The sequence below is a fragment of the Vicugna pacos genome, chromosome 17 (assembly GCF_048564905.1).
Source record: "Vicugna pacos chromosome 17, VicPac4, whole genome shotgun sequence".
NCBI classification, from domain to species: Eukaryota; Metazoa; Chordata; class Mammalia; order Artiodactyla; family Camelidae; genus Vicugna; species Vicugna pacos.
In genome coordinates this window covers 51,222,248-51,510,605 of record NC_133003.1, presented here as the reverse complement: position 1 = coordinate 51,510,605, position 288,358 = coordinate 51,222,248, and the positions used below count along the sequence as shown (strand labels likewise).

General features: G+C 44.9%; 5 protein-coding genes and 1 long non-coding RNA gene across 21 annotated transcripts in view; 3 read left to right on the top strand and 3 right to left on the bottom strand.

Annotated features, from left to right (window-relative positions):
- RAF1 (Raf-1 proto-oncogene, serine/threonine kinase) overlaps positions 1-43,742 on the top strand; it is a 59,408-nt gene extending 15,666 nt beyond the window's left edge. The window contains exons 2-17 of the mRNA XM_072941881.1: positions 18,307-18,539; positions 23,175-23,287; positions 25,141-25,243; positions 25,560-25,717; positions 27,086-27,184; positions 28,802-28,955; positions 32,031-32,058; positions 32,165-32,292; positions 32,643-32,760; positions 38,719-38,803; positions 39,647-39,823; positions 40,559-40,605; positions 41,636-41,754; positions 42,131-42,262; positions 42,349-42,483; positions 42,714-43,742. Coding sequence (XP_072797982.1) covers positions 18,333-18,539; positions 23,175-23,287; positions 25,141-25,243; positions 25,560-25,717; positions 27,086-27,184; positions 28,802-28,955; positions 32,031-32,058; positions 32,165-32,292; positions 32,643-32,760; positions 38,719-38,803; positions 39,647-39,823; positions 40,559-40,605; positions 41,636-41,754; positions 42,131-42,262; positions 42,349-42,483; positions 42,714-42,857 — 1,947 coding nt within the window. The 5' untranslated portion in view covers positions 18,307-18,332 and the 3' untranslated portion in view covers positions 42,858-43,742. The remainder of the gene's footprint in view (positions 1-18,306; positions 18,540-23,174; positions 23,288-25,140; positions 25,244-25,559; positions 25,718-27,085; positions 27,185-28,801; positions 28,956-32,030; positions 32,059-32,164; positions 32,293-32,642; positions 32,761-38,718; positions 38,804-39,646; positions 39,824-40,558; positions 40,606-41,635; positions 41,755-42,130; positions 42,263-42,348; positions 42,484-42,713) is intronic.
- Positions 43,743-43,842: 100 nt separating this feature from the next.
- MKRN2 (makorin ring finger protein 2) lies at positions 43,843-74,953 on the bottom strand. 2 transcript variants are annotated; one of them, XM_072941882.1, is made up of 9 exons: positions 74,924-74,953; positions 72,007-72,173; positions 56,698-56,826; positions 55,594-55,775; positions 54,161-54,465; positions 53,107-53,321; positions 51,497-51,607; positions 45,195-45,339; positions 43,843-45,093 (listed from the first exon to the last, which is right to left on the bottom strand). In XM_072941882.1, the coding sequence occupies exons 1-9, from the start codon at positions 74,945-74,947 to the stop codon at positions 44,956-44,958; spliced, it is 1,416 nt and encodes a 471-aa protein (XP_072797983.1). In that variant the 5' UTR covers positions 74,948-74,953; the 3' UTR covers positions 43,843-44,955. The 2 variants fall into 2 exon arrangements, with proteins under 2 accessions (XP_072797983.1, XP_006206859.1); XM_006206797.4 differs by lacking the exons at positions 72,007-72,173; positions 74,924-74,953 and adding an exon at positions 68,860-69,009.
- TSEN2 (tRNA splicing endonuclease subunit 2) lies at positions 72,625-115,177 on the bottom strand. 9 transcript variants are annotated; one of them, XR_012060802.1, is made up of 16 exons: positions 115,071-115,177; positions 109,538-109,753; positions 108,069-108,150; positions 105,122-105,158; positions 100,397-100,913; positions 99,092-99,169; positions 93,671-93,721; positions 91,102-91,240; positions 85,501-85,537; positions 84,841-84,952; positions 84,018-84,107; positions 83,095-83,168; positions 80,282-80,434; positions 78,148-78,258; positions 77,755-77,913; positions 72,625-75,126 (listed from the first exon to the last, which is right to left on the bottom strand). XR_012060802.1 is itself a non-coding variant. In XM_072941886.1 (15 exons), the coding sequence occupies exons 5-15, from the start codon at positions 109,724-109,726 to the stop codon at positions 83,109-83,111; spliced, it is 1,392 nt and encodes a 463-aa protein (XP_072797987.1). In that variant the 5' UTR covers positions 109,727-109,753; positions 111,443-111,651; positions 113,950-114,063; positions 114,427-114,515; positions 115,071-115,108; the 3' UTR covers positions 82,475-83,108. The 9 variants fall into 9 exon arrangements, 7 of the variants coding, with proteins under 7 accessions (XP_072797987.1, XP_072797985.1, XP_072797986.1 ...); XM_072941886.1 differs by lacking the exons at positions 72,625-75,126; positions 77,755-77,913; positions 78,148-78,258; positions 80,282-80,434 and adding exons at positions 111,443-111,651; positions 113,950-114,063; positions 114,427-114,515 and having other exon boundaries at positions 82,475-83,168; positions 115,071-115,108; XM_072941884.1 differs by lacking the exons at positions 72,625-75,126; positions 77,755-77,913; positions 78,148-78,258; positions 80,282-80,434 and adding exons at positions 113,950-114,063; positions 114,427-114,515 and having other exon boundaries at positions 82,475-83,168; positions 115,071-115,108.
- Positions 73,101-79,040, top strand: MKRN2OS (MKRN2 opposite strand). The gene is made up of 4 exons (XM_006206875.4): positions 73,101-73,327; positions 76,459-76,508; positions 77,633-77,795; positions 78,603-79,040. The coding sequence occupies exons 1-4, from the start codon at positions 73,110-73,112 to the stop codon at positions 78,892-78,894; spliced, it is 723 nt and encodes a 240-aa protein (XP_006206937.2). The 5' UTR covers positions 73,101-73,109; the 3' UTR covers positions 78,895-79,040.
- LOC140686825 (uncharacterized) lies at positions 114,738-121,282 on the top strand. The gene is made up of 3 exons (XR_012060804.1): positions 114,738-114,846; positions 120,104-120,207; positions 121,195-121,282. It is a non-coding gene; the product is annotated as an uncharacterized lncRNA (long non-coding RNA).
- A 32,555-nt stretch (positions 121,283-153,837) lies between these two features.
- PPARG (peroxisome proliferator activated receptor gamma) lies at positions 153,838-270,700 on the bottom strand. 7 transcript variants are annotated; one of them, XM_072941879.1, is made up of 9 exons: positions 270,594-270,700; positions 247,583-247,655; positions 199,091-199,154; positions 197,211-197,438; positions 195,648-195,817; positions 187,065-187,203; positions 177,535-177,734; positions 168,048-168,498; positions 153,838-154,288 (listed from the first exon to the last, which is right to left on the bottom strand). In XM_072941879.1, exons 4-9 carry the CDS (start codon positions 197,428-197,430, stop codon positions 154,041-154,043), a joined length of 1,428 nt encoding a protein of 475 aa, XP_072797980.1. In that variant the 5' UTR covers positions 197,431-197,438; positions 199,091-199,154; positions 247,583-247,655; positions 270,594-270,700; the 3' UTR covers positions 153,838-154,040. The 7 variants fall into 7 exon arrangements, with proteins under 7 accessions (XP_072797980.1, XP_072797981.1, XP_072797977.1 ...); XM_072941880.1 differs by lacking the exon at positions 270,594-270,700 and adding an exon at positions 269,606-269,689; XM_072941876.1 differs by lacking the exon at positions 199,091-199,154 and having other exon boundaries at positions 270,594-270,662.
- Between the last annotated feature and the right edge of the window lie 17,658 nt (positions 270,701-288,358).

The window sequence follows — 288,358 nt, the reverse complement described above, 5'->3', positions numbered from 1 at the left end:
GAGTTTTCTTAACGTTCCTGTATTTGAATTCTTCAAAAAAGAGTTTGAGAAATTTATCATTTAAATTATCTAATTAGCTGTGCCCTTTAAAACTTGTTGACATTCAGCAGTCCCTTGTTTTTATTAATTGAGAAATGGACTTCATCCATTTACTAAATGAAGACTTATTCTTAGGACTACAGCATGTTGGCTTATTGTATTTGACCTGTAGCACATACAGAGAAATTAGTGACTACTATCTAATTCTAGAGTCATTTGCAAACCTGATGTGAAAATGTAGCAGTTTCTCACATTTTATCATTTGCATGTTCTGAAATTGCTGGAAACAGTAACAAAATTTTGTTTTTCTCTTTAACTTTGCTGACTGGTTTCATAGCTGACAATTTATGTATATGAAGAATATTTTAGATAAACATCAAAGAATCTCAACTACAACTAGCACTACTTGGTTAGGGTTAAGAAAGCATTCTTGTTTTGGGACAGTTACCCCAGGTATTTGTTAATTATTGTATTTCCTTTAAAGTGAACAGTCCCCTCCACTCCATCTGAGATCCTTCTCTTTAGAGTGACACATTCCCTTGCATACTTAAAACCACATTTGTTCATTTCTTTAGTAGGGGCCCTGTGGTTTAAAACCACTTTTTATTTTCAGCAGTGTGTATTTAGCACAAATTGGACGTGCGTGTAGGTGGAAAATGTTTACAGTTTAGTGTGACAGAGCAGGTGAACAAGAATGGCACTTGGTTTTATTTTTAAAATAAAACAACTATGAAGGGAAATGCCAAACAGTACTAGTAAATCAAATTTTGGAAATAGCTCCAGCATAGTAGAATTTCATAATGGCTTCAACTAGGTATGATCGTCTGGTTTTTGTCTGTTTGGCATCAGTCTGATGGAACTGTTAGGGGTAACTTTAGCCAACAGGCAGTCCGTAGTTGTACTGTGCTGATTCTGCAGTTGCAGAATTCCAGTTGTCAGTGTTCTAGACGTAGCCCCACAGTGTAGTGTGGTTCATAAATGACTGCACTGATGATTTCTGTTAGAACTCCACACTCATTGGACCCAGATGCCAGCATTTGTTATTCATTCAGGAACTGTTTTAAGGGCCTGCTGTGTACTAGGCACTGTTAAAGGTGTTGGGATTGTGAGGGTGAACTGAAGTTAGCCTCTTGGAGCATGCTGTCTAGTAGGGTGGGCAGACAGTAGTCGTTGGGGAGGCAGATACCTAATATAATTTTAAAGTGTTATTCTGGATGATGTAAAGTATTATGAAAAGAATAAAGCTGAGTAAAGAGAAGAATGTTGGAGACAGGCAGGATACACTTAGCATGGTCAAGGAGGTCCCCTTTGAGGAGTGACATTTGAGTGGAAACATGATTGACAAGAAGTGAGCTAGCAGCAAGAAGGTCAGTATAACAGAAGTAAAGTGAACAAGAGAGAGAAGGGCGGGAGAAGGGAGACAGAGACCAGGTCATCATGTAAGGCCCTGTGGGTCGTAGTTAAAGAATTTGAGTTTTGCTTTGGGTATGATAAGGAACCAATGGAGGACTAGGGTTAATCTGACCACACTTGTGTTTTAAGGTCACTTGGTAGAGAATAGGTTTAGTGGGATTGGGAGTAGACATAGTGACACCTGGAGTAACCCAGGTATGAGATGATGGTGCTTTAGGTTAGACTGGTCAGGTTATGTTAAAATGGTTGGATTTTGGAAGATCTGACAGGACACGATGGATGATGAAATGTGGGTGAGGAAAGTAAAGTAAAGGCATCAAGGATAAGATCAAGGTTCCTTTGTTCTGCAGGTAAGCACTGTTATATTATTGCCAGTAACAGTAATATAGCTATCATGTAGTAATAGCTGTCATGGATTAAGTGCCCACAATGTACCAGGCATTGAGTTTTGCATCCTTTGTAGTTTACTTATCACAGGCACCTCTTAAAATACAGTTGTGCTTATTTTACAGATACAGAAATTTAGGTTTAGGTGTGTTTTGCCCAGGTCCACAGAGCCAGGGTTATTCATCAACAGGTCTCTTTGACTTCAAAGCGCATGCTCAGTTTCTTTAGTCGTTCAACAACTCCTTGCCAAGTGTTCTTCTGGGAGTTAAGAGTATAGAGGTTAACAAAGCTGAGTCACTGCTGTTACGGAGTTTTAAGAATTTATAATTTGGGTGTTAAAAAAACATTTTACTGTAACAGTCTGTACAGTTTTGTCGTCCAGGTGTGTAGGAGGATGGACCTTGCTCACCTGAATGTTGGATTTTTGGTAGCCTCATCTTCTGGAATGTAGCTTTGACCTTGCAAATAAGCCTATGCTAAAGCTTTTTCATTACACAGTGAGCTAGGCCCTATGGGTCTTTCTCTTCCTGTTGTGCTCCTTAATACACAGGCTTGATTGTCTCTTTTTCTCAAGTCAGGTTGTCAACAGCAAATGCTGAGGAGTAGGGGAGTTAATAGAAGTAAATATGGTGATAGGCAACCAGAGTGCAAGAAGTGTCTGAAGAATACTAAGAAGACACAGAACTCTGTTGTCTGTTACATTCATTATTGTTTTTGAAACTTTCCATCAAACTACCACCAATATTTGATTAAATTCCTACTCTTTAAACTTGAAAATTCTTTGAGGTCATGTTTCATCTTAAATGTTTTTAATTTTACTTCATTATAGGTATGTTATAGAAATATTTAAAAATATTAGTTACCTTATTAACCTCCCTCACTCAAGTCTGAGCAAAATTGTTGTTTTAGGAAAATCTACAGTATTTATATTCTGTCAATAACCAGAGGTTACTAATCATAGTAATTTATAAATCATTAAAAGAAGGTTGTGATATAGTCTATTTGGAAAGCTAGGGAAGGGTATTCTGCACCAGAAAATTTTAATGTATGTTAGATTTTCATGACGTTAGAATTATAATAAGGTGTTAGAGCAAGAAGGATCATTGTAGGTCATCTCTTTCAACTCCAGGTTTTGCAGAGGAGGTAGATCCCAAAAAGTAGTGCCTTACTTATGGTCACATTTGTAGTTGGTTGCAGAGCCTAGATTTAAACTCAGATAAGCAAATTATGTAACTTTTTTGAGCCTTATCCTTAAATGAGATTAAGAATCTCTGCCTTGGAGTGAGTTATGTGAATTAAATGAAATAGCACATAAACTCCTATATGCTCAGCGCCCAGCTCATCATGGATACCTGAAATACGCTAGTTTTTGTTTTTCTTTATGTATGTCAGGTCTGTTCCTTTTGTATTATTTTCTTGTATTTCACTTTCTGGAAATTTTATTGTCCTGGTCCTAGTGATAGATGTGTTCCAGAAAAGCAACTAAACAAGAAGACTTCTGGTATCATGCCCCTTGCCTGCTCCCTGCTCAAGGATCTTTCCCTGAGATTTGCTGAGGAACATAGCTTATGAGGGCTTAATAAGACCTATGTTGCTTGCTTGATTTGTCGTGTGTGTGTTTTATAAACAGTGGCAATGTCTGAGAAGCTTGAAATTAAATGTGTCACCTGAGTTTTGATCGTACCTGTAAGAGTATGCACAGTAGGTCAATTTAAGGATATTTCTCTGTACTGTCTCCTTTAATCCCTTGATCTTGGTGATCGTCACCTGTAAACCAGTCAGGTGGACACCTGTTTGTTTCTGTTCTCTCTTTCATTGTAACTGTAGCCCCTGTTTTCCTCTGAGGCACTGTCAGCCCTTATTCCCTATCACATAGCCGTTCAGTTTTAATGAGCTCGACCCCATCTTCAGCTCTAGTGCAGAGCCTCATTAGCCTAAATCAATCAGCAGAGTCCAGCCATTTGGACAATGATTTGTTTAGTGACTCACTGGAGGCCAGTGAGATACGAAGTCATGTTTGGGGTGCCTTACTCTGAAGAGCTTCCCTGAGAAATGCTGCTTACCTGAAAGCATCACCACAAAGTTCCAAGAAACTTGTATTCGCCACACTCTTTACACTATTTACATAGCATTTACATTGTATTAAGTATTATAAGTAATCTAGAGATAATTTAAAGTATATGGAAGGATGTAGGTTATATTCAAATTCTGTGCCATTTTATAAAAGAAATTTGACATCCTTGGACTTTGTCATCTGCAGCGGGTCTTGGAACCAATCTCTCAGGACAGCTGTACTACATTTTATTTATCCATTCATCAGTTGATGAGCATTTGGGCTGTTTCTACGTTTTGACTGTTAGGAGTAATGCTGCTATGACCATTCTGATGCTCTAAGATTCTAATAACTTCAGGTCTACCCTGTGGTCCTGTAGTTCCACCCTGCGGGAAAGAGAAGCCTGATGATTTTTATTGCTCTGGGCAGGTTTTTGGAAGGTACAAGAATGATTTATTAGGTTTTATTTGGAGATATTGGAAGTAACCAGAGATGATGATGATGATGATGATGATGATGACGACGACGACGACGACATAACATTTGGAGTTCACATTTGAGACTCCAAGTTAGGAGTAGGTCTGATTTAGTTCTTTGCACCTCATTTTTGAGATGAAGCCACAAAGTCCAGCCAGGGATGTACATGGGCCTCCCCATTGCCTCTAAATTTTGTATCAATTACTTTAATATTGTTTTGACCTGTAATGATCAACATGCTTTCTTTTCTTTTAATGACATGGTAGGTTTAGGCAATTACAAATATTGTTTTTAAAAAATTTATTGTGGTAAAATAGACATAATATAAATTTACCACCATATATCAGATACATAAGTTACCACACAGTTCAGTGGTGTTAAGTACATTCACATTGTTGGAACCATCACCATCATCCGTTTCCAGAAATTTTTCAGCATCCCAGACTGAAACCCTGTACTCTTAAATTCCTCACCCTACTCCCCCTTCCAGCCCCTGCCAACTACCGTTCTACTTTATTTCTCTATGATTTGGACTACTCTAGGGACATCATGTAAGTGGAATCATACAATATGTGCCTTTATGACCGGCTTAGTTCACTTAGCATAATGCCCTCAAGGTTCATCCATGTTGTAGCATGTATCAGAATCTCCTTGCTTTTTAAGGCTGAATGTTATTTCCTTGTATATGTATACAGCACGTTTTGTTACCAGTTCATTGGTCAGTGGACACTTGGGTTGCTTCTACCTTTTGGCTATTGTGAATAATGCTATGAACATGATTGTGAAAATATTTTGAGTTCCTGCTTTCAGTTCTTTGGGGTCTATATCCAATGTGGACTTGCTGGATCATATAGTAATTCCAATTTTAATTTTTTTTAGGAACTGGCATATTGTTTTCTGTAGCAGCTACATCATTTTACATTCCCACCAGAAATGCACAAGAATTGTAGTTTCTTCACATCCTTGCCAACACTTATTTCCTCTCTCCCTCCCTCCCTCTCTCTCTCTTTTGGATAATAGCCACGTGAAGTGCTATCCTGTTGTGGTTTTGACTTTCATTTTCCTAATGATTAGTAAGGTTGAACACCTTTTCATATTCTTTTCATATTCTGCTGTTTCTGTATCTTTTTTGGAAAAACGTCTATTCAGATCCTTTGCCTATTTTTAAGTTCAGTTGTCTTTTTTAGACAAGATCGGGCGTGTTCAGGGTGGTATGGCCATAGACTTGTGTTGTCTTTTTTATTATTGAGTTGTAAGAATTACTTATTCTGTAGAATATATTCTAGATGCAGGTCTCTTATCAGGTATATGATTTGCAGATATTTTCTCCCATTCTTTGGGTTGTCTTTTTACTTTCTTGATAGTGTCCTTTGAAGCACAAAAGGTTTTAATTTTGATGAAGCCCAATTTACCTGTTTTTTGTTTTGTTGTTGTTGCTTGTGCTTTTAGTGTCATGTCTTGAGATGCCACTGCCAAATCCAAGGTCATCAAGATTTTTGTTTTCTTTTAAGTGGCTTATAGTTTTATAGTTTTAGCTCTTAACATTATTTAGGTCTTCATCCATTGGGTCAGTTTTTGTATATGCTCTGAAGTAGGGGTCCAACTTCATTCTTTTGCATATGGATATCCAGTTGTCCCAGCATCGTTTGTGCTGGGACTGTTGAGTTGTTTGGCACCATTCTCAGTTCTGTCCGTTGATCTATACATCATTCTTTATGCCAGTACCACACCATCTTGTTACTGTAGCTTTGTGTAAGAAGTTTTGAAATTGGGAAGTGTGACTCCTACAACTTTGTTCTTTTTCAAGATTATTTTGTCTATTCTAGGTTCCTTGAATTTTCATATGAATTTTAGGGTCAGCATGTCAGTTTCTACAAAGAAGCCAGCAAAGACGCCTGTTCTGATAGGGATTGTGTTGAATTTGTAGGTCAGTTTGGAGAATATTGCCAGTCTTAACAGCAAACTTGCTTTTACTGCTTTGGACATACTTGGACCAATATTCTCATCTTACAGCTCCTGAGTTTCCTTGTTACCAGTTCAAAGGACTATTCTGTCTAGTCTCTCAATTTCAAATCAAGTTCCCAGCTTGGATCCTTGCTCCATTCAGCTGTAGTGGGGCCTAGAGGGACAGGATTGTGTATATAAAAAAACATGTAAACATTGCTTCTCAGGGCTTATTCCTATGGGTGAAAGAAGGAAGTTCTCAGAAGAGGGGTGTGAGTTAGAGAGACAAAATAGAGTTGTCAATCACATTTTTCATTGATGGAGGCAATGTATATAGTCCAGGATAGAAAGGCTCTGGAACACTTGCAAAGTATAGTGACATAGAAACCTTGAGGAACATCCATGGTTGGAGCAGGAGGAAGAATAGACGCCAGCAAGCAGGTAGAGGAGATATAGTTGGAGACAGAAGAAACCCCTGGAAGTGCAGAATAATGAAAGTCTCTTTATGAGGGAGAGAGAAGAAGCATTAGGCTGAGAAACTCTACATTTGATTACTAGGATTTTATTGATTAGACTTGCTTAAAAGCCTGGCAGATAAGTAATGGCAAAGTACTAAGTCATTTATTCAAAGACTGGATTGCCCCTGCTAGACTAGTGTTTCACCAGTTTGATTCATTCAGGTACTACCTCCCTGACATTTACTAGAACAGAGAACTACGTATAGTTTTATTTACTTAATATTTTCTCTTAAGTAGTTCACCTTTAAAAATTAAATACATTTATTTTTAAAAGGACGCTTTAAAATACCGCCATACATAGAAAACCAATATAGGCATTTCTGCCATAATGTGATAAATGCTTCTGAAAATCCATGTATATTTTGCCAAGTCACACACCAAAAATAACAGTGCTCACGGGCAAAATGAGGACAGATCACTTAGCACCTACAGAACTTAAGACTCCTAATATAAATATAAGTATTAGCATAGTTTAAAAGACACTTCAAATTCTTAACAAAAATATACTTAGTAAGTATGGAACTTTAAAAAATGAAGTAGTTTGAGGCTGTTGAGTTACAGAGATGAGAGCTGAGTGGTAGCATCACCCTAAATTGCAGGAGCAAAGCAGGTGCGAGCATCTTTGCTAGAAACAGTGCTGTAGCGAGGGTGGCAGTGACTCACTGTCTTGTGTTGATTTCTTTTGCACAGAAAGGGAGGGAACGTTGTTGTAAGCACTTTGAAAATAGAGTCAAAATGAACCCAGGAGAAGCTGCCAGGGGAAGAGGATCATGTATATTACTAGTTTCCTTTGCTGCTATTTTAATAAAAACAACAATATTGATTTTTACTTACATATTATGGTCGGTCAGTGATTCTGAGTTTAAAACTTTTTTTTAATTAAAAAAGGAGATTAATAAGTGTTAATGAGGTACACTGATACTTGTTCCTTATCTTAATCTTCGTCTGATTGATTCAGCATTATTTTATGTCATGTCCACAAATTCCCTAAAATCATTTTGTAAACCGTGAATAATATATGGTGCATGCTTTGGGAAACCCTGGGTTACTAGACTGTTTTATTCATATTGATCAACCACCTGGAATATCTCAAGACCCAGTACAGGTCTCATTGACTCCTCTACAAGGAAAAGTGTACTTAAAGGGGTATAGGGTCATGTAAAACCTAAAAAAGTGTGAGCTGTTTCCTTCCACCCTTTCCCTCTTTCCCTCTCCATCTCTCCCTGTCTGAAGAAAAGAAAAAGCCATCATATAGGTGAGTGTTGTTGGTGGTAGTTTGAGGTTTCTAGAAAGGGTCCCAGAGTTACGGATTCTAGTCCCTGATGCACAGTTGTTATCTGGCGACTTCCCCCACTGGACTCCTGGGGATTTTGTTTTCTTTCCCATGTTGCATGCCCGTTTCCCCTATATCCCATCACTCTTGATTTACTCCTATTCATGTAACAGACCCCTTGAGAAAGGGATCATATAGGGTACAGTATTTTTGATAATAAATGTCAGAAAATATCTTTTATAGTAGCTTTGCTGATTATTCTAAGTTGGAAATAATTTTCCTTCAGAATTTAGAAGACTTTGCTCCATTATGTCTTCTAGCTTCCAGTGTTGAGAAATTTGAAGCCATTCTGATTCCTGATCCCTTATATTTTTTTCTCTAGAAGTTTATAGAATCTTTTGTTACCCTGTTACTTTAAAATTTAATTTGATAGGCATTTGATGGACTCTGTTCTGATAAATCCAGTTAATCTGATAGCTCAAGTCATTCAGTTATGTGTTTTTTTTCCTATGTGTTTTGGTCTTTATCATCCATGTCAGAGGCTTTCCTCAACTGTCTGGTAATCCTTGGCAGTCTGTTCTTTTTTATTTTTGTTTTTTTTTTAACATTTTTTATTGATTTATAGTAGTCTGTTCATTTTTAAAAGGATAGAGTCAAACGTGACTGGAATCTCTGAATGCTTAGGTTAGGCTTGTTGTCTTTGAGCTTCATGAGAAGGTAGGGGGAATTCATGTCAGTTTCTTGGAGCCTGGTTGCCCAGCTATGGAGAGCTGGTCTCTGCCTTCAGGCATACAGTTAGCGTATTTTCAGAATAGTATCCATGTTCTCAGCTACACCTGAAATCCTGCTGTCTAGATGTCCTCCATTTTACCTTTTGTAGGAATAAAGACCTGTGCCTTCTTACTAGAAGGGTTTCAGGGAACTCTTTGGGAACTCTTGAGTTCTACTTTTCTTCGAAGGAGTGTAAAAAACACAAAATAGTCTCACTTTTCACTTAATTTACTGATAGAAAGCTGACCTAATGTGAAATTCTTATGAAAGTTACACCCACTGGTGTTGCCTTTATCAGTCTGTATCTTTACCCTTTCTAAACTTGTAGAAGCCTTTGTCACTTCTAAGAAAATGAAATAGCACAACCCTCCTTTTCCGGGTTAAGCCTACCCTCCTCTCCCCCAACCAAAAAAAAAAAAAGATCAGAAAAAATTGATAGCAACCAATTGCTTCAGAAAATAAGCTTATCTTAAAAACAAAAATTCACCCAAGACTAGTTTTAAAATATTAAAAACATGAAGTAGCAGCACTTACACATAATCCTTAACCTTTTGACTCAGTAATCTCACACCTCGGGTGTTAAGCGAAATACCGATATACCTGATGATGTTCATTTCAGGTTCTCTGTTAGGGCAACTAAGGCACACCTTTGTTTTTAAGATGTGTTCTGATTTCAGAGATTTACAATCTGAAAAACTTTGCAACTTAAAAATAGGTTAAGGATGAATTAGAAATTGGTGTGGGGGAAGTTAAGCAATTTGGCAGAAGGCCACACACAGCTGATAAAAGGTGAAGGTAGATTTTGAACGGATATCCATGTATTGTGCTTCTAATGTTAGAAGGTGATACCCAAAAAATGTTTTGTTAGGATGGATAAGATTATGGGTAACTTTTCCCCTTTATCCCCCTCCCCAAATTTAACTATATCATATTTTAAATAGAAGTGTAATAAAAACAAGTTACCAGAGTGGAAGGAAAGAGCCAATATCAGGAAGCTAGTCCCGGCAGCCACAAGGTTAAAATCTGGCACTTCATCTGAGCAACTGCCTGCCCTACAAAGCACTGATCTTATCTGCCGTACGAATAAAGAATGATGATGTGATAAAGCCCTGGTAAAACTTGTGAGTGCTTGTGGCGTTAAATATTCTGTCGATAATCTTGGCTCTCTATCTTACTGTGTAATCTTGGACAGTTTTATTTAACTTTGAGCCTCAGTTTCCTCATCTTCAAAATCAAGATAATAGTATCTCTCATAGAGTTCTTGGGAGGATTAAATGGCATAATTTTTATAAGAAACTGATACTTACTACATATAATGAAATGTGACAGTCTCTATTATTATGCATACTGTAGTATGTGCTCAAAAGTATTACAGATACTGAAATATAAAGAACTCAGCTGTTAGCTGATATGATCATTTTTGCTGTTTACTTGGAACAGAATTTTAAGGAATTCATTTTTTGGTGACTATATCTTGTGGCCTAGTGTGTTTTAGCAGGTGTCAAAATAGAGAAACTAATATTGCTATTGTTCAGATAGCCAGTCTGTCAGATATTTGTATTTTTTATGACACTTATGGTTATAATTTTATGTTACATATTAAAGTAGCCATTTCCCTGAATAATTGACATCAATTTTAATATTTAATGTGTTGTGGATTCTACAACTACCGTCACATTGGTTTTGAAGTCTAGAATTGAGTAACTCTTGTGAGTCAGGTGTCATGCTAAGTTCTGGGAGAACAAAGAGGCATGTATTTATTCTGTCCTCAAGGAACTTACAGTCAGGCCGGGAGGCAGACATGTAAATAAATTATTACAGTACAGGGCAGGAAGTGCAGTTAATAACATATATGTGGATAATATAAATATGAGAAACAGGAGGGAGCAATTTTTATGAATTTTTATATTTTTTATGAATAGGGAGCAAAGAAGGGAGGCTTTATGAGGAAGAATTTTAAGTGTGTTGCCTGAAGAACATCATAGAGGACCCGAAGCCTCAGTAGGGGCATATAGAATTCTACTGAGGGGCTGCCTCAGAGAAAGACTTGCAGAGACCTACTTCATACGTTTTAAGGTTCTCATACTATATAGAGATTGAATCTCTGAAGCCATCCAGAGAGATGGTTAAAAAAGCAAGTTAAATACTGTGAATGAGTATAATCTTTGATGTGTACACTTTGGAGAAGGATTTAAATTGAGGGTGGAATCTACATTTTAAGTTTAGTGACATAGAGTTAACACCACACTCTTATATGATATTTTCTTTAAAAGCAGAAAAAACAGGAACACAGAAGACCTCACAGCAACAGAGATCATTGTAAGAAGTGATAAATGAGAAGATAAAGAGAAGGGACTATTTTGAGAGAGAAAGAAATAATAGAACTTCAACATAGGGTAAAATAATTTAGTAAAAAAGACTTCATAGTGTAAGAACCATAAGTCTATAAGTTCTGTGCCTTAAAAATGTCATATTATTTAAAAGTTAGTGAACCATGTAACCAAATCTGTGTTGGAGAATTGTCTTGGGTTGTTGCCAGTGAATCCATTAAAGTAGATCTCTTCACGATAAATTTGAATAAGGTCTCAAAATAACTAATGTTGCCTGAGAAAAGAATGAAAACTTAGTGTACTGAGTTTTTTGATTCTACATAGTAATGAAATACATGAAAATGAGAAGAATCACGTGAAGTAGGAGAAATGTAACATAAGGTGGAATTGGCACACACATGGAGAGAGTTCACTGGTGGAACTAAGGATGACACTTTGACTAGATGGATCCTGAAAATAGATCATTCAAGTGCAAGAATACGTATTTCGTGTGGATAAATGCATTTGGGAAATCAGTGAAGCTCCCATAGGGATTCTGGGCTTTAAAATTAAACCAGTAGCTTTCAGACTTAGTAGTGATCCATACTAAATTTCTCATTTTATAAGGTGTGTGTACCCGAATCAGAGATTTCTCAAGATAATACTTACCTGTACTATGTGTGATACATTCTGCTCTGCATTACTTTTTAAGAAAGCTGGTCATGACTCACCGAAATGATTTTCTAAACACTAATGGGTCATACCTCACAGTTTGAAAAGGTGCTGAGTTAGTCTAGGAAAGAAAGAGACTTACATTTTTGAAGTCTTCCCTGAAAAAGCTGGCAGTTAATTAGAAAGGTACCTATTCTGTCCTTGTTTGGAACCCTATTGGGTGCTATTTTAGTTACACTGTAGTCCCCCTTTATCCTTGGGGGATCCTCCAGGTCCCCCAGTGGATGTCGGAAACTGCAGATAGTACTGAACCCTATACTGTTTTTTTCGTATTCATATGTACCTATGATAAAGTTTAATTTATAAATTAGGCACAGTAAGAGAATAGCCAAGTTGCTAACATCACTGGGCCTTCTGTTAAGTAAAATAAGGGTTACTTAAACACATGTACTGCCATACTGAGACAGCCGATCTGATAACCCAGAAGGCTGCCAAGTGACTAAGGCGCAGGTAGAGTAAGTGTACAGTGTGGATGTGCTGGACAAGGGGATGATTCACATCCCAGGCAGCAGGAGGGAGCCGGGTCAGTGTGAGATTTCATCACAATACTCAGAAATCATAAAGCGTACAAGGCATGAAGTTTAAAACTTAGGAATTGTTAATTCTAGAATTTTTCCAATTAATATTTTTGGACCGTGGTTGATCTCAGGTAACTGAAACTGCAGAAAGTAGAACTTTCTAGGTAGCAGGACTACTGTACCAACCAAAAGGGCCCTAAGAAGGCAGCTGAAGTGGATCTTAAGATAGAGCGTATCAGATTGTTCAGAGGTTTGGCCTTTGACTCTTCCTTGCTGCATAGTTCAGAGCTTTGGGTCTTTCTGCTGTGGTTATTGGTTTACTCCTAAACTCTGTACTATTTAGATTTTATAAATCATCTTTTAACTTGGATATAGGAAAGGTATCTTTGTCTAACTTTCTGAAAAGGAATATTCATGTAGAGAATAAGTGAGTTTGAGTGATAATGACAAGTGAACCATGATAATGAAAATGGACATTTTGGTATACAGAGATACCTTCAAACTCCAGTATGACAGAATGAAGCATGAAGTCAATAAAAGGCAAACTTCTTGGTGAGCCTCTGGAACCTGCCACCCTCAGATATTAGGCTAGAAATAGTAGATTCAGAGAAATTTTGATAAACTCATGATTGATGGATAGAGTAGGCAACTACAGAAAGCTAAGATGTCTAGCACTTAATGAGCTGTTCCTTTTTCTGTCATAAAATACCCACCCCTGGTGTCTTTCAGAGACTGACTTTGGGGTTAGGCCCGTTCCGGCACATTTTTAATGGAAGAGTAGTCAAAGTGGAGGAAGCAGAGGAGGGTAGGTCTAGGCCTTTTGGTTTCTGAGGTGCTCTGTAATGGGGGTGGGTGGAGGAGAGGGGGTCTGGAATGCAGAAGGAAACGTATTAAGTTAATTGTACAATTCCTAAATTTATAGAATTTAGCTATCATAATAAATGAAATGATGAATATGTTGCATCCTTTCTGGTAAATGTTAAGTCTTTGTAGATTACAAATTCTCAGGCTGTCTCATCATATAGATGTTTAAGGTCAGGAAACTTTTGTGATAATAAAGCTGCTGTTTTGTATATGTGAAGAGAGTTATCTAAAAAAAGATTTTTAATCATTGGACAGAAATGAGCTTTTAAAAATAGATTCCATATAAACTTTTTGTTACCAAAGTTATCTTCAAATGGCATACTGAACAATCCTGTTTCAAACAAAACACTTTCATTAAGAGTTGAAAAGTTTGGATAAATACCAAGTAATACTTTATGAACATTTTAAATTTCTTTTTTTATGTTTGGTTTGCTTTTGATAAAATACATATAGTACTTAAGTGTAATTTTAAAATGTGTTGGTGACACATGGTGGCATTGGCCCCATCTTACATTATGGAGAATAACGTACAGTTTTAGCATTGAAGTCTAAAAGTTTTTCTCCTCAAATATGTAAGTATGAAATACTTATTTAAAGCTTAAACGTTTTCTTATTAATTTTCATGAGTTCTTTGTATGTTAGGAATAGTAATCCTATTATTATTATATCCTGTCCTATTATAGGGAGATATTTAAATGATTGATTTCTCCCAACATAGTGAATTTCTCCACTCATAAGAGAATGCATTTGTTCTGAAACCATTCTTGGGCACTGTGAAAGACCTTTCTCTACCAGAAGCAAAGTTCTATTTTGGACTGTCTAGTGTCATTATGTCTTTAGGTGTGTGTGTGTGGGTGTGTGTATGTTATGTCTGTGTTTCATTCGAGAGTAGTATCCATGGGATTTCTGAATGTCTCCATTTAAGATTGAAGTGTATTGCTGCTGTATGGTTTTTAGAAAATGCTTTTTTTGGGGGGGAGTAGAAAAACTGGGTTTATTTATTCATTTTAATGGAGGTACTGGGGATTGAACCCAGGACCTCGTGCATGCAAAACATGTGCACTACCACTGAGCCATATACCCTTCTCCCCCAGAAGATGCTTCTTGTTTTCAGATGTGTACCGTTTTTTGTAAATTGATTAAGGAATACCTTGGCATAGAGCTTCCTATGATGAACAGGTTAAAAGTGTACCCATTAGCCCTGCGGCAGCTTGTAGGACCATTGGCCTTCCTGGGCTTGTCTGCTTATCTAGGCGTACCTTACAAATATGCTCCATCATTTTCTATGAGTGACATGCTAAGACACTGTCTTAGCATGCTTCTCAGCCTGTAAGTAGTCTTGATATGGACATGGAAAAATAAAAATTATGAATGATAATTTAAAACTTGAGAATTAAAGTGGATTTACTTTTATTTTGTCAGTTTTTATTAAACTGACAGTTATTGTAGTATGCTTTCTACTAAGCACCAGCACTGTTATTTTCTAAGTGCCTATAAGACTTAGAATTCATCTTAAAATAACTATGTTCTTGGACTTAGGCTACAGTTAAGCCTTGTACGTAGGTTCTTTAGCCAATAGATTATAACACAGTCTTCCCCCACAATTAAATATAGAATGCAATTTATTGCAGTTTATCTTTTGCTGAGTAGTAGATATCTTTTTAAAGGTTCACTACCAAATGCAGATTTCATTCACAGTTACTAGTTCTTGACAGGTCTTTTCTATTAAAAAAAATATTTTTTTGCAGCATTATTCTGGTTCCTAACAATTCATTTAACAAATATTTGAGTGCATTTATGTTCCAGGTACTTAGTCCTGAATTAAGGACTAAGAATACAGCAATGAACAAGATAGGCAGGGTCTGGCCCTCATGGAGCAGAAAGAGGGTGGGAGGTACTGACCGAAACCTGTAAACAGTTAACATAGTGGTAAGTGGCATGAGGAAAATAAGACAGAGTCATTTTTTGTTTTGTTTTTTTGAGGGGGGAGGGGAAGGGGAGGTAACTAGGTAGGTTTGTTTATTTGTTTGTTTATAAATGGAGGTACTGGGGATTGAACCCAGGACCTTGTGCATGCTGAGCACGCACTCCACCACTGAGCTGTACTTTCCCCACCTAAGCAGGGTCATTTGATGGGAGTAGGGAAGTGAGGTCTTCTGACTAGAGTGGAGAGAGAAAGTTTCTCCAAAGAGATCTTTTATGTGAAGACCTTAATGATGTGAAAATGCCAGCTTGCTTGTCTCTGTAGGTTTCGGCCTTCCAGGGGAAGGGAACAAGAAGTGCTGAGGTGTGAAGCTTGGCATGTTCAGAAAGAAGGAGTTTAGCTTTTTTTTATTCTGAGTCTTAAATGGGAGAGAAAGATGAGTTGTATTTTTAAGGTTGCTCTGGCTGCTCTATATCTGTAGACCATGGGAGCCACATCATTTCAGGCTAGTGAGATGCTCAGATGAGTCTTCCTCTTTAGTTGGGAAAAAAGATCTAGGGAAAAGAGAAGCTGTAGATGCCCCTAAAAAGTGACCTCTATCAAAGGATAGAGTTAGGAGTTTGTTGGGGCTCCGGTATCTGTGCTAAAAGTGGGAGGCAGTGTGTCGTGGCCCTGCCACTTGTGAAGAAGGCTGTGGGATCTTGTCCTGACCCTCCCCTTACAGAAATAAAATAGGCTTATAGAAGTTTATAGTGTAACAGTAAAATGTAAAACACAAAAAGTAAGTAGATGATATATAAAAAGTAAAAATTCCTCACAACCCTGCTGAAATAATCACTATTATACTTGGTTTATTATTCCAGATTTTCTTCTTTATAATTCTAGGTTTTCCTCATTTTAGATTAGTATAGAAGAGGTTCAAGCTGTATTTTTCATTTTTTTGTTTTGTCTCAGGTAGCTTTTCCCATCTTTGCACATACAGGTCTACTTCATTTATCACATGAGTATTAACATGATTTAATTCTCTTGTTAAGTATTTGGTCTGATCCCCAGTTTTGTTAAGGTATGAATAAGGCTGTAATGAAGATGCTTGTATGTGTATCTTTATACACTTGTCTTATTCATCTGTAGGATAAATTCCTAGAGTGATACTGAATTCCTAGATCAGTCTTACATTTCAAATTTTTAATAGTTTTTTTTACCATATTCTCCAAAAATGTTGTGCCAAGGCTATGTGAAAGTAATGCCACATAGTGATCTTAAGTCTCTAAACTTCTCTAGTTTCCTCAGCCGTCAGCTAAGAGTAGTTACTATCTGTCATCCCCTCTTCATTCAGGTGTGCGATGTGAGAAAGAGCTTAAGCACATTGCAAATGTTCAGGCAGAAACTTCTGGTTAAGAACAAGACATTTGGATTAAATGATCTTTAACTCTAGGCCATTTTAGCTTGACTGAATGATTTCAAATGTCAGTGTTCTGTTTGGGAACCTAAGGGCTGTGGAGTCAGAGCTGCCCAGTTCTGAATCCCACCTCTGCCAGCGAAAGGTCAGCTGTAAAATGGGGGTGTAATTCCTACGGAGAGTATCCTCTCAGGGTCAGGTTGGATACTGTGAGAGGGACGTATGCAGTGTATGCTGCCTCATAATAGCAGGCACCTAGTGAATGGTAACTACTGCTAGTAATAAAAAAGTTTCTGAAGGAGGAGAGCTTGAGGACGATGGGACTCCCTGTCAACCTCGCTGTTTTCTAAAGGAGGAAGTGCCTCTCGCTTCTGCGTGGCTGCTGACTTCCAGTCACTGCAGGGCTTTGCACGTCCTCACCGCAGGACTCCTAGCTTGCTGCTGTTGTGTGACTGTCTGTGGACTTGTTGCCCAATTAAAACATTTGGTTATTTTTGATTAGGTAACTGTTTCTGCTTGCTTCTGTTCATGAGCTTTGTTTCTGCACCAAAACCAAACTCTGAATGTTATGGTGGAAAAGTTCATGTACTTTAAATGTAAACAGATACAGAGTCTGCTTATTTTACCTATCACCTGGGTGTTCTTGGGCAAGTAGCATGGTTTTTCTGTGCTTTATTTGTTTAAAAAATAGAAGGTGGATGGAGGAAGGGATTTAAAATCATTTGGGATCCTTAACACAAATTAAATGAGATCATTGATAGGTAAAGTATCTAACACACATCCTAGAAATACTAATTTCTTTTCTTTTCTCAAAGGCAGAAAATTATGGCTTACACTTTTTTTCTCATACTACTAACTTGTAACTCATACTCAAAGGTGGTTGCTCTTGCTTAATATACAATAACCAAAGAGGAAGACAAATTAAAAAAGGAATTGAAAAAGGACTAAACTAGAAGTCAGAAGTCTTGGGCTCATGTTCCAGGTTGGCTTTTAACTGGAGGTATAACTTCTGATGAATTTTTTTCCTGGATATATATATATTTTTTATTGAAGTATAGTCAGTTTACAGTGTTATGTCAGTTTCTGGTGTACAGCACAACGCTCCAGTCATACATGAACATGCATATATTTGTTTTCAGATTCTTTTTCACCACAAGTTACTACAAGATACTGAATATAGTTTCCTGTGCTACAGTGTGAACTTGTTTGTGTTTTATATATAGTAGTTAGTGTCTGCAAATCTCGAACACTCAATTTATCCCTACCCCCCACCCTGTAACCATAAATTTGTTTTCTATGTCTGTGAGTCTGTTTCTTTTTTGTAAATAAGTTTGTTTCTTTTTTTTTTAGATTCCACATATAAGTCATATCGTATGGTTTTTTTTTTTTCCTCTTTCTGGCTGGCTTCACTTAGAATGATGATCTCCAGGTCCATCCATGTTGCTGCAACCTTTGATGAATTTTTTGATCTCTAGTCCTCATTTTGCTCATTTTCGAGTTGTCTATGAAGTATTTTATGGAAATATACTAAAATCAAAGTTTTCTGAATAATTAAGCAGAAGATTTCACCTACGAGGAAGTCCACATGCTGCTGTTTGCACAGTTACTCTATATAATATGTTGTTGTTCAGTTAATTACTTTTGTTTAAGAATTATAATTCTTTTCTTTTTTTTTTTTAAACCAGGTTGAAGTATTTTGTAAGCTGCATCAATGGAGCACATACAGGGGGCCTGGAAGACGATCAGCAATGGTTTTGGATTCAAAGATGCTGTGTTTGATGGCTCCAGCTGCATCTCCCCTACAATAGTTCAGCAGTTTGGCTATCAGCGTCGGGCATCAGATGATGGCAAACTCACGGATTCTTCTAAGACGAGCAACACTATCCGTGTTTTTTTGCCAAACAAGCAGAGAACAGTGGTACGTGAACATTCCTCTCAAAAAATTTAGCTGTTCGAGGCCTGTAGAAAACAGTATGGATCATGTTGCCTGTCTTACAGACAGGCAGAATCTTCACTGTCACTTAGGACCTTTATTGATTAATTTTTAAACATTATTTTATTTTTTATAGTTTTTTTTAATTGATATAGTTGGTTTTTTTAATTGGTATAGTTGATTCACAATATTGTGTTTCTGGTTTATATGTAATGGAATCGCTTCAGCAAAGTGATTCAGTCATATGTATATTTTCAGATTATTTTCCATTATAGGTTATTGTAAGATATTGAGTCTGTTATACAGTAAGTGTTTGTTGCTTATCTATTTTATGTGTAGTAGTTTATGTCTGTTAATCCCTGGTTTGTCCCCCACCCCCTTCCCCTTTGGTAACCATAAGTTTGTTTTGCATGTCTGTGATTCTCTTTTTGTTTTGTATATAGATTCATTTGTTTTCATTTGTATTACTTTTCAGATTCTACATGTAAGTGATATATAATACTTGTTTTTCTGTCTGATATACTTAGTATGATATTCTCTAGGTCAATCTATGCTGCTGCAAATGGCAGTATTTCATTATTTTTGTGGCTGATTGTACATAGGCACATAGAGACCCCATATAGGTACCCCCTCTTCTTGTACATTGTAGGTAGGTATGTATATGTACCCCATCTTCTTAAACCAGTCATTTGTTGATGAGCACTTGGGTTGCTTCCATGTCTTGGCTGTTGTAAATAGTGCTGCTATGAACGCTGGGTTGCATGTATCTTTTTGAATTAGGATTTTCGTCTTTTCTGGATATAGGCCCAGGCGTGGGATTGCTGGATCGTATGGTAGCTCTGTTTTTAGTTTTTTAAGGAACCTCCATACTGTTCTCCATAGTGGCTGCACCACTTCACTTTCCCACTAACAGTGTAAGAGGTTTCCATGTAGGGTCTTTGTTAATTGGCTTTCCGCTTACAGACTTGATTGCTTTGTATTGCTGTGTTCCTTCTACACGCCCCGCTTTTTCCCACCCCTTGGCCTGCCTTCTCTTGTTAGTCTTGCCTGGAATGTCTTCTTTTCTGCCACTTTTCTGCCACAGTGCATTTTTTTTTCGTAGTACATTCTTATGGGGATATATTTCAGAGTTCTTCGAAAAGCTCCTTTAGACATTTCCAGTTAATTAGAAGAAATATTTTGTGCTGATATTAAAGCAAAATGTTCACTTAATTATTTTCAATATCACAATCAAGTATATAGAAGAAAGTAAAATTACCTAGAAAAAGTTATTTTGGTAAATTTCATAGGCCCTGGGGCAAAGCTAGAGGTAGCTTAGAAATCTCAGTGTTTTTTTCTTTTCCAGGGCAGTGGTCTAGCCAGTTATTTGTGCATCGTTTGTGACACAGAATCCCAACTTTTTCCAAGAAATTACTGGTCAGAAAGTTTCCTACTATCCTGGGGGCGCGAGGAAAAACCAACTTGTTGAAAAAGAAAAGTGAAGTTGTACTTATTTTGCTTGGTGGGACATATGAGAAAACTTTAGTTCAGAATGTCCACATCTTCTCCTTTCCCACCCTCTATTCTTTGTGTAAGATCAGTGCATTGTGTTTATTCTGTGCACCTAGGCAAGGCAGGGTTCCAGAGTTGGGAAGTACAGCCCAGAGTTTTGTCAGTTTGTTACTAATAGTTCCACTCTCCCCAGTTTACTAAATTCCTTTATACTTCTTCTGTGAACCTAAAGAGCACCCCCCCCCCCCCCAGTTACAGTGTTGTACATTTAGGGACTTTTTGAACTGAAGACAAAACTCAAAGGCATTTAAAGTTTGAGTAAATTTAGTTTTGTTCCCCTTCTTAAAAGTGAAAGTTTAATGGCTGGCAAAATAAATAATAATCCTCTTATATTTCAACAGTACTCTTTCACTTGCAAGTGATTTTAACCACACTATTTTCTCATTAATTTTGTTTGTGACCCTAAGTGGAGAGGTCAGTTGGAAAGTGTGACTGTGATGGGACACTGAAAACCATCTGCTTCTGCGCCTGTCTTCTCCACCTCCAAATCCCAGTTTGCCAGGAAGACCAGCAGATTTAGTTTGGCATAATAATGAAGTGTATGGGCCTGTAAGCCATCCAGGCCCAAATTTAAATCCCTGTATTGTCTTTTATAAGCTGTATCATCTAAATAAGTTGCATAATATTTTGAGTCTGTTCCTGACATTTATGAAACGAGGCTCATGCTGAATACAGTGGCTAGTTCAGGAGTAAAAAGGTAGCTGTTACTATTTCTTAGTTTTTTCTACATTGGTGTATCCTTGACAGCCTTCAGTTGAGCACAACTGGTGGTCAGGGACCAGTGATTTGGAAGCTTGAGTTCTGTTTTTGAGACGGTTCTAGCAGAGAAAGTTAGTTTCTCCTATTTTTTTGACCAGAGATGAACTGTGTGTCTCTGGAAGAACCACCTTCTTTCACCAGGCACCCAGCTTCAGGCGAGCAGGGAAGGGGAGGGGCTCACTTGCTGGCCAGACCAGCAGTCAGCTGTTTCTCATCATCCCCAGGTTGCTTCACTGCTGGAACCCAGAATGACTGTCATAATCACTTAGTGGAAATTAGTCAGATTTAACTAATTACACCATGTATCCGTGGGGAGTTGTAGAGAGGAGAGTGAGAGAGAGTATGTATGTCTGATATAAATAATTTTAGAAGTAGTAATTAGAATTGCTTGTTTTTTGAATTTTTCTTGCAGTTGTTTTGTAAACATGTGTCTCTGACTGACTGCTACTGCTTATAATTACTGGATGAGTATATGGATCATGGTTGAGGACCATTAATTACTACTGGGATTACTTGAGAAGAATTTAAAATATGGGTTCCTGAGCTTTATTTAAGATGAACTGAATCAGAATCCTTGGATGTATTAGACGGAGCAGGCTGGGAAAATGTATTTTCACAAGCTTCTTGGATGATTCTAATACCAGACACATTTGGGAACTCTGCTGGGTTGGAGGATATTTAAAGAACTGTCTAGCTCTTGGGGCTTTGACTTTTAATGAAGATTAATGATATAACACATATCACTTTACAGTTTTCCAAGTACTACTGCGCAGTATTTGATGCAGGTCATGACTGTTAGTGTGTGAGTGTCTGTTAGTCTTCACTGTCCTCATTCTTGGTGTCTTCTAGTTCAGATCAGTCTCTCTCCCTTTACTTGTTTTATTTCTGAAAAGCTGGAAGTTAGTGAGATCTTTCTAAGGGTATCACTGCTTCAAGACACCTTTAAGATAAACTTGTTGTGGAACATTTAAAATATTAATTTAAATATTAATTCAATATTAAATATAAATGTGGAAAATTTAAAAATATTTTAAACCTTTAAATTAAATAAAAAACACCACTCACCTCCCTCTGGGAAGAGGCTGGGCTGGCCAGTGTGGGCTCATGCACGTTCCCCCGGCAGGAGGCCTTCAGTTTGCAGGCCCTGCTGAGAGCTGCATTCTGCCCTCTCTGCTGGCCGTACTGAGTCTAGCTGCCTTACTTTCAATTAACTTTATTGGCTTTAAAAACAAAATGTAGAAGGCTTTTATCAAAATGCTTCAAGATCTTAGTTGAAATTTTTATCTAGCTGCCATTATCAGCACCCTGGACACTCAGACACTTCCCACTAGGCGTCTGAGTGCCTGCCCAGCTTTTGACGACTGGGTGCGAGGGGTGTGGAGGAGGGCGTCCTGCTGAGCTGCCTGGAATGGGTGTGTGCGTTCATTAAAGCCCGTGGTCATGTCTGTCCTTACAGTGGGGCAGAGCCTCCACTGCCTGCTTGTCCTCACGAGTATGAAGTGCACGCGAGATGGAATGTTTGTTAGGAAGATCAAATATTTTGTTAAAAATAGGTTGAAATACACATTTTTGATCAGAAAAACTCATGTTTATTTGTACATTGGACTGGCTTATTTTCCTTTCTGGTGGATGTTTATGCTTGGGGGAACATTTCATTGAGTCAAACTAGAGCTGTAGAAAGGGGTAGTTGATCTTTTCTCTCTCCTAACTGCTTTCTTCTGATGCCGACAGCTGAGTCTATCTTTTCACCCTCATGCAACATATATAAGCAAATGTAAGCTTCCCGCCCTTTAAATAATATTACTCTTGGTATTATTCTGAAAACTATTTTCCTCTTAATTAACATACCATACTTGTGCCAGGTCATTGTAAGTAATGTAGTAGCGGCACCGTGTGACACATGCGGGTGTTCTGTACTGGATTCAGGCTCTCACCTATTGCTGGACATTCGGGTTGTTCACTCTGTTACCGTTACAGCTGGCCGTTGAACAACGCAGGGGTTAGGGGTGCCAACCCTCTGCTCAGCTGAAAACCCAAGTATACCTTACAGTCAGCCTTGCTGTATGTGGTTCCCCCGCATCTGCTGTTCCGTGTCCCGGATTGCACCAACCACGGAGGGTATATTGCTGTAGTATCTGCTTTTGAAAAAAATATGGGTATGAGTGGATCCATGCTGTTCAAACCTCTGTTGTTGGAGGGTCGCAAGCAACGCTGTCTTCAGTCTTCCCCATACCCCCTTACAGACTGGTGCATTTACTTGCAAGGGATGTGTGGCCTGTGCTGGTTCTAAAGGTGGTTCTTTGTTTGTAGGTCAATGTGCGGAATGGAATGAGCCTGCACGATTGCCTTATGAAAGCTCTCAAGGTGCGGGGCCTGCAACCAGAGTGCTGTGCAGTGTTCAGACTTCTCCACGAACATAAGGGGTAAGAACTCAAAAGTCAGCCAGGTCTTCCTTCAAACTAGTAAGGGTTGCCTAGCTTCAAATAATAACTGTGTCCATATTTTAAAAATTGCACTAGCTTCCTATGGAATAGTGAGTATTTGAATACTCTCGTTTGTAAAGAGATAATTCAGAAAAATTAAATACTAAGAACTTGAAATTTTTGCTTGAACATTGTATTGAAAAATAAAGTACATGTTAGGAGTTGGATAGTGTTTCCTTCTGGAAACGGGAACATCAGATGATATGTTTCTTGAGATCAGTGATTTTTGTGTTTGCTCTAATGCATTGTACAGAGTGCATACTCTGAAAGTGTTTGCATTATTATTTACAGTTAAAGAATGCTGTCTTTAAGAGATTGACTTTTGAAATTCATGCATTCATTTTTATTCAGTTAATGTTAACTGAATCCTAGCAGTTTGAGAGACACCGGGCTAAGAAGAGAATTTCTGCTTCAAGGAAGATCCATAGTTCATCCTGTCACTGATGGTGGTGGCAAGATAGAGGCGCCCCCACCCGGTCCTGGAGTCATATCCCAGAGCATCAGAGCCATCTGTGACTCGCTGCTATCTGTTACTGTCCCCCACGATCTGGGGTGGTAACCTTAACTCTGCCTTCTCCTTGGGAAGTGCTGGTTCTGTTACTGATCGTTAGCTACATCTTCTGTATCTCAGGGGCTCCCCAGTTGTGAGGTGTTACCCTAGGGCATGAGTCCACTCAAAAGGGCGAGTGTGAATTCATCTGCTTGTCAGTCCTCTCAGCTCCGGAGGCGTTTTGCTGAAGTGCGACTCTGCAGCGGTTGCCAGCTTTATCTGGGAATAGTCCCCAGGCACTGGCTTGGGGACCAACCTTACAGACTAGAGAGACTCTGAGACAGTGAGGGGCTTGATCAGCTTTTGTCCAAGGCTGCACTGTTTGGAGCTACCCTGGGTTCTTTCCTGGATGGACAGCACCTGAAGACTGATCAGAACACAGGACTGCCCCCTCCGTCTGCATTAGGTCAAAGCGGGACTTGGGAGTAGTGTGGGGTTTCCCAGACCTTGTGTAAGGAATTGTATCCAGGGATGGATTATTCACTGTTAGATAATCAGCAGGATGGCTGTAATAGGCTTCTGGGAGGTGCAGGGAGAGGTTTGAACCTTGTCCAAGAATGTGCTTCCTTTAGGAGATGGGCCAGATACACTAGACAAAACATGAGAAAGGAACTGGGCATTGATTTTTACTTAAATGTATCCATTTTTCTGTCTTGTTTACTCTAGGCAGAGGAAGAGTGGTCTCAGTAAATTTTAAGATGGTTAAGTCTTTCATCGATTTATGTTTATAGACCTTGCAAACAATTCTACAGATTGAGCCTATCATTAATAGAAAAGTGAATTTTGTTTATGATTCTTTTGTTTGTATATCTTCTAGATTGAAGTGAGCTAGTGAAGACTTAATTTTGCGACTGTAGCAATATTTATAACCTATTTTAGAGGGTTTTACAGGATTTTGATGTTCTAGAGTCCAGTTTATCGCACATTTCCTTTATCGTGAGATTGTTTTATTTCATAGTTTAAAGAAAACTTTATTCTAAGAGCGTAAGCTTTGGAGTCTGACCTACCTGGATCCAAACAGGCCCTTACACTCACTGTGTGCCCTTGAGCAGGTTACCCTCTTAGAGCCCCCAGTTCTTTCATTTTTAAGATGGGGGATAAGAATGCCCACTTCATAGGTTTGTTGTATGAGTTGAGTTAGTGTTGTGTGGGATTAAGTTTTATGTTTGTGGAGCATTATTGGTATTGAACTCTCACCTAAATCGTTCCCTGTTGTATCATGTTTTTTTAAAATCCTCTTTAGTAAAAAAGCACGTTTAGATTGGAATACTGATGCTGCCTCGCTGATTGGAGAGGAACTTCAAGTAGATTTCCTGGATCATGTTCCCCTCACAACACACAACTTTGTAAGTTGGTGATCTCTTCTCTCTTTGTGGTCTGTTGAGTACGTTGGCTGACATAATAGGAATTTCTCAGAGATAATAACCTTAGATGTTGTTGGATTGTTTAAAGCTCTAGTTATGCCATTGTTTTCAGTTTTCAGTAAGGCAATTTAGGTTATGAGATCACAGACGTATCTTAGTTTCTATGTATGAATTTTAAAATGATTGGAAGTATGATTCTTCATTCTGATAAACCTCTTTGGGGTCAAGAAGGAAATTATTTTGTCTTCTATCGTCTTTCATTTATTCAGTGTAATTTACACCTGTGTTCTTGTTCAAGGCTCGGAAGACCTTCCTGAAGCTTGCCTTCTGTGATATCTGTCAGAAGTTCCTGCTTAATGGATTTCGATGTCAGACTTGTGGCTACAAATTTCATGAGCACTGTAGCACCAAAGTACCTACTATGTGTGTGGACTGGAGTAACATCAGACAACTCTTGTAAGGCGTCATTCTTTTTTCAAAGAATATAAGGGGGCAGGGAGGTATAAACTCTTATTGAGGGTGTTTGTTGTATATTTCACTGACAGGTCTGGGTTTTAGACTTATTAAGTGAATTATAATGATCCAGAAACGGTTTGCTTTAGAAACATGACAATTCTTAAACTAGCAAGTTTAGTGTGGCATATAATTCTCTAAAATGAGCTGGTGGGACTGTTACTTGTCAGATGGAGATTGATATACTGTGATTCATTAAGGCAAAGAGCAAAGTGATATGAAAACCCAGAAGATTTTTTCCCCCAGTTGCTGGTAGACAGTACCCTGTATTTTCATAAATACAATGAACAGACCTTTGACACTGAGAAGGAGCAGAAAGTGTGGTCGGTGCTGTTTTCTTCAGACGAGGGAAAATATTAGTCTTAAAATGATTTTACAGTAAAACTTAAAAACACATGTATCCCTCTGGAGACAAACTGGCTACTAAATTATATTCTATATAGGTGAACTTTTTAAAGTAAGATTTATTAAAAGTACATATTCCAAAGTGCCTTTTAAAAACTGTTAACAGGGATATGAAAAGTCAAAGCTGAACTTTTATCCCTTTTTGCGGGTACTAGAAAAACTAAGGGAGCGTTATCATTAAACCACGACAGAAACTTCTTTGCTTTCATAGTAGTAACACGTTGCTTTTGCAAAGAGAGCTCGGGTAGCATAAATAGCACAGACTGTGGAGTCCAGCAGATGCTGGTCAACATCTAAATTCTGTCACTAACTCACCGTAGTCACCTCTGAGCCTCAGTTCACTCAGCTGAGAAAAGGGGGCCTTGCCATCATTTCAGTGCTCTTAGCAGGGTTAACTGAGCTGGCACGTGAACTCGCTGAGCGCCAGGTGCTCATCTCGTGGAGGGAAGATGCCAGATTAATGTTAATGTCATTTTCCCTCTTGTCTGTCACTTTTGGTGCTGAAGGTGATTTATTCTTCATACTTCCATCTTTCCATCTCTGCGTTTCCAAGACAGAATGTTTCCAGAAAAGCCTTATGTGATGTAGGTTATAAAGCGCTCTACTTTAAAAAGGCTTTAAAGAACCCCATTATTTTGACACAGCTGGACACTGGACCAGTGTTTCCTAGAAGCACACACTGGAGCCTCCGTGTTCATTGGCAGGCCAGGACTGGCCACGTTCTGTAGTCATTCAGACCCAGTCACCTGAGTTGGTGGTCCATTTACCCTGGGTAGCCTGAGTATTCTCGGACATAAGAGTAGGAAAAATTCAGTTTGAGCAGCTGTGAGTTTGCAGGGTCAGGCAGGCTGGCTGTAAAATTACTACCACGTGTCTAAAAACCAGGCTTTCTCTGCGTTCATTTAGATTGTTTCCAAATTCTACTCTCGGTGACAGTGGGGTCCCAGCACTGCCCTCCTTGACGATGCGTCGGATGCGAGAGTCTGTTTCCCGGATGCCTGTTAGGTATTTTTTACCTGTTGCTGTTCTTTTGGAAAGCTGCATTGGGGCGGGTGGGACTGAAAGCATAAATACAGAAGGTGTGTTCCCTTGCCTTCCCTCTTCTCTCTCTCTAAACCCTTTGCTGCTTCTGTGGAACTCGCTGTTGCTGTTAGAGCAAAATGTAGAACTTCTCTTTGTGGTCCTGTGTCTTGTTCTTACATTCTGGACCCTTACTGCAGTTTATTCTGTTCTCCTGGCATGTCCCTTATATCTCACTGCATTTTAAAGAGCTTGAGATTTTGCCTTCCTCAGTATGCAGTGAGTGGAGCCTCAGGGAGGGGGTCCCAAAACGATACACAGTGATTTAATAAAAATAAAACCCTCAACTTTGAAATGCTTATTATGGCCTTGCATATGCTAAAACTGTGGTATTTAATAAACTGCTATTTTGAAAAGAAGCGAATTAGATTTTAAATACAAATATCCTTTTTAATGTGCCTGTGAGTTCGCACATAACTTGTCTGTACTGTTTTCCAGCTTTTGAGTTCAGATGTCTCACTCACTGTGACACATGAATTTGGAACCTAAAATAAAATCTACATTTTTGTTCAAAATCTCTGACTTTATATTATATGATCATATAATACTTAATGGCCTTTATAAAACTACCATGGAAATTGTTGAAGGAAGTGGTATCTGGATAAATACTTGTGTATAACTTTCATTTTTCTTGATAATTTGAAAAGCAACTCTGACCAAAAAATTGTACTTGCTTCTGCAGATTTAGGTAGGTTTGGATAGAAGAAACCAGGGCTCTGAAGGCATTAATGTTGAACTGCCAGGAAAGGCAGTTTTTCAAGGCAGTAGAGCAATTTCTCTTAGAAAAACCAGCCTTTTGTCCCTTGAATTCATGCATGGTGCTATTTGAGTCTGAACAAAACTCAAAGTAATTTTCAGAGCAAGTAATGAAAACGTTAATGCGTGCTCCCAGTCTGACTGGCTGGGGAGCGGCGCTGGGTAAAAGGGGCTGCTGGTGAGTTTCACAGTCAGATACAGAACCCTGAAAACTGAATGCACATCAATTGGCTTTGTGAGCTTTTTGTTGGGGAGAGGATGCACGGAGGATAAAACACTGGTGTGTCTGCACACGTGTCCACCAGATCTAACCATCTGTTGAAAAATTTTCCCTAAAGTTTTCTGATTTATTCTCTAAATTAACCTGCGCATGTTTAGCAGATGCTAGTTTGTTCTTTCCCAGAGATGGTCTAAAAATCTGGAGTATTCTGTAGAGGTGATTTATTAAATAGAAGAAAACTTGTATTATTCTTTCCACATGAATTCCAAGTACATCTATTATTTCCTTTTTAAAAAATCTGCATGCTGAGGCTGGGGGTATAGCTCAGAGCATGTGCTTAGCGTGCCTGAGGTCCTGGGCTCAATTCCGTAGGACCGCTATTCATAAAAAATGCATGCAAAAGCAAGTAGACAGAAGAAAAATTTTAAATGGTGCATATTAAAAGAAAGGAACATTTTTGTCAAAGGTTGTAGTAAAGTTGGGTTTGCCCCTGAGTATCTTAATGAAGTAGGCAGTGCGGAGGCCTGAGTGTCAGTCATGCAATTTTCTTTCTCCTCCTCACCTAGTTCCCAGCACAGATACTCCACACCCCACGCTTTCACATTCACCACCTCCAGCCCCTCTTCTGAAGGTTCCCTCTCCCAGAGGCAGAGGTCGACGTCTACGCCTAACGTCCACATGGTCAGCACCGCCCTGCCTGTGGACAGCAGGGCGATCGAGGTAGGTGGGCTGCGCGGGCAGTGCAGGGTCCCAGCTATTTGGGTGGGGGCGACTGTTGTGTTAGAGGTTTGGGTTTCAAGCGGGATAAGGAGTGTTGCAGCATTTTCTTGGGTCCCTGGGCTTTTTGAATTTCTTTCTTATTCACTGCATCTTGAGACTGGCTTAGTAATCTGGTTGGTATACCTACCACTCAAGGGGAAAAGTAATATCTCCTGAAGAAATGTTAACATTGGAACTCACTCTTCCCATGTCGGATTTGAATAAGGCCTCAGTGAGCTCGTGAGTGAGAGACAGAGTGGTTTCATTTTGGTGTGGGAGAGAATAACAGTGGTGGAGGACTGCAGACTCTCCCGGAGTCCTGAAGGGATTTTATTTAGAAATAAAAGGGTGGAGTCATAGGATTTTAATAAGCAGATATTTAGGGAGATGTAAAAGCGCCTAAAACTAGTATTTTCAAACTGCTTTTTCTTTTCTTGGTGTTTTGGTATGTTCTGTTTGTTTGGTTTGCTTTCTAGTTCATCTTTATAACAACTGAATACACTTAAAATACTTCCTTTGTTCTTTATTCTTCTTTATTTCTCGTTGCTTTGGACCAGAGCAACAGCCTGAGCGCTTCTCCCAGGGCGTGGTCCAGACGGTTTTGTTTGAGGGGAAGAGTAGGTATTCTTCTTCATGCCTTTGCTTTCTTGTAAATTAACAGGTTTGCTAAGACTGTCAGACAGTAAGACTGTCAAAAATGAAACAATCACTAAATTTTATAGTTCTTGTCAGACTTGTTTTCATGTTTTCGGTTTTGGCAATAGCATAGAAAGGAGTGAAAAAAAAATAATCTGTGGTGAGATTTTGAGGCCAAGAATATTAAAAAAAATTTTTTTTCAATTCCTACCAAAGACTAATGCTGGATTTATTTAGTTGGTGCTGAAACAGCATCACTGTTCTGTTTACATTTCCTTTAGAAACCAGTTGTATCAGTTTGGTTGCTCTGCCCTGAAAATCCTTTGATAAGCTTTTATCAGAGACAGCTGTGCTCTGTCTGCATCATGAATTGTTCCTTGAAAAGCCTCAGGGCCACCTGCCACCTCAGGCACAGCTTACCTCACTCAGACCTCAAGTCCCTTCAGCATACTTGTCCTGCCAAGCAGGAGCAGGGACTCAACCAACGAGTTGGCTTCTGAATGTGGGGCCTAAACTGGTCATTTGGGGCACTTTGAATATCACAAGATTATTTTGAGGAGGTCATGTGTATGCAAGCTATGAATTTTATTTGTTCTGTTGTGATTAGCCCTGATTATGATACAGTAATATACCAGTTACTTTTCTTTTAATATATGATCCATTCCTCTAAACATTCCAGTGTTCTAGAGGGAGCATTGAAAGTGAAATTGAATTTTTTGAAATTGAATTTTTCTTGAATTTTTATTATGAAAGCACCTCTGTGTGCTTAATCCTCTTTACTTTAGAAGCAGAGCGTATTTTGATTCCTCTTTTTTTTTTTAAATCATGATTTAGCATTTTAAAATTACACATTCTTGCTTTGTTTAAGCCATTTTTAGTTCTCTTTAACTAATATTTAGATTTCAAGATGATGAAAAGTTCCTTCTAGGATAAACCAATCCAACTGTAGAAATGAGCACAGAATAAAACATGAGGTATATAGTGGATACAGGGAAGAAAATTACTGTGGCATTAAGAAAAAAATCCCAGTGCATGGAAATATAATTCTGGTCATTAAAAATACATTGTGCCATGCTTTGACTGAAAACAAAGAAGAGATTAGTTGGATAATAAAGCTATAGCTGCTGAAAATTCTACTGAAATTCAAATTATTTTTGGACAAAGTTTTGTCCACCTGGCTGCCATCCTGTTGTAATTAAAAACGGAGATTCCTGGGCTTCCCACCTTCCCTCCCAGACGTATCAGCCCTCGTTGGGTGGGGGGGCTTGGGGATCTGTATTCGTAAACGCCTCTCCGGGTGATTCTGAAGACCGGCCAGGTGTGGGAACCCCAGAGCTAGGCTTCACTGGTGAACGCTGAAGGCGCTCAGGTGGGGCTGCCGCGGGGTTGCGGGGCAGCGTGGTCTGTGACTCTTCCCATCTTGTAACCATGGCGTGGAGTGGGAGCATTCTGGTAACAGTTGTGTGAAAAAAAGTATCTCGTCTTCACTGTGGTTGCAGAAAGAAAACAAAGAGGGTAGAACTGAGAAAAAATACCCTTTTTGAGGATATGGGGACCAAATGGTTTTATATTGCTGTTATTCATGTCCTTCAAGTGAGGTTTTATAAAATGAAGATTTAGGTTACATGGAGGGACCTGTGTCTTAAACTGTTCGACCCAAACAGTTTCTAATAAATTCTAAAAGTAGCCTTTGACCTCTCACCTCAGTAGAATGTAACTAATTTCAGAGCTTACCCATAAGGTCTGAAGAGCAGGTCTGAGATCCGTGAGTGGTGGTTTCTGGCTCTGTTTCTGCCACCAGCTGGTTGTGTGACCCTGGCCATGTCTCTACCTGTTCAGATGTTTTCTTACATGTAAGTTGCAGGTCTGGGACTGGGGGATTTATGGTCCTTCCAGCTTCCCATGATTTTAGGCTCACATAAAGTATATAGTCTTGGTGCTTGCCCTTATCACATCCAACTCCTAGAGGAATAAGAGTGAACTTGCCACCGAATCCCTCATTAAAAATAGTTCAAATTTTTAGTTACCATTTTTTGAGCTTCAGTGGAGCAAGATCCCCAACCACTGAAAAGATCTCAGCTGATAGTAACTTTGCTAGCCTTCCTTAAAGATGATCGGTTTGCTGTGTGCATTGCCGCCTTCTGAGAGAAAGGATGATGTTCCCGTTGTATGTGAGGGATTCACATAAGTCCTCCTAATGCTGGACGACGGCAGCTCTGGAGGTAGTGGCCACAGATACTGATGAATTTAATCAAAGAAAAGTTAGGGTATGTAATTAGACCTTCTGTGTTTTGGAGGTTTTATAATCTACGTTGCTCCTGCAAATCCTCCTCCCCTTGCCCTCCCCGGCGAACACCTTTTCTGGTGCAGACACTGACCGGCTTTCCTTTTCTGTTTCAGGATGCAATTCGAAGCCACAGTGAATCAGGTACTTGTCCAGGTCATTCAGCAGTAGTGGTGGGCTTTTTGTCTTTATGCCGTGTATCTTCTTTTGGCTTATCCACGTGTGGATTCTGTTTGTCTTGTCTGTTAAGCCTCACCTTCAGCCTTGTCCAGCAGCCCCAACAATCTGAGCCCAACAGGCTGGTCACAGCCCAAAACCCCTGTGCCGGCGCAGAGAGAGCGGGCACCAGGATCCGGGACCCAGGAGAAAAACAAAATTGTGAGTATTGCCAACAGTACCTCCTGCAGGTTAGGGGTCGGTAAGAAATGAATGCCGTCAGAAATGAGAATGTTTTTAACTGTAGGGGTGGAGGAACTCTAATTAAGTGAATATATTATAAATATCAGTCCTATTTTTGGCATGCTTGTATTGGAAAACTGGTTTATTGCAAGACAGGGCACAACTAAAACGGTATTTTCTCAAAAGAGAAGAACTGGAATTACAGTTAATATGTCTGTCTGTAAAACATACAGGGATGGATGGAGTTGGGTTGAGGTTTTCTTTGACAGGGTTGCTAAACAGACCTGTGCCCTTCCGTGGAGTATACTGATGTTCTCTGCTTGCTTCAGAGGCCTCGTGGACAGAGAGATTCAAGCTATTACTGGGAAATAGAAGCCAGTGAAGTGATGCTCTCCACTCGGATTGGGTCAGGCTCATTTGGAACTGTTTATAAGGGCAAGTGGCATGGTAAGTTTGGGGCCTTCGTTACTCCCGGGTGAAGTCAGGGGTTAGTCCAGAGAGGGCCGGGCAGGGGCCAGGACTCACTGTGCCCCCGGGTCACAGCAGCTCTTTCCCGGGGTGCTTGGTTGCATCTGAAGATTGAACTTAACAGTATCTGGATGAAGTTTCGTACTGTTCTTTTTTAAGACTCAACAATGCTATAACTGGTAGGAAAGTTTTCAGGATAATTAGAATTTGGTGAACAGGAGTTGAGCAGTAGAGTCAAGTGTCAGAGTCTCTTCTTATAAATGGATTAAATACACTGTGCACGTGGGAGGGACATGCTTGGACGCTCCTAAATGAGTAAGAGTCTGCTGCTGTTAGGGGAGCATGGGTTCTGGAAACTTAAAGCTGGAAAGCACCTTGGAGACTTTACTTGCAAGAAAACGAAGGTCCCAAGAGGGGGAACTGCCATGCCCGCGGTCAGACAGCTGGGCATGGGAAAGCCAGGAGCCTCCTGAAACAGGGTCTCTTTGCTCTGCCCTGGGACTTGTCGTGGGAATTCCTGTCAGGGGATGCACAGACTTAATTCTTGAATCCCTGTAGAGCATTAATGTTTATTTTAATGTAAACACTTTGTCACTTGGAAGAAACTTATTATTTTAATGTATGTAGCCACAGTTTTTGTGTATTTTGACAACATACTTAACATATCTGTCAGGTTTTTAATGCCTCTGGCTTTAGGATGTCAGGAAATATAGAGTATTTTTTTTTTGAGAATGCTACATGTTTCCCGAAAGACAGGTCTTCTAAATTCAGATTTTAATACCACCCCCCGAATCCTAATGAGCCTTGGTGCCTGTATGTCTATTTTGGATGCCACCATGTATATCTTTATACATAACTGGGCACAAAGATTGAGAGAAGATAAGAGCATAAAATAAATGGAATATTAAAATTCAGGGTGTTGAAAGCTGAGAAGCACCTCCTTTATTCTGTGTAGCTTATGCTCATTAATATATGGGTTTTCCACTTGTAACTAATCATCTGACAAATTTCTAGTTCTTTGAGGGGACTGGCAAAGGACTGAACATTGATAAATGACATGTAGGATCACTCCTTTTCCTTTGGAAAATTGCGTCTAATATACTACTGGCCTGCCTCCTAGGTCACTGAGAAATTACACTGTTGAAAATATGTTGCAAATATATATCATAAATGTCTCAGTGATCCCTTAGAAAAGAAAAACACAGTTTGTGAGCTAGAGTGCCTGTGCCTGAGAATGCGGGGCTGCAAGTAGTACAGGCGGTGGAGCAGTCAGAACTGCTTTTAATGCTTCCATTAGGAGCAGTTTACCATTTGCATGCATTTTAGCCTCAGCTAAAAGCCAACAGATGCAGTTGAAGTTGTGCCCAAATTGAAGCTTCCTTTCGCTGAGCACCTTTATGGCCAGGGGGAGGGGTTCATAATTTTTCAAAGCACTGGTTACATTTGCCACAGTCCTGCTTATGAGCTGTGTTCTCTCTGTCATGAGTTTTCAGACTGTGCTGAGGAGATGTGTTTGCTACAGTCTGCTTGGAATGCAGACAGCATCTAATGCTTCTAAGATTCTAGTTTTTCTAAGTCTCAAATCAGAGGAGCGAGGAGCAGTGGGCTTTTATGTCCGCCTCTCCGAAAGCAAGCTACGCTCTGTGAATGAAGAAGAAAGAGAGTTGTGGAAACCATGATTTCTAGATTGCTTCATGCTATACTTTCTTCCCCCTTTTCCCCATTGCTTTTCTGATTCTTGTATACAATATTTTATTCCATTTCTTAAAAATTACAGCTGTTACGGTGATTTTTTTTCCCTCAGACATGTATGTGGCCATTAATAGGTGGGCTGCTGCTGTTTGTGTAGATGAGGATCTGTTAACATATTGCAGAACAGACCAGGAAAGAGGTACTGCAGGCTGCTGGGCACACGGCCTCACTGCACGCCTGTCGCTCAGTGCGGGCTCGGCGGGAAGCCCCCTTCAGGGTGGCTCCAGTGAGGGCGTGGTGGGCACAGGTTTTGGTGATTTTTTAAATGTTTGATTCTGCCTAGTAGCTGTGAAAGTAAATAGAAAAGTTCTCAAAGCAGCCAAGATGGACAGCTCAGATCCATGAACTAAGCTTATGTTATGTACAGAAGAGACCCATGGTCCCACCTGCAGACTTCCTTTTGGGCATGAATTTGGGGGGTCTTACTTACCAGCCTCTGCTAATTGTAAGCCACACTCAGGGAAGCAGACAGCATTCGAGGCTGTCAGGCGGAGAGCAGCAGGCAGAGGCGGCAGCAGACCCCTCAGGAGCAGGGCCCCCACTGGACAGCACGCTCGGGCCGCAGCGAGGCCAGAAGCCTGACGCATGCTGGCCAGGGTCCCCGTCGCGGCCTCAGGCTGAGCTGTGTCGTTTTGACTGAGTCAGTAAGAAGAGGACTGGTGGCCATTCTCTTTTGGTCTAAAAAGCAGTGGCTTGTGTGGTAGGTTTTGGACTAACCCAAATGGTTGAAACAGGGAAGTGAATTCGTATTTAAAAAGGTAAAAACGTTCCAAATTCACCAAGTGATGATAGCTCTTTCTTCAGTGGTTGATGAGTATTATCAGCCTGTCTTACTGAAAATATGATAACCAACAGGAATGTGTCTTGTTTGTGCTGCATTTGCCTCTGACAGTACTGTTACGGGACAGTAAGACATTCTGGTTTTATGGATAATAACTACTTCATGTAGTTGTTAAGCAGCGTTACTGAATGCCTGTTGCACCGGAGAGGTGGACTTGGCCATGACGCACTTGGTCCCAAGGTTGGACGAGGGAAGGCTGGAGAGCAGCCTTTGTATTAGGCCCAGACCTAACTCTGCAGACCTAGGGGCAAGGTCTGGGGGCCTCAGGCTGGCACTTAAGTCTTGGCTTTCCTGCCAGAAGCTGATTGTTGGCCTGTGCTGCAGGCAGCCAAGCCCCCGGTATTCCCTGCCAGGCGCTGTGCCTCACACAGGCGGCTTTTTAGCCTTGCTGACACTGTTGCATCTTAGAATTCATTTCTTCAGCCAGTGTTCCCTGAGCATTCTTCTAATACCAAGCATTCTAGGGGCTAGGGATGAAACCATGAACAAAACAGATAAAAATTCTTTCTCTTAATGGAGTTGATATTCTGGTTGGGATAATAACCAAGAAAAGCACAGTGTTTGGTGTGTTGTAAGCACTAAGGGGAAAAATGGAGGAAAGCAGGTACAGAGCGGCAGGCCTGGTTCGCAGGTTTTTTTAGTGGGTTTGGGGAGGAGTCTGCTGAGGAAGTGGCATTTGGGAAGGAGCGGGAGCAGAGCAGGCCACTCACCTGGCCTCTCTGAGGAACTCGGGAGGTCTGAGTGGCTTCAGTAGGGTGAGCAAGGGAGAGGCTGACAGGAGTGAGGTCCGGGGGTGGGGGTCATTGGGTCCCATAAGGACTTTGGATGTCACTAGGGTGAAATGGGGTCTCAGATTTTGCAAGGCCGTCATGAGATTTGGCCTGAAAACCAGAGTGATGGGGAGCTTGTTACCTGAAAACTCTAGCGCTGGGCATTAGGAAAGTGTTCTCTGTGTGAGTTGAAACCAGGTTTTCCTATAATGTTGCCCAGTGTTCTTAGCAGACTGAATCCCGATCATGGCAGTCCTGGAGGGCGTACATACAAATGAGGGAATGCTGTCGTGCAGAGTCCAGTCTCTGGGGTTCGGTAAGAAAGTGCGTATCATGTTACCGTCTGTTAGTCGTGAGCTGAATGGCATGTGGGTCCCTGTGGCCCACAGGGCTCTGTTTCGCTTTGCCCCTGCTCCGTCTTCCCATCAGTGACGTGCATGACTCATGGCCTACACAGCGGTGCAGTGCAGACTGGGTACTGGATTTAGAAAGGCGAGAGGATTTGAAGTGGCTCTGAGGATGGAACAAAGATGAACTTTTAACAGGGATAAGTCTTGTTCACTGTTCCAAAAAGTAGAGGCTAGAGGTGCAGGATGTTTGACTGACTACAGGTCAGAGCTGTGAACAGGCTTTGGCAGCTCTGAGGCTGCATTACTGATCAGGTTCAGAATGGGTGGCACTGAGGGTGAGTTCGGTGGTGACTGGCGCAAGCCCAGAGAAGAGCTGTGGGAAAGGGAAGGGACTGCAAAGCAGGCTCATGAACTCGGAAGGAGCCCCTCTGGAGGGCCCACCTAGCATCTCCCCAGGCCTTCCTCCTGCATCCCTTTAAAGCCCCACACACTGCCTGGCCACCCCCTGGTCCCATCTCTCAGTTGACTGCCACATTGTGTCAGTTCACCTTCATAGGGTTCCTTGCCTCCATCCCCCCCTTTCTGTCACCACTGTGCCTGCACTGCACCTGGGCTCTTGCAGCAGACTCCTCCCTGGCCTCCCTCCTGTCCTACGGATGTCAGATCACATGCTGCATTTTCCCCAGCACACCTCGCATTTTACTCATCCCCCTTACCTCACCTTTGTTCCTGGTGGATCTAGTCTGGAACAGCCTCTTCCCTTGCCTTATGTCCCATTTCCTTCAGGAAACTTTCCTTCAGGAAACTTTTCTACATCCCCTGTGCAGATATCCTTGCTCCCCTCCTCTTTCACCCCCTGCTCCTCGCCATCTTGGCTCACACTGCAAGACTTCTCCTGTCCCTCTGCTCAGTCATAAGGGACTTGAGGTTGGGGTGTGGCTTATCAGCTCCCTCTTCCTGGGCAGAAGGCAGCTCTGCCATCCAGAGTCAGCAGCACCTTCACAGGCAGCCCTGGGTCCTGAGTAAATTTATGTGCCAGTGAACTGGAGAACCAGTTTGGAAGTTGCTGTTAAGTGGAGATTTTAGCTTTAGATGATAAAAACAGATCACAGGGCAAGAATTTGGGACCTCTCATAAGAACCATCTCTACCGGTTGGTGCTCCCCAAAAGTGAAACGAACGCTCCAACAGAGGCTGTGAGGGTGAGCTGCCAAGGGGGTGTGCTTGGTTTAGGGAGGAACCAAGTCACCTCCAAGGTGCCACTGAACTTAACTCCTACTTTGTTTGATCTTTAGAAGGCTGTGTTTTAATAAATTCATTTGTCATGAAAATCTGACGTCCTAATAGGACTTGAAGTAATTTATTGTAATTACCATTATAATAAGTATGACACAGTGCTTCTGAAAGTGGCTTCTCAGTCAGTAGCCCCTATAAAGTAGAACTGATCTCTGGATGTTCCTAAAGTTATGTGAAAAGGCTGGCTTTCTCCTCAGTGATCAGCAGTTATTTGAGTTAGAAGTACGGCTACTAGAGTCAGACCGGAGTTCTCATTCTGGCTCCAGCACCTTGGTTTTTTTTGACAGGTGATGCTAGGCAAGGACTGAACTTCCGTGTGCTGCCTGTGAAACGAGGGTAACAGCGCTGCCGTCCTAGGGCAGCTCTGAGGGTTAAAGGAGGTGATGCCCGGGAAAGCATATTCAGCGCAGGGTGTAGTAGGCAGTCAGCATCAATCATCAGGGTTACTTCTACTGGTACTGAAGGCAGAGCAGCTTAATTTCAGTCCGTATCTTTGAGTCTGTACAAGGGAGCGTCTCAGGTCCATTGAAATGTAGCTGCTGTGTTTAGCATCAACTGCTCACTTACTGGCCTGCTCTGGGCACCCAGCCTTCTGGCCCTGAAGATTCAGTGTCTGCCGGGCCATTCTAATGTGCTAGCTGACGTCATCCCCACTGGCCCAGGTCGTGACCCATCACCCACAACCTCACCACTGGGGATTCTAGGCTTGATAAAGCAAGCCTTTTCAAGGCCCATGGGCAGTATTTTAAGGATAGTAGCATAACCTATTTAACTTTTCCAGCCACCTGAATAATTTAGAAATTTTCAGTGTTTGTTCCATCTGTATAGGTATATGATTTTTGAGTGGTTCACCATATATTCCTAAAAACTAGTGTATATGAAAAATGACAGAGATCATTCAGCTGTGCTGACTATAAACTAACTTGCAGGAGATGTTGCAGTAAAGATCCTCAAGGTTGTGGACCCCACCCCAGAGCAGTTCCAGGCCTTCAGGAATGAGGTGGCTGTCCTTCGGTGAGTAGACAGTGTGGCGTGGGAGGGTGGGCACGGGTGGTGGCATAAGAACCACAGAGGGAGCAGGCTGCGTGGCCTGACCTGTGTCTGAGGGCCTGTGGCAGGGCTGGCGGTGAGTGTGCGTTCACTGTGTAGTCCTGTGGCGGAAACAACTCCCTTAAAAATGAAGGAAGTCGATTTCTTTCCAGCTTAAGTGGCGCCATGTGTTTAGAAGAGCCCCCGTTGTGGGGGAGGCTGTAGCTCAAGTGGAAGAGCGCCTGCTCAGCACGCACCAGGTCCTGGGTTCCATGCCCAGTACCCCCTCTAAAAATCAGTCAAATTACCCACCTCTCTCCAAAAAAATAGATGAGCCCCCACTGATGAGCACACTGTCTCAGGTCTCTGGACGCACTCCCCTCAGGTAGCCCAGGTTCTTTCTCTGGGTTTTGGTTTGTCACAGGGAGAAATAGGTTCTGTTTTCACATGTATTTCCAAGAACTCTTTATAGCCAAGTTGCCTTATTTTGGACTTCAAAACTAAGTCACCATTTAAATGTGTAGGAGTAAATTGAATAATGATGGATTCCACAGACGAGGGATCCTCGTGACCCCTGTGGGGAGACGGGTGAGTGTACACAGATGAAAGAGAACGTCCTCTCTGCGACCAGGGCCGGCACTGGGGGAGTAACAGTGGGCCCTTTGCCCGCTCGGAACATCAGCTGGGTCGTCAGCAGTCCCCTGGGCCTGGGTCGGCGGCACGCGAGGTGTCCGCACACGGAGGACCTGGGTGCCGGGCTGAGAGCGGAGTAGATCTCCCCATTCTGCAGCAGCAGGTTCAGAGCCTTTTCTCGTGTCCTCTCTCCAGCAAAACGCGGCATGTGAACATCCTGCTCTTCATGGGCTACATGACGAAGGACAACCTGGCCATTGTGACCCAGTGGTGCGAGGGCAGCAGCCTCTACAAACACCTGCATGTGCAGGAGACCAAGTTCCAGATGTTCCAGTTGATTGACATCGCCCGGCAGACGGCTCAGGGAATGGAGTGAGTGGACGGCCTGACAAATAGAAAGTCTGGGGTCCAAGCATCAACCTGTCCCTAAGTTCGAACTAAGATTAGGAAAAGCCAATTCTCTCAAGCGGTTTCTGTGCTGTTTTTGCACACTGGATATGAGCCTGGGGGTGGGCTGAAGGAGTGAGAAATGTGAGTTTGTTCCCAAGCTGAGGCACCTCCCTGGGGGCTCAGATTCAGGTCCCAGCTGCCGTCCTCCAAGTTCAGCTGGACACCCAAGAACATGGTGGAGGCCATCGGGTGTGCTTGCTCCACGTGAGAGTTAACAGCCACCGCCACGGTCTAATTTTAGGACATCTTCAAGGTACTAGATGAAGTCTTCTGAGTCTAGCAGCTTATTTCACCTGGCATGTTTTTGAGAGGTTTATCCACGTTGTAGCGTGAATCAGGACTCCCTTTCTGTGGCTGAATAATATTCCACTGTGTAGATATACTGCGTTTTATTTGTTCATCAGTTGATGAACATTTGGGTTGTCGGAATTACTTTTGGAGTAAAATCAATGCTTAAGAAGACTTGCCCTGTTTGTGCTGTAGCTTCATCTTCAGGTGAGGCATGTGTGGACCACGCGAACCAGTACAGGGCCCGTATCCAAAGTAACCCTCCCTGGGAGTCAGGCCTTCAGGTGGTTTTCTTCTTAGATGTGTTTTGAAGCTGCTTTATACCAGTGTCCCTCAAACTGGTTTTAATAGATTTATTTCCCTTCACAGCTATTTGCATGCAAAGAACATCATCCACAGAGACATGAAATCCAACAGTATCCTTTGCTGGTGGTTTTACCTGACTGCTCAGTGCTAAACTTAGGAGACTTTTTAGCAAAAGTGACTTTGGAAAGAGCTCCACAAAGGCTGCGCTGTGTGTTCGGGTGATGCTTGAAACAGGCCTAGTTTTTCTTCCGATGGTTTTTATTACTAAATATAACTTGAGGGAGTGGGGCTTTTACCTTTTATGTCTGTGTCTAGTTTGTGGATTGTATATCTGGTCAGAAAGTAGCTGAAAGCCAGTGTTGCAAGATATTTCAAAATATTACTACTTAAAATTGTCTTTCTTGAATGTACAGAAATGGTTTCCTAACAGTTTCACACCCGCCAGCCTTTCTGAAAGGAGAGTGGCGCACAGCAGGCTGCTGCTTGGCCACGAGAGGCACGGCAGCTGTGCCGAGCTGTGTGAAGGGACGTGGCCTAGTTTGGGCACGTGTCTAAGATGTGCACTAGGTGGGTGGGGCTTTGGGGACCAATACTGGCGCCATGAAAGCAGATTTTAAGGAGGCAGGAATTACACACAAGTTTGCCTTGAAGTGCCTGACTTTGTTTGGTTCTGATTTCGAAGTCACCAGGTGGTACCCATTCCTGTGAGAAATGTCTTAGGACAGACAACATTCAGGATTCAGGGTGATTCTGTTAGTCGTCTGAGGGCAGGATGCAGGCAGGCATGAATGTGAGCTGTCAGCAGACTGCTCAGTCTTGGGGTTTAACGCACCTACATTATGCAGGAAGGTCGCAAGGCCAGAGAACCCGTCTCTGGGTGTGTAAACGGATGAAGCAGCAGCAGGCAGAAAACTGGCTTGTTTGTGGCTGCAGCCAAATCATCTGGTGCCCCGAGCACGCCTCCTGGCAGAAGGAGCAACTTAAAAACACATTTTAAAACTTCAGAAACTTTAGCAAATCCAGTGCCGAGAAGGCTGGGCAGGTGGGAGGCAGAGATGCAGTACAAATGAGAACTTTGGGAAGGTTTTCAAAAGTGACTTGACCATTCTTTTAAAACTAGAGTTCTTAACAAGCATTGAGATATATTTCTCCATGAAGGCTTGACGGTGAAAATTGGAGATTTCGGTTTGGCAACAGTCAAGTCGCGCTGGAGTGGTTCTCAGCAGGTTGAACAACCCACCGGCTCCATCCTGTGGATGGTGAGGCGGCCAGGCCCCCACTAGCAGGGTACAGGGCAGAAGGGGTTCCTGGAGGTCTGTCTGCAACTTTCAATTATTTCTCTACATTTCCCCAAAGTCCAGACCACCTCAGTGACACCTTCAGTGTCGTCAGCCTGGGGCAGAGTTGGGTTTCCCGGAGGAAGCTGGCGGTGAGGACCACCCTGAGGCGTAGCTGGGAGGACTTACCTGATAGGAAGTGCTGGATCCCAGAGGCTAGAATTCCTGAGCTCATTTGAGCCTGAGCCTGAGCGTGGGGCCCTCTGGGGAAGAGTGGCAGCGGGACTCAGGAAGGGCCAGCCTGGCTCCCGCATGTCAGTGGGGCCCAGAGGGTGACAGTTGCACTCTGTCCCCGTAGGCCCCAGAGGTGATCCGAATGCAGGATAATAACCCGTTCAGCTTCCAGTCCGACGTCTACTCCTACGGCATCGTGCTGTATGAGCTCATGACCGGCGAGCTCCCTTACTCCCACATCAACAACCGCGACCAGGTGCGTGCGCTGCGCGGGCCAGCTCACCGTAGGAGCCCGCGCCTCTGCCCGCCCACCCCTCCCCTCACTGCTCTCCTTCCCCGCAGATCATCTTCATGGTGGGCCGAGGGTACGCCTCCCCCGACCTCAGCAAGCTGTACAAGAACTGCCCCAAAGCGATGAAGAGGCTGGTGGCCGACTGTGTGAAGAAAGTCAAGGAGGAGAGGCCTCTGTTTCCCCAGGTGAGACCTAGCGCAGGGTGCCGGCGCTGGCGAAGGCAGGAGTGCTTCGTGGCAGAAATGGGAGGAAAGCTGCTTTTCCTTTTCTCGGGGGGCGGGGGGGGGGGAACGTGTGTTCTGCACAAGATGCTGGAGCTCGGGCGGGCAGCAGAGCCCGTGTCTCTGGGCCCCCCTGGAAGCTGCTGCGGTGGAGACTCGCAGCCCCGAGACCACCACCTTGTGGCCTGTTGCAGATCCTGTCTTCCATCGAGCTGCTCCAGCACTCTCTGCCGAAAATCAACCGGAGTGCTTCTGAGCCATCCCTGCACCGGGCGGCCCACACCGAGGACATCAACGCCTGCACGCTGACCACGTCCCCTAGGCTGCCCGTCTTCTAGCCGCGTCCGCACCCGTGCTCGGGCGCCAGGCGGGAGGGAGGCCTGCAGGCCCCACCTCTCTGCTCCTCCCTTTCCGTGGGATAGAGCTTGTCTTCCGAGAAGCTGCTGCTAAGGACCATCTGACCACTCACAGGGCCTTAACTTCACGTTGCCTTTTCTACCCCTCCCGGCCCTGGGAGAAGCCATTCGCAATGCTGGTTTGTCCTGCTCCCACCCCGCCCCCGCTCCGTGTCCCCCGTGCTCACGAGCTGAGCCCGCCCAGATGCACCAGTGGCGGCTGATGGCAGTACAGGACCTGGGGCCCCAGCTGTCGGCTAAATGAGTTCTTTTAGGGCAAGAAGCAGCACTCAGAGGGGAGATGAAGGCAGCAGGCAGACCAGCCCTGACGTGAGGACACGTGGACTTTGGAACTCGGCTCCTAGGAGGAATGCTTATCACAGAAGGACTTCTCTTCAGAGACACGTGGTGTGGCGCCAGACAGGTAGTTTTGCACATAATGCACCAAACAGCCCAGGACTGTCGGGAGCGCGGCCGCCTGACCAGCCTGCTTTGGTACTACGGACTTGACTGTGGGGACACGTCCCTTGAAGGTCTCCGGTGCTCTGGGGTGGTTTCCACAAGAGGCGCTCGGCCTGCCCCCCTCCCCCCCGCCCTCTCAGGGAGCAGTCGTCCATCTTGCTGAGTTAGTCTTCCAGGAGCTGCCCCTATGGGGCGGGGCCGCCGGGCCAGCCTTGCCTCCACATCACATCATGTGTATGCAAGGAAGCCAGGGACACAGGTTTTCTTCATGATTTGGGTTTTAATTTTGTTTTTATTGCGCCTGACAAAATACAGTTATCCAATGGTTCCTCAATTATGTTATTTTAATAAAATAAATTAAATGTAGGTTTAATGGCTGTTTCCTCCTTTTAAAGTTAACCCTGAGCTCACAGGTTGAACTCCAATTGTTCATCCCATCTGGAGCAGAACTCAAGAGCCCAGGATCTCTGCTTGGAATGATTTTATTTCTGCCTTTGTCACCGTTCACTAAAGAGTTAACTATGAAAATTAATTATGCAAAAAGCACTTGAAACTCAGGTAAGAGTAGACCTTTCTAACCACACTTTACAGTAATGCATTTTATAAAATATTTGGTATCTGCAGCCGTTTATAAAAACAGGTAATTCAGGCTTGGAGTGAGTTCTGATTGACAAGGTGATGCTCCTTCAATTAAAACCACAACTGATGACAGAGTTCTCTGCAGGACCATCGTTGGGGCAGAATCAGAAACTTTTCTTGGGTGCTGTTAAATTTTTATAAAATTCCGAATCAAAGCCCGGTTTTACGGATGAGAATACGTGTCACTTGTGTGCAGTGAGCCCTCAATATGATGACCCCTGGGCACAAGCCAGCAGGTGAGGGCCAGGGACACATTTCCCTGAAGGCACATGTGCAAGGTTCCTCCGGTCAGGACCCCAACACCAACCACAGACAAGGGACTGGACCTCTGCCCTGGCCCCCTTACGAAGAAGAGGGTCTGTGCTTCAGCTTGTTTACTGGGTGTCCAGCAACGTGACTGCTGCTCTGACTGGGGACACTGAAGGCAACAAGTGCCCTAAATAAAGTTGTTTAGTGCTAAGGTGTGCAGCGCCCACTTTGTTTTTTGAAAAGCAATGTACAGGTCACGTTTTTTGACCACACTATCAGTACACTAGGGAATCCTTACACCATACAGAATCCTTTCAAGGGCTGAAGAATCCTTTGGTAAGAAAAATGAGCCTGCTGCCGTAGGGCCAGCTGCACGCTGGCTGTTACAGGAGCGAGAGCTCACGGAGGGCAGAAGCCCAGTTAGTTTCAAGCAATCAACTCTGGCCGGTTAGCAGGGCCCCTGAGGAGCTCGAGGTGCAACTAAGACAGCAACTATGAAAGTAGCGATTCCACATACTTGTTAGGTTACTTTATATCCTTCACGCTTCCCGTGGATGAGACCAAGGTGAAGTACAACCTCACTCAAATCCAAGTGACACACACCTCGGGCTGCCGTGAAGGAGGTGCTGCACACCCTGGCCCGGAGAAGGCTCAGCCGGCAGAGCCAAGATGCAAGGCGACTGTCCGGTCTTCAGGATTCTGACGACTCCACCCCGGACAGGTGCATGAAGAGGTCCCCCAGCTCCGTCACGTCGACGTCTTCAGTGCTGGGGGCGTGCCGGCTCTCTCGGCTCTCGATGAAGTCCCAGAGTCGCACTGAGTTGAAGAACTGCAAGAAGAGCCAGCAGACACATCTGGTTACCGCTGCAGGAGGGGTCCAGAGCGGCCCCACAGGGAGCTGTTCCCGACCAGTCACAGCAGAGCCCTCACCCTCACGGTGCCTTCAGAGCTGAGCTGTTTCCGAGGTTTCTCCGGCTCTGCTAGCCGCCCGTCAGGATACGCGTGGCGGTAGAGGCATTTGCTTCCAAAAGGGCAGGTCCCTTTGCCTTGCTCAAAGTATTTACAAGCTTTTTTTCTGAAAAGCAGAAAGAAAAAAAAGAGGATGGCAGAAAAATCAGCCTCACGTTACAGGTGGGGAAACGGGCTGAGAGGTCGGGGTGCTGATTTCCAGGCTGGATAAAAACCACACGACTTTCACGTGCATGGGGACCCCACTGCGTTGGAGCCTGTGTGCTCTCCAAAGGCCTTCAGGGGAAGGTAGGTCTGACCGACCCTCTGGGCCAGCTGTCTGGGCTCCAAGGTTCTGAAGCTGGGCTACTTGCTTCAGCTCAGTCCATAAAGGAGCTCCACCCAGGAAAAGTTTTCCCTTCCTCCTGGCCAGCAATGATGTCAAGGCGACCACAGGAAGCCCTGACAGGGAGTCACAGGGAAAGCTGCGCATCTTAGCAGCTGCCTAAAGTTACAAGTCTCAGTCTAATTTTCCTTGGTCCCCACCCTCCAAAGCAGAGCTTCCTAACTGTGCTACAGATCCTCTGTCTGAATAGTGTTTTTAAATGCATAAAATAAGACACACAGGTCTACAAAATAGTTACTAAGAAGTTAAAAAAAAAAACTTTCCCTCTTACCTTGAAACTCCAGCTCCAGAGCCCTGTGCTAAGAACCCCTGCCCCTGAGGAAACTCGGAGCCAGAGACTTCCCCTTCCTTCTTGCCGGAAGGAAACCTGGGCGATGCAGTTAAAAAGGGTCCCAAGCCGAAGACGGGGAGATGCCCACGCAGCAGCCCTTCCTCTGTCGGAGGCGGGAAGGGGCAGAAAGGGCCACTGCGGCTGGAGCTGCTGGGGTCCTGATGGCGGCAGACAAGGAAGCAGCCTCCTTGATAACGTTTTTTTCCCAGACAAGGGAACGGCAAAGACGGGGATGGAAGTGTGAGGCAGGCCTCGGGGCAGCACCGAGGGCTCCCTAACAGCTGTCGGTGGTGGGAAGGAGCCGCCCCGCTGGGCGGGGGGTCCGCTCTCCCAGCTCGGCTGGGAGGTCTAAGGACCCGACACCTGCCACGGCCGCTGCCCCCGATGTTCGGGCAGAGCTTCACTGACCGCTTGAACGGTGAGTTCTTACCAGAGTCTGCGGGACACCAGCTGTGACAAACTCATCTGGTTCAAAAATTATTCTCTAGTGCCCACTCCCCAAGTAATTCTCCTCTCAGCCTTACCTGGTCACAAAGGACAAAAGCCTCCGTTCACTCTGACTCCCTCTTTGCTCTCAGCTCTCACATCCGGTGGTGACTTCTGCTTACAGAGCACCTCCCTGTCCCTTCAGTTCCTACCTGGCTGAAGCCCTGGGGCACCGTTCTCCGTTCCTGCCTCCCTCCCACCGGGCTGGACCCTCTTCACATCATCACAGTGTCCCCAAACGGCCTGTCCTTGTCATCCTGTTCTTAAAGACACAGTCAGGCTGAGACTCGAAGCCCCTTCAGACTTGACTCCCTGCAGGAGCCCCCACACCCTTCTGCACACCTCTTTCAACCCAGGGCCCCCTCCCACTGCCCCCCAAACCATTCTGCACCCGTGTCATTCCACCCGTCCCCCACTGGTGCTTCAAGGCTCGAGGTCCCGTCCTGCTTCCCTGACACTCCCAGGTGGGTCCCAGGGCCTTCTCTGTTGTGACATCTGGCTCAGGCCTCTCATGATGAATTTGTCACCAGAAAACCTGGGTCATAATTGCCCTTTTGCAATTTCCCATGAAATTTCTTACTAATTTTTTACTTTATATTCTCTTACTAGTGCTTAGCTTGAAGGAGTCTGGCCTGTAGCTCAGTAAATGTCTGTGGAATATAAAAAAAAAAAGGAAAAAACACCCTCATCAACAGAAAACAAACAAAAGCCAACCCAAAACAGAAACCAAGGCCAAGAAGACCCGAATAACAACAACATGAGACTTTCTGGACAACTCCAACAGCGCACCTTTCTACAGGCTGGACCCCTCTGCCTTGCCACTCCTGCCCTCTGGTGGACACACAGTAGCACCACATGAGGGAAAAATGGTAAAAAAAAAAAAAATCAAGCCTTTATAATCAATATGCAACTTAAAGGAAACATTTAAAAAGGTAACAGAGTTCTGATTTTAGCACCCTTCCTGCAGATTAACTGGAAACACAGGTATTATTTAAAAACCTAAAGGCACTGGAGGATGAACAAAAACAGGATTCCTCAAGCGATTAGACACCCTGGAAGGATGGAATGGCAAGTACCTTTTCCAGAAAAAATAGTTTTTAGCCTAGTGCAGGCCCAAGTCAAGTATCCATGCAGGGCAGCTAAAACTCCAGTGGAAAATCCAGCCTGAAGAACAAAAAGAGAGTTGGAAGAAACGAGCCACTGAGAAGTGAGGAAGCAGCCCTACAGTGAAAAGGGCCCGAGACGGACCCATCCAAACACTGTTACTAACTCCGCCCAAATCCTGGACGAGCCTCCGACCCACATCCCCGCGCAGCAGGCTCCAGGTGCCTTAGCTAAGGATGACGCCTGAACAGAGATCTCAACTGCTGCCCAGGGTCCGAGTTCAAACAAAACCGTCGACACGTTACAGACGAACCTAACAGAATCCAAGGTCCCCACAGGGTAACACTGACTGTCCAGGCTACAATCCAGAATACTCAACACGATGAAGAATCAGCAAAATGTGGCCCACTTGTAAGAGAAAAGACAATCATCAACAGAGACCAACTTCAAGATGACAAGGATGCCAAAGCAGCTACTATAAACGTGTTCCAGAAGACAGAGGGGAGAAACAAAAACCAGAACACCGGAGCCGGAAACCTGTGGGACAACATACAGAAGTCTATCACCTGTAATTCAAGTCCTAGAAGAGAAAAGGTAGAAAAAATACGTGATGAAACAAGGGCCAGAACTGCCCTGGATCTGGTGACCAATGTAAACTTACAAATTCAGAGAGAACCAAGCAGTAAAATATGAAGCAAGCCCCTCCTGGGCAAAATACCAAACTGCTGAAAACCACGCAGAGCAGAGGCCCAGAGGAGTGACGCACTACAGTCTGAATGAGGAGTGACTGCTTAGACACTGCCGAGGCCAGGTTACAGAGGAACAGCATCTGCAAAGTGCTGAAAGAAAACAGGGGTGACCCCAAACTGTTATCTCAGAATTCTAGTCAGTGAAAGAGGAGGCAAAAATGGAAATAAGATCAAGCAGACCAATACAGTCAATGAAAAATCCTTCAAGTATGAGGGGGAAAGTTATTTCTAATAAAAAGAAAACTAAGAACTCATCAACAGATCAACAAAATGTGAAAGGCAGTTCTTGACGCCGAAAGGAAATTGTATCAATTGGAAGGAATTACATATCAAATGAAAGAGCAATGGAAATATTAAGTATCTAAGTAAGTATTTCTTCCTCTTAAAACTATACAAGTTTTTTAAGGCAAAAATTACATTATCTTGTGGGGTTCTAATGAATGTAAACATTACATCCATACGTTAAAGTTGCAGGATACAAAGTCAATACACAAAAATCCATTGTTTTCCATATACTGACAATGAGCTATTGTCAGAAACAGAAATTAAGAGAACAGTCCCATTTACAATTGCATCAAAAAGAATAAAATACCTAGAAATACCAAGGAGGTGAAAGATCTGCACACTTAAAATTATGTAAGACATTGAGGGAAGGAATCAAAGGCAACGGGGAGAAATCCTGTGCTCATGGGCAGGAAGAATTAATACTGTTAAAATGTCCGTGCCACCAAAGCAATCTACAGATCGATGCAATCTCTATCAAAATTCCAGTGGAATTTTTCACAGAAATAGAAAAAGCAATCCTAAAATTTGCAGGGACCCACAAAAACCTTGACTAGCTAAAGCAATCCTAAGAAAGAAGAACAAAGCTGGAGGCACCACACTCCCTGATGTCAAATTACAGCATAAAGCTATAATGATCAGAACAGTACTGACAGAAACAGACACACAGATCAGTGGAGCACAACAGAAAGCCCCAGAACAAACCATACACAGATGGTCGATTACCTCACAACAAAGGAGCCAAGAACATACCACGGGGAAAGGACAGCCTCTTCAAAAAATGGTGTTGGGAAAACTGGACAGCCAGAGAATGAAACTGGACCACTATCTTGCACCACACAAGAAGTAACTCAAGATGGATTAGACTTGAGTGTAGGACAGGAAACCATAAAACTCCCAGAAGAAAACACAGATGACAACAGCAAAAATAAGAGGGAACACATCAAACTAAGAAGCTTCTGCAGAGCAAAGGAAACCATCATAAAACAAAAAACAACCTACTGAGCAGAAGAAAACATTTGCAATCACATACCTGATAAGGGGTCAATACCCAAAATACATAAAGAACTCATACAATTCAATAGCAAAACAAACAAACAAAACCAATCAGATTTTTTTTAACTTGGGCAGAGGAACCGAAGAGACAAAAAGATGTAAATTGCCATCAGGTACATGAAAACATGCTCAACATCACTACTCATTGGGGAACTGCAGATCAACACCACAGTGAGGTGTCTGTCCCCTCATACGAGTCAGACAGATCTCTGCACCCCATGTTCCCTGCAGCATTATTCACAACAGCCAAGATATGGACACAAGCTGAGCTGTTTGACAGATGAACAGATGAAGATGTTACACAAGTCAGAAGGGAGAGAGAGACAACGGCAGAGACTGGAGTTACACTGCCACCAGCCACTAGAAGCCAGGAGAGGGGCCTGGAACAGTTCTCCCTCAGAGGCTCCAGGAGGAAGCCCTGCCCACATTTTGGATTTTGCACTTCCCGCCTCCAGACCTGCGAGGAAATACATTTCTGTTGTTTTAAGCCACCCAGTTTGTGGTGCTCTGTTACAGCAGCCTTAAGAACTGAATCCACCACGGTCTAGTTAAGTAACACTTGTCCCCCAACAACATGGCTCAGGTTCCCATTACCACCACACTCAGCTATGAGTGAAGCAGCCACTGTCAGCGCTTCAGTCCCAACCCTGCACGAGTGACGTGTGTGCCACAGTGGGCGGCCCATCGTGTCCCACTGTCTTCTGAGGCCTGGCGGTGACTAGTCCCGGCGCACCTGCCGCTCTGTGTGCTGTGCCGCCTCCCTGCTCCCCAGTGAGAAACCTAAATGGCACTTTATAAAATTGATCACTGAAAGAGGAAATTGGCCAGAAAAAAGAGAAGTGAAATGAAAAGTGGATTCACTAGAAGAGAAGTCTGAATCCTCAACCCTTCCACCAAGTCACCGCATCAGCAAGTCCATCCCTGCTCTGAACAGATCCAGAATCTGACCACTTCCCACCACCTCCGCCTCCTACCCTGGTCCAAGCCACTACCACCTCTCCCCTGGGCTGTTTAACACCTGAAGTGGCCTCCCCGTTTCCACTTCTGCCTCCTCTTTCTATATATTCTCCATAGTTCAGCCAGTGACCTTCCAAAATATCCATCAGATCACGTCACTCTGCAGGTCAAAATCCTACGACGGCTATCCCTCTCGTCCAGACTAAAAGCCCAGTCTGTCGGATGGCCTACAGAGCCCTACGCAAGTCACCCCGCTCCCCTGCCCTGGTCTCCAGCAGTCCCCCCTCCAACCCCACTCCTGCCTCACCAAGGCAGACACCCTCCAGCCTGAATTCTGCAGTGGCCACTCCCTGCACCTTGAGTGTTCTTGTCAACCACGCAGACAGGGCTTACTGCCTCACCTCCTCGTGTTCACCTCACCGAGGCATCTCCAGTCCCCGCACTGACACTGCACCCCCTCGCTTCCTCTCCCCACTCTCAGGATTATTTTGCACTTTTAGCTCCATCTAATATATATTTTCCTATTTATTTTGTTTATGCTTCTTCATTCTCCTTCAGTAGAATGTCTACTGTGTGGCAGCTGGGATTCGACTGACTGTTTACTGCTGTGTTCCCAGCAACAGGAAAAGGCCTGATTCATCTAGATCTTTCACCATGATCTGTTGACTGATCAGAGATGGCAAGAGCCTCAGAACTAGGGGCAGGACTTCTAGGGGACACGGCTTGGCTGAAGAGCCGGTAAGCAAGTGCACTTCACCACGGCCTTGCTCCCCTCTGCGTCCCGACCCCCACTTGATGCCAAGAAAAAGAAGATGCCGAGGGCCTCAGGCCCTCCCAGGGAGGCCCTGCACGACGCAGAGGCTGGACCGAGCCAGGCCGGCACCGGGATCACACCTGAGTGCAGAGCACTTACCCCATTCCCTGTTTGAAAGCTTCAATCAACTCGTTCTTTTTATTCTGATCTTCTACCCAATACACACTTGGAATTACGAACTCTGATATCACACGGCATTCTGGACAAGACCTGAAATGAGAATCGGGTTAGTAAGGGAGAGATCCAGTTGCAAGTCCCTTGCTCAAATGCACGACCACTTCAGAGGTTTCCTACCCCCAAACTACAAAAAGCGACAATCGCGATCCTCTGAACCTAATTTACCACTAAAATATGTTCTTCTCAACAAAAGACAACCCAATTTTAAAATGGGGAAAGGATATGAGTAGGCATTTCTTCAAAACACAAAAAGATGTTCAGTTCCATTAGTTATCATGGAAATACAAATCAAAACCAACAGTAAGATATCACTTCACACCTACTAGGATGGCTAACATCAGAAATGAAAGTATTGGCAAGGATAGGGAGAAGCTGGAATCCTCACGTTGCTGAGGGGAATGGAAAATGGTTCGGCCACTTTGGTTGAAAATGTTTCCATTTGCCTAGTAACTCCACTCCTGGGTGTACACTCGAAAGTACTGAAGAAGGTATTCAAACAAACACACAGATGTGTCCAGGAGCTAGCCACAAGAGCCAAAAGACAGAGACAACCCAAATGTCCATCAACTGATGAGTCTAGAAACAGAATGTGGTCCAGCCACACAAGGGATTATCATTCAGTCGTAAGGAGGAACCAAGGGAGCTCTTAACACACGATGCTCCGTGAAAGAAGCCTGACACCTTGTATGGCTCCACTGATAGGAAATATCCAGAACAGGCAGATCCACAGAGAGAGATCAGTGGTGGCCAGGGGCTGGAAGGAGGGATGAACAGGCAGGGACTGCAAGTAGAGATTTCTTTTTAAGATGTTGAAAACATTCTAAAGTTAGATTGCAGTAACGGTTGCACAACCCTATGAATATATTAAAAAATACTAAATTGTACATTTTTATCTCAATAAAGCTATTATTTTACCACACAAATGTGGGACTCCAGGCAAGTTACCTGACCTCGCTAGACCTGACCTGTAACATGAGGATGGTGAGCACAGGGTCTCTGAGAGAACTAGGGCTGAATGTGCAAGCACACTTCCCGAGAGCACACTGATGTGCCAGCTTCCCCAGTGAGGTGGCTCCTCTCCTATCCCACTGCAGACCTAAGACTCCTGTGTTGTTCTGTGTCAATTATATCTCGGTAAAGCTAGGGAAAAAAGAACCCTGTGTCAGCTCACTGAGCACATCCCAGTATCAGACATTCTGTGAAATGTGTTGTGTGCACCATTCCATTTAATCCTCAACCCCTTTTTAATAGATGGAAAAAAGAAATGAAGCTAAAAAGGTCAACAGCCAATCGGCCTAAGGGCAGACCACCAGTCACTAAGCACCAGAGCCAAGGGGGCCATCTCACAGACGCTCCCTGCCCCGTGTCCCCAAGACCCTAAATGCCTGGCAGGCACCGTCGCCCACATTCTGAAGGAAAAGGTGCTCAGGCTCAGGGAGGGGCTGGGACTTGCTCAACTGCCTGCAGCCGGTGGCCAGGAGCGCGAATCGAACTCTCCCCCTGGTTCCCCAGCTGCGCCCTGCCGCACTTACTTGATGATGGGGTTCTCAAACTGCTTGGCACACCTCCACTGCCGGATGCAGGGCAGGCAGTACGTGTGGTTGCAGTTGGAGAGGATCCCGAACCTGCGCTCGGAGGCCGACGCCTTCTCCAGGATCACCTCCATGCAGATGCTGCACACTTTGTCCTGACTGGCCTGGAAGGCAAAGGCCTTCTCCATCTCGTGTTCGAATGTCGCCATGCAGAGCTGAAGCACAGAGGGGAGGAGGGAAACCTCAGGTTCTGGGCTGGGAGCTGCCAGAGCACAACCAGGTCAGGCAGCCCCCCGGGCCCCGCCCTTGGGACAAAGCGCCCTCGGGCCATCACCGGCTCAGCCCCAAGCTTTCCAGCACTGATAGAGTCACCTCCAATTTAAAGCCAAGACCAGAGGCCCACAGAGGTTAGAGGACTACGGTGGGGTTGTGGAGGTCACAAGGACTGGGACCCTGGTCTCCCGGGCCCCGCCTTCCCTCACCACATCAGAACTGCTCAGTAACCCACAATCTGAAACGGCAGGCTGGCGGTCCAGTCAGAGGTGAGGAGCATCACTCCTTCCCAGGAGAACAAGTTATTTAGTAAGTCCCCTCATTCCGGAAGCAGGTAGTGAACGCCTCCCAAGTGCAGCACTGAGTATCAGGTGCCAGAGTCAACACAAAAGATACGCAGGCTGAGGCACAGGGGACAGACACGAGTCAAGCCCGCACGCATGGCACCAGGACAACATCGCACCCGGGGAGGAGGGGAGCTCCAATCTCTGCTCACCCCAACACGCCCTGGGAGACAGCGGAGGGTGCAGAAAACCTCCACACGCCGCACTCCTCCCTGCCTCCCGCCCGTCTGCACAGCCTCCCCCACACTGCAGCCTAATGACCTGAAAGGTCCCTTCTGACACCAGGCTCCTCCAGCTCCTCCGGACTCGGCCTGGCTGGCCGGGTCCAGGATGTAGGCATTATCAGCGGAAAGGTGCTAACACAAATACCAACGACTCTGCCCCTTGGTGAACCTCTTATTTCTTGAAACGAGTTCACATGAAGGCTTGCGCAGTACCTTCTCATGAGCTTTCCTTTGCTCTGGGTCGAAGGGGTGCAGGACTCGTAACCTGCAGATCTCACACACTTCCCCGTGCAGGTAGACGCAAGCGTCCCCAAATCGGCACTCCCCGGCCGCCGCGTAGGGGCACAGCTGCTGCTCGCTGCCATAGGAGCTGCTGGCTTCCAGGTCGTCCAGCCCGCTCCTGATGGCATCCAGGTAGGAATGCGGCTTCATCTCCAGGCTGCTGTGTGGGTCGCTGCAGCCCCCTGGACTGCTCACCGCACTTGGGCAAGTCTTTTCTTCAGCCAGGCCGGAGAGATCTTAGGACAAAGCACACAGCACACACACAGGTGAAAACTGGCCCAAACTTTCTGGTAAGCAATCAGTCAAAAGCTGACAAAGTACTCTGACATTGGGAACTTTACTCTTGGGAATGTACAGAAAAACAGGCCAAGAGGAGAAAGTGAAAAAGTGTTCACAGTCACACTACTTAAAATCGTAATAAAAACACCCATAACTGGCAACACAGGGAAAGCCAAAGTGGCCGTGATAAATAATTTAAAAAGCAACTTCAGTGTTCTTTTGTATAAAAGTGGCAAGTACATTAAGTGTCAATACATGGATCAGCTATATTTAATACAAAAATTAGAAAGAAAACAAAATATAAGTCAAAGGGAATGCAGAATGAGGTCAAAAGAACACAGCCTTTTGGTTTCCTTTCTACCAGTGAAGCTACTGACCATTTGAAAGATAACGAGAATGAAAATCTGGAGCAAGTCCTGGGGCCTGAGGCCAGTGTCGAATTGCCCTTCAGCCACACGCCTCTCACAGCAGAAGCCCCTGTCTTCCCACCACACACCGCTCACCTTTAGAGGGACATGGTGATGGGCTGGGTTACTTGTTTGTTAAGGACAGAAGCTGCCTATCCTACGCTGCACAATTCCCAGAACTAGAAACCCCTTTCCCTAGTGAGGACGAGTCAGTGAAAACGGCTGCTACAATGTGCAGCCTTCTACCCACGCAAACCCAGTTCCGGGCACAGACCACTCCCCAGACCCCGACATGCTATTCTATTTCCAAAGGTACAACTGGTCAGTACAAGAACTAAGACTATGAACTGACCAAAAGGTCAAACAGGGAAACATGCCCTTTATTAAAATACGGAGCTTTGAAATGAACAGTGTGGTACTTCCTGGAAATGGGCAACCACCCCATGCAGATGGCTGTTCCACAGTGACAAAAAGGTCACCTTTCTGTTTTCCCAGGCCAACTTGGGGCTCTGCCCCCACTGTGGGCACAAGGTCAAATGCATCATCTGAACGCTCCGCAGCCAGGACAGGTCTGGGGAGGAGGTGAGAAGCCCTCTTGACAAGAGAGTCCACCCAGGAGCCTCAGGAAAAGCGAGAACTGCTCTCCAAAAAGGCAACAGAAGGACTCTGCCCACTCACTTCGGTCTCGAAGCACCAATGTTCGCTTTTCACGTTTCCCAGGCTCGTGTAAGTTAGTTTTCACGATTGATGCAGTGATGTCGGAGGGAGGGTGAGAACTGTGGAACCCCGGGGAGGGCACACCGTGGGGCACGGTGCCCACAGCACCACCAGCTGCAGTAGAGGGCCTCGTGTGGTCGTACCTAAACAGGACACACAGCAGATGTGTTATGGGCACACCATACACACGCGTCCCTCGCTCCCCAGACCTGGAACGTCCCTCCTCCTGCTCCACTGGTAGACGTGGAGAATGAGATGACCTTTTCCCATATTTTAATGGATAAAAGGCTTACCAATTAGTAAGAACTGCCTGGCAATTCAGAGTGAGTGGCACATTGCTGTCTATCTCCTACACTTAAGTGTCCTTGTGGGACTGGAGTGGGACAGACCTATTGCCCCAGACCACACAAAGAGCGCCTGGCAGCTCCCGGGATGTTGACTGAGCAGCCTCCCCTGGACTGTGTCTCTGGGGCCCCCAGGGGCAGAGCGGGTGGGGCAGAGAGGGCCAACTTCCAGCATCCCAGGAAAGCAGATCAGCTTTTCTCTACAAAAGCACAGGAGGTTTTGAATGTTTTCCCGTCTAGAAGTTATAAAACTTGCCTACAGATGTCAGGGGAAAAAAAGAAGATTCTATACGCACATACGTGTTCCCTGCAGGGGTACTCACAGCAAAAAACTGGAAGCCACTCAAGCATCTAATACAGGAACAGTTAATAAATGATGGCATGTTAACATCATGAAATACTGTAAGGTTACAGGTAGGAGATAAAGGAGCAGCACTGGAAGGAGCTTATGACATGTTAAATGGGGGAAGCAAGACATACACTCTTACGCATGCTGTGAGTGCAATTTTAAACTGCAGATTCATAACAACAGGCCTGAGAAGTGACTGAAAAAAATAAAATTATTTTTAGGGTACTGAAATTGGGGTTGCAAACGATTTCTGTAACGTCACATTACTCTTAAATGAAAGTTCTCCCCTCATCAAGACCCATGCTCCAAATGACGGATTTCAATCCCCGACAGTCCCTCAGCGTGACGCCGCGGATGCAGCGGGGCTCTTGCCTGCAGCGAGTTCCGTAGGCGCAGCAGCCCTTCTGGTAGTATTTGCAGATGGTGGATGGCTTGCTGTTGGCCAAGTCATGAGAGAACAGGCACTGGTTTCCTTCCCGACACACACCATGCATAAAATACCTGAAGAGACAAGCAGAGGCATAAAACTTTCACAGACACGCTTTGCTTTATAGCATCACCACATTCTAGCTTGCACACAAACGTACATCGTGTGTGTAATATGTCTCAAGACCCTGCTGGGCACTGGAGATACACGTGTGTCCCTGACTCCAAGACAGAGTGATTTCAGATGCACCTTAACTACTTCAATGACAGCTCTTCTGGAAGAAAAACGATCCTCCAAATTTCTGTCTTAAGATATATCCTCTTAAAACAGTATGGAGATTCCTCAAAAGGCTAAAAATAGACTTAACACACGATCCAGCAGCAGTCCCACCCCTGGGCACACACCCAGAGGGAACCTTAATTCAAAAAGACACCTGCACCCCAGTGTTCACAGCAGCACCATTTACAACAGCCAAGACGTGGAAACAGCCTAAATGTCCACTGACCCATGACTGGACAAAGAGGTTGTAGTATATTTATACAATAGACTACTACTCAGCCGTAAAAAATAATAAAATAATGTCATTTGCAGCAACATGGATGGACCTAGAGATCGTCATTCTAAGTGAAATAAGCCAGAAAAAGAAAGGTACCATATGACTTCAATAAAAAATACATATATACCAAAAAAAGATATATCCTCTTGAGATATGTCACATATAGGGGTAAAGTGTGAGCCTTGTAGTTGAGAACATACACTGCAAAACTGCTCTGCTCTCATGGCTGCAGTGGAGTTAGAAAGACAAGGGCTCAAGGTCCAGTCCTGCCACCTATAAGCAGGTCACAAAACTAACTTCCCTGGGCTTTGCTACCTTTACCTATAAAATGAAAATTACACTTCCTACTTCACTGAGCTGTGAGGATCAAGTTAAGATAGTGTAGCACCAAAAGATTTCTCCACAGGAATGTGGCACTGAGACGTCCAACTGTGGCCCCGAAGGAGTAACTGGGAGCCATTCTGGTTCTGTCCAGCCAGCACAGACAGACCCGCCTGAATCCTCAGACGAGAGCTCAGAGACACCCCAGAGGAACACGCCTTGGCATTAAGGGTACACAAGCCCTACAGGAAAGAGATTTCAGACCTGCTCTAATAGTTTAGAACACAAAACAGAACAAGCTTCAAAAGGATGTAGCTGATAGCAAATAATTTACTGTCAGCTGAAACAAACTTTAATACTCTTTGAAGGAAGACAAATCCAAATACTCAAAATCAGTCACAATGTTTGGCATCCAATCAAAAATTCTCAGGTACACCAAAAAGCAGGGAAACGTGGCCCACAGCCAGGAGAAAACTTGGTCAAAACAGGAATGACAGATGATGGACTCAGCAGACAAGGACTTTAAAAACAGCTATTTCATCAATATGTTCAATATACTTAAGAATTTAAAGGAAAACCTAAAAATAATACAGGGAGAAATGGAAGATATAAAAAAAGAACCGAATGAACTTCTGGAAATTAGAACTACAATATATGAAGTGAAAATTACACTGTAATGGTAAGCACACTAGAGAAGAAAATCTCAGAACACTTGAAGACACAGCAACAGAAACTATCCAAACTGAAGCACAGAGAGGAAGAAAGAGAAAGGACAGATTTTGGCTTCTAGCTACGAAGGAGTATGGAACTTGCCCTCCCACTGTGAAACTAGAAAACAGAACAAAATATATGAGACAACTGCTTTCAGACTGGGACAAAAGGTGACACAAGACTGGCCCCAGAGAGAAGGGAAACAAGGGCCCAGCGCATGCATTTCTGGCTGGAGGCATATCTTGGACCTTGGTGCAGGGAGGGGAACCCCAAGCAGAGCACTGCTGTCGTGCAGAGCTGAAGGGACAGAGACTGGAGTTCAAGGAGGCTCTTTACAGAGCCTGCACAATCAACTGACTTGATAAAGGTGTCAAGGAGATTCAACAAATGACGCTGGACCCAGTACCTGTATGGAAAAACCAGGACTCAAACATTACGTGTCTGTTGCTGTTACCTGATAGGAGTGACGTACACAGCACACCCTGCGATGCATCCCAGCCAAAAAGTTTAATGTGAACCCAGCAAAACTGCAGCTCTAACGCCTAGTTTACAGGAGACACAGGGGACTAGGACAAGATAAAAGGCCCCATGAGGAAGCAGCCAATGAAACAGAGAAGAGAGGCGATGTGTGGGCCAGCTCTCTCCAAAGAGGGGCCATGGGAAAAAGAGAAGGAGGGGCTGGGTTTGGAAAACAGTTTGGTGGTTTCTTAAAACCTTAATCATAAACTTACATGACTCAAGAATTCCACTCCTAGGTGTTTACCCAAGAGAAACGAACACACGTGTTCACACAGGTACTTGGACACAAATGTTCACAGCTGCAGTATTCATTACAGTCAGAAAGTGGAAACTTTTACAATCCCACTCACAGGTGAATGGATAAACAAAATAAAATACATCCATGCAGTGGGCTATTATTTGGCAATGAATAATGACACACACCACAACAGGGGTGAACTGCAGACACATTACGTGTGGGGCTCAACAGACCGCATGCTGCGGGAGTCCATTCACCCGGGGGACAGAGCAGTCCCTGCACAGACCACTGTACGGCCCGACAGTCCACATCTACAATGGGCCCTACACACGGTATGTAAGTTCCATTTCAATAAAGCTTTTAAAAAAGAAAATTTAAAAAGAAGGGAACTGCACCAGGTTAGTAGGCAAAATACAAGGTACACAATAACCAGATACAGCATTTAGTCCTGGACTGTATTTGGTTTGGATAAACCAGTTGTAAAAAACATTTCTGGGACAAATGGGGAAATCTGAGTACAGACTACGTATCAGATCACTTACTGACATGGCAAGTTGAAGATTAACTGAAAAAAAAGCAGGTTATAAAACAGAACATACAGTAAAATGGTGTAGGCGCTATGTAAAATAGTACAGTGAGCCTCAAAACATTAAAAATAGAATACCACGACTCAGCAGATCCACTGCTGGGTACACAGACAAAAGACCTGAAAGCAAGAATTCCAGTATCTGCACACCCCCGTTCACAGCAGCATTATTCAGTAGCCAAAAGGTGGAAACCATCCAACTGTCCATCAGCAGATGGTGGGTAAACAAAATGTGGTCTATACACACAATGGCATATTGCTCAGCCTTAAAAAGGAAGGAAGCGCGGACCCATGCTACATTGATGAACCTCGAGGGAACTGTGCCAAGTGAAATAAGCCAGACACAAAGACAAGCACTGTATGACTCCACTCACACGGGTACTTAGATTCTGAGTCAAGTTCACAGAGCGAGGATGCAGTGTGGTTGTTGCCAGGGGCTGGGAGAGGCAGAATGAGGAATTAGTGTTTAGAGGGGACAGAGTTTCAGTCTGGGAAGATGAAAACAGTTCTGGAGACGGTGGTGGTGACCGCCCCACGTAAGTGTGAATGTACTTGATACTACTGACCTGTACACTTCACAAGGGTTAAGATCGGGGTTGGGGGTAGAGCTCAGTGGTAGAGTACATGCTTGGCGTGAGGTCCTGGGTTCAATCCCCAGCACCTCCGTTAAAAAAATGGTTAAGATGGTAAATTTCCATTTTGCCACATTAAAAAATTTTGAAACAGCACATACAGTATGCTCTTATTTTGGTAGATTTTATATATATATATGTATACACACAAACATACATACACAAACATCCCTACATTTAAAAAATCTAGAAAGACACACAATAGTGTGTTAAGAGTGGCAGTCCTTGAAGGTAAGGCATATGATATTTTTATTTTCTTATTTTTGCCAATCTGTACTTTCTAACATTTCTACCATGAACATAACTGCTCTTGTAATAGCGAATGGTTGTTTTAGTTTTAAAAAATAATAAACTATTGAATTATAAACTGGCGAAGGTATGGTTAAAAAAAAACATAAAATGCTCAGTACAGTGCCTGTCTCATAGTAGGAACCCCCTAAGTTCAGCTCTTACTAGAGTCTAGTGGAAAACACTGGCAATTATGCTGACAGTTACAAGAGTGATGTATGCCCGTGACAACGTCTGCACAGTGCTGTGCTGAGGACCGAGGGACGGGGACCAGGGCGGCGTCAAGAGAATGCCAGGCCAAGGGACTGCAGAGTGGACGGGTGCCAGTAGGTGGGGAAATATGTGCCAGAAAGAGGCAGAAAGGCAGGAAGGGAGGCCCCAGAGGGTGAGGCAGGCCTGCCGAGAGACAGACAGATGGGAGGATCACGACCCCAACTTCCCAACAAGGGACGAGGGGCCCACGGGCAAGTCTGCTCCCTCAGTCTCACAGCAGACGGCGGCAGAGGAAAGGCCACTGGGGCTGCAGAGCGGAGACAGGCTAGAGAGGCTGGAAGTGGGGGAGAGGAGCCCACCAGGAGGCTGCTGAGTAAAGCGGCTTTATCAGTGAACTCCTGTTCTAACTTACTTAAAAATCATGCTCTGGCAACTCTCAAGCACATACACAAGAAGACAGGAGGACGAACTCCCAAGAGGCCCCAGCACCAACCTTCACCCCATCCGCTCCCGAGCAGTCTGGTTGTACCATTTATCCCCTCTCCTACAAGGTTTCAACAGTTTATCTTTTTTAAAGAGGGATAACACATACCTCTTGAATGAAGACTTCTGGGCAAGGAGGGCCCTCGCTCCCTCTGAACAAGTACATTATGAGAAATATATGAAATGAGAGAAGGCACAAAAGCTCCGATGAGCAGCACTCCCGACTCTTTCCAGCACATTCACTTCTTACCTCACTGACCCCTGGCCCTGCTCTGAGGAGGGCCAGCATACACTCATGATGCAGACAGGAAAGCTGAGGCTCAGAGAGGGGCGATGACTTGGAGATCTAACTGCTGGGCAGGAGACCCCAAGTCTGGCCCTTCCTAGAGAGACCTGATCTTCTCCCACCAAAACTGACTTCCTGTCACTCTGCCTTCGTCCACACCATAGCCCCCGTCTAAACGCTGTACCATCTTTCACTGCACTAAACTGTGATAACCCACCTTCCTTCCTGGACCTTCCTGAGTCCTGGCTGGACCAAGAACCTTCTTGCCCCTCCAGCCCAGTGTGCTTTCTCTCCTCCAGCCCTGCAGACTCACCAGTGGCAGTTACATAGCACGGTGCTTCCTAATCTGGGACCCCGACCCAAGGGAGCTGGTGCTCTTGAACAGTTGGGGAACACCTGGTTAACACCATTTATAAAAACAAACTCAAAATGGATTGAACACCTAAATTAAGACTGGAAACCATGATACTCATAGAGGAAACCATAGGCAGAACACTCTTTGATGTAAGTTGTAGCAATATATTTTTTTGGCTCTGTCTCCTAAAGCAAAGGAAATTTAAGCAAAAATAAACAAATAGGACCTAATTAAACTTAAAAGCTTTTGCACAATAAAGGAAACCATCAAAAAAATTGAAAAGACAACCTGCTGAATGTGAAAAAAATTTGCGAATGGTATGACCAATAAGGGGTTAATATCTAAATACGTAAACAGCTCATACAACTCAACATCAAAAAACAACCTGCTTAAAAAAAAAAGGCAGAAGACCTGAAGACACATTTTTTCAAAGAGGACATGCAGATGGCCAAAGGCACATGAAAAGATGCTCAACATCACTAATCATCAAGGAAATGCAAATCAAAATCACAATGAGAGACCAGCTCACATCAGTCAGAACAGCTACCATCAAAAAGAACACAAATAACAAATGTTGGTGAGGATGTGGAAAAAAGGGGACCCTTGTACACTGTTGATAGCAGTTTAAGTTGGTGCAGCCACTGTGGAAAACAGCATGGAGGTTTCTCAAAAAACTAAAAACAGGACTGCCATATGATCTAGCAATCCCACCCCTGGGTATCTATCAAAAAATCCCTAAGAACATTAATTTGAAAAGATACATGCACCTTAGTATGTTCATAGAAGCATTATTTATAATTGCTAAGATACAGAAACAATCTTAAGTGTCCACTGATGGATGAATAAATAAAGAAAATGTGATATACTTACACATAATGGAATACTATTCAGCCATAAAAAAGAATGAAACATTGCCATTTGCAGCAACATGGATGACTTGGAGAATATTATGCTAAGTGAAATAAGTCAGTGAAAAACAAATGCTGTATGTTATCACTTATATGCAGAATCTAAAAAAATACAACAAACTAGTGAATATAACAAAAAAGAAGCACATACAGAGAACAAAACAGTGGTTACCAGTAGGGGGGAAGGGCAATGTAGGGGTAGGGGATTAAGACATACAAACTATTATGTGTGAACTAAGCTGCAAGGACACACTACTGTACAACACAGGGCATATAGCTAATACTTTGTAAGTGGAGTATACACCTTTACAACTGTGAATCACTGTATTGTGTATCTGTAACTAATATAATATTGTACCTCAACTATACTTCACTAAAAAATAAAAATGCCTGGGGACTCCAGGAAGATACAAGCTGCGACCGAACACAGAAAGCCGAAACCTAAGCAAGTATGTGGTTCAGCCCGGAACTGGACAAAAGCTGACAACAGGGGGAAGGGGGCAGTCTCTAAGGAAGGTCTCCCCAGACAGAGCAAGGGTACCAGAGAACAGTGGTGCCCACCACGCTGCACCTGGGTCCCACAAGGGGCCTGGGAGGCTGCCTCAGCTGGAGGCCACAAGATCTGAAGACCTCCCCCACCCCTTGCTCCCCAAGCATACTTCTGTCTCCACTTGTCCGTCTCCCCAAAAGCAGAAGTGTTGACCAGCCCACCCGACAGTTTCTCTTCTCCCAGGAAAATGACCAGAGGGTATTCTAGTTTATATGTCAGTGTCTATTAAGTTTGGCTAGCAAGAGCCACCTCTAAGCGCACCAAAAGAATCAAATTTCTGAGCCTGCAAAGATGACTGGACCCTGTGACATAAGGGACTATACTGAGGTGCCATCCTATCAGGTCCTTCCTGATGGTCAGCTAGGCTCTTCCCAGGCAACACCCCCAGGGGGCCTTCACTAGATCAGAGACTGTACAGTAACTTGCTGTAAGGCTGCTGTAGGTTTACTTAAAAAGAAAAAAAAAAAAGACTCAGAGCCTAACAAACTAAGGGTATTCTTGTTAGAAACTTGAAAGGAACTTAAAAAAAAAAAAAGGGCCTCTATGAAAGGGATCTCGTTATTCACAATACTGACTTTAAAAGTGTGCAAAAGAGTAAACAGAGCAGGTCTGAGCCTGCTCTCCTTAGAAACGTCTGCTTACAAGGCAGGCCCCTGCCTATGGTACCTGGGACTTGGCTGGTAAACAGTCCCCTACGCTGATGTAAAATGTCCCTAAGTGATGAGAGTGGCTCACCCTGCCTACACTGTCTGTACAAACAACACGGTTTACACTGAACATCTGCTCTCCTCCTGGGCAGAGGGTGACCAGCCTGGGAACTGAATCTCTAATGGGCTTCCTGGGCACATGTTGCTACATGTCTGCTGCTGGAGGAAGAGTGTGCTGTGACCCTTTATGGGAGGGAATGAAGATAGGAAGCCTGCACCTGGGTTCCTCAGATGCCGCTTGAGCCTTTTCCCTTATGATCCAGCTGTGACTCCTCACTACATCACTGTGATCGATCTTAGCCTTGAGAACCACTGTATGCCGAGTCCCGTGGGTCCCTCTAGCCAATCACTGGTGGCAGCGGTGGTCTTGGGATCCCAGACCCAAAGGTATATCACACTTCTATACAATCTGATAATTCTTCTTGAAAAACGATACTCAAGACTGGGACATTATTCCAAATGTCCTCAAAAATGGTAATTTCCAGTCTGAAGGTATAGAAATGAAAAAAAAAATTCAGTGCCAAGAGCCAAGTCCGATTATCAGGATTAGCAAACCCACAGAGTGGAAGAGAACAGGTTCAAACTGGCCATATAAACAGTTCACAAAAGTGAGATCTAACAAACACCTCATTAATAGTTCTTCTGGAGAGACTAGACAAGATTTTCCGAAAGAACCAGGGGAGGAGCCTACCAGATGCCCTCTACCAGGCACCACCTGTTACTGGGCACACAGAGGAAAGATGTTCAGCACTGGCCCTGCACGATGCCTTTTATAATTCTACCAACAACTCCCATAAGTCCTATTCAGAAAATCTGCCTTCCAAACTGCACTCACTTTCCCATCAAAAAACCAAAATACTTAACCACCACCCCAAATCATCTATTTTGTCACTTATAAGCTGGTGGCTTCATGCAACCCATTTCACTTCTGTAAGTGACTGAGCTAAAATTTAAACAGGTTCAAAAATAACTCCTAGACCACCATCACTGCCTTCAGGAAAGGCAACTGTGAAACAAATGTTATATAAGAAGTGAAGCAAGCCCAGTCCTATTTCTGTAGCGTATGTCACCATTTCCACTCCCCCGAGACAAACATAAAACTACCCTGGGCGCACCCTGCTGTCCTCTGGGGCATCTCTGCTGTCAGCTTACAGCGATTCTTCACCAGCTGTATTATACTAAGCTTAACCCAGGGCTCTTCCATATTACACCTTATAATCAACTTCCAAATGTTCGGCCTTCCTGATGGCCAAACCATCCCTCATGCCCTCCTAGAGTGAGGACCGTGACGTGAACTGCGGAGAGGTGTGGGGTGTTGGTAGTATGAGAGGGGAGGTGCATAGCTGGAGACTCAGAGTAGGGAGACTCTTTCTGGGGGACACTCCAAGGGGGTCTGTTATCTTGGGTGACCTCCAAGTATGGTGTGGCTCTTGCATGTTGCAAAGGATATCAGGTTCACTACCAGCCACTGAACGGCCAGCAGCTCTAGCTGTGGCTGAGGGCCGAGTCAGATTCAATCTGGTTTCTTGCAGGTCTTTCAATGGTGCCTGCCTCTAGCAAAACACTTCTGCAAATCATTTCCAAGTGTGCAGGTAATTTGTGTTCTCAGTGTCACCCTACTTCACATTTTCCCACATATTTTCACAGACTTAAATTTTGACTGTACTGCTTGTGACAGCAGACCCATCAAGGGGGAATGCAGCTAACGCCAGGCACAGTGGTAGGCTTGAAATAACTGATCGGCGGTGGGGAGGAAATAAACTACAGTGCAGTGGTTAAAGGAAGACTGAAGTCAGACAGGGTCCTATGTGACCGCGAGCAAGTTATTTAAATCTCAAGCCTGTTTCCCCATCTGTAAGAGGATTACAAGTGTACTTCACATGGACTGCTGTGGTATACTTCTGTGAGGTTTAACTGAGACTGCATGTTAATGCTTAGCTTAATAGATCATGAATGCTCTTAGGATGGTTTGTTATTATCTAACCTCTTAACCAACCCTGCTGGTTAGGCATTACCATCCCCACTTTACAGATAAGGAGATTGTAGCACAGGTGATACCACAATCAGAATCCAGAACTGCTCAAGCTCTTCCTACTCCTCACTGGCCACAAGAGCCCCTGTATTTTGTGATTTTCAATGAATCAAAGCTCTAGGCCTGGCTCTCAGCAATTCTGGGTCTTCTACTAGAGATTATACAACAAAGGGACCTCTATCACATGAGGAGGACAAAGAAACTGGTTACCAAGCTATAATAAAGGCTTGCACCAGGGCTCTGAAAACAGATATGGGAGACATAGGGAGATGATCTGGAAAAAGAATCAGCAAAAAAATGAACCCCAGATTGAGATTCTGGATAGAGTGGCATATCAAGGAATCAGGGGAGCAGCCATTCTTGCATTCCAGGCAATAAACATATGGAAATGTCTCAGTCATTAACTCTGAAAATCCTAGCGTTTCACATCTATCTTTTTGAGAGAAATAACTCGTATTAGACTAACACTGTCCTGTGGCTATTCAGACTAAGCACATATATCACATACCACAGTCAGGAAAACAAACCAAAAAAGTTTGTACCTTGACATAAACCAAAAATAGCCGACCACCCTGTTCAGGTCTGGTGCTCCAAATGAATCACACCTTGAACATTTCCTGTAAGCTACCAATGTCTAGGGATAAGACTCCAGTGAATAAGATAATTAAGTGAGGAAAGCTTTTCCATCACGAGCACACTTGGTTCTTGGTAAGAACAGTGGGTTTTTTTCACTTAAACATGTGTTCTGTTTTCTCGTTTTCCTTGTGAGGCCCAACTCCCTGACATCCCTTTGCAAGTAACCTCTTTTGCTTTCTATATGTTTTTGGAAGAGTTTTTCTTTCATATGAGCATATTAAAAGCTTTGAAAACTCCTGTAGTAAAGAAGCTTTAATTTAGCATTTCCCAAACTTGGGGCCATACAGTCTCCAAGAGCACAAATTCAGATGCCACACCTCTGTCAACCTGGATGCTGAATAACCTTGGGCAAGGCACTTCAACACTGAGGCCTAGTTTCAAGATCTGCGGAAGGGTGCATGCTGCTGGATTACCCGACACACGGCAGGTGAAGAACCTCAAAGAGCACCCAGCACACTGTAAGCTCCCCGAAGAACATCAGTTAATACTCAAACAGAACCAATCCCCTCTCATAATTCCAACCCACTCTAGTTACTGTGCACCAACTCCGTTCCTGCAGGACACAGCTGTATGAGAAACACAGAATTAAAGCTTTCAGGTCAGGCCACCTCCCAGCGTAGAAGGAAAAAAACCAAGATGATCCTGATTTAAGTTTTTGTTCCTGCACTTAGGTATGACTTACAAGCAAGTTTCAAGTCTGAGCATAAGATTTTCTTATCTGAAAAATTAGATACCACACAGAGTTTAGATTCAATTACAAAGCATTATATAAATGTGCACTGTTCTGGGGACACATCTTAGAAGCAGCAGCCAGAATGTGCTATACAGTCCACAATGACTAAGAATATTGCTCCAAAAAAAAAAAAAAAGAAAAGAATATTGCTCCAACAGGAAGACCTTCATGCAAATAAAAATAAACACACACACGGTCTTTAAGAAAGACCTTCTAGTACAAATATCCTAGTAAACAAACTCTTCTATACAGACACTAAGTGCAAATTTCTGCTAACTGCTTAATATAAGCCACCTGGGCCTTAGATAAACTAGTTTAACAGTTAACATAGACTAATACTAACAGGAACTTTATACATAGTCCTTTCTCAATTATTCATACTAATGAGAAGTAACAACAGAGATAATACTTAAACTGTTCATTACATAATCAAATCATACAACTGTGGGCTTTTCCTCCCCCTAACCAATGAGTCCCGCACAGATTTAACTGAAACCAATTATTAAAATAAAAATTGTACTTTTTACAAGTTCAATAAGCCTAGGATTCCAAAATTGTCAGGCCACGCGCTACCAAGGAATTAGAATACACAACCAAGCTATTTCTATTTCACAGGAGCAGTATAACCACCCGGTTTTGAATTTTCTACAACCACCCAACCATTATTGTATTTCTCCTCGGAAATGGGTCTCTTAGAAAGGTGAGAGTATCACTTAACCTCATTCCGTCTGAGTTTCCTGCACCATAAAACAGGAATGTCTGCTCGGGAGTGTTACCGTGAAGGCTAGTGACAATGCATATAAAGGACTTGGAAATAAGCCGAACAATGAACAAACTTCCAGTAAATGCGACCTACCGTTAGTATTTTCCACACCAGTCTTACTTGCTGACTATCTGCAAGTTTAGGTTGCATCGGAGTTCTCCAAACTCTCAGGAAAAGAAGGCCGCTTTGGGGACCCCGCCTCTTTGTTACCACTCTTGCGTGGCAGCTCCATTTATACACTACCTCTTGGTGCCCCTTTACCCAACCCCAAGTCACCTTTCCCTGCTAAACCCTAAGTCCCAGGGCCCCCGCCCCGCCGCCCCGCCCGGGCCCAGCACCCTGCACGGCCCCGGCCGGCACAACCCTCCTTCCAGCCACAGACGCCACTCTTCAAACGCGCGGCACGGCCCCCCGCGCCGGCCTCGGCCACGCAGCGCCGGCTCCGCCTGAAGAAGCCGGACCCCGACCGCTGAGCCACTTTCCACGAACACGCTCCAACCTCCGTGTCCCTGGCGCGGTAACGGGGCGCACCCGCGGAGGGGCCCGAAGTGGCCAGGTGCCCTAGGACCCCCGCGCCGCCGCACACTAACCTGCAAGTGACCTGCTTGGTGCTCATGGCGGTCGGGTTGGAGCGCCGTCGTCGCGCCACCGCCTCTCACTCTCGCCGCCGCCGCCGCTGCCTCGGCCTCAGCCTAGGCCCCGCCCATCCCGCGCAGCCGCGTCACGCCGGCGCACTCCGCCACGCAGGTGCGGCGCCTTTGCAGCGCCGGCGGGAAACCTCGCCACCGTCACAATTAGTTCCGCCCCGGGGGTGAGGGCGGGAGGCCCCTCAACCTCCGCACTCCTGGTCCCGCGTTTCCAAGCCCCCTGGGCGGGGCCTGGAGTGGCGCCCTAGTCCTGCCGCTTCCATCCCAGGAGCCAACTGTTAGTTCCTACGGGTCTGCTCCCATCTCCGACAGCATTCCTTAGCGACTTCCGGCGTCCCTAGAATCTTCACCCCTCCGAGGCCAAGCTCTCGCCTCTCCTCCCCGCCCACGTTCGCACGCCCGAGGGCCTTTTCTCAGACCCTGCCTCCGCTGTTCCCGCCAGACCTCGGCTCCTACAGGACTGCCTTGGCCTCTCCCAGTGCTGTTTTTCAAAATCTGTACTCCCACCCCAAGTTTTAGACCTCATTTTCTCTCCTGGCTATCTTTCTCTCCTCGGCTATCTTCCCTTTCCTGTGGTGAAAACCCAAGATTATTCGTGACACTTTGCTCTAGTTCTCAGTATCCTGCAGACCCTGCTTACACACCTCTCTTCGTCTCCACCGTCATGGTTCCTTTCTATGCAACCGTCACTCCTTGCCTGAGCCACGAAGTGGCCCCTTAACTGGTCTTCTGGCTTCTGCTCCTGCCCTGTTCTACCCTGGTCACACAAAACCTATTTTTAATACATAAGTCGGATCATGTCATTCGCCTCCTTTAACCCTTTCAATGATTTTCCATTGCTTTTTCAAACATTTTTTTTAAATTGTAAAAAACAGACATAAACTACAGTGAAGTGTACAAATACACATATGCCTCTGAGTCTCTCTGAATATATACGCTCATAAAACCACCACCCAAGATCAAAATAGCTTAACACCCCAGAAGGGCTCAATATTGCTAATTATTAGAGAAATATACAAGTCAAAACTATAATGAGGTATCACCTCACACCAATCAGAATGGCCATCATTAAAAAGTCCACAAATGATAAGTGCTGGAGAGGGTGTGGAGAAAAGGGAACCCTCCTATATTGTTGGTGGCAATGTAGTTTGGTGCAGCCATTATGTGAAACAGTATGGAGATTCCTCAAAAGACTAAAAGTGGACTTACCATATGATCCAGCAATCCCACTCTTGGGCATACATCTGGAGGGAACTCTAATTTGAAAAGATACATGCACCCCAATGTTCATAACAGTACTGTTTACAATAGCCAAGACACGGAAACAACCTAAATGTCCAAAAGACAATGAGATAAAGAAGCTGTAGTATATTTATACAGTGGAATACTACTCAGCCATAAAAAGGAATAATGCCATTTGCAGCAACACAGATGAACCCAGAGATTATCATACTGAGAGAAGTCAGATAGCAAAAGACAAATATATGATATCACTTATATGTGGAATCTAAAAAATAGTATAAATGACCTTATTTACAAAACAGAAATAGTCTCACAGACATAGAAAACAAACTTATGGTTACCAGAGGGAAGGAGGGGCATAAATTAAAAAGTTTGGGATTTGCAGATACTAACTACTATATATAAAACAGATAAACAGTAAGGCTTTACTGTATAGCACAGGGAACTATATTCAAAATCTTGTAATAACCTATGGTGGAAAAGAATTTGAAAAAGAATACACACACACACACACATATATATCTGAATCATTTTGCTGTACACCTGAAACTAACACAAATTGTAAATCAACTATAGTTTAAAAAAATCAAGCAAAAAGAAAAGCCCTTTGGGTATACTGGCAAAAAAGAATACATGACTTACAGGAGAAAGAAAATCAGTCTGTCTTCAGACATCTAACAGCAGTGCTTTATACCAGAAGAAAATGGAATAATATATTAGAGAAAATGTGAGCCAAGGATTTTACATCCAGCAAAAATCGACCTTCATGTATGAAGAACAGAGATAAAGTATCAACATACAAGAGCTCAGGGAGTAGTCTTCCTATGTGCCCTTCCTAAGGAATCTTCTAGAGGATGAACTTCAGACAATCATGATTAGTTGGGAGTGATGAAAGGACTAACAGCATTAAAACACACTTGGAGGGGGAGGGAGGCTATAGCTCAAGTGGTAGGGCACATGCTTAGCATGCACAAGGTCCTAGGTTCAATCCCCAGTACCTCCTCCAAAAATAAAGAAACCTAATTACCCCCCCAAACCTCCAAGAAACAAACAAAAAAACACATTTGTGGGTAAAAACTTAGTGAGGGTAAAAGGGGAGACTGTTGTTTGTAATGGCAGATGCTCTGAAATGAAGATCTAGGACAAACATTTAAATAAATGAGAGGAAGATGGAGAGCCTATGTGCAAAATTTAAAAAGAAACTAATTGTAATTGGAGATGATGGTATTACTGTTGTCACTCTGAGATTGTGTTAAGTGGGGTACAGCATCCCCTGTTACCTTGAGAACCAAGATTTTCAGTGTGGAAGAAAAGAGATACAAATGTAACACAGAGGAAATTAAATAAAAACATGATAGTCCTAAAACTGAAGTGGAAATAGCATTTTATCTTTATGTGTGTGCATGTTGAGTGTGTACTTTTTTTTTATCCTGCTTTGTTCACTGAAAAGGTCAAGAAATGATTTTTTTAAAAGAATGCCAGTGTATTGAAAGTGTTTACTAACGCATGGTTCCTTCCATCCTTTTCATAGGATTAAAAATACCTCTTGGTATCTGTGTCACGCTGATGTATATTCTCAGTTGAAAGCAACTTGGGTCAAACAATAGTGCTGCTTTATATTAATAATGAACAATCTCAGATCCTTGTCACCTGAGCTGGTGTCTAGCAATAACCCCTCTGCCTTCCCTGTAACAAGAGAAGGTTAGCTGAAATGATTTCTAAGGTCTTCTTCAGTCCTGTGAGTCTGATGATCATTTTCACATTGTAACACCGAGTATGCGCTTTTCTACTTCTCGGCATACTGTAATTTAAATCACATCACGAAACACTTTTTTGAAGCACTTTTACCTGCCACGACACCTTCTCCATGGGTCTTCCCTCTCCAGTTGCTCTTCTCTGGAACGACAGGCATCAACAGAGGGTTGGCTAAATAAAGTGATGCAGCCAAACTCTGGATTCCTCTGCGGGCATCTGAAAAGCTGAGCTTGACCTATAGTACTGATACTGCGGGAAAGCTTCCGAGATGAGAGAGAAAAACAAGAACTTGAAAACAGTATAACAACACTGGGGTTTGAGAAAAATATGTGGAAATACTCAGTTACTTTATCCTTTTCTCCTGGGAATGTAATACAGTGGGTGAAAAAATGTTATGGAGAAACAGGGGGCATTACCTTTTCTTCCCATGTATTTTTGTGCAGCTGCTTAAAATTATTTTAAAATTGAAGAATAATAAAGTGCATGTAGTAAAATGGACAGCTTGATGAATTTTCACAAACTGATTATACTCTCGTATAATCAACACCTAGATCATGAATCAGCACAGACTCAGGCCCCAGTGCCCACTTACGCCCTCTCTCAGTCAGTACCCGCCACCTAGGGTAACCACTACCCCTATTTCTCACGGTCCTGTTAATTTTTTATGAGCGAGATTACTTCTACAATATAAAATATCAAAAGAAAAATAGCTTCAAAGTGAAGATTCCATTTATTTATTCAAAACCCAGACGATATAACCTATTCTAGAAATCCAATAGTAAATGTTGGTCCCGAACTCCAAGAAGCTCACAGACAAATCAATGACTCATTAATTAGTAACAGCTCTGGTAGAAACGAATTCAGCACTGCCAGTGCAAAGGAAGGCTGGGGGAAGCTGAGGAATGTTTCACAGAAAAGTAGGGCTTTAGAGGATGAGTAGAAGCTGGCTACTGACCGTTGCAAAATATATGAAGGCTGGAAAGAAACGTTGGCAGCACAAATGGAACTAGCTCTTTAAGACACCAGTTTGTGGGGAGGCCTGGTTACAGGTTAACCCTAGCCGGCTTGGCTTGTGGAGCCGCCAGGCGGGATGACATCACTGTTGATCGGGTTCCCCAGGGGGAGGGCACTTGCTAGCTGTGTGATGAGGAAAAGGAAGTCCCAGGAAACATTCCTGGGTGCCGAGAGGGGAAGCCATGCAGTGCACAGAGGCCGGACAGCCCATCATCAAGTTCAACCACTGTCAGAAGTCCATCTACAGCTTCAGCGTGCCGCGATGCTGCCCTCTCTGCCAGCGGGACGTGGGGGCCAGGAAGCTGGAGGAAGCACCTGTGAGCATCGCTAATCCATTCACCAACGGGCATCGAGAAAAGTGCTCATTCCTCCTCAGGCCAACCCAAGGGACGTTTCTCAGGTGCAGTGTTTTGAGTGTTGCGTTGGATAATGCAAACTATTCCCTCTGGGGTTTAGTCACTCAAATGTTCTTTTTCTAGTATGTGCCATGCAGTGTGAGATTTGCTGGATGACTGTTTCAGTGTCTGGGTATTAAATCCTAAAATGTAGGCCTGCTGGTTTCAGAAGCAGAGATGAGGTGCATAATCTGGAGTGAATCTGCTTACACGATTTTAAGAGAGAGAAATTGACAAGCTGGGTATTTTTTTATCCATAGATTCTGTGCTAAAAGGCTAACTGGGAAAATGACCCAGCAGCTCATCTTATCAAAATAATACCTTTACTTTGAGTTAGTCTGTAACTTCTGTGACAAACAGATACCATGCCCAGAGCCTGAGGAATGACCACTAAGATGACTTTGCATGGAGGTGCATTAATTGAAGGAGGTGCTGGCCTGTTTCAATTGTAGGTGCCACCTGACTTTAAGAAACAATTGAGAAATCAGAAGAAAGGATTGTGTCTTCCTAAGAGTCCTGAGTTTACAAATGGAATTGGAACTAGCCCTGCACAAGCCAGGGTTTAAGAAACACGGATGCTACTGAGTGAGGGCGTGTGCTTTAGGAAGTGTGTCGAGCACATGGCATGATCTAGTGCCCAGACCTCCTTGCCTCCTTCAAACACACCCTCCTAACTCTCATGCCCTTAAGTGCTGGTTTGGGGTAAGAAAATTGGAGTTGACTGTTCACTTCCCTGCCCGCTAACTTCCTTAATCGATCTCCCTCCCATTCCTATGAGGGTGAAATGAACCAACGTGCGTAAGAGGCACTGGTCAAAGCTTTAGGGGCACAACAGACTGCACCCCAGACCCTTTCCCGGGGAGGCCACAGATGCAAAGGGGACAGTGCAGGCTTTGACACCAAGAACCCCCCATTTCTACCCTGGTTCAGACCAGCTCCAGAACCCTCTCTTAGTCTCTGGTTCCTCATCTGTCAAATGAGGACCCACTGACCTTGCAGAATTGTGAGGGTCAGCGATAAGGCATATAAAACCGGCCCAGGCGCCAGTCACGACGCTGAGCCAGCACGTTCCCTCTCATCCCATTGTTTTCACACTCAGCTCAGAATTTAACTGGCCGAACCTTCGGTTCCACCTTAATCAGAATCACGAAGCCTAAATGGTTTTGTAAGAGCCCCTCATTCATGCTAACTACGACAGTAACTGGTTGGATTTCAAAAACTTTCTAATAGTGGTTAAAATTCAGGATACATTTGCCCAAGCATCAGTTCATTCAACAGGTCCTCACTGAGCAGCTCTGAGTGGGAAACGCCAGGGATGTCACAGTGAACAAGCCTCAGCCTGGGTCTCCAGAAACGACACAGGACAGGTGTTCAGAGTGGCCCCCAAGCAGCATTCATTTATTCTATGACGTGGTGGTGACAGTGGCAGGCCTGGCCTTCCCTGGCATCAGCAGGAAGGAGGTGGTGGTGTTGAAACAGGTCAGGGTCTGTAGAACCCCAAGGAGCCTCCTGCCCACCAAACCCTCTAAGGCCAAGCTCCAAACTATTTCCTTCCCTCTCATCCAACTTCTTCACCCTCAGGACTGACTCCCAAAGCTCACCTGAGACAGCTGCATCCACTTCATAAAAGAGAACCAGCAGTGACTCAAAGGAATCACCACGGCTCTGGTCTAACTAGATTAGGATCCCTCAGGGCTGCCATATATGGTTGTGCAGGATGTGGACTGCACAGAGGCACCTGGCCAAGGCAGCGGTGGGCACTGAAACTTGGCCTGCACTCCACTCACCCTGGGCAGAGCTGCATCTGCAGGAAGAAGGGGCACCTTTTAAAAATTTGTACAGAAATGTCACACGAGATGGGGTGACACTGGCCCTGCCCCATCATATGCTTCTGCAACACTCTATTTTTTTTCCCCTTCATAGCACATTATCAATCTGTTAAAAACTTGTTAGACTAAAACTAAAACAGTCTTCTCTGGAAGCAAGCAAATCTCACCTCATTTCTGGTTGTGTCACTAGCCCTTCAATTCCAATGACAGGACTATCACTGACAGTATCTGTCACACAACTGAGAAGTAACTGGGGGGAAGGAGGGAGTGAATATGCAGGATTTAGGCAGCAAAGAGTGAGGCTGTGCATGCAGGGAGGGACCTGGGGACAGTACACACAAAGGCCCTGCGCTGTGATCAGCCACCGAAAACACATTTTCCCAGTTTCATTCTCACCTCTGAACCCACAGGGTCTCAAAAAACTCATGGTGGCTGCAACAAGCTAAACTGGGGGTTGCGCTGAAGAAGGTGGTGTCCTTGGCCATCTTAAAGCGTGGGACTGCTTGCTTTAATGAGTAATCCGACACCCAGACCTGTGGTCTAACAAAGGAGCTTCGTCATCTAAATCCCTCTGATCCACTTGACCCCCCTGCGGCAGCTCTCAGCGGGCACTTAATATTCTTCCAGCCAGTTTGCCAGGAGGCCATGGCGTTCCCATTTTACCAGTGAGGAAACAGATCAGAGAGGGTCTCAGGGCGAGGAAGTGATGGTCTGGGGTCACACATGGAGGTTAAATTACGTGGAATTACACATCTATCGCGCAGCCTCGGGTAGAGAATAATTTCAGGAAATAAGGGCTGTCCAGGAAAAGCAGGTGCAAGTCACAAGACCAAAGGCTGCAAGACCAAACCGGGCGGTGTCGATTTCAGGTAGAAATCCACGGAGATGCGCCCAGGACCCTCTCACCCCCGTCTGAGGAGTCTGAGGAGCAGGCTGTCACCTCCTCTGGAAGGAGGGGAGAACGAGGAGCTTCTCTGACAGCTGACTGCCTTTGCCGGCTGGGCCCCTCGGCCATGGAGCCAGGTGTTAGGCAGACTCCACGCTCCAGCAGGGCTGGCCTTCCAGCACACCCACCTTTAGAACTGGGGGGCCAAGAAAACCCCGAGGGGTCGCAGGGCAGTGTTTTCTACCTCAGATGGACTCCTGGCTCAACCAGCTTGGAGACAGGGCTGCCACGAGCCTGCCCCTGGTGCCGAGCTCCGGCACCAGCCAAGAGGGGAGGCCCATTGCTCTCCTCCTTTAAATGCCAACGCTTCATGCCAAATACATGCAAATGAGAGGGGAAAACCCCCACTTGTTTCTTCCAGGGAATATGACGGAAGGTCTGATCTCCACGTTGGAATAACCAACATGAACGGTAAGTGCAGTTTCACTAAAAAGGCCTCACAGCACCCGCTCAGAGGAGGGCGGTGTTTCTAGAGAAGCGATCGCGGCGACACCCAGTGGTGCCTTGGTGCCCAGGGTTCTGCTGCGCCAGGAGGCGGGCCGGCCGTGCTGCCCTCCCAGAGGGAAACGCCTGGCTCTGCAGCAAGGCCCCGTGCCAACGCGCAACACGTGGAAGCGCCTTCATTCTCCTCAGTCAAGAGCACGCACGCCTGTGTTTAAAAAAGTTTTTTTTTTTTAGTTTTTAACATGTTGATCGCCACGTCACCCAAATCTGGGTGACAGTAGTTTCCTCAGGGGCACCTGATCCGCGGTGGGCGATCAACGTGTTAAGAGAGGAAGAAGCAGATGCCCAGAGAGGCTGAGTTGTCCGAGACCTCACCTTGTGTTAGACCCAGAACCTCAACTCCCTGATCCTTCGCAGCCCACCGCACAGGTCCCGGGTCTCCGGGGCCCGGCAGGGAGCCCAGGGATAGACGGGGAGGGACACAGTCCCGAGCACGTGGTGGGGCCTGCAGTGGTTTGCTTTAAAAAGTAAGAAAAGCAGGACTTTAAACAAAACGGTTCCTTTGGCTGGATATCGCGTGGAGGGGACAGCCTGCAGGGAAAGACCCGGGCAACGCACCCGCAGGAGGTGCAGCGGCTGTGACCAGGCCCCGCAGGTAAAGTCTGATGAGCGCCCTTCCTACTCCCTTGAGGCAGGAGAAACTGACACTGTGAACAGAAACCTGGGGCTGGTTTTGAACTCGGGGAACAAACGGTCGGATCTGTGCCCATCTCTGTCAGCAGAAATCTGTTGCTGACTTAAGGACACAAGACAGACCCCTCTGTGAACAGAGAAGTTCAGCAAGCACACGTGGCGATGATTGTCCCAGTGCCTGCTGTGACCTCTGTCCCCTGGGGCGACCTTGACCTAGTGGTGCAGAGAGCAGGGGGCAGCAGCCCCCTGGCGGAGGGAGGTCCGAACAGGGAGGTCCTAGGGCCTCCCCCGGTGGGTGCTATCTGGCCATCAGGAAGTGCGACCTGGGTTTCTGTTGTGTGAAGTTACCGGGGTGCGTGTCCCCTTACGCTTCTGCGTGATTCTGGCTTTGGCGGCAGGAGCTGTGTATAACTACACGGTGCACGGGGTCCAGCGAGATGAAGCGGGCTGGGAGCAGAGTGTAAGCATCCCACTCCTGCAGCCCGGCATGTTTGGACTGATGGACCAGTGGGACAAGTACCTGGAAGACTTCTCCTGCGCAGGGGCCTGGCTGCCTCACAGGTAGGACGGGGTCGCAAAGACCATCTGCTCCCTGGCCCTCATTAGCCGGGATCCCGGCTCACTGAGGACTCTAAGCTGCATTTAGCTTCATGCTGAGCCTGTACCAAGATAGCAGCGTCTGTAACAGGATTTAAGCAGGGGTTGAATGACTTGGGGTTTTCCGCAGAGGTGAGCCAGCTCACATTTACACAACAGAATCATAGCATTCTAAAAGCTGGAAGGACCAGAACGCACCTCTCTTACTTATTTTACTTATATAATTACCATTTAATAATAATGTACAGCAGGACACATAGTATTCCATTTTCATAAAACAAAAAAATTTTAAGTGATGTTCAAAATGTCAACCTACCTATAGCTTCCCTTTTAAGTTTTAGAAATTCTGAAATCAGTCTCTCAATTCCTTGCTCGCTCATCGCTGTAGATGATGAAGAGCGTACCTGCAGACCTGTTTTGATGCTTCCTTTGAAATAAATATAGACACCGTGGGATATCATGAAACTCAGACATGGAATTCCACTTTTAGAATCTAGAATTTCAGTGAAATAAAGCTCCCCCTGCCCAAATGGGGACTTACGTAGCCTAGGTCACCACTGTGAAGGTCTGGGTGAGGCCCATCTGTACTTAAGTTGCAAGTAGCAACAGCCCAAGATGCCAGGTGTCCCTCAGAGCTGCACTGCGGACACTCTGCCATCAAAGGTGCCAGTACGTGCAGGGCCCTGCTGGTGGAGTGCGCCCGACTCCAACCACAGAAGGCCATGGGCAGCTCTGGGGCTGAGCCTGTCCTCCCCCGCCCTGTCCTGCAAGGTACGAAGAGGACCAGCACAACTGCTACAGCTACGCCCTCACGTTCATCAACTGTGTGCTGGCCGCAGAAGGCCAGGAGCCGCTGGACAAGGACCAGTTCACGGAGATGTTTGTGGTCCCCAGGACAAGGAAGGCTTCCAAGTACATCATGCTGCACCGGGTGATCGAAGAGCGGGGCTTCTACGTGACCGACCACCCCGATCCCGAGACAAGCCCGCCCCCAGGGAGTGGCTCTGCTGAGCACCGAGCACCACAGCACACCGGGCAGGACATCAGGGGTGACCTCCTGTAACAGCTACTGGGTGCGTCAAGCTGTGGTTAATTTAAAAAGTGTTTTGGATTTCCTTTAAGCATATTTCAGCTCACTGCAGTTTAAGAATTAGTGAGATTAATAAAAATTGCCCTGGGTTTTCAAAATTGTATGCATGACAACTAAATTCTTTCCCTTGTGGTTTGGGGTCCATGTTACAGTGTAAAGTGGTAGCACTTTTTATTCACAGAGCAGTGAAAATTCTTCCTACAAATTAATCAGTGCTGAACAAATTCAGTGTGGGTCCAGGACATGGGCATCGGTAGGAAGGTGAGCGAGACCCTTACAATCTATGAAGTAATGAGTGCCTTCACTGCACTGTTTTTCTGTAAAAAGCACATGGAAACCTTCTGACAATCAGTAACAGTGAAAATAAAAGGAAAAAAGGTCTTAGAATCTGAGTTGGGAGCCGGGCTCCCCTCCTGAATCAGCCTTTCCGGGGTGACGCGCATAAACAGGACAGCAGCTCCTCTGTCGCAGGAGGACAGTCCCTCCTTCCATCTGACCTGGCGTGAGCAGCTGCAGCGTCTGGGCCACCACAGCAAAGCACCTGCTCTGCTCACGGTCAGTGCAGAATTCAGGAAGGACACCATGAAAGGCTGCCTTCTTTATCCAATGCCTTTGGGGGAGGAAGGGGACGACTGGGATGAGGAACCATGAGGCACATTAGAACTTTTACACCCAAATCATCACCAGACTCCACACAGCCAATGGGCAAAACGGTTCAGAACTCCTCTTTGGGAACTGCTTCCAGAACTCTTTATTTTTGACCAAATGTCAAAACTTTCCACCGAATCTTATTCCCCAGGGTGGGAACTGAATGATGTCTAATTCCCCAAAACCAAACCCACTTTCAAGGAGCCGACAATCAGTCAGCAATAAAGATATTCAGAGAACTTGCTACAGACCCTTAAAGCTTGTTTTCAGAGAGACATCAGGTCAGTTCCTCTGCACTGGCCACCTCAGTGGGAAAAAATGCACGCAGACCGACACGTGCATTTGTAAGTTTCAGGGCTGCTCTGAGAAACACCAACTTGCCACCTAGAAAGTGATACCACTTTAAACAGAGCCCTGACTGCTATTCCGTGGAGTACAGGGAATCATAAAGACCTCAGCGGGTAAAGGTGAAAGAGCGCTGAGTTTGGGGAACACTCCCGTGTGCCCCATTCTCTTCACGCTCCATCTGAGGACTCTGCTGCTCTGGTCCAGTTCTTTACCCGACGACTAGTCATTACAGCTGCATTTAATGAGTATCACGAAGACTCCACCCAAGGTAAACACTTCTCACTCCTCCCTTTTTGTCCCCAAGCCACCCTGTGGGGTGGGTACCGACATTATGCCCATTTTACAGATGAGAAGGGAAACTCACCTGCCCAAAGTCACACAGTGGCAAAGTCAGGGTTCAGACCAGGGCTGAGTGCCAAGCCTGTGCACGTAACCTCAGCACTCTGAAAGCGACCAGGGGTACGCAGGACGCACGGCACGGGGGTCAGCAATTTGCCAGAGAAGATCCAGGAGAAGGCTGCTTTCATCAACATCCAAATATCAACAGAAGGTAAGCGACGTGTCACAAAACAATTAAAATGAGAACTGTTAGTATCAAAAATGCCACTTTTATGCTACTTTCTTAGTGCCACACGACCTGGTTTTCAAACAAAGCTTTAAAGGCCCCCACTCCCTACTGTCAGGGCTGCTCTGCACCCTGGAGGTGACACTGGCCGCATATTTCCCTTTGTGTAGTGTTATCACCTCATTTCCCCACTTTACTAGATGAAAATGTCCCCTAAGTAAGTGGAGAAGTCCCTGGAGAAAGTAGGCGAGTTTCAAATGGCAAAGAAGTTCCCTGTCAGGGGAAAAAACGGTGGGAATGACAGTGAGAAAGGTGATCAAACAGATGACACCACCCTGGCCGAGCCTGCGCTCCCCCTCTCCCCACGTATTGCTTTTTGCACAACGGGTGACAGAATAAAACTAGTGAAAAGTGTTGCTTCCACAAAGCTTCTCGGCCTTCTTGAGCAGGGCGAGCCATTGTCTTCAAGCTCGCGAGACTCCTGTAAGGAGGATGCGCAGCCCATCAGCGAGATGCCACCGAGCACATGCTGCTACAGAGGGAGAGGAGGAGAGAGGATGTGGAGGTGGGTTTCAGTTTTAAAGCAAGCCTGGAAGGTTCTCTAGGTCTAAGAACCACGTGGGCCTGGTGCTTTGAAGGGCATGGGCGAGGTGGCAGCAGCTCCCCAACCGAACCACAGAAACTCCTGAAGGGGATTCTGTCGCAGAGCAGATTTCCCATCTTGGTGAACTGAGCTTTTTTCCTTTTTTGAAAACAAATGCCAACTTATACATTTATTTCAAAAGGTATGAAAGAAGTGTTAGGTCATAGAGCTTCCAAGATAAGCTAATGCTGCTTTTAGCTGGAAACCAAGGTGACGGAAACCAAGACCTCAGCTGGTGTATCACCCCTGCGCCCAGCCTTGTGTGGTGCTCAGACTGCACACATGACGGAGGAGGACCCTTCACACGGGCCTCTCTGACCCAACATGATGCTTCCAGGCAACCTTCTAGAGCTTTCGGTTACCAGTAATCACCAGGGTCTTTCCACTTTTCTACATCTTCAGTGTAGCCTTTATTCCAAGGAGTCACCATAACCTTCAAGGCATGCTGGCTGACAATTAGGTAACTGGAGAGCTGGCGCGGTGACAGCACTTCGGGGAAGCATCCATAGAGGAGCTTTCCTCATAAAGGCACTTGGTGCATGGATGAGGCTTGGGAAGAAGTGTCATCACAAATGATGACCAAAATAGGGAAGAAACGGCTCTTGAGATTTCTGGCTGACATTCAAGGTTCTGGACAGTGGTGATTCAAAGCCGTGTCCTTTACTTTGTCTAAGGAGCCCGGAGGAAGCAAGACAGACGGTAACAATGCTGACCAACCACTCCCATCACTGATGAAGAGCAAAGAGCTCACCACCAAGAAGCTCTTTCAAACTGATGGTCACCTCTGGTCACAAGTAGGGGAGGGGGAGGAGCCCCGTCAAACGGCCGCCACATCTTTAAGATGCAGGTTGCACAAGCCTGATGATTTGACAGCAAGGATCACGGCGAGAACAGCAGCAGTGAGTTAAACTCACGACCAAAGGCAGCATCTCAGGTTGTCAGGAGCGCTAAGCCCAGGGTCAAGGAAATGCAAACAGAGGTCCATTTTGGTCTTTTTCATCTCACAGCTTCCACAGATGGTTTTCAGCCATCCGCTTCTGGAGTACCTGTGCCGAGGAAAAGCCTGCCTGCCAGTGACCTGAATCTGGACGCTGGATGGATCTCAGACCCTGTCTCCTTCCCCGGCTCCCTCCCCTCGCCCCCCAGACAACTCTGATTTAAGAAGGGCTGTTTATTGTGCTTTACCAAGTGCTAACTGCATTCACAACGCATCTTCATACATCATTTCACCACATGGTTTGTAACAAGTTCAGTGAAGCGAGATACAATTCTTATCTAATACTGAACAATAAATACTGTGTGCTCTCCACACAACGTGCCCACCAATGAGTTCACTGAGAATTAAATAATTAGGTAATTGTGGTTTTTATATGTTTTCTGTGATACAGAAATCCTTGGTAGACAGTAAACGGATTTTTCCGTGTCTGAGTAGCTGGTTGAAGTCCCTGGACAATCTGAGACACATTATCACTTCTTCTGTTGAAAATAATGGAACACAGGGCCCTGCAATGTCCAGACCTGGCTGGCCCTCTTCCAGGACAGGCTGGACGTGGGGAACAGGAGAGACCTGTGCACAGAGGCGCGCTGGAAACTGCAGAGGGCGGAGTAAAGGTGAACGACGATCACGCTCAGGTCAAGTCAGAGAGGAACAGGAGCTCCCTGGTGCTGGGAGAGCCCTCCTGGGACGCACCTGGTCCAGCACCCCCACGGAGGGGACGAGGCCCAGCGGCGAGAAGCTCAGGGCCAGCGCGTCAGGGACCGATGCGAGGGCAGGACCAGGAGTCCCGGCACAGGGCTCCTCCCCCGACTCCCGTGTAATTTTACCTTTTAAAGCACGAACATTTTCCAGTGCTGGGAGCGCCAGGCCCTTTAAAACTTCTAAATCAACGGCGATTACAAAGGACGCTTTACCTCGCCCTGCACTGGGCCTATCGGAGGAGACTAAGCATTTGGTGGGGAAATCGGACACCTGAGGTGCAGCTGTCAGAGTTCGTCTTGGTCGCTCCTCTCCCGTGAAGAAACCCAGCGGCTTAGAATCACCTCCTGTGATCAATTAGAACACAAAGGTGGCCGAGTTTCAAAACCAGAAATGAACAGACATGCTGAGCGTGTGTTCGCAGGGGCGGGCTGTCTGTACACGCGCGATGCCTGCTCCCTTCCTAGTAAATAACCACCCGGAGAGCGCGGGAACGGCACCCACTGTCCTCTCCTGAGGGTTCCGGGCCACCCGTGCCCCAACTGTGGTTTCCTCCTGCAAGTTTCAGGAGCGGGGCGCCAGTGCGAACCCCAGTGTTTAACACAGGGCCAGGTCCATGACGGCGCGGGTGTGTCTGGGTCAGCCTGGGGAGGGAGATGCGGACCTGAACTGGCAGTTTACGAAAAGCTAACCCAGTGGCCACGAGCAGGACAAACGGGGGAATGGGTCTGGAGACTGACCGGCAGCTCTGCAGTGGGGAGGGGGTGCAAATAAGGAGGAAGGACAGAAACAGGAACAAACACTGGGGGACTGGACCATGGACTCGGCAGCCCCGCAGGAAAACCCCACCAGGAGGACAGGGTGGGGGCCTCATCTCAACAGAGAACCCCAGAAACCAGACGAGGAGTTCAAGGAGGCAGCAAGCCCAGAGACCCAGGAGAGGCCTGGGGCTGGCCCCAGGCTACGAGCACTTGCAGCTGAGTGGTGGGGACAGAAAGCAGGTGACATCACAGGACAAAGGGCAGCAGGGGTTCGGGGGAGCGAGGCTGGGCTGACCGGGGAAAGGGCCTGAGCGGCTCTCTGTGGCCAAGGCGAGGCGGTCCTCCTACCCTGCCCAGGGACTGCACGTCCCAGAGGGCGCAGCACGATGGACAGCACCTTTGAGAGGACATGGGTTTGTCTCTGAGTTCACCTACCTGCACTTTAATTTGTTTCATACATTCTGGTGACTCCATTTCTTTCTCAGTCATGGTGGAGGGTTTAATCAAATAGCACAGCATGAGCTCCTACGGAGACATGAAAAACCACCTCTGTATCCCACAGAAGAGAAACACAAATCCGGCTGTGACTGCGGGAAACACGGGGCATCTCCACTCCCCCTGGCTGTGTGCTCCCCAAACTCACAAAGGTTCCTCCTGGGAACACACCTGGGCCCCGGATCTAGACTAAAGACCTGCCGTTTAGTCTTCGTTGACGTGGCAAGAGGATGCAAACAGAGCAAAAAGCTGATGATAAACCCGCACCTAGGACAGTAAACATGCTAACGACACGGCACGCACTGGGGCCAGTGCAGACCCCACTTCTCCAGGACAGAGCTCCTTTTACGGGGGAGGCCTCCGCGACTTCGCCCGTTCCCAGGCAGGTGTCACCTGGGCCTGCTGGCCCTTCTGCTTCCCTGCCCACCAGGCCTCCGGCAGCAGCGGGGCAGAGAACCCAGAGACTCCTGGCGTAACAGGGAAACGCGTCAAGGTTCTGACTCCTCCGTGAGTATGTGATTCTGAGCATGTGCTGGCTGGGCTGCCCGCGGGAGGAGGCAGTGCCCACCTACACCCGTCACCACGGGAGACCGTGAAGCTCAGGCCCCTGCTGGCGGTGGCAGGGGACGTGGCAGGGGACCATCCTCCAGAGCCTCCTTGGCAGGAACGCTCTGAGGTTCCTACAGACGACTTTCATGCTTCTATCATATTTAAGACGAAAACCCAAACATTTAAGCGAATGGCTAAGCTGATGCTGTGTTACCTTGGAGACGTTAACGGAAACTCTGCTCAAGGCGGCCAGTGACTTCCAACTGAAAGGCCTGCGAGGACAGCCCTCAAAACGGTGGTCGACTAGCTCGACGATGACGGAGTAACTGGAAAACACGCCAAGAGCATTTTAAAAACAAAAGGCACCAAGTCGACCTGTTTAAAAAGAACACTGTTTGCCCTACTAAGAACGAAAGTACAGGAAATAAAACTTACGTGGCTGGATCCTAAATACCCCTGGGCTACTACTGAGAAAGATATTCACGAAAAACTCAAGTCAACAAACTTTCAGTCTGATTTCAACACTGACAGAAAAGGAACAAAAATATTTCTCCCAACATGAAAGCTGCGAATTCACTCAGCTGTTTAGACGCTAATCCTCACTGATATTAAGGTGAACAATTAGTGTATAGTAATAACTGCATAGATTAACTCGATGTTTAATACTAAAACGTACATTACCTTAGCCTACCTCTCATTGTGTAGCCAGTGCAGTGATACTACCGCGTAAGGCACAGACACACAGCATCTACTCCTGTCAGGCCAGGAGGAACTTGACTCTACTTGTTTGTGTGCCACTGAAAATTAAACTGAAGCGCAGAAATTTCCTCCTGTCCCTTTAAGTCATTAATTTATTTAAAAAATCACTCCAAACCTGGCATGGTAAAACGGAGGGCCTTTTCGATACAACACTGCAAAGAAAAAGAAAGAAAATGTGTAACCACTCAAAATCAAATTCTTAGGGACATAGCCCCCAGAGCTCTGTATGCAGGTAATGTGCAATACGCCCTGTGGTCTATTTTTAAAACCCAAATTGTTTTTGCCCCTGGAACAAAAAGCAGTTAGCATAACAAATATTTTGTCAGGACCCTAACACCCTTGTCCCACCCTCCACCAGACAGATGAACTCCAAATTCAAGTACAGGCGGCTTCTGCCTCACTCTCTGGAGAGGGTGACATCGTGTCAGGCTCGGGAAGTTGGTATAACGTGGACCAACATCTAGTTACTCGTTTCAAATCTTTCCAGTCGATGGAATTCAGTGTCTGAACTCCTCTGGCCGGTGCTGAGCAGGGTGCTGGTGCTAGAGATGAATGAGCCACGTGAAGACCGTGGGGTCACGAGGAAGCAGCCAGGCTCCCGCAGCACCTCTGGGATGGGAGCTGGTCCGCCCGTCACGCACAGACCGGCTTTGGATTTCACATGAACAGAAATTAACTTCGAGGGTGAAGTCCCTGAAATCTGGGGTTTATGTGTAACTGCAGTTACAGGAATTACCTTAACTAACACACACTTACATCCGTAAGCTCTTGGCTGTCCCCTGTGCAAAAATCAAGGCAGAAAAGCTTTGTTTCCTTTGAGGAACTGATAGAATTCTCCTTCTGGGCACGTCAGTTGGTAGTTAATCCGGTTTCCCTCTGGCTCAGGCACCACGAGGTCAGTAAGAGTGTCGGATCCCATGGACCATACAATAACCTTTCACCTCTATTTTCCACAGTCACGTTTCCTTTTTGTTAATCTATTTCCTACTTAAATTGCATTTAAAGTATTAGGCAAGTCAGCTCAAACTCACTGTGTAAAGGCACAAATTTAAGTAAACAAAGACACAATTCTCAACTCTGGGGCTGTGGTGCAGCAGAGGGAAACCAGGCACTGGAATGAGACTGTGCTCAGAGGTGCTGCTTCAGCCCGATCTCTGCCACTCTCAGCTGTGTGACTTCACCCAAGTGACTAACTTCTCTGAGCCTCAGTGTCCAAGATTATCAAATGAAGACATGAGGGGAAGTGAAGATCTTTTCCAGCCCTCACGTCATCTGTGATCAGTTACACTTAAGGTGCATCTGGAACAAGACAGCTGGAAAGCAGCTCCGCCCCCCATTCGGGCCATCAGAGGACCAACCGCGATGCTGGTGGCTCAGGCGCTGAAAGCATGAACGCAGGCATCAGAGAGACCCCCGTTCCGGGCTCGGCAGTGCCAAGACCACACGATGACATCTGTGCTGCACTCTCTTTATGGAAAATGGGGTAATCACGCAGGTGAAGGTGCTCAGTTACCTACAGTAATAGTGACTATGAGGATGGCAGTGTATCCAGAGGGAAAAACAAAACAATTTTACAAAAATGCCTCACCGGGAGAAAGATGAAAGCTTCAGAAGTCAAGAAACAGTGGGCATTGAAAAATAAAGCCTGCAAGAACACGGAGGAGAGGAAAAGCGCTTTCTTACATGAAAGGCGGACGTGGCGTGTGGAAGCAACGACGGAGAATGGTGACCAGTGCAGCAATCAGTTTGGGGAACCACTGTAATTACTGGGGAACCCAGTATTCAGTCTCACCCTGTAAACTACCTGTGAGCTACGAAAGGGAAGATGCAGTTTTACAACAGACACTCAACAATGGCCGCCCGAGCCAAAGGGTCCAACGGCATCACCAGCACCTGGACCGCCTGGCGCCATGTGTCTCCAGGTGTGGCCCTGGAGGTACGCACATCACCTCTGTGCAACGAAACACGCTGAGCCCGAGCCTAGCCACGAAGCAGCAGCCAGACGTTCCTAGACTGCAGGGCATCCTACAGGGCTCTTCAAAAAAGGTCCATGTCACAGAAAAGGAGGGAATCTTAGATTAAAAGAGGCCAAACAGACTGCAGTGGTTGAATGGAGGCCCTCCAGACACACGTCCGCGTCCTAGTCCCTGGAACCTGTGAACGTGACCTTCTTTGGAAAAAAGATCTGCACAGGAACTGGAGCAACGCAGCCACAGCCGGGAGGGCCCGGCACCGCGAGAAGCTGGGGGAGGTGAGGAACTGGGGGCAGAGGGGCCGCCTTGCTGGCACCTTGCTCCCAGACTTCTGGCCTCTGACCTGTGACAGAAGCAGCTTCTTCCGCTTTATGTCCCCTAGTGTGTGCTCTTCCTCCTGGCAGCCCAGGGAAGCTGCAAGTGATACATGCGCTAAATGAACCTTGACTGGGGCAACTTCCCTGACCCTTTAAACCTCTATCTCCTCAGCTGTAGGAGGTGAGTCCTGCACGCCTCACGGGAGCACGAAGGTTACATCAGACGGGAGGGGAAAAGCACCGAGGCAAGGTGCCCGTCATCCTAGGAGCCAGCGTCATTGGGAGCTTTGGGGGGTGAGGAGGAAAGGCTCCCACGTGGTCTCTGGCCTGGGTTTCACCAGTGGGCAGTCAAGGTCCTCTGGCCCTGACGGTGCCCCTGATTCGAGATCCTTATCACCTGTTTCAAGTACTGCTCTGGAATGAAACCTGACTTCCAAGACTTAGTCAGGGGAAGACGCTCCTGGTAAGATGTGAGTTTCCTAACGGCCCTTCGTCGTGAGCCATTACTTCTCGGGGCAGGGACCCCTGTTAAGGGAGAATAACCTGTGGTGGCAGTGCGAGGGTGTGTGTGATTACGTCACCGGCCTTCATAGCTAAAACGACGCTGTTAGAAACCAGCAGGCACCACTCCCTGTGCCTGGAGACGAGGTCAAGTTCAGGAAGCCGCTCCCCTCACCCCAGGCAAGCACGGCTCCTGAACTCCTGCCAAAGCCGGAAACGCGAGGGCAGCCTCACGCTGCTGCTGGGCGGGAGACCTGGTCTCACACCAGACGTGCGTGCGAGAGGCTGGAAGTGCCTGACCTGCCCCTCCTGGGGCAGAGGGTCTGGGCAGGTGGGAAGCAGCAGCTGACAGATTTCTTTCTTTTTAAAGAGTCTGTCCATCTGTCCATCCTTTCATCCACCCTTATAAGGCAGTTTATTTTTAAATTAGGGAAGTTCTCGCTACTCACCATCCACAAATATGGCGTGAGAACTGAAAACACGTGAGGTCAGGTACGCTCAAGGCACCCGACAACAGTCCCTTCCCTGCAACTTCTTATTTTTTATAAAGAAGATGTTTTTATTAAGATGCTGTTATCCAAGTTACACGATGAGTGAATGGATGCTCAGAGATGAGGTGACCTCCCTGAGGCCACACAGCCTTCATGAGAGAGAGAGCCGGCAGTGACCCTCAGGAGCTCCGTTACCCCATTACCTCTCAGTGCGTCACTGCAGCCGTGTCGACTGGAAAATTCCGCTCAAGTTTCACCCACATAAGGCGCACACTGGCGAAGGCCTGCCGGGCGTCGCACCGAGCCGCTCTTCTTACAAGAGCACGAGGAGGAGAACGGGGCGGGGAGCCAGCGAAGGAAATGAAGCAGGCACATCACTTATCTCAGCGTGACCCGCGGCCAACGCAGCGACCTGGAAACCTGGCAAACCAGCCTCCAGCTGATTCTGATCGTTCGTGGGATGACCCTGTGTTAGGGTACTGTACCTGAAATCCAGGCATGGAAGGAACAAAAGGAATCCCTACCTTAGAGGGATGGGCACATCTTAATCTTCATGACTGCTGACCTCATTAAGAATTTAATGAAATCTACCAACTCCTGACCCAGAAAAACGCACCAATCTACAAACACAATGTTCTGAACAAAATTTCAGGGAGTCCTGGGGGCTCCGGAAGACCATCCTATGATTCTAGGTTAAGCACACTCAATTTTACAGCATTTACAGATTTAAAAGACAGAACTGGCTTTCTCTGGAAATCAAAAACATATGGGACCAGGGGTGACTTCAAGACCTCGAGGGCTGTAACTTCTCAGAAGGCCTCTCAAGTGCTTTGAAACTTTTGTTTGAACCTCACAAACAATTCTGAAGAGCACCCAGGGAGCACTGTTGCTGGGAGGATGTGGAAAGAGTGTCAGGGACTTAGCGGAGGAGCGGCCCTGGTGCTGAAAGGTGCCAAGGACCGAGGCTCACTCACCCAGGCCGGCGGCCTAAGGCGCCCCGCACACAACGACCCCTCCAGGCTCTCCTGTGCTCCAAAGTCATGCCATCACAGTATCTCCATTGAACTTACCTGCATCCCAAATACCTAGGCGTTATCCTGAACTCCTCTCTTCCCCGCCAATCTCGCATGCACTCTGTCTGCAGGGCTCAGCTTCCCTAGCTCATCTCTCTGATTCCATCTTTGCCCCCCACTGTCTATTAGTAAGAAAGCAGACAAAGGTCCTACTAATGTAAGTCATTAAATCTAAATCACTGCTTTCCAATAACCAGTATAACGTCCCAAGTCTTCGCCAGGTGGACGAGATCTTCCCCAGCCTGACTCTCAGACATCACCTCACGCCACTCTCCCCAGGGATCTCTTAAGTTCCGGAGGCACTGGCTTCGTGCTACTCCTGACATCGCAGGGCTTGTTCCTGCCTCAGGGCCTTTGCACTGGCTATTCCTTTGTACCTCCCGTGTTCTTCCCCAGATTGTCAAGTGATCTGTTCCCTCACAGTAACCACATTTCTGTTGTTGTTTGGGGCACAGGTGTCCTTTCCTAGCCACCCTAACTTCCTTTTCTGTCTCTGCCCCTTCACTCCGCCCTATTTTTCTCAGACCCCAAACCTGCAGAACGTATTTGTGTTTGCTTGTTGCCTCCTGCTCCAGCATGGGAGCAGCTCCGTCAGGGCAGCCTGTTTGTCTTGTTCACTTTTGCGTCTTTGGCAGCTGAGAAGACCTGGATCCCACGAGACCCTCACAATTGTCTGTTGAACGAAGTGCTCGCCAGGTCCAGACTCCTTGCTTTAAGTAAAGATCCCAGAGGCAGGACTGTGTAGACACTTCTAAGAGCCTGGGCTCCAGGACTCAAAGCCCAGCTCTAAGAGTTACTGGCCCTGGAAACTATTAGGGGCAAATGACCCTTTCTCTCAAAACAAGTCTATCAGAAACATGAGGATCAAAGAGCACCGATCTCACAGAAGTGCCGTAGGACTAAGTGAGATGACGAACGCCGGACATTTAGCACGACGCCTGGCAGAGTTAGGGCTCAGCAAACGACGGCTGTGACCATTACCACAGTTACACGGGGTAACTGCACACAATTAGCCAGATGAGATTACCCCAGAGGACAAGGGACTGCCCTACATCACATGATCACACACTAACGAGGGGCGGGGCAGGGGCGCCAGGCTCTTCCTAAGATCACAGAGCGGAAGAGAAGACCAGCCTGCCTGGGGGCCTCGGGCCCTCCTCCCAGGCTTTATCCTCAGACTGCCTTCTCCCTGGCTCACTCCAGACACACCCTCCATCCCAATCCAAACCTCATCTAAGCCAGAAGGAGGACCTCACCTTAGTGGAAAAAAACAGCAACAGCACGTGCACCGGATCAGACTTTCACCCCAGGATCCCACACAAACCCTGGCTCTCACGCCTGCCGAGCCGAGAATGACTTACGTAAATCTGTTCCGTACTTAAGTCCCACTTTGGGCACCCAGCCCTTGCTTCGGAAGTAATGGTAGGCCATGTACGTAGTCCTGAACGTGGGCTGAATTGCGGTGAAGGCTTTCCAGAGTTTCACAATCGTTAAAGGCTCCTACAGTTGTTGGGGGGAAAACAGGCATCATCATGTCTGTATCCATCCATCACCCAGCCACTGAATCAAGCCCTGTACCAAGTGTGAGCTGAAGTACAACAAACACGGCGGCCACGACAAAGGGTTTAACCGTGAGACCCAGACCCGCACTGCCCAGGGTGGCAGCTGCCAGCCACGCACCTAAACTGAGATGTGCTGTCAGCATAAACCACACTGAATTTCAAAGACTTGGTATGAAAAAAGGAACGTAAGCTATCTCAGTGATGTTGAGTATGTTGGGTTAAATAAACTATGTAAATAATATAAATCAATTTCAGCTGATTTTTTTAAACGTTTTTAATGTGGCTACCAGAAAATTAAAAAATATGCAGCTGGCTCCCGTCTGAGACTCCTGTCACATTTCTGCTGCACAGCACCACCTGAGAGGACTCGGGAAAGGACCCCCTGGAGATGGGAAGCAGCCAAATGATGGTGGGTGCACAGGAGTGGTGGCTGGAAGGACAATCTGGGCAGAGGAACGGGGGTGGGGGGCTGGAGTCCACATGTCCCTACATGCACAGACGCCAGTGGGTAGCTGTGGTTCGTCCGGCCACATTCAGAAAAGCCAAGAATAGTTCTGTAAAAGCTTTGGGAAAAAAAAGAAAAGATGCTCCACTGAGTCTTTGAAGCCAGAGAATTTATATCATGGCACAAATTAATAATCCAATTGCATAGAAGCCAATGTTGTTTATAAGGTTGGACCTGAAGAGACTGAGAACAGTTCAGGTCAAAGGACGTTCTGATGTGTGAACACAAAAACACAACAGGAGAACCAGGTCAGTCTGGGAGGTTTTCCGCTTCATTTCGGTGCTGACTAAAATGATCATTTCTTCAGCTGGTTTACGGTTCAGTCACTCAGTGAGATTTGCTCTGCTTGCCTCAGCCTGAGATTTTAATACCATAAATGTGAGCTAGAGTTGGGTTTCTTTCTGTTTTGTTTTTCCTTCTCTTTTCATTTTTCTGCAGCCGTTTTTTGCAGGTGGAAACCCCTTATGTGTATGGTCTTCAAGTCCGTACCCTCCAACACAAGCAGCAGTCTTGGAGAGAAGGCTGAGCCTCCAGTCTGGACAAGCCCCCGGTTTCAGGGGCTGAGGGGTTCTATGCAGCAGCTGGAATGTTCTGACAAATGTCAGCTGAGGCCCGGGGAGGAGGCAGGGTGGGTGGAGAATGAACGCCGCCCGGAAAAAGGAGTCACCCATCAGCCAGACATCCGTTTCCATGCCGCTGGAATACTCGTGGAAAAGACTCATATAGTCAGAATTTGGTGAATGACAAAATTTATGTGCTCCCGAGAACAGGATAAAATACACTTGCTCTGTTCTGATGCCCTGCTTACCTTTCTCTTCCTAATCTTAACTTCATTAGAGTAATTTTGAATAGGCCTTACATTTACATGCTCCAAAACTTACAACATCCACAAGTGTACGGTGACGTCTCTCCTTCCGCCTCCCAATTCCTCTATCAGAAGTCAAGCAATGGTATTAACTCCTCGTGGCACTAACATTCTTTTTTTTTCTTTGTGTGTGTGTGTGTGTGTGTGTGTGTGTGTGTGTGTGTGTATTTTTTTAATTGAAGTATAGTCAGTTTACAATGTTGTGTCAATTTCTGGTGTATAGCATAACATTTCAGTCATAGACGAATGTTTTCATATTCTTTTTCACCATAGGTTACTACAAGATGTTGAACACAGTTCCCTGTGCTATACAGTATGAACTTGTTGTTTGTCTATTTTATATATATTAGTTAGTATCTGCAAATCTCAAACTCCCAATTTACCCCTCCCCACCCCCTGCCCTCCTGGTAGCCATAAGTTTGTTTTCTACGTCTGTGAGTCTGTTTCTGTTTTGTGAGGCAATAACGTTCTTCTACGAGCAGCAGACTACAGCACAGGCTCCTGGGCTTCGGAGCTGCCCTGACATGCGTTCACATACTAATTACAACCAGACCAGCTGGGTGGCCGTGGGTGAGTTACTCGTTTCTGAGCCGTGACTACCTCATCTACAAAAGCCTCTCCACGCAGAGGAAAGGATCAGCATGTTGCGAGTCGAGCACCCGACTCACAGCCTTAACTGAAGGAGGCGCTGAACATCGCTGGGCTCATTTCTGCTAGTTCTTAGTACTGTTCTGACGCAGATTTCCTGATCATTCTAGAAGATATTGCTCTCCTCCCAGTCTCTGGGAATGAAATTCACTCTAAAACAGTCAAAGCTGGTTTTTGCCTACACAGTCCCAGCTGAGGGCTCAAGGCCTAAAATTAGAGAAAAAAATTCAATTCCAATTCTACTCAGTGAAAACAGACACATTTGTATTAAAGGAATATGGAAATGACGACAACCCGCTTTTAGTATCAGGAAAATGTTACGTGGATTGTGTCTGAATCAAACCTCTTACCTTCTCATAGTAAACACTCAGACACCCCAGAGCGTAGACCAGGAAGAAAGCCTGAGAACGGAGCAAGCAGAAAATGCTCATTAGAAGCCGTTCCACGTTCTTGAGAAATTATTTTACACATTGATTTCTCTTCGCCATAAACACAAATTAACATCCTTATCACCATCAAATTGGTCACTTATTTTTAAACGTAAATGGTTCATTCAAATTTCAAGGATTAAAATATAAACGCCACAAAATGGTTTAAAATCAGTAAAAACACATTTATATGAACTTTTCCAAGTATTTTTTCTTACAAAAAAAAAAACCACACAGCTAAACTGAAAAGTGATATAAATAGGTATAAGAGCAGTAGGAATCGTTGCTCATTGGATTTTCCTCTGTAAAATAACCACACTAAACTGGGGGAAAAAATGTACAGAAAGAAACATGGAGAAATCTGTGGAAACAGGGCAAAGCTAGTGTAACCAGATGAGTCTCTTGCTCACGCTCGCTGCACAGTGATTTCCCATCAAGTAAATCCCATCTTTCCATGAACTTCATGATAAAGCACCACGTTTTACTCATCTGGGGAGGCGGGAGGAACCACAAAGAAAGTTTGCCGTAACTGAGTAAAATTACACTTACGTGGAAATAAAAGCAACTTTCTGATAAAAACAAGATGATGCCAAGCACTGACACCAGCCAATAGGCCCTGCTGTCGGCTCTGCTGGCAGAAGGGGACTAGGATCCATGTTTACACCTGAACAGGCTCAGGTGAGACTGGTCCGCAGTGGTGACCAAATGATGGGTCTCCATAAGACTGGGTTGCTTTCCTTTTAAACATGAGGATGGAAGAAGAGACTCATCACCAGATTTCCTGGCGGGCCCTGTGGCAGAAGGAAGGCGGTCCCTGCCCTGAGCCCCCAGGCCTCTGGTCCACTCACTCCATGTTTCCTCCCCACCTGGTGCTCAGGGCAGGGGACCACAGACTGTGAAGGGGTGGGGGGCTTCAAGCAGCAACAGGTCCTGCTAAGGAAACACCTTCCTGATCCTCGGGAATTGCCCGCACCCAACCCCTGGTCATCTTCTGGCCACCTGACATCTCTCTTTACCGCAGTGGTTCTTGAAGCCTAGACTGGGGGTCCCAGGGTCCCCAAGACCCTTGAAGGAGGTCTCAAGGTCCAAATCATTTCATGACCTTAAGGCGTTACTGGATGCCTTGCTCATAGTCATTCTCCCCAGAGGCTCCAAGACATGTGATATCACAACAGACTGAAGGCAGCATCGGATGTGAGAATTCAGCAGACTTCTATAAAACTGGACCTTTGAGTCTTTGCAAAATGAAAAACAATGACATTCTTCTCACTGGATTTGTTTTGCTTTAAAAGAATATAGATACTTTTCGTAAGATTATTTTTGTTAATGTACAGTGGGTATATTATCATTATTTTAAAATGAGTTAATAAACATTTAAATTTTGGTTTTAATTTACAATTTGGTAAGCATTGACAGATACAATCCATATAAAAGTGTTCTCTGGGGTCCCTCAATAATTTTTAAGAAAATAAAGTGGTTTGAGAACCACTACCTGAGTTTTACCCAGATCCCAACCTAGAGCTCCCCTGAAGATGCAGGCGTCACCTGCCGGCCGCTTCTCGGGGTCCCGGCTGCTCCCTCCTGCCTGGGCTTCTGCAGAGGCCCCTGAGCTCTGGCCTGGGCAGCCTGCTCTGCAGGACAGCCAGAGTCACCTCACCCTGTGGCGACACTGTGGCTCCCAGGGCCCCCAGGGCCCCAGCCCCTGCATGTCTACCCACCCCTCTTCCTGGCCGGCCAGCCTCACCTGTGTCCCCAGACACACAAAGCTCACTCCTGCCTTCGCCTCTGTCACTGCTATTCCCACACCTGACGTGCTCTGCCCCAGAGTCAAAGGTCACTTCTCAGGGAGGTCTTCCCTGACCACCGGGTTTAACCCCCATCCCGATCAACTTCTTCGGAGCATTTATTTTTGTCTGAAAGTATCTTTCTTCTGTGTGTCTCTCCAACTAGAATGTAAGCTCTGTGAGAGCAGAAACCCTGCGTGGTTCCCTTGGCCTAGAAGGGGCTCAAGGCTTGTGCTGACAGAACAAAGAAATAGGTCTGGATCCCGCCCAGGGCGGGGGGTGGGGGGTAGTCACACTGCCAGGCCACCCAGGCGGGTCTCTGCAGGCCCGGCTCTCAGCTCCGTCCTCCTCAGGGTGGACACCGTGTCCTGCTTCTGCAGCTATGGTGACAGCCTTCCCAGCTTATTCTGACTTCTGCTCTCCACAGTCCACTACTTATTAATACATAACACTGCAGTTTTTCAGAGGGACGCAGATGGTGGCCAAAAGGCACAATGGAAAAGACAAGTTGGTTCTTCAAAAAGCCAAGTCCTTCTTTCTCTTTCCTTTTCCCTCAATTTTCCCTTCTTGGTCCACAGGGTGTAACAGGAAGAATGACAAAGTTGAGATACGCAGCCCTGGGCTGAGATCGTCATTAATCCCCAGGCCCTGGAGGCATCACATAGACTCGTCACCTGCTCATCTCTCAGACTGGCAGGATGAAGCCTCCTTAAAGATTTAGTGAGATTAACTCCTGCTGAGGTTTAAAAAGCAACTGCCAAGCACCGAACTGCTCAGTTCACTCGAGCTTCCCTCCCTTTCTAGAACCTTTCAACACTGCAGCTGGGGAAGGTTCAGCCCAGTCCTTGCCTAGCAAGAGGTGACTTCTGGGTCTGTCAGAACCTAAGTTCTTCAGAAACTTTCTGTTATCAGCAAACAAACGTTTCCCTAAGAATTGATGAAATCAATGGCTTGTTCTTATTGGCCTAAATGGCTTTTATGAACCTATGCAAACTGCTTTTAGGCACTGATTACAGGTGGGGAGGGTCTTAATCCAAATGAGTTGGTTTTTTTTAGACTTAAATCATCAGTACACTAGAGGTTTGTGGAGGCTGAAATCCTCGAATTTCATGTCCCTTGAAACCTCCTCAGTAAGTTTCTCCTTTGATAGTACTAATAAGATGAGTTTAATGATGGCTTTAATGTCTCATGACTAAGTCTGGTTAGGGGCCAAAGCATCATAACAACAAACAGCTCCCAGTGACAGATCTCCAAGTGAGCGTGGCGTGACCACTCTCACAACCTGCAAACTGCTTTGAGTCATCACAGCAGGGCAGCCCGTGTTTCTGACGGACGTTTATGGGAACACAGTACACTGTACAGGTGGTGCGCCAAACGTGGGCAATGCATCCAAGGACATCCGCCAAGGCAGAGCTGGGAAGCAGAGCTGGGTTTAACTGCGTGCTCCTTGGAAACGCCTGCAGCACAGCTCTGCAATGATCTCAGAAACCAAGCAGCTTCCAAGAATGAGAGCACCCTCACCTCCGACCTCCCAATACACCAGCACTTCTTCGGGGGGTGTTTGGGAAGAGGCAGCGAGACAGCAAAGCTTTTTCACTTGTCAGTAAAAACCATCAACTGGTCTCCCATCTGGAGGGGTGAGGCGAACCCCCAGCTCGTGACACTGGCACTCTCTCGGCCTACTGCTGCCGCCCCCTGGAGCCGAGAGACTGCAGGCTCCCAACGGCCTCAGCTCGCCAGCCCGGCCTCGTACTGGCGCCAGCTCTGGTCCCTGCCACTTCCCGACGTGGCTGCCTGTGGTGCCCCGGTGCCACCAGGACCAGGTCAGACCCCTACTCGCAGACACGCCTGCCACTTCCAGGACCAAGCCACACGAAAGGGCCTGCCCCGTCCACTGTGACCATCTGGCAACCCCCCAGCTATCCTGTATCCTGCAGGCATCACAAACTCTGTGAAGTCTCTCCGGACAGCTCATGCCCCTCCAGACCCCACTGTTTCTGTGCAAATTTGTCACCTCATACACATCCACCTAACAAGTAATTATTAAGCACCTGTCAGGCGTTGGGTCCAAGGAGAGAGGAGGAAGCCTGGCACAACCCGCACGCCACGCTGTGCGAATCACACTAAACTAACACCGGGCAGCTTCGGGCCCAGAACCATGTTCTATTTATTTCTGTACACTCAGTACTCAGCCTGGTGCCAGGCAAGTAGTAAGTACCTGGAGAGTATTTCTACTGAATACTGATTGCATGTTAGTAGTACTGAGCTCCAACCAGCCACTAAATAGCTTTTACAGGTAGCACAAATGACGGTGACAGGAGAGCAGGCAGCGACACTCACTGGGCACCTACCAGACACCAGGCGTTGTGCTGAACCATCAGTGCATCATTTAATCCCAGAACATCCTACGAACAAGGTGTCATGCACACCCCCTTCAGGGGAGAAACCTGAGGCTCAGAGAGGTCAAGGACTGGAGAGTGGGCGCCCCGGTGCTGTCCCCCAGAGCAGACACTGGCCACACCTACCTGCTGAGCATCTGAAATGTAGCTGGCACAGCTGAGAGGAGAATTTCACATTTTTGTTCCATGTCAATTAGTTTAAATAGTCACAGGCGGCGAGTGGCGACTGTATTTGAGAGTAAACTAAGCTGTTCCGTTTGGAAAATGAGTGGATGAAGTAGTAATCCCACATACCCATCCCTGCTCTGAAAGCCTGCTCTTTTCATCGCTGGCCTCACTGTAAGGAAGAAAGCACAGACCCGAAGATCGGGAGACTAGGAGACACAGCGACCTGCCTGTGGACGCGGTCAACACGCTCTTCCTGAGACCCGCAGGTACGCCGAGCTGTGTTAGCCGCTGCAAACAGGCAGGCGCACCGCTGGGGAAGAGGCGCAGCCTCGGACAGAGGGGCGCTGTCTTCACATCTGTCCCGTGTAAACATCAGCAAGAAGGGAGGAGCCGAGCCCCGGTGAACACAGCACAGAGGAACCCCAAATCAGAGGGAAAATACGACGCAGGTTTAGAAAGCCAGTTTCAGCCAGGCTGTGAGAATGCAGGTATGGCGTTAAGTAAAGCAAACACTTGGCAGTAGCCCTGCAGAGGGAAGCACTCAGGATCCATAATTAGCATCATCGTTACCCGACTGCAGGCACGCATCTCGGCTTATGAAAAGCTGGTCAAACTCTACGAACACAGCACTATTTTATAGGAACAAAAACCACTGAAATGCACAGCTTTAATGAGTGAACGGTACGTGCACCGTACCTCCGTAAGCCTGTATTTCTTTTTAAGAAGCTGGTACATTTGGACAATATGAAACCTTGATGTGAAAAGAGTGCTCAAATCTCTTGAAGCCTCTGTGGAATGAATATGGGGAAAACTCCCAAGTGGAAACCTTGGAACTGATGAAACGTGGGAGCTGCTGGTGGTGACGACACTGAATCGTGATCTTCACTTACTAAACTGTGCTCAGAACTGCACTTTGAGGTGGACTCATCTGTGTGGCGGCGGCCTGGGCTGGGGGAGCCAACAGCTGAGAAGATAACATGCTGGCAACATACCTCTTCCAGGCTGAGCTGCAAGTACTCAGAGATCCTATACGGATTTCTTCTGCATATCAGCCTCCTTTTTTGCGACAACTGGAGAGAAAAAGAAAATACATGCACAACAGCTGCGAACAGCACAGGGGACACAGAGGCTGCGTTTTAAAAGGGACATTCTCCTTCTAAATTTCCCAGATTCACATCTGCTACATTATTTCTTTAAAAAAAAAACTTTTCTATTACTTATGTGGAAAAAAATTACTTATTTATTTTTAAACTACAGTTGACCCTTGAACAACGTGGGGCTTGGGGCGCCGACACTCCGGGCAGTGGAAAATCTGCGCATGACTCGCAGCCGGCCCTCTGCACCCACGGATCCAGCCACCGCGGATCCTGCAGAGCTGGCGTGTTCACTGCTGGAAAAAACCCTCCGATAGGTGGACCCGCACAGTTCAATCCCACATGTTCAAGGGTCAGCCACACTAACACTGCGTTAACCCTGTGAACCCCTCAGCAGCTGTGAACATCTCGCCGGTCAGTTCTATGTGCTTTTTCTCACCCAACTGCGCCTCACGAGCATAAGCCTAGGTTATCCTGTTCTTCTTTTTTAAATGGAGGCCCTGGGGATTGAACCCAGGACCCCGTGCTTGCTAAGCATGAACTCTACCACTGAGCTATACCCTCTGTCCTGTAAGCCTAGGTTTTTTTTTTCTTTTTTACTTTTTTTTTATTGCATTATAGTTATTTTACAAAAGCCTAGGTTCTTAATGAGACTTCACAAACTTCATTCTGAAGGTCAGCTAACATTCCTTCAAATGGGTGCTTCACACAGTAACTGTCAGACTGCTTCTCGTTTTGAGCTCCGACAGGTGATTCTGGGGCAACTGCCCGGCACGCCCCTCAATGAAGTGGCTCCCATTCTGCTCCCCTGCTTCTCCCATGAAGGCTGACCGCCCATCCAACCCTGCAGGGCCACTCAACGCAGGGGGATCACCACTGCGCTGCTTCTCCACCAGCAAGGGAGAATATTACTGACCTGCTTTACTTTATATATATATGTACAATTTAAAGTTAAGTCATTCACAGACTTCAAGGTTTCAGTTGAAACAGGCCTCATAACTCCTGAGCCACCAGGGCTGGGACCCAGGGCTGGCTGGTTTCCTCGGGGGTCTGCAGGTGGTTGTCCTGCATCCCACCTCCGACGCCCGGTGCTTAACATGTGCCCACTACCGGCTCCGAGTAAGGGATCCCTGGGCTGGCCAGCATCTCCTCTGGGCCAGAACCAGACAGCGCTGGAGGAATTCATCTATTTCCTCTACTTACATCCCCATCCGGGGCGTCTTCCCCATCACTCACGACTTCCTCCACCAGCACGTACTCGTGGTCAGGCCCTCCCTCTTGGGCACAGATGAGACCCGATCCTCGGCTGCTGTCCTCAGGCTGAGTGTCACACCACGGGAGGGGAGCATCCTGTCTGCCGCGGTGGACGGGGGGCAGAGGGGCAGCGACCTCCACGGCGGGTTCAGCCGGGCCACCTGCGGTCAGCAGGTTGTGCCTGGAAGCCCTCAGCGGGTGGTCAGGTGGCACGCTGGGATCCTCTAGGTCCTCTGAATCTCCCACGACCCCATTCATCTCAGAAAGTCTCTCTCTATCGGCTGTGCCTTGCATGTTGGAAACCATTTCAGAGTTCAGCTCATTATACAACTGGACTTCTTCGCTTTGTTTTGTACAAGGATGTTCCAGGGGCTTCGTGGAATCCTCAAGGATTCCACGCACTGTGCTCTGATCCCGACCTTGTTTCTGCAGGAGCTTTGTGGCCCATTCTACTCTACGCTGGTACCTGCGAAATAGAAATGTCAGCGGAACATGTGAAAAAGATGGGCGGGCAGCACGTTCACAGCATCTTTCCTCAATGATGGCTGGGCTAGGGTAAATGTTTTCTTTATACTTTTCTGCATTTTATAACTGCTCTGCAATAATTATGTTACTTTTTGGTTGCTTTTATTATAGAGCTTCATTTAATTTGCTTGCTTTGAAAACAAAAACCCAGTTTAACCAAGGGTGAAAATTTATGTAATTTAAAACCAGTGGACTAATTGATTTAAGTAAATATAAAGGGAAAACAGGCATCTTTTGTCAGGGTTTGGTATTATTTTCAATTCTGGATATCACGACATTTCCAGACCTGTATCCCACTCACAACAAAAAGAGTCTTTGTTCAGTACTGGAAAGCCAGTGAGAATTTCAGTAGCCTTGTTCAGTGTTCACTCATGTCTCCACTACACATGGAAAGAAATAGTTACAGTTATATACACTCAAACATCCTAATAGAAATGGCCCTTTTTCCCATAAATTTCAAAGTATGTCTTAATAAGAAAATACATGCTTATTAGCTCATTAAACTTGAAGGCAACCCCTGGACACTTCCCACGTTACAGGTAAGACGACAGGGTTCTGTCCAGTGAAGCAGGTCAGCACCTGACAATGCCGCTGGGGGTGTTAAGGGACCTGGGACGCCACATGGGTGAGGAATCTGATCAGCGAAGGCCAAAGACATGGCGAAACTCAGGCACTTTCTGCCTCTACCGACAGCAGTCGGTCTGAAGAGCATCTGGGAAGACACATGGCTTGCGGGAAGACAGATGTCTTTTTCCTTTTCACCCTAAATTCTCTGCCTGCATGTGGATGATGGAATATGTCACAGTTGGTAAACTGCTACTCACATACGATGAAGCAAGGACGCTGGCTTCTGCTGAGTTTAAGGAAGACATTTGTGGCTGCTTAACCTTGATTCCTCGAAGAATCTCCAGGCTGACCACACCCTGCTTATGGTACACGGGGAAGAGCACACATCCCTGTATGTTGGGAACTGTGTCGCAGATTTCAAGGGGAAGACCTGGAAGGGCTACTCCACACCCACAAGGCAGGAGGATGCGGTGATTACATGCGTGGACCCTGGGGTGCATGTTTCATGTCCAGCCCTGACTCTGTCCCTCATAACTGGGTGACAAAGCCAATTACTTAACTGCTCTGTCCCTCAGTTTCCCCACCATAGGATGTGCCATGTGCTCTTTTTCATAATCAGGGTAAAATGTGTTTCCTCCTGTCCAACCACTCTCGAGTGCCGTCAGAACAGCATTCACGTGGGAGACCTAAGATCCATGCCTGCCACGTCACCTGTAATGCTGGCTAAAGGCTTCACGGGTCTGTGAGCCTCCTTCGAGCACAAATTTTTGTGTCATGTGTATTTTTCTGGGGAAGGGATCCACAACTTTTATCAAATTCCTTGATTTAAAATATGTAAAAGAACCACTGAATTCAAGGTTCAATGGTTCCCCCTTTGAGTAAAAGATCTGGAACAGAGACAGACAGACAGACAGACAGAGACAAAGGGGCCCTGCTCTGCCCTCTGCAGCAGGCGGGTGAGGGCAGGAAAGCTCCAATCCTCACTCCACGAGGTTCTTGTACGAGCTACGTGCCCTCCCCTGAGGCTCGGGGACACCTGTGCCCACCTCAGGGGCTGTGCAGGATTAAAGCAGACAAGACATGTGAAGCCTCAGCACATAGTAAGTGCTCTTTAAATACTTGTTACTTTATGATTGTGAGATTTTTAGGGGAGCCTTGAAAAATAGAACCATTTTGACTCAATACGCTTTACATTAAAAAAATCAAACGACATTTTAATGGATGGAAGCCCCTTAATGAAGTGCTCTTCGGGAGCAAGGCTGCCGTGCGGGGCCGAGCGCCGCCCCAGATCTGGTTCTGAAGCTGTACAACCATGTTACTGATTTCGCTACGTGTCAGCTCCTCCCAGGCTCGAGCTGGGCTGCTGGCTTCGAGCACACGCACTCCAGGTCAACTGTTGGTTCCCTACGTGTGAGACGGAAACAACTATCCCGACCTCCGAGCTTTCTTGAGAAGATGAACTGAGAGGACCTGGGTAAAGCACGTGGACTGGTAACCGGCACGGCTGGAGCAGTGAGCGCTGGGCAGTCGTGACGATCAAGGCAGGATGAAGACACGCCGTCGGGATATTCATCACAGGAGAGTGCGGCCCCCCTCCCCCACCGCACTGGACCATCGTCCCTGAGAACAGGACTGAGGTCTTCCCTCCTCTTGTTTCTCCGGCACCCACTCAGTGCCTGACGCTGACACACAGGCGCCTGCCACAGGTGCTGGCTGGGGAAGGACCACGAGTGAAGAGGGGGCCGGCACCACCCAGGGCTGGTCCTTCCAGGACACACCCCACATACGTCAGCCCCCGAGGGCATCACCTGAGGGCCTGGATTCACGCCTCCAGGAAGGGTCACACGGAAGGTTCTCCTCACCCAAGGACAACTAATGTTGGAAAAGGGCCAATTAGGGTGAATCTACTTGAAAGATCCGAATTTCAGAGGAAACAGTAAAGAAACAATTACAAGTACTTAAGTTGGAAAATTAGCCTAAAGATACAAAAAGGAGTCCTTTTTTCTAACATTTAACACAATTTTGACTGTGATGGCAAGCATATGAACAGATGATGAACCGCGTATGACGGGTGGGGGGCGGGGAGGGCGTGACTTCCTGACAGACCTGTCGGGTGTGTTGGAGCCCTAACTCTCGGCACCTGCGAATGTGACCGTGTCTGGAAACAGGGTCTTTGCAGATATGACCCAGTTAAGATGACGTCACACTGACTGGTGTCCTTTGAGAAGAGGGAGATCTGGAGACACACAAAGGAGATGATGATGTGATGACGGAGGAACAGACAGGAGTGATGCGTCTACAAGCCCAGGAAGGCCCAGGCCGGCCACACCAGAGCTAAGACAGGGCAGGCAGGGCCCTCCCCGGAGCCTTCGGAGGGAGCACAGCCCCGCCAGCACCTGGATTCTGCGCTTCTGGCCTCCAGAACTGTGACGTCTGCTCAGTCTGTACTGTCACGGCACCCGTGGGAACACTCAAGGACTGATGGAGCCCTCGCTGTGGTGCTGGCCGAGGGACAGCCCGTGGGTGGAAGGCAGCCTCCCCGACGCAGAGCCTCACACTCAGCCAGCCTGGCCTCACGCCGCCCCTCCGGCTGGCCGTCAGGGTGCGGCTCTGCGGGGAGCCTTCTGCTCTCTGCTGCAGCCTGGCCTGGGGCAGGGGTTGGCCAGGGCCTTTCAGGCCCCCACCTCCGACCAGAGCCCTGCCCACCCCCAGTCGGTGGCTACACAGCCTCTGAGATCTCCCAGGTTCCCCTGGCCATGGGCTAACCGCCCACGAAACCAAAGGGAGCTGTTAGATTCGGCCAGTGGTGCCAGGAGCAAGATGCAGAATGACCGTGGCCTGAGCGGTTCTGAAGGCTTCCTGGAAGAAATGCAGCTCCAGCTGTGCCTCAGGGGTGATGAGGATTTAGATGGAGGAATGGGTCCTACCAAGGGACCATGGGGTGTGGGGCTGCAAAGAGGAACCGGGCGTGGTCCACGACCCCCATCAGCCCACAGTCTGATCCCGGTGTAGGTGCCAGGGAAGGCTCCGTGGATCCGGAGGGACAGTCCCAGCGCTGAGGGTGGGCAGAGAGGAGAGAGACACGCATGCTGGGCCATGGGCCGTGCAGCCACAGCCAGGCAGGGAGATGAGCTCCGGGAAATGGGAACAGCATAAACAAAAGCCCAGAGGAAGGAGTCTCCGCTGTGTGAGTTGTGGGGGAGCCTGTGGGAAAGCCTCTTTCCCTAACCTCACACGTGTAGAGCAAGGAAGGAGCACGGGGCCACTTATGCCCGCACAGGGCAGGAGGCCAGTTCTACATCTGAGGATCTCAGCACTTATAGACAACGTACATTACAGGAGAAGGTTCATATTCTGGAAGGGATTTAACTGGCAAATGATTCAGCTTAGGATTATTTTTTAAAATAAACTTAGTGCATTTCAAATACGATTTGATCTACATTAAATTCAGACATAAGTTTCAAGGACATACATACTACCAAAAAAAAAAAGGTGAGGACAACCACATCACAAGAGTCTACCTAACAACAGATCTGACTTAAACCATAATTCTGACCAAGGCCGAAGTCCACCGAGACTCACCTCTGTGATGTGATTATAGGCATGTCTGTCTTCACACCTGTAACAACAAAGTTTTATTAGTTCAGACACATTTTCCTTAAGGAGAAAAACACACTGACAACCTGGAAAAGACAACGAGTACTTCAAGATTCACAAAATCTCACACCGACTGATCCTGTCTGCGCAGCTGTGGTAAACATATGCCTCCCATGCCATCAGGCCCCACGCCCACGGCCGGGCCAGTGCTCCTGACCTGTCGGCATGCTTGCTGGACTCAGTGTGACCTCGGAATTCTTGTCAATGTGCTGGCTAAGCAGCAGCGGCAATGTGGGAGGGGAAAACCTGCCACCCCCAAATGCCTGTGCCCTCAACTTCCAGATGAGGGCACTGAGGCCCTGAAGTTCCACATGTTACCCTGCTCTCCATGTTCCACAAAGCATCTTCAGCGACAGCTCCTCACAGGCGCCCGAGGAAAGGGGTGGTGTTAGGTCTGGGTGTGGGTGTGGGAGTCCTGGGCTCCAGCTCTAGCTCTGGGCCTCTGGCCAGAAGTCTTTCTGCCTCAAATGTTTCTCACGTCACCTGGTGTGTTTTAGTCCTGGGCCTCCTAGACTCTGCCTTTGGGCAAGTCCTCTCTCCTCTTCCAAACTCAGCCCCCCTCCAGGGCTCTAAATGATGTTCAACTTGAAAATCCTACAGAAGTGAGTTCTCAGACTCCTAACTCCTTAGGAACTTGACAGTTTTCTTGATGTCATGATCTCCCTCCTCTGGTAGCTCAATAGCAAACAACAATTTAGCAAGTTTTACTGATAGCCTTCCATATGGCAAGCACAAGAAATACAGAAGTAATGAATTCCCTCTCCTTGAGACACTCACAATCTAGTTGGGGAGATAGACCAGCAATGACTGTAACCCAAGCTGATATGTGGGCAAGTAACGTACTAACTTTACTTGGAAGGGTTAAGAAAAGCACAGAGGAGGAGTAACTGAGTGGGGCTCTGAAGAATGAGTAGGAGTTCGCCAGGTGGACCGGGTAAAAGGCAGAGGAAACCATGCACAGGGGCTGGGAAACTGCAAGGCACGGCAGGGTCACAGAATGACAAGCAGCCCAGGATGGCCTGGTGCCAAAAGTAGAAGAGGGTGGAGAGAGAGGAGGGTGGAAGGTGAGGGTGAAGCCTGATTTTGAAGAACCCCCTGAAACGGACATCTGAGATCTACTTCCTCAGGGCAGCCCACAGCCTTAATCTCTGTTTCCGTGGCATAAATTCAATTCCTTCAAACTTCTCACTGTTTAAAACTTAGTACCACACAGATCAGGACAAGATTCTCAACTCTTAAGATCATTACATGATATGAAAACTTTTTTTTTTTTTGGCCAAATAGTAACTGCCAGAGCTGGGGGAGGGGGAAGGCAGGGTTATTATCCTATTTGCTCTACTTTTTCTCTCCCTTTTTAAAACTCTATGAAGATATTTAAAACACACTCCTGCTTCCTAGTGTTAAGATGTTTCACGTTAAAAAATCCTGGCTTTCAACCACGCCGACATAATTACTCATTTGCTTTATCACACAATATCCACGAAACCGTCTCAGGATAACAGAACCAACACCACCATCTATGAGATGACTGCTGAGAACAATGTCAAGATCACTCTGCAGCTCTTTCTTTCCTTAGAGTACACGGCAGGCTGACTGCACTGGTGGCCCCAGTTCCTCAGGTCTTCCATTGGCCAAACCTCTCGACTCTGGACCAGTGGAATATTGAAAACATGTGCAAGCAGAGGCCTGAGGAGCACTGGCCCGCTGAGGACCGCTACTGACTCTCCACCATAACCGTGAGAAAATGCCGGGGCTGGCCTGAGGAGGATGACACGCACAGGGCCCTCCACCCCTCATCCTAGCTGAGGCCAGGCTAGATCAGCAGGCAGTCAACCAATAGACAACCAGACATTGGTGAGTCCAGCTGGAACCATTACTGGACTGGTCCACGAGTGCAGCCAGCACGTAACTAACCAGATGCATGTGCACACGCAGCCATGAGCAGTGGACCTCCCCAGCAAACCTGTAGACTCAAACTGAGCAATCTGGCTGCTGTTGAAAACCACTGAGTTTTGGGATGGTCTGTTAAACAACATTGTGGCAGGAGATACAGAGTCTCTCCCATTAGGACTGAACAGTCAAATGACCATGTTTTAAAGTTGCACATAATAGCTTCCCCTGTGGCTACACCACCAACTTGATATACAGATTCCTTGTTTTTTTTTTTTCTTCAGAGGAATTACTTTTTAAAATTTAGCTTTGTTTTGTAATCATGTAATAACACATTTACAAGGTTCCAAGTTCAAATCTACAAAGTCTCACCTCTCTCTCCATCTTGTTCCATCCTTCCCCTGACAGGTATTAAAAAAATTACGGTTTATCCCTCCATATATTTCAAAGATGTCTTTATATTCCCTTCCCCCCAAATAAGCCGCAGCACACATGCAGACTTTCCATTCCTTTGCTTTCTTCACTTAGAAAAGTACACCAAGATAAAAGATTTATAAACAAAATAGGAACAGCAAATGAGAACCACACACATTGGTATGCTTTAACAAATGCATCAGTGTCACGGTTATTGTTATAAATTCTAATTCTATAAACAAAACATAAAACTCTTTTTGCATCCAGGTGAGCAGGCACTTAATTACCAGCACTTTCCATACGCACAGTACTCTGCTAGGAAATGCTTCACAACAGAAAAGCCCACGTAACACTTCTGATAATGCCAGAACTCAGATGAGATACATTTTCTCCAGTCACAGGAGCCCTTTCACCTTGATTAGAACTATTCTAGTTGCTATTGTTAGCAATAAAATTGCCAGTGGCTTGTTACGTCTCCCCTAGAATTTTACCATATAACCTGCTGTAAGACCGAAAAATGAAAGGAAAAGATAATTTGCCAAAAGAACTGAACATTGCACAGGCTTACCTTTCCACTTAGCAACCAGCTTAGGATCTGAAATTGTGAAGTTTGGACGGCTTCTAGACAGGATACCTTTTCCGAAATAGCCCTTCCGGGAAGAGAAAAGACTGAGTTAGTGCTTTCCGAGTTACCAGCTTTTTGGCTAAGGGAGACTATTTGAGTTAACGAGAGATTCCTTCAATTTCAGCTTCAGTTCTTCCCTCTGAGTGTCCCAGGACTACAAGTGAAGATCCTGGCGCCTTCCCTCTCTGATCCTCAGGAGGGAGCTAGTCAGTCTCTGACGCACCCCGGCCGTCCCATCGGTAGTGGTCTGGGGCCAGGCCCGTGGGCTGGGGCAGGGCTTCCTCACACGTGGTGGTGGTGGGGGGAGCTGGAGCCTGAGCGCAGGGGCCGAGCCTCCCGGGCCCAGAGGCTCCTGGGATTCTCCTGTACCCGGGACTGAAGTACTTGGCTCTTCCTCCCTGCCGAGTCCAAAAACATTGATCCCCCCTATTTCTTAAAGTTTGAAAAATTTAAACCGGTAGAAAATTGAAAGAATAAGAGGAACACCCTCTACTCTCCATCGGGTGTTAACGATCAGAATGAGCCACGTGGACAGTGCCTCACAAAGCCTCTTGCTTAATGTCTCGTATCGCAAGTGTGGAGGGGGCTGCCCTCAGCCTAGACCCCGCCCCCTGGGGTCAGTGCCACCCACTGTATCCTACTCGGGGAAGGTGGCCACAACATGTATTTTGTATAAAATGTCTAGAGAAGGCACATTTATAGACAGGAAATGGGTTAGGAGCATCAGGCCGGGGGTAGGGGCAGGGTCAGAGCACAGCGGGCCCAGGGCAACTTTCTGTGGCGATGGGGATGTCTGGAACTCGGCTGCACTGGTGGCTGCACTACTGAGTTTATTACAGTCACTGAACTCAGCACTTAGAATGGGCGAATTATATGGCTCCATATTATACCTCAATAAAGCTGTTTTAAAAATGCCCCCAGTGTTGAATCGGCTATGGGGGCAAAATAAGCAAGCTTCCAGTCTCAACCCAAACCTATCACTGATGGAAAAAAAGCAAAAACTGGAACTTGTCCTTATCTAAGCAGAGGTCCTGCTCCCCAACCAGGAGGGAGAGCAGGTAAGGAGCCAGAGGACACGCTGGATCTGTCCCAGGGCCAGAGCGACTCCCCGTGACCTCTGCGGGTGGAACAGGGGTTAGCAGGGAATTTCTACTTTTCACCCATTACACTTCCGTAGGTTGCGTGGATAACAATGAAGATGCATTGCTTTTATAATCAAAAGACAAGAGAGGCCAATGCATTGACCTGACGTCATTGCTGAAATGTGGGTTTGTGGATGGTGGTTATCCTCAGAACAAATGGCTTTGGGGCATTGCTGCCCCACTGGACCCCACTGCAGGGAAAGCACCTGAGCCGTTCTGTTTACGGGCGGTTTCTGGGGGCACGGGGAGAGAGCGGCCGGAAGCACGTACTCTCCCGTACAGCTGCTCCGCGTCTTCCGCACTCCTCACAATCACACTGCTGTTCCTCATCTCGGCCCGGAACATCCTGCAGTCCTTCCCAGGCCCGCGGTCCTGGCCGAAGGGGATGGGCAACGGGGAGTCATAGCTCTCGTACACCCTCCTCTTCCTCTTTGGGGGGCGGAAAATGGCCTCCGCCATCGTCCAAGGGTGACTGTCCTTTAGGGACTGTAATAGGGAGGAAGAAACAGAGAGTCAAAAGCTACGCTGGTCAAAAATGCGAGTGCATTTACACCCAGGCTCAGAAAACTGTGGGAAAAATACATTTATAAAGAAGCAAACTAAATGACAGAGTAACATTTTGTACGAGCAGTACAAATCCCACCTGCCTAGAGATCTCAATTAATTCCCACAACAATGTCCAAGTCCACAGTATTATTATTTTTTCAAATTTAATTTTTAAAGAATTGAATGTAGTTGATTTACAATGTTAGTTTTAGGTGTACAGCAAAGCAATTCAGTTATTCATATACACACAGATATATCTTTTTCAAATTCTTTTCCATTATGGTTCATTACAAGGTATTGAATATAGTTCCCTGTGCTGTACAGCAGGTCCTTGTTTATCTACTTTATATATAAGCAGTGTGTATCTGTTAATCCCAGACTCCTAATCTATCCTTCCCTGCCTTTCCCCTTTGGTAACCATAGTTTGTTTTCTATGTCTGTGAGTCTATTTCTGGTTAGTACATAAAATCTGTATCTCTTTTTTAGATTCTACATGTAAGTGTTATATGATTTTTGTATTTCTCTGTCTGACTTACTTCACTTAGTAGGATAATCTCTGGGTCCACCCATGTTGCTGCAAATGGCACTATTTCATTCTTTTTTATGGCCAAGTAATATTCCCTTGCAGTGGCATTATTTCTGATTACAGGTGATGAGACAGGCCTAGTGACCCACCCACGGTCACAATGCTTCGGGAAGGTCTCCTGACAGCAGGCACAAGAGCATTTCTGTCTGAGAATTTCTCCCACTGTCTCACTTGGCCAACAGACATTTACCGAGTCCCTACCAGGGGCGCCTAATCAGATGTGCTGGGGATTTAAAGAGAAAACCAAAAGAGACCCTGCCTTCAAGGAAGTAAATCTAGCAAACACTTCATTTTCAAAAAAAGATCTTAAAATACACTCCAAACATGAGGTCAACCAGCTCCCAATTTTTAAGGCACATTAACAACAACACCGACAGCAGCAGCCCTCTCTCTGGGGTCTCTCCCTGACCACCCAGTGCCAGCGGCCAAGAGCAGGGACTGGAAAGCCAGGAAGTCGTGTGATCCGGGGCAAAAGTTACTGGACCCCTCCATGCTCTGGCTCCCTCAGCTGCAAGAGGAGGATAAAAACAGACTACCTGACAGTTATGACATACGAAGTGCTTAGAACAGCGCCCGCACGCACTTAGCACACCACTGAGCCTCACTATGACCATTGTGAGCAGCACCAACACCGTTTTACAGACGCAGAGACAGTCGGGTCAGAGAGATGTTGTCAGAGGCTCTGGACAGTGGTGCCCCTGGGTGGCCCCAGGCCTTCTCTCTGGGTCCTGCTGGGGGCAGAGGAAGCACCTGCCTCTGCTGTGTGAAGGCTCCCTGTTTCTCATGGTTAGGAGCTGAAGGGCTCCGGGGAATAAAGGAATTAGTGTGCCCAGCACAACGAGGGAGGAGAGGAGGGCGAAGGCAGTACCTCTCCCTTCCAGGCCTTACACTCCCCCTGAGGAGACAAAATGAGGACAAAACACACAGAAAGCCAAGTCGGAGGTAACACAACAGGCCACCATTCAATAATGGCTAAAGGAAGGAAGTCTGGTGCAGCGTGCGGTAAAGACTGGGGCAGATGCATGTGACTTAGGAAAACTCACCCCTGTGCAAGAGGGAGAAACGTAGGCAGTGCACAGGGCTGATCAGCCCCTCCACTCACTGAGCAGGAGCCTGGGAATGAGACGGGGACCTGAATCTGCTGCTTCCTCAGTTCCACGTCTGGGTTGGATTTAAGCTGACCGCGCATCTGCTGCTTGAACACACAGTGGAGCTGGATCACACGTGTGTTTAACCTCCACGGCTCCAAACCCTCACGGGGGAAAAATAAGACTGATTACTTGGGTGTCCCTGCACTCAACACCAGCATCCCACTGGGCAAAGGATGCCATCCAGCCTCAAACAGCCAAGGAAGGTGGCCAAAGATGAGGCAGAAAGGTGAGTGGCTTTAAGGGTTTATGACCATTAAAAAGCAACGAAAAGCCTTGCCCAGTATGTAATGGTACTTCCATCCACCCTCCCAAAGACGCTGAGGAATTAAAGACAAAGAAAATCACAGACCAAGCAAGTTAGAGAAATTGATAAATTACAACAGTGAGTATAAAAAATAAGAATCAGCAAGTTGGAACCTACATAGAACTGCCAAAGTACTCCAAGCAGCAAAATGCTAAAATAATTTCTAAATGAAATTAAATATTGAGCGTAACTGTATATGTTTTATATATATATATATATATATATGTATATATATAGACACACCTTGCTGTATAGCGTTCATAACAAAATTATGTATACCACATGTTAATGGGCAATTAAGAGATTTTCTGGGGAGGGTGTAGCTCAGTGGTAGAGTGTGTGATTAGCATGCACAAGGTCCTGGGTTCAACCCCCAGTGTCTCCATGGAAAAATAACAAATACATTTAAAAACATTTTTTTAAAAAAGAGATTTTCTTCCAAGGTCATTTTAACTAGATTTCAGTTGCCAATTCATCACTCAGCCCAAGCAACTGCAGCTGACCCTTGAACAACAAGGGACTGAACTGCAAAGGTCCACTTACACCCAGATGCATTTCAATAGTAAACACTACAGTACACCATCCACGGTTAATTGGATATGCAGATGCGGAACCTCAGATATGAAAACACCAGGGATACAGAAGGCCAATTATAAATTATACTCAGATTTTCGCCTGCACAGAAGATCAGCATCCATGACCCCCTGCGTTAAGGGTCATCTGTACTGCATTTAGCGTTCAATTGAAGAAAAGGCAGTTTATCCTAAAACTAATGCTGTGTTGGCTTTTTTGAGGCAAGATGTTGGTCTCTAGTGAGGAACTCTCTAGGGATTTCCAGGAACAATTTGGGTGTCTATAAACATTTCCCTTTTCTAAACTAACCTCTGGTTAGTATTTGATTTGTATATATTACATTTCAAATTTTTAAAAGAGAAAATGTTTCATGGCTCACTTCAAGAGCTTCCAATTAAATTCTCTTAAACAAGTGAAAAAGGAAAGTTCTGTATTAATTTGCCTGGTTTAGGAGTTTCCCTTCCAGATTGCTGTTACACTCTTAGAAAGGGCAAGAATGAGCTATGACACTGGATGGCAAGAACTCTGTACTCTAACACAAGTATGTGACAGAAGGTTCCTGCCACAAAAGACTCCTTGTTTTTCACAAAACCTCAAAATCCGGCACCTAGAGTTACCTCTGCACACGTGACAGCACTAACATCAAGCTGGCTCTATTAACATGCAATGTTCAGGACATGCAAATCTATAGACACAGAGTAGATTAGTGATTTCCAGGTGCTGGGGGAAGGGAGATATGGGAGTGACTGCCCATAGGTATTATGGGGTTTATTTTGAGGATGATGAAAAAGCTTTAAAATTAGATTGCAGTGATGGTGATGACTGCATCACTGAACATAGTAAACTCGCTCAACTGTACATTTTACAAAGGTGAATTTTACGGTATATGATCTCTCATTAAAGCTGAAAAAATTCAGTAGGACAAACCAGAAGCTCTCTAGCTTCCTAGTTTTGTAGAAGAGTTGCCTTGTGCTGAACTTGTGAGGCAAAGCAGGGAAGAAAGGAGCGTTTGCTTTCTCCAGTACCTGCACTAAGCCTTTAAGAAACGTTTCCTTAGCGCCGTGATGGGAGGCATGGGATGTGGGTACAATCACAAGAGCTAACCATCACCGGGAGGTACAACGTGCCAGGAACTGAATGAGCCATACGCTATGAACGAGGGCACCACTACCCTCATTTCACAGACAAGGAAACAGAGGCTTGGAGAGGGCAGGGCATCTGCCCACAGCCCCTCCTAGGGAGGATGAGAGGCTAGTAAGGCAGGGAGACAGGGCGTGGTAAGAAGACTGGCCTAAAAGACGACCCATGTCTGAAGCAAACACAGATGTACAGGAAGGACTGGCCCCTGGTCAGGGGGGTTGGGATGTGAAGGCTTAGAGCCTGTGCAGGGTCTTAGGCAGGGAGTGACGACTGAAAAGATTAAGGAAATTAACCTGGCGTCATATATAACAAGGGCTCTCAAGCTTGGCTGCCCTCAGAATCACCTGGGGAAATTTTGCAACTCCCAATGCCCAGGCCTTACCTGCAATTACCTCAGAAATTTCAGAGTGGGACCCAGGTGATTTCAACATGTAGCCAAGGCTGCCGACCGCTGGTGATAGGATGGCCTATTCAGACTCAGTCCCAGTAGCCATTCCTACCATACAGATGAAGAAGGGACTCAGAGAGGCCGCCTGCTATGCACCTGTACGGGGCTACTTTCCCCTTCCCAAACCCAGGCATACTGACTCCTGGTGCCCAAAGCGTTAAGTATATTTACTTTTCCATCAAAAGCGGGGCTTCCTAATTCTTCTCTTGAGCAGACAAGCTAATACCTTTTAGGTGTTCAGTAAATGTTTATTGTAAACAAAACAAAGTAAAACAAAAAAGGGGGAAGGTAGCTTCATTTAATTTTCCAACCCCCTGGGCTCACCTTGCCCAACCAGCTTGGTTAAAACCGCCCACCCAGCAAAGCTCACATTCTCCCAATTAAAAAGCGTTTGAAGCTCCAAATGTGTACCTCCTGGGCTAGGGGAGGCGAGGATGAAAGGGACGAGGCCAACAATCCTGCCTCTGGGGAGCTTTCAAGTTAGAACCCGAGACTAAGACCTGGAAACAAACGATAAACATGTGAAGGCTGTGGTGAGGATTAGATGGGAAACCGCGAAGCAGCCGGGTCCTGGGCCTAGCATGTGGGAAGCGCTGGTCTGACGGCTGTTGCAACTGCAAAGTCAGAAAGTGCTGAGGGCCCAACAAACCCGCGATTCCCTGTCACCATGGACCCCTTGCCGGCTTCCTGGAGCGGCGCCCCCAGCAACCCTACCAGCGGCTAAGGCTCCCCTCGGGCAGAGCCGGTGTCAGATGCACCTCGACGTCCTCTGCCCCCAGCACCGGACGTGGCGTCAACGTTTGCAGAAAGAACACAAAAAGGAGGGCTAAGGTGCGCGGAGACGGGGAAAGGGGTTAGTTCCCGCAGAACTAGGAAGTCTGGCCCCTCGGCCTGGCCGTCTGGTGCGGCTGTGCGACCCGGGCAACGTCTCTGGGACGTTTCCGCCCTCGCCCCTGAGGAAAGGACGACGCGTCCTCCCTCGGGGCGCCCCTGGCGTACCCCGGCCTCAGGGCGCAGCGCCCGGGACGCCACCCGCTCCCGCCCCGACCCCTTACCTTTCTCGGCCCCGTGCGCTCGCCGTTACCCCAGCAACGCCGGCTGGAGGGCGGACACCGCTGCCGTCAAGCAGTGCGGCCGCAAAGCCGGACGACTGCGCAGCCGCAGAGCCCGCGGGAAGGCCGCCGGGTCTTTACGGAGCGCGCATGCGCACGGCCTGCAGGCTGGTCTCCTGTGCGCGCCGCTTGCCCTCCGCCCGGCCGGCCGAGGCGGCTCGTTCTTTCCATGTGTTGTTCTCGTTTTATCCCCACAGCAGCCTCTGAAGATCCACCTGACAGATGAGATCGAAGCTACTTATCCAATGTCACATAGCTGAGAGGGATTGGGGTTACAGTAATAGGAGACTTGAACCCAGGTCTAAAGACTTGGGGTCCTCGCCCCTCGGGAGCTGGGACACTTGAAGCGACCGGACCTTACATGACCCCAGCTCTTAGGAAGCCGGTCTGCTGAGCTCAGCCTGCAGACGTCGGCTTCCTCAGTGCTTCTATTTAAGTGCAGCGTGCAGGGAACCTGTAAGAAAGTGCCCTCTTGCAGTCACCTGACCAAAAGCCGTGGTGGGCACTGGCTGCCCTCTGCAGCAGCAAGGACACCAGGCAGGAGTCAGACCTGCATTTGCATCCCCACCTCCCCCCTCACTGGCTGTGTGGTCTAGAGTGAGTGACTTAACCTTTTTGAGCCACACAGGGATGAGCGAAATAAAAGTGCCTTGGGAAGTGTAAAAGTTTCTCCTGACCTGGTCATTTTAAAGGAGGCTCGGTCGGGAGTCCAATATACACCTTCCCAAATAGGAATCCCAGGGTCCCCAGCACGCATGCCTCACATGCTGGGCAGTGAGCGAACGGTGGCAAATAATGCCAGAGAGATTTATGGGGATAGGTGTGATGGGCTTTGAAATCTGGACCTTTCCCAACTTCATCTTGTCTCCAGGCCTTTGCACACACTGTTGCCTCACCTGGAACATCCTTTCCCCCTGTCTGTGGCAGTGATCCCTGGTCACCCTTCAGGTCTCAGCTCAGCTATCTCTTCCTCCTGAAGACTTCCTCTTGCCTCCCCACACTGGCTTGAGTGACTTCCCTCTGTGTTCCCACAATAATCTGGTGGTGCACCCTGTGATATCCCTGTTTCCTGGTTTAACTGAACTGTGAGCTCTTGGTAGAAAGAGCTCAAGACGTGGCATTCAGTGGATGGTCTGCTTGCAGGAGCCTTAATGGCTCAGCCAAGGAGTTCAGACTTTTGTAGAGAAATCAGCCTTTAGAGAAATCAGAATAGCTTCCTGGTTAGAGCATTGCAAAATAGGGAGAACTTCAGCAAGGTTCACAGAATAGTGGTTTCGGGATGGATTGGGTAGGGATGAGAGAGCTGGAGAGAGGCTGGAATATTGCACTAGAACATGCCAACTTAGGAAATACTGGATTTAGAATTAGAGGGTTTTAGAAATGGAAGGGAACCCTGAGGTTGTCCAGGTCAGCTTCCTTACTTAACTGATACGAAAAAAGGCTTGGAGGCACTGTGAGTTGCCAGAGGTAGTAAGTCTGAAGTGGGGCTGAGACCAGAGCCAGGTCTCTGGAACCTCAGTGGGTGCTCTGCACTCAAGGGTTTGGGATTTGCCCATAATGGGATCTCTGGGACTATCATCTGAAGCCCTGTCCCTGCAGAGGGTGAGTGAGAACTAACGAATAAGATATTCTTCCCCCAAGATTTTCTCCCCAGCGTGTATTTTAAACCTTTTGTTATGGTAACAAACATTTTCAAACATACACAGAAGTAGAGAGAACAGCCTAGTAACTCATCACTTTCAGAATCTTTTACCTTTGCTATGTTGTTTCTTTTACACTCTCCATATACACATCTGGATCCCACTGCTGGGGTATTTTAAAGTGATTCCAGACATCATATAGTTTCACTCATAACAGTTCAGGGTCAGGGTCCTGCTGGCTTCTGGTCATAACATTTTCATCAACCAATCACTACATACCCTTGTTTTATGCGTGCTTCTGTTTAAAGACATTTTATCTAATGTCTACTGTTGATTCATTAACAATGAATGCACGGCCAACAGCATTATAACTCACGCCTGAACAAAGCTCATCTCACATATGATTTTCTCCATAAGGAACATCATGGCCTTGGCTTAGGAACACTGGACAGTCCTTCGACACTTGGCTTGGGGGGCGATTAAGTCACCAACACGAAACACAAAAAAGCGACAAAGGCAGCACTAAAGAGATGGCAAAAAGCACACTTGTTTATGATGTGAGAGCTGTAACAAGACAGAGTATCACCTGTTGCCTTCGGCATATTGGGAACCTCAGATTTTTCTCCCCTTGACGCATGTGCGTGTCTGTAAATGACCAAGAGCTATGAATTTTGATTTCAGCATTACAAATAAATTTTAGCCACTAGGTGAATTTGCAAATGCATAATCTGCCAATAATGAGGACTGACTGTATATGTACATACATTCTGAATATCACTAGCACATCTAACAAAATGATCAATAATCCTTAATATCACCTGTCTGTGAAATGGAACGCAGACCCTCCCTGTATTATTTGGGATATACTTATACTAAAAAAATTTTTTGTTTATCTGCAATTCAAATTCAGTTGGGTATCCTGTATTTTATCTGACCACGCTAACAATTCATTGGGCCTTTGTAAGTGCCAGCCACTTTGCATTCTGTCTTAACTTGCACCTGTGAGACAGGTGTTCTCACTGAGATTGCACAGTTGAGGTTCCCTCCCTGCCCAGGTTCTCAGAGCTGGGAAGCATGGAGGCCAGGTGAGGATGGAGAATGGCGGTCCAGGGACTGCAGGCTGGCATTCACTTGACTCCATCATGTTGGATACTGGAGGGCAGTGCACTGACAAAGCACAGCTTTAAATATGGAAATAACAACATGACCCACAGCGAGCCTTGGTGGGAGGTCAGGGAAGACCCAGATACGTTGAAGGCCTGGGAGGCTTCTGGGAAGAGGTGGCCTTTGAGCTGAACCTGGGAGATGGGTGAGCCTTGGGAGAGTGTGGAGGAAGAGGGATATGGCAGTCGGGGACACAGGGCAGGTCCACGTGCCAGGAGGTGTGGGCTTGGAGGTTCTGGAGCCAGAGGAGCTGGGCCTGGCAGGGCAGGAGGTCGAAGCCAGCGATAAGGTCCGATAGGCAGGGCGGAGCCCGAGCATGTAGGCGCTTGAATTCCAGGCTTGGCGTTTGGACTTTACCCCGTAGACAATGGGGAGCCACCAGCGTCTCTGAGCTGGGCAGGGCGGCCTCAGCTGTCGCCCCATTGTTTTTCCCAGATGGGGCCAAACGAAAACTGCAGTGTTTCAGTGAGTCCACTAGATGGCGATATTTTAGCAAATTTAAACCACCCAGCCTCCAATTTCCAGCAAGGAAAACAAATGGAGGGACCCAGCAAAACCCTCAGCAGCATCTGCAACAGAAAATCAAACCAGGGACATAATCCAGCTTCCCCAGCCAGTGAGACGAAACCTCGGATAAATTCTCATCTTTGAAGGAGAACGTGTCCTGGGTGTGCAGAAAAGGGCATTCAGTTTTAACAAGTGCCTGGCAGACATTCTCTGGCATTCAAGCTTCCTAAAAGACCTTCGAAGTAGGTGTTATTATGCCATTTTACAGGTGAGGAAACTGAGTCACTGAGGGGTACGATGCTCAGTTATCTACCAACCTGATACCAGGTTGGGTAGGGAGATAGTGTTGGCAGCAGGTGAGAAGGGGTGGGCTGGGTAAGCCCCCAAGGCAGTGCTTTGCTGGGCCCAGGGTCCCTAGTGCAAAGGATGGGCACTGCCCTGAGCTCCTACTTTGGCTGCTAGAAAACCCTGTAGCATGGAGGATGGGAGCTGCTGGACTCAACTGTTTGCTGCTTTTTAGAGAAAGTCTCACTTAATTCTCTGACAACCAGAGAGTCAGGGATTATCACACACCCATTTTACAGGTAAGAAGACAGATTCTGAGAGGTGAAATGACTAGTCCAAGGTCACACAGTGGGTGAGCACAGGAGGGGAGGTGGATCCCAGGTACATTTGAGTCCTGGGTAACTTTCTTGGAGAAACTCAAGCATCGATGCTCAGAGAGACACATACAAAGATTTTTTTTTTTAAATCAAAGCACTGTGGTTTGTAATAAAAAAAAAAAAAGGAAACAACCTAAATGTCCATTCCTGGAAGATGGACACACAAAATGTGGTACAAAGGATTCATATCGTAGAATACTATTCAGCAATTAAAAAGAAGGAACTAGCTCTTTCACACTTACCAACATGGACAGATTTCAAACACATGTTTGGTGATAAAGGCAAGAAGCAGAATAGTAGGAATCCTATGAGACCTTATCTGTAAATGAAAACACTGCCAAGGACTGAGTGTCTGTATAGGTATGCTAAACTATTTTAAAATAATAGGAAAGATATGCACCAAATGATTAGTTCTCTGTGGGACTTGGGTAGTAGATAAAGGGTTTTCAGCTTTACGTTTAATTTCTTAAAAATAAACAAAACTAGAAGCAGCTATGGGGGTGGCAATACAGGTGACTGCTAAATTACGTGTTTCTCTATATTAATTTTTGCACAAAAAGATGCTTCAGGCAACCAAATAAATACAAAGATAAACTATAAAACTAAAGTAAATTTCCTATTTAGGGTCAATGATCGGAAGCCCTCTATCCCTTTCCTTTGGTCATTTTCTCTGAACTCCTGGTCACATGGACCACTGAATGTGTGTCCTTGAGGGGTCACGCCCACTTTCTGGCAGCAGGTCCTGCAACTAGAAACTCAGGGCAGTTCTCACCCTGCCCGTCTCCTGGGGCCAGAATGACCAGCCTGTGAAGTTCTGAGTGCGAATGATCTTTGCAAGCTATCGGTCGCGACAGAGAAATAATAAGAGATAAAGTCTTCTCACTTTTCCTCTTTTTCCTCGCCCTTTATATCTGTCCTAGTACACAAAATCATAACAGACACAGGTGGCCTAGCATCTTCCTTGTATTGGCTCAATTTCCCCCTCATTTATTCTTCCTCACAGCTTTATTAGTGAATACTTTTATTCTCCCCGTTTTGAAGATGAGGAAACGGAGTCAGAGAAGTTATGTCATTTACCCGAGGAAACCCAGCTCAAAAATGCCAAAGGTAGGATTTCAACCCCAGTTCACTTGATTGCAGGGCCACTGTGCTGTATTTTTTTTAAAAAATTGAAGTATAGTCAGTTACTATGTGTCAGTTTCTGGTGCGCAGTGTAAAGTCACAGTAGTGCATATATATACATATGTTTGTTTTCATATTCTTTTTCATTAAAGGTTATTACAAGACATTGAATACAGTTCCCCATGCTCTACGGAAGAAATCTGTTTTTTACCTATTTTCATATACAATGGTTATCATTTGCAAATCTACTATGCTGTATTGATACAGTATGTTTTATAGTCTCTTACCCTCAAAAGGAGGGAAACAGACCATCTTGTGTTTTGTTTTGCCTTCTTTCTCATAAATTTTTTCTTTGTACCAAGTTGCTTTCGTCTTGTGTGTGACCCCCTGCAGGTCCCACCTCTGCGCTCAGGATTGTAATTTCCTGGGTGGTTGAGGAACTCCCTGGTCTGCTCACAGGGGAGGGGAGAAGGGGCCCACCATGGCCCAAACCTGGCTTCCCTGCTCTCCTGGGTGGGTCCACCTCAGATGTCAAAAGGCCTGAATTCCAGGCAAACCAGGAACAATGCCCCCGTCATCAAATTTGAAACCAAAATTCAGCAAAGACATGTATTTGCTGCCAGAAAGCAAATAGCCTTTTCTTTTCTCTTTTTTTTTTTGCCCAAACAAAACATCCTCTTATGAAATATGTCCAATTTGCAATATTTACTTTCCCTTTATTTAATAACAGGAAAGGGTTTGCTGGACTTTTGTTGATTTTTGCATTTCTTATTAAAATTCTTAAGGGGGTTTTGGGGGAACTTAATCAGCAAAAAAAGAGGAGGAAAAAAAATCTCATCTGCATTCCACAGGCCTTATTAATGGAGGAAACTCGCTGTTTTGTTTAAGAGCATTTTCTGATGGGAGAAGGCAATCATCACGTGTTCCAGAGCCTTCCTCTGACTCTTATTCTTGACTGTGCTTCCTTCTCAGCTGTCTCTGGAGCTCTGAGTCCCTTGTTCCAAGCTTTCTGCCTGAGAAGATGGAGCTGGGGTTGATGCCTCACTGCCAGGCTGTTCCAACATCCCAGCACAGTGCTCTGTACTACAATGTCACTTCACCTCCAGCCAGCCCTCCTGACAGCCCTCACTGGGCTGATGAAGAAACTGAGGCTTAGAAGGATGAAGTCCCTTGTCCAAATTCCCTTTGCTTGGTTGCTTACATTCCTTGGGATTAAAAGGCACAAAGTATTCACAGAGCCCTCCATCCAACTGAGTTGCACAACTCTGAGATAGCTAGACAATAGCCAATCTTTAAGGCCCAGAGAGGTACAGGGACTTGCTAAAGGGCACACAGCGGGAGGGTGGCTGATCTGGGATTTGAGCTGTGCTCTGACTCTCACATCCACCTTTATTTCGCTTCACCACATTTGCCTGTTTGGGGCCAAGAGCGGCATCACGTTACTTATAATGAAGTACGTCGCTCCCCTCAAGTTAACACTCTCTCCGCCTAAGAGGTCTTGGTCCTGCCGTCCTTGGTTCCAGAACTGGACCGCAAAGAACTTCAAGGCCTTGGTTTTGAATATTTCCATTCTACCAGAAATATTTATGTAAATTGTTATTATTATACACATTATGTAATTATTAGAATATGCTGACTTGTAGAATAGTGCCTCACACGGGGTAAGTCCTGATAAACGGCACTGCGGACAGCTGAGTCCCCGAGCTCTCCTTCTGCAGAGAAGGCAGCTGAGGTGTAGCGAGCACGGGGGGTCTGCCTGAGCCCCAGGGGCCAGAAGCGGGTCCAGACCTCCCTGTTCTCTCGGGCTGTGCTTCCCACGAGCACGTCTCCAACAGCCACTTTCTTATTCATTCAGCCGCTACCATGGGTGGTGCTGTGTGGAAGGTTAGGACATTCAGATAAACCAAACACGACAGATGTCTCATGGCAGGGTCCTCAAGGGCCGGTGGGAGAGGATGCTTGGCCAAGTTACTCTCGCAAATGTGGTGAATGCCACAACTAAGGGGGAGGGAGCTCAGGAAAGACTTCGGGGAGGAGTGGATGTTGGAGCTGGGTCTTAAAAAATGAGGATGAATTGGCCAAGTCGGGAAGGGCATCTGAGGCAGAAGGACCCTCCTGAGCAAAGGCTGGAGGTATGAGCAGGGGGATGAGAAGCCAGCCTGGAAAGTTGAAGCCAGGCTGTGAAAAGCCTTGAATGCCATCCCTAGGAATTTGGATTTTACCCAACAAATGTTGGGGACACAAGAAGGATGGAAGGAGGGGAGTGACTCGGTCAGGTTTGGTTTAGGAAGGTTACTCTGGAGGCCAGGGAAAGAGGAGGATAATGAGAGTGGGCAGGCAGCTGCATACTCCAGACTGGAGACACCCAGGCCTTGCCCGCCTAAAACCCTCTTTCTCCTTCCACCCTCGAATGGACTCTTTCCCACCCTTCCTGCTCCAGGCACCCTCCCAGCCCACATGCCTATCTGGAGCCCCTCTCCCTGGCTCCTGGAGTTCTTATTCTTTGGGCCGCTCCTTTGTACTCGCAAGGTCCTCCAGAGCCATTGGCTCTAACCCTGCAGAGGTCAAAGACCTCTGGGAGAGTCCAAGGCCTGAAAAATGCATAAGTATGCCACCGTTCCAAACGGGACACTTGTGTGTGGCGTCTCAGACCTGCTGAAGCTTCTTTCACTTGTGGGAAGGGGCAATTCCAAGACGAGGCAGAGGAAAGAGAAAAAAGGAGGGTGTTCTGGCCAAGGATGCAGTGGATCCTGGCGGTAGGTCTAGCTTGCTCTGATGCCGCAAAAGCCTCGCTCTGATGCACAACCGACTCCTCCCTTTTCTCATTCTGTGCTCCCCAAGCATCGTTCTGATTAGAATTTGGCTTCCCGGTGCAGTGTGCCTACAGGGAGCTGGGGTGTTGGCTGGAGGACACGTGTATCCGGTCCCTTTGGCAGTTATTTCTCGTTGTAAATTAGTAAATTGGGAACAGACAATTCATAGAGGAAGCAATACCAATGACTAAGAAAGAAGCACATGAAAAAAATGCTCATCCTCACCAGTATTCAAAGAAATGTAAATTCAAACCAAAACCAAGATTGTTTTCTATCTATTACATTAGAAAGGATTTCTTTTTTAAGTAAATACGGATTGCTGGGAAAGGGGTGATGCACAAGGCCCCCGTGTGCTGCTGATGGGAGCGGAATGCTACCTGCTGGGCTGGGCGGGTCAGTGGCAGAGGTCCCTGCAGTCCCTGCAGGGAAGGCTGGGCCGGATGGCCTCTGTATGAATCCAGGCACCAAATGTTTACTGAGCACTTACTATGTGCCAGGCTGAAAGAAACACCGTGTGGGGGCAGGGCCACATGGCAGGCTTATCCCAGATGTCAAATGGTCCCAGGCCAAGAGGGAGGCTAGAGGCCAGTTCCCGGCGGGCTGAGGAGGAGGACGTGGAAGGGAAGGGGAGGGGAGAAGAGGCAGTCGCTCCGTCTCTCCCCGTCCCACAGTTCAGCTCTCCCCTTGTCCCAGGTCGGGCTGAGGCTCTCAGTGGAAGGAACACTGAGGATTTCTAGACCCAAAGTCTTCAACCTGGTCCACTCCCAGAGACTGATTTAACTGGTCTGGGATGGGCCTGGCCTTACCTAGTATTTTAAAAAAGTATTCCAGGCATTTCAAACGTGCAGCCTGGGCTGAGAAGTACGCAGGAAAGGGGAGATAAGACGCCCACGCAAGCCGCGCTGAAGCACTGCTGCTTTACGGCCCCCAGGCCCGGTTCACGGGCCGGCCGCTCGCTGCCCGGGTCGCCTGTGGCGGGACGTGTCCCCTCTCTGAGCCACGGTTCTCTTCTCTGTCAGCCAGAGACCAAATGTGTTGTCGTGGTGAGGATTAAACGCGTGTGGCGTGTTTGCCAGGTGGGGTGGCATGCACGGCCCAGGTGACTGACCCACCAGATGCCATCACACGCTGTGGTCTGGCAGCAGCAGGGCTACCAAGGTGTCTGGAAACCGCACAGAAGACTTTCAACTGACACAGCTCTGACCAACCACTTGACTTTTTCCCGTGAAGTAGGGGTCAATCCCCATGGTTTCACTCAGGCTCCAAGAATTCTGGTTCCAGCTGACTGTGCAGATCGGGAAATAATATTTTTCCTAATGCAAGAAGGGACGGAGCTGAGCTGATTTTCCAGCGCCCAGATCTACTGGCCTCACTTCTGTGAAGATAGCAACCAAGAGCACTGCCTCAGACCTGACTTTGCCAGAGTCTACCTCTTCCTAGCTGTGTGACCTCGGGCGGGTGACTTCACCTCTCTGAGCCTCAGATTCCTCTCTAACATGGGTCCCTGCTCCAGCTGGCTTTGGGGGAGGATTAATCGGGCTGATGCTGGTACAGCTCTGAGCCCCGGATCTGGTGCACATTAAAGTCTGTGTGGATGGCGGCCACGTGGGCCCCTCCCCAGCAGGAACAGCCCTTCCCACAGCAGTGTGATTCCCTAGTGGCGCTCTCCCGACACATGGGGCCTGGGCTGTAACTGCTCATGTGTGTGTCTTACTGAGGGCCGGGCCTGGTTCGCACGATTCCCTCGGTTGCATGACTCGCCATCACATTCAGCTGCTGCTCAGGGGACACGCGGGAACTGACTTGACCCTTCTTCCTTCCCAGAGAAGACTGAGGCTCACAGAGGGGCGACGCAGGGTGGGGGAGGTCACACGCTGGATGCCGGGCTCGCCGGGTGGGGAAGGCTTTTCTAAGGGGCCCCCGCCTGGGCAGGGGCGTGGGGGTCTTCCACTGCCTCCCTGGGCAGTGAACTTCGGTGGGGAAGGGGTGATGGAGGGAAAGGCAGTGTGGACACCCCTGGGGATACCAGCCAGAGGTGGTGAGGCCTGGCAGGTGGCCTGAGGACCAGGGTGAGCAGGGGGCGGGGGGATGAGGGGGGGCAGCAAGCAAGTAAAATTCACGCTGTTACGGGTAGAGTGACTCATCTGTGCCAAGAGGCTGGTGAGACATAGAGAAACTCGGGGACAGGAAGATCGGATGGGATAAGGTGTTTGAAAGTTCTCTGAAAATGGTACAGAGACCTGCGAGCAAGAGCTCTGGCTTCAAACACAGTGGGACTCCCAGCCTTCGCCTGCAAGTCCTCGGGACCCGGCCAGGGGCTTAGCCTCTCGGGCCCCAGTCTGTGCATGTGAAAGGAGGGGGCAGTAGGAGTACTGACCTCAGTGGGTTGCTCTGCGGATTAAATGACACATGTGGGCCGTGTGCACTGCACGGGGTCCAGCCTGGGGACCCAGGGCAGCCACGGTCCCGGTGAGGAGGAAGTGGGGCCCTCGGCTGGGGTGCCCCCGTCGCCACGTCTCCTCATCCAGCTCCTCCCCATCCTTCAGCCTGGCCCGATTTCCCCCAGACAGGAAGGTCCTCTCCCTCCTCCACACTCTCACGACACTTTACCTAAGCCAATCCCACAGCCCTTATCAGACGAGGCCTGGCACCCAGCGCTGTTTACTGAGCATGCCTTATCTCCCCCGTGGCCTGGGTCTTACTCATCTCTGCCCACCGGGCCCAGCACACAGCCTCCAGCCTCTGCAGAGAGGCATCGGCGAACGCTCGCAGACGGTCAGGCGGCAGAAACAGCAGTGGGTGGTAACTACCCGTGTCTTGATACCAGAAAAGAGGAGAAAGGAATCTGTACAAGCGTTTTCAAAAACCCTACAGACTTCTTTTGACTGGCGCACTTGAATTCAATGTCAGAATGAATGCAGTTTCCTGTTTCTTTTGTTTCCAGGCTGTGATATAAATTAAATGAATGAGGACTTCCCTTATAACCCACAGGGTGGTAAGTCCACCTGGAAGGTGCAATAAAGAGCCAGGCAGAGAAAGCTGGCCCAAACGCAGAAAAGCCCTATCACCAGCCGTCAGCAGAGGCCGAAGCAGACAAGAAGGAGAAGCATCCACTCGCAAAGTCTGGAGAGCTCCAGGGCTCGCGCCTGTGTGCCCTTGAGCGCTGCGGCCCCCTAAGCCACAGGCTGCTCACCTGTCAAATGGGGGGCGGCAGAGCTGACCCCGAGAGGACGTCGAGGGCCTGGATGGTAACGTGCTTGGAGCCGCACGCGGCACCTGGCAGGTAATGGGCGCTCAAAGATGCCCACTGCGCTTACCTTCATCGCTTGGCAAGACACATGAACTTTTTTCTTAGACTAATTCCACGAAGTTCAGAATGACTTGTACACAGGACAACGGCCTGAATCTAACTGTAAGAGTGAGCCCAGCCCAATCTCTCTGAAATGGATAAAACTCTCAAAATCACGATCTTGATTCTCTATTAAACGGGAGGTAGAGCGAAGACACCACTGGCGGGCGGGGGGTGGTTCAACCAAGAATCGGGCAGGGCAGGATCTCGGGGAGCTGTGTGTCTGGCCGCTGGGGTTTCCCTCAGTACGAAAGTTCAGGACTTACTTCGAGCAGCAGCTGAAGCTCTGCTTGCAGCACTACTGATGTCTCCAAAAAACAACCAAGCCACCAGGAAATAAAACCACTCACCTACCACATACTGGCTGAGCTGAGAAGACTTGTCTCTCCTCCCTCCCTCCGTCCTCCCAGCCGCATCCCCTCCAACCGCTTCTGCGTGGTCATTTTCTAAACCTAACTCTTCAGGTTGGAAACGCCCGTGGTCTTTCTTTCCCCTTCTTCCCTCCTGTCGTGGGGTGGATGTGCTGCTCCTCTGAGTTCCTGACCTGTGGCCAGTACAACTGGCCTGAGGGTCACGGGGCCAACAGCTCAGTTCTGGCTGTCTGACCCTCGGGAAAGCCCAGTGTCCACCCCACCTCTGCTTTCTCCCGGTGCAGGCGTCATAGCAGCAGGTGCCTCTGGCCCATCCAGCTCTGCCATTTTGACCCCAGTGAGGCCACCTGTGGGTCTGGAGCCCAACCAACTGGGGTCCCTTCCCTGCTCTACACTGCTGGCTGGGTGGCCTTAAGCAAAGGACACAACCACCAGTGGGGACACTGGGGCCATCCTGGAACGTCCCCATTAGGGTTGTGGTCGGGATCAGGCGGGATGCTCCAGGCTAAGATTTATGCTGGTGCCGGCACATGGTAAGTGCCCCAGAAATGGTCTCCACTATCGCTGTTGTGCAAAAGAGGGCACGCCGGCACCTCACACCCATCTCACACCAAGGGTGGGGGCCGTCCCAGGGTCCACTCTCTGCCAGTTCATCAGCACGGTGGCCCTACTTGCCAGCCTTGTGGCATCTTATGATAGGACACCAGTGAAAGCATGAGGTACTGCGGCTCCAGAGGTGCTCAGTCCGGTCAGGGCGGTGCCCCTCCGACGCTGGGCGCCCAGGGGTCCGTCAGGCTTGGCGGAGGGTGGACACATCAAGCTGAGCAGGTTGCGTAAACAAGTCCATCCCGAGTGCCTAACGGGGCTGCAGAGCACACGCCCAGCCTACAGGCAAAGAGATCAAATAAGGTTTCCCCACGCCGCCAGCCAAACAAGATTCCACAGTCCAATTCAATCTGCAGACCTACCTACGGGGCGCCCCGCACTGCGTGAATGCTTGCGTCGGGCTGGAGTCATGGTCCTCCTGACCACTGTGGACATCTGTATGATTGAGATACAATTCACATTCCGTGCAGTTCACCCTTTCAAAGCATACAAACTATTTTTTTTAAATATATTCACAGTTGTGCAGCCATCACCACCATCCACTTCGAGAACATTTCCAGCACCTTCCAAAGAAACTTTTCTCATTAGTAAAATCATTCATTAAGTTCTCCTCCCTCCCACTGCTGGCGACCACTACTTTACCTTCTGTCTTTAGAGATCTGCCTATTCTGGACATTTCATATAAATGGAATCCCACAAAATATGTGGTCTGTTTTCACTCCCTTCTTTAACTTGGGATAACGTTTTCAAGGTTCACCCATGTTATGTAACATTTATCAGCACTCCAGGCCAAGTAATATTCCATTGCGTGGACAGACCATATTTTGCTGATCCATTCATCTGTCGATGGACCTTTTTGTTGTTTCTACTTTTTGGCTACTGTGAATAATGCTGCTCTGAACACCCATGTGCATGTCTTTGTAAAACAGACATATGTTTTCATGTCCTTTTTGGAAGTACCTAGGAGTGGATGGCTGGGTCATTTGGTAAAGCATATGTGGAGCTTCATGGTAAACTGTCAAGTGGTTACCAACGCGTGGTACCATTTTGCGTTCCCATCAGAAGGGCATGAACATTCTAGTTGCTCCATGTCCTCATCAGCACTTGCTATGGTCAGTCTTGTAGTCACTCTGATGGAGGACAAGAGGTGGCTGTAGTTTTAACTTGCATCTCCTTGTCCTCACTCTGAACCATGGGCCAGCGGCCTGGCCCTGCCTGGGATCCAGGATGAGGCAGAGGCAGCACCAGCCCTGAGGCGTCCACAGCTGACATCAAGGCCTTGGTTACTGCATCTGCCTCTGCTTCAAAAGCTGTCTCTGTTGATCCCTTGGGGGTAAACAGAGGCAAACAGGTCTTAGTGGTAGAAAATCAGGCAAAGAAAAGAGTGCTTGGGTGGGTGGCGGGGTGGGGGAGCCGGACGGGGCGAGGCAGAGAGCTGACTTGGCATTTCCAGGTTGGCTGCCTTTGTTTTTTCAGCACATTGGAATCTCCTGGCTACTAGTCTTTTATTTCCTTTAATTAGCCTTCCCCACTGACAGCGACAGGTCAAGATTTCTAGGAAGTGCTCCAGACGACTCTGCCTGACCGACACCCATCCCAAGCAGCTCATTCCTTAGGGCTGAGATGCATCCTCCCATCCTTCGGGTGGACTTGGGCACTGGCAAAACTGTGGTGCCTTGGTGCTCCGATTTTTCATTCCAACTCTACCTCCAACACAAAAGAAGTGTATTCTTTACAAACTATCTCTTATCGCCTAGAAAATATCTCCCTGGGAAGAATTAAACAGTTATGCATTAAAACCTCTTAAAAATGCAGGCAGGCACCAGCTGCTATGTGCCCTGGCTGCTACAGACCCGTCCAGCGACTATTTGGTAGAAAAACAAGCTCCTGAAGCTTGAAGGCAAAGCTGGCTGCCTTGAAGAACACTGGGTTGTAAGTCCGGGCACCCTCAGAGATTCCTTAAACAGCAACAACTCACACAGTCATCATTTTGGGGAAGGAAATCTCCTAAATGTGGTGAGGAAATTTTAAGAGTTTGGAGCAAAATATTCAGAAATCAATTCTTAACTGATTAAGCTGTACTCCCACACAGGAGACAGATTTCTAAAGAAGTAAATGATAAGACAATGTGATAGCTGTTATAACAGAGAGGACAGGGCACTGTGGAAGCACAGAGGAGAGAGCAACTGTTTAGAGGAGGTTTAGGGCTGTCAGACAGAAAAGGGTTCACTGAAGTTGGGCTTTGAAGGATGAATAGAAGTTTGCAGGAAGATAACAGAAGGAATAACCTACCAGTTAGAAGAGCATACATAAGGCACCAAGATGTGAAACCATGGCCAGGGCTCGGTCGAGGTTAAAATAACCCCAACGCTCCAGGCGCCACCTCTTTGGTACTTGAACCTCTCATGACCCTGTGTCCTAAGCCTGGTTGACAACCCATCCTCCCTAACAGCTACATCACACCCAGGGAGGCAGCAAGGTCAGGGTTGTTTAGACCCTTTGCTTTTCCAGAGGAAGAAATCAAGATATAGAAAGGGGCCGGGGCTTGCCCACGCTCCCAGGATTAAGAAAGTGTAGAGTCAGGACTCAGATGAAGGTCTGCAGATTCCCAAGTCACTTTTCCAGGCTGCTTCTCACAAAATGTCAGGAAAACAAACACGCATGTGCATTAAACCTACATTTTCTTTCACTTTAAGTCTCATGACTCTTCCTATTTTGCACATGAGGAAACTGAGACTCCAAACAAGGAAATGACACATGGCCAGAGGTCTGTCCACCTGAGGCCTCGCCCATGCGCCAAGCTGCCTTCCCAACTCTGAAAACAGATTGGATCAAAATATCTTTCCACACTGGCGACAGTCAGGCCTGCTCTGCTGAGCAAGGGCTGATGAAGACACACAGGCCTCTGGAGACGGCAATATTTTCCACGTTGACACGGCAAATCACTTGCAAAATACCACAGCATTGAGAGGGGTTTTTGCAACAGAGCTCTTGTGACAGGGCAAAGAGGCCATGATGCTCTGGGACTTGTGATTCTTTTGAAAAATAATCATTTTTTCTCCTTTTGACAAATAAGTCAGATCCCGGGCCAGCGGCAGAGCAGCCAGGGGAAGCTGCCCTTCCCCCTGGCGGCACCCACTTCCTCCTGGGCCCAGGACAGAGCAGGCCCGGCCGCTGTCTCCCGAGCCGGCCGCTGCGCTCTGAGCCGGCCCCAGGTACCCGCAGTTTGTTTTATGGATGGGTCTGTCGTGAGTCAATATGACAGTGTTTCCTGTGAGAACTTTATTTCCCTGCATTGTTTGCAAAGTCTGTGTGTGTCTGAGCACGTACTCCTAATTGCTACAGAGTCTGTGCGTCTGTGCCCGGGTTACAGGACACCTCTGGGGTGGGAGGCAGGGGCCCAGGGAGACCAGACGTGGTTGTCCCTGTCGCCTCTGGTGGCGGGGAGAGGTGGGGTGACTCACATGCTCAGGTCTCACCTCCAGCCTGTGGTGGGCTGGCCCTCCTCTGGCTGAAAGCCACTTAAATCAGTCACCTGCAGGGCGGACAGCCTCAGCGTGGGCCCAGGCCGTACCGGCTGCACCTGCCCGTGGCCGTCCAGGGCCGTCTGGGGCACTTCTGAAGAGTCTCACTAGGGCTGGAGACGACCCTCTCTTTTAGCTTTTAGCTCCTTGATGTGCAGATGGGGAAACCCAGGGAAGGGGCATGACTTGTTTAAGCCGAAGCCACCAGTGGGGAGGCACAGGGTGCAGAGGGAGAGCAGGGTCTCTGGAGCGAGCTGGTCCTGGGTTCAAATCCTGGCTTTGCTGCTTGTCACCGGGCAAATCACTGTGTCACTCTCAGTCACTGAGACTGCCAAGTGGGATTAACAGTCCTCACCCCACGGACCAGCGGCGAGCATTAAATCAGAAAAGAGGCACACAGCAGGGGCCACAGAAGGAGACTGGAGGGCATGCATCCTTTCCCCTCTTTTCTCTGAAATACAAGGGGAGCTGGAGCTGCAGGCCAGGGCCGTGCAGCAGGTGCCGAGGCAAAGGCCGAGGACCAGAGGCATCAGCGCACCTGGCTCAGAAGGGTCCTCCTTGGACCACTGAATCAAAGGCAGTGGACTCCTGAGGTTTCCAGAACAGAGACGAGATGGCACGAGCGCTCAGAGACAACTATCAGGACTAGTCAGCAGCTTAGCCAGGAGGTTTAAAAAAGAAGAAACGACAAGCCGCCCCAGTTCTCCTTAACTTCTTAGTCCACTGCCACCTCCTCCTCTGCCCCCTGCCCCGTGGTGGCACCCAGGGCTGGCCCGACACTCGCGGTTCTGAGCTTATCTGCCTTGGTGGCCACTCTGTTCATTCTTCCAACTCTCATTTCCACCTTTTGTAGTTTGGGAACTTTCCAGGGGACACTGGTTGTTCTGATCAGCCCAGCGTTTATCTCCCCTTCTTCTAGAATCAGAACCCATTTAAAAAAAATATTTATTTACTTATTTATTTATTTATCATTAATTTTTAATGGAGGTGCTGGGGATTGAACCCAGGACCTCGTGCCTGCTAAGCATACGCTCTACCTCTGAGCTATACTGAGGCCCCAAGTTTGGGTTTGAGCCCCTCCCCCCTTCACTAAATGCAGTCTTTACAAATGGTCAACAGAAGAACCCAACTATTTTTGGCCAAGGGAGGGCATCTGACCTCAGCCAAGCCAATCAGGTGCCCTTCAACTGAGATCTGAATCTCAAGGGACTCAAGCCCCAGAGAGACTTCCTAAAGAGACGAGCCGGGTCTGCTTCTGATGCCTCCTTCCATGGCATGAGCTACGAGCCCTCCTGCCATACCTTCCCAGTAGATTTCATTTGCTCAAAAGTTACATCCTAATACACAGTGTGCACATATACATTGACATCTTGCCTCCTCAACGTGTCCCATGAGCAGGGACTGAGCCATTTATTCATTCACTCATTTATTGATTCAACAAACGGTTACCAGGTACCCACACTGGGAGTTGTGCTGGGAGTCGAGGATTCAGAAATGAAAACACAGTGCCTGCCTCCAAGTAGCCTCAGGTCCAATGAACCCTTGTGAGGATGTCACGCACCCACTCATCTAACGATGCCCAGGGGGCACCTACTACGGGCTGGGCTGACGGCAGAGAAGATGGCATTCCTGTCTACACAGAATCCACAGCAAGCTGCACAAAGTGAGCTCAAATGACCCTAGAATTCCAGAAGATCAGAGTCTGCAAGGCCATCCAGAATCCACACAGCCCATTGGTTTTCAAACAACCCTGTGGGGTCCTGGGGGTTGAAAGTCGCCGTTTCATAAAACATTCTAGTTCTTTACAGCTTTACTGAGGTATAATTTACAGACCATAAAATTCACCCATTGTAAGTGTGCAATTCAAGGCTTGTTAAAAAATACATCACCACGATCCGTTTTCAGAATGCCTCTCTCATCCTACCAAGTTCCCTCCTGCCTGTCTACAGTCAATACCTGCTTGAAGCATCTAGTCTTTAAAAAAAAGCTAAAGCAACATTTGAGAACCGTTGATCAGTTCCAACCCGCTGATTCCACCTATGGGGAAACTGAGGCTCAGAGAGGAGAAAGGGCCTGCTGAGGACACAGGGCCAGGCAGGAGCACTGCTGAGTCTCACAGGTTCCCTGCACTCGTGGGCGGCCGCACCAAGCCGTGGTGAAGCGTCCTGGAATCGCGCAGCCTCAGCATGAATCCTGGCTCCACCATTTATGAGCTGTGGGACCCTGGGCAAGGTGCTAAACCCTCTGAGCCTCAGTTTCTCCCCTGGCAAGTGAGAAGGACAGCCCCTACCATGAGGGCTGGTGTGCAGATTCCGCACCATCACACACACACACAACCCCCCTGCCCCCGCCCACCCTCCCCCACCCGCCGCATCGTGCCGGGCGCAGGGCAAGGACTCAGGGAAGGTTGGCTAATAACGGTCATTTCACCATATCGCTGTCTCCCAAGCTGCCCTCAGAAATTTGGAAGTGAAAAAGACAGTGATTAAACAAAACTAGCCCAGGCCCCAGGTGGAAATGCGTGTACACAGACAGCTTTCTAAGAACGTGGTGCAACACCTACCCTGGGGCATTGTCACCGTGTTTGCAGATGGAGCAACGGCCGGGGGTGGGGACAGGGGGATGTGGGTTGGGGTGGGGTTGCTCAAGCAGCCTTGACCGGCGGCCGGGAGACGCAGCGGCTGCCCTGCCTTCCTCTCCAGTCTCAGCGTTTCCCAACAGGCTCACAACAGACATTTCCTCAGCCTGGCTTCCCTCCCACCCCTCCACCCCCACCCAGAGGTCCCGGATATGTGATTCCGGGGGACCCTCAGGAAGGACTGGGCCCGCCCCCCGCCCCGCCCCGCCATCGTGGGGGCATCCCTGCTGCGGGGAGACGGGGCGTCGGGGCAGGGCACCCAGGAAGGAAGAGGACTTATCACAAGGCCGCATGCTGTGTGTGTGTTATCTCTGTCAGCCCAAGAAGGAAGCTATTAATATCACACCCCTCAACAGTTGAGGAAATTGAAATTCAGAGAAGGGGGGTGGTGTTTGCCCAAGTAGGGAGTCACAAAAAAAAAAAACCCAAAACAAAACAAGTGGTCCCGTGAGAGGTCGGATTAGGTCCAGGTAATGCCGCTCGTGGGAAGCGGAGTGATTTGTTTTTTGAGCACACACAGACGTATTTTGGACACACTGTAAAGAGTTCTGCCTTGGAAGCCACGTGGATGTGACTTTGGGTGAATTGCTTAACCTGAGCCTTCATGTGCAGGGACGCACTGCCCAGGTTGCGTGGTTGCCATGGAGATGAGAGTGCCTGTCTGTAAAAAGCATCCGGCGTGGTGACTGGGCTCCTCCTGAGTGCAGGGCATGGAGTCAGCTAAGACAACACCCCGAGCCCCACGAAGCTCCAGCCTCTGTGACTGGAAGAACAAAGGTATCTAAGTTCCCTTTTGATGAGGATTACAATAAAAGTGCTATGGGAGAGCTAATGAGGTAGCCAGGGAGGGTTCTGGTCATGAATGCTGAACGGACTGTGGGGCTGGAAAAGCTGGTTGACATCACACTGGGAGGGTGCTGAATGATGGTTAAGATTTTTAAGCTTATCATGGAGGTCACAGGGAGCCACTGAAGGTGTCTGAGCAAGAGAGTGACACGACCAGAGGGGTCTTGGTCTGCTGGCCTCTACATGGGAGTCGACAGGCAAAGTGGGTCTCCTTTAGGCACCTTTCCTGGGCTCCCCGCCTGAGCGAAAGAGCAAACGCCAGCTGAGAACCTGCCACGTGCTGGGCACCTTCTGAATTTAGAAATGACTTAACTACATGTAGCAAGGTGATGACGCAGTTACCGGAGAGTGGATGGTAACTCGGGGAGCAGAGAGCATCGCTGAAACCCAACACTCGTGAGAGTCGCGACCCCCAGCAAAGACAGACAGAGGCCCACCACAGGACAGTCGGGAACGGGAGCTTCACTGGTCGGGGCCATTTCATTCAGGGACAGACGGCTCTCCAGCAGCCACTCTGCTGACTTCATCACGGTGACACTGGCAGTGAAAAAGTCACTGATGGTTTGGACACCCTGTTTGCCAAGCCAGGAAATCACTCATTTTATTACTACTGTGAATAAATACACAAAGAGCGCATGAAAAGAAAGGTGACAGGCATTCCTTCCTCTGGGTCCTCCCTCTGGACCACCATAGCCTGAATTATACACGAGCTAAACCAGGTCAGCTGGGTGAAGCCACAGGTGGGGCTGCGGTGCTGAGTAGGCCATTCTTTTGCCCCTGGGGTCACTGGGTCCACCCATCATCCACCTTGACTCCCTCCGGACGCTCCGAGACCTCCCGCCTCGGTACCTCCCGGCCTTGGGCCGCCTCGCACAGACGATGTGCCCAACCCAGGACACTGGCTGCCAGCCCTGGGCTTGCCCGCACTCTGGCCAATGCTGAGGCGTCTCCCAGGCTTCACCCCCACTTCACTGCGGCCACAAACACAGGGTTACCCTTCAGCTCAGGCTGACACTTGCTGCTCTGGTCCCATGGACACATCCTGGAAGGTGCCTCTAAGTTGCACCAGTAGAATAAGGTTTGGGGACAGAGGTCCTCTGTCCAACTTCATAACTCTCAGTCAAGGGTGGCTCCTGCTCAGCCCCCAGCCGCTTCTTCACGGGATCCACTGAGGGAGACACAGGCCCTGAGCCCAAGGTACTTGAAGACCAGCCAAGCCCAGTGTGCACAGGGCAATGGCCCGAGTCACCCCATCTGGGGCCCTCAGGTCCATGATCCCGTATCCGTAGGTGTTCAAAAGAGGGAAAGGCCATCAAGGGCTGGAGTGACCAGGAAAGGGAATTGAGAAGAAGAGCTTGAGTGGGAGAGAAAATATTAAGGAGAGAGGGAAAGGAAAGAGGTTCCCCAGCGTGCTGTCCTGAGCCTGGTGTGGGTGTTTGCTTTGGGCAGGACGCTGTATCGGTGCATTGACTCCTGACTTGTTTGTGCTGATGTAAGAGGCTCAAGGAAGAAAGGGGGCCGCATCTCCATCCCTCCACATCAGCTTTCCTCCAGAGAAGAATTTACCCGCCTTTTCTCCCCTGGAACCTGTGCTCCCAGAGGTGACAGTGCTGGACGGTTCTGGATGAAGAGGGGGCAGAAGTGGGAAGGAAAGGGCTGGGTCCCCGGCGACTGGGGTGGTGGCCTGGGAGGTGGCTGAGCCACTGATGGGCCTATGGTATGCGGGCCGGGGAGGAGGGGTTGATGGGGGAGATGCTGGAACTGTGACCCCTCCCACCCCAGCTGGGCCTGTGGGGTTGGAGGCACCTGCCTCTGAGAGTCAGTGAGTCCTTCAGAGATGGCCATGAGACAGTGAAGACCAGGGGCCCTGCTTCAGCTTCCCAGGGGCCCCTACCCTGAAAATATCCTCATCTGATTTAGAAAGAAGACACATTTACCCTTCTACTCCAGTGCTGAGGCACACTTTGAGGCACAACGAAATTTTCTATTGACTGTGTATTTTTTCTAAAATAAAGTGAATTGCATAGTAAAGAAAAATGAATGAAAGATTTTCACCTCCAGCCCCTCCTGGACAAATGAGAAGAGGGACACAGGGGTGGGGGTGGTCTAAGCGAGGGTCCTGAGGTGATGGGGAGCCCAGCTGGGGCTGGGACAAGGACAGTCCCCACGGAAGCCTGTGTTGAGCAACAAGGTGGAGCTGGGCAAGGAGGGACCGGATTCCAGAGGCTGTCCAGCAAACCCCCATCCACCCCGGCATGAGCGTTTGCATCCTACCTGGGAGAAACCGCCCTTATCTGTCCCTGCAAAGCCCACAGCCCTGAGGCCTAAGCACACCCTCTCCTAGCCAGGCGGGAGGCCCTCATGCGTCACGGCCTGAGCCTGGATGGTCAGCATTCGTCAGCAGGCATCTCTCGGGTCCCTGCTGTGCGGGGCCCTGGGATGCGGAGATGGAGGCGATAGGTCTGGTGGAGGGAGCTGAGCTCAGAGGACCGGTTCCACCTCTCCGTGGTTGTGCAGCCTTCGGCAAGTTACTTCACCTCTCTGGGCTTCAGCACAATCCTCTGTAAGAATGAGGAGAATGCCACCTCCCCTGAAGGGGGCTGCTGGCAGGGTTTTTAAATGGAATCATGTCATATGAGAAGCCCCCAGCGTGGAGATCAGCCCAGAACAGATGGTCAGTAGAGGTCAGGCTCCTCTGTCCTTCTCTTGAATCTCCTGAGACTTCCTTACCCAGAGCCGGAGGGGAGGGCCAAGAGGACCAGGAACACCTGCACCGCAGTGACGGTGATGGCAACAATGACGCTGATGGTAAAATTCTTACTCATTTGTTTTGTGTCGGTGACAGTACTGAGAGCGTGAACAGCATCCCGTTCTCAAAATGACCCTGAGAGGGCAAGGTGACCTCTCCTATTTTCAGAAAAGGATGTTAAGGGTCAAAGAGGTGGCGTCGTTTCTCCAGGGCCACACAGCTACCAAGTGGCAGGGATGGTCTGGATTTCAGACCTTCACCATGAAACTATATTCTTCCCCAATCTGATACATGCCCAACACAGAGGTCTGTCCAGGGTGTTAGAGGAACTCGGAAGTAAGAACCTGGCTTAGGGGGCTGGTTGAATCAAGGGTGGCTTCTCAGAGGCGGTGATGTTCATGCGGGGGCCTTTAGCCATCCGTTGAACTGAACCCAGCTCCGTGTTTGGCTGATGCAGAGGTTAAGAAGATGGTGATTGTCCCACTAAGGGGTTCCTAGGCTCACGTGGAACTCAAGGTCCTGGCTACGGAATTCCTGGTCCCCCACCCACCTTTTAGGACAGCGGCCTAAATTGATTTTAAAAAGCCCATCGAGCTGACAAGTATTTATCAAGTGCTTGGACACCAGGCCTTGAGAGGTGTCAGCTCCTCTGTGAGTTCTCATAGCACCTGCAGCACCGAGATTCTTACTCTTTCTAAGTGCGAGGAAACTGAGCCTCACACAGGCCAAGAGGTTCCCCCAAAGCCACAAAGCTTGCCAGTGGCAGATCAGGACTCGAATGCCCGTCTGTCAGGCCCCTGATGCCCCAGGGTTAGCCCCTGGGCCAAACTGCAAACCTGGGCAGCAGCTGCGCAGGAGGGATCCTGTCGTGAACACAGAGAAAGGGCCTCCTTCTGGCCACACTTCCTCGGCGGAGAGCCCCGCCCTTAGAATGGAGCTGGCGGTCTGGGGTGGGGGTCTGAGAGTCACGCGGCCCTGACTTCCGATTCTGACCCAGGCACTAAGTAACTGTGACTTTGGATGCGTTTTCTCCTCTCTCAGCCTCAGTTTCCTCATTTATAAGAGAGAATGACGACAGCTCCCATCCCAGGGATGCTGTGAAAATATGAAAAAACGTGTATCCACGTGCCCCGCTCTGCCTTGGCCTGCGGCTGCCCCGCCGTGGATACCCGGTAACAGCTTGTTGTGTTTGTATCTAAGGAGCCCGGCACTGTTTATCGGGGCCTCTGACTGGCAAACCCTTGACCCAAACCCTTGCACAACATCGGTCCTGATCATATGAGCCTTTGCACCAGAGCGCAGGTCCCCGGAGTCCCCGTGGCCTTCTCCTAAGATGCCGAGCCCCATGCATGTGGCAATCAGTGTCTCCGCCGGCGGCCGCCCCTCTTGCAACGGGGTGTGTAGGGGCAGCCAAGAGCCCCGTGGTGTCACCACCGCGTGCCCCATCCCAGAGCGGGCCTGCCCTATCGGGGATTGCTAAACATGTGTCCCTGGCACCATTCTGACAGCTCATGCCAGGGCTGGAGGGGGCGGGGGTAGACGCGGTCCCCAGAGCCCACCGTCGGAAGGGGCACAGACTCCCAACTCTGCCACGTCCGCCATCTGTCCACCTTCTCCCCTGCAAGGCCTTAAGGGTCAGAGAGACCAGGGTTTAAATCTGGGCCCCACCACATCTTGACTATGTGACCCTGGACAGCTCATTTCTCTTCTGAAAAACGGGATTTACCATTCTTACAGTTCAGGGTCGCTGTAAATATTAAACGGCTCGACAGGTGTGAAGGTCCCAGCACAGGGCCCGACTTGAAGTGGGTGCTGAGTATGTGTTTGCTTCCCAGTGACCTTAGATAACCCCGTCTTCTCTCTGGACTTAACTTTCTTCACATCGGACATGAGACCTGCCAGCCTCTCGGGGCCTTTCCAGCTCTCAGTCTCCAGGCTTGTCCCAAACTGGACCAACAGTCTTGGGTGGTATCAGCCACTGGGCAGGAAACAGAGGGCAGAATCAGCTCAGTGTCACTTGGCCACTCCGCTGGAGGTTCGGGGAGAGGCCAGGGGCTCCCCGAGCCCAAATTCCAATCAGTAAGGAACGTCCCCTTGCAGGGTCAGAGCAGCAGCTGACCTGCCATGAAGGTGTCTGGACCCTCTCCTGGGCAACTTTTAGCTCCTTGAACCTATGTATTTATGGTTTTCCTGAGCACTAGCTTGTACTGGCCTCTCCTTAGTCAATCTCTGCTTTACATTTCCAATAATAATATGAACTCTTGGGGATCGGAGCTGTGTCAAGCCCTGCACGATGCGGGGTGCAGTAAACCCTCGCCAGATGCTAACTGCGTAGCTATATATGCCAGGCTCTGTGCAAACGCTGGGGTGGTAGCCAGCTTCCAACAGGACCCCCGGTGAGCCCAGCCTCCTGGCAGAGATCCTGCCTTGTGTAGTCCTTTCCCACAGTGAACAGGGCTGGCCTGTGTGGCCACTGGATCTGGAAGTGACAGAATGTGACTTCCAAGGCTAGGGCATAGAAAGCATTGTGGAGTCTGCCTTGCTCTTTGGGGTCACTCACTCTGGGAGAAGCCAGCTGCCATGCTGTGAGGACACTCAAGCAGGGAGGTATGTGGCAAGGAGCTGAGGCCGCCTGCCAAAAGCCAGTGAGTGCACCATCTTGGACGCAGATCCCCCAGCCACAATCAAGCCTTCAGATGATGCAGCCCCATCCAATATCTGAATGCAACCTCATGAGACACTCCAAGTCAAAACCTAGGCCACCTCTGAATTGGACCCACAGATAACGTGTGAGATAATAAATGATTATTATTGTTTTAGGCCACCAGATTTTGGGATAATTTGTTACACAGCAGTAGGTAACTGAGACATTCAAGGTACAAAATAATGTGTCAGCACAATCAACCACTCACTGCTTCTTCTGAGGGACTCTGGCTCACTCCCACACCCAGTGCCTAAAACACAGTATTTTATCCTGCCTGGAAGTTTTCTCAGTTGTGGTTTACTGACCACCTCTTTCAAGAGCACCTGGGATGTGCACCTGCAGTGCAGATTCTGGGCTCCACACAAGACCCATCTGGCAGATGCAAATGGACCTGGTGCCCACATCACATCCCAGGCCCACTTCTGATCAGCCACAGCTGTGGGGATGGTTCTGTGCAGGCTCAGACTCACCTTGAGCAGTCACACCCAGCAGGTACAGCACATCTTTTCAGACTCTGCCCCAGGATTTTCTCCCAGGTGGTGGGAGCCTTGGAGACCCATATACAAACACTGTCAGGACACCCCGAGGGTCAATCCTCAACCAGTGGGGGATGGGAATCGTCCTTCTGGTGAACAATCTTGGGAGTATCTATCTACTGAGAGACCACCACACACTTACACTGACTATTCCTCCTTCCCTGTCTGCTGGTCCTCACACTGCTGCTTCTTGCAATCACCTCCCTCAGGTACCAGCCCTTCCACAAGGCCCAGGTGAACCCATTCTAAGACATACTGAATCAGAGTCTGGGAAGTGAGTCGAGGAAAATGCATTTGTGTAAGTTCCCTGAACACTGAGAATGCTCCTTGGAGTGGAGTTTCCCAACGGCCCTGCTTTCCAGAGTTGCTGAGCCGTGAGATGCACTGGACACCTTCCATCTGCCTCCCCAGGTCCATGCCCCCCTTTCTCCATGCTGGAGACTGACTTGCATGGTTTGCATCAACAAGCATCCTCTCCCTGTGGTTTCTGGCCAGCCCTGGTCAATGGGACACGGTCAATGGGACATACACCAGAGACAAAGGGAGAAAAAGTGGGGCTTATTCCTCTGGTTCCTTCCCTGTGGGGGCCCCACGAGCTGCCTACCCCCCTGGACTGAAGTCACTCGCCTGCCAGGTGCCTTCTCCCCACAGCTTGCTCTCTCCAGGTTCTGGTGACTGCTATCTGTCACTTGACCTTGCCCTGAGTTCTGCACTATCCCTTGGGGTTTCTCACATGCTACCCACTTCTCTGTAAATAACCCCTTTATTAAGCTCTCTTCAAACTACCCAGTCTGAGTGTGCCTGCTGTTTCCCAGTGGGATTTTGACGTAATTCTCCATGAGCTCCACACCTTGTTGTGGATGTAATATATGTTTATCCGACATAACTGCGGCGGTCTGCCCCTCCAGAACCCATTTCCTTTTCCTTTAGCAACAACCTCGGGTTTTCGTTTGGAGATGTTCTCATGCTGGCTTCAGGGGGTGGGCATGTGACACAGGGACAAGCCCGTTGGCTTTTTGTATCCCTCTGGATGCAGTTATTGGTTAGGTGGTGCATCATGTGACTCTGGTGGACCAATCAGGTTGAAGTTCTAGGTGTTGACAGGTGTTACAGGAAAAGACCTGCTGTTCCTGGTCTGGGGGCTCCCTGATTGTGCTGGACTTTTTAGGGGGGTGTCAGAGCTCCACCTGAGGCTGAGGTGCAGTGTGGGACATTGGCTCACTCGCTTCCCTGTCAACTTAAAAATGTACCCTTGGGCTAATTACTTAGCAATTCTGAGCTTCACTTACCTCTTCTTAAAAAGGGGCATGGGAATTTTACAAGAGCCTCACTGGATTCTTGTAAGACCAGACCAGAGAACTCATGAAAAGAACCGGGAATGGAGACGGATTATAGAAGCTCTTTTGGGCTTTACCCAGAGCCCTCTTCTTTCCCAGGACCCAGTTATAAGTCAATAGAGCTGGGCCAGGGAGGGATTTAAGTGACGGTCCCCTGCGGAGCTGGGAATTGCTCCTTCCCCTACTGAAGGCTTTGTTACCCAATCAGGCTCACTTCCACTCACAGGCTTCTCTGTTGCTCAGGTACTGGCTTTCTGTGGCTCTGGTCCACCGGCTCACCTGACGTACCCAGGAATGTCTGAATCACCCCTCCCCCATACCCATAAATTATCATCAAAACCTGATTTTCCCCTATTTCCAGGAGACAGGGATCTCTGAGAAGCCTGGGCACTGGGCCTGTGAGGGAGGGGCTTTCTGGCTTCGGCTGACCGGAGAGGGGAGCCCAGCGTTGCCCTGCCTACTCCCTTCTGGTCTCATCTGTCCTCCAAAGCCTGAGTCCCTCTGCAAAAAGCCATCTGGTCACAGCCAGGCCTGGAACAGCACTGGGGCAGGACAAGGAGAGTGGAGGACCTGCTGCGCCAGCTGCTTCTCTGGTGTCTAAAACACACTCACATTAGAGCTTCATTTCCTGGGTTTAAACGTCGCCCTGTTCAGGTTCCCCTTAAAAAATGCAAACATTGGAAAAACTAAGGGGCCTCTTCGAATCTGGATTTGGCCTCATTTCCCCCTGTTCTTCCCCATGAGCTGTGTCCCCTCCCCAGTGGACTACTTACTGCTTCCAGAACCAGGCCGGGCTGGACTGTGCCTTCACCTGAACTGTCCCTGACCTGGAACACCCTTCCCCACTTTCTACACTTGGTCGGCTCCTACTGGACTTAAAAGATTCAGCTTAGTTGCTGCCTCTTTCACCCCCTAGGCTGAGTCAGGGGCTCCCCTGTGTTCTCACAGCAGCCTGGACCACAGTCCGGCGCTGGCCACATCACTGGCCTACTTGTCTGCCGCCCTCGCTAGACAGTGCGTCTCTGGAAGGCAGGGCCGATGACTGGCTCACTCCCGTGCCCCCCGCACCCAGAGCCCGGTGCGCCAGGGGTGTTCTCACCAACGGCCTGTGCAGGTGGGAGATGCCACGGTTCTCACTCTGGCCGCCGCTACTGCTACCCGGTGTCTTAGTGTGGGTGCCCCCATGAGCAGAGCCAGAGCACCGCCCCGAGTGTACGTGGCTTATGGGGAGGTGAAGAGAACCCTACAGGTGACGAGCACGTGGGGCCTGGAAGAGAATTACCCCCGAAAGCTGTGGGTCAAGCCTGCTGCCACGGTGGGAGCCTGGGTCTTAATCTCACAGGGAAACTGGGAGTCAGCATGGACTGCATCCTGCCGGAGGGGTGAGGGAGTGGGTGCTGGGGACTCCCATCAGGCCCTGACTAGGGCTGCTCCTGGGGAGCCTGAAGACCTCGGCAAATCCCAGCAGGCAAAGCAACACAGGGGCTGGCGAGGGTGCAGGCCAGTGGTGATGGTGAGGAATGCGGGGGGGGGGGGTCGGGGGGGGGATTCACCCCAGGTGGTCTTCCCTCCTCCCCCTTCCAATCCAGACCACGCGCTCCCTGAGGGCAGCAACAGGCTCCTTCCCCTCTGTCCCGGTCAGCAACAGGGCCTGGCTCAGGGAGGATGCTTGCTCAGTCCTGAATGGATGAATGAGTGGGCCACTGGATGAGTGACGGGCTGGAGAGGGTATCGGGTTAGCAACTTTCCCTCCCTGCTGGCAGGAGAGATGAGGGGTCTGGAGATCCTTGGAGAGAGAACGTCGGTGGGGCGGGGCAGGTGGGGCAGGGGGGCTCGAGGTGGCCGGTACTTGGGAGGGGAACCCTGCCTGTGGCTTTGAAGCTGGCTGGCCAGATGGCCATGAAGAAAGGCTCGTTTCATGTACTTTACGGGGTGGGGAGGCTCCCCCGGCTGGGGCCTTGCTGCTGTGGGAGTCGGTTTCCGCCCTGGGCCTGTGGGGTTGCGTGACTCCGGAATGCTGGGCCCAGGGCGTGGAGGCGAGCAAACGCCATTAGCCGTATCAGAGATCTCCCGGCGCAGATATGGAAGTTTGAGGAGGCCCGGCCGGCTCTGCCCGACTGTAAAGAGACGTGATTGAGGCAGGTCATGGGGAGGTGGCGGTGATTAAGGGGGGCCGAGTCCTGCGGACTTCCTGCCCAGCAGGTAGTAGCAACCCAGGGAGTGAGATGGGGTTATTAGTCATAGTGTAAACCCTCTCGAAGCTCATAAAACCTGGGCAGAGGCTGGGCTCCAGTGGCTCCAGGGAGAAAGCTGATTCCCTGGGAGGGAACTGTAGCCCCTGGGCTTCGCTTCCTCCCCTCAGACTGAAGCAACTGGCCTGAGTCTAGGGAGCACCTGCCCTGGGGCTCAGGGAGGCAGGTGGGGGCCAGGACTCTAAGAGTAACAGTAACTCAGAGGCCCCACGATTTAATTTACAGTGTTTGCAAAGCACTTTCTCCTCCCGTGATCTCATCGGATCCTCCAAATGGCCTTGCTCTGTCTGTAAAATGACAATCACCTCCATTTTATTGATGAGAAAACTGAGGCCCCAAGGTTTCAGGCCTGGAAAAAACGGGATGGAAAAAATACCCGGGGACTCAGTCCAGGGGCTGGATTTCAACCCTACAAGTCTAGTTCTGGGCTCCAGCTGAGGTCCAGGGACACAGGGCGGGGGAAGGCTCAGGGCTGGGGGTCTCCTCTCCTAGGCTGGGAACTGGAGGCAGAGGACTCTGAGAGTGAAAGGACTCTGGGCCTGGGCCCCGCCATCTGGGCCACCTGATAATAAATCTCTCTAAAAGGAGTGATAGGAACTCAAGAAAGTTTTCTGCTGAGTTATGGGAGAGAACTGAGCCCTACGATGGAGCTGGAGCAATGTACCTACTAACTGGTTTGTCCGTGTGCACAGACAGTACTGGACACCCTCGGGAACCATGCACGCAGGGCTCTAACACTGCTCCTGGAGCTGAGAGAGAAATGGAGAGAATACTGTTCATCCTGACGGTTAGTGTTAGGAGAAATGAGATGGTGTGTGGCTTTGCCCATGGGAGGCTCTTAAGTACCAGCAGTTGAATGGAATCCTATTTCTCCAGCAGCCCCTAGCATGCAGAAGGCACTTAGTAAATATTTAGGGAACCAGCGGATGAAAAGAAAACAGAAAAAGTCAAAGCTCCTATTGACCTTGCTGGGAAAACAGGCCTTAGGGAGTCACACGGATTTTTGGAATATTTCTTGGTCTCCTTTACTGTCCTGTGAATGTCCTCACCCTCCTCCATTGCTCCCGTGTTGTCCCTCCAGCCCCACTCACCTCTCAGCTACAGACACTCGTCCATCCAACAGCTAACTAGGCCTCCCCACCCCGATGTCTACCAGGTCCCCACCCTCAGTATTTCTAAAACAGCACTCATGATGCTTCTCAATAAAGAATATGTCCCACCTCCAACCCTGTGGCCCCAGTCAAACTCTGAGAACCATTCTTTCTCACCCATGTTAAGCAGAGCCCAGGCAGTTCCCCAAACCTGTCCTCTCCTCTGTCCTCATTGCTAATGTCCTCCCCTTGCTCAGGCCACCATCACCTCTTGTCGCATGACTGTCACCACCTCTAGGGGTCCTCCCATGTTCCCATCAGCTCTGATCTCCTCGCTGGCTGACAAAGCGATCACTAGAGTGAACACATCACCTGCCACCTCCCTGCTTAAAGCCTCCCATGGCTCGGTGCGCCCCCTGGGGTAAAGTCCAAACCCCTTCCTCTGTTATTAGAGGCCCCGCCCCAATTTGATTCCAGCCATTTCTTCTTCCCCAAGCACACTTCTGTTCCAGCCACACCAGAACACTGATCCTTCCCAAGATGCCACGTGCCTCTGCCGGGACAACCCTCCCCCCAGCCTGCCTGCCGACCCTCACAAATCCTCTCAGTGCATCTCAAACGGCACCTCCTCTGTGAAGCCTTCCCTGCCCCTACCCTGGGCAGAGTTAAACCTCTCCCACAGTTCCAGGGCAACAGAAACCACAGAGTTCAGGTCATCCGGGAGATTTAAGATAACCTCTTCTGATATCGTTGGATCACAAGTGCAGCTCTTGCTTGGGAGAGCGTGGCTGTCCACTCAGCCATGGCGCGCACAGCCCCACATCCCTGAGTTTATTATCATAAGAGGGCGACGACCAATTCACATGTGCTGTCGGGGCAAGTGCCGCCTGCATCACCTCGTGCTTCCTCCCAGTAGCTTTACGAGGCAGGTCAGAGCTTGCCCAGTTGTAAAAGAGGGAGCAGAAACCTAGGAAGGTTATCCGACTCGCCCAAGGTCACACGGCCAAGAGAGGGCAGGGCTGGGCTGTGAACCCACCTGTCTGCCTCCAAGCCCTTTTGCTCCCTCCCCCTTGCCGGGTGGGGACCCACTTCTAGGCCTGTCTCCTCCTGTGAGCTCCCTGAGGACACAAGTGTCCGCAGAGCCGGGGACAGAGAACCCAGTGAACATCTGACAATATTGAACTCAAATCTCCTCTCCCTCCCCCGTCTCAGGCTGACCACCACCCCTTCCCCTTTTGAGACTGTCTCCTGGGCTCCATTCTGGCCTGATTTCCTTTGTCTCAGCCCCTCAGGGAACAGCGACTCTAAGTCTGATCATCAGTTGTGTGATGCTGGGCAGTAAGTTCTTTCCCTAAAGGACACCTGGTCCTGTGCTTCGCAGAGTGGGGTACACAGCCCCGTCTTGGGGCACCCGAGGCCGTAGAAAAAGTGGGGCACCTCCTCCTGGAGGGCCTTTTTTTCCTTGAAGTTCTGGGGTAGATACAAATAAATTAAGTACCTTTAAAGTGATATTTTAAACAACTCAAAATTCAAAAAATATACACGCCGGGGAGCAAACTGCAAAGCTCACGTTAACCTTCAGGGTAAAACGTGTGCAGGCTGCGCTGGGCTGCACCAAGGTCTCCAGGAATGTGATGGAAGCAAGTGGAAAGCTGGTTCAATACAGTGGAAGGGACCAGGGCTTTGGAGCTGGACCTGAGTCAGAATCCCAGAATGGACCATTACCGTTCTGCCACCTCAGGTGTAAGTTCCCTGTTTCTCTCTCAAGTACCAGGGGCTTACGGTCACCTCCGCCCTGCTGGACTCCGCTTGCCCTGGAGACTCCCCTCCCACCCTTCTCTACCTGCCTGTGCCTGGGAGGCTGAAGTGAAGGAGCATGAGTCCTGTCAACTGGCTCTTTGGTTCTCTGGCTTCCAGTAGAATTTGGCCACAGGGAGACAGAGACCGGAGGACTGGAGGAGAAAGCGGGTGGGATTTATCCCCAGCAGCTCTCTGCCACCTGGAGGCTCAGTGATGGGCTCCCTCAGCTCCTTGGTCACCGGCTCCCGCAACAAGCCCTCCCCCATGGCTGCACCCCCTGGGTTCCAGTCTCCTTCCCTCCCGCCCCCTCGGCGTGTGGGGCTGGTAAAGGCTTTCTGCCGTGGCTGGCCTCGAGGGCTCTCACCATCCTTTACTGCTTTCCCTCGGTCCCCGCCCCGCCCCCACATGTAAACAGCCCCGCACTAACCTCTCCCCAGCGGTCCCTTCTGAGAGAGCTGTTTGTTTCCCGTGGGGCCCTGCCTCATAAACTACCTCACTGGGGTTTTGGAAGGATTAAATGGCTGCAAAGCAGTTTATAAGTAAAGCTTGTTTTACTTTGTGTGAGAGGAGTAATGAGCATCATTAGGGGACGGGTCCGGAGACGGGGAGGGCAGAGGCAGCCCTGGCGAGGACCTGGCCCGAAGGAGGCCGCTCCTGAAATCCTCCCCACCCGGAGCCCCGGGAGGCCTGGCCGGGAACAGGCTTGCTCGGGCACGGTTCCCGCCGCTGTGGCAGCAGCGGCCGCGTCATCGATAACAGTGGGGCTCCCGGGGGCCCTCCTGGCCGCGTGTCATCTGGCGGCCCGGAGGCCAGGGAGCCCCAGCGGCGGGGCCGCCAGCCGCTGACTCAGCACAACGCCCCTCTCTCTGCAGCTCGGCCGGTGGGAACCAGCGCGCCCGGGATCCTCCCCGCCGCTCCCCTCCGCGGCGCCCCCTCCGGCTGGAGCAGCCCCAGCCTCCGAGGAGCGCTGGCTGCGGGCCGGTCCAGGCCGGCCGAGGGGAGAGCGAGCGCGCCCCGCAGCAGGAACACAGGCTCTGATGATCAGCCAGGGATGGCCTCCCCTTCGGCCTCCCCTCCGGCTCCCAAGGTCCTGGGGTGTCAGATCCAGAAGCAGGGGTAGAACGGAGCCTCTGACTGTGTAGACAGGGAAACTGAGGCTCAGGGAGAGCGAACTGGCTTCCCAGGGGCCTGGGCAAATCGCCGTCACTGAGCAGGCCTCACGGGCCGGAGTCAGGCTTTCTTATCCGGTTGAGAAGAAACCATCTGGTCACCAACGTGCCCCATCAGGGCGAGCGCCCAGCAGGTTTTGTGAGGCTGGAGGTACTTGTCTTCAGAAGATTCCAGTTGTTCAGGAACTCTAGGCCCATCACCTAAACGTGACCTCCAGTCCTCACAACAACCTGTAAGTATTTGGACCTTCAAAAATTAGATGTTGAGCTGAGGCCCAGAGACAGGAAGCAACCTGCCTGAGGTTGCAGTTAGCAAATGGCGGAGCCAACACTCAGACTTTAGTCTTTCAGGCTGTGCGCTTGCGCTCTGCCAACTGGGCAGCATTGCCTTTGGTTCCTCCAGAGACGGCAGAGTGCTGTATAAATGCAGCCTAGACAGGGTGGGCCTCAGAAGGCGGAGGGTGAGCCCCAGCTCTGCCTCTCCCTTTCTTTAGCGTAACCTTGGCCACCTCCTTCACCTGGCTTTCTTATCTGTGAAAAATGGTGATCAGGCCTGCCCTGCTTCCTCCCTGTGATATTCTGTAAGACATACAGCCTAGGTACTATTATTCCCATTTTACAGATAGGGAAAGTGAGACCTGTTCCTTGATTCATGATAAATGGATTAGATGTAATTTGCTGAGGGGCTTCTACAGGCCAGGTACTATGTTCCCCAAGACAGAAGCGGTTTGCCCAAGTCTACACACCTAGAACATGGCAGAGCTGAGCCTGAAATGGACAGCAGACACTCTAATATGCACTCATTGGCCTCCTGGATTGTGGACAAGTAGCCAGAGGACTACAGTTTTCCAAATCTTGAGAAAGCCACTTGGATCCTCCTTGAGCCCAGCCCATGGCACTGAACTGATCCCAGGAATGACCCTCTCCTGGGAACTTTTGGCCTGGAACATATTTACAAAACTCTGGAGGGGATGGAAATATCCCAACCCACTCCCTACAGACCCAAATTAGCAATTTTCTTATTCTTTATGACCCCTCTGGAAATGCAAACTATGTAATATTGGTCTAAAATTAGGAGCGTAAGTCACAAGAGAGAAGTCCCACTACTTCTGGAGAGAATGTTTTCCTAGCCTCATCCCGGCATTTGTTCTAAATCAGAACACAGCAGTCGTCTTTCAAAAAATTATTTCTCTCTGAGTACTTATGGACTCGGGGCAGAATGCTTCTGAGAGAACATATTTTCACTGTACTGCCAGCTGCTGAAATCCAATCTCCTTACCTGGCCTCGAATTGATAGGGAGGCCCAGAACACTTCTGTGGACCCAGGATGCCTTCTTAAATGAAGGACACTTTAATAATAACAAAGGCAATAATGTTATCTGTAGCCAACACAGAATGACCGGTTGAGATGTGCCAAGAAACGATGTGAAGTGTTTTACAACCACTGTTACATGTAATCCTCACAATAACCCTATCAGATGGGTATTATTGTCCCATTTTACATATGAGGGTAATTAAGGCCTAGAGGTTAGTTAAGAGATTGGCCAAAAGCCATCTGGTTATAGAGCCAGTAAGCAGTGGAGTTAAGAGTTTTAACTCAAATCAGCCTAACTCTAAAGTCCACACTGGGATCTTGTCTCTCCTAACAGCTGTACTTGTCATGTGTCAGACACAGTCCTGAGTGACTTTTATGATCATCTGTAGATGGTCACAATATTTTCTCCCAGGACTTTGCTTCATCCTTTCCATTTGCTCCCCAACACAGATATTCATACTAGCCTCACGTCTGTGCCTTTGAGATTCTCTGGCTAAACTGCCAACCCCCGGTGGTGGTGTCAGCATTGGTAAGAGTATGCATGTAACCCAACACCTTTGAGGAAATTAATCCTAGAGTCCGAGGACCTTGGGCGTGTTGCTTAACTTCTCTGATCCTCAGGGTTCCCTGTGTAGTTTGAGTTGGTTGGGTCCTTTGAGCTCCAATTTTCTAGAATTCTGTGACAAATGCAGAGCCTGTCTGGAAATTGGTGTGAGATGTGCAGATTTCAATACATGGGGTAGATATGACCTCACCATCGACGCAGGGGAAGCTTGTGGTGAGGGGGATGTGAAGTCCTGACTCCTAGGACCCTCGGGAATGGGCTGTGAAGGGGAGGGCGGCAGGGCTCTTCAGCCGTGGCCGAAAGATTGTAACCTGACCCAAGAGAAGGCGGTGAGTCAGAACCTCTAGGGTGCAGGAAGAAGCCTGTGGTATGTGTGACCCCAGGGACAGAGCTGGGCCTACGAGATGGAAATCACCGAGGCCTTGGGGAGGGAGAGCCTGTCCCGGCCAGACTGCCATTGGAAGGACTGCAGAGAAGATTTGACTTTGACAGAGATTTTCCAAATTTGCAAATTCCATCATGTTCCTCTTCTGCCTGGCAGCACTGCTGGGTCCCTACTGCCTACGAGTACTGTCCAAGGAAGCGTCTCAGGAGCATGAGGCTGTCCCAGCCCGACACTGACTTGGCCACACTCACGCTCACCCCCCACACTCGGGCCGCCCTTCCTACCTGCTGGCTGTTTTCTGAGCGCGTTCCGTACCGTCACATTTCAGTGCCTCCCCGCATCCTCTGTGGGCCCCTTTCCACACCTCTAGGCAGCTCATCACTGGGGCGGAGTCGTGAGGAGGCACTGACTTCACCAGCACACAGTGGCCCCCCGCGAGGTCAGGGCCTGGTCACACCCATCTTCACCTGCTGGCAGACCTGACGAGTCTGAGGCGGGCACCTATCTGATGAATGAGGTGGGAGCAGAGGGCACTGGAAGGTCTTTTAAACTCCTAAGATCCTACTATTTCACTTCATCCCAATAAGCATGAAATGGAAGGCCGACTGTGTACAACCACAGGGTGAGGGCCGGGGAGTACAGACAGCAGCAGTGACGATTACATAGAGACGACTGGGGGCCGAGAACCAGGACAGGGCGAGGGAAGACAGAGGTAGGGAGTGGCTGCCTAATGATGGTCCCTTGGCCTCGTAACCCCAAACTCTTCCAGCAAGCCTGTGGGAAGAGAGGAGGAAAGAGAAAACAATGGGATGACTTTGCTGGGAATGAACTCTGGTTCCTTCTCGCAGGATTTAGAACTGAAAAGAGCTCTCTTCGGGAGCACCCCCTGCACCCTGGGTCCCCAGTAGGTTGACGTGGTTGTGTCTGTGGTTCTCAGGAGCTGTCCCTCCTAAGGGGTTAGGAATCCTACATGTTTAGGGCCAGGGTCAGGACTCGCTTCTGTAACCTGACTCTTTCCAAGGGAACTGGTACCCGGGGGCCAACTTCCAACCCCGCTCACCCCATCCTGCTTTATCAGCACTGCTCCGCTCCTCAGCAGATAGCAAGCAAGCCGGGGCCTGCCCACAAGAAGGATTCACCTCGTAGCCTCGAGGGAGCAGAGAACAAGTCCCCGGAATCCAGGAGCAACCACGTAAGCCGACAATGAAGTCTGACCCGCTACCCCTGCGGCCCTCAGTAGAGTGGATGTGGCCCCCGGCGTCCGCCCCTGAGCTCACGACGGAGCATCTGCAGGGGGACCCACTTTGCTTCCATCTCAAGCTCTTCCTCAAGAGCCCCAGTCCTCCTGCTCCTCACCCACAATTTAAAAAAGGCTGAAACCCAGGTCACCCTTGTTTCTGACCATGTCTGGAGGAACAGGGTGTGCAGAGACGGCTTCTCCCGGGTGTGCCCTGCTGCCCCTGCGCTTCACATACAGCTGGGAGGTGGGAGAGGAGCCAGGTCACGTTCAAGGGAGGTGCGGGGGGCAGGGCCCTCGTGGGAGCCTCGAAATCCCCCCTCCCTTTTTTTTTTTTTTTGGCTCTTGACCACAGTTACTTTTCTTCCTATTTTTGTTAACACAAATCCCTAAGTGTGCTTGTGTCCGGAGAAAGTGCTATGAATAACTGATGATACATTTGTTGATTAACTTGTGAATCATCCTGGGGGAAAGGGAGTCCAGGGGACGGACAGAGCAGGAGCTCAGAGGTTGCACACGATGTGTCATAAAATATGTAGCAAACGGTCGTCCAAACCACAGGGAAAAAGTCAGAGAGATGGGAATGTGAAAGCTGCCAGGATTTAAAAGCTGTTTAATGCTAACCATCAGTGCCAAAGAGCTGAGAGCAGTTCCCTTCCTCCCTGCACTGGCAGTGACAGCTCGGACAACGTGGAGAGGGTTTGGACCGGCCAAGCCGGTGCGCTGAAAGGCTCTTTGTTCGAGAAGTCTTGTAAACAAGGATCTCCTGGAGGTGGAATCCTCACCTTGTCTACTGCTTGAACACTCTCTCCTTCTCAACATCCCAAGTGGAACAGCAGTGAAGCCGCCAGCAGCTCCAAATCTCCTGCTGTTTGGCATCAAGGAAAAGAAAAAACAGCCCCATCGATGGACTGATTTTATCACTTTCCTTCCCAACGTTCTGGTGTCCCTTAGACAATGACCTCGGTCCGCTGGCCCCAAAACGACGTGGTTGTGTCTGTGGTTCTAAAGGTCTGAGCCCACACATTGTCTCCCCTAAAGGGTTAGGGGATTCTGCACGGTTAGGGCTGGGTCAGGACTCACTTCTGCAAACTGACTCTTTGGAGATCTGTTTACATCACAGCAAAGGACAAAAAGGTGTTTCCTGATATTCTGGCTTGAAAGCCTCAAATGTAAAGTTATGTGCTTCTCAGTATCAATAGCACAAGGAAAGAGAAACTAAGGGAGAAGCAGCAGGCGGGTAATTTAGGTTGGTGAAAACGATCATCCTGGAGCAGACAGACCTCGGCATCCTTCGAGGTCGTCATATGATGTGTTCCTGGGTAGACGATGCTACCGAGCTTGGTGGGGCCCAACAGCGGATCCACTAATTGTGCCAAGAAGGCCCCTGCTTTTAGGGAACACGTCATCTACTTGCGACGGAGGCAGCACGCGTGCCCTAAATGATACAGATAATTAGCCTCTGAGATCAGAAAAAGTCAGAGCTCTCTGGACAAGGTGGTCCCAGGCAGGGTGGCAGGAATGCCTGTAGCAACATTGTTCTGCATTGGAACCAGGACGTGGCCCTTCTCTCTCACGTGTGTTTTGTTTCAATTTGGTTTCCTTTTGCTGTTGTTTTTGCTGCCATTTTGCTTTCTCCTCTCCCACTCTCTACCTATCTAAAGTCCAGCACATCCTCTGAGGCCCACGTGAATGAATTTATAGTCACTCACGAATTTTCTAATCTTCATTAATCTTTACTTTGAACTCTTAACAGTAATTGGAGTCTGAACCATTTATTTGGTACATGATGATACTGTGTATTTTTATCAGCTTTTAAGAAAGATAAATCTTTTCTCAATTCAACAGCAAGTTCTTCCTGGCAGGTAACGAGTCTCAAAACACCTCTGTGTCACCCACAGTGTCCGCACTTAATACCTGCCACCAGGTTATTTGCATATATGCCCTGGTGTCCTGCTAGAGGTGCTGCTGGTGAGTGAAAATCTTGGTCGGGATTGGGGAAGAAGACTGAATTCTTGGTAGGAATAGGGAGACGCCCCAAATGAGTTCATCCAGGTTCAGAAACATATGCTCTGAGCAGTTGTTTGCTCCTGAAGTTCCCTTCTTGGTTGTGATTTTTAAAGCAGACAGAAGGTTCAGAAAAGATGTAAACTGAGTAAAAAATTAACTGGTTGAGAATGAAAATTGATCAGTAGTTCCGTTCACAATCTGATACGCGTAAGAATGAAAAGGAAGGAAGGAAGGAATGGGAAGGAAATAAAGGGAAAAAAAGCCTGGGGGGCTCCGATGAGGGACACAACAGACTCAGTTTTCAAACATGACCAGCAATTTCACGATGTGGTAATTTTTAATATTAAAAGTAAATTGTAAATGTATCTTTATAAACAATACGCATAAAATAGATCTATTATTCTAAAACCTTTTCTTTTTTCAAATGCTTTTTCACAGTAAATTTTTTAGGTGTCAGATTTTCCCTCAAAATAATAGTGCAATTGGAAGAAGGGACGCGTCAGTGAACTCGGACTTCTCGGCTAATACAAGTCCTTGTATATTTCCTGTAGGAGCGGGTGAAGACTCATGTCCGTCTCTGTTTTCTTTATGACTTGCAACAGCTGCACGTGCTCTGTCACAATCTGCCTGAGGTCTGTCATTTTCTGCAGCAGCTTGGCAAAGAGCTGAGAGGACTCGGGGTGGTTCAGCTTGAGCTGCAGCTCCAAGGCTTGCAGCAAGTTGTCCTGGATGTCCTCAATGGGCTTCACATTCAGCAAACCGGGGCGGTCTGGGGGAGCAGACATGGGAGACAGAACAGGAGGTTCAGTTACAAGATTCTCTGGCCCCACCTCTGGGGCATACGCAGCCAAACCACCCACTGGTCGGTCTTTTTGGTGGTTTTGCTTTGGTTCTAATGTAGGGTGGGGCAGGAGGGTAAGCAGATAGTAGGCAAGAACTGCAGACAAGGAGGATGGAATGAAAACCCAGAGTATCAGAGCTCTTTCCAGGGCCATTCTTTTCCTGGCCAGGATGCCATCTGTGTGACCAGCTGACAGAACATGGCGGCAAAGCAGCTCTCTCCCCAGACTGGGGACTCTTCTGCTGGCACGTTCCTACTCACTCAGAAATCTCCTGTTCAACTTCTGCTCCTTCTTGATGAGTCTATGTTTTATAACCTCTACTTACTTTCTTACCACAGCTTTAAATACACTTTTAAACTTTGTTGTCTTTTTGCTTAAGATAGCATATGCATTTTCAAAGAGATAAGACATAGTTTTCTAATTCTGTTACACTTTGTAAGGACAGACCAAATTTTAACAGAGGCTTCTTCTGACTGGCGAGGCTGCAGGTCATTTTCGCTGTCTTCTTTATACTTTCCTTATTTGAAATTCAAAGTGATGAGCTTAAATTACTTTTTAAACAAGTTTTTACGTATTTTTATTCATGTAGATCTTTTTAGATTCATCCTTAAGTACTTTCTAGTATTCTCCACTTCTTTGTCATTACAGTTTCTAATGTATCCCTGCTGATGTTTAGAAAAAATTATTGGTCTTATTATATTGAATCGATTCCAATTTCCTAAACTCTTGCCAATTCAAATAGTTTTTATCATGGATTAAAAAAAAACTTTTGGATAGACAATTGCATCTGCAAATAATCAGTTTTATTTATTCTTCTTTTCCAATATTTATAGTTCTCATTTCTTTTTCTTGCCATACTGCATTGGCTAATACCACTAACATGCTATTAAATAATAGTACTGTTAGGAGACATTCTTGTTTTATTCCTAACCTTGAAGGAAATGCTTCTAATGGTTTACCCACAAGTATGATGTTTACTAGGTATGTTTTTCTCCTGGCTCTCCAAGAGTTTTAAAGTTTTTTATTTATTTTATTCAGAACGTTGTTGCATTTCATCAAATGCTTTTAAGTTTTTCTAACTAGAGTGATGACCATATGTTTTACCTTAATCCAGTGTGGTGAATTACATTAATAGATTTTCTTACACTCTTGCATTTATTTGCTAATAATTTTATTTAGGGTTTCTAAATGTGTGAGATTGGTCCAAAGTCTTCTTTTTCTGTGCTATCCTTTGCCTATTTTGGTAATAAATGTTAACTAGCCTTACAGACTGAGTTGAGAAGTTTTCCTTCTGTTTCTATGTAGTGATGACCTGTTCCTTGATGGTTTCTTGGAATTCATTTGCAGAACCATCTGAGCCTGGTGGTAAACTTTTGACTATTTTTAATTTTTGCTCTATGGCTTTTAACTTCTTCAGGCTTTTTATTACTTGTAAAGGAAAATTTTAGTAATCTACATTGGAATAAAGTTGTACATGATATTCACTTAAAATCTGAATCTCTTTTAATTATTTTTATTTATAACTCCTTTAACTGAATGCTTTTATTTGTGTATTCTCTCACTTAAAGCATCTGATTTGCCAAAGGCTTATCTATTTTTGCCTTTTCTAAAAAGCAGAACTTTTGGTTTTACTGATCAACTCTGTTTTTAAAAGTTGCATTTTGTTTTCAGTTTAGCTAATTCCTTTAACTTTCTTTAGGGTTTTTTTCCCCCTCCTTTTTCTTATTTCTTGAGTTGAACGCTTAATTCATTTAGTTTCAGTATCTCTTATTTTCTGACAGATGAGTCTAAAATTTCCTCTGCGTGTCACTTCTGTTTCTCCCCAAAGGCTTTGGTAAATCATACTCTTATTATTCTTTTCTAAACTGTCATATTATTTTGATTTCACTTTTAATCTAAGAGTTATAGAGACATGTTTTTAGAGTTCCAAGTGGAAAGTCTGAGTTTTTGTTTTTCCTAATTTCTAAGTTTGTCGCAGTGTGGTTAGAATACAAGGTTTTCTCATTAAGGCTCAGGAGGGGGGTGCAGAGTACACACAGCATTCACTCGATACCCTGCACTGGGTTCCAAATTTCAGCTCTTAAAGACTGTTCACCCCCGCCTTCTCTTTTTAAGCCCTCTCCCCTTCACTGTTAACCAGAGCACTGTGTACGAGTTTCTACTTCCCTTTCCTCTAGCCTCCACTTACCATGATCCCTTTGCTCCAGCCACACTAAGCTACTTCCAGACCAAGTCCCTCAAACGCCGTACGTTCTGTCATAAGTCAGTGCTTAGGCAGATTCCGCTCCTCCTGCCGCAAGCCGTCTTACCTTCCCTTTAACCATCTTACTGACTGCAAGCTATTCTTGAAAATCCAGCCCGTGTCATTACGCCCTGGAGTCTTCCTGGAGGCCATCCCTTCCTTCCCTCTGCTCTTCCAATCCCTTTGCTCTGGACCCCACAGGACCTGCAAACACCTCAATAGCTACTACACTAGTAGGTCACATTTACTGAGTGGTCATCATTTCCCAAAAATTATGCTAAGGGCTTTATACAAAATACATCATTTAATCTTCAGGATAACTCCATGAGCTCAGTGTCTTAAGGAGGGAAAAGAGGAAGATTGGAAAGAGGAGTTGGATCTTACCCAAGATCTGCCACTTGCTAGTAAAGGGCAGAGCTAAAATTTGAATCTGACTCTAAATGCTACACACAACTCTTATTACCTTGTATTTGAGGTACTGATTTTCTTGTATAGCTCCCCTACTTGGCCACAAGGGACCAGAGGGCAGAGACTATGTCTCGATTATCTCTGAGGCTCCAGTGGAAACACAGGAAGCACTCAGTTGGCTGAGTTAATGAGTGAGAAGGGTGTTTTGGCTAAGACTCCTGGATTGAAAATTACAATTCTTCTGGTTGGTGAGCAAGGAAGAAGCCTCCTGGAAACAGCATCTTCCTGTGTCTAATAAACTCTAGTAACCTGTGTCTGTTGAGGTGAGACACAGGAGAGCAACGTGAGAATGGCCTTGGGTGGGATTTTTCAGAACTCTAAATATGCTCTTAAATTCTCTTTTAATTACAGAAAGTTTGGTTTGATTTTTTTCCTTCTAACTTCTCTAACATATCTCATTATCTGGAATACATATACTTTAAAAAATTTTTTTCAGAACTCAGTTTTGGAACCATCAGCAAAAATCTCAGATTATGAGAATGAAACAAATGGTTTAGTCCCGGCCTAGGGAATCAAGCCCCTGGAGGAGCTGTCCGTTCTCACAGTTGCTATGCAATCATGAAAACCCCTGACGCTTCAAGAAAAACCAGATCCTGGATTGGTGCCTTTGGGTTAATGACTGCTGATCCTCCCCTAACAGATGCGCCAAATTTCAAAGGCCCGGGCAGCAAATGCATGTGCATCTGAAGTGGTGGCACTTCTCTCGAGGTGTGGATGTGGCTCGTCTGTGGGCTGGGACCCCAAACCCTCAGGCGGAACCCTCTGCGCTCTGGGGCCCTGGCTCCTTAGAGCTTTTCCTCCTTCCTCCAGAACAGCATCCGTGGGGTCAAAACTTCTGCAGAAGAGATGATGTGAATCTACCAGGTTTCATTTATCATGACAGTTCAGACAAGCAAATCTTAACACGCAGCTGATCAGGCTTTTGCTGGAAACACTTGGCTCCAGTGCAGGGAAATGGAACTGTTCCCTCTAGGAGTGGAGAAGGATCTGGTTTGGATTTTCAAACCTCTCTTTGGCAAGTTATTTTTTATGATGTGACAGATGAAGTTTGGCTGAAGGGCTGAAATTTTGTGGCCACTGATTTATATTTTACTCCAGTGACAAGTTAGATCATTAACAGATCTGTCCCACTGTCGCCCTTACGGAGCCTCAGTCACAGAGTGGGAAAAGAGTCTGTTCTCCGTCCAGGTCTCTCACTAACCAGCTCTGTGACCTTGGGCAAGCTGATTAAGCTCACTGGGCCTCAATTCTCTCCTCCGTAAATGGAAAGGATTGGACCACAGGGATGATCTCTAAGACCCTGGTTCAAACGTTCTAAGCTTTACTCTTCTTTGTGATTTTCTTTCCATAATTTACATAATTAAACTGCGGAGAGAAACTCAAAATCTGACTAGGAAAGTGCATTAACAGGCTTACCCAGTAAACCTAGAACATGTGGCTTATTTAAAAAGCTAAAGAGCTTCCTCTGGTCTCCAGCACTCCCTAGGGGCAAGGGTAAAAGGGATGGTGTGTCAGGGTTGCCCCACCCTCTACCCTTGCCTGTCTTTCTCCCTCCAGGCACATGCAAACCCTTATTGAACTAAGCTGGGTACCAGAAATGTGCCACAGAAATCTGTCTTAAGACCCAGACATCGGGGTCCTTCATCTTCCCTCTCCCTTCCCATCAGCCCAGTGCCTGCTAAGATATTGTTCTTAGAAGCCCGTCTGAGGTCTCCTCCCTACACCTTGCTGAAGGTTAGAGTTGAGGTCTGGAATAGGATCAGGGCCAAAGGACCTCCTTCAATGGCCCTAGGCTGCCTAGAAAGCCTCTTTGGGAAAGTGCATGTTGACTCATTCTCCAGGACACAACACTCGAGGAAGCTGGAGTCAATTACTGGTTCCTTACTCCCCAGGCTGCAAAGAATTGGGAAAGAAATCTTTCCGGTCCGCGACGCACAGTGCTGGAATTGATTAGAGAACGCTGTTGATGGTGGGCAAATCTACAAAGCGCCCATCTTACCCAGATCTGGTACTGTTCAGTGGAGCGCTTATCTGAAGCAGATCCACATTCCCTGGACCCTCCCGGGATCTGCCCACCTGGGCCAGTCATTTCCCTAGCCCAGATTTCCTCAGGAGGTGTCTCAGTCAGGGAACCAGATGGCCACGGTGGCGTCTCCTGAAGGAGGGGCAGAAAAACCAAGGTGGACTATTCTGTCTCTCTTCTTGGAGCTGCTGTGCTGGCGTTCCCAGTCTTTTCCTACTGGCTTTCTGATGGAGACTAATCTGAAAATGACTGTACCCGGGATGTTCAAAAAAAGGCTGATAGCCAGGCAGCTGTAAACTGATGCACAGACAGTGCAAGCCCTGAGCCTGGTGTGAGCTGAAACTGAAGGGAGGTGGGGCTACTTAGGGAGCTCACACTTTGTCTTTTTACTTCCTTTATTCCGTTGCTTCCTGAGCTCACAGATGTGTTAAAAAGAGCAGTGGATTTGGAAACTGAAGACTTGCTCCCAACCAAGTCTCCACTTAGCTTCTCTGTGACTTTGGACAAGTCATCTTACCTTCCCGGGTTTTGGCTTTTTAAGACACCCACGGTAATTCCTTTCACAAGGTCATGAGGAGGAGGATCAGGTAGAAGAGCTTTACGAGACATCACTATCCTCGGTGTTTGTTCAGAGAGAGGCAGTTGGGAACGGGGAGGTTTCAGAGCTGTCACTGGTTAAGTGCATACATTCAGGAGCCCAAGAAAATGATTCGTGATACAGACCCATGTCTGGGGATTCGGGTAAGTTCTCATTCTTGTAGTTGAAGGCACGCAAGCAAGAGAGTTTAAGAACAGTAACAAAGCCAAGAAGCCCCGGTCCCCAAAGTCTCTTCGTCCTTGGAGGTGGTGGTAGGGGTTCTGCGGTGCTCTTCTGATCAAACCAATCAGCGAGCGTTAGGCAGCTCTGAATTCAGCCAAGGTTATCTCAGCCCCGGCGACTCCCTCCCACCACCCTCCCTTCCGGAGAAAAGGAGAAAGTTTCACTTGTGTTCTTTTCATATTTAAATCTGACCTGGAGCTTGAGCCAGTGCAGTGATTCTCAGCTCTGGCTCCACGTTGAAATCATCCGGGGAAACTGAAAACACGCAAACTAACACCTGGGTCCCATCTTGAGCGATGCCGATGGACTTGGCCTGGGGTACGACCGTCAATGTTCCTAAAAGCCCCCAGGTGGTTCTGGTGAAGCTGCGCGCAGACACTCCTGCTGTAGCGAGAGGCGGTCGGCATCCCAACCTGAAAGCTTACTTGCTGGGCAACCTTGGGCAAGTTCCTTAACCTGCCCGTGCCTCAGTTTCCTCATTGAGAAGCTGGAGACGTGACAGCCACCCAGCTCGCAGTGTTGCTGGGAGGGGGAGGGGAGTCATGAGCTGGACAGTGCTCGAGCCGCGTGTGACACACGGGAGGCAGCTGCGGCTACTCTGAGAGCGTAACGGGACAGGACACCGCGCCTCTTTCCCCTTCTTAGCCCTCTCCTCTCATTTCTCCGCCTTTCCCGGGTCTTCTCTACATCTTACTACCCTTTCCCCCTGCACTGCTCCGTGGCCTCCACGCTGCCTTCTTGATGTCTTTCCTTTCCACTCCTGGGACTGCACCCTGTGGTGGACTTGGAGTTAGGAATCCCAGCAAGGCCAGCCTAAATGAATCAGACATCTGAGCAGCAGGTGATCTGGGGAGAAACGGGGTTGGCTGCTGCCATCAGGGAGAGGGGACAACGTAACAGAGGCCGCATACCGAGCAGATAAAGATGGTCTGTGACCAGCGCGTTCCACCGCCAACGCACACGTTCCTTCACTCTGCAGTGGTTCACACCCTTACACACCCCTGTTAAACAAACGCCTTCTCCGTGTCCAAATGACAACCGCTCTTTACAGTAATAACACCTACGGTCTGGCTAAGACGACAGGGGGGTGACCCACGATGAAACATGGCCCAGGCCATACCTTCTTTTATCTGGCCCCCAAGAGGCACTGCCACACCAACTCCCCTCACCTCAAATGCCCAACACCACCTCTGAAAGCCACTTCCACAACCACAACACAGAGCTCGAGGACCTCTAGCAACAAGATGGGGACCTTCCCTCCGAGCCATGTTCAAAGCACTTCTCTCTCGATGGTACCAGCAGGGCATGGAGGGCGGGCTCGGTTTTATTTTCGGCTCTTTCCCAGTGGACACAGGCCTGAGACTCCTGTCCTGCCCTTGGGAAGCTGGGTCTTCCCGGTCCCCCTTCCCTGGGGGCTCGGGTCCCCTAGTTCTGGACATCCGAGGTCACTCAGGTGACGCTCAGCCCCCCGGCTTGCTCCCTTTCTCTGTGTCAGGACCAGGGGAAGCAGCAGGCTTCCCTCAGGCTGAGGGATGCAGGTGAATCTCTGCTCCTTCGAGGTCCGACCCCAGCTAGCCCAGCACGGGGTGGTGGGGAAGGGGCGCGAGGTGGAGGAACCAGGCTGCAGTGGAAGGATGGAGAAGGGCTTCTGCTTCCCCGTCGGGCCTGACACCCTCATGCTCCAAATCCAAGGACTCTTTCCTGCTTCCTCAGCCTCTAGAAATGCCAACAGCAAACCCACAATACAAAGTGGCTGAGAATTAGTTCTCTGCCACTCTCCCCTCCCCCATGCCTTCCTTTCCAACGTCTTTGAGAAGAACCTGTGATCTCAAACGCAGATGTGATCTTTAATCTCTAAATACAACCTCTCAACACATAATGCAGCCCCAGAGTTGACAGAATGCTGCAGAGTGGAACCTCCCCCCACCCCCGCCCCGCTGCTCCTGACCCCTTCAGGGGCACTGGGGCTGGGAGTCCCCCACCACCCCTGCCTCCTCCTCCAGTATCTCTCCCCCTTGGGGTTTTGTTCTCAATCCACAATTAATCCCCTTAAAGTGATAGCTGATAAAGGACTAGCTGATATCTCCCTAGGGGTTATTTATATTGTGCTGAGGGATTTTAAGTACAACTACTGGTGAAATTTCAAGCAATCTGGCTGGTAGGATGGCATGGAGCTACTTCAAATCATATCATATGGGGAAGGGAAAACTAGCATTTATTGTGTGCTTAATATGTCCCAGGCATCGTGCCAGAGGCTTCACATAATGCTACTTCATTTACTAAGGGTACTGATAAGGAGGTTAAGGCTCGGGGAGGCACACAGTTGCCTGAAATCACACATCTGGTAAGAGGTGGGATGGGGGCTTTTTGCTCTCGGGGCTGTCCCGGATTCCACAGCCTCCCACCGCCCCATCCTGGGTCTTCTGGCCCCCTGACTGGTGACACTGGCGAGACCCTCGGAAGGCGCTTTCCCCAGGGGTGCATGGTTCCTCGCCACCGCTGCTGGCCTCTCCAGCAGCCAGCGCCCGGTTTCATTCTTCCTCACCTGCAGATCATCTGTCTGAATGTCGCGGCCAACTGTGCCAGTCTGGAAGGCTGCTGGGGGTCACCCGGAGTTTAAACACACATTGTGAGAACCCAGAATGATAAAGTGCTCCCCAAGGCGGCCCACTGACTGGCTGACTGAACCTCTTCCAAGACTGCCGTGCGGGGACAGGAATGACTCAGCAGTTCGGCTTTCAGTCCCTCGTCTGTCCCTGAGGTCAAGCATAACCGTCTGCTCGCTCACTAAGATGCTCCCAGCCTACCTGGGGGCTGGGCTGCAGAGGGGATGTCTCTGAAGCAGCCACAGATAAAGATGTGTCTGTGTCCTACAAACAACAGAAGCCCTGTGTGTGTGTATTTTTAATTTCTCAGATGATTCTAGTCTGTTTCTCTCCTCCCTACCCGCCCCCGCCCCCACCCTCAGCTCTCTGGTTTTTAGAACTTGGGTGCCAGTCGAGAACTCATCAACATACCTCCCTCTGTCTCAGCCAAGTCCACGAGGTTATGAGAAGAGTGAACCAATGGGACATTTCTAGATAACTCGCACTGAGTCATCATTCAAAGCCCTGTGGCCACCTGACAGGGTTTGCCTGCCGGTCGCGGTGGGAAGAGGAGAACAGGTGGGAAGAAAGGTCACTCACTGTGTAGACGCCGTGGAGGTGCCCATGCGATACTTTTCAATCAGTAAATGCAGGCAATTACTCTCTGACACGATCAAGGCCCAGGGGCGGATATGAGCCACGTAACCGACACTCTTCCACTGTCCAGCTCAAGGCTCAGTCACATGAGAAATCAGATGTCTGTGTTCATTCTCCCAAAAACAGTCAGAAAACAGCTTTTACCCCTTGGGCACCCAGCCTGTCCTGTCCAGAAAGGCTGTACGGACAAAGGAGCTGAGCACTTCACTGGCTCAGGCGAGTGGAAGAAAGCCGGCCTGCTGTTGTACATGGTGTTTTTAATACCTTAAGTTTTAAACTATTTTCAGTTTTGCCTCCTCCCAGTTAACTAGTAAGGATGCTGCTGACAGACAAAGACGACGTAGGGGCCACTGGGCTGTGCAGAAGCAGGGGCCCCCTGAGCTGGAGCGCAGGCCGACTCAGGCACGTGCCCTCTGTCTGGTTTCAGAGGAGAGCTGTGCTCTGCCTTCTCACAGGCAGAGAGCAGGCAGATGGAAGGATTACACGGGGCTGGCCACACCCTCCAGGATCTGGAGGACAGTAAGGGGTGAGGAGGAGGCACGGAGCACTCACAAACCCAGAGCCCTCAAACTCTGTGCCGGGCACTGAGTGGTTCTCCACTGCACTGAATGGAAGGGGTGTCGTCTGGACGGTCTCCGACAGGCAAGAAATGTGGCTACTGGAGGGCATTTTAATAATTTTAAATTCCTCTCATAAATGTTCCTGCAATCATTCGTCTCCATGACAACCTGATCTGATTAAGTATCAGTGTATTTACTTAGGTCCTTAAAGCTTATCGCCAATTTTTGTGGGGAGCGCTTCAAAGGGGTGGGGGTGCACTTCCTGAACAAATTTAAGAACACAGCGCCAGTCTCTGTTGTCACTGGGCCCCACTCTTCCCCAGAGCAGTCTTCACACCTGGGGTGTAATTCTGTTAGGTATCTTGGGAAGGGCAAGGTTTTAAGGTCAGACTGGGTCTAACCTTGGCCACACCAATTAGAAGCTCTGGGCAAACTGCTCAGCCTCTCTAAGCTTCTGTTTCCTCCATCTGGAGAATGGGGATAATGAGAGACTTTCTAGAGCTAAAGGAAAAGCTAAACCACAATTCTGAACGCACGCAAAGTGCTCAGCGTATCTTCTGGAAACGGTGAAGCATTCGGTAAACGGACGTGATTATTCCTAATACGTGATTACTATTCACTCAACACGCATTTACCAAGTACTTCCTCTGGGTCAGGTGCTGCGCTTTGATTCTGTTCTAATTCCGACAAATTAAAACGTACACATCAACACACACATAGATGTCATTATGACCAAGGGTAAGAAACAGAGCTCCAGCGTATTGAGCTGGGAGGTCTAGCAGTCATTCAATTGGCGTGGAATATCAACTCTTCCTGGATCTGCAAATGGACAGCTAGGAACAACTCCGCCTCCTTGCACCCTATTCTCGCTGCCCGCTTGACAGCAAAAAAGCACATGATCGCTCCGAGAGCAGCTGTCCAAACTTGCTTCACAGAGAAAGGACACAGCTGGGCTTGCTGGGAACAGGAGGAGCCGCTCTATAGGTGGTTTGCATCACCCAGCCAGACCCAAGGGGCTAAATGAGGAGGCCGGGTGGCTTGCCATGTGTGGCCACTGCACCAATATTTACAGCTTCTCTGTCATTAGGGTGGTGATGACAATCTGTCTCGAGAAATGCATTGTAGAATCCAGTGAATTTCCTCCCCGATATCTTGGAAGTTTGGGAAGAGCCGTAATGGATTCCAAACTGTTTTGAATTAACAAAAAGAGCTTTTTCCTGTTGCAGAGTTCCAGCTGGAACCCTCTATGCTCCTCTGCACCAAACAGCAAACGCCCAAGTGGGCAAAGCTTCGGGGGGAGTGTCCGGGGGCCTGTGAGCTTTACCGAGCTTTCCCCTTGGCCTCGGTTGCCGGTAGGTCTGGGGAGTTTGCTGGCGTGGCTGGTGTGGCTGGCGTGGCGCTCCGGCGCCAGTTGCAAACATGCCCTTGCTGGAGGCAGTTTTATTACTCTTGACGCCACCCATCCAGGCGGTGAGACTACAGGGAGCAAGGGAAGCCCTTCCCTTATCAAGACTACCGAGGAAGCGGCGCCTCTGGACTCTGGGCCTAGACCTGAGGGAGGACACTGAAGGGAGCATAGGCTGCGGCCACTGACACAGAGGAATCGACCACATCCCCCAGCCAGGGGGCAGAGGGCAACGCCTGTGGCCAACGGGACACTCGGAGGTGACCGTTAGGGCACCTGGGTTTCCCTCCGAGTTTCACTGCTCACCACTTGTTAGACCTCAGACAAATCGCTGACTTCTGCAACCCTCTCCTCTCTTTCTCTGGAGTGAGAATAAAAATACAGGAGAACTGTCAGGAGCTAAAGAGAGAATTGGGGGCCGAGGGCTGCCCTTTGTCTGGTTCTGGATCTGTTACCCTTTGTCGTCTCCTTCCTCCAGCCTCCAGCTCAGAGGAGCCAGAGTGAGAGACGAGAACACCTAGAGAAGAGCCAGGCCATCTCCCTCGGCAAGCGCGGTCTGAAGGCTGAACAGACAGGGCAGACGCTGAACAGCAGGCCAATCTAGGCACCACATCTGATGGTATCAGCAGTTTCCAGGGTTGAAGCTGAGTGACAGTGATCTTACTATGACAACGCCAGTTTCCTAAGCAATTACTCGGCTGGGTCAAGGCAGGTACTTTCATCCAAAAAATCCCCTCTGGGTCTTCTGGGGACCCCCTGCCCTTAATCTCCCCAGTTCCTGACTACCCAACTCTTACATAACCCCCACCTCCCCATTTTCCCTTCAGTCTCGGGTCACAGAGCTGTGACCAGGACGGAGCCCTTCTGTGATTCTCAGGCCCACTTACAAGGAGGTCAGCGGGACCCCTGCCCAAAGGGCTTCTTTCCCAAATCACTGAAGAGACTGGACTTCAGAATAAACCGCAGGGGAGAAAATCTGCCCTCTTGTCAAGATCAGGTAGGATCGGACATTTGTTCCCCGGATCAAAGCTTCCTGCTTACAGGAATTTCTGCTTTCTGAAAAACCCAGGGTGGGAGAAAAATTAAAAGGAACAGAGAAACTGCATGTCGTACTCTCTAACAAGTCATGGCCTGGGACGTTGGCTTCCCCATCTACAGACGCCTGGGATTCTGATCCCACTGGAATCCAGTCTGTGGATCGGGAATGACCGGAGCAGCTCTTTCTCTGGCCTTTCCCCAGCCAGCTTCTCTGAGTAAAGAAAGGAATTGAATTCCTGGGTGTTGAACAAACACCAGGTCCAGTTCATTCATTCTTATCTACTGCCCATAGGTTGACTTCATCTGCAAAAGCAAACTTTCATCAAGGAAGGATTTGCCTTTTGTGATATGGGAGCTAGTCCATGGTAAATTTTTTTTTAAGGAAGTCTAAAATTATTCACAGGGTTTTCTTCTCATGATAACCACAGATAAAAGATTTTAAGAAGGTATGGCTGGCAGCTACCTTCAGATGGTGCCATTTCTAATTTTCTTAATTGAAAGCCAAAGCCTACAATATCTATTAAATTGAATCAAGCTATTCACAGAGCTATTTTGACCAATTAAATAGCCTATGTCTTGTTTCCTCTTTGCACCATAGTCATGAAAGGGCAGCATTAACACAGACTCCGGAGCCAGCCAGCCTCAGTGCATAACCCCGGCTCCATCTTCCGCCTGCTGGGTCACCCTGGGCAAGAGGCTGAACCTTGCAGTGCTTTGGTTTCCTCGTTGGCAAAATGGTATTAACCTCACTGGGGTTGTGAGAACTAAATGAATGTGTATGCAGTGGGTAGGACGCTTCCTGGCACACGGTAAGGAATTAATCTGAGTTTGCTGCTGTTATCATTACGAACACAATGAGCACCTGATTTCAGAAGCCTTCTGCTCTCAAGTATTTGGACGACAAAGGACTACAGAGTGGGTCATGCTGTTTATCGCATGCTGCCTAGTTAAACTCGGCTCACGTGCACAGGACCACTGTCCCCCACGGACCAGATGTCACCAACAGGAGCTATTCTCTCAAGTACACACAGAAATCTCACCCCAAATCTGCTTCAGTAATGAAAACTAGTCGCTTGAAAACAATTTTTATAGAGAGAGTTGACAGTAAAACTTTCTTCTACTCAAGTTGGAACCATGTGAGAAGCCAATGAAAGTTGCATTTAGTATAAAACCTGGCTTTAGGAGCTGGTTAGTTAGATCATGTACTTGCAAGGCCAAAAGTACAATGAATGCTAAATAACTCAGTTTATTTCTCTGCTGGGTGCTATTTGGTTCAGACCGCATTCTTAACCACAGCCAACTACCTCACAAAGCTACTTTAAGAGAGGCCATCAGAGGACGACACGAGAGAGAGGGGAGCAGTCAGCAGATGTGTGTGCCTTGACTCCTGATACCGGGAAAGCAATTCAAAGTAGCGTCTCACTGACAGGGGGGCCCGAGCGTAATCGGACCACACACGCATAGCGGTGCTTGCTCTATACCAAGTGAGCACCACTGCTCAGAGTTATGTATGCCACTACTCAAACGATACGAAGAACAGGCTGGGCTTCTGGAAAGGAAAGGAAAAGGACAAGGAGAAAGAAAGAAAAAGGAGAAGAGGGCATTTGTCTTCCATGTTTGGATTTGATTAGGAAAAATATTATGACGGATAAAAGGAAAGAGCCTGAGTTACCCGCAGTCTATGGTACTCTGTCTCATATCTCACATGCGTGGCAACACGCTCATGGTACCACACCACTGGCATGTTCTGTATGAAAAGTGCAGTCAAGCACAGAGGGAAAAGGAACACAGACTAGCACGAAGGAAAGTCAAAATTCTTCCAGCCGTCCCACCACCACTGCCGCCGCCCCCCACCCCCTTTCATGGAAGATCCAAAGAGGCAGCTTACCTCCACTGAGAATAATGACAGCTATAAATATCGCCAGGTCGCTGTCATCCAGTTCCAGTGCGTTGAACTTCACAGCAAACTCAAACTTGGGCTCCATAAAGTCACCAAAGGGCTTTCTCAGGCTCTTTAGAAACTCCCTGGTCATGAATCCTTGGCCTTCGGAAATGAGAACCCCATCTTTATTCATCAAGGAGGCCAGCATCGTGTAAATGATCTCATGGACGCCGTATTTTAGGAGAGTTACTTGGTCATTCAAGTCAAGGTTTACAAACCCAGGAATACTCTTGGCGTACTCTGTGATCTCTTGCACGGCTTCCACGGAGCGAAACTGACACCCCTGAAAGATGCGGATGGCCACCTCTTTGCTCTGCTCCTGCAGGGGGGTGATGTGTTTGAACTTGATTTTATCTTCTCCCATCATTAAGGAATTCATGTCATAGATGACAAATGGCTGCAAATAAAAAAGGGAGAAGGCGGCTGAGGTGGCGATTTCTAATCCACGGTCAACACTGTCCGGTTTCTTTATATACCTTTGCTTTGCTAACTAAAATCTTTAAGGTCGAAAACACTAAATAAGGAGAAAGTACCCTTATCTCTTGATTAATCCTCCAAATTGTCTTCTGGGACCAAATTTCACCAATTTTGGTCTTCCTTCCACTTTTACTGCAACACTTTACCTATGACTGGCTAATAGTTCCAATTTCTTTCTTTCAGAGGGTCTTTGTTGTCAATTTTTAAATGGATACAAAATATCCTGTTTATTTTGGCTTTCAACAGGGTATGTTTTGAACCTCCTTTTAATAAAAAAAAATTATTTCAGCAGCTCAGGGTTGAACAGGGTGAAAAGACCCACTTGGACATAAAGTAATCTTGCAGTTTGAGATTAAATCTACTCAGATCTTAACTGAAACACAGTGGGCAAGTAAAATATACTAGGCTACAAAAAAAAAATCAGTCTGAAAGCAGATTAAAGATGAGCCAAGAAAATGTGTTTCTTTTTTTTAATGCTCTGGAAGCAGTCTGTTTCAGAAACAGCAGCTCTATGAGGCCTGGTGATAAATGCTGCAAAAAAAAATGGCAAATTAAAAAAGGGTTTGAACCTATTTTTCAAAATACCTGTCCTTAAGGGTCAAGAATCCATAAAACACCTCTATCAGTTACTCAGGTTTGCAATAGAGACTGCTTTCAAAAGCATGTTGTGTTAGTCACGAAATGATCTCTTTCATTTCTTTGTGTGGAATTAACCAAAGGTTTGTGGTCCTTGTGAAATTCTCAAGGCTACTCTGATATATATATATATATATATAATACAGTGGACATATTGAACTCTGTAAGGAGTTAAACTCCTAACCCTAGTCCCATCAGCGTTCACCTGGAAGCACTGGAGTAAGAATGGAAGGTTTTTGGGTTCTAGCTTTGGTCCTGTGGCTAACTGTGTGGATTTAGAAAAATCATCTATCTTTCCTAGGCTTCAGGTTTCTCAACTGAGGGGAGTGGACTGAATGGGAGGCTTCCATCTGTTCTCTTGAGGATTTGCTAGCTGCATTTCTCAGCAGTGTCTGTGATGTCTGCGATGCGTGTATGTGTGTGGTCCACGTGTGGGTCTGTGCAATGGTGCATGAAAACACACACGTACACTGACGTCTCTGCTGTACTAAAAACGAAGTTTCCCCTGAGCAGAGATGCTGAGATCTCTCTCCTAATCGGCAGGACGAGTGCAGCAGTGACCAGCTCCAAGACCCACTGGTTTGGAGAGTCTCAGTATTAATCTCCATATGCGTCTGTGACTTTCACCAACTAGAAAGTCTGTTCTACCCTGAAGGAAACAACACTAATGCTAAGAGGGTTTAGATGCTGAGATTTGCAGGCTTCCACACTGTTTCAACACCATCCACGGGTGTTATTTTTTAAACCAAAGAATTCACTTCATTTGTATTGTTCAGCCAACTGCAAGGCAGTACAGATGTCAGGACTCATGAGCAACTTCGCCTGGTGACTCTAAGTAATTCTTTAAGTAAACCAGGAGCAAATAGTGCTGACTATGTTTTGGGGCATTCCCTCCCCCAACTTTAGATTGATATTATTAATGGGAGAGTGGAAAAAGGACAAGGACAGCCACATTAGTTAACACGTACTGAGTTTTCCTAGAAAGCCAGACTCAAATCACGAAAAAGACTAGCTTGTACAGAACCAAAGGTGGTTTCTGTCCTCCAGTTGTTTTGGAGTGTATTATAACTTATGCTAACGAGAGCCTGGCTTTCTTTACTGGCCACAAGAAGCTGAGAACCTGATGGGACGGGTGCCTCAAGAGTCCACGTGCACACATATGAGTACTAGTAACGCGGATATAAAATCATCACCTCTTCACATACGGAAAGACGGTGCCTCGATCTGCCCACTTCAACTTCTGGATGAGTCTCTGCTCAACCATTTGGCTTCTTGGCACAGAACGTATGCATAACATTCTTCCACCTCCATGTAAGCAATTTATCTGGAACTATGCCCTGATAAATCACCCTGTGACTCTTCCTCTCCACTTCCCCTGTCCCCTCATATAAAGCCCCAGGTTCCTGTTTTTGAAACTCTGTGATAGTTGAATAGAGGGCACAAAATCCTGCTAATTTTCTCTCCCGATTTAACAACAATGTGACTTTAACCCCTTGGCAATCGACGTTGGTCAGGATTTCCTGGCAGTAAACACTCAAGGACAGAGAAAGGAATGGGCAGCCCCCACCGTCATGCCAGACCGTTCCAGTTTTGTTTTTTTTTTTAAGAAAAAAAAAATCCCTTCAGCATTTTGAAAAAGTGAACTGGCAGAGAATTCTGGGTACTGACATGCAAATGAATCCCAGGTGGACTTTTTTGGTTTGTTTTCCCCAGTCCTATCTGGTGATGCTGTTTTCCCAGCATTTTGAAGTCTGCGTAGTAGACTCTTTCAGCCCCCACGTGGATCTGCCGAACTGCAAGAGTGATCTCGAGACACAGTCGGCCTGGAGATCTGCCTTTCTTTGCCTCCAATTCACCAATTCTTAGACTGCAAACAGCTGACTTGCACATTTCACACCGGGACCGCCTTATCCTGAAACAGTGATGACAGTGGCCCACCCGACTTGCTGAGGGCTGACCTCTCAAAACCACGGGTGGAATTCCGTCTGTGGAATTCACCTTGAATCATCAACTTAACATTACACTTCTGGCAAAATACTCCACGTGAAGCGTACTTCACTTCCATGTTTCTGTATTTTCTACAAAGGGAAGCCCTGGATGTTCTATCCGCTTTCACATCATCGTTGGATGATCTTCTATTTTAAGGGAACCGTGTCATCTTCAAATTTAGCCTTAATGACTTCACATCTCTAGTTTGAGGCTAACCATGTATTTATCTTCGGACTATCAAATGGCTAGATAAGCATCTCTTCTTGAAAGGGACGAAGGCTTAATTACACCCAGGGTGTTATCAGGGGAAGATCCAGGCTTTGCAGGGCTTGACAGAGACACAATGGTTGGGCACACTGACAATTGCTGGGTTCAATAATACAAATTTTAAGAACAAAATCGCTCAGGCCCTTCCCAGGGCACTAGGAGGGGCTCTGAAAGAGATCGGCCCTGAAGCTTAGTTAGCTTCGCAGCGAACCGGCTTCTGGCCGTTACAAATGCTTGTATTTCCATCTTGGACAGACCAGAAAAAGGTGGGAACAGAATGAAGAAACTTGCACTCACACACAATGTTTCTCCAGGGAAACAAAACGGTTTCTGCAAGGGGAAATTAGTTTTCTTTGGAGAGATACATCAAGTGTGATTTATTCTGATATATTTTGATTTTCAAAAATAGCTCTGCATATCAAAGCCAGGATGGGACTAAGGGTTTTTATAGATAATTTAAATCAGTTATAGATCTACTGCACATGTGCTGTGAAGAACCCAGCGGTCACGGGGGGAAGCTGGCTTAATAACGGAAGCAAAGCAGAGTAGTAACAGTTTACTTTTCCGGGTGGACAAATCGAATTACATTGTTTCGTAGAAGTTCCATAACACCGGCATCTTAATAGAGTTGTGAAGGATCATATGCGAATGCTCTAGGTTTACAGCTCCTTTCGAATCATAAAATGGCAAGCTAAAGAAGATAAATGAGAAAAGCGACTAACAAAGCACAGATGAGTCTGCTGATTTCTGCAACTTGGGAGACTGAAACCAGCGCAGCAGACAACTCCAGCCTCTCATAGACCATCACCTGGTGGCCACGCCAGAGTCAAGACTGGCCTGGAAAGAGGTGAGCCCCAACTCATGGGCCCTCCTGATGGTCTTGGTTTTCTTGACAGATTAAAGCAAAGGCTCAAATATGAAAACTGAATTCTTTAGGCCTGTCTCCTCCTCCCTCTGGTTTTCTTCTTCCTTTCTATACTCTGGACTGACTTTCATCCCCTGAGACACACACGCCTCTTCTTGATTTGCTCCAGGGGCTGAAAGTCCGTCCAAGACTCGCTGGTTGGGTTTCCTCCACTTCCTGCTGGTTTCTCCCCTGTGGTTTCCACTCCCCTCTTGTTGTAAACCATGGGGCCGATAGAACCAGAGGAGTCTTCAGACGTAACCCAAGTCATCTCTCTCGGACTGGGTATGAAAAAACTGAAGCCAAGAGAATTTCCAAAGTCAAACAGCTGTTTACAGCAAACCCTGAACGAGACCTGTCTCCTCCACTCATGACTAAGTCCTTTCTCTTTCTGCTGTTTTCTACATGACTTCCCCACTTCTGCCTCTTTAAATACACTGACTATTCTGGGAGGAACTGGGGCTTTTTAACTGGAAGCTCTTACGTGCTGGGGTCTGAACTATTATTTCCCAGAGGTGCTGTATGCAATCGAAGTTCAGTCTGAAAGCCTCTCAAATGCCATCCTGATTACCTGCACGGTTTAGAAATTTAAGACAAATAAAAACTTAATAGGAAGAATTATTCACACTCTGATGAACCAACACATAGCCACAGCTGTTTAAAGAAATAAACAACATCTACTGCTGGCCAAATTGTTAGTTAGCTGGCAAACACGGGTACTGGCCAACTGAATCTAATCATTAAAGAAAAGAAAATTCAAATGCTTTTCTTCTTAACTATATAGAACATGATCTTTTAAATTTACTGTCTGAAAGAACACCATTGGTTCAGATATGTTATATCTTTAGCTCTCCCTGACAGTCTTGGTAAAAAAGGAATTTCTTTTTTCAATATGAATTATGGGTTATTGATTCCAGCCCAGTATCTTCAGCAGCATCGAAAGGAATCAGCACCAGCATCCTGCTCTTTACTTGCGCTGCGGAGCCTAAGGCTCTTTTCTGTGAGGGTTTCTCTGGTATCTTTCTTCTTAGGGGAGCAAATTCCAGCTCAGTCAGGCTTTCCCAGAGAACAAGGGGGAAGGAGACCGCACTTTGTTTAGCTGCGAGAGCAGGATTTAAAGGACAGACATCCTTCCAACAGTCTGAGTTACTAGATTTGACGGCCACCGTAAATTTTAGGATGCAAAAATTTAAATGGGTACAGAGCTGTTTTTCCAAAAGCTTACACTTTCATACCAGGTTTATTATTTGGTGGTTTTGCGTTTCGCACACTATGGAAGGCACCAGCGTGCCCCTGTAATGGAAAAAACAGTGAATCCACAGAGACCCATCCTAGGTAGTGGGATGCTTTGCGACCCAAAGTCCAATACAGTACAAATAACACGTTTTATTCCTTACTTGCAGACAGAGTGCAGCCAGGAGGGCCTCCCCATCTCTCAGATACAGAGGGAAAAGTTGGCCGACACACCAAGGGTTTTTCTATTTATTGTTTTATGGCAAACCAAGGCACTGAAAGTGGTTTTTGAAAACCACTCTCTGTTCATTTTCATCAATAAACATGGGATCATGTGACAGTGACACACACCCAGTGTGATCATTGCATCAGGGCCATAGTCAAACGCTGGGAACTTCCAAAGTCCACTGAGTTCTCGGGTGGCCTTCCTGAGACAGTGCGCCCTAGTTCTAGCATTTTCAGTTTCCAGAGTTCAGTGGGATGTCTCAAAGGAGAGGTCTGGGCTGGAACAAGCCACGGAAAGGTTCAACAGACTGTGGGGAGAGTCAGTTACACTTTGGCTAGAGGGTGGCCAACAGGCCAATGGTTCCTAAAATTTCTTCTCTGGGGACCCACAGCTGGTGACTCCACTTCCCAGCTTTCCCTAGCCCTGAGCCTAAAATTCCCAAGCATTTTTCTTTTAGGCAAGCCAGTGCGAGTAGGGGCACCCTATCCCAAAGAGACAACACCAGGAAATGACAGACAGAAGGGAGTTCGGGGCGGGGTTCGGGGGAGGGCCTGGCTGGCGCTGGGCCTGAGGAAAGATCAGCAGGCACTTCATAAATGAGAGAGGACACGCAGTGGTTAAGTGGAGCAGGAAGATAAATTTTAAGAATGGCCTCTTCAAAAAAGTCATTTTCTTTTCCAAAGATTCTGGGTAACTGGTCATTCACCAGGCTCAGTAGCCTTCCCCAGGCTTGGCCTAACCAACTCTAATGACATCAGTTCAAGTGGGGCATAGAGTGAGACCCGAATTGCTCGACTACGCCAACCACGGCCGGCCCCTTTTCCACATCCCCCACCCTCTCAAGAGCCCGCATTTCTGCAAAACTTTTCCTATCTATGCAAATCTTAACTTTCAAAAGCCCTGGCCAAGAGATGCTATCAAATGAATAACATGACCACGTAAGATAAAGAACAAATCTCTAGTCTCATCGGAAATCACATTTTGATTTTTTTCCCCTTTCCCATATTCCTCTCTGAACTGTTTCTTTCCACAAGAGCTTAATTTGATTTTGCAAGATAAGGAGAAAAAAGGGAGCCAAACAATTCTATTTCAGTTTTGTGTAATCAGGGATTGGGTTATTTTAATTTGGCCCAGTCTCTCTTTCCTTTCCAGATGCTAACAAGAGGCAACTCTGCCTCCATCCAGGTCATTAATGATGTCCAGGTTGGTGAGCAAACATTGGGCGAGAGGCCCTCTGTTGAAAGTCCAGAATTTCAAAGGGCATAGGCAGCAGCTTTCAATTCAATTAAGCAAATACATTCTGCATAACTATTATGAGCAGTATAGTCCGAGTTGCTACTGGGCGGAAAAGGGCAAACTCGAGAAGCCAATAATCAAGCATTTTGCAGCCCTTTCCCTTAAAATAGCTTAACACCTATTTATCCTACAATTACCCTAGTTTTAACTCAAAGGTTTAGAGCCAAGGAGTCAACGGGAGTGAGATTTTAAAGTGATTTACAGTGGACTGGGCTCTGGGCCCTTCAGTAACACACAGAGAGCATGCTGGCCTCTGAGAGTATAATTTAAAACCTTCACTACTGGGGATTTTTTTTTTTAATGCTTTCCTCCTATCTTTCAGGTACTGTTAAATTAATAGGATTTCCAGTGTGGATTGCAGGTCTGGCCTGGGAGATAAAGAGAAGGTGAGAAAGCAGTTCCTGGAAATCAAGTGGCCCGAGGCAAACTGTGGAGTAAACAGCGGGCTGGGCCCTGTCCCTGCCATCACTGGGCTCCCAGTTCAGGGGCTCCGGCTGCCTGTCCCGCGCCGGCTCTCAGCAAGCTGCCTGGCACTGTGAAGCCCCTTTGCCACTGCACCCTAATTTTCCTGTGTTTCTCCATCTTAAAATGAACAGTTTACTTCCTGAAGTCAAATCACCTATGGAGAGGTCTTCATTTTGCTTTGGTTTTGCTATGTCCTGAGTTTCCCATTTAACGAACGCACAGACTCAGCTTTACGACGGCCCGTGGGCTGTCGTCCTGCCTCGTGGAAGACGTAACCCTATTCACTGCAGTTCGAGAAGAACGAAACAGCACGAGGATCATTTCCTGAATGTCAATACACAGAGACAGCAGAACAAGGTGGAAACTCCCTGCTGTTCTAATATTGGCCAAGATAAACTGTAGCTCAGAACGCCTTCCGAGGTGGAACCTCCCCAGCGTCGCCGGTGGGAAGGGCCCGCGGCCGTGAAGAGCGCCGCTCGCAGAGCGCACCGGCTCGGAGCCGCGTTCTGCCGTTGCCTCTTCCACACGCTCGCTGTGTGATCTCAGGGCAGAACGTCTCACCTCTCTGGACTTCGGTTTCCTCATATTTAAAAAAGAGAGTAATAATAGCTGCTGGGAGGCTGTCGTGGGTCTCGAACAAAATAAACGTGCAAGACTGTAAGAAACTGTGAACAACTGGATACAGGTATAATGCTGCTGAGATAGCGGCCCCCGCGCTGGGAGTCAGAAAACCCCGGTCCTTCTTGACATCTGGCTTTTTAAGTAGCAATAACCCTAGGAGCCTTCTTTTCCTATTAGCTGATTCTACTCTTACGGTTTAGCTAAAAGGAAAAAAATAACATCTTGAGACAGTCATCAAAATACATTACAGGGTGAGAAAAATTTCCCCAAAACATAACTGAGTGGGGGGGAAAGTTACACATTTCTGTCCAGTAACTGTACAGCTCTCCCACAGGAGTTCATCTGAAAATAAACGACAACATAAAAGGGTTTCGAGGGTTGGGATAGTGCCTTCTGAATGTGTGTGGTGGCTCTTCCTACCCGGGCACCTGCTCAGACCTTATTCTCAAAGCCGGACCCAGCCTGTGAAAACTGCGGTACAGACGCTTGACGTGGGTCGCCGTGCAAGCCGACGGCAGGCTGGGACTAGAATTCAGAACCGTTATATTCTGCTTTAATATAATTCCCAGTTACGTTCTCCGCTTCCTGTCAGGGAAGAATTCTGCTTCTTGGAAAACCTGACTCAATAACCATTATAACCCATTCTGGGGAATCAAGGAGCCTGCAGATGTCTGAGAATCCCCTGCAGGAGCCCCGGCTGCTCAGAGCCGCCCAGAAGATCAAGTTCAGATACACAGTAAAAGGGCAGAGCTTCCAGGTCCCAGGAAGAATCAGCAGAGTGCCGCAAGGAAAGAAAGGCGACATAGTATCTGAAATGTATTTTTATGCCCCACGGAGAACTTCCCAAGAGGTAACTCGAGGGCTTCTCCTAAATGACACAGTAACAGGGTGGAGTAATTCCCTTTGCACATCCAGGTTCAGGCCCTTCCCAGAGAAGAGGAGGGCTGCCCGAAGGGCTATGGCCAGTTATTCTGGCGCCAAGAAGACACGGGTCCTGAAAGTGTGGTGGGACCAGGGGGCTGCAGTTCATTTGTTACGGTTAAGATGACCTGTACTTCTTTACACCAATCTCAAAAATTTTTATTAGGGGAACTTGAAGGACTTTTTCCTTATTCAAAATAATGTTTACTTACCCTCTCTGGAAGCATTTCCTCTCCAGTGTTTCAGACTCAGCCTGATTGTTGGCTGTTAGGGGTGTGTGTGTGTGTGTGTGTGTATGTGTGCACGTGTGTGTGTAATATGGTGAATCAATTATCCAAAGGGAAAACAACCACAGCACACCCAGCCGCCCCAAATGAAGACAGTAGAAGAGAACTAACTGATTTATCTGTTGTCTTTCCTGTCAAGATCGCCCTCGCCTTGGCTTTGGTCAGCGGGAAGGACTTTATGTATGAGTCATACAAGTGTTTTGCCAGGGCCCGGAGATCTGCCGACTCTGGGTTCAGTTGGTCGATATCACTGGAGATCTCTGCCAACAGCTTCTCCTTCTCGGCCTGTGGCATCCGCCCAAACCTGATGGCTACAGAGGAAGAGAAACAGCAGGATCAGTGACTGAGTTACTGCTGCTCCTAATGTGCACTGTTCTCCCTCAGGCCTGGAGACCCCATCGTAAGATCCCCTCCTCCCCTCTGCCAATCTCAAGTTCTGGTTTCTATCTACAACTTTGCTCATGTTTTTATTTCACAGCAATCGCTCAGTGTATCAGTAAAAATTAAATTGTTCACTTCTTTAAAGAAAGTAATGCATGATCTCACCAGGAAGGTGAAAAAAATCTAGGGGTTTGGCAAACCAAGGAAAGTATATTTACTTACAAATGAAGTAACTGAGAGTGAGCTCCTACTCAACCCTCAAAACCCCATTCAAATGTCACCTTTTTTGTGAGGGTTTCTCTGATTTCTTTGAGCAGTGTTTCTGATTCATTCCCCTGAACTCCCACAGTCCTCCGTGCATACTTCAATGATACCAGTCTCACACTGTGCTGTATTTACTCCACATGTCTATTTACCCCATTCTACAAGAAAACCTGGAAGGCCAGGGGCAATGTCTTATTCATCTTTGTATCCCCATCACTTGACATAAGGTCAGGCACTAAAAGGAGCAAGATGTTTCGTGAATTAAAGACAGGACTTTTGCAGAGTTCGAAGTTGTACAGACACAGGCCTCACTCCTAGGGAGTCTGTAAGATCTGTTTCGTCCCTTTTATAAAGAAATATGGACGGTGTTGTCCTTCATATCATTAGGCCAGACAGCACTTCTGCACTCAGTGGAGAGAAGCCGTAATCATCCCTCTGACACTCTAGGATTACCACTTAATGATGTTTGTCAAAAAGACAATTTCCTTAACATTTGACTTCCTGCAGGGTGAGGAAGTGAGGAAGAAGAAAACTAAAGAAAAAAATGGCAAAGAGGAACATTTAAGAGAGGTTTGTCAAGCTTAGGTGAGAGAAAAAACTATCTGTTTGTAACTCTTCCAACTCAAATATGTTTTTCTTCCTCCACACCAATGCTATCAGCAAAACATCATCATCGTTGTTTTTGACCAGTCATCACACTTCTTTCGAGGTGTTTACATACATTGTTTTAAAGCTTACACTTAAAAAAATTGAGCTATAATTGACATGTAGCATTATATTAGTTTCAAGTGTATAATATATCTCATATTTCATATACACAATTCCATATTTGTATATGTTGTGAAACGGTCACCACAGTAAGTCTAGTTAACACGCAGCATCACACGTAAACTCACGTCACCACGCCCCCGAGCCCACCCCCGCCTCTGGCAACCACCAGTCTGCCCTCTGCATCTGTGGGTTCAGTTTTTTTCTTTTTTTAGATTTCACATTTAGATCACATGGTATTTGTCTTTCTCTGTCTGACTTATCTCAATGTAACTCCCTCCAAGTCCATCCATGTTGCCACAAGCAGTAGGCTTTCCTTCTCTTTTTGTGGCTGAATGTATGTATTACACATGTATGTTATACATATAATAATTATATATATATATATATACACACACACATCACAACTTCTCTGTCCTTTCATCCATCAGCAGACACAGGTTGTCTCCACGTCTTGACTGCTGTAAACAGTGCTGCAATGACCACGGGGAAGCAGGTATCTTTTCAGTTAGTGTTTCTGTTTCCTTTGGATAAACAGTGGAATTGTGGGATCACGTGGAAATATGATTTTGAGCAATGCGACTCCGGGGCCACACTCTGGACTCTCTGCATTTCCCCATGACGGGGGCTTCTGGATGTCACAGCCAACATTACCCTGGGCACAGCTCTACTATCACACCTGCCAGATGCTGTCACAGTGGTGTGTTTTACGACAGCGCCCTTCCCCAAGCTGTAAGCTCCTCGAGGCCAGACACTGTCAGATTCACTGGTATCCCCAGCGGCACTCGGGCTCTGGCTGCTGCATACAGCAACGAATAGCGGAGGGTTCTTTGCTATACAGTATTATGCTAACGGTAGCATTTATACCATTAGACATAAAAACACATGAACACAGTTCCACCCGAATATTTGCTGAATTTTATTTTGAACTTGCTAGAGAAGAGATTGCTTTGCACCCGTGAGTCTCAAATTCATAAATTCATTTCAGTTGACCCTAAATAAGCTTTAATGCCCACTAATACAATTTCTGTGCTTAGGGGACCTCTGGGTTAGAGGAGATTTTCCCTCTCAGTTAAGGTTCCTTTAAATTAAATTAGTCTACATCATTTGGTAACTGCGTCTTCTGCACATGACCTCTTCAAATGGGAATCTTTAAACAGTCGCCATTTGGGGGTCAAAAATCTTGTCTCTCCTCACTCATTCCCATTCTCTTTCTGTCCGGCTCCGCAGGGATGGGCAGTGGTTGCTCCCGCCCTCCTGGGCCCTGCCCCTCAGATGTGATCTCACCCCTCACTGCCCTCTCCGTCACAGCGCCGAGCCTGGGCATCACCCACAGTGTTCTCTTTCCCTGCTGCACAACCCCACTGTGCCAGACATCACACTGGGTTTGGGACAGTTCAGAAAAAGCTTCCTAAATGATGAGCTCCTGTATTTACACGCGTATTATTTTAGCTCATGTATCAAACCAGCAGGACACCACTGTGCTGGTTTGTGCGGCTACCCTACCAGAACAGAACCATACGAGCACCAGGTTTTTCTCATCTGTGCTCCGGGCTGTGACAACACAAACACACGCAGCAGGTGCACAGTAAATTCCCGATGAATTAAACTCAAAAATATCAAGCTGAGAAACAGAAAACGAGACAGTATGCACACTGGGAAGTTTGGGAAAGTGATGGTAAGAGAAAGCACCCAGGAAGAATTATGGCACGTTAAAAGTTGCTGAAAGTTTGGTGTAAGACTTGGAGAAAACCCGTTATCACAGCAACCACAGGTGGCTGGAATCACCAGCAACCTGCCGCTCTCTGACTGTAGTTACTTTGCGGAGCACACGAGACTGTCTCTTCGCTCTGAACAATTACCGACCATCTACTGGGGGCCAGACATTGTTCTAGGTTCTGGTTACGTTTTCACAGATAATAAACTACGAATACACAGAAAAGTTTGCATACATAGGAAAGCACTTTTTTCCTAATACGTAATCAAAAAAGTTAATTTAAAATAAACAAACAGCCAAAGATAGCTACTTATTATACTTGCCAGTCCTGCTTTCCCAAAACTTAACCAAAACTGCAGGAAATAACTTTAAAAAATCATTCTAGAATATGGAGATATTAAAGCGAAAGCTTTGTGCTACCATCTAAATAAAGCGTGAATTTTTGTAAGCTGAAGATTCCCCCAAAGGCTAAACCTTAGGAACACATTTCTGTATCACTAAATGCCCATGCTCCAAATTAGGTTCAATGAACTATCAGTGCAACTAAGTATACAGATGATTTCAGCATTTTTACACACCAGAGGTTCAACAAAAGGGATGAAAAAGATCCCATTTGGTGGGACTGAATTTGCCTGAAACATACAGAAATCTCAATTTTTTATTGGTATGTACTTTTGAAGGGAAAAAATGTCGATTTTATTTTCTCGCTCTTGAGCCCCATGGAAAAACACCTGCCCACCTCGTGTGATAAGGCACAGAGTGTGTGGCACGGTGCCCGGCCCACAGCAACACTTAAACACAGCTTTTACTCCTCAGGGACAACGCGGTGTGGGGCAGTCACGGCTGTTGCAGGCGGTAGACCAGGACGGCAGCCACGCCCCACGGACCGAGACGCTTCCCCACAGGTAAAGAACAAACCTGGAAACCCAATCTCTCTGTCTACCTATCAGTATCTCTCTCTCTCTGTAACTCATTTGGGGAGTGGTGTGTTTTAGTGAACTCATTCTTGAAATCAGTTTCCCCCACTGGGTGGAGAATTGGAGAACCAAGAAGAGGGGGCAACAGAGAGGCTGAGCATGCCCTTCTGCAAGTCTGTGTTCCCACGCCTTCTCCCACTGCCTGAAAGACAGAAGGGACGCGCTCACGTGTTCTGCGAGCCACCGAGGCGGAACTTCTCGTCTCTCTGGAAGGCAGTGGGAGCGTCCACTCGAAGGGGTTCCAGCTCAGTGAAAAGCTTCCCTGGTCTTTAGCTGCTTTATCAGTGATGAGGGGCATGGAAACGCAGCTCTCTAAAGGCTCCCCCTGTAGCTGCAGATGTAGCTATAGAACTCCACACATCTCAGTGACACACAGGACTGCGGAACACGCCATGCACTCTGTTTTTTTTTTTTTTTAAAGCAATATTTGTTTAGCCTTTGAGGCCTTGGGGAAAAAAAGACACATTCTGTCTGTTCTACAGGTCTAGCACCTGTCACACAGAGCAACTTCCAGAATACTGGCATTCAGCGTCACGTCTGGGATAACCCATCGCCTACAGAGAATTCACGTATCTTGGTTTAAAAAACCATCAACATCAGAATCAGTACGTTCCCTTCGGGAAATAGGTTTGGTAGAAACTTCTTCATTTCTCGTGACCGTTTAGAACAGTATGCCTTTAAAAACATTTTTTTTCTTTTCTTTTAGGGGAGGTCATTAGGTTTACTTGTTTATTTATTTTTAGAGGAGATACTGGGGATGGAAACGAGGACCTGGTGAATGCTAAGCATGCGCTCGACCACTTGAGCTACACCCTCCCCCAGCATACCTTGATATGATACACTTTTACTGAACTGAAGGCAGCCCTCTGCCAGCACGTGACAGATTCAGCACCGCATCCTTGCTACTGATTTACTGAACACACACACTCTAAGCACATGGAGTATTGACGCATCCTGCCCTTCAGATCTGGCTATAGCGCTACAAAACAATCGATGTTTCTTAATGACAATTCATGTCATGTTTTAAAAACACCTGCCTACCTGTGGGGGTATTAAAGATAAAGGCTACTTATTTACAATCTTATTACAAAGATTAGTTAAAGCAGATTTTCAAAATAACAGGTCAATAAAATAGAAGGATGAATTAAGTTAATTCTTATTTTAAATGTTTTTATCTTTAACACATAAGGGGTGAATTTGCAGTCATATCAGGCTTTTGACAATTATACAAAATAAACAAGGCTATACTGTAAAGCATAGGAAACTATATTCAATATCTTGTAGTAACTTGTGGTGAAAAAGAATCTGAAAACAAATATATGTATGTTCATGTATGACTGCAGCATCGTGCTATGCATTAGAAATTGACACAATACTGTAAACTGATCATACTCCAATAAAAAAAATATATAAAGACACTTAAGGCCATGTCTCATGATCAGTTTTTCCACTATTAACACGTTTATTTTGCAAAAGCTGTGGTCTGTATATGAGACTTACATAACACTATTGCTTTTCATACGACTGTTGCCAGTAAGCTGTGTTTTTCCACCTTTCCGGAGGGGGGAGAAATGTGTGCATTTGAAGGTTTTGTAGGAGTTGGTAATCTAATAACTATTATTTCCTAGCTCCTCTAAAGTAAAACAAGGAGCAGCTTCAGCAGGAACATTAAGTCACTTTTTTTAGGGGCAGCATTTTTCAAACTATCTGTGGAGGACAGTTACACATTTGCCGAGGCTCCTTTCCAAAGCAGAGGTGGGCGCAAAAACACGGCCTCATCTTCTGACTCTGAAGTCTTACTTGACACCATTTAATTCATTCACTGGACACCTGTTTGAGGGAAGATACTTTCCTCTCCACCTTACTATTGACTCCCTCACTCACTGCCGTCTAGTTTTTGTTTTGTTTACACTCACCAAGACTTTGCTCTTAAAAGCCCCTAAAGCTTTTCTTCCGGCCCTATCTAGGGGCCCTTCCCAGCCTTCCCCCACCTTTAACACTGCTGACCTCTCCACCTTCTTATTTCAGAATTTCCTCTGCTGTTCTGGCTGTCCTGTCTTTCTGACTGCTCGTTTCCAGATCTCCCTGGCGGCCCCTCTTCCTTCACTCCGACTCTGTTATTCACGGTGCGAACTTCTCCCCAGCTCACAGAATGGGCCAATGCCTGCTGCCCCATCTCCCCTGGGATCTGGAGCCTTGCTTTTCACCCCTTCCTGTATTTCTTTACACATGGATGCTGGACATCCCGTCAGCACCTCAAACACAACGTAAAACCAAACTTGCCATTTCCCTCCAAACGGTCTCCTCCTGCCCTCCTTTCTTGGTTAATTCACTCCACCACCCAAGCTGGACGCCTCGAATCCCCTCTGACAGCCTCGCTCCTCTCGGACACGGGCCACCGTGTGGGCATCTCCCTCAGTCCCATTTCTTCTCACCATTTCCCTGTGCCTCGTTCATGACACTGCATTGGTCTTCTGATGGGTTTCCCTGAATTTTCCCATAACTTCTCCTTTTTACTGCTGTCAGTAGTTTAGTTCTTGGTACTAAAGGTCTGATGGCTCCCTTGCTTTATTATAAGAACCTGGTGCTCCAGGAAAGGTAAGAGACACAGCAGAGGAAGAAAGGGGAGTCAGGGTCGTGCGGAACAGCAGGCGTGGGAGCTGGGGCTTGAGTGCCAGGCAGGATCCTGGCAGAGAACAGGTCACAAGAAGCACAGGCCGTGAGGCAGCCCATCGCAGGGTGGCTTGCAGGAACCGCAGGGCACACAGTCTGCCTGAAATGTCAGTGGAAAAGGGCAGCAGTGGGAAAAGGAGGAGGAGGCCAGCCTGCCCGGGATCGCGAAGCCCCGCAGGAGGAGCCCGGGACTTTCGACTTTGTTCTGTTTTCTGAGAGTTACCCTTGGGTAATTTCCCCTTACACCACAAAGAAGACTAAAGAAACAAAAAGTAACATGTTGAAGTTTAAACTTATTTGCCATTTAGGCCTTCCTTTTTTTTTTTTTTTTTTTTGCAATAAACACTAATGCTTCTGCCTACAAGGAAGGAGAGAACTACTTCAGAAATGCTGAGTGCCAGAAAAATCTGTGAAACCATTTTTCCAGAATTTTATGAAGCTGCTGAGAGATTATTTTTAAGGGTGTCAGTTTTATTTTAAATAAAAAAAATCCATTATTTATATAATAGGAATCCTAATCAGCAAAGGTTCCACTAACATTTTATATTTATGAAAACTATATTTCACATATTTATGAAAACTTTCTGTGCAAACTCAGTGGGAAGGGGGAGACCTAGCTGAATGACGCACAAGTAACGTGGGTCCATTCTTTTCTGCTTCAGATTAGTTTTTTAAGTGCACAGCCTACACTTTTTCTTTTTATTATTTAGTTCATACATGAAAAGCAGCTCTTGAATATGAAATATTCACTGGTCAAAATTCCTTTCTTTTAAATTACTTTAACTTTATTTTGTGTGTGTGTTGTGGGGGTAACTAGGTTTATGTATTTTTTAGAGGAGGTACTGGGGATTGAACCCAGGACTCTGCATGCCATGCATGCGCTCGACCACTGGAGCTATACCCTCCCTCAAAGTTCTTAAAGACTAAATTATCTTATTAAAATAAAGAGGACACATTTAAAAAATATGATTAACGTCGGGGATCTTGACAGCAGGATTTTCATTCATCAGGATAACGGGCGAAACCAGTCACAACCTAGCTGCTGAGTTTCCCGCTTGTGTACAGATCACATGGCCACTTTCCGTGCAACACACTCGTATCAAGATCCCCCAAAACGGATCTCCTTAGTCACGTCTGCAGTCCTGTAAGTGCTGAACTACATGGTCTTTGATGCCATGACGTTTAATTCCTCTTTTTTGGGGGGCTTTGCAAGAACCAACTGAATACTCGCCTATCAACAGTGCTCCACTCTCTAAACAGAATAAGTAAACTGTCATAAGAAGTCAAAAGACGCCCTTATTATCAAGTTCATGATAGCTTTCTTTGACTTTTCTGAATAGGGAAAATTATACCATCTATACTATATACGTTAGACTTTAAATATTGCATGTCTATAACCAATGAGCAATAGGAGATAAATTTTACATGAATTATGTGCAAGCAACAGGAAATACATTTTACATCAATACGAAAAGTGATCATTTTTTTTAAAAGACAAAAAATAAACAGCATTAAAAGCAGAACTGGCAAGCTTTCCTAGGCAGTCTTAGCAACAGTGATCTCAAAGTCAAAATTTCTTCACAAAGATAAAATAAGTTTATTGCAACTTGATTGCATCACCTCAAATATAATTCTTGATTTGAAAATGTGCCCTTATGTTTTATGAGGAGTGAAACAAAAAGGAAATTGATGGAACTAAACCAGCAAATTATTTTGCAATTAATGACTGCAGTTGTATACAGAGCAGATGTAATCAATTGTGGAGGAAAGCCGAACCAAATTTCCATCCTGTCCAGTAGAGCTGAGGGATCTATTCAAAATACATTCTCGCCCTTAGAGGAAATGACCCTATATTAAGAATACAAATGTAACTTTGTAAACTATTTTTAAAGGGTAGGAGATCAATTCAATTAGTGATCCCCAAATATCCTGATTTCTGCTGTAAAAACCAAACATCCGCACGACAGAACAAAACCTCAATTTTCACAGATGCTTTGGAGTCCCTGTAGTTGAAGACTGACTTCAAATATTACCTTCTTGCCAGATCAGTTTTAAGAGAGGAAAAGGAAAAAGAAAGAAAAAATAGGGTATATGATGATAGGAGACTTGGGATTTAATTTGATTATTTTGGCAATTTTCTGTCTCTTGAGCCCATAATGATTTTTGAAAGAATTGACTAATACTTGACAACCATACTACTACCAAGTTACATCCAAAATTTGTTTTGTGAGCCAGTCAACCAGTGAGAGCCAAATGGCCATCAAGAACTGTTTCTTCAGACGGGGCTATCGCCCAGGACTTTACTGAGTTAGTCCTACAGTTCATGAAAACACGGGTCTTCTCAGGTCTTCTATATTCCTGTCTTTAAGTCGATACTTCAAATCATAAGCTTGACTCTAGATACAGGTTTAAAAAGTAGAAACGTTTTGCTCTCTCATGCTACTGTGGACATTGAAGTGGAACTTCAAAATACTTAATCCACAAATTGCAGGCTCTACAAAGTTAAGGACAGTGTTCTGCTCATTTTTGCACAGTAAAGAGAAAAAAAAGTACATCTATCTAAATGCTGACATGTCAGTTAAGTTCTATATCTAGAAATCTGCAGAACCTTCTTACATTTGCAGCAGAAACGACCAAGGCACCTAGTGCACTTTTGCTTTTAATGCTATTAATGAGAAGGATTTGCATTTAAAGCTGAAAAGCCCTGACCTAACTTGAGAAGTGGTTTTATCGGCACGCAAGATTCTGAAACCGGGCAATCTGTGGAAACACCGTACACCTTTTCAGCAATGGCCCTGGTGTCTACCGACCTGGCAGCAATCATGAAAATAATTAAGGACATGGCACCACGCGTCACTTACCGTTGTGAGACATCCCCACGGCAAGGCATTTCTGAAACCGGCAGTACTGGCATTTATTTCTACTTTTTTTGTGGATCCGACAGTTCAGATCACACCTATCATAAATAAGCTTCAATCTGATTGTTCTCCGGAAGAAACCCTGCAAAGAGATATGGGAAAAAAAAAATGAAGCACATTTTAAGTGTTTGTGACAATGGAATCAGCGGTGTGCGGCTTCATCAGGCACATGGGCGTGGGTGTCAGACAAGGTAGGTTCTCGACCCAGTTCTGTCACTGGTGACTTTAGGCACATAACCTCTCTCAGTTTTCTCTGCTAATAAAATAAAGAACCAGAGGCCTTCCAGCATCCTTTTTTAGCTCTTAGACAGTGACCACATGCAACTGATGTCATTCAATGTATCTTGGCTCCACAGCTGGATTTCAGCAAGCTCTAAGAAGTGCTCTGGATTTAATGTAATGCAAATAAAACACCATGTAATCAGTTCAGTTTCTCTGTAAATCATTCCAGCAGCATGCCCCAGCCTTTACAATTGTGCTAAGCAGTTTGGCAAAGTTATAATCATTTCATCCTAAAACATGAGCAGGGCCAATAAAAATCCACATGTGGATAGTTTTTTTGGAATTCTCTATGTTGCATAATTTCCTACACAATTGGCTTCATTTACTTACGCGTTTGAAAGTGTGCTCCATTATCGTTGGAGCCCACAAACAAAAAAGATAATAGAAAATAACATGAGAGGTAATGTAGAAATCCTCAGAATCCTCATAAAATTGACTGTCATCTCAAAATGGTAAATACATCAAGGATGATTGAATTCTGCTACATTTATATATTTTTGAAAGACTCCCCCAAAATTCTAACCAGAAATGTTTTCTAACTCCATTTTTTAGGTTGTTTTTTTTGTTCAGAGTATTCCTACTCATTTCTATTGTGTTCATTTCCATGAAACTCACTTCTTAATCCTTTCAGATTTTTCGGGCACTGTTTGGTACAAAAAAGCACTGGATTAGTATTGATGCTACCACAGACATGCATTTTGACTTTCTCCAGACTGCTTCCTTGACCTCTAGGCAAGTATGTTCAACTGCTCCTCTGACGTCTTCACTTGGCAACCTAACATCCACCTCTAAGCCGGCACATCCAACGCTGAGCCCTACACGCTTACTTCCCCGTAGCTTCCCCCACCTCGGCTGATACAACGCCATCCTTGAAGTCACTCTCAGCATCTCTCTCTCCCCCTTTCTCGTGCAAAGCTCTCTTTCTATACATACAATCGCCCATTTCCTCCTTTGCCTTCAAGCTGAGCTAACACCTCAGCTTCTCAATAGCTTCTTATCCACCCTATTTAATCCTGTGGCCTGGCCCCAGCCTGCCTCTCCTCTACAATTCTTTCACTCCTTTACTCTGCTCTAGTTTTTTTCCCCAAAAGCACTTACGACTTCCTAACATACCACACAATTTACTTATTACATCTGTGTTTATTTTCTGCCCCTCCCCCACTGCCCAACTAAAACTGTGAGCTCCATGGGGGCAGGGGTGGTCTCTTACGCCCCGGATGTAACCGAAACACCAGCGAGAGCGCTCCAGTAAAAGCCACTGAATGAATATGTGTGTCACTTGACCTCCTTTCTGGGACATCTCTGATAGCGTGTGATTCCATACTATGACAGATGTATTATAAGGCCACTGGCACACTCTTTTCCTCTCAGTGGTTTTGCTCTCTTATTAAATGTAATCATTACACACATGTAGGAATTGCATGTAACTACAAAACATAAGATAAACAAACGAGCCCACTGTCCAAGCCAAGATTTAAAATCACAACCAGCCACGTGCACGCATTTCTGTATTCTTCCCTCACCCAGCTCCTGCTCCTGGGGCCGCTTGACAACATAATCATTATCCCCTATTTTGTGTTTATCATTTCCTTGACCTTTAAGAAAATACAGTTTTATAGTTTCAGATTCTCCTGAACTTCCCTTTTATATTTTCCGTCTTTTTGCCACTAATTAACTATGACAGCAAAGGCAAACGTCAGAAAAACAGCCAAATGAGATCACACAAAAATACATAATTACAATGGCAAAAGTAAGTAAAAGCAAACATTTCTCACCAAAGTTCTGTACTTTACTCTTCTCATTAGTAAAGAAGACGTATCTTTTTAATATTCAAAGATCCTACGAATCCTTCAGGAACTGAAAGAGGTTTCAAGTTCTAGCCAATTCCGGGTAGGTGACATTCTTTACGACATTGTCTCATTCTCACTGATTTCTTTGTGTATATTTTTCAGTTCGGTAGCCTTTCTTCTGCTCTGTCTAGTACGCCATTCAGCCCTTTCAGTGATGTTTTCTTTCTTTTTTAAAAAATTTTGCCCAACTTTTGAATTTATTTTTAATCAGTTCAGTGAAAATTTTCTCTCGGACAATGAAAAATGTATCAGGATATAAAGAACATTCATCACAGTAACGGACAGCATCTTTGTAAAAGCAAACCCCCATCTTGTTTGTTTTGTTTTTTTATTTCAATGACCGTATTTTTTTCACTTTTGTAAGTTCCATCTGGCTTATTTCCAGAGCTGCTCATTCCTGACAGTCTGCTGTTGCTCATTCTCTGTGCTTCTGCCCTGACCTTTAAGCACTTCACAGGCAGCCGCTGTACCTCGGAATCAGGCAGCCCGGCACCCACTCCCCTTGGGGGGGGGTGGAGAGGCCCAAGTCTGCTTTCTGCCCTTGTTACTGTGTATTCATTTCCGATGGATATCATCGAGCTGACTGCCTACTTACGCGCTTGCTGATATTTTTTTTGAACTAGTTCCTTGACCTTAAACTTTGAGACTCCCACAGGGTCTAAACCGGGAATGATTTCCTCCAGAGAGAATCTGCAGACCCTTCTGTTGGAAGCCAGGGGTGCCGCTGGCTTCTGCTTCAGACTCCCTTTGGGAATCCTGGCTCCACCTGGAAGCCCCGGACTCGGCTCCGCCTCCTGCCGCAGGCATCTAGCTTTGGGGCGGTGCTACACCTCAGCGTTCCCATGGGCATCTCTCCTGAGGGAACCCTGCCCTTCCAAACGTGCCTGCAGCTCGCAAAGACCTAGGATCATTTTGTTTCTTTGTTTTGTTACTGTTGTTCTGGAGAGTTTACCCCACCTCTTGTCAAATCCGCAATATCGCAGAGGATGTGACCTGTGTGGGATCTGCTGGAAAGCGAAGTCTCTTTAACTCTTAAAGGGTTCTAAGGAGTTTTGAATATTAAAAAGACATTTTTTTCACTGAGTCACAGAAGGCTACTGTACAGAACTGTTCTCACTAATAAATATTGGTGAGCAATTTAAAAAACTTTTTGCCATTCTGATCGTATGTATTTTGTAATAGTCCTTGACTGCTTCTCTAATTTTCACTTTTAAAAACCTGATGTTAATGGTTGAAAACGCTGCTTGGCTAGCTAAAAGTGAGGCAGAGTGCTCACTTACCTGGCATGGCTGGAGAGGAAGGCTTTTTAATAGAATTATGGTTTTGTCTTTAAGTTTAACCCTTAAAATACAATTTTTTGTTCTGACTCATACCATGTCTTTCAAAGTATCACATTTTTGTGTGTGTGTGATGATTCAGGGTCTCCCAATGGTAAAGGATAATCATTCTGAATATCACTTATGTACTATGTACATAAAACCTTGAACTGAATGCCTACAGACTCCAGCACAAGCTTGGAACTTGCTTTTACTTTTTCTTTAAAAAAAGACTAAGTTCATAATAACAAACTGTTTTCTAGTCATTTGACTCTTTCAAGAAATCCAGAGAGGAAGGCTGGAGGCTCTTACTGAGTGTCTTTCTGTAAAATTATTTATTGATTTGAAGAATAAAGTAGGTTTCTCCATAGTACCGGTAAAGAAACACTCCTTAACAACTCTCTCCTTTATTATGTCAGCTTCCATAAAACGATGCTCAATTTCAACAGCTCACTCTTCTGGTTACTGTGAAGTCTATGAACTGGTGTGACGGAGGTGCACCAGTCACCATTTCAGAAAACTGTTTTGTGTATGTGTATCTTTCTCTCTCATTCTTTCTTTCCTCTTCTTTTCTTTCCTCTCTTTCCTTCTTCCCTTCCTTCCTTCCTTCCTTCCTTATTGAAGTATAGTCAGTTCACAATGTTGTGTCAATTTCTGGTGTACAGCATGTTTCAGTCATTCATATACATACATATATTCACTTTCATATTCTTTTTCATTATAAGTTACTACAAGATACTGAATATAGTTTCCTGTGCTCTACAGAAGAAACTTGTTGTATATCTATTTTATATACAGTAGTTAGTATCTGCAAATCTTTCTTTAAAAAACTGTTTTTTACTTAAATTTTTTTTAATGAAAGTACTGGGGATTGAACCTAGACCTCATGCATGCTAAGTACACACTCTACCACTGAGCTATTTCCCTCCCCACAGTATCTGCAAATCTTGAACTCCTTACCCCTTTCCCCCTAGTAACCTTAAGTTTGTTTTCTATGTTTGTGAGTCTGTTTCAGTTTTTTAAATAAGTTCTTTGTCTTTTTTTTGTTTTTTTTAGATTCCACATATGAATGATCTCATATGGTATTTTTCTTTCTCTTTCTGGCTTACTTCACTTAGAATGACAATCTCCAGGTCCATCCATGTTGCTGCAAATGGCATTATTTTATTCTTTTTTATGGCTGAGTAATACTCCATTGTATAAATATATCACAACTTCTTTATCTGGTCATCTGTTGATGGACATTTAGGTTGTTTCCATGTCTTGGCTATTGTAAATAGTGCTGCTATGAACACTGGGGCATGTGTCTTTTTGAAATAGAGTTCCCTCCAGATACATGCCCAGGAGTGGGACTGCTGGGTAATATGTAAGTATATTTTTAGTTTTTTGAGGAATCTCCATACTGTTTTCCATAATGGCTGCACCAAACTACATTCCCACCAGCGTGTGGGAGGGTTCCCTTTTCTCCACACCCTCTCCAGCATTTGTATTTTTTTACTCTGAAGATTTCATATCTGCTTGTGAGAATGTGATGCCTGTTTTTCAAAAAATTTTCTCCAACTTCTCCTTCATTGCTTTACTAGTAACAAAACTTCAGGTGCAATAAGACCTAAGGATGGTATTGTTAGTTTTACAATGAGATTAAACACTGTGTGTCGGACCTGCGTTAGGCTTTATCATGAAGTGGGGCAGCCCAGAGAAGCTGCGTCAGTGAGCTACCACTGGCAGGTGGGAATGTACTAAAAACTCTCCCTGAGGTAGGGTCCTACAAAAATAGATCACAGTGTATCATACGGCAGAGTGTGTTCCCTTATACCTTTAGCTAAGTCTATGGTTCTAAAACGATCTTTCACTACAGATACAAAAATACGATGAAACCTACTAGGGGAAAAAATAAGTGTCCAATTTGTGAGCAATAAATGACAGCTCTGCAAGATCTAAAGTATATTAATCCTCCAGTAGCCACAGGTGATTTTTACCTAAGTCTGCAATATTAATAACCCAAGAATCCATCATTATTTCCCTGTAATCCAAACCCAGTCTTTTAGTTTGTCTGAATTTTGGCAAGAATCACTAATGTAAACCTGTTCCACTGGCACTGTACAACTGTGGAAGACAACCCACTGGCAGCTTTCTTAAGCAGCCTAACTATTTTTTTTTTAATCCATAAATCAGTTTGTAGGTTTGAGGTCAACTGTATTTTAATTATGGGTCTATCCCACATTCTACTGAAATGACAAATGTTACGTTGCTAAAGCACCTTCCAGAAAATACACACAGGTGAGTCAGACACGTGCGTGAACTTCATCTTCACGAGTCCTGCTGACGAGCTGAGGCGGCGTCTTCGTGCACTGGCAGCCACTGGTCTAACTCGGCTGCATTCAGAGCCTGGCAGCAGTTTCCTTTAGCTCCAAAGTGGCAAAGAATGAGTATTTCTTCAGCCTTATGTCTTACAGTAGTGGTTCTCAAACTTTCTGGTGTCAGCACTCCTTTACCCGCTTAAAAAGTGTTGAGGTTTCCAAAGAGCTTTTGTTATATGGGCTGTGTCTATTGATAGAAATAAAACCTGAGACGCTGGGAGGTACAAGAACACATAGGCAGCACGCCGTCAGGCATGAGGGCTGCAGCGACATTCCACATCGTGCAGCTTCAGCAACGCTCCACTCACACTCCGGAGAGGAGGAGAGTGAAGAAGGCAAATAACAGCTTAGTATTATAATGAAAGTAGTGTCAGCCTCATGGGTGTCTCAAAAGGGTCTGAGGGACGCCCAGAGGTCCCCAAACCACACTTTGAGAAAAACTGACTTAAACTTAGGCCAAATTTTATATTATTCCTCTAACATTTTTCTTATTCTTATTTTTTTTAACCAAAAATAAAAAGGAAGTTTTAATGTAGTAAATAAGTTTAGTAAACACCAAGTATATTTTCAGTTGTTAATGAAGACATGATACATTCAAGAAAGTTTTTTTTAAATTTTTATCTATAAAATGAGCAGATGGCTATGCTCCCTTCCAAGGTTAGCATAACCTTTGCGTTTCAGTCTAGGAAGTCTGTAATCCGTATTTTGAATGGTTAGCACGTTACTGCAGGTTAGTACACAAGGCTGAGTTTTCCTCCACTGCTTTTGTTTATTTGTTGATCGTGAAGGACTCCTCCGGGTTTGCCAGGCGTTATTAAGGGTTTATTCTCCGTCTCTGCCTTAGAACCTTTCTGTTCGTACCTCGAGGGCACTTGGGTTTTTCTCCTCTGTTTTCTCTCTTCTTTCTGCTACTTTTCTTCTTCGCGTGCTTTTATCTTCTAAGTTTTTAGGCCCTCAGAGCTTAGCTTTAACACTATAACCAACTACTGACAATATTTGTCTTTCAACTTCTAACCATTTCAGAAGTGTTAACTCTCCACAAATATCTGGCAAACAGAAGCAAGGTGAAACTGTTTGCTTAAAACTTTTAGTTTCCAAGTGCTTTACCAGCCCACAAAAACCAATGATTTATTGTCGAAACTTAACCAACCATACTGTTTTTATTTATTCATCAACATAAATTAGCAAGATGAGCAAAACTGAATGATTTCTTCAGGTATTTCTCAGAATTTGGCAACAATTCATTCAGTTAAAAACTGTATAAATCTAATTCAATAAAATGACATGTTCTGACTATGCCTTGAGAATGTAATGATTTCAAGTAAGACCGCAGATATTTTAGTTTGGTTTCAGTCATAGAATGAAGGAGTTTTACTGTTTTAAATGAAAGCACATCTCTTGCCAGAAGTACTTCAGAGTCATTTTGGAATTTCAGACCTTAGAGGGAAATGAGAAGCCCCTGGGGAGCTAATCCAATGAAGTCAGTTTTACATTCGAGGTGACTGAGAGCTTCAGTGTCATGTGATCGGCAGGGACGTCGGGCGAGTGGCCTAGGTGACCACTAGCTTGTCTCTTTCACTTTACTGAGTTGCCTTTAAAGTAATAAGCTTTTGGATTGAAAAGATTTTAGAGATCATCTAATTCAACATCATCATTTTAAGGGGGTGAAAACGTAGGCAGAATGTGGTTAAAAATGATACATGCAGAAGCATCCTCCGCAGTATTCGGAGCAGAGAGTCAATAAACACTAATTTCCTTTTTTCGGTCCACCATTCGGTAAGGAGCCCTGATGTTTCAATGCCTATGTAACTGTTGTCATAGATCCTTATTCTGAACAAAAAGCCCAGCTGAGGGTTGAATCTGATCTTATATAAGCAGCATTTATTTTATAAAGTAAACATTTATGAACAATTTATGCTGAGCCCTGGAGTACAGAATGAGTACTATTCAATTACTATCTTATTCACCAAGCATGTTAGAATTAATTCTTTTAAAAGACAGCATTTTAAAATATGAGTGGACTAACAATTTCTTAGTAACTGGGCAGAATATTACCAAGTGAACTTTCCAAAGGATCTCTTTTCACAAAGAAAGGAGGTGAGAAGAAATAGAATCTCCTTTCCAAAATCTCACATCTCTTTGCCTGCCTGTAACACATGGCTCACCCTGATGCTGGAATAAGAGAACACACAGCACTGGTTTAGGAGTCGTAAGATACACATTCTGGTCCTGGCTCTGCCACCTTGGCAGACGACCATGGGCAAGTCCCACTGGCTCATGATTTCAACACCTATAAAGTGGCTATAAATACGCTCGACCTTATAGGACTGTTCTAAGGCTCAAATGAAGACTGACTATCTATCTATCTATCTATCTATCTATCTATCTATCTATCTATCTGCCCATCCATCCATCCATCCATCCATCTATCTATCCAGCCATCTGATCTGTCAGGTCTTATATATACAGAATACTGCACAGTATAGTGAGAAAAAAAAAAAACAAACCAGGAGATTCAGGAAATTTGGGTTCTGGTTGGGGTCAGCTCATCACTGTCTTGCCATGGCACCCTGAACAGGGGACTTTTCTTTCAATTTTACTGTATGTTTGAAAATGTTCATAATAATATGTTGAGGAGAAAATAAAATAAAATAAAATAGAAATGAAATAGTAGGTACTTTTCAGCAACTCATTTTAAGGAAAGAACTTGTCTTCTACCTTGCAGCCTTCGCAGGCGTGAACGCCGTAGTGGAAGCCGGAAGCCTTGTCCCCGCAGACGCGGCACTCGATGGCCATGAGGGAGCTGCAGGGCTCCTCGTGAGGCCTGTTGTACAGCTGAGTCTTCTCAGCATAGTAAGGCGGGGAGGCAGGCTCCACTTTGATGGCACCTGTGTACAGGAAAACGGGAGCAGATGATTAACACCAGAAAGACAAGGCTCAGCAGGCCACAGGGCACATCTCTCCAGCACACCTCACTGCCGCACTTTGTCATTCAAGAGTAGCGGCACTCAGGAATGGGGAAAAAAGCCACAGGAAAAAGTAGGCTTTGTGATCACAGGCAAGTCACAACACCTCTGAGCCTCACCTGTGAAAACAAACGGGGATGGGAACTGAGTTTGTGGTTCTATGACCCTCCACGACCCCATAATACTAAAGTCCTAACAGGCACCATACGGTCCTTGAGACAATTAAGGTGACTCTGCTATGCTGTGTGCTGTACTTGGTATGCATCATGATCTGAAATGATACATTTTTATTTATATGTTGCATTTTAAAAGTATTTTTACACCACCCTTGCAAAGGAAACATGGCAGGAACACTGTATGAAAAGGCAATGGTAAGCCCAGCCTGAAGGTATGTGAAAAGTAAGACACCAGGTTTCCATCAGTGCTGAGTCAGAAGAGATGGTCTGTAAAATGACCTCTGGCAGAGAAAGACCCTATGGAAAGTAAGCACCGTCTTTCTGCTGGTCAGGATCAGGTCTCTCAAATTTCCGTATTAGGCTCTGACTGAAAACCACACGTGTAAATAGAACCAAGTATATCATTCATCTTAAAAAAGAAAAAAAACTAGAAACACAGGAAGTTCTTACTTATTGTCAAGTAATGGTTGCCAACTGCATGGTGGTGGCTTTGGAAAACCAGCGTATCAGCAAAGAGATAGGAATCAAGGAAACAGCATCACAGAAATTTATTTTATCTTCAAAAGCGCAGCTTCAGTTTTTCTTGAGTCTGATGGCTTGATGTGAACTGAGTCAATGGCATGGAGATTTATCAATCGCCTACAATGTCAACGTTTAAATTTGTGCTGAAAGATAGGTTTCAGTGTCAGGTGTTCAAACTGCAGAGTTAGGAGAAATGGACTCACAGGAACAGTGATTTAGTGATAAGTTATGTAAGGTAACAAACTGTGACTTATCTACCTACAAGTGGCAGAAAGAATTCTAAGTTTGGGGGATAGACTCTTAGCTGGAGGTACGCCTGGCAATGTAGCCGTGCTGGAACGTGCCCACGGGAAGGAAAGAAGGGAGAAGAGAAAGAAAGAGGGAGGGAGGAGACAAGCGATGGGGGTGGGGAGGAGAGAAGGATCTCGGTGTTCACATACTATCTTGCTTTTTGGTAAGTCATAAATGCCCGCTATTTCAGGGATACACGGATGAATAAGCCAATGGTAAGCGCCTTCACTACAGGCTTTAGTCTCCGGCGCATTTATCTCAGTGTTAATGCGAGGTTAGTCCAACTCTAGCCTCAGGGGTCTGAAAGGTGAACATGGACATCGTACTTTGGTACTCTTGGAGCTTCAGGTCGTACTTATAATCCACAACCATCGGGTCAGCTCTTGGGAACGGAACGTCTTCGTAGTGCGGAGCGGAAATGCTGGAGAAATCAACAGTGGTGAAGGGCTTGATGTCAAAGGCGTGGGAGTGGTCGTCCACCACGGACAGGTCCACGGAGCTGATGCCGAAGCTGGTGGGCCAGAACGGCATCTCGGTGTCAACCATGGTAATTTCTGAAATGGAGAAGAGGACAGGTGGGACGTTAGTCCTGGAGGACAGAGCAACCTCCTAGAGACACAGAGAAAGGGGCCGGAGAGAGCCTGTGGTCAGGGATCTCCCCGGGGCAACGAAGATGAGAGATGAGGACTAACCACCGTTTTAGTGTCGTCCAGGCTGTTGGCCTAACAGACGGAGGTCACCCCCTACCTGATTGTCGCAGTAGAGGACCCTATAATAGTTTTGCGTGGACAGCAGGCCCGCGTCGCATCCTGCGAACAGCCCCGCTCTCACTAGAGAAGGACACCTCTCTTAAGGGTGTCTGGGAATGGGCCTCTTGTGTTTTCCCAGCAAGCAGAGAGCTAAAGAATGTAACTCTCAAAGGCTGACTCTTGCATGAGGTTAAAGACTCCAGCTGTGGTCTTCACCAGAAAAACAAAGCGCCTTGAAAGCACAAATAAGGAGACCAGGGCTGTGGATGTGCTTTAGCGGCTCCAGGAGGACTCATTAGGCAGTGTTTGGGGCCACATGTCTGAATATCTGCATGAGTAAGTACCCAAACAACCTGAAGCTATCTGTGTTGCAGCATAAACACTGCACACCAGAAGGAGGAATGTGCACTGGTGATAGCCCAAAGGTCACACTGGGTCTCAGTGACACCAGAAAAGTGCCTGTGCTCCTAATGATGGGGCACCCATCAAACTGTATCTACCGTTCCCCACTTCATCTGAACCCACCTAACCCAGGTCACTATTTTCTTTGCCCATCTCCTCTGCACGCTTACTTTATGTCTCTGTCCACTGTTCTCAGTATAAATGACTTTCCTGTCAAAATAGAACTCTCTTGTCTCAACTGCGATGCCCACTAAAGTGGGTTTATCTACTTGTCATGATGCCTACTGTGCAGTCCTTCTGCCTGCAGAGTAAAAGGTCGACTGAGCTAAAGGCGGCTTAAATGCTTCTGTGTAAGCACTGGGAAATGAAAACGAGGATGCAAAAAACGTCTGGCTTGCAAGAAAAACGGGCTGCTCATCATTTCCACTGGTGTAATTTCGTTCTGTTCCACTTTTAACATATGACTTCAGTGACTCCCTGCCAACCAGCGCCGTGCCTCTCAATACAGGAATCATGTCCCTAGGGGTCATCTATCTCACTGCAGTTTTGGGGCCAATTTTAATGCTAAAATAGCCAGTTATGTGTCAATAAGTAGAATGAAAAGTTCATATGATTTTAAAGATATACTGTGAAACCCTAAAAAAAGTTATACTTGTAGCATATTTTGAAAGAATGCTAGTTTTTTGTTTATTTGTTTTTTAAAGAATAGACTTTAGTTTTAAAAGCAGCTTTAGGTTTACTTAAAAATTGAGCAGAAAGTGCAAAGTTCCCATATACCCTCTTCCCCGTCTCCTTTCCCCCACCCCCTGCACCACACAGTTTCTCCTATTATTAACCTGCGTTTCCCCTATTATTAACATGTGCCTTAGTGTGGTACACATGTTGCAAAATTGAGAAATCAATATTGATACATTGTTAACTAAAACCCACAGCCTGCATTAGATTTAATTCAGTCTTGTACATCCTATGGCTTTGACAAACGCGTAGTGTCACGTGTCAACCATCACAGTGTCGTACAGGACAGCTTCGCTGCCCTAAACATCCCCTGTCCTCACCTACTTCCCGCTCTTCTCTTCCCCCAAGAATGCTATGACTCTGCTGTCTTCTGTCACAGGCGCTCTGTTGGAAAAGCAGGGGAAGCACTGAAAAAGTCTTTGCTTGGCATTCAAGGCCCTCCCCGACAGTCTGACTTACTCCCTCGTCTCATTTTCTGTTGCTGATCCCAGACCGCATCCCTGTCCTCAGCACATCCTACGGCAGGACCCACCATACAGGGCGCCCAGGGCAGACACCCTCGGCACCGTCTAGTCTGCTCATCCCCGTTCATGCTGCTTCCTGAGGTGGCCCGTCCTCCAGTCGCCCTCCTCACTGCTCATCACCATTCCCGGCTCCTTCCCACAGCAGTGGGGAGCCCCACGGTGGTCCAGAGGCTACTGTCTCCATGGAACCCTGCGTGAATTCTCCACCTTAAAAATGCCCTCCCCTCCCTGTGTTCCCACAGCACTCAGCACCTCTCCTTCCCCCTGATATAATGATCTGGTTAAACGTCTCCACTGTTGGGCTTCAAGCTCTGGAGCAAAGGACAGGGTCTCATTATTCTGTTTTTCCCTTAGTCCTCACGCATAGTTATTGTTTAATAAACGCTGGCCAACTGAATGATCAGATTTTATAGAGAAGAACAGAACAAGTATTCATTTTTCTGTGAAAATAGAAAAAAACAAAGCTACTTTCTCAATGGTTTGGTTTTGCTAAGGCTTAAGCTCCTCAGAAAAGATGCAGTCTTCAACATTATAAATAAAATACAGCTTAAGCTGTAACCCATCCTCTCAACAACGTATACTGAGTTTTTCTCTTTTGATAATTGCAGGAGGGAGATTAGGGTCCTATAAACTTTCCCCCCTACATAGAAAGGACAAAGTTAGAACAAAAAACAGTTTGCCTCTTCATCTCTATGAAAACAAATTGTCCCAAAACACATTTTCCTTCCCCTCCTTCCCTCCTCCCGGTCCTCTTACTCTGGGACGTCTTGACCTAAACAATGTTACTCCGTGGACCACAGCCACTGGGAGGCACAGTGGTTCCCTAGACAGTTTATTTTATTTTGACTCAGAGACGGGTCCAAGGGAGCCTGCTTCTAATTTTGTCTCTAGAAAACATAAGCTACTGTTTCTGCCAAGTTGTAAGCTGAGGAGGTGCTTTCTGTTACTCCATGCAATTACCCATGAAACAACCAACGAACAAAGCATTTGCATGACCAACAGCCCTGCTCAGGGACAAGTAACAGTGTCTCAGCTTTCCAGCTGGGTGACAGGAGTGCACTGTGACAGGCGCATCCATCAATTTCGCAACCTTCCATGTGTTCCAAGCAGGCAGAAGTCTTGGGGCGGATGCCATGTGAAGGACACTAACGTGGGCCGTTTTTCCTAGACCTTCAGCTTGGCTTTAAGCTCGGTTACAGTCAACGAGCAGACTTTTCACAACACGCCAAAGTACAATGTGTCTCGAACAAAAACACAACCGGTATCATGCAAAAGTAACTTACCTCATCTGCCAGGCATCATTATTTGGGAGTATGGAAGTGGGTCAGAAAAGACCCCGAATTACAAAATCAAGCGCCAGAGCTTACAGCTTACCTTTAGGGTTTCACGTTATCCCTTGTGAAGACAAGAAAAACTTCTACTGGAACATCTGGGGGAATATTGCATCTCCTTAATGATTACCTCAGAGAACCCTAAATCTTTGCTAAGAACTGTGCCAGATACAACACTTGGACTGTCTCGTTTCATCCTCACGACAGCCCTGCGAGGTAGGAACACTTATAATTCTCCTTAAAGAAGGGGAAACAGAGGAACAGATACAGAAGTAACTTGCCTAGGGACGCAGTTGCTAAGGAGGAAAGCCTGTTCATAAGCCCAGATGGTCTTAAGCTCCACAGCCGGCAAACACTTAACTTCCTATAAACTTCATACTGGTTAGAAAAACACATCTCCTCCTCATCTTCTAATTCTACATTAAACAACAATTAACTTCAACAAACCTTCACTGAGCACCTATAACGTGCAGGCGCAGAGGGCTGGGGAATGCACCTCGAAGGCTGAGTCATTCTCAAACACAAGCCTCACTAGAGAAACACGTTAAGCTGCACTTTGAGCGGGCACAGGAAAACGCCTTTCCTAGAATGCCTCAGACACAGGAGCTTTGTTGGAAGTGACCTTAGAGAGGCACTTAATGGCTTTTGTTCAATCTCTGCTCATTTGTTTCAGTTTAAGGTACTCATAAATATGATCCCAATTTATTCATCCAGCCCTTCCTTACTGACCCATTTAAATCATTTTGCTGTGTAAACTGACCTGGGAATTTCCTAATTCCTCTCCTGTTAGAATAGCTGGGATCTAGAGACAAAAATCATTCTGAAATAATAGAGTGGGAAGGCCCTTTCTGAGATAATGTTAAGTTCCTCATTTGACAGATGAAGAAAACCAGGCAAAGCGATTTGCTCATGAGCCCACGGTTAGAGGCAGACCCGGTGAGAATCCAGGCTTTCTGCTTCCCACACTGCATTCTCTGCACTGCATCATGAAGTTGTTCCCATATGTAAAGACGCTGAAAAAGGGACATGCAACCTACGCCAATTTTCACAGATTCAGATTTTTTTGGTCTTAATTAATACAGAGGAATGCCATCAAATTTATGAAGGAAAAAAGTCTCCTGCAAGGAGCCATTTACGGGATGGCCAATTATTACAGAATAAAAAAAATCTGTAACAGAATTTGTTTCTCACAAAAACAGTAAACCCTGAATTCATCAAAAGGTTAAGGAAATAGTCTGATAAAGTATCAGTCTGAGTTTTTACATAGTAAATACACGTGTGGGAGGAGGGTATAGCTCGGTGGTAGAGCGCGTGCTTAGCATGCACAAGGTCCTGGGTTCAATCCCCAGTACCCCCATTAAAGATAAATAAATAAATAAACCCAATTACCTCCTACCCTCAAAAAAACAAACAAAAAGAATTAAATAAAAATGTGCCAAATCATTAATAAGACAGCTCAAAAACTTTTTAAAAACAAATGCAGGTGTGTATTTTATTTGTTTGTCTGTTGCAGGCTGCTGTTCTGAACGTTAACATCTGAAGATGGAGGAGAACCAGGGTCGTGTCAGGCACCCTGGGTTTGCATCCTGACCTACTGCTGGTCAGTGCTGTGGTCTCCACATACCTAATTGTCCCCATCTGTAAAATAATTGCCCCGCCTTCCTCACAGAGGTGCTGTGAAGGTTAAGTTAGATAATACATGGAAAGCATCTAGCAGGGGCCAGACAATCAGTTCTCTGTAAATATAATCATTGGTAGTAGCGGTAATTTTTGTAACCAGGGTAACCAGAGTCCTAGAATCCTGTAAGAGGTGGGCTAAAAGCCTCCAGTGCTACCACTAGGGGACAGGAAGAGGAAGAAACACCAGCAAAGCCTATTGTTCAAACAGGACTACGCCTAAAACAGATGTCCTGTTTAAGAGCCCTCTGGAAAAGGAGAGACTACAGTTTCTCTTCGTTACTTGTTCCAGTGCTGAACTGCTCCTCTGTAGCCAGGAAAGTCTGTGTCTTATCTGGCACTTCCCCAGTTGTTGTTAAACATATGTTAATGATTTTTTAAATTTATTTTTTGATCACAAAATCATATTTAATGGAGAAATACGAGAAACAGAATAAGACCTATAAGACAATACCATGTATATTCATTTAAAGTTACGTGTATACAAGACAAAAATACGGCAGGCATGCAAATAAAAAGAACACAGTGACACACACTACAGTGGTTACCTCTGCGGTACAAGAGGATCGAGAATGAGGTACAGATTTAAAATGATCTGGAAAGGAAAAAGAAATAAAGAAAGAAAGGAAGGAAGAAAGAGAAGAGAAGGAAAGCTGTAATTGCAGGAAAGACTGCAGAGGCTGCGGGAATGATGTTTCTTTTAAAATAATTAAGAAGAAAAAAATTCAGGTAGGCAAATACATTTAGGAACTGTTAGGTGAAGCCAGTTTAAGTAGGCTGACTGCAGGACTTAGACTCGTACACTAAAAATCCAGTATAATATACAAAAGAGAAGGGTTGGCAACATTTGGGGAGTTCACCACCTGATGGAATAGAGTTGGTGAAATGAGGGTCTAACCTACGCTGGTGGAGTTTGTCATTTATCACCCTCTGCTTGCCCTTTACCATATGTACTTGAAAAGCATTATTAAGTTACTCCTAGGTTTTCTTTACCTTTAGAGTAACTAAGGGCAAAGGTTTATGTTGGTTAAAACAATAGCAAAACCCAAGAGAGAGAGGATTCCTTCACTAACGTTCTTTTTATGGAGACTATCCCAGAAGCCTCCAGACAGGAAAGAAGAATGCTCCATGTGAAGGATCAGGAATCAGTGCGACCCTGACCTGCTCAACAGCAGCGCTGGAAGCTAGAAAATCAGCAGAGCAATTTTTTTTTAAATCTCCCCTCCCCCTAAATCTTCCAACTTAGAATTTTATACTCAGCCAAACCATCACTCAAGCGTAAGAATAAAGACACCTTCAGAAGTACGAGGCCTCCTCCCACGTGCCCTCTGGCAGAGTTCCACACCAGAACAAAAGGGAAACATGGGACCCGGGGAACAAAGGATGGACACGCAGGGAGAGGTGGGAGGAAGGCCCAGGACAACAACCCGGAGCAGCCCAGAGAGAACGGGGCAGGAGGACCGAGCAGGCGGCGTGACAGTCCCCGAAATGCGCCAAGGACCGCTTTGAGGGCGGCTCCTACTCCCTCAGAGGGTCTGAGAGTGAACCAGTGACGGGTCTGTGGAAAAGGAGCAACTACCGAAAGGAAAGAAAAGAAAAGGAAAAAAAGAAGAATTATTAACTCCAGAAAAACGAATAGCTATTCAGGATCAGAAGTCAAACTGTAGCCTCCTGTCTGGCTCAGCCGTCAGCAGCGCTTTCAAAGTTACCGCTGCACAAACGCACACAAGTGCTGTCACTCACGGCGACAAATGACCACACTGTGAAGCCGGGGAAGGAGGGGTGTGTGTTTCGGGAGAGGCAGCGTGGTGGTCAAGGGCCAAAGTTTTACCTTCCACAGCAGCAAGTCAGTGGGTAATGCACGCAATTTTTAAAATGGCGGCCTAAGCATTTATTTTAAAGATACAGCAGTAAATACCAGGAGACACGTTTTAAAAAGTTAGAAGTCGGGAGTGGGAGCTGGGTGTGGGTTGAGGTTGCTGCTCTTCATTAAAAGCTTTTTGTACGATCTGACTCCTAAAACTGCACAAGTGTTACTTTGATAAAAGTAAACATAAGGTCAAATATTTTAAAGCAGTAATATTTTCCCATGATTTCACCTAACAGAGGGAGTAAATATATTCCTTGCCTGTTTCTCAGTCCTTTTAAAAGGAATTATTATGCAATAACCTGGAAAAGTAAGGAAAATTTTAATGTGGTTTCAAGAAAAGGTAAATCAGAAAGTATTTTTGATATTTGACCAATAGATGACTGTTTTATTGACTCAAGCATTTAAAAAATAAATTCCATCAATTCATTTCTCTTCCTTCATGGTATGATGAATTTTATTAGTAAAAAAGGAAAAAGACTCTGGACCCCATTAGCAGAAGTGCAGTGTAACCGTAGCTAATGAATTTTAAGCACTTACTATGACAGGCATCATACATAAAACCCATTACTTACAGGTTATACGTACACTCACAAATTATAATTTGTTATGTAACTTATAAGCATATATATGTATATATAGTAATATAGTTTACATATGTAAACAGTGCTATAGATTATATATAGTTATAATTACCACCAACAGACTGAAAAAATTAGCAAGGGGTAAGTGATTTTCCCAATGTCACACAGTCAATAGTTATTGGAGCTGGGGTTTGAATTCTGTTGTGGTTTCTCCAAACAGAGAACCTCTTATTTTGAACACCAGGAATTAAGAAAAGGATTAAAAATGGATTCCTTGGTGTGTCATTTGTTTCTTTAATACAAGAAAATATATTTTCATTCTGTTGTCTACTTAGAATATATTAAAAGCCAAATCCAACGCTTCTGCAGTCTGATGTCCTGGTGACACTCCCCGTGACATCCTGGGCAGAGGCTGAAGTGTTCTGATGCGTATCTGCATATGCACACTTGCTTATAATAAGCCAGAAGGTCTCACAGCAAATTTCCAAATTCAGATCAACAAAGGGCGTATCATCAGATACGAGAAGACCATGTTTGTTTATGCTCTTTAAAACTTCACTTTCTCTTGTGCAGGCCACATCTCGTTTAGACAGTTTGCTTTATCTCGTCCTGAGGTATCGGGAGAAGGAAGATTACAGCATCGTGCCCTCGTCCGGACTCATCATTTCCTCTGCTGCCTTCGCTGGAGATTCAAGTCCTCCTTCTCAACACGGTCAAAGCAGTCTGAAGCTGGGTCTTCTGCTAAAACCACCTTCAGGTGTTTCTAAGAGGAGACTTACTGCAAATCTCATGAGGACGCATTGAGGCTAAATCTGTTGACCAGCTAGTTGCTCTGGGTGAGCTGGAAGCCTGGCCTCGTCCGGTGCACACCAGCACCAAGTGCAGAACGGTGTTTAGGTCAGAAAAAAGGAACTGGAATATTTCCCCCTGGCCGGCTCCCTCTGCACAGTTCGGTTTTGGTTTCTCTGTGCTAGAGGAATGAAAATGGGAGAGAGGAGCCGGAGTGGAAAGGAAGAAAAATGAAAGGAATGCACCAGAAATTTGTAACTACTTAGAAAGGATGGAGCCGCCAGAGATCTGCCAAAGGACTGTTTCTCTTTGCTTCATCCACCTGTCAAACACTGCAAGGGACCTCCCGCAGCCAGGAAGAGAACAGGGAGGTGGTTTCAAGTAACGCTTTACTACTGAAGCACCTCGAATAGCTTGAAATGATCCCAGAGGGCAAAGCCAGCTTTACTCAGAGCTGCTCAGTCTGGCAAAGTGAGTGACACACTACACTTCTGTTTGCCCTTTTGTTTTCAATTTACTGTACCAAGCACTCTTCATGAGAAGACAATGGTCTTAAGCTAAACAAACACTGAGAATAAAAATGTCAAAACAGATGTCGCCACATCACTAACGGTTATGGGGCGACGTGCAGATTTTCACTAGCTATCCCACATACAGTATCTTAAAACATATTGACACGTGGCATTAAAACATTCATAGGCAGCATTTTTCATTTTAAATCTTCCTCCTGAGCCATCATAGCATAACAAAAAATATTCTATATGAAAGCGTTTGACATGATTCAACACTCATTCACAATTTTAAAAAAAAAACCTCTTAACTAGGAAGGATGGGAAACTTCATTAATTTGATAAAGACTATCTATTAAAAGAAAACAGACAAACAAAAACCCAAAGTAGCCATCAGATTTGATAGCGAAATATTTAAGCTCTCCTTCCCAGGTCAGGAACAACGGGGACACAGTCACCACCACTTACGTTAAATGCTGGAGAGCCTATCCAATGTTAACAAGAAAAGACAGACACAGGACTAGAAATGGAGAAATAAAACCCACAGTACTTACAGATGACATGATTGTAAAAAACAAAATAAAATAAAACCATTACAGTTAACAAGAGAACTTAGCAAACTTGCTGGATTTAAGGTTGATATTCAAAAATCAACTCTACTTCTATAAGCCAGCAGGAAATAGGAAGTGACATTCAAAAATGATTTTTACATCAAAAACATCAGATACCTAGGGGAAAAAAAATCTAGCAATCTGTGAGGGAAATTTCAATACTGAAAACTCAAGAATGTTATTGAAAACATATCTAAATAAATGTAGGGATATATCACGCTCATGGACTGCAAGACTCAGCATTGTAAAGCTGTCAGCTGTCCCCACCTTTATCAGGGATGGCGGGTCATAGAAGGAAACATGCAGACTGACTACATCCCAGCAAAAACTCTGGGACTGGTGTTAAAGGGACTGGTATAGAATTTCCAGGGCACTCATTGAAGAATTTTCCTATTCAGCAGTTATAAGACAGTATTGAAACAAGTCTTAGTAAACTATCTATTTTTTTTTCAATTGGCTTCCTTGGACAATAACGGCTAAATACATGTTCAACGGAAGTTTTCAAATCAACGTAAACAGGGAAGGAAAAAATTCAAAGGGTGCACATGCCATCTGAAGGAGTGAGTATTACACGTCTCATTTTTGCTTTAGGTATGTTTGGCTTACATGTAAGTCCTATTCTGTTTTATAAAGATCCTGTATTATTTTTTTTTTAACAATGCTGGAAATCTTTTCCCAAATACTAATGCCTAAATTGGGATTGCTGTGTTTGGGAAGTTAATATGCTTGGATCAGCTGAGTCATCTTTGGAGACATTCCATTTAAGTGAAATAAAATCAGCAGGTTAAATCTAAGTCACCAATTTTAGGCTAATTATTTAACTCTTCTTTGTATCAACCATCTATTTCATCAACCGTGCTTCTCAGAAGAGTCATCATCATATTTTACTGTGATGTTTCTCTTCCCCAAACCTCCCCCTGCTTTACTTTTCTTCGGCATCTTTCTCTAACTATCTTCATCTCAGTACACGCTGCATCAGTAGCACAAAACCAAACCCACCTCAAAGCAAGATAACCAGTGACCTAAAACTGTGTGCAAGGTGTTTTTCAGGCTTCACAAGAAACACACTAGCACGTGGTTATTGACCTTGAGAAGTCACCAAGGGGAAAGATGGTTGGTGACAGAAGAAAGTACAGAGACTGACCTAGTGATACAGGCAATGAGAGCCCTGCAACGTGGAGGAGAGAGACCCTCACGTCCTGAAACAATCAGGGATAACTTCATGGTAGACCCGGGTTTTGAATTATGAGAGCCCAGTGGGGTGACTGGAATCTGGCTTGTTACAGATAAAGATATTCCACGGAAAAGATACTTGTCTCCATTATCCACGCGCCCCTTGTATTACCTGAGTGTATTTAAGCAATAATAACATGAACTAACACCGCAGAGGACTAGATTTCACGCAGGACAGACACCTGCAAGGTGGACTGGTTTCTCCTGGGTCAACTGTCTGTACCTTGTAATTGGCTAGAGGTGTGGTTATATCGATGGCAAAGAGATTTCTGTGTAAATGGCAAAGGTTTCTATGTAAATCTGGCCATACTCAGGTCAAACTCACACCTGTGGGTCTTATTAGCATCATATCTTAATCAACTAAAGCAAACACGCCTCAACAGTTTATATAATAGGACTAAAATTTTCGAAGCTAAAGGCAGGGTTTTAGGTAAAGGGTAACACAATAGTAAAATAATATCCACTTATCTTACACTAAAAATATTTAATTGCTAATGCAAAGCAAAAAAAAAAAAAAGACTAAGAATGAGTATCTTACTTTTTCCAAAAGAAGTGACTTGATTCAAAGAAGTACAGGGAGTCATCGTGTTCACAGGACCTGAACATGAGGGAGGAGCTAGAGCTTCTCTCCTGTAGCTAAGCTTTGCCACTGGCTCTTTGCCAAAACAAGAAACTGAACCTTGGTTTCTTTCTTCTGAAACTATGATTAATAGTAAGTATCCATCAGATAATATCTAAATAGTCTGAAAACTGTTAAGGAAAAGATCGGAAGAGAGTAAGCAGTAAGTCTAACCTAATTAACCATGGGAATAGAAAACGTTGGCTAGCAAGGACGATGAAAATGTGCATTATCCCAAAGTGCTAACTTCCATTTTAAGGGTGAGAAGACAAAACTAACACTTGTTGGGCACCAATGACATCTCAGGCACTGCTCTAAGGGCTTAATATATTGGACATTAGTTAGTTAACCAAATAAATTATTTTTCTACTAGCAAATAAATCTCTTGGAAGTTCAAATGAACACTGAAAGTATCCAAAGGCAGGCAGACTTGCAGAAGAAGCCAGGCATTTGGATAATTCACAAACTTACAACATTCAAATTAATTTCCAAATGGCATTCAGCTAATAATATTCAAACCAGTGGAAGGCCACGGCACAAAAAACTCTAAGTAATTCAAAATACATTTGTACCTGGTTTTCAGCATACACTATAATATTGTTGGTTTGTTTATATTAGCATCGGTTTTAGAATATTATTTAGCGTACACTAAACTTTTGTTTTCACGTACTAAACAGATTCCAGCGAGCTGCTGAGGTACACCAGGAGATCGGTGTGGTCTTAATAAGTCAACAAGAACTTACTAGACACCTATTATGTGTTAGATACTGGTTGAATAAAGAAGAATAAAACTTGGATCTTCTCAGTGACTATATAATTTGGCTTAGGGAATGTATAAAACAGAAAATAAGATCAGATGGCCTCCAATTAAGGGCCAAATAGTGTGATACAGATCAAACATGTTAGAGAAGTGTATTCTTTCATTTAACAAGTATGAACAAGCCCCACTGTTCACCACACTTGGGACATTGGCGGGTTAGCAAACTAGACAAGGATCTCTGCCTTCACTGGGCTAATAGGCTAGTGGGATAAAGTGGCCAATAAACACGATAAATAAGTAAGTTACACGGTAGGTTAGATGACGATGAACGCTTTAGAAATAAGAAAATGTACAGTCGGGGGAGGGGCGGGGGGAGAGAGAGAATTCAGTAGGGGGGTCAAGGCAGTCCTCACTCAAAGGTAACAGCTGAGCAAAGATTACAAGGAGCTGAGTCAGCCAAGGTGTCCGAGGAAGAGGGTTCCAGGAAGAAGCAAGAACTAGAGCGGAAGCACAAAGGAAGAGGGGAGGAATAGCAAGGAGGCGGGTGTGGCCGGGGCCGAGGGGGAGAGGCAGACAGGGAGAGGAGGAGGGGGGACACTGATGGCAGTGGGGTGCGGGGCACAGGGGAGCCCCTGCAGGGTGCTGAGCAGACTGACAGACCTGACTTCCTTTTCACCGTGATCCCTCTGGAAGACGAACGGGTTGAGATCAGGCTGCTGGGAGGTCAGGCAGAAGGAGGCAGACCTGTCAAGAGGCTGGGACAGCACTCTTGGCGGGGGACGGTGGGTGGCCTGCATCAGGGCGGTGGCAGTGGAGGGGGGCAAGAGATACTGTTTTGTGGGGAAAGAGCGCAATTACAGTAATGTGTTCAGAGATTGTTTTCATGGAGCAGACGTCACTTGATCCTGACCTTGAAGGACAGAGAGGACTGGAAAATGTGGAGGAACTGGGAGAGGCACTCCAGGCTTGGACGCAAGAGTGAGTGTGGCTTATCCTTGGAACAGTAACGTCAGTCCAGTTAGAGCATGGCAGGCCAGTCTCTGGGGCGTGGAGGGAAATGAGATACGTAAGGTGAAATCCAGATTACAAAGAGCTCGGAAAGCCAGGCAAAGGTGTTGAGACCTCACAGCCCTCACTCTGGTGCCTTGAACATAGCAGGTGCTCAATACATATTAGAAGACGGGTAATAAAGACGGGCTTTTAGGACCACTGATTTGGCAGATTGGAATGGCTGGCTGAGAGTTTCTCATTTAGAAGGTCGGCTAAAAGACCATACAGAAATTCTGGCCTGAGATAATGAGGGATAATTCGGTGTAGGTAATTGCCAGTTGACTGTTTTAAATCTACTTTATAATGCAAACCATTCACCGCTTGTGGGAACCTCAATCTTGTGTTGGCAATCCCTTACTCAAATAAAAATAACGTGAGTCTAAAAAACTGTGTACTCAAGCAGCCACGTGATCTTAATTCCCAGGTTATAAGAGTTGGATGGCAGTTACTATGAAGTAAATGTGCAATGCTTGTGTCTCTAAATTAGTTACAGGTGCAAAACCATTGACAAAAAACCGATAATCTGGTAGAGGTTTACAGAAACTTAGTTTCATTCAAATGAGTTTGATTCATTTTCTACCACACATTTTCACAAATACTCAACACTGTAGATGGACACAATGCATTTTCTGGACAACTTTCTAATGCCTAATTTAAGGGTGTTCAAAGGAAGCTAGAATAACAGAACCCTAGCATCTGTTCTGTTGATCTAACACAACTAAGAAATTTGCTTTGCTCAGATTTCCTCTAATACCAAGAATATGTGCCTTACAAAAGAGTTGTGATGATTTTAGAATCTCCCCCAGGTTATCTTGTTCAAGCTATAAGTGAGAACGCCGACAAAGGTAATAATCTACAGCAACCTCCATAAAAGGTATAAAAACTTTTTCATTTAACAACCCATTTTTACACTGCAATTAACAGTTAAGTGGATAACTGCTGTCAGACAGCCTTTAGGACACATTGTATCAAGACAAGGAGTTCTAGGGGAAAATAAAACTTTTAAAAAACACTGTGTTTTCTTGTAAGCATTTAATATAAATGACACTTGTGTTCTGGATGTTTCCTATAATTCATAATTTGCGGGGTGGGGAAGGACAAGAGAAATGACCCTTTTTGGAAGCCAGGAGATTCTCAGATTCTAGAAACCTACCAAATCTACTAAGTCCTAGTGATCAGAAAAGAGATGTGAGCAGTTAAATCAGAAATAAATAATAAAACTAAAGCCACATGAAGGAAAACATTATTATGGACAATAGTAAAATTCTAGAAAAAGGCCCTGAAGGGGTATTACTTGTGAGACAAGGAAATTCAGAGCTGTCAATGACCTAACTCCTCACCATCTAGAGGACATTACAACGTTAAGACTTTTTCAGTGTCTCAAAGGAGAAAACACATCAGCATCACTGTCATCTAGACACAAAGGATGATTTCAGCTTTTGGAAACTGATTCTTTCCACAGGCAAATGTTAATGAAAGTGGGAGGTAATTCCCTCCCACTTAAGTGTCCCATAATGACACTTTCTCTAAGTTTGATCATTTCCTTATCAAAACATTCACGGGAGGTCGAGCAGAAGCCTCATCTCACTCAAAATTGCCACTTATTTTGATGCATGAGGAATCTGCAGCTTCCCCATCCCCAACATCCCTTAAAATGCTTCAGATTTACGGTATTACATGTCTTCCATGCTATCCACAAGCGGTTAACACTACAAAGCCAGGACCACAAACTCTGCATAGGGAGTCAGACGTGCTTTCGCAAATACTGCCATTTAACCCTACACCAGCTCTGCATTTTCTGTTAACATAAGTGGATACGGAAGGCAGAGGGGCTAAGTAAGTGACTTGCTCAAAATTACACAGAAGGTACGTGGCCAAGACAGGACTGGCGGTTACATCCCCTGCTACTACATGCCTCTCTCCAAATTTCTGGAAAGGTGAAAACTTGGGTCAGTTACCTAAACGCTTCCAAGGATACAGTGGCCTGGAGTCACACAGACACCGTTTAAGTATCCGTCAGTAGAAATGGCAGCCGATCACTCCCTCCTCTCTCAGGAGGGACTCTCGTTTCAAAGAATCCTCTATTGCAGCACTTATCATGTCTCTAAGGCATATTTCCATTGCTCAATCGGCTCCCAGCGAAGAGCGTGTCATCATCTTTCAGTGCTCTGGTGCAACAACTCAGAACTGGAGAATTCACACAGGACCGAGTCTGGCACTGAATGCAGGAGGCATATTCGGCTTGAGTTCAGGGAAGCTTCCCTTCCATCTTGACAATTTTTACTAGTGCAAATGGATTCACAGCCAGTATGGGGTTATGTGGGGTTCCTTGCAACGCTACGCTGAAAACAGTCAGGGAAATGCAAAAAAGGGCCTCGCAGTGATAAGGGAGCCCGGGGAAACGTGTACAAGTCCCCTTCGGGCATCGTGGCGACACAGTGGACTTTTCAGTCTTACAAATGGGACCAGTACAGCTGGACATCTGGGTCATTCACACTCGATGAGCCACTTTGTCTTCAATAGCTGCACCCAAATCCTTGCGACACCCCGATTCCCCTTTGCCTGGGATGAGGAAGAGGAGCACCTGAATGAATGCCTGTATCTGGGTCAAGGCCCTAATCTCCAGTGTTTCACCTCCACTGGCCTCAATTAGCTAATGGTGACCATACTGCCGATTCATTTTCAAGTCTGTCTGTTTGTTTTGGCAAGGGTGGAGTAAATACGTAGTGGTCCTCTACAAAATACAATAGGAGTTAACAATGACAGATCTCTGGCCTTTAGGAATTTGTATTTTTAACAGAAAAACAACAAGAATAAGGAGTAATCAGAGACCACATAACACAAGAGAACAACCGGTGCACTGTACAATCTCTTAACTGCTAACAGTTCTATTCTGTACTGTGTTAATTAAGATGAAAAGTACTGGGTTACTCTTCTGAAGATTTGAGACTCAAAAAAGTTAAACCCAGGGAAAATTCAAGGCATACAAATAAAGAGACTAGTACAGAATGAAAACTAACTTGAAACACATAACTATCCCTTATCATTTCTCCCCTAGTTAACCTAAAATACTTGTTGAACTGCATTCTGAACATATTCTATTCGAAGAGACAAAACGATCAAATTTTTGACTCCGGGATTACTTCATAGTATAGCTAGGACATTCCGCCTTGATGCAGGCTAAGTTAATAACTAGAGAAAAATGGCAATAATTTTGATGGCTTGTAGAAAAACAGAGTAACAGACTTTTACATTATGCAATGAAACTAAGGCTCCTATCTAAGAGACTCAGAAGATAGAAGAACACATTGAGTCCAATCATCATAATAAAATGAAACGGCGTTTCAGGAAGTATTTTTTTCTTCTTTTAATATACTTATTGAAGTATAGTCAGTTTACAATGTTGTGTCAATTTCTGGTGTACAGCACAGTGCTTCTGTCATATAGGAACATACATATATTCGTTTTCACATTTTTTCACCATAAGTTACTACAAGATACTGAATATAGTTCCCTGTGCTATACAGCATGAACTTGTTATTTATCTATTATATATATATTAGTTATTATCTGCAACTCTCGAACTCCCAATTTATCCCTTCCCACACCCTTCCCCCACCTCGTAACCGTAAGTTTGTCTTCTACATCTGTTTTGTAAATAAGTTTGTCTTCTTTTTTTTTTAAGATTCCACATATAAGGGATATCTTATGGTATTGGGAATACTTTTTCTTAATTTTTAAGAAGCTTGATGTTTAAAAAATTTGTGATTAATACGTTCAAACTTCAGGCTTCCAGAAAAATCACAACATTAAAATGTAAAGGCATCCATTTCAACAATCAAACAACTTGATTTTAATGCTTTAGCATTTATATTACAAAACGTGAATGTGACTAGTTAACACAATCTATTTTTATACAGCATCTATGAGAAGAAAAAATAAATAAAACGAAGAGAAATACAGAAATAAACACGAATGGTACGGAACAGAAGCAGCTGTTTCAAGACACTCCCGCAGAAGGAGCTGTAGAAATGAAGAGCTTACATTTTGCAATGGCCAAGGAAGAAATGTTAACGATGAGGCACCTCTCTGAACCTTTTATATCTGAGTACCAGTAACGATCATTTATTTAACATTCAATAGGCATTCAGAGGCCTCATTTCCTCTATGCGAAAAGTGAGACGCTTAGAAGAGACATTCTCCAAGGTGCCCTCACTCTCTTCTACAAAGCACTAGGCAACGTGCCAGGTACCCTAAGAAATACAAAGAAGACTCTAACTTGGTTCCACACTCTGGAAGCATACAGTTCTTTGAGAGAGAGAAAATGTACACACACGTACCTAGATTTTAAAGTAGAACAAAACGTGCCGAAGGACTTTAAGAGGAATAAATGCTGTAGGAGGGATAAACATCGCTATGAGAGATGTAACACACAAGACTGAAAGGAGGAAAAGCAACTCTTCGGGAATTCTAAGAAGATCTCAAGTATTTTGGGGAAACATATATATTAACCCAGGAAATAAAAACAAATGGGATATTTGGGGGCTATAAATATACCTTTAAGGGGGAGGGTACAGCTCAAGTGGTAGAGCAAAGCTTAGCATGCATGAGGTCCTGGGCTCAGTCCCCAGTACCTCGCCCAAGAATAAATAGATAAATAAACCAAATTACCTCCCCCCACCAAAAAAAGAAAAAAATATATATATATACCTTTAGTGCTTAAAATTCAGGACACAGAAGTCATGCACAGAGATGAAATAAAGATTAGTTCAGGTTTTTCTGAAGTTCTGAATATGCTTATAAGTGACCACAATAGCAATAAACTGAGCATCAGAATACTGAACTATACACATCACAGCATCAGAACAAATACAACCTGGAAAACAAACGACAGGAACAACTCTACCTTCCAAAACGCCCGAAGAACCCCAACAGCCATCCCTGGAACTGACTTTACCTTGTGAAGTGTGTGCAGACAGTGCACCAGCGAAGGAATCACTTTCTGGGTCAGTAAGAGAATCTCCCAGGATTTCACCCATAACAGCACGGAATAGGGATTTGCTGTAAATCGCACTGATACTTTGTCTATTTCTTGCAAAAGGCCAACCCGTTAAAAGAAAAAGATCTGTGGTAGTAGAACCTGTGAACGCACCAATGAATCAAGACATCAGTTTCCAAATATTTGGGAGAGGTGGGAATAAACCCACAAAGGACCAGGCCTGCCCTGGCTGGCGTGCTCCTGTCAGAGGCCAGCTGTGACAGAACGTTGTGTCATAATGTTGTTCACTGCTTTGGCAAGACTTGGTACATTACAAGGAAAACATTGCCACATCGTCTCGCCAGTGACCCACATGTTCAGTGTCTTGTGAGGGGCGCGTGCAGTACAGTACTTAGAACTCTCAGAGAAAAGAGATTGTTCAACGCTCTACTGCTTCTTAAACGGAAACTTTACATCTTTACATAGGTTATGAAATCCCAGATAGACTGACTCAAAGCTTTTTTTCCTGTCTGCCCATCCCGGGTTGAATCTCTAATCCTATTCCCTGAAATCTGAAGAAAACTTCCAAATTCAGACACGTGCTCCTATTTTAAAATTTGCTGTCAGCTACTGAGATGTTACGTTCTAAGGTATTCATTTGACTACTTTGTAAAGTAGGTCAGAAATGGTACTGACTGCTATCCAAATTGTATCCAATTAAAGAGCTGAGAAAATGGAGATGCAGCCTGATACGGTTTAGATTTTAATGTATCAGGGTCTGTTCTTTAAAAATTTGATTATTAAGTTTATCCATCAAAAGCAAGTGTAGCGGGGAGGGTGTATAGCTCAGTGGTAGAGTGTGTGCTTAGCATGCAGGAGGTCCTGGGTTCAATTCCCAGTACCTCTGTTGAAAAAAAAAAAAAAACCAAAAACCTAATTACCTCCCCAAATAAATAAATAAATAAAAACATAAAATTAAAAAAAAATTAGCAAACACGGCAACGCTGCACCAGCTTATGTTTGAACATCGGTTAGTGCTTACATGATAAATTCCATATCACAGTGAGAGACATGGAGTTCTCTCTGAGGGGAACAGTGCACTGCTGGGGGAAAAATGGACTTAGACTGATAGGCTGGCGAGGAATTGTGGTCAGTTTTGTAATCAGGAAAAAGCTGGCTTCTTGCTCGACGCCTTTGTCCTTTTTGGTGAGGAGGAACAGGAGCTGTGCCAAACCTCAACGTGGGAGCAGCTCTCCGCTTGTCACACAAGCCGCCTCACAGAACTGTGGTGACTCGTGGACTTAAAAAGATGCCCCAACCTAGGGCAAGATATCAGATGGCAATAAATCTCTTAATTACGCTGGTCCCAGTACTCCCCATGCTCAGTGAATACACATCTGGTTCATCTACGCTGAGTAACTGGACGTCCTGCGGGGGACCAGCAAAAGCCTTCTCGTCAGTCATCCCGGGGCAGCGCCTGGTGGGAAGCACACCTGCTGGGTCTCAGCGGCGCGGGGTAAAGTGCAGGGCTGGGCAATTACATCGTGCATAAACCTTTAAAAACCAAAAAGCCTCGATGAAGGTAATTCACGTGAAAGCGAGTTTCTTGACAGTCCAAATGACCGAGGTAATCAGTTGTGCAAAACGTGTTTTATCTATACTCAATAAAGGAGTTTCTCTTTTCCTCTCAGTGGGAAATTTCCTTACATGACAGGCTCAGTGACATCATATTTTTTTTACTGAAGTGCAGCCAGTTACAATCTGTCAATTTCACACAGCACAACGTCCCAGTCATCAGTGATGTCATATTTAAAGGTGTGATTATCCAAGATTCTTGGTTGCATTTGTGATCGATAGAAACAAATTATTAAAGTCAAGAACATTTTTTTCCTGTTAATAAAACAGAACAAAAACGTAAGCCCTGTTTTGCCTACAGATGCTCCGACTCAACGTCCCAAGACGTATTCGAGTCTGGAAGACAAATTTCAGCTTTATTCTCGTTAAGTGGCAGTATCTCATCCAATTCCCTAACCATCATCTCATTCTTGCCTTCAGATTCCAAAGTCTCTCCGATTTGTAAACAACGACCAAGTTTATTAAAATGTTCTTAAGCTTAGACTGGCTTATGAGAATGATAAAGTCGGCAGGATGATACCATTTTTGAACGAGAGAAGCCCTTTACGGTCTGAGGCTCTATGACTGAGATGAGAAAGTGAGGCCCCAGATGACAAGTAAATTCTCCAGGTTACAGAGTGAAGTTGGGGCAGGTGTCCAGGCCTCTCGTCCTCAGGGCAGTCAGTCTGACACTGGCCTGCGCCGACTTCTACTCTCAGAAGTGCCTAAATCACCTCTTTTAAAAACTCTGGCCACAGGGATAGAACACAGGGTGAGCTAAGGGGAAAATATGTCAACTCTCTCAAGGAAAATCGATGACTAACTGTGTTACTCGTTTTTCAACACCTCTGGACGTGCAGGGGGTGTGGGAAGTTCCTCACTACCCTCTTCCTCTTGTTCCCACATTTCCTCAGTGATGGCGTAGCCCGCTAAGGCCACAGACTTCTATCTGAGGATGGGTAATTCATAATTTCATCCGAGGAGCAGGAGAGCTTAATTCCTACTTCGTGACATCTGAAAAAACAACGGACAGTTTGGTATTTGAGAAGGCTGCTCTTTGGTATTTGGCCTCCAGTATTATTTACGGAACCCATCTTTGGCAAAAGAATCTGAACATTATTCAGCCAAAAAACTCCCCGCATTTTAGCACATTTAGGAGAACACAACTAGAGTGGTAACAGCTGTAAATGATTCCATAACAAAAAGAGAATGTCTAAAAATGAATCATAAAACCGTAGTACTATAACTGTGCGAAGTTTTTTAAAAAGCATGATTTGCATCAAATATTCCCGTAAAATAGAATATTTTTCATGTCACATTGCTCTTGAAAACTAATTACAACTTGGCCCTTTTTTTCTTATCAAGGGAACACTGGTTTATAGCATTATATAAGTTTTATGTCTCCAACATTATGTTTCAACTTCTGTATACACGACAGCGTGCTCACCACCAAAGGTCTAGTTTCCCACGCATCACTATACAGTTGGCCCCCTTTATCCATTTTGCCGTCCCCGCCACCCTCCTTTCCCTCTGGTAGCCACCAGACTGTTCTCTGAATCTGTGCAAAACCTTTTTTTTAGGGGGTTATAGGTTAAATCAGGGTTTCATTCTCCAGACTGAATTTCTCAAACTGCTTTAATCGCTTTCTTTCGTTCTGGTGTAACTCAAGCTATGTTAGCAGAAGTTAGGAGAGTGTGCACAGTAGTCTTTTCTTTGGCTACAACCCCACTTAAAAAGTCGCTCCCTTTCATGCTACAAGTGCCATGAGCACTTACACCAGCTCCGAAAAGGCCAGGAGCTCCTTGAGAGAACACCACCCGGTACCTCTGAGCAACCCTCAGGCCTTGCCCAGTGTCCCTAGTTGGCATAAACACGTGTTTACTGTTTTTGCTGGTGACATGAACCACGCGAGAACAGCTGCTCCACACGTCTATCCCACAGATCACGCAAGGAGGACTTCAGAGACCTCGTGAACCGACAGCCTCATCAATGTCCCCCTCGTACCGACAAGGCTGACGTTTCCCCGTGGTCCTCCACGTGACTGCTGACGCCCAGAGCGACGACCGACGCTCAGCCCCCCGCCTCCCGCCCAGAACCGCTGTCTCTTCCTAGCGCAGCTCAGGTTGGCTCGGAGCCTCGTCTTCCAGCAGTGGTTACACCAGCTCAGAGTTTCCTCATATCAGAGGGAACAAAACATGGAAGGAATGATGTTCTGTGGGACACGTGCCTTTCAGAAGAACAAATAATCTTGCATCCTTACATGGAAATTCCACCACAGCCATCACAGCAAGCCTGGTGTTCCCATGGAAAGGGACAAAGGCAGGCCGCCACTGAAAACATCTGTTTTAAAGGCAGGCTTCGTTCTTCTTTAATCAAAAATTGTAATTCGGTTCAGATTTTCAAAAAGTAACACGTGTCCTATACAGGATTAATATCTAAAACTAATGTACCATTCTGACTGAAAATAATGAAATGATGTTAACTTGTAGCCAAGAGCTCCAGCAGACGTGTGTTTGATATTTTAAAAGGTCTTCTTGACCCTGAAGCTTTGTAGCATCTGGAAAAGCACACTGACACTGGAGACAGAAACCCTAGGTTTTGGTTTTCTCTGTGGGTTCAGGCCACAGACTTGTGTCAACTCTTTGGGTTCCAATTTCTCATTCTAGAATGAATCTTGTCTTTCTGCAAAACAGACTGACCCTTAAAGTCCTTTTGGGTCCTAGAGTGGAGCTACGTAACAGTATGCCTGTGATTCGTTTATGTAAAGTGTGATGGAAATTCTGTATACTGCATTCCTACTCATGTTCTAATCCGAAGTTACTATTTCATTTTCATACCTGACTGCTAATTAGGTGACCGCATGAAAGGCACTTTTATCTGGAAACTTCCTTCTCCCCCCCGGCACCCCCTCCCCCGGCTCCCTGCCGTCTCCTTCAAAAGTTAACTTGCTTGACTTGCTTGTAATACGTGAAAGAAAAAAACAAAAACCTAACCTGTCTAACTACTTTCTAGGGATCAACTAAACACTTTTCAAGTCATTATACCTTTGAAACAAAGACATCCTACCTAAATTATGCTAACTTGTGTTTGCATGTAATATTTGAAATTCTCCAGTAATTTGGTTTGCAGCATAACAAAATACCATGGGCGACATTATCAACTGACCATGTTGTGGGAGATCTTAAACCTCCAAAACATGTATCTTCTTCATTGCTCAGATTTTATCAATCAAGTCTTTCAAGATCAGTTACATGGAGATTCTCTCGGCAACATACCTTATCACTGGTGAACTACACTAGGACTCCAGAATGACCGTAAAGCAAGCGTAGAGCCACAGAGCTACGTGCAAGTTTAGTTTACATAAAATAAGCAATTTACCAGTTCTGCAACTGTCTTAAAGGAAATGTGTGGACTTTTGAGATCATAGACTCACATAACTTAATACCAGGGGGATTAACACACTCAAACTCTGAAATTTTCATAAGGAAAAATGGGTGCTGGAGAAATGAAAGGATCTGCCCAGGGAATGACTGAGATAATTAGTAGCAGAGTTTGAGCTAGAAATCAGGTTTCTCTGTTCCCAGTCCAAAGCGCCAAACTGCGCTCTATCTCATTAAAATGATGCAATAAAACGTTCAAATAAATTGTTCCAATCAATTATTCTTAATGCCAACAATCATGCTAGAAGTCTATCGGCATGAAAGCATTCGTACTCTATGATTCACTTAATGTGGATGAATCACCCATGAGAATGCCACAGTTAATCACAGAGTTTAGAGGCAGTGCTTTCTGCAAAGGAAGCACCCCGTAACAGCTTGGTAATTACAATTTGGTAATATCTGATCAATCAGTCCAGGAATCCATTTTGCTGACAAATGTTCTTTTGCCTCATTCATAGATCCTTCATGAGTCACCCCGGCATCCTAGAGGGCTTATGCTACGAACTATTGACACCGTTCCCTGCTCTTATGAAATAAAAAAAAAATTTACCATGTGAAATTTCCACTGTAAGGTAATCACACTCCAATTTTTAAAAAGTACCTTAGAGCTGTATGCTGTTGTCAGCTGTACTGAAATTCACAGTGATGCTCAGAGGGCCTTCAGAGCAACACAAGAAAAATAACAGTGGCTACTAAACAGAGCTTCAGTGTGGAACCTGGGAATGGTTTTTGTCTATAAAGTTAATCTCTAATTTTCTGTCAACTCTCTAACTGCTATCATGAATAAAATGGGTCTATCTCTGCTAAATGGACTTTTAAAACTCACACTCATTTTTGAAGATACCACACTCTGTATACCATTTCTTCGAGAAAAATGTTTATGTTCGTGAAAAATATTTAAGAGCAAGAGGTGCCAGCTGATGACAGCTCTTATTTTATTAACCAAGTTGTCATGTGTAAGGTTTAGATTTTTGAGGATAAGAATTCATAACATTGTAACTTTGAAAGCCTACTCTGTTCCAGGCACTGACTTATTGAAATCATCTTTAATTATGGCAACTACTCTTTTAGATGAGAAAACTGAGGCTTGAAGAGAGAACGTGGCATGCCCAAAGCAAAAATGCTTGTAAAGTGACCGAGTCTGAAATCAAACACAGGTCTGTTTGACTCTTTGCACCATGTTGACTAAAGACAAATAGACCAAACTTTACAGTCAAACTCATTACCAGATGTTTCTGAAAGATACCAAACTGTTTTTGAGTCTTTGTACCTTTTTTCCTCAGTGGAAGCATTTTTATTTTCCTTTAAAGACATAAAACATCGTTGCTTTTCTACTATATGAAAAGTTCTTTTTTTTTTAAGTAAGATTTTAACCAATCTATGTTCATTGTTGAAAAATTTTTTTTAACTTTTTTTACTGATTTATAATCATTTTACAATGTTGTGTCAAATTCTAGTGTTCAGCACAATTTTTCAGTCATACATGGACATATACACACTCATTATCACATTTTTTTCCTCTGTGATTCCCTGTGCTATACAGTATAATCTTGTTTATCTATTCTACAATTTTGAAATCCCAGTCTATCCCTTCCCACCCTCCGCCCCCCTGGCAACCACAAGTTTGTATTCTATGTTTATGAGTCTATTTCTGTCCTGTATTTATGCTTTGTTTTTTGTTTGTTTGTTTGTTTTTGTTTTTGTTTTTTAGATTCCACATATGAGCGATCTCATATGATATTTTTCTTTCTCCTTCTGGCTTACTTCACTTAGAATGACATTCTCCAGGAGCATCCATGTTGCTGCAAATGGTGTTATGTTGTTGGTTTAAAATACAGTCTAGTAAAAATAAAATCATTACGTTTCTACTACTCAGAGATCATCAATGTTGAACTCTAGTGTTCACCTAACCAGATCTTTCTCTTGGCATATGTACGATCGTAAGTATACAGTTGAGTATATACATATGCCCCTACACAGATAGTATTTAAATTTTTAAGTAAAACTGAGATATGGTACTACTTACTGCTGGGAATACCTGCTTTTTAAAGTCAATAATCTCCAACTTTCCATTTTAGTGAATTTTCAATTCAAATAATACCTAGTCCACATTCAAATTTCCCCAGCTGACCCAAAATGTTCTTCATAGCGGGTTTGTTCCAAACCTGAATCTGATCCAGGATAAAGACATCCAGTCGGTTGTATGTTCCTTTTAAAATCTAGTACAGCCATTCTCTGCCACCTCCAGCATCCCTTAATTTTAAGACCGCTGACTAACTGAAGAGATCAGAACACTCATCACGTAGAATGTCTCCCCCTCTGGATTTGCCTGGGTCATTCTCTTGTGGGATCATTCAGCTTGCTTTTCTATCCCTGGGTTTCTCATAAACCAGATGTTACATCTAAAGATGTGTGGATACAAGTGGAACATTTTTATCTGAATGTAACGTAGGTGACGTTCTGTACTTCCTATGCCGTAACATCAGAGACACAGTATATGACTGGCCATTACTGACAGTAGGATTCACTGCTAATTTAGAATGATTAAAATTTTATCTCTCCACCGTAGGGTTAATTTTTTCTCCTTGCAATTACTCTGGAATTTTAAGGATGTTCAGTTTCACTGATCATTTACCTAAAGCTTTTAACACACTTAATAATCTTTTCCTGAATCAATACTTTGAGTTTATAAAATGGACTTTTTCTAGTTCTGTCACTCCTACATTTACTAGCTGGCACTTTTCTATGAGACAGAGCTTTCCTTTGAGCACTAACGCTATGTGGATACCCTGAAGTGTCATTCCTACTGCAACGAATCAACGTTTTTTTGTTCTCTATCACTAAAAGGGCAGGTATCTTCAATACCAAACTTTCCTGGTTAGCCATGTCTGTTTCTCCTGTTCACTGAATGCTCCTATCATAAAAATACTTCCATATCTGCGTTTCTCTTTTTCAATTATTTTTAGAGAGTTTTGTTTCAACTTCACTTTTCTCTGTTATCTTTGGTCTTATGACAGTTACAACCAAGACATCCATCCCCTGTTCTTTACATAGCTAATTCTTTGTCTTTTTATTGCATATACAAAACCACTTACCAACCCCTAATAATCTAACTAAGACTTCAGTTTTACCTAACAATTTTCAGTTAAGAGGGATTTTTCAGTTTTTAGCAAGTGGTTATTCCTAGATTATAGGGAGTAAGTAACATAGAAACTCAACTGGTTCTTCCAAAGTTATGTTGTGTGTCAACATAGCTTTAGGAAGTGAGTCTAAGATTCCTGACAGGTTTGTGGACTAATTAAACCACATTCCAGCCACGCAGCTTGTTCTTTACACTCCAGGGGTGCTTGTCTTCAGATACGCTGAGCTCTAGGAAGTAAGATGCTACGCTTTTATTTTTATAAACGTGAGCTCCATTTTAACGAACTTTTCATTTTAAATGTTCAGAAACATCTTACTGAACACAAAAGGAAGGAGAGGAAGACTAAAACATGAAGACAGACAAGAAATAACGTCTTCAGTTCTAAAGCAAGTGTGGTCCCCGCAATAAAAATAAAAACAAAACTGAACCTTAAGTCAGTCTTCCTTCCAATTAGGTTCTTATTTATCTATTGCACACAGTCAGATGAACAGCTTCAAGTGCCCAAAGTTGTTCTGGGCAAGTTGACAAGTATCCTACACATTGAAACAAGAAGTGGGAAGAAGGCCAGATTGCTTAATTGTTACTTGGGAATCCGAGGAGGTGGACAAGCCAATCTTTATAGGGATCCAAAGAGCACAACTTCTTCCTCAGGCGGCAGGAGAAAACAATGGGCCAGGTTCTCACTCCCTGTAATTTTATAGGCTGATTTCATTGTATCGCCCATTGTTGCTTTCATGTACTGCCTGAAGGGGGAAGTGTATTGTTATCTGTGGGAGAGCTTCCAGAAGAGAGTTACAGAGGATGAGAATACAGCCCCTGGGAGATTAATGAATGATGTGACAGTCAGTCTCCTAGGGAACTTTCAGATAAACATTTTGGGAACTGTGTACCCAAAAGACCTGTACATTGAGGTCAGGGAGTTTTAGTGACCAGGAGTTACTGAGACAAGCGATATGCTGAGCTGATTAAACAGGCTTTGAAAAGAGCACTTGGAAGGGGAGATAAACAGGGGATTGGTAAAGGGTAAGGTACCCATAGATAACAGAAATGTGAGTATGAGACTGTCATTTCTGCAGGAAGTCTTAAAGAATATTTAATCTAACCCCCCATCTTTACAGTTGGGGAAACCAAGGCACAAAGAGGTTAAGTGACTTGTCCAAGGTGTTGTCCAAGATAATGTGGAGTTAGTTGCAAAGTCTAAGCTAGAATCCATCATATCTTAATTCCTAAACCCTCTCTGTAGTTCCACTAAATCAGTATGTTTTCAGCTGGTCTCCTTACTATGGGGAGGCATAGCTACAAATGTATAGTTTAAAGAAGTCCTAGAAGAAAAGTTTTATAAAGGCTTTTTAAAACAAGCTTACTGAGATATATTTTACATATCATAAAGTTCATTTCAAGTATATAATTCAATGAAATTTAGTACAATTACTGAGTTTTGCAACCATCACCATAAATCAGTTTTGGAACATGTTCATTACCCAGTAAGTTCTCTCATGCTGATTCATAATCAATTCCAGTTCCTATCTCCAATCCCACATAACAACTAATCTACTTTTCTGTCTTCACAGTTTTGCTTTTACTGGACATTTCATATCAATACAATCATACAACATATGGTCTCTTGTGCTCGGCTTGTTTCAGTTAGCATAATGTTTTGGAGATTAATTCAAGTTGTAGCATGTAGCATGTAGCAGTAAGTTTCTTCTTATTGCTTAATAATCAAGGCCAGGCTGTGTATGAGAATACCACATTTTGTCTATTCATTCAGTTAATGGACATTTAAATTGTTTCAAATTTTTGAGTAAAAGCTTCTAATTCTACACTTTCAAATCTTCTTTCATCTTAATGATAGAAGATTTGCAAAAATTCGTATTTTAGATTGTCTGGATATCTACATTATCTGGATGACTTTATAACTGGATATTCATTAGCAGTTCAGTGCCACAGTTTGCATTTATGATTTCACTGGTTCTCAGTATTACTACTTTAGTTGTCCAAGATTAATGACAGAAGGTCAAAGGTAGACTTTTAATGTGTAAATGATTCATTTGAGCTAAGTGAGGGCCAAATGAGGCCCATTAATGCTGTAGGAAGGACTGTTTCACAGAAGAATTCAACAGGAGAAAAGTACAGGGAGAATTTAATCACATACATGGTGTTGGGTAGCACAGGATGTAGACCCCCAAAAACATGTGTGATAGCAATCATTTCCATTTGGGGCTATTCATTTGAATGTTAAGGGTTGTTTTTTTTTTTTTAATGTGTTATTTTTGGTTTTGGTTGTATGTAAGAGCTATAAGCATAAAAAGTTTATAGTTTGTTTTGAACAAATTTCAGTTACATTATAATGAAAATTATGTGAACACTGAGAATTGTAAGAAATTTTTTCCTTGAGTCTGTGTTTTACTCAAGTAATAATAACACACAGCTATATAAAAACAACTGAACCAGACGTTAGTTTTCAAATCTCTCATTTTATAAATAAAGAAAAAAAGAGGTGACATGACTTGTGCAAAATTATACAGCTCGTTAGTGACAGAGCCAGGTCTAACACACAGGCTCTTCAGCCAAGGCTACAGAACATTTGTTCCAACGTATGTACTGTTAATCTCATTGAGCCTTTAGTCATTTATGAATAAGACATACACTGAGACTGAACATGAATCAGATTCACTTTTTATGTCATATTTTTCCACCAATGACTGAATAATGATCACAATTCAACTTTTAATTTCGGATCTAGGATCTGGTATTCACGGAGTTGGCGTAAGGAAGAAGGAAAAGATGTTTAGCTAAATTCAAGAGTCAAGAGGCAGAACGGTGTAACTGGAAGGAAGCAGAAGGCCAGGGTTCGACCTTCAGTTCTGCCACGAGCTCCACGTATGAACATAGGCAAGTCACAAGGGCTCCAGTCTTAATTCCCCATTTTTAAAGTAGATTACATGACTTCTAACACTGTCTTTGACTTTTCCATCCAATGAATTTTAAGGGTTAAGAGCTCATTTATTTATAAACTCTTGTCCCTCATCAGAATCATGCCTAACCTATTATTAAAAGTTAACACAGTAGTGTTACTATAATCGGCCCACATACCTGCTAACTCACCTTACTGTTCACTACTTCCTAACATATAACTTAAGAGCTATTCAAAAGGACATATCTACTCACTCCTACCTACCTGTGGTATACCTGTAGGTGCTGAATACATGTTGAGTAGACTCATTACCATGTGAATAAATGTGTATATTCCTATTTTTTGCCATTCTCCAGGGCTTGCTTCTGGCCTCCTGATCTTACTTATGCTGTTCCACTTAATGATATGTTTTTCTTGATGAGCACAAAGTAAATGCTTTTTGAATGCCAATTCATTAGTTCTTACCCCTAAGAGCTCACTGTACACAGAGACAATACCACATAATTTACACCTACATTGTTTCACATATGTTTGTTTCATTTCTTCAGGTATATTGCTAAGTCTTTTGGAAACTTGAGAGGGGACGCCTTTTACTTCATTTATTCTTCTTAACGTAGCAGTAAAGGTTCAAGATTTGACTGACTGTTCATTCCAAACAGGGAGGCCTTCAGGAAAGTGCCCCACCCCAAACTTAAACGCCCACAAGCAGCTCAGCCCTCTTGTTCCGCCTTCAGAGGAGGGTCTAAGAAAGATGGTTGCCATTCTTTGAATACTGTCGCTCTACAGACCTAAAGACCATATTCAAACACAATACTCCTCTTCTTTGCCTTCCTTTCCCAGTTGAAGAATCAGTTTCTCATAACTAGCTCCTTGAACTTGATTCTGGTTTCGTCACTTTAAAAAGTGCTAGTATAATTCATTTCTGGAGTTGTCCATAGAAAGAGTCTTGAACTGGGAAGCACGGGGTTCTAATCAAGGCTCTGCTCCTCAGTGATGTCTTTGGGTATTTCCGGGCTTCAATTCCCCCATGTGTAAAATGGGAAATAATATCTGCCATGCCTTTTAGGGATATTACTAGGATTAAAGATGTCACTATATGAAAGAACTGTTACACATTTTAAATCTCAATGCAAATGTGAGATGATATTATTTTACTATCGTTACCAGACTAAAAGCACTTTCCATAAGATTATAATTTTAGAGCTTCATTGAATAAACATTAAAAAATATATATGCGTAAGAAAGTTGAAAGGAACTATGCTACAGTGCTAACGTTAGCTATTTCTGGGTGATGAGATTATGAATGCTTATAGTTTGCTTCATATTTTTCTGCATCTTTTGCGATAATAGCTATTACTCTTAGAATTTAAAAGTTATTTTAAGTAAAATAAAGACATTGTGCAACAACTGAGTATTGAAAAAAAAAAAAAAAGACGACCAGATCCAGAGGACTCTTTAAAGAGAATATCAAAAGCAAGTCTTTTGTAGTGGGTAAAATTAAATTTCTAAGTAGATTATTAAGGTAAATAGCAGAGATGTTAAGCTACGCTTCTCAGAGAAGATGAAAGTTATCAAGAATAATGTGTTTCCACTTTTCTAAAGAACTATTATCTTCCATCTTTTTTTTTTTTCTCTGAAGTGTTTCTATTAGGTACCAGCATCACTAGTCCTTAAAAGAGCACCACGAGGTGGAAGACTCACAACACGGAAAGCCTCAGACAGGAAGCCCAACGTTCATGTTGCATAAAAGCCACCACGCACCCCCGACCAGGCTCTCGTCCTCCGCCTCTCCACACTCCCCCAGAGCGCCCAGACTTAACCTGGTGGACCTTGTGATGTGCAGAACATGTCCACACATCAATTTCGAGCTCAGCTTTCATCTTCCTTGGTGAGAATTCTGATCAGTAGACTGTTGGTTCCAGCACTGCCTCAACCTGAGGCTCGTGTCCCCTTTGACACCTTGTCATCACTCCCACTCCTGCCCCTCCTGACTGGGGCTTCTGAGGGACTGGATACGGTGCTCATATACTTCACTGCCCAAACCGGGGCACTTCTGAAACACACTGAGACTGTCACAGGCAACCGGGACATATAATCACTTCAAAAATCAAGCAAAATGAGGATATTTAAGGAGAGGAGAGAAGTTTCAAGATGTCTTTGGTCCCGGCAACCAGAAGCTAGGTCAGTGCTGCCATGTCTTCCTCACACTGCCTGCCACTGCTAACGGCGGCCAGCTCTTAAACGCAAGGCTCACACCCGCAGTTTTGTTGGAAATCTATAGTTAAGTGTGGTGGAGTAAATTTTCTTTGTTTGTTCCTCTTTTCTTCTCCTTTTTTTTAATGTTAAAGGTTCATACAGGGCAGGTGTTTTGCAAAGGAGGGTGGGAATTGCAGAGGTTTTGCCCTAGGCTGTCTTGCATTAAGAACTGTTGCATTTGGCCACTTTTCAAGGAACCAGATGTGAAGTCAGTAATGCCCGTTTGGATTACAAATCTCATTTTAATATCTTTCAACACGGATAACAATACTCAATATATTTATTTCAAGGCTTCCAAGAGGCAGACAGACATTACTCACATAGGAACCACACTCCAGAGAAGTCAGAGGATGATCCTATTAAAAATAATTTTTAAATAATCAAAAAAGCTTATTTCAATGAACAGTAAAATCCAGTCTGGTTTGAAGGTTACAATTAACCAAAGCACCAAAAGTGGCAAGGACCATAATAATTTACTTCAGTAAATTCTCAACATTGGGGAAGTCTTAATCACAAGTCTTAGCTATGGAAATTTGTATATTTTGGGGTTATTACTAAGTCGGCCAACGTCCCATAAACGTGACCTAGGGCAACACGGGCCGATGGTACCAGTCCTGACGTGTTCTCTGGAGAGTATACAGAGCTCTGATACAGATTTAAAGGTATCTCAGTATCAAATTCCTAACAACAGACCCTTTCTATCAATCTGAAACTCAAGCGAGTGGATTAAGCTGCCTTGAAGGAAAATCAATGGTACTTTCTCTGACTCCCAGTTTTGCAGTATGAGGGGCACAATAATCTGACGGGCTCTGTGGACCATCTGGTTAGGTTCCCTGATGACGGTTCACACCATTTACTCTCATGCGTGTGAGATGGTATGAACTCCCATCCTGAATAAGGATGAGAAAGCAACTTCGTCATCCTAAGATGACGACTTGGAAATACACACCATAAAGGAGAAAAAAAAATTAGAAACACACTTAGAGCAACTAAAGATGTGAAACCGTAAAGGGCTCTATGGTAGGGCAACATGGACAACGCAGAGCCGGCGCCTGCTTGAAGTGAACATTGGGACATGAAGGCTGTACTGGAGGAATTCAGGGCAGGGTGATTTCACCACGAAGAACAAACATATAACCTGCAACGTTTGTACGGTCTTTTAAAGTGCACAACGCATTTTTACATATACGGTTGATTTAATCTTGAGAGGTAGGAATCGATTCCATTTTACTGAAAACTGAGGCTCAGGGAGGCTGTGTGACTTGGCCAAGATCATCTGACCAGGAAGTAAAATAAGAACTTAAAAAATTTAACCCAAATCCACAAATATTTGTTGAATGAATCCAGGGGAAAAAAACCTTTGCTGTCTACAAGACACTGTGGGAAATACAGAGAAGTGTAAGCCTGCCCGTAAGGAATTTATATCTCGTTGGGGAAGCAAGCTGCAAAGAGGTGAAAAGTTAAGTAATGACTCATGACGTGAGTACGAATTCCAGCCAATGGCAGGAGAGATGTCACAAGGTAGCGCCTGGCGAATTGCCAAATACATGGGAAAATGACTAAGTTTCACAGGGACTCAGAAGAGCATGTCCAAGCGGGAGGGCTCACGGAAGAAATGGGATTTCGGCTACAGCTCACACAAGAGCAAGCTAGAGGCCTTACAAGAGCACGGCCTCCTGAGAACCAGCGACCACGTATCTGTGGCCCATAAATGCATGGATAGATCTGTTCCTATCTATGTCACAGAACCTCAGCAGCTACGGCGGTACACAAGACTGCTGTCCGCCAACTGATGATCAGGTGAACGACGCATGAACACGTGGGGAGGAAGTGCGGTGCGTCCAGCACAGGGAAAGAGCGAGTCTGAGGGACAGCAGGTGCAAATGTTACTAGGCTCTTTAGGGGTCTAGTGAGCAGCTTATCCAGGGTTATACAGTCAGAGGGCGCAGCAGGAGCCAGAATGCAGGGCTCCTGGTTTCCAATGAGGAATAGAGGTGTCAATGGAACAAATATTGGCTTTAAAAAGAGATCAACTTCAACTAGCATCCTAGCATCACCACGTAGTGGGGCGTAATTTCGGGCAAGGTGCTTAACCTCTTTAAGTCTCAGCAGCCTCACCCCTAAAACAAAACTGTTGTTGAGGACTGAAAGACAGAACGCGTGCAAAGCACTCAGAACTGCTCGGCACTGGGTAAGGGTACGTATTAGTTTCTTTCTCCCCAGACCATATTTTAAAGGGTATTTTAATTTATTAAAAGATTCACTTTGGTATGATTGCCATTGGCAAGATCCCCTGTGCAGCTAGCTGCCTTGTGACTTAATTTACGCCAACCTGACACAGATGTAACTTTTCACACTGCTCCTTACTACCCGCATATGTGTGTCTGTAATGTCAGTGAAGTGATTTTGAAGGAGCTGCAGTACATACGCGGTCAGTGATCAAAGAAGTACACATGCTGACGAAATTAACAACGCTGAGGAATGCACTAGTATACTTGGTTCTACTGGTACAGACTTATACAAAAACCCACATAGAAATAAAAATAAATGCAATATAACTTTCATCAACTATGAAAAACCCTATGTACTGCGAGTTGTTCCTATGCCTCTAGAAAAAATAGACCAATGCTAAGGGGGGAAAGAAGGCAGTTAAAAAGTGATTCGTTTTTAGAAGTAGCTTCCAGAGCACTTCCTGAGATAATCGTCAATATTTTCTGTATCTTCAGTAAAATGTCACTTGTTATTCAAAATGAAACCAAGACATTAAAACTTCCTGAATCATCAATTCAGAGTTACCTAAATTCAATTGAAATTTTATTTCATCCCACAGTATTTACCAAGACGGAAAAATGGCTTACCATCTTTAAGAGAGAGCTTACATAACCAGAAATGAAAAGTGCTCTCTGGTTGACTGAGTTAACCAGAAACTCATTTTTACCAAGAATATTTACAATTTTACATCCCAGTTCATTAACATTTCACAGGACTACCTTCTGGCAAACGAACTGGAAAAATGTTCAACTTGACAACCAGCAGCATAAAACGATCTCAGCATGTAAGGCAGGTAGATGTTCTGTGAAACCAGCCATTTGACTTTTCCATCAGAGAGCAGACCCCCCAGGTCCTGGCCCTTCATCCACTGCTTCTCTTTCCGGCTCCTGAGGTAACAAGTGTCCCACCACGCAGGCGGGTTCTTCCTCAAGGCTCTGTCTCAAGGCTCTTCACTCTTCCAACTCCATATGCTCTCCCTCGGCAATCTCATCACAGAAGGCTTCACATGTCGAGGATGTATTGAAACCAAACCTGCATCTCCATCCTCGTGGTCTCACCTGTGCCTCAGCCCTATAGACAAACATCTATTTGCTATGCCCACTGAAATTTCTCATGGGTGACTCAAACTCTACAGGTCCAAGAATGCATCTGTCACTTACCCCTTAGGATAGGTCTCCTGCAGAGAGCCTCACCTTAGCAAATGGCTCCACCAATCTCCCAGCTCATCATGCCAAAAAAAAAAGGGGGAGTCATTACTGACTGCTCTTATTCCTACACCCAGTCCATCACCACTTCCTCCTGATTCTACCTGTTAAGTACATCCAGCCTCTTCTCTTAATCTTCTCTGCTACTGATCCCAATCCAAACTACTCTCATCATAGCAGGCAGGAAAATCCTTTCATTTGAAGAGAGACAATCTCAGGTACTGATTTTGGCAACAGGTTAAGAAGCATTCAATCTTAATTCCATGTATGTGGCAATGAAAGGCAGATAGAAAGCACTTCTCTGGGCTCAAATGAAAGGGTCTTTTTGATCATATAGAGAAGCGTGTAAGAAAATGAATTAAAAAGTAAGACAGGAACAATAAAAAGGCAAAAGGCAGACAGCGCAACTAAAAAATGGGCAAAGGACTTGAATAGACATTTCACCAAGGATGTACAGATGCCCAATGAGCACATGGAAGGATGCTGAACATCATGGGTCACCAGGGAAGTGCAAATGAAAAGCCACAATGAGATAACGCTTCATACCTACTAGATGGCTGTAATAAAAAAATATGGAAAATAACAAGTGTTGGGGACGATGTGGAAACTGGAACCCTTGTACATTGCTGGTGAGAATGTAAAAAAAGTACAGCAACTGTGGAAGACAGTGTGGCAGCTCTTCAAAAGGTTAAATACAAAATCACCATGTAAAGCCAGCAGTTCTACTCCTAGGAATATACCCCAAGGATCTGAAAACAGAGATTCAAACAGATACTTGAACGTTCACTGCAGCATTATTCACAACAGCCAAAAGGTGGAAACAACCCAAGGAAGCATTCACTGACAGATGAATGGATAAATAAAATGCGCTATCTACATGCGGTGGAATATTATTTAGCCATAAAAAGGAACAGAGCTCTGATATGTTACAATGCGGATGAACTTGGAAAACACTGTCCTAAGTGAAATAAACCATACACCAAAGAACAAATACTGTCTGATCCCACGTAACTGGAATAGGCAAACTCACAGAGACAGAAAGCAGAACAGACATAACCACGGCGGAGGGATGGGTGAGGGGTGTTACTGTTCAATGGGCAGAGTTCCTGTTAGAGGTGATGAAAAGGCCTGATGGTTGTACAGCGCTGTGAATGCAATTAATGTCACCAAACGGTCTACTTAAATATGGTTAAAGTGGCAAGTTTTTGTTACATACACTTAACCACAAAAAAATAAAAAGTGAGAGAAGGTGGACAGTTTGCTATTTAGTGGCTGGGCATTTAAACTGCTAACTTGTGAATGATCTAAATTAACAGAGACATGAAATGCACAACACACTGTTTTAAAAGGAAAACTTGCCCTACAATCAAGGGCATCAAGAATGATCAGTAACACGTGTCCGACTAATCAGCCGGTCTACCCACTTGCTTTGGATTTATGGCGGGCTCTATGACTGGTTTATGTCTATCAAGCAGCACAAACTCTGACTCTACGGCTCAAGTCAGTTATTAACCATCCTTAGTGATGAATGTTAAAGGCGTCAAGGAGAACCGGAAAACGCAGCCGGACTATAAATCCAAATATTCTGATTTCCTATTACCCTTTTAACCCCTCTTGCAGCAGAGGTGATCATAAGTGATTAAATGTCTATCAGGATCAAGGAGAGAAGGGTTGGAGCACAAGTGTTCCACCCTGTAGGTTCTAAGAGCAGAAAATAATACTATTTATTCTACTTCCATCTTATACTGCAGCCTAGCACGGTACCCGTGTTCTGCAGAAACGACGGCACTTTGCCAGGGATGTGGAGATGCTAAAGAATTATTTTCATTTGTTCAGTATGTTTGCTTTGTTCTTCAACTTGATGGGTGATTCTGACGGAAGCAAGTGCCATTCCCGGCTGAAAAATCCTGGGATTTTAACACTTCTTTTGTGACATGAATATATGTTTCAGCAGACTTTCCCGAATGTAACTCAACTATACTGTGGAACAATTACCTCTCCTACGACCTCTGCAGACTTGGGCCTGAGACCTCTGTCACCAGAGCCAAAAAAACCCTCCTGCCAGCTCCTGTCCTACCAGCTCTGCTGTGGGCTTCATTCTCCTTTGATTTGGGCGCCTCACGCTCTTTAAAAAGACTTGCCAAGTAAGCAGAAAGAGAAACGTCTTCAGTTTCTCTCAGGCTGCTTGGAACTAAACCCCCGGTGGAGAAAGGGGATTCTATTCATAATGAAGACTCTGTTCTGCAGGCTTCAACTTACTGAACTTTTTCCTGAGTGCCCAGAGGCCAGGTTCTCATATTGTCTAAATATAAACAAAATGCCTTCTTTCCTGACTGAGACATCTTCTGCCAAGATTCCACTCCATCTACTGCTTTATAGGTGGTTCCAACTAAGTACAGGAGACTGTAACAGAGGCGGTGACACTGCTGGGTTCAGGCAAACAGAGTGGCTAACATGAAATCAACAGTGGTCCAAAGAAGCAGCAGCAAATTGGGGTTAAAACGCCCAGTTTCCTTCTCCTTTGTCTCTTGAATCCTTTACGCTCCTTCTCATGTTTAAAATGACAAGATAACCTCTTTTGACATAACTTGTATGCACAGCATAGGAAACTGGTCACTCTTAACCTAATACGGCGAGTACGTATTTTGCCAAAATAAATACTTAAAACTGAACAAACTTTTAAGGGAGAAATAAAAATCAGTCACTGTCTTCCTTCAAGCTCCTATGTTCCCGGAATGGCTGATACTATCAGCTCTGCTACTCTCCTGACTCAAAACCTGGGATAACTGTACAGCTTCCACTGAACGTCCAGTTTTTGGATATTTGGTCGGTTTGTCCAATATTTTAGTTTCTATCCAAGAATCAAACAGCCTTTTATTAAAGCTGGCGTTTTCATGTATCCCACGCAAACAAACACTCTAAATCTGCATCTCAAGGAAAGGGAAGACCCATGGCATTCTGCAAGCTTGAAGCTTGGTAATGAGACAGAGACAAAGAAAGATAACTCCGGGTCGCCAGAGCACTGAAGATGAAGCGGGCTAACAGTGAAGCAGCTCCGCCTGCCTCCAACTTCTCATCGGGGAGTTGAGAAGCATCAGGAACTCCCCAAGCAGCACGAAGTAAAACGGCTAATAGTCTAGAAAGGAGTACAAAGTACATAAAAACATGCATTTGGAAAAATGTTCCTGCAGTCAATTTTCTCATTAACCCGAGATAGCTCTGTTAATTTTGTTACAGCTGCAACTTTTCCACTGTATGAAGCAGTCAAGTTACAAATTGGCTTGCGGGTTGAGTGGTCTGGAAAAAGTATATTCTGTATCACTGCTGTAAACTTAAATCCATTTCCTCTCGTTCTCAGCTCATTTTGGCAGAATATTTCTAACTAAAAGTGTAATAAACTATACTGTCATACTTCAGGGATTTTACAACTCCATCTACCATATTTGAGAGTGAGGGGGAGGTAGCAAGAACTCATAAGGAAGTAAAGGATATTACGGTGACATTTTGTAACCTTTAGCTAGCCTGGGGACGACTGAAGTCATGTGTTTAAGATGGGAAGCATTACTAATTTGGGATGATTTCTTGTGGCTTTTTTTTTTTTCTTAGACCAGCATCATTAAATCTGTTCAGAAATAGATTTGCTTTTTCCTCCATCATGTAAAACACAATTCCTTTCTATAAAGGCAATATTCTTGGTAAAATTTAAACTAACAAGAGATGGGAAATTGGAATACTTAACTGATTTGTAAGTTACTACAAAAGATAATTTTGAAAAATCTTAAGATTTCCGTTAACTGTCAGTCAATTCCCTAAGTATAGCTCCCTTTTCACACACACACACACACAAACCCCACAACAACCAACCAAACAAAAAATGATACAAAAACAAGACAGTACATCAAAAAGTGACTATCTTAACATAATTACATGTTCCTGAACTGTCATGGAAGAGACTGGGAGATCAAAGAAGAGCAAAAGCAGGAGATACTTCTGTACTGGCAACATTTTACTTTGTAATTCAGGTTTCATTCATTTAACAGACACTTATCGAGTCGCTATTATGTATCAGGTGTTATACTCCATGCCGAAGACACATCAGAGAATAGGATATAGTCCCGTAAACCTTCAAGAGTTTACAGGTAGTAATACATTGACATTTTAATAACTTTTAATAAGGGGGGAAAGGGATACATTCAGAACTCTTGACTTGCAGACTTAAAATTCTAAAAGTTTCCTTTGTATCTCTAATTTAGTTATTCCTACAAATTCCTTTGATGTGTAAAGTTACACAAGTGCCCTCTCTGTGAACAGCCCAGAGCTGTCCCATTCCACAATGCTTAGAAAATTAAGTGCTGGTAGGGTCCTTAGAGACCCATCTGTCTGCCCTTCCCTAATTTGTCCAGCATCTGGGGAAACTGAGCCTGGAAGAGGGAAGGAGACTTGGTAAAGGTCACTTAACTGGCATGCTTATTTTTGTGGGATTTTTTTCCAAGTAAGATATAACTTTGGAGGTATCATTATAACTAATGCTTTAAAAAAAAACTATGTTTATCTGACACCTTTCTTATTTACCCTCCCTCTTATCTCCACGGGGACACTAACCTCCAAACTTTGTGAGGCAGTCTTTTCTCGTAGGGTCTGGCTCTTTTTAACGTCTGTTCTGAGGCCTCACACCTATACCATCTCCTCCTTCTCCACTGATTTGCTTTCTTCCCTACTTTCCTTGATTCATCTTCTCCAAGAGAACGGTCCTACTTGCTGCCAAAATTCTCAGTGGTCTAGAATCACTCCCTCCACTCATATACCACCTACTACCTTCTAAGCTCCTCCAAATACTCATTCCCCCCACTATACTTAAGGTATAACTTTTTTTAATTGAAGTATATTTGATGTACAATGTTGTGTTAGTTTTCTGGTGTACAGCATAGTTATCAGTTTTATACACACAGACACACATATATTCTTTTTCATTATAGGTTATTACAAGATATTCTCTGTGCTATACAGTAGGACCTTTTGCTTAGATGTTTTACATACAGTAGTTTGTAACTGCTAATCCCAAACTCTTAATTTATCCCTCCCCTCTCCTTTCCCCTTTGGTAGCCATAAGCTTGTTTTCTATGTCTGTGAGTCTGTTTCTGTTTTGTAAATAAGTTCGTTTGTATCATTTTTATTCAAATTCTACAGATAAGTGACATCATATGATCTACTTGTCTTTTCTTTGTCGCTAATTCACTTAGTCTGATAACCTCTAGGTCCATCCATGTTGCTGCAAATGGCATAGTTTCATTCTGTTTAATGGTTGAGTAGTATTCCTCTGTGTGTGTGTGTGTGTGTGTGTGTGCGCACCACAACTTCCTTACCCAGTCACCTGCTGATGGACATGTAGGTTGCCTCCATGCCTTGGGTATTGTATACAGTGTTGCTGTGAACACTGGGGCACATGTATTTTTTCGAATTATAGTTTTCTCCAGATATATGCCCAGGAGTGCGATTGCTGGATCATATGGTAAGCCTATTTTTAGGGCTTTTTCTGAGCAGTCTCCATACTGCTTTCCATAAGGGCTGCACCAAACTACATTCCCATCAACAGCGCAGGAGGGTCCCCTTTCCTCCACACCCCCTCCAGTAAGCTGTGATCTTAAACAGCGACCTACTTGCTCCTTGCAGCTATCAAAGACATTACTCCTTTTTTTTTCATCCTTCTTGATCATTCACTGTCATCTTACAATATTTCAGCATAAATCTACGTGAGCTTGGGAGTCAGAAGGAGCTCAGTTTAAGCTAGACTCCACCTGCTACCGGCAGTAGGCCCTTTGGGACGTCATGTCACCAGGCTGAACTTCATTTTATTCACCTGTAAAGTCGGGATCATCGCAGTTCCTACACTACAGGGTTGCTGTGAGGACTAAGCAAGGTTGTATCCACAACGCAACCGACACGACGCCAGGTAATAAGAGGCACCAGGTGCTGCTTCCTCCTCCTCTCCTCGCAGAGCCTCCCACTGGGCACTGCTGAGCCGAACCGCACGTCCCACCCTCTCATCTTCCTCTTCTAACCTGTGAGCTGCTTCTCGGGGCCTCAGCTTTCAGAGCATCCTTCACTCCATGCTCATGATGCCCAAACCAACACATCTCGTTCTGGCCTTTGAAACGAGGTCCAGCCCCGACTCACCCCATCCGTCTAGGGCGTTTCTAGGGAGACACCCCACCTTCACTCTGAATTCAGCAAGTCTGAATCAAGCTCACCTCCTTCTCTCAGAGCCCCTCTTCTGTGTTTCTCCCTTTTCTCCCAACATCAGCCAAAAGTTCTTTTTTTGAATTTTTTTTGCTGAGTTATAGTCATTTTACAATGTTGTGTCAAATTCCAGTGCAAAAGTTCATTTCTGACTTTTTCTCTTGTCCCCTTTATTTTTAATTGTTGTCAAATCTCATAAGTTACTGAAATATCTCCTTCATTTGTCCCTTCCTAGCGGAGCTTTGGTCACACCACTCTCCTCCTCCAAAATCTTCAGGGTCCCCCAAGCCTCCTAGTCGAAGTCCAAGTTCCTCACTTGAGCCTCGTATCCTGCCAAACATAGCCCTTTTCCTCCCTTCCGTGAATCTCCCACTGATTCTAAGCACAGCGTGCCCCCAGCATCCCGAAATTCCTCCCCCATGACACTCCTCATGTTAGTGTGTTCAGCTGCCTTTCTCACGCATCCTGACCCACACGCCCAGGGCTCAGCTTGGGTGCGAGCATCGCCTGAAACAACTTCTCACTATTCCAGCTCCGCACACACGCTTTCTTCTAGGAACTTCGACCACGTGGTTGTCCTCAGTCACACATCACCCAGCCCTGTTATTTCATTCTTTCATGTAGCCCGTTTTTGTGCTGCCTTTGAAACAAGACTGTCAGCAAAGAATGCCATAATTCTACTCTGTCCAGAATGGTGCTCGATACATAAAAGTAGCTCAATGAATGTTTGTTTAACACATGATACAAACAGGAACCACAAACAAACCACCGCAACTCAGCAGAAATAGCAGCTCTCAGCCCAGTTATCTGACTGTGGAGCCCTGCTTCACATGCCACAGGACATCACAAGACCGCAGGTCTGTGAACTGAACATTCTTCACCCCTGAATTATTTAGGTAAAAAGTAGCTGATCAGGGACCTAGATGCTTTTATGGGTTCATTTCAATATTTTTCCAAAAAAGGGAAGCTTATGCAAAAGTTAAATCTACAAAACTGTAAAATACACATTAATGGAAATTCTTCTCTTAAAATAATTCAATTCTGTACTATGCTTTGCAACTCTAGCTGGTGAATTTAAAAATAACATTTAGGCGAGAATGCTGATAATGCCATGTTTAATTAGTAGAGTGAACAGAGTATCTAAATCACTTAATTTCATTATATCACACTATAATTTTATTACTTGCATAATACTTGCTAGGAATTGTGTTAAGCCCTAGGGATACCCAAAGATAGTCTCTGTGCTCAAAAAGCTCACCCGTAAAATTAATTGCAAAATCAACAATAATATGATATGATAACTGGGATATTCCAGGCATGACCCCAGTCCTGCGGGAGGAACACTGACTGAGCGCTCTGGTGCAGCCAAGCCCCGACACCTGTAGTAGCAAATGGAGGCAACAAGACTGAGATCAGTTGAGGCCGACCGGAAGTCTGCAACGCTCGCAGGAAGCGGGGTGAAATGCAACAATCGTGTTTGAGAAGGAAAACTGTCTACTTGGAGGATGGAATGGAAACGGTGGATTGCTGGGTCAGAGAGACAACTTGCAATAACTCAGGAATAAGGAAAATCTGACCTAAAGCATCCTCAATGGAAATTGAAAGGCTGGGAAAACAAATTTACAGTCGCAGCCATCAGCAGGTGCATACGTAAAGAATCCACCCCCCCCACCGCCGCCGCCATCGAGCACCGGGGAGCAAACGTGCACAAACAACTCATTCTCCTTAGTCTCTGGCTTGCTGCTGCTGTTACTGCTGCTCCGAAGTCTGATGGAGGAAAGGACGGAAACGCCCCTCCACTTACTGGGAACACACGCTGGCAACATTCTGTAACTTTCACGTGTCACTTAGGGTGAAAGCCACCTCACTGCACCGCATTCCAGTCAGCATTCATCCCAGGTCAGCTCTTCTTAAAAGGAGGCCAGTCTCCTCGCTCAGACACAGAGGCACTGCATTCTGAAAGTGGGACTGCTTGCAGTAAGCACGTTTTCTGGTCAATGTGTGGTAGGGCACAGATCTGTTACATCTCACCCTTTTCATGTACGTGTATAAAATAAATTTTAAAAAATGAATTAACGCAATGAAGGAGATCGACGTACTTCCTGAACAAAGTTATTAATAGTTACAGGGACTCTTTGAACACATGCCACAAGCATTTAAGCAAACTATTCTGTATTTTTTTCTTACTGTGAGGTTTGAAACTGAAATAATTTTATGCAGAAATATCTAATTCATTTCAACAAATGGCTCTTGCACACGTTGGGTCCCAATGAGTCGGGTGCCCAGGTATATTCCTAGAAATCCTTAAATTACTGAAAACAGATAGTCACCACTAAGGAAATAAATAGCAGCAGACCAAAAAGGCAAAAGTCACCTTTAGCTCTGCTTTAATTTGGAGTAAGAGAGTAGAGACTAAGGAACAAGGATGCACATTTCTCTAAAGTGGTAAATAGATGAAAGATAAATGAATATTCAAGACACATTTCCAACAACACATCTTCAAGAAAAGATTCGTATGTGCTAGGAAACAATCAGTCCTGAGGGCAAAATGTGATACTTCTGGACTCAGCAGGATGGAGTGACTTCCAAATCCCACCCTTCTGAAGAATGACTTGGATTTGGCCAGAGTGGGGCACTGATCAGGATGCTCTGGTGCCTTCCAGCTTGAGTGGGCTACAATAAGTTACTTGTCCTCTGCTTACTCTGATCACTTCTTTTGGAAAATATAAAAATTAAAGGCAATGATGATCATAATATCTTAAAGATACACAATGCTATAAAAATTTTCTGACCCCCTGCATACATTTGCTCTGACTTGATCGTCACAATAAACATCTGAATAGATAAGGAAAATTGAGGTCCAGCATTTTTAAGAAACTGCTGATTAACATAAGAGGAGAGACTGCAACCCAGGTGTCCTGATGTCCAGGTGTCAACCTTCAGGTGTCCTGGGAGCAGCAACTTTCTCCAGAATTACATAGTCAGGGTTTTTCCAAAGTGTAAGTGCAGATCGGGGCTGAGAAAAAGTTGAGTATTAAACATCTCCATAGTCATAGGAAAAATCACTGTCTTTGTTTGCATGTATCATTGTAATACTTCCTGAGTAATATTTCTTACATTTCAGTGAAAGTAACAAAAAGTTACTTAGTGGTTTATTATTCATGCTAGATGTCTCTGGATATTCCAAATAGACTGCCCAAAAAAAAAAATGAGGTCTTGTCAATTGTACTTTTATACCTCAGTGGTTACTTCTGCACACAAAAGTGCTCTCCATTTTATGATGCTATCTGAAAGAAATTCAGCAACACATTGTTAATACCCTACTCCTAGAAAATAATTTCAAAGCTCCATGGGAATTTAGATTTGCACAACTTATTAGGATGTGACCTTTCCCTTAGATTTCTTATTTTAGGATTGACTTAACATGGTATTTCCCCAGTGGGAACGGCTGTACTTCCTTCGCAGATAAGAAAAATAGCGATCACAAATTACAGAGAGTAAACTTGGGGGAACATATATCTCTGTGATGCAGATGAAACCGAAATCACAAAAGGAGATCACACGACGTATTCCTTGGGTTTGAGAGGAAAGCCATGTGGCTTGCTAACAAAAGAGGACACAAGTCATGCCCTTATGGTATTTCCCTGAAATTTACACCTAATTGTTTCTTGTCCCAGCTAACAGGTCTTGTGACTTTCAAAGATTATTAGAGATGTTTACGTCACTAAATTTCCTATGTCCTGTCTACTGGGAGTATAAGAGGTTAAAAATATCAAACTTGTAATAATTTAAATGATTTCAGATCACAGGATCCGGACTGAAGGACAAGGAGTTCATGGCGTAAAGAAAACAGCAACACGAGAGAGAAACACAAGACCACAGCTGCTTCACTTGACGCTCCGTGGAACAGTCGTGGCTGCCAGCTCTTCAGCTCTCACCGCCCGACACTGCGTGAGAACTGAGGCAGGTGACTGGCAACATGCACGTTACTGAGAGCATCCAAGGAGTCAACCACGCGGCCCAGGAGGGCTCAGTACTGGCATTTGTGAAAAAGGCAAACCAAATAGTGGAAGGAGAGATTATGCAGACATGCACGTTTTTCCTAACTGCTCTAACTAGGTGCCCCCAAAATAGCAGCTTTACATGCAGTTAGTTCATGAAAATATTAAAATGAAGACATTATAAGCAGATGAAAATCTTTTTCTCTTATGAGAACGGAAGTGTGGTTGTAAGTGAGAATCAAGTAATTGTCAAAAGTGATTTTTTTTGTATCCTCTCATCACACATTTGCACAGGTTCTATTAAAATGACTACTGGAGAACAAACCATGCTTTACTGAAATTATTACTCAAGAGTCTCAAATAATCAAACCCCCCCACCACCACCCCCTGATGCATTCTTCAGTTTAACAAACTGTGACCATCACAGAAGTTCTTCTTTTAGGCTGAATTTTTAGGAATTAACCCTCTACATTTTACAGCAGTGACTCATGTTTTTTAACACCCACTATGATCAACTTATACATTTTTCCAAAAGATATTATACAGTCTAGACACAGCTAAGTTTTAAAACACTATTTCCGAAGGGAAAGAGAATTAGAAATCATTTATCACAATCTCTTAATTTCATAGACATTGAGGGTCAGGGGCAGCAGTGTATTCTACACACACATATAAAAATACACGTGGATATGTATTAACTGGAAGGCAACTTGTAGAAATTAAAACAGTTTGAATAAGGATGTTAAGATTATAGATAATATTTTTCCTTAAAATGATCTTTGTTGTTGTTATTGCACTGCTTATTTGATATTTAAAAACACGGTACACTGTCCTGCAGTTATAAGCCGTAATCTGTAGCTGTAACACTTAACCCCCAAAGGGAAGTTTAGAATAAAAAGGAAAGACAAATACCATAATCTTTTCCCAATTCACTGTAACACATTTTAACCATATAGTTTTGTATCTTAAAATTTTCTCTTATCATTATATCTTTATTCAAAAATTACTATTCCCCTCAAATATTCAAATCACAAACAAAATATTTCATTTAAATACTAATTCTAAAATGATCTGTATCCCTCTCTCTTACACTGCATTTTCAAAAGCAGTCATTCCTTTATAACTAGCAACACGGGGACTTGAAGGCCCCAAGGGACCCACAGCGCAGGCAGGGTTTACATTTTATTTAAATTTGGCAGAGCCTCAGGAAGCCTGCCACTTCCCTGCAAAGAAGCTGTTTTTTTCCTAACCAAAACCCAAAACAATGTCCCCACCAACAAAACCCAAAAAACCACCAAACCCCCCATATTACTCTAATACCTAAACAATTGCTGAAACTCATCACTCTCCACCCTCCTTCGACCATCGCACGCACAGAGCCACAGCTAAATGGTAAGAGATTTGAAAGAACAGAAATCATTTAAACTTATGCTCTGGAAATACGTTTTTGTTCACTTTGCTAGTAAGATATCCTCAGAGTAATCTGAAGTGTCATAAAAACTAATAACATAAGAGTCACAGAGTTGCCCAAACCCCTTCACATGGGAACTCCTCTTAAAGCAATTTGTCTGAAGAAAATGGTTTTTTCAAAAGTAAAATATGTGCATGAAGCTCTTCACTATATGTAAGAGTATAAGAACAAACAGCAACTGTATAATAAAACATTAAAAACCACCTAAAAACTGGCTTAGTAAACTATGCGACTAGTAAACCAAGATGGAAACTCCTATGTTGCCATTATGACACCCGAAAGCCACGTCAAAAGGGAAAAAGACATGCAATCTAACAGCGAAAGAAGCGAAAACTCTGCATGTACTGTAACTGTTAGTCATTTAAAAACGTATACAGATCAACCAGAACGGAAAGAAACTATGCAGAAGTAAGAATAGTAGTTGATGTGTGAGTTAAGTGTGGTCTTTTTGTTTTAAAAGCTGTTTTCACAGCTTTTCAGTAACAAAAACGTCTTAAGAGAATTAACGTAAAGTGAAACAAACCCAGTGGCCAAAATTCAAAAGCCAAAGTCATTTATTTTTCCTAGTTCCTGATCTTAGTTCTGTATAGGGACCACCTACCCATGTTCAAGGTTTTAAAACGTTATCTCTGTTCCAATCCTGAAGCCGTGAATTCATACACAGCACAGCTAAGCAGAGTTTATGTACAGAGGGCAAGACTGAGCTCTGCATGTGAGCACATACAGAAAATGATAAAGATCATTGTGTCCTATTAGCAATTTACAGAATTGTGATTTGCCCCACCCAGTACACCTATAATTGAATTCCTCAGCCATAAAATCATTGGGACCAAACAGGCTCAGATATCTTTTATCTAAAACCCTTTTTTCTCCCTGACCATCAGTTAACATATTTCTTATGGGGCTTTTCTTCTTTTTATAGGTTCATTTGTCTTGGTTATAAATTAACCCCACAAGCTACCCTCCCAGCCACCCCAGCTCTAGCGTCTCCTGTGTACCAGCGTGCTCTCTACTTGCACGATATACGACACAGGGGCCATGTAAACTGCCAGTTGGTAAATGATGTTCAGGAAATTACATCTAGATTTTTTAAAAAGACTCCTCCTGGGGAGAAATGCCCCCAGCAAGAGGTTCTTCTCAGCTGGGCACCCTGGCAAAGGAGTGGAATGTAACTGCTGAAGCCTTCTATTTCCTTTTCACATTTTTTAAAAAAATTGTGGTGAAATATACATTACATAAAAGTTTACTATTTTAACCATTTTCAAATGTACGGTCCTGTGGCATTATGTCCATTTACACTGCTGAGCCTCCACCACACCACCATCCAGCTCCAGAACTTTTTCATCTTCCCAAACCGAAACTGTCCCCATGAACCCCAACTCCCATTCCCCCCCCATTCACTGCCTCTACGACTCTGACTACTCTGGGTACCACTTCTGGTTTTTTTTGTTTCACCTAAAGTGTGTGAGCTGGTGTAGTTTACTAAACTGGTTGAACACATAAGAGAGCTGCCGGCAAAAACACTTCAGGGAAGAACTCCTAATACGTAGCACTTTGTTTTTCATGCCCTAACGCTTGAATTCAGACCAAACACTCATTTCCAGACGCCAAAGTACGTAGCTTCCCCTTACTTGGTTTTTCAAGAGCTTGGTCTTTCGATTTTAAATAGCTTTAGGTTTTTTTTTTCTTTTAATGTTAAACTGATACTCTAAGCAAACCAAACTTAATAAGGCTATTAATTTCCTTTAATATTAATCCAAGTTCCCTTAGTACTACTTGTATTCACAGAATTCCCACACATTTTACCTAAAAACAGCACGATCGTCTCTCATCTTCACCACTGTAATATAAGGCTACTAATTCAAAGTTCTTGTCCAAACATCGTCTTGGGTAAAAAAGATTAGTGGTCCGAGAGATCACTAATGAGATCTAAATACCTGGCTTGAACATTCAAATCAGACCCTGACTGTCATCGACTAAAATTTTTGCAAAGTGGTGGTTCCTGAGGACGCAGAGCCTGTGGGGTTTCCCTGCTCACAGGTCTTCTGGGGGCTGGGTAGCACCGGCTGAAGTATTAAGTGGGGAGCCAACCTGCGGGGAGGTAGGGGCGGCTCTGTGAATGGACAGGACTCAGAAACAGCTCAGGGGGGTCTCCCTGCTGAGAAGAATGTGCTAAGGTCGGCAAACAAACAGAAACTCACTCTAAAAATCAGTGCAAATCTAAGAAGGATCACTGAGTGACTCCAATGTGACTTTTGAAGAACCTTTCATGTGAAATAATTGGAGGTTTACAGAAAAGTTGCAAAGACAGTGGAGACAGTTCCCACGCCCCTCCCAGCGAGGTTCCTAGTGCTGACATTTTACAGGCACAGCACAACGGTGAAAACTAACACGTGCGCTCTGGCACCGCACCAGCAACGGCTTTGTCTGGATTTCACCAGCTTTCCCGCTGATGCCCTTTCTCAGTTCCAGGACCCAACCCAGGATCCCACTCTGAATTGAGCTGCCATACCCACTTACTCCCTCCAAACCTGTGGTACTTCCTCAGTCTTTTTTTTGGGGGGGGGTTACTGAGGTGTAGCTGATGTCCAAAAGCTGCACATATTTACTGAGTAGTTACTCAGTCTTTTCCTGTCTCTCATGTCCCTGACACTGTTGAAGAATGCTGGTTAGGTACTTTGTAGACTGTCTCTCTATTTAGATTTGCCTAACATTTCCCCATGATTCAACTGCCGTTACAAATTTTGGGGAAGAATACTGAAGATCTGGTGTGCCTCTTTCAGGACATCTTATGGGGGAGCAGGTGTATAAGTTCAATATGTCTGTCTTATTCCTGTGGATATTAACCTGTTACCCTTAGTTACTTGGTTAAGGTCGTGTCTGCCAGGATTCCCTCCTGTAAAGTGACTACTCTTCCCTTTGTAATTAAGAAGTATTTGGAGGGAAACACCTTGCCCATATTCTGCTCCTCCGGACACTCTGGCCTCCTAATCTGAGTATCCATCAGAGGGTCTTGCCTGCAGCAGTCGCCGCTGCTGGGCTTCTCTGATGGCACTTTCCCACTTCCCTCATTTCTTTCTACATTTACTAGTTTGAATTCTTCTATAAGGAAAAGTTCCCCTCCTTCCATTTATTCATTTGTTCATTCATTTATTTATATCAGTATGGAATCATGTGCATGTATTTTATTTTGGGGGTTATAATCCGATGCTATAGTTTTAAAATTTTTCTTATTCAAATTATTCCAGATTTGGCCACTGAGAGCTGGAATAATCTGAACCATAAAATAACTAAGTATAGTACTGGATTGTAATTCCCCAAACAAAACATGTAGACATGAGCCCTGGATAAATTAAGCTACTTTCTCCTTTGTGACCAGGGATCCCGGCTGCATGGCCTACAGGGAACCAAATATTTCAAGTTTTCACTCAATTTAATTACACATATCACAGAAACCTAAAATAATGTTATACTTGAGGCTGATTTCTAAGGATCTGAGTTGCTTCTCAACTTCTAGGTCACTCGCCTATCTTTGTTTTGTCTTAGACAAATACGTTCCTGTGTTCTTCCACTAACTGGTAAATTATACACTAGAAAGTATTCTGATAGTCAAAATAAAAGCTCTCTCAGAAACTTTACAATGAAGTACTACAAAGAATTTGCATGTTCTTTAAAAAAGATCCTTTTAAACACAAATTTAGTACAATAAATTCTGAGTTGACCTACCGTTAAAGGGAGACTCTTATTAATGGAAACGGCCTTCTTGTATGTCTGCAGCGTACAGTTGGCTTCTTCAAATCTGAACAATTAAAAAGAAACAAGACTGTTAATATACACACATGTTCATAATTCTTAGGTAATCTAGGCTGCCAAAACGTACAAGCACAAATAAATGTATTCTCTCTGTTGGATTTCACTCTGAATGTTTGCTTTCCTTGAGCTTAGAAAACTTCGTATTCTCTGGACGTAACCAACAGACTGACTCGTAAATCATGCAGGGCTGGCGGATCTTCCCAAAGAGGCATGGATTAGATTCACTTTGCCTACTTTTCCGTTCTGTCACTGATTATGAGTCAAGGCTCTTTATCTCATCCATCTTTTATGACAAATTAATGATGACACCCACATTGTTGTGCAGGCTTAAGAAAAACTAGATCTTAAAAGGATTAATAACCTCAAAAGAAAGAGGTGCGATAAAAGGTGTGTATAGCAAAGATGACATTTAAGAAAATATAAGCTCACTGTCGCGGGCACACCGCTGTTAAGCCTTAAGTAAACCTGCAGTCATGTGTCACAACCATTTAGGGACAGCAGACGCAGCCCATTCCACGTGGAGCAGATTTTTTAAAGGAAGATGCAGAGAGCAGATTATACGAGTAAATGTGCCAAAGGTCTGAGGACTCGTATCCTTGGCTCTTACAAAGGGTGTGGGATCCTAGAATAGCTGCACATTCTACAAAGACAAAACAGCATGGAGTGCCAAGGCCTTATCATCAGGGCCTTAAAACACCCAACATTCTGCACAGACTAACCTACCCAAAATTCTGATTTTTTTATGTTTAATTTTGTATGTTTCCACTTGGAATTTGCAAAAACTATTCTATTATCCAACGCATGGCATAAAAGTAGTGGACCATGAACACAAAACGCTTTCCCATTTTGTTATTCCTACTTTGAAAGAATACAAACTACAGCCAGTGTGTTTTGTTTGATTATCTGCCTGTTTTCCTAGCCTTGTTTAGTATTTTTGTTTGGAAACAGAAAACCTCCTAATGTCAATTCAAATATTAACAATAAGGTATTACAATCTTGTTTTCAAAATGGGACATACTCCTCTATAGAAAAAGCGGCTTTGTCAGAGTTTAAGGCCTGTATGCTTTGCTTTCTGACTGCTGATTTGGATCAGAGCAATTTACTCTCTATGTGAAACACTAATTTATTAGTCAAAAATGAAAGGGGTACCCACACCAAGACTGCTCATTACATATAGCACGCCTAACACGTGAGAAACAACTTTATCTAAAATGGACTACCACTTTGACTATTTCACCTTTGAGTCGACTAAAAAGGGCTTAAATATGTGAAAACAAGAGGAAAGGGTATTAATAAAGAAAAATCTGAGCAAAATCTCTCCATGAAAAATTAAAGAATGTTAATCAAGGTTAAGATTAAGTCACACTAGGTCTTCCTGACACTCATCCCAATTTCTCTCTGAAATACATATGAATTCTTTAAAAAACAGACAGGCAGAAAGTAAAGATTTCTGGGGACTGCCATCCATTTCTAGCTTTGAGCCCTAACAGTTGGATCAAACAGAAAACTGGGCCAGTTCCTGTGACCCTCGGAGGCAGACAGAATTCTATAACCTTTTCCAAAGCCTCCTCCTCCCCCTGGTAAACTCAGTAATCTCCTTTCTGAATCCATTCAGAATTGCATCGTCCGATAGAAAGCATAGTTTCCAGACATAAAATACAGTCAGTGGGGCAGAAACAAGATCCATCCTGGGGGCAGTAAATATCAAGGATTCTAGTTCTTTCACGTTTCCCCATCTGGCCAGTTAAACACAGGCTGGTTTATATTCACGAGTCTATCAATCTTTCTGCTCGGCTCTATGAGCCGAGAACCAGGCTGTGAAGGGTGCAGACCAGCCCCTCACATTCCAGCAGAGCCCACACTGGACCACCGGGCTGTTCCTATCTACTCATCCACCTTCTTCATGTCTGAGACAGGCCTCCTACCAGAATCTAAGCAGATAATGATGCAAGTCGAAGGGCAGCTTCCTCCATTTTGTTCGAAATGTTATAAATGGTAAAAGCTGACTTAAGAAATAGGGAAATAATTAAAAATGGAAACAACTGAAAACTTATCTAAGAATTACTTCCCTAAGAAGCTCTGGGCCTAGACGACTTTTTAAAATTGAAGTACAGTTCATTACAATGTGTCTATTTCTAGTGCACAGGGCAGTGTCCCAGCCATGCATATACGTACATTTATTGGTTTTCATATTCTTTTTCATTAAAGGTTATTACAAGATATTGAACATAGTTCCCTGTGCTATACAGAAGAAACTTTTAAAATTATTTTTTATATCTAGTGGCTAACATATGTAAATCTCAGATTCCCAAATTTACCCCTTCCCACCCCCTTCCCCCGGTAACCATAAGACTGTTTACCATGTCTGCAAGCCTGTTTCTATTTTGTAGATGAGTTCATAGTGTCCTTTTTCTCCCTAGATAATTTTATAGATTTCTTCTCAAATGTTCAAGAAAGAGATCACTTTCTCGCTATATAAACCATTTCTGAGTAGGAAAAAAAAATGGTGACCAAATTAATTCTTCAAAACCTAGCAAGAGGAAAATACCAGTCTCACTTCTAATACTGACTTAAAATTATAAATAAAATGCTAATGAGCAAACTTAACAGTATACTAAAAGAATAATCCACCATAATCAAGTTGGATTTATCCCAGAAGGGCAAAGAAGATTTAATATTAGAATACCTATTGAAGTGATGTGTGCCACCACTAGGTAAAATTTTAAAAGAAATCATGACTATCTCAAAAAAAAAGCAAAAAACAGTCAATCAAAAACCTCAACAAAATTCAACATCCATTCTTGAGAACATTTCCTTAAAAAAACTGAGAAACTTCAATAACAAGAATAATTATCTCAAACTTACAACCAATATCACCTTAACTGTGAAGTATTATGGCAGAATCTCCCCAAAATGTGTTCTTTAGATAACAAGATTTCTTAAGATTTTGCAATGGAAACGCTTCCACCACATCATGAATTTGCTTATGTTGTTCCCGTTTGGAGGTTAAGAAAGCACACGAGCGCCGTATACGCTCTGTAAGCCCTACAACTAGGAAAAACAGCGTCAACAGTAACAATCTGCTTAGCCCTTTAACTCACTGGTTCTCCAACTTACTTGAACTGACCTGTTCCTTCACTTTCCGTTATTTCACACCTCAACCCACTTCCCTGTGGTTTTTGTCACCCACCTTTCTACCGAAACTCAAGCTAAAGTGACACGTGGTTGTCGTCTCGCTAAATCCACCTTTGCTTGATTTTCATTCTCTTTGTCCAATGGTATGCTGTTAAGTGTTTAACTGGCTCTCCTTGCAGGGAAAAATTCTGATTTGTAGTGTGTGCCGATTTCCATGGTGTAAATACTCCCACCATAACCGACTGCAGGCTACCAACGTGACGGCACTGATGGCAGAGACGGGAAACGCGGGTCCGGCGGCTCACAACCTTACCTGCCAAGCAGGTACAATCCAGGCAAACACCGGCAACGTAAACAGTCAGGAAGCAGTGTGGCTGGTGTGGTTATTACCTTTGCTTTCAACATAACTTGTTTAATTGCTGGTATATACAATCTGGTTTTTAATTACAGCTGTGGATAACACTGGCTCACAAAAATCCTCCAAATGTAACAGGTGACTTCCACAAGCCGGTCAGAGCTGGCTCCGGCTCCAAGCCTGCTGCTGCGGCATTTGACATCCTGTCTGTCCTCTCCTCTTGAAACCATCCCTTCCCTTAGCTGTCCAGAGACCACTTTCTCTGAATTCTTATCCTTAACATATGAAACTTATTTTAGTCCCTTTTCTTGGTACCTCTTCCAACTGAGCTCTTCTGGTTTTTTGTGTTCCACAAGTTCCTTCCTGGCCTCATTCTTACCCATAAACCCATTTACTTGCTTATGGCTCCCAAATCCTAAACTCTAAGCACATCCCTTTGCTCAAGACTTCTAAATCTGTATCTCCAACTTTTTTTGAACACCCCTCCCTGAGTCTCTTCAGGAACCCCAAGCTCAACATCTCCTGAACTGACAGCCCATCTTCTCCCTTTGAAGAATTAAGGAAGCACAACCCAACACATGCTTGGCCACCCCTCGCTCCCTGCAAGACTCAGAGGGTTCCAGGCTCGACTCCAGTCTCGCCAAGTGCATTCTAGGAGAGTCAGCTCATAACCACAGGTAACTTTTCTCACACCTCCTTTCCCCCACCCCTTTGATTTTTTTTCACATCCTACATTCTCCAAAGTGTCTCCTTCAGCCAAAGCCCTTGCAACACTGTCTCCATTCCAAGCCCAGTAATTTCACAATCTCTCCTTCCTCTCCTTCCCAGCACTTTATGATGTACAGCAACTTAACTTTCCTCCAGCTTTTCAGGTCCAGCTCCTTTCGACTCCTTCTCCAATACTTCATGACAAAAATCTAGGAACTGACCTTGTAAAATCAACTTCTCTAAGGGGTGGTGGAGCAGGCATTGTGCTGTCAAAGGAAAAATCTCTCTAGTGTCTTGGGGGAAGATGAAAGTATATGAACATTCCCAAACAACTAATTTTTATCCCATTGAACTAAATACATGGGTCTGCCACCACCCTCCCCTCTCCCAAACTGCTGACTAATTGCATTAGAGGCCAGACTCAAGATGAACCCATTACATCCTTCCATAGATTATTACAACTGTCATACAAAATTGGCTATTAAATTGATGTCTACATCCTGAGATGGCAAATCAAAATGACTTCGAGTTAAGAGGAATTTAAGAGAAAGAGAAAGGTAGAAATAAAAAATACCCTAACAATAGTTGATTTTAAGTGATGGTGGAATTTGTGAATATAAATGAAAGACTTAGTCATCTAATTCACCTTGTCACCAGTAACAAGAGTAAGTACTTTCAAGCTGTTTACCACTTACAAGACACATAAACTGATCTGCAGTGAATCAGAACAACTAGAAGTCTAGATCCAATCCATAGCTACATCTGAACATGGTTACGCTCGTGTGAACGTAATGGTTAACAGTGGGATGGTGGCGGCTGTGGTCGGTTACAGCCATCTCGCTCTCTGGCAAGTTAAATACCGGAAAATCAGGCTCTTGTTAAAGTGTGCAAGTCAGGGTGGCTGGGTTCAGGTTGCCTGAGTTCAAATCCTAGTTTTATCACCTGGCAGGTTATGTTGACCTCTCTGTGTGTTTCTTCATCTGCAAAATAGAGATAACAGTGTATACCTTTTACATATTGTTGTTGGAAGAATAAAATGAGATAATGTGTGAAATGTGCTTAAAATAGAGCCTGATTCAGAGTAAGTGCTCAGTAAATATTAGCTATTCCTATCAACTGCTAGGCTACTTTTTCAGTGCTTGAGATAATTAAGGAAGAGTCCTTTAGAAGGATGGGTAAAATGACAGTTAAGCTGAGGACTTAAATTGTGGAGCAGACCAAATGGGAAAAAAAAGCATTCTGTACGCATGAAATCGCATGGTTACGTTTATAAGCCAATCATCAACTAAGTTATCCCAATGAGTGAAATTACTCTAAAAAGTCATGATGACTACTTAGGGTTAGGAAGCAGAGTGAGGCTGTAGATTTGAAATAAAAAGCAACAATTATTCGTTGTGCATCTGATATTTGCTAGCAGTGTTCAGGCACTGGGGAAAAGAATGAACAAAGCAGACAAATATTCCAGCTCTTGTGTAAATAAAGACGTAACAAAAAACATTAGATGATGGTAAAGGATCCGATGCTCTAATACATCTGCCATTTGCAAAAAGAGAAACTCAGGTTGTTAATAACAGTTAGGACTTACTTCAGCAAGCTACTGTGCTTTCCTAGGATTTATGAATTAAGGCCTATTGATTCCCCTTCTCTCAATGTGAGGATTAGTAACTTACTAATTTTTTTAAAAAGTCGGTCAAAATCCATTTATAAGTGATAACCAATTTTATTTTGTCTCAGAAGGAGCAACATAAGCATTCTGTTCACATTATATTGAGAGTAAAAGGCCCTTTAACGTACAGCATGGCTACTAGTCAGCAACGCTGTATTGTATAATCAAAACTTGCCAAGAGAGTAGAGCTTCAATGTCCTCACACACACAGAGAGGTTAGACTTGTCAGGTGACGGATGTCAATTACCAAGCGGAGAGCCACCTTTCATAATCATATGTTATTTCAAACCACCATGATATAGATTTATACCTCAATAAATTTAAAAAAAACCCTACTTCATCATTTGATTAATAGATAAAAATACATTTCATTTCCATACTACTGTTAGAGACCAAACCAAAAACAGAGGTATTAGGAACTGGAAAACTGGAAAAGGAAGAGGGTCATCGGAGGGAGAGAAACAGAGACAGAAAAAAGAAGGAAGCAGAGACAGAATACGGGAAACCACCAGGAATGAACGTTTTTTAAACAGTGGGGACAAGAGGGAGTAAGAACAGAGGTAGAGCAAGAATCGGGGGGGGGGGGGACAGAGGAGGGCTGAGGGAGCAGGAAGGAAGAAGACAGGAGAGGAGAGCTCAGAAGCCAGAGGAGCAGAAGCAATGACCACTCCTGTTTAGACTCAGCTGTTCACTTCAGACGTAAGAGCCATCCCTGGTATTTTAAACAGTGCAGAAACAAAGAAGCCGCCAAAATTACTGAGTCAAAAAGGGTTCACACTGATAATTACACATGGATGGCAACTTCAAGAAACTGAAGACTTGTTTTTTTCTCTAAACTCACATTTTCCCAATTTCTGTGCCTGTGCATATAGTTTTTCCACATGAAATGTTTTGTCCACCATCACCCCATGTTCGAAGGACAATATTCAGTAAATATTTATTGAGTACCTACTACATGCCAGGTACTGTTCTAGGCACAATTCAAAATGTTACACAGATTTTCATGGAAAGTCTAAGCTGCTTTAATAACACGCAATGACAGTGGGCTATTTTAATGAAACATTCTACCAGACTTGATGTGAAATGATTTTTTTCTCCCGCAGCTAACCATTTTCTTCACCTGGTACCATGTGCACTAAAACAATCCTTATGAAGATAATCATCCTTATTGAAGTTAAAAGCATTCTACAGTATCCCCCTAAATACAGTGAGGCCATCACTCTTACAGGAGTCCAGGCGCTCCGGGTCCGCCCACCTGGAATTCATCTGTGATCACTCTAGCCACCAAAATGTTGACAGTAATGGTTTGAAGCTGGTGATAACGAAGTGGAATAAGTTGAATAATAGGAGTTATGTGAACTTTCACCCACATCAAAATGGAATCCCAAAGACATTCCCTGAATGGGTAACCCATGCCTGGTCTTGTTCAACCAGGGCATTACATCACAGGAGCCAGGACAAATGATTTAAGCTCAGCAGCCTGACCGTGATTTACATAACTCACTTCTGCAGAAATTCGCGTGGCTTGTGAAAAACATCATGTGGAAGAGGAACTCACTATGAATATTAAAAATGGAAATAAACGGTGGCTGAGAAGGCATTAGAGAACAGTACTTTCTTTAAAAAGAACCTGTGGAACTAACTGCACAGATTTGTTTTAAAATCAAATTTGCATTCAAATTAAAGGAAAGGTAATTATAGGCACTGATGAAAATGGCCACTTAGTATATACTGATGTTCCAATACGGCCAATTAAGGAAGAAATAGGAATAGAATCAGCAAAAATACTGAATCACTCTGCTGTGCACCTGGAACAAACACAATACTGTAAATCAACTGCACTTCAATAAAAAAAAAATATGTTCTACTAAGCTAATGTTAATAGAACAGGGAATCACCTTAAAGTTGGAAGGGATTTTAAAAGCTCCTTAATGCATTTCTCCTATCAAACAAGACTTCTCAACAGGTGGCCATTCAGATTCTGCGTGAATATCTCCCGACTGGCAGAGGCACTCCCTTCCTCACAAGGCAGCCGTTCCCACTGCTGGACAACTGTAGTGGTCAGAATTCTTAATTTTTGGAGGGGGCGGTAATTAGGATTACCTATTTATTTGTTACTTTTGGTGGAGGTACTGGGGATTGAACCCAGGACCTCGTGCATGCTAGGCACGCGCTCTACCACTGAGCTGTACCCTCCCCCCCCCAGAATTCTTCCTTTACACTGAACTCAGACGCCTCCCTGTAATTTCTAGCCACCCCTTGACAAGGACTACGACACAGGAGCTCCATAAGGGAAGGGTCTGCCCTGCTCACAACATGCGGCACAGAGTCAAGTGCTGTAAAGACGAGCAAGCGGCTGATGACTGCCCCCCAGGACCCAGTCACTAGGTCCAATCCATTCAGCCTTTAGGGCAGTGGGGCTCGAACTCTGGGGTGAAGGCATTTCTTTTCAATCCACTGTGGATCCTTTTATCAAATGCAAACCCATGTGCCTGAAGGTCATGACTCTACGCAAACGTTCTTCAATGCTTATCCGCAAACCCGTACATACCTTGTGCTAGTCAGCAACCCGGGTGGTGGGGCGGCACCCGTGCACAGGCCGTCCTCCCAGGGCCCCTCAGCCTCTTCTCCCTTTGTTCCAACAGCCCCTCTCCTGCCTGCCCAGACTGCGCGATAGCCTCCTAGCTGCTCGCCCTGCACACTGCTGCCAAATTCATCTTCCGATGAAAGCTCTTCTCCCCAAGATCTGGAATCTCAATGCTCCCTACGAGATAAAACCTACACTCCTTTGCCTGCATTCCAGGCCCTTCCTCAACTGACCTTAAATCGACGTCTCCAATCATATTTCTCCCTCTGCACACAGACACACGATCCACTTCAAATGGTCTCTGCAAAGTGACCCCCAAAGCCCTGCTCTTTCACTATTCTAGGCCTTGTTTTCTTACATGAGAAATTCCCCGCCTCCCCTCCATAGGCCATCTGGAGCCCTGGATTTTTATTTTTTAGGTAAAACCACCTATATAAATGAATTGAAGTGTACAATTCAATGATCCTTAGTACCTTCTTTTTTTTTCAATTATATGACAGTCTTCTTTTTAATTTTTCGTGGACTCTCCACACTGTGTTCCAAAGTGGCTGAACGACAGTCCATCCTCACCAGCAGGGTACAAGAGTTCCAGTTGCTCCAGGTTCTCACCAACACTTGTCTTTTGTTCCTTAGTACATCCTTACAGCTGTGCAGCCACCACCTCTATCTAGTTCTGAAGCATTTTAACCATCTCAAAAGGAAATCCTGGACCCATTAAGCAGTCACCCACGCTTCCCACTCTCCCTACGCCCTGGCAACTGCGAGTCTGCTCTCTGTGGATCTGACTGTTCTGGGTAATTCATATTAACGGAGTCATAGTTTGATTCCTTTCTGTTTCTTTTCCTGTGTATTTTAAAGTCATTTTTCTTAAGGTTACCTGTCAGTCCTTGAACTTCTGAGGTCCAGTTCAACCCCACCTCCTACACAGGCTTCTCCTGGGTGTACCCCTCCCTCCACACTGACCTTGCCATTCTCTGAGGTTTTTTTTAGCATTTGTCTTCTGCCTCCTTTATATAATCACGCACTGCTCTGCTGACTGCCTCAACATTACCCGCTACCTTTTTTTTTAAGCTGTTAGACTGGTATATTCTTAATAAAGCCCAAACAATATTTGTGTCACCTGACCTTAGTTAAGTTTCTTTTTTTTTTTTTAAACTGAAGTACAGTCAATTACAATGTGTCAATCTCTGGTGTGCAGCACAATGTCCCAGTCTTGCATATACATACATATATTTGTTTTCATATTTTTTATTAGAGGTTATTACAAGATGTTGAACATAGTTCCCTGTGCTATGTAAAAGAAATTTTTGTAAATGTATTTTTATATATAGTGGCTAACATTTGTAAATCTCAAACTCCCAAATTTATCCCTTCCTACCCCTTTTCCCCGGTAACCATAAGATTGTTTACTAAGTCTGTGAGTCTGTTTCTGTTCTGTAGATAAGTTCATAGTGTCACTTTTCTTCCCCCCTGGATTCCACATATAACGTTACCCCTTTTTTGACTCACGTAGATTATAAAGTCCTTGCTCAAGGAGCTTTGGTATCTCCCTCTGTGCCTGGAATCTACTGAACCTGTGTGCGATGGATGCATTGTGTCCAGCTGTCATGAATGAGGGGCAGGGTAAGGAAACTGAAGCCTGGATCATCAGTGAGGGAGAGCGCTTCACACCCCTGCCTGTTCTTTACCCTTCCTCCTCTCGTGCTGGCTCACCCCTACTGTGTGCTTCTCTGCCGTGTGCGGTGGAGGTAAAGGCACAGGGCACTTCTCTGCCCCGGTAGGTAGATGACAGGTGTGGCTGCAGGAGGATGATAGCAGGTTGCCCAAGGGTGGAGAGGGTGCAAATTCCCTGCATTGATCTCTTGCTGAGAGACTCCTACCTGCTTTCTTCATCCACAGATGAAGGCCTATGGAGAAGAGTGGGCAGGCAGAGATGTCACAAGGCCTCATAAAAAAGAGGTTCGTCTGTTTGCTTTGCTTTTATATGTAAATCAGTTTCTTTGCCTGGTATTTTGATTTGAAGTGGCTCATAAATGCATATCTACCTTGTAAAAGGAGGTAAACTGTTAAGTAATTATGGTGATAATACTTGTGATTTATGTATGAAATGGCTGAGCATATAATTATTTTATATATAATAAACAAATGAATAGGCCAGAACTATACAGTGCTTCATCTAACAACTGACAAAAAGTTGGAAAGGAAACCAGTTTCATATTATGCATGAGTAATAAGTCTAAATATTTTGTATCATGCATCCTTACGAACTTCTCTCCAGCTGTAGCACTGAACAGAATTTGTTACAGTTGCCACCAGAAGCCTCCAAGCAAGAACAGAAAACAGTGTTCTGGCCCTTAGGCCACTTAAAACCTGCTCTTCTGACCAGAACAAGTAAAAGCTCCAACACAGAATGCTGAAGTCTATAATTAACATTTTTTCCCCTTTCATATCCCATTTTGCCCGCTTTAGAAGAGCAAAATGGAAATTTCTCCTGGCATTAATTTCAGATCATTATGTGTTGCCAAAAAAAAAAAGTTAAATAAAATAGAAATAAACATTTTAGAGAGCAACTTAGGGAATTTCCTAAATATGTGGAGAATGTTAGCACTGAGAATCACATATTGAAAAAGCACAAAGTTCTCCTCAAAAATCAAACCAAATTCAAAAGTATTTATAAAGTACTTATAATGTGCCCAGTCCCTTACGTGTAGGCTGTGAATTAGGGAAGGTATGTGGGGCACAGATAAATACATATATGAGAGGATCAAGAAGAACTACGACTCCTTTCCTACCCCCCAGGAACTAACAATCGCTCTTGGTACACAGAATTTGCACATAAAACGTATAAGACCTGACAGCAAACATCAGCAAATACATCATGCAATACAGAATCTGGAACGCATTAAGTTACATTTCAGAGTAGATCTGCCTTCTGATTATGTTTTACTTCAGCTAAGGTTAAAATTAGTTCGCATTTTCTGAATTCAACAGCTGGTGGCCAGAGTAAGTATTTCACACACATGTTGCATGACAGAGAATCAACCTGACATTTAAAACTTAACGAACGTGCTTAATAAAAATAAAACAACTGGGTGTACGGACTATGTTTTGTGAGGAGCAGAGATCATTCCAGCAGGCATGGTCGAATATATAGCGTGTCCTCTGAGTGGCCTAAAGACACGATCATGCCAATGTGCTGTGTTCAATCAGTTTGTTATTTTCTTCACTTTTACTGAGTGTGGTTATTGGCCTGCCTGGTGCCCGAAGCTGCTTCACTGATTTAGATGGAAAAGCACCTGTCTCACCATCCATGAGGCCGTGTCACCAGGGAGGCAGATTCTGCTTCCTGTATAAGGCTATCTCGTGCTAAAAAGTGAGTGGTCACTTGACACTCACTTTTTACTTGGATTCTGAATCAACTGTGGTGACATCTGCAAAACTGCAAGGTTTTGGTTACACGTGCACTGAGATGCACTCTAATATTCCATGTCTACACATGAAAAATTTATTCTATTTAACTTCATATAAATTCCTTCAAAGTCTATTTTCCTTATTATTTTCCCCTCAAAGTTTCATGCTGTTCAGAGTTTATGTCTAAGTGGCCAATAAGGTAATTTCTGTGAATTTAAAAACAGAACTGAAATAGTAGTTAGACAACAGGACTGTGAATACCGAAGTTGGAAACAGCAATCATTAAACTGACCAAGGATGGTCATTTGAAGTGAGATCTGAGCCTCCTCTTACTCAAATATTATATTCCAAATATGTAAAAGTTCTTAGTAGGCTTTTAAAGGAAAGTAGCTAACTTTATTTCCCAGGAAAAAAGTTACGTTATTTAAAAAAAATTAATGGGGGGGGAGGGTATAGCTCAGTGGTAGAATGTGTGCTTAGAATGCATTAGGTCCTGGGTTCAATCTCCAGTGTGTCCTCTAAAAATAAATAAATAAATTAACGAACAAACCTAATTACTGTCCCCCACTCCCCCTCAAAATATAATGGGATTGTCCCAGTGAACTTTGTTTTATATTTTTGTTAGGTGTAAATAATTTTTTTGTAAATGCAAGTATGAACTAAATTCACTTGGACAGTTAACCACTTAAATATATCCATTTTTAGGACATTATAAAATAAATAGCCCTCCTGCAAAGTGAATGAGCACCTTGTCATTTGGATTTTCAAGGACACTTACTAGCTTATTAACAAAAGATGCATTCCTACCTTTGCTAGTACACTTTATTACTGAGAGAGAAATAAAGTAATATAATAAATACATTATACATAATATGTGATACATATACTAAATACAAATGACCTAAAATAATATAATTATAAGAGAGTCAGGAAAACTATTCAGGTTTTTCCCTACTTCACACCCAACTCAAAGACAACCACCCAACTCCAGGCGGGCCTGGCAATGTTCCCCGGTCACAAGGCAGGGTTAGACTACTGCCTGCTCTTAGTCACCATCCCTCCCCCTAACGCCCCCGTTTAATCTAGGTAGCAACAGTCATGAACTTCAGAGGGATGCAAGTTGTCTGTCTTGTTCATCGCTTTATACCTCTTCTCTAAAATGGCTCTTAGCACAAAGCAGGGGCTCAACAGATTTTTGTTGAATAAGTTTGCCTTGGGATGTATTAAGGATTCAATCATCAGAAACGGGGGGGAGCAGAAAGAGAAAAGAAATACATAGTATCCCTGATATAAAATTTTTTAAAGGTAATTAAGTTTATTTCTATACTTATTTTAATGGCTGTGCTGGGGACTGAACCCAGGACCTCGCGCATGCTCGGCGTGTGCTCTACCCCTGAGCTACACCCTCCCCCTAAAATTGCTAGAAAGCTTTAAAAACACTGTTTGCATTTAGATAAAGGCTAAAGACATCAGGCTGATATAAATTTATGAAAAGAAGCTCCAAAAAAAGTGACAAGAAAAATGTAACCTGTAATCTGGTCAAAGGCAAAACTACTTAATTCTCCCTTTGGGATTTCTAGAACAATGCAACAGAAAAAAAAGGAAAAACGAATTAATTCAAAAGGTACCGCGCTGTGTGTGTGTAGTGTGCATATAAATATATTGCTGTGTGTGTATATATACATATATATGTATATATATCTTTCATACTGTTCACTCCAAGGTCTGACAAGATTTTGGGAAACCTCTACTCACTTGCTGTTCTAAAGCTTCTGTTATTTTAAAAATTATTATCACAAATTACACCAAGGTCTCAATAGCCATCTGTGGTAGAAGTTTACCTTCATCAGCTACTTATGGTTACAGCATTCTGTCAAGAGTTGGTAAACAAGTAACTCTATCATGAGGTTACTTAATTTTAGAAAAAAAAAACAAGTATACATATTTTTTAAAAAAATTTTTCAAATGCGGTGACTTTAAAATAAAATAAAGCTGGAAACTACTGTCAAAAAGCTGTTTGCTGATGCATGCAAAAGATCAAACAGAGCACAGGCCCAAAATCAAAACTCACATACAGCTGAGAAAACTAAGAAGCTGTAACAGTCTTTTCCTCAAACAGAGGCTAGTCAAGCAGAGTACAGAAAAGCCCACAATGTGAAATAAAATTAAGTGTGAAATAATATGAAAACAAATCTCTACATTCAAGTATGACTGGAGCACTGTGCTGTACACCAGAAATTGACACAACACTGTAAACTGACTATACTTCGATTTAAAAAGTAAACTTTTTTTAAAAAAAGAAAGAAAACCGGTATAACAGAAAAGAATTCATGTTATATCCCACATCATCTCCAATGGCTTCAAAGAAATAAAATAGCTCGAGGGTTCTCAACATTTCATTTACTCTTTGCTTGATCTTCACCGATCAGGGTCACAGACAGACACCAAAAAAGCAAAAATGTAGGCTTTTAATTATGGAAGTAGTCTTATATCACTGGCTAAACTTTGGAAAAGGGAGAAAAGTAAAAAAAAAAAACAAGCAAAAAGCCCTCCACAGCCTCACTATTTTAATATAACTGTCATAATTTCTGCATATTCCCTTCCAGATTTCATATACATATGTTTGAGGTTGCAATCAATACTGCATATTCATTTTCTGTGCTACTTTTTAAAATTTACTATTTTCAGATTTGCTATAGTTTTCTAAATTGTCAGTGGTAATTACAAAACATTCCACCTAATAATTATGCCATACTTTACTTAACCATTCCCCTGTTGTTGAATAGTTATTTCCAAATACTGGGTCCTATAACAGTATTTTTATGAAAGTCTTTGTGTATATGGCTTGTCCTATATTCTCCATATCTTTGGGAAAAAAAAAATCTCAGAAGTTGGGGTGTAGTATCAGAGTGTGCAATATATTGCCCAATTGCTTTTTTAGCATGCTAAACTAAGTCATGGTGGCATCAGTTATATATGAGTACAAGTTTCTTCAATTCCTGAATCATAGGATTTTAGAATTCAAAAAAAAAACTTTTAATCAATAATCACAAGGAATGGTATATTTTCTACTGTTAGTAGACTGGAACTTACAAATCCAGATCTTGTTAAGTCTGTTTAATGTGAGTCCACCATCCCTGGTGATTTTATAAAATCCAGTCTTTGAAGCTGTAGTCTGTGAATGTGGAGACTGAGGCAACCAGTCTAAGGTAAGAAGAACCAGCGATGCTCGGACTAAGAAGAAAGCCAGGTAGCCTCTTTTGACACAAGTTTATTGACAACAAGATCGAGCTTCTCTAAGTAATAAAATGCCAAACAGATAGAGGTAATTTTACAGGACGGTCCCAAGAGATTCTACCAATGGGGGGAACACGGCAAGGAGCTTCACTGTAGGCAAGAGTAAGGCCCACCCAAAATAATCCAAACTCACTGTGCTGACCATGGGGCTCCAGGCTCTCAGAATGGATGCATGAATCATCTTAGGTGAGAGGTTCCCGAATAGTATACATGAGAATCCCTGGGAGAGATTTTTAAAAGATCCCAAAGCCCCATCTCCAGGGTCTCGGATTCAGTAGGTCTGGGGGTCGGGCCTGAGAATCTGCATTTCTACCAAGTTCCCAGCTGAGGCTGATGCTGCCGGTCCAAGGACCACACTTGGAGAATCATTATCTTAGACTATGTCTTTATTCTTTTAAAAACATTTATCCAGTACCTAATACGTACTGTGCCATGTGCTGGAAATAGACGAATAAGACTAGTCAGTACCTGCTTTAAGAAATTAATAATGTATATTTTTGTAGACACCGTACTGCTCTAGTCCTAAAAGTCAACAAACTTGGACCTTGTTGAAAACAAAGTTTCAAAATATATCATACTGCCTTTAAATAAAGCCGGGATGTTTCTAATTAGTTCCAAATGCTTTAGGAAAACATGTAGTAATCCCACATTGGCACATGCCTGGGTGTTTTTTTCACTCTTCTGGATTTTATTAACATATGCAAATAATCTGTTACAGTATCTTCATTTATATACACACTATTCAAATGTTTGTTCTCTTTTATAACTCTATGCACCATAAAAAAACAAGAGAAAGAACTTGTGTAAGTACTTTTCCATATGCAGTCAAAAACTGGTTTACAACCAGGTAATTATCAACTGACAGAAAAGACCACCACTGAATAAGGTCAGGCTTGGGGATTCTCCGATTTAGATTCAGAATTCAGCAATGCTGAGGAAAAGTGAATGGTAAGTAAACAATATGCTTAGTCACGTGCATGAGAGTGGCCCACACTTAGCTGTTAAACACCACTATGAGCTGATACACAGAATTAATGAATTTGCTTTCGAGGTGGCCACTTAGCTTCTATTTCCATCAGAGATACGCTGGCTTCCCATAACTACTGTTGGCCAAAAAGAAAAAAAGAAAGTATGTATAAAATGTCATGATCTGTAGATCTGCCCAAGGATGGAGCATTATTTATACATCTTTGGCATTTTTTTTTAATGACGTGATTGAAAGATTTCTTCTGTTCCATCTACTGGAAAGCTACTTTAAAAGTCTGGAGGAACCACTCGTGAAGAGACTAGACAATGTGTCTAACGTGACAGAGAAAATGAACACACTGAGAGGATTATTCACATATTTGCTTACAGTAACCAACGGCTAACTCCTAAACTTAATTTGGGTAAGATTTCCTATATAAACTGACATTTAGGAATAACAACTTGTTTTCTCTGAAGGAAGAAAATGGTTTAGGAAGAATAACGTGTGTTGATTTTTGAGAGGAAAATACAAGCACATAAAGGAAAGTATATCCTTTCTTATCACTATTTCAAGTGGCTACTTTCGTATTTGGTTTCATGGAGAATCAGGGACAGGAATCACTTTAATTTTATTTTTCCTTTTCCCGATTCCCTTTTCAAACTCCAAATGTGTTCACTATCCTTTAAAAGCCTTGTCTTCAGGTAAGCAAGCAAACCAGGAACTAACCTCTCCAATTTTCGCTGATGGTATCTACAAGAATGAACCCTGCTGGAAATACTGGCATTCTGAAAGTGGACTCCAAACGTCCAAATGCCACAAACAGTGTTGGAGGTGGAATGAAGGCCAGTGGGGTGGGGTCCAGGTTAAGGAGTTCTTTCCAGCACTTCATCATTGCGCCCTGGCAGCCTGATGGGTATGCTTCCTCACTGCCTTCACTATAAAGAATAGTTATTCCTGAAACATACAGGGAAAGAATGTCTTCTTCCCATGCACTTTCCCAGATTCTCTCCAGAAGCAACTAACGTGTAGAGCCCGAGAGAGTAGCAGTGCTAAGTGGCAACTTCAGAATTTAAAGTTATCCTAAAAGTCTATGATGTCACCGAGGGGCAGGGTAAATTCTTAGAAACCAATCCTTTGATTCAGTTACTGTGCAATCTGCTGAGTGTGGGAGGTGAGCGCACACAGACCTCTTACACGCCCACTCAGGGTATTTCCCTACTTTTCTGTCTCCCTCCTACCTACCTTCTCCTTATCTCTTGCCCCAGGTTTATGCTAATCTGAACTCTTCCCAGAAGGTCAGGAAATCGGTCTCAAAAAGCCTTATCCGCCTATTATAATTCTCCTAGATGAGCCCACCAATTAAAGTGTTTTTTCTTTTTTTTCTTTTTTTTTTTTACATTTTTATTGATTCATAATCATTTTACAGTGTTGTGTCAAATTCCAGTGTTCAGTACAATTTTTCAGTCATACATGGACATATACACACTCATTGTCACATTTTTTTCTCTGTGATTTATCATAACATTTTGTGTATATTTCCCTGTGCTATACAGTGTAATCTTGTTTATCTGTTCTACAATTTTGAAATCCCAGTCTATCCCTTCCCACCCTCTACCCCGCCCCCCCCCCCCCCGGTAACCACAAGTCTGTATTCTCTGTCCATGAGTCCATTAAAGTGTTTTTTCTTTAATCAGTTAAAATCAGCAATGAATTTATTTTCTAAAAACCAATGAAGTAGAATAAAAATGTTTCCTGAACAAGATACTGAATCAAACGGAACTAAACTACCATAGCATCTAGTGTAAATCCTCAGTGTAAAGGTTTAAATCTCTATTTTAAATGATTCATGGTGCATGAAGGGATGGCTTCCTGCCTTTCCTTTTTATCTGCGATATCGCAGTATGGAAAGGAACCTCACTGCACCTCGTCCCAAAAAAGGTTTTCCAGTTGAGAATGGCCTGGTCACCAGTAGAGCTGGAGGTGCAGCAACAGGTCTGAGAAAGCCCAAACTGTACCATTAAGACCGCGGGAGTCAGGGCTGCGCCCCACTCCCCTCCCGCAGGCAGGGAGCCACAGAAGAACAGAGCGCTATCCACAGGCACTGGCCCTCCGTGCCCCCGTCCCTTTAGTTATGCCCCTACTGGGGTTAGGCAGATGCAAACTTCAGGAACAGACTGGGGATTTGGGCCTGGAACCAAGTCCCCTCCTTTCTTGCACAGGAGCCATTTCACAGTAAAATATATTTTTAACAATCCATAAGGAGGACTTCAAATTTATCACTGGCACGATGCAGAGTTAATTATATGCTTTTCCAATGCGTCCCTACGAGTAAATGGGTGGGTTCCTAGGAGGCATGTTCACTTTTCAAACCACTAAAAGCCAATTTTTGCCACAGCCTCTTAAAAAAAGACCCAATTTTTATGACACGCACGCTCTTTAGCCTTTAAGGCTGCGATATTAAACCATCTTTTGATCTGAAGGACCTCACTATAAAACAAACATATGTTAAGTACTCACAGGGTGCACCATAAAAATATGTAAAGACTAGAACTTCATCAAATAAAAGCACAAGCTGAGCCTTCTGGACTCATTAGAAATAAAAACTGACACAAAAAGATACATACTGTGTCTACACAGGACATACAAAGATATTATCAATAAAACAAAAATAATTCTTAGGCTTATTTTTGTCTGAAGTCACCAAAGAATAGAATACACAATTTTAAATTGAATAATGATGAAATATTTCATTTCAGAAACATGGTATAAATTGATCACTGCATGGCAAGCATTATCTTCAGTTCATCCTTAACAATCTTCTCAAAATTAGTGCTAGGCTGAACTATTAATATTTGCAAAAGAGTTAGCTCAATTAAATCCAGTGCCAAGGTCGTATCATGTAAGATACACAGGTTTGCTGATAACGTCTTAAAATCACACAAGAAAGAAAGAAAGCCCAGAATAATAATCGCAATTATTTTCCCATTTCATTGATGAGGAAATGGAGAGTTAGAAAGGATAAGTGACTTGCCCCACTATAATAATTATTACGGTCAAAAATATTAAGATTCACATTCTGAATTAAATATTCATTATTAAAATATAGATGTGTGTTGAATGCTGAAGAAAAATATTAAGAATATATAAACCTGTTTCTTTAAATAAAAAAAATAATTTAAGTATATACCATTATTGGTGATAGTTGTAGTCTTAACATCCCCAAAGGTTTTCCCCCAATATATGGTCTATTGTATTTGAGCTGATTTCCTTCCAAGAGCCTACTGAAGTATTTTAGGTAAATAAAAGTTAAAGCATGACATTTTTATTAAATGTGCTTCAAAAGGTAGGCCATATAACTCCCTCAAATCTACCTCTGTATTGTGATGAAATACAAAATAGCAAACAAGAAAACCCGGGAAGATTACAAATAATCTTCAGTTTAAAAGTGTCACCTAGATGACTGCGGAGCTAACTGAAGTCTACGACGTAAGATGCCGGTGCTGTCTATGCTTGCAAGGTGGTTATTCACAGATCTCACTGTACTTTTGTGGAGTCAAACTACATTAGTTTCAAAGGACCTTTGTAAGCATTTAAAAAAAATCACTGCCCTTTCTATTGCTTTTAGGCCTTAAGAGAGAGAAAGGAACAGCTCAGGAGGTCAACTACCCTGATGTGGAGATCCGCTAGGAAAAATAAGAAAAGCAAGTTAAAAATTCAGTTGAACAATTATGAAGGTGCAGGGGGTGTATGTTGATGCCTATAGACTGGAGACATATCAAGTTTTCTCCCTTAGTGACTCAAAAAAACTCCTCTCCAACTCCAGTTTATTTAGCGGAATCCTATGAGACCCAAAACTTCTTCCAGGACATTTGCCACACCTTCTGACATTATTATATTTCCAAGTTCAAGTGACAGTGAATTCAGCAGAAGAATACTCACAAATTAGAATGACCAACATTTTCTATTCTACCCGATGGACATATATAGATCCTATTAAAAAAAAAAAGCAAATATAATAGACTAGGATAAATAAAACATTTGCGAAGTATTCTTTCAACATTTTCTTTCTACTTCATGAAAATCTCCTGTATTTGACAACCATTTCACAATTTGAAAACTAAATGAAATGTATTATTAATTCTTGTGTATGTTTTCACAGCAGTGTCATTCACATAGCTTTCGCACACATAATTATCTTGATAATTAGGGTCAATGGCAAACATCCTTATTTTCAGAGAATTACAGAAGAGAGAAAATTAGTATTTGTTTATACTCATATGACTTAATAATTAAGAGAAATTAACTGCAATCAGTAATGTATTTCTAACGCATAATTCTAAAGTTGCACTTTTTTCCTGTATAAATTTTAATACACAGGGATAATGCAATTTTAAAGTCATAAGGATTGTGGAATTAACACTGATTTTTAAAAAAATGATAATTTATACATTTTTAAAATGTAGTCTTGAAAAATACACAAAAAAAGAACATTAAAGAAACTAGTGCCGTCAAAGAAAATAGTATTTTATTATTAAAAATCCCAATTGCAAAAATATTTTCAAGGAAGTTTAATAAAGAATATGATGCTGGTGGACATTTTAAATTTAAAAAAATTACATATATTTTAAAATTTAACAGAATGAAAAAATAGCACTCAAAAAGCTTAGACTCAAAATTCTCCAAACCTTTACACTTCACCGATGCCATGTTTTCATAGTAGTTATTGTAAAAGCCAGAAACAAATGTTTAAATACGAAAAAGTTTTGACTTAAAAAATAAATCACCAGGTTTTTTTTTTCCTTCCAGTGATTTGCAAAAGATTGAGCGGTTAGTCATTAGTTGATTCTAAGATCTTTAAATTTAAGACATAATTATCAGCAAGTGAAGTATCAAATAGCATTATAGTTTAAATAAAGGAGAATTATGGGAAGTACACAGTAAGAAAAAATAGACGGTTTTGTAAGAAACTTCACTTTTTGGCTAACATTGTTCATTTTAAAATTTTGTATATTAAAGAATATTATGGTACTGTATTAACTTCAGAGTGAATCGGATTTAAATTAGACAACACAAAATCTGTTTTCAAACTTGAACAAGACCTTTTGAAATATCACTCCAAAAGCTACCTGGTAACATCTATGAGTGTTTTCTATAGAACTTTCAAAGGAGTGGAAGGTGTTTCTTTGAGAGAGAAGCCACAGTGAGTGTCTATGTCAGTCTCTACCCCTGAAGGGTTTTCTGAATCATCTAGACCATCAAGAGGTCCTGTTTTCAGTAGCGAATGATCACTTAGGTACGGACAGGAATACCTGGGATCTGTCCAAGATCTGCCCAGGTCCTTCTAAAGGGTGTTTAGTCATTGCTCTCCCAATAACTCCAGTTACAATTTGTTTCATGAATGACAAAAACAGCTGACATTAAGACAATGGACTTCAAAATCGGGTTTCTCCAGCAACAGGTTTCAGACAACTCAGTTAACCATCTTGCCTGCTTTTGTTTTCAGACGATAATTTCTACAAATCAATTTTACATTCTGTCCCCAGTCTTGAAAGGAAAAGAAGAAACACCTTTAGCTTTCTCATGACAGAATACTAATTTTAGACTTTATTTCTCCTAAAACAATTGACACTATTTTCCCAGCCATTATTTTAAGACTCAAGTGAACTGGAGTCTTACAATAAAGCAACTGCACCACAGAATTTTAAAACGACATAATATCATCATCATGACCATCAGGATCATCAGCTTGCAAATTCTGGACGCATCACCAACACATTTGAGCAAAATGCAATTACAGTAAGTCGACTCACCTAAGCAGTGGGAGCTCAGGAGAATTTAGAAACGCAGCCTTCTGATCGCCAGCAGAGGTAAAGGCCCCTTCTTTACCTAACAACTGACCTTATATAAAAGCAGCAGATAGGTTACTCCCAGTTTCTGCCTCCTTACTTAGGCTCCTCCCCAAATACCAAGGCAGAAAGTACCACAACTACACACCCAGTTTCCACCCCCTACACGGAGGGACCAGTGACTTCGGTGAAGCTGCCTACCCCTACCTACCCTAGTTAGGCTCCAACGAGCGGCAGGTGAGCCGGGCACGCGTAGGAGACAGCGCGCTCAGGCCACCTTCCCAACCACCGCGGGGGAGGGAGGGGGCCGCGCTCTCCATCCCCGGCCACCGGGGGAAGCCAGGCCACATCCCCAGCCTCGCCACTCGGCTCAGGGCCAGCATGGTGCTTAAGGGCACCGGGGCTGGGGGACCCCCAGTGCGCCCCCAGGCTTCTGTCACCACGACCCCATAGTGGTCACCCTCCGGGTGCCGGAGACCCAGCCGGACTCCGGGGCCGCCGGACGCACCCGCACGGGGTCTCTCGGACGCCCGCGCACCTCCGCCGGGTTCAGGGACCCCCGTGCTGTCGGACCCCAGGCAGGCGCGCGCCGAGGGGGTCGGTCCCGGCCGCGCGGGGCGCACGGGCTCGCGTCCCCGGGTGCGGACCGCCGCTCTCCGCCGCCCGTCACACCGCGGCCGGTGCCCCTCGCCGCCCGGTTTGCTCGCTCTGCGCCGGGACGTCTCCTCAGGGCGCGCCCCTCGGCGGCGTCCAGTCACCCCGGTGCCCTCGGACCGCGACCCCCCCACCCCGGGCCCCTCAGCCCGAGACCGCTCCGGCCCCGGCTCCTGTGAGCGCGCCTCAGCCCGGGTCCTTCCGCCCGACCCGCCGCGGCCCCGGGCCCCTCGGCGCGCCCCCTCCTCACACGGGCCGGCGCCCCGCGCCCCCGCCCCGCGGGCAGCCCGACTCTGACCTGCGGCGGTGCCTGGCGCCCCGCTCCGGTGTCCGGGAGGCCGACCCGAGCGCCCCAGGCGGCTGCTCCGGCGCGGGCTCCGACTGCGGTCGGCCCCGCCTGCAGCGGCCGGGCCAAGCCGGGCCGGGCCGGGCCGGGGGCGGGCGGGGGCGGGGGCGCGGGGGCGGGGAGCGGCCTGGGCGCCGCCGCCCTGCGCACAGTAGGACCCCTGCCCGCCGCGCCCCTCTTCTCTGGAGCGCCTACTCTGCGCCTGGCCTCGCTTGTTCCTCACAACCACCGCTGGGAGGCGGCCCAGAAATGGTCCCATTTCACTCAGGAGGGACCGGCCGGAGCCCAGAAAGATGCCCACGGTCACGTCGGGGAGAGCCGAGGTGTGGGATTCCGGAGCCGCCCGCCCTCTCCAGGCCCGCGTGTGTCGCTTTCGCGCAGAGGTCCGCGGGTTTGGCTTAATTTTCAATTTCTTTCCAATGACTTTCTTAAAAAAAAAAAAAAGGAAAGAAGAAGAAAAAGAAAAGAAAGAAATTAAAGCATATTTAGGACACCTGGTTTTTATTCCATACCCGATGGCACGGCACACTTTCAGCGCCCCCCTTTCACATTTGTACTTCACACGGGTATTCATGAGTCATTTAAAGTGACGAAGTTTTAGTTGTAAAAATTTTAGGTATTCAAACTCATTGACAGAATTTAAAAAATTCTTCAGCTGTGTTTCTTAGCTGAGGGACGCGGACACGTCGGGTGGGGGTGGGGCGGGGCGCGGGACGCTCAAGATGCAGCGTTTGACGGGCAGTTTGGGGATGTGCTGCCCCGGTGCATGGACTTGGCGGACTCCGGACAGCTTCAGTTCCTGCTGCTCCCTTTATCCTGACCGGCCCAGAGGGGTTCGATAGATGCCCAACCGGAAAGTGTCTGGTCTTCTGGACTGAAGGACTTACTTTTCTTGCCTTTCTTTCAGTCTGAATGACTGAACATCCTGCTCCAGGCCTGGCCCTCCTCGGGGAGGCAAAGCTGAATAAAGACGCTTGTCAGTTGCCAGCCCACGATGCTCTGCAGTCCTTTAGCGTCTTCATTTGCTGCGCGTGGCTGGTTTTTTTCCTCTAATGCAGACGGTCCTGATTTGTAGTTCAAAGTAAAATATTATGAGGACAGTTATCACCTCAGAGAAGGTTCAGAGATTCAGGTACTCCACTCGTCCCCTACAATAAGAAGTTAAGAGCCAAAGCTATATAAGGACTTAAAAGAAGACCATTTTATAGACCGTTGAAACACCCATTTCTTAACCTGCCATTTCAGATTGACAGGGCTCAGCTTTCTACATCCAGGCACAGAAGTCCTGCATGCATCCTACTTCCAGAGCATCCCAGAATCCGTCTGCTTTTTTAAAATTATTAAATAGCTTAATTGAAGTACAGTTTACAAAATCTAAGTTCCATACATGTTAAATGTACAATTCAGTGGTTTTTAGTTCGTTGACAGGTTCTTTTCTTCAGTTTTACTGAGAAGTAATCGATGTGCAGTACTGTGTAAGTTTAACGTGCACAGCATGACGACTTGATTTACACGTATTGTGAAACAATGAACACAGTAGGTTTAGTTAGCATCCATTATCTCATATAGATACAGTAAAGTGAAAATTTTTCTCCTTGTAATGAGAACGCTTTGGTTTTAGTCTCTTAGTAACTTTCTGTATGTCATAGGGCAGTGTCAACTATAGCCATCATGCTGTATATTACATCTCTGGTTCTGAATTATTTCTTCTCCCAGTTTTACTGAGGTGTAATTGACATACAGCACTGTGTAATTTTAAGGTGTACAGCATGATTTGACTGACATTCATCATGAAATGACTGTCCCAAGTTTAGTGAACATTCATTATCTCTAGTCCCAAATTATTTTATAACTGGAAATACCTTTTGACCACCTTCCTTCAACTCCCCGTCCTCCCACTCTCACCTCTGGAAACCACACATTGATAGGCTTAGCTCTTATGTTTAGATCTGTGATCCATTTGAAGTTAAATCTTGTGTGTGGTGTGAGGTGGGGCCAATCTGCTTTTGGTGGGGAATACCCATAATTCAACAATATTGACTAAAGAGTGCTCCAACACAGTGAGCGCGTTACTGTGCACCACTGTAGAGTTGATCTGAATACTTTTTTAAACTTCCTCCCAGATAAGAAAAAAAATTGTGATTTAAAAAAGTGAACTATAGGGGGAGGGTATAGCTTAGTGGTAGAGTGTGTGCTTAAGAAGCATGAGGTCCTGGATTCAATCCAGTACTTCCATCCATCCATCCATCAGTCTAATTACCTCTCCCACAAAACACAAAACAATTTTTAAAAGTCAGCGATAGTGAAGCCTATAAATGTAAGAAGTTAAGCAATATAAACAGAAATAGTATAAATCTGTTTTTTAAACTACTGGTCTTGATCCATTAGTGGATTATAAAATCAATTTAGTGGGTCATAACTAAATATTTTTTGTAAGTCAAATTATACAGAAGGAAACAGAAACTATAGAATGCACCTCCAAAATTAAGGCAGGTGTTGGCGTCATAACTTCTGTGTTATATAAGTGTGTGTGTTCGTTGTGTAAGACGTGTTTCTTACAGTAGGGCCACACTTTTAAAAGTTGGGAAAATACTGTATATACTACACTTGCAGAATTCTTTCATTCCACAGAGTTGTATTGAGTGCTTATTTTGTGCCAGGCCTTCTGCTAAGTACTGGGGCTAATTTGATAAACAGCAAGTGGTCTCCACCCTGCAGCAGTGCACACATGCAGTTGAACCCACTTGTAGTTTCTAGACATAAAAGACTGTGCCTCTGTTCAGTTTTCCCCAACTACAAGGACTTCTTCCAAATATTGATGTGTGGCCCTGGGGAACCTGTGTTTTTGTTTGTTTGTTTGTTTGTTTTTGCAGTTAATGCTCAGTTTTTATCTCATTTGAGATTTGCAGACATATTTGCTTTTCTCCCACCCGGGGGACTTTGCTCCCAGGTTCGTAATTGCATACTATGTTTATTATATTAGGAAGGAAGTGCAGGTCTAGCAGTGGGAGTTGGCCTTCCCTGAGTTGACTCCATTTTACTCCAGCTCTACTTAAACTAGCTCTACTGACAGATCTCAGGTATTTTTAAATACTGGTATATTATTTTTTAGGGGAAATTTTTTAAATGATAAAAAACATTTTCCAGGCATCTGGCAAAACAGACTGTTGGCACTAAGAGTGCTGTTTAATGATTAGCATTTAAGCATTTGCAGACTGAATTTGTGAAGATTAATGTGCTGTATTTCCAGTCATCCAATGGTTGGGGGGGTCACTTATTTATAGAAGCTGCGTGCAGTCATGGCTCTGACTGTGCCTCCTCTTTACCTGAGATACCATTTATCAATCTCTAGACATTATAAATTCTCAGGAGATTTAGAAGATCTTAATTTAAAATTTAAAAAAATTATAACCAATTCAACATGTTGGGCAGGTTAAAAACACACACGGACAGACACACACAGAGAAATCCATCTACTTTATGAATTACTCTATTATGTTCCCATACTTGATTTTTAAATCTAGTTATGAAACTTGCCTGCAATCTCCCAATTTTACTTTGAGTGTTATTAAGGTCCTTTTCTCCTACTCTTGCTGTTAAGGTCTTCTCTTTTCCTGTCCCTCACCAAATGACTTGCTCATTTTTTAAAAGGTCTTAGGTACCAAAACCAGGCTTATAACCCATTTCTTCTGATTTCAAATTGCTTGATCCTTTCATGATAACTCTCTGCTTAACTTAGCATTCTATTTCTGTTTTGAGTGATTGTAAATATGAAAACATTTTGCTGGGGTATCTTATTAAAAGTAAATACTTGGGGTGGGGGAAGAGTATATAGCTCAGTGGTAGAGTGCATGCCTAGCATGCATGAGGTCCTGGGTTCAATTCCTAGTTCCTCTGTTTGAAAAAAAAAAAAAGAATAAATAAATAAATAAACCTAAAATTACCTCCTCCACCTAAAAGACAAAGTAAGTACTTGGTTATATACAGATCCTTATGTTACAATATAATACAGCTATGTATTGATTCAAAATTAAAAACATGAAGAATATACCAAAATTTGTATTTTTTTCTTAATACCCCATTTTAGAGCTCTTTTAAGATAACTTGAAGGAATTGAAAGAGACAATTTTAAGGCCATTTCTTCCATATTACACTTTTCTTTAATATTGAAGAAATGATTCCTTGTTTTTGAAAATATTTTATTTCTCATACTTTGTAAGTACCTATAATGATATTTAATTCCAAAGAAATTCCATTTGGTTAATTTCAGTAGCTTTGCGTTAGACTATTTAAAGTTTAAACTTTTAACGGTTTGGAAACATCTTTTAAATGTTCAAAAATCCTTTTGACTTTCAGGGAACACAAAAAAAGAGCTTTTGGCCCTTTATCAATTTTTCTCCCCTTTCCCCCCTAAAATTTGATGTATTTTGCAAATCGGACGGGCCTGTAGGCATCAGGAAGTAGGAAGCAGAATCCGTGGATGTCAGGAGAAGGGGAATGCCTGGGAGAGTCTTCAGGACAGGAAAGTTAGCCTGCCTTCTGTTTGTCTTTTCCTTGTAAGATTCTGGTCGTAATTAAGTACTGGTAGAATGCAGAGAGCCCGAGCTTATCTCTGCTCACTGGGACCTTGAGCAGGAGCCTCTCTCTGAGGCTTGGTTTCCTCATCTATAAAATGGAAATAGAATCTCGTAATTTCATCAGTGAGATAACACAAGGAAGTGCCAAGTCAGGCTCCTAGTAGGAACTCAGTAAATGTTTATCAACTAGGTGGAAGCAATGAGAATGTTTTTTGCTGATAGTTACTAGCTAATTTATTGAAACACATTTTGGATGCTAAATTGAAGGGTTTTTTTCTTCATATATGCATCATTTTTAATCATCCATTTACACGGACACTCTATTATCTTTCTTGCATGTAAAAAATCACTTCTCATAAGTGTATTTTGAAATAGCTATAAACCTCAGATTTCTGTATAAAAATGGTTTTCTCGTGACACCTATGTGAATTTATAGGCCTAGGCTTTGTCACACAAAACTAAAACAAAACTTTTTATGATGGAAAACATTAGACAAACATAGAAGCAGACAGAATAGTGTAATGAATCCCCTTTGTATCCATAACCCGGTTTCACCTATATCCTCACCCGCCTCCTTTGTCTGTATAATTCTGTAAATCCCCAAAACGCATTTCAGCATAAAACTTTCAAAGTATTTTAAAATGTTGTCCTTAAGTCTTCTATTTAAAAGTTGGTTCAAACGATTTGGACTGGTAGATTGTGGATTTATCAGAAACGTTTCTCTGCTGAAATTTTCTCAGCTCAGTGTTTATCATGGATGACTTGTATAACATGTTCACTGTGGAGGGGACCACCGTCTGCACCTTTCTGAGTTCCAGGACCTAAGGACACCAACGTGTCCAGGCTGAGAAATGGGCAAGGATCTTGGACCTGGAGAAAAGCAGTGATGGTAGTTTCAGTTGCTACCACCTCCACCACCACCAACAAAGCCCTCAAAACAAAAACAAAACCATGACGCTCACGTGCTCATCAAGTGTCTGCCCCTTACTAAGATGTAGGTGCCTTGACAGCAGAAGCCTTGGCTTATTGATCTTTTTCCGCCCAGGACCTACTGCCCTAGAAGGCCTGAAACCAAATAAGTGGGCAATCAATGTTTGCTGAATGATTGATTACCGAGTGTTTGACTTGCAAACCCAAGCTTACTGTTAAGTAAATAATTCAAATGTCACCTCATCAAGAGGTCCACCATCACTGCCGTTCTTTATTCTCAGTCGATTTTTTTCTTCCTACCATGACTCACTATCTGAAATTATATTTTGACTTTTGTTTATTGAATGTTTGTCTCCCATGCTAGAATGTAAACTCTATGAAGGCAGCGATTTTTAAAAAAGACTTGATTATTTTAGAGCAGCATTAGGTTCACAGCAAAAAACAGAGGTTTCCTGTAGACTCTAAGGCAGGGGTTATCTGTTTGCTGTTGTGACCCTGGCTCGTGTTGTACCTGACACATGATGAGTGGTAGGCACTCATCACATTTTTATCACTGAAACGATGGTAGTGCCATAAATCAAGTCACCTCTAGACGTTGTATTTTCGTCATTCATCTCTATGAAGTTGATGAATATCACTTACGTAATTTCCCAGGCTTGGCTTCTGATTTGAGCCTTACTTAGGTAGCCCCAAGCCCTTCTGGTTTTATGAATATAATTTTGTTTTGAACATTTGGACCCATGTGCCAACTTTGCTCACAAAACTGCTACTACTGATACACAATTTCTTTGTTGAGCAGGTGGAGGACTGAGAAGTTTGAGCCAAAGGCCCAAGAGCTGAGCTTCCTATTAGAGTGACTTCAGCTACTCTATTCCCCCTGTGATATTCCAGGAATAAAATCCCCCTTGTCTCTTTTAACAGAAGAGGTTTCCAGGCACGTAGGTGCCTACTCCTGAGATGCCTGAAGGTGGAGGGTGTGGACTAAGAGGCTGTGGCCGCCCAGCAGCTCTCTGCCTGGCTACCGGCTGGCCAACCCCGGCCCTCATATGTACAAGCGCATTTTTCATTCCTCTAATGCAGGAAATTTGGAGCCCTTTTCTGGGGATGACACTTTGGCACAGGGTAGACTTTTCCCTTCTGTTTTGCATTTTTAACTGCATTTTAAATGTTTGAGTAACTGGTAGGTTGATCACAAATTGCATTTATATGTTTAGAAACTTTCCTACCCTCATGGGAGAAGGGAGGGCGGGAGTTGGGAGATGACAGGTAACACTTGGTTTACTGACATTACATCAGCAGCAACTTTTCCTACCACATAACTTGGATACATAGATATTTTTTCCTTCCTAAAGTATCTTTTGATTTTAATCTCCTATAACTATCCATTTATTTCTCTCAGTGAAATTTTAGTAGGTCAATGTCTTTTAGGTCAATTTCTGCACACCTTCACCTATGATGCAGAATTGTTTTAAAAATTATTTTACTCCTCCAATAGTAAGAAGTTGATGCTTCCAAGTACAGGGTTTTAAAAAGATAAATTTGGTTGACCTCTTTAACTGTTCTCTAGCTAAATGGCATTACAATGGCCTAGATGATTTACATAGTTTATTAATGACAGAAATCAAATTATTAGCTTTGATGGCAATGCTTAGTCTGGTTCTACAGAACATAATTCTCACTACGATTTTTCAGTCATTATATTTAATCCTAGAATATCAATAAACATTTCAAAGAAAAAAATTTAAATCTATCATATAACATGCTTAAAGGAGGCAGTGTTAAATAAAACAAAAAATGAACATCTATAAACCACAGAATTAATAACAATTGTAATATACTGGCAACTAAAGTCAATACAACCAAATAATGAAAGGCTATTTAAATTTAAGAGGAAAAAACGGAAGCAAAATAGAAGAGAAAAATAAATCACAGTCTTGGACTTTTTATGTAAATTATGACTTTTTCTTTTTAATTTTCTAAAAAAATTACAGAAGTAATATAAGCTTCTGATAAAAAGTCAAACCACTTGCACAGCAATGTTCATGTAGCACCATTATTCATAGTAGCCAAAAAGTGGAAACTATCCAAATGTCTATCAATTGATGAATGGATAAGCACAATGTGATATATAATACAATGGAATATTACTAACTAATAAAAAGGAGGTGCTGATGATACTATGACATGTGTGAGCCTCAAAAACATTATGCTAAGTGGAAGAAGTCGGTCACAAAAGACTACATACTGTGTGATTCCACTTACATCAAATGTCCAGAATAGGCAAATCCGTAGTGACAAAAAGAAGGTTAGCAGTTGCCAGGGGATGCTTATTCATGAGTACAGGGTGATGAAATGCTCCGGAATTAGACAGTGGTCCTGTTTGTACAACTTTGTTGAATACACTAAAACCTACTGAATCGTACGTTTAAAGGGGTGAATTTTATGGTATATGGATCATATCTCAACTAAAAAGAATGATGTTGAGGAAAAGAGGATTATGTACATCCTTCCCTTACTGAATAGCAACGTGCACGTTTTTCTCCCCCCACCACCTACCTTGTTTTTGCCATTCTGCTCTTCCTGGGTGGCAGACTGCTGTGCAGGTTATAACTCTACCCAAAGGGGCTGGCCAAGTGTCCGGAGAGGGTCTGAAGTCCCAGCCGTGCACTTACTCCACCTGAAAGAAGTGTCTTCTAATTCACAAAAAAATTGCATTATAAACGAACAGGGAGGTTAACCATTTGCACAGGCTCTTAGGGTGGGGAAGGCTGGTGAATGCAGATACTCCGTCTATGATCTTGGATTAAAAGTCAAGCGCTTCATTTTACTCTAATCCTATAGTGGCTTCTTTTCCAGAACAGAACACTCTTTGGCCCTCTCTTGGCAAGCTGGGTTGAAAATTATCTGATGAATCTTTAAAAGTGCATTTCCAGTTTAAATGTATGTTATGCAGTTCCTTTAAACTTGCCTTATTTGTTTAGAAAGGATTCGGCATATTGTTTGACTTTGCATTATGATCCTCTGATGCAGTTTTATATTTGATGCCACCACCACCAAGAGGATTTCCTGATACTCGTTCTAACAATGCAACTTTTCTGCCGGCATTCTTGTATAGATTTCAAAAGACCTAAAATAATAGTATTTTCTACACTATATTTAATCAGTGAGTCAACACACATTTAGTGAATTATCATTATGTTCAAAATAAGTCTGTTACAAACAGGAAGAACGCTCAAATCCTGGCACTTTACATACAAAATACCTGTGTGCTTGGTGTATATTAGGTACTCAATAAATAGATATATTAGCTACTCAGTGAATCAATGAAAAAGGGCGATTTTGTTTATTTGTGATTCCTAAAGATTAGATACTGACAAGTAACCACAGAATTTAATAGGCCCTTAATTCTACTGTCAAAGAAGGGAAGCTGAGGTTAAAAATATGATATAATTAGCAGTACTTCCAAGATAAATCCCACAATTCTGGCACACTAGCAATTATTTTACTGTTAAGGACTGGTAGTGTTTTAAGCTGCTAATTTGCTTCAGAAAAATTTTTTTCTACTTTGCCTATTTGTTTGTTTGTTTATGAAAGAGTATTTACTGCTAACTTTCATGATTCCTCGAAGTGTTTCCTTATAAAAAAAATCAGTAATCAGTGGTTCTCAAAGCTGGCTGCACAGCAAACACTTAATGTCTTTGTTTTTGTGTTTGTTTCTTTGTTTCCAGTCCTAGAAAGGTGGAATCCAGGTTGAGCTCATGACTTAAATGTAAGACACACCCTGATGACAATTGAAGCTTCATTTTTAACTACACAAATCCTACATGAAAAAGTTTTTCGTATAAAAAATGGAAAGATTTCAAGTATTGGCAGGCTCTCATCATGATTCCTAATCTTGGTTCTTTCTCTCCTTCCCTGACTCGTGTGCACTTTTTATGTATACTAACATTTGAGAACCATTGCTATATTGAACAGGTCAAGTGTAGTAAACCGAAAAATTTTGTTAGAACTCAAAATCCAAGGCCAGGGTGTTTTAATGTTGTTCTCTGTCCTGTGAATTACACGCTCCGAGTCCCAATCAAGACAGAAGAGCTACCTCTTCAAGTGTCCGAAGGCCATCATTTAAGGTGATATATCTTAATGAAAGAATCTCTTCCTTCTCACGAAAAAAAGAAAAAAAAAAGTTTAATTTCAGTTACCCTCAGGAAGAAATGTGACCAATGGAAATAATAAACATATTCAGTGTATGGGGAAAACAGTTGGTATTCAGTAAACACCAAGTAATTTACTAACTTGGCAAGGCTCCCTTGAACGCTAGTGTATAGTTAACTCTTTCTTATCTAGGAAGAGACTTACTATTTTGTAAGTTGTCTGCAATGTCATCGAGCTCCCCCTCATCATTTGGCTAAATTCTAGGCCATCAGTAGTGCGCCTGAAATAGCAGAAGAATTAACCAGGCTGGACCGGGGCTGGGGATGGGGTTGGGGGGGTAAGGGGGGTTCACTTTCAGATCCCTGCTGAGCACATCCCCTTTGCCACACACTGTGTTAGCTGAAAGGCAAAAGTCCTGCTGTTAGGGAGCTGGCAGTCCTGTAGAGGAGGCAGATGAGTTTTTAAAAAGTAGACTGCAATGGGTAAGTGCAAAGAAAGAGGGATTACAGGGTGGGGGTACAGAGAAAGGGGAGGAGTCTAACTCAAGTTGGGGAGGGACTGGTAAAGCAGGAGGCCTCTCAAAGATGTAATAACTGAGCTTAATCTTGAAGGATGGGTACAGTGCAGCCCAACACAAACATTTAGGAGGCAGAGTCCAAGTCTTAAAAATTAAAAAAAAAAAAAAAGTAAAGAAAGACTTGCTCAGGTCCCCGACTTGAGCGACTGATGGGCTGAGTTTGAGATGCGCTGAGTTTTGGGATCTGTGGGGGTTTCCACGTGAAGATGTCCTTGGACAATCGGCTCCCACTCCTGTAGCAGCGGGAGAAGTAGAAACGGGGAAAATGAGGAAAGCCTGGTATCATGAAGGCCAAAGGGAGAGAGCAAACAACACTTTCAGACACACAGGGACCCCAGCTAAGATGGGCCGGTAACTTTGGTGAAAGACGAGATAGTGGCCGAAGCCACGTCAGTCAGGAACGTTTACTGAGCACCTACTATGAGCCATTGAATCTTCAGTGTGGCTTCTCTGCGATAGGAGTGCACTTCCCTCATGTTACAGACGAGTACACTGAGGCACCCAAAGGCCTTGACCAGAGTCATACAACTAGTCTGCAGCAGGCTGACGATAACTCAGCTCTCCCTAGCTCCTGGGTCCAGCCTCTCAGCCATTGCTGGTTACCAGACATGGGTGAAGAAATGCAGATAAAGAACGTAGATGGCTTTATAGAGATGTTTGTCAGTGAAGGAAAGAGGGTAGGTTTTACAAAGGAGAAGCTGAGTCTAAGCAAGGTGGTGGGGAGGGGACAGCTCAGTGGTACAGCGCGTGCTCAGCATGCACGAGGTCCTGGGTTCCATCTCCAGTACTTTCATCAAAAAGATAAACAAGCCTAATTACATTCCCCCCCCAATTTTTTTTTTTTAAGATGAGAGAGGCTTGCACATGTTGATGAGCTAAGGAGAAGGAGCTGGTGAAAAGAAAGAGAAGCCTCCAGAACGAAGGGGTTGATGCACTTCTAGCCAGACTTCCGCTTCTGTGGCTGGATCAGAACCGATCTGGAAAGAGGCTGTCAGCTGGAATCTTTGCAGCTATTTGGTACTGTGTCGGTATGTTTTAGGAAAGAAATCACCTGCAGTAAGTGTCCATCCAGTTTTCTCCCCCTTGGGAATCTGTTAATGTAATTAGAATAACTGATGATGAAGTCGACTGGATTTCTTGCTTAGCTACACTTCACAACTGTACTGTTCGCCTTATCAAGCCCGGTCCTATCTATCTGGGTTCAAGGTGAAGGCCAACAGTCAGGGACAGGCTGCATTTACACTTTCCCTTCCTACGGTCACGGGACAAGCTCTAACATCGTCCCTTCCATCAGCTGCTGGGCCCCAGTGGAGCGCCCAGACTTCCTTCTTTCGTAACAGAAGAAAAGGGTGCCCCGTGCTCCTAGGTGGACCTGCTGTGGCACCTGAATTGATTGCTTTCAGTTCTCCCACATCTAATTTTCAAAAGTATATGCCAGGTGCGGTTACATTTTATTTAAACTGAGCTTCTAGTAATTAAACTAGAAAGGGCAGTAAAATGCAGCTTTTTTTGTGTTGTTGTTGTGATAAAGGACTTACAAATGACTGCACAGAGACCCACCGGAGCTCTTTGGAGATCCCTCTCCAACAGGCAGTGATTTTGCTGCTCTGGTGGAGGAGTGGCTTCTAAGTCCTGGTCTAGGTCATTATTTTCTACATTCAGGACAGACACCCAGGGCTTCCTGGGCCGAGGCACTGAAGCCAGGGCTGTGGGGAAGATACACGGTGCAGTGCACGTGGCTTCTCTGGGACTTTTCAACTTTCTCAGAAGAGGTTAGCTTGTTGCAAAGGGGACTTGAGTTCAGAGTCGTAAGGAGCCAACACAAATGGTGGTATGACGTTAGGTCACCTTAATTTCTTCCATTTAAAAATAACTGCACCAGTAATGCATGAGTTTATTTTTGTTGGAAGGAACACAGAACTATCTAGATAAACTGCAAAGGTTCCCCTTACCACCTCCCCACTTCCACTTCCCTTCCCAGACTGAGGCATTTCTGACGCGCTGCTACACATTGAAGGACACATATACCTTAGCACACACACTTTCATAGTTGTTTAGCATGAGTTATTTGAAATGCATTGTTCTGTGAATTTTTCACTCAATAAATAAATCTGTCATTTCATGTCAGAACGTACAGACCTGTTCGTTTTAGGGTCAGTGTTGGATTACTACAGAACACATTTTGCAATGTGTCCTACGAGAGAGTGAAACAAAACGACTGAGTTCTAAAATGTTTGATTGGTAAACACTAGTGATTACATTAAATTACTTCCATGTTTAATTTCTTGTTTGAGAAAACTAAGCCTCATAGAAATTTCCTCTTAACTTTTCAGTCTTTTAAGAATCTAGATTTGGTGTGTTATTTTGGTATGTAAAAGGCTGTGCATAAATATTTTGCTTAAAACAAAGTGTCCTTAAAAGGAATACTTAAGTAGGAAATACTAAAATGCAACCCAATAACATACATAATTCAGTTCTGTGGATCCCACAAGGCAGAAGTAGAAAGAAAGAAAAGAAAAGAAATTCTTAAATATCTAATAGTAATGGGAATCCTTATGGTACCCCAGAACAAGAGGGGTTCTTTTTAAGTTTTCAGTTCTTTTTTCATCATTGTTAAACTGATAACTAAAATCTTAAAAAAAAAAGAAAAAGAAAAAGAAAAACAACGCTTTGCCCATGGTGTTAAAAAATATTTACATGCACATGTACAGAAAAATGCCTAGAAAAAAATGTTTCTGTTTTAACAGTGGTTATTGTGATGGGATGTATTCAAAGTGATTGTTATTCTTTGTCTTTTTCAGAACTTTCCAGTTTTAAAAATAATGAATACATATTAACTTTCTCAATTAAAAAAAGTTGAAGCAACATCAAATGGGTTAGTAATAAATGAACTGAATGACTGGGTCTCTAGATTTAAGAAAAAGAAATACACCCTCTTTGTATTTCCCCACATTACTTTTACTCAAGTGGCTGACAAACTTCAAAAATGTATCAGAACAAAAAATAGCAGTGGACCATTAAGCCTAACATATAAAAGTATAACCTTGTGTCAGATAAACTCAAAAACAGACTTGTAACATGTAAATAAACACAGCATTTAAAGTAGCTTATTCTAATACTGCTGGGCCAGCTCACAAGATAAATTTTTACTGACTAATATGTTAAATCTCTTTTGTGAACCAACTGCTATTTTTAATGTATAATTTAGCAAAATTCAGTTTTTCAAAAAGCTTATTCTTGTCATTTCCAAAAAAAGACAGGGGAAGGAGAGAGGAAGCTGTGTTTACTGGGAAAGTTGCAACATTCAGTTCGTAAGTACTTTTTGCTTTAGATATTTTTTTTCAACTACTTCTCTTACATAAGAGTCTTGTAATATCTCCATAGGGAGAAATAACACGGCTACATTATGTCTTTTTAATTTTTCCTCCAGATATTGTTTACAAATCAACATGTCGTGGTGACTCCATATTCAAAGGTATTAGCCAATCTGGGTGTCCATTTGCCATTAAGGACAATTGGTAGTTTTGACAATCAATGAGAGTTTATTTTAGGAGAAAAATTACTGAAATTTGCAGGAAATAACCTTTTTGTTCCAAAACAGCTGTCATTGAACACCATTATATCTACAACAATTAAAATTATCTTTGGTGACTTTTAGCATTTGGCATTGCTCCATTATTGTTCAGTTAAATATTTTTCAAGTTTGCTAGGACTTTTGCCCACTGTGTGCTTACGGCTCTTTATTGTCAATATGTATCTTAGAATTCACCTTTGTGACATTATTTTTTTGTATTGTGGGAGAGAGTGTAATTTCTGAAGCCAGTTGCCTGAGAAATCCAGTAATATTTGTTAGGAAATTGCAGTCCAGATTTACAAGTTACTTATGAAAATATGATTACAATGTATTCCATTACATTTAGCAACAAATAGCCCCTTCTCTCTGTTTCTGGATCTTTGTAAAAAAAAATCCCAGTTTAAAGAATTAGCTAATGTTTAGTGGACAAAAAGAGCAAAAGTGACACGTGCTGTCATTTTAATAAATTGAGTTAAAAATTGTGATGAAAATTCCTAGGAACAGACCATCAGGGCAGGGCATTGATTATTAAAAACCAAATCAAACCAACCCCCAACCACACTAAAGTGAGACTTCATGTTTGTTTGTTTAATTTTGAAAGGAAGTAAATGCTTGTCTTCAAAAATGATTAAATATTGAAATATAATAGTTTACGGAGACTAAAGACATCATAACATAAAGTATTTCTGCCTTTGATCGCTATTCCTTGGTTATATTTTGAGGGAACTAATTTATTTGCCATGATTTTATTCAAATTAATAAGTTTCTTTGAAAATATTTATCACTACTCATCATTTAAACGTAGAATACTGATACCAAAGAACATTTCTTACACCCTAATACTTAACTGAATACTTCCAAGATAACCTTTCAGACCATAAAAATATATATGTACTGGAGAGGCTTTAGAAGGGCTCACAGGGTGAAATTTATTCAAGCAATTTCAAAATTCTGCAGAAATTTAAAGTACTGTTAAGCTTTGTGCCATGTATTTGGGGCACCATCAATTTGTACATACTGTCTCAAGGTGAACTTCCTTTGACGGACCCCTGTTTTAACTGAATCTACCCCTCTACTCCCTCAGTTTTCACATAATGAAACTCAGGACTTTTTTGAGGAGACCTGGAGGCTAATAAAACTGTTTTCCCATCTCAGGAAGTTGAAAATGAAAGGCATGCAGTGTATTACTTACAAAAAGCAGATGCAAAACTTTCACAAAATTTAAAATTGACTAATAATCTGAAGACGAATACCTCACATTGTTAAAAGATCTTATCTCTGGAGTTTGGAAGACCGGTGATTTTTTTTTTCCTGATATTTTTCTGAACTTTCCAGAAATTTATGTCTCACTTTTCTGTTTAGCACAGGAAGGGGAGCCATGGGGCAGAGAATCCCATTGATCATGAAAATGTGAAGGAAATAGGTCAAACATTGAGTTTTCTAAAGTAAATCACATTTTACAAATTACAAAATTACTTTTGGAGAATAATCCAGGCCTCCGGGCTCTTCCTCTCACTTGTGGAACATAAAGTATACTTTGGATCAAAACATGGAACATTCCAGACAATGTGAAATCTAGAAAGGAACTGCACCTGTATCCCCACGCAGCGCCAAAAAAGTGTGACTGCTGGATAAATAGTCTCCTAAATTAGACAGAAGAACTGAAGCCCTCTTTTCCACTTACTGCTACACACAAAAGTGAAAGTCTTACCCTTGGCATCAGTGCGATAGCATTCGTGGGACAGTAATCGTTAGTAAGTAATAAGGTATTTTTCAGAGTTTTATTATACTGAGCAGTTTTTTGTAGAAGAGTAGATATTACAGAATATAACTCATTGCTATAGCTGAAAACTTGATTTTAAATTAAACTATAGCTATTTACTTTTTAAGTTTTAAGAATTACTTGATTGCTTTCCTCAAAACTGTCACTTATACCAAAGAGAAAACATTGTGTATTTGGGGATTTTTTTACCTAAACATATATTCTTGGTGGGGACGGATTTAGCTTCAGCAGGATTTTTTTTTTTTTTGGTAAGAAAAATAACATTTATAGGATGGCAATTCTTAAAAAGTGATCTCTTTTTTCATAGGAAAATGTGAAGCAACGTATGTGGAAAGCTGCAGAGTCTGGAGTTACAGGCAGATTAAGCAAGGCACACTTGGTAGTTAAAAAAAGAATGAAATGATGGCTAAAGATTTTTTTTGGCAAAAGTAGTTAAGATATGGAGCAAATTATTAATATGACTTCAGGAGACAAACTATTAGTACAACTTAAAAAAAAATCAGAAGTTGTAAACGGATTCCAGCAGAGGAGAGGCATGAGATAAAGAAGGAAGTTGAGAAAGATTTGAGTGTGTGACTGGACATGTGACTTTGTCATATTTTTATTATCTTTGCAGAAAACCTCAGACTAATGAGGAAAGAGGATGGAGCTAAAATTGAGCTCTCTAGATGAAATCTTTTGCTTGGATTTTATACTTTTCCTTTTTTTTTTTAATGTGTTTTGGGGGTGTTTTTCATGGTAGGAAAATCTCTCAAAATATTCTATAGTTTACAACAAATATTGAAAAGCAAATGGAGTATGCAAAACTCTCCTCAGACGTAGAGAGACAAAAAATAAATCTTCACCCCTGCGTTTGACAGTTCAAAGGAAGTTTTCCTCCATCACTAAAGTCTGATGCTTCTTTCTGCCGCACTGACTTTTCCAGCCCCTTTTGCCATTATCTTGGACAAAGGCGAAAGGAACCTAAATTGCTAAAACCAGTTCTAATCTAGTAAAAGGACTTGAGTTTCTTTCTTCCCTGAAACTTTTTCTTGATCTTCCACTGATCAGAATATGAAGCCACTCCTGAATTTGCTCTCTTCCACTTAAAGTTTTGATCATGCAAAACCGCTTGGTCAATAAAACCATTCCTTTATTATACATACATATGACAGGCACTGTGCTAGGTACTAGAAACACGGTGCTGAGCAATTCAGAAAAGTCTCCCATTCTCACTTCATGCCATGTTCTTTCCCAAAAAAGTTTGTCAAGGTTCTAATGATCTCTACCGTGGTATCAAGAATAGTCTCTCCCTTGTACTTTGCAAAACAAGAATTCTAGCCATTAGCTGTTTCCTAGTAATTTACCACATGCCAGTCAGCCTGTCTTGGAACGCCTCAGTCTCAGACCAGACCCCTCTACTGGTGTAGGACTTGTCCCCTGTGACCCTTTAAATAAATTCTAAGATTTTTCCCATAATTAATTAATCTCAGAAATCAAAATGAAACATGTCACCAGGGCCATATTTAGAGCCAAGAAATTTATTGGCTCTTGTCCAGGTTTCTTTCTAAATTAAACAACCCCAAACACAACTCTCACCATTCTTGCCTCTTGACATTAGGCGTTCTCTCTTCCAAGAACTAGGGCACATATAAGAAAAGAGTTTTCATACATCTGCACTTACCCAGGACCACATTTATTTCTTACTTCCATGTTACATAAGGAAATTATCCTCTTAAACTTCCCTATCCGTGTTTTCTTAAAAAGATAGATGGACCCCATCCTTAGTGGTAAACTGCTATTACACCATTTTTCATTCTTTGAATGATGCAACAAGCTCAGAATCTTTTCTCAGAGTCCGACTCTTCAGGCCTGTTGACGATTTAACGTACAATTAAATCTTTATGATTTATAAACGGATGACTTGAATTATGCCTGAGGGTTGGTGACTCAGCTTTTTTTCACCTGAGCCAGGTTCAAGGATGCTGGAAGGGAGCTGCACTGAGTCAGGCTCCAACACGTGGTGGTGTGAGATCACGGGTGTGTGTGTGAGAGAGAGAGGGAGAGAGAGGGAGAGAGAGAGAAAGAGAGAGAGAGATTTAATTCCCAAACCAAACTCGAGATTGTCAATTTTTTTTAAAGTCT

What these genes read in the sequence shown, in the direction of transcription:
- MKRN2OS (XM_006206875.4), top strand. Translation starts at nt 73,110, where the DNA reads ATGCAGTGCACAGAGGCCGGACAGCCCATCATCAAGTTCAACCACTGT. An exon ending in TGGAATAACCAACATGAACG is followed by an intron (nt 76,509 to 77,632) that starts GTAAGTGCAGTT and finishes CTTTGGCGGCAG; the next exon opens with GAGCTGTGTATAACTACACG. An exon ending in GGGGCCTGGCTGCCTCACAG is followed by an intron (nt 77,796 to 78,602) that starts GTAGGACGGGGT and finishes CTGTCCTGCAAG; the next exon opens with GTACGAAGAGGACCAGCACA.
- MKRN2 (XM_072941882.1), bottom strand. Translation starts at nt 74,947, where the DNA reads ATGAAGTGGATGCAGCTGTCTCAG. An exon ending in TTTGAGAACCCCATCATCAA is followed by an intron (nt 51,608 to 53,106) that starts GTAAGTGCGGCA and finishes TTCTCATTTCAG; the next exon opens with GTCTTGTCCAGAATGCCGTG. An exon ending in GCTTTCAAACAGGGAATGGG is followed by an intron (nt 45,340 to 51,496) that starts GTAAGTGCTCTG and finishes TCTGCTTTTCAG; the next exon opens with AAAAAAAGCTTGTAAATACT.
- TSEN2 (XM_072941883.1), bottom strand. Translation starts at nt 109,726, where the DNA reads ATGGCGGAGGCCATTTTCCGCCCCCCAAAGAGGAAGAGGAGGGTGTAC. An exon ending in CGGAGCAGCTGTACGGGAGA is followed by an intron (nt 108,151 to 109,537) that starts GTACGTGCTTCC and finishes TCTTCCCGGAAG; the next exon opens with GGCTATTTCGGAAAAGGTAT. An exon ending in TGCAGCTCAGCCTGGAAGAG is followed by an intron (nt 93,722 to 99,091) that starts GTATGTTGCCAG and finishes CTCCGTTCTCAG; the next exon opens with GCTTTCTTCCTGGTCTACGC.
- PPARG (XM_006206801.3), bottom strand. Translation starts at nt 215,363, where the DNA reads ATGGGTGAAATCCTGGGAGATTCTCTTACTGACCCAGAAAGTGATTCC. An exon ending in GTCTGCACACACTTCACAAG is followed by an intron (nt 197,439 to 215,281) that starts GTAAAGTCAGTT and finishes TCTCCATTTCAG; the next exon opens with AAATTACCATGGTTGACACC. An exon ending in ACGCCTGCGAAGGCTGCAAG is followed by an intron (nt 187,204 to 195,647) that starts GTAGAAGACAAG and finishes ATCTCTTTGCAG; the next exon opens with GGTTTCTTCCGGAGAACAAT.